The sequence below is a fragment of the Lonchura striata genome, chromosome 3, assembly GCF_050655825.1.
Source record: "Lonchura striata isolate lonStrDom1 chromosome 3, ASM5065582v1, whole genome shotgun sequence".
Lineage (NCBI taxonomy): Eukaryota > Metazoa > Chordata > Aves > Passeriformes > Estrildidae > Lonchura > Lonchura striata.
In genome coordinates, this window is record NC_140705.1 from 387,816 (window position 1) to 638,674 (window position 250,859).

Consider the following 250,859-nt stretch of genomic DNA (forward strand, 5'->3'; position numbering starts at 1 on the left):
ACATATCACTGCATTGCCGGGATTTTCAGGCGCAATGTTAGAGCCCCCACGTGCGCACTACACATCCTGTTCTAGTTTCAGTCACAAGCCCAGCCCCAGCATCCATGTCAGAGGCATAAAAGGATGTGGCAGCAAGAACCCCACAGTCCCTGTGCCAGCCCTTCGGATCCTATGGAGTGTGCAGCCCCCTTTCCCAGCCCTGCAGTGATTACAGCAGCCGCCCTACAAATCCCCTTTCCCAGCCCCAGTGATTTCAGCTCTTCACCCACAAGCTTTATTTAACTGCCAGCTCTCTTCGTTAGCTCCAGCTGTGCCTTTCTCCATCTTCAGCGTGCAGGATCTTGGCCTTGGCTCCAGCTCTGCAACACTTCAGCTCGTGCCCCAGGGTGTCTAAGCCCACCCCAGAATCAATATCCCAGTTCTGAAGTGATTTCAGCTGCCACCCACCAAAGCCCACCCACTGTGCCTACGCTGTATTATTTCAATTCAAAGCCCAGAACCCCGCTCTCAGCAATAGAATTCTTTTTCCATTTTCAGACACAATCCCAGCCCCACAGTGACTTTGCCCCCAGCCCCACAGGTGCCGTCGCAGACCGAGAACATATCACTGCATTGCCGGGATTTTCAGGCGCAATGTTAGAGCCCCCACGTGCGCACTACACATCCTGTTCTAGTTTCAGTCACAAGCCCAGCCCCAGCATCCATGTCAGAGGCATAAAAGGATGTGGCAGCAAGAACCCCACAGTCCCTGTGCCAGCCCTTCGGATCCTATGGAGTGTGCAGCCCCCTTTCCCAGCCCTGCAGTGATTACAGCAGCCGCCCTACAAATCCCCTTTCCCAGCCCCAGTGATTTCAGCTCTTCACCCACAAGCTTTATTTAACTGCCAGCTCTCTTCGTTAGCTCCAGCTGTGCCTTTCTCCATCTTCAGCGTGCAGGATCTTGGCCTTGGCTGCAGCTCTGCAACACTTCAGCTCGTGCCCCAGGGTGTCTAAGCCCACCCCAGAATCAATATCCCAGTCCTGCAGTGATTTCAGCTCCTACCCAAAAATGCCCAGCCACTGTGCCTACCCTGTATTATTTCAATTCAAAGCCCAGAACCCCGCTCTCAGCAATAGAGTTCTTTTACAATTTTCAGACACAATCCCAGCCCCACAGTCCATTTGGCAGCCTCTCAGGTGCCGTCGCAGACCGAGAACATATCACTGCATTGCCAGGATTTTCAGGCGCAATCTTAGAGCCCCCACGTGCGCACTACACATCCTGTTCTAGTTTCAGTCACAAGCCCAGCCCCAGCATCCATGTCAGAGGCATAAAAGGGATGTGGCAGCAAGAACCCCACAGTCCCTGTGCCAGCCCTTCGGATCCTATGGAGTGTGCAGCCCCCTTTCCCAGCCCTGCAGTGATTACAGCAGCCACCCTACAAATCCCCTTTCCCAGCCCCAGTGATTTCAGCTCTTCACCCACAAGCTTTATTTAACTGCCAGCTCTCTTCGTTAGCTCCAGCTGTGCCTTTCTCCATCTTCAGCGTGCAGGATCTTGGCCTTGGCTGCAGCTCTGCAACACTTCAGCTCGTGCCCCAGGGTGTCTAAGCCCACCCCAGAATCAATATCCCAGTCCTGCAGTGATTTCAGCTCCTACCCAAAAATGCCCAGCCACTGTGCCTACCCTGTATTATTTCAATTCAAAGCCCAGAACCCCGCTCTCAGCAATAGAGTTCTTTTACAATTTTCAGACACAATCCCAGCCCCACAGTCCATTTGCCAGCCCCACAGTGACTTTGCCCCCAGCCCCACAGGTGCCGTCGCAGACCGAGAACATATCACTGCATTGCCAGGATTTTCAGGCGCAATCTTAGAGCCCCCACGTGCGCACTACACATCCTGTTCTAGTTTCAGTCACAAGCCCAGCCCCAGCATCCATGTCAGAGGCATAAAAGGGATGTGGCAGCAAGAACCCCACAGTCCCTGTGCCAGCCCTTCGGATCCTATGGAGTGTGCAGCCCCCTTTCCCAGCCCTGCAGTGATTACAGCAGCCACCCTACAAATCCCCTTTCCCAGCCCCAGTGATTTCAGCTCTTCACCCACAAGCTTTATTTAACTGCCAGCTCTCTTCGTTAGCTCCAGCTGTGCCTTTCTCCATCTTCAGCGTGCAGGATCTTGGCCTTGGCTGCAGCTCTGCAACACTTCAGCTCGTGCCCCAGAGTGTCTAAGCCCACCCCAGAATCAATATCCCAGTTCTGAAGTGATTTCAGCTGCCACCCACCAATGCCCACCCACTGTGCCTACGCTGTATTATTTCAATTCAAAACCCAGAACCCCGCTCTCAGCAATAGAATTCTTTTTCCATTTTCAGACACAATCCCAGCCCCACAGTGACTTTGCCCCCAGGCCCATAGGTGCCGTCGCAGACCGAGAACATATCACTGCATTGCCAGGATTTTCAGGCGCAATGTTAGAGCCCCCACGTGCGCACTACACATCCTGTTCTAGTTTCAGTCACAAGCCCAGCCCCAGCATCCATGTCAGAGGCATAAAAGGGATGTGGCAGCAAGAACCCCACAGTCCCTGTGCCAGCCCTTCGGATCCTATGGAGTGTGCAGCCCCCTTTCCCAGCCCTGCAGTGATTACAGCAGCCACCCTACAAATCCCCTTTCCCAGCCCCAGTGATTTCAGCTCTTCACCCACAAGCTTTATTTAACTGCCAGCTCTCTTCGTTAGCTCCAGCTGTGCCTTTCTCCATCTTCAGCGTGCAGGATCTTGGCCTTGGCTGCAGCTCTGCAACACTTCAGCTCGTGCCCCAGAGTGTCTAAGCCCACCCCAGAATCAATATCCCAGTCCTGCAGTGATTTCAGCTCCTACCCAAAAATGCCCAGCCACTGTGCCTACCCTGTATTATTTCAATTCAAAGCCCAGAATCCCGCTCTCAGCAATAGAATTCTTTTTCCATTTTCAGACACAATCCCAGCCCCACAGTGACTTTGCCCCCAGCCCCACAGGTGCCGTCGCAGACCGAGAACATATCACTGCATTGCCGGGATTTTCAGGCGCAATGTTAGAGCCCCCACGTGCGCACTACACATCCTGTTCTAGTTTCAGTCACAAGCCCAGCCCCAGCATCCATGTCACAGGCATAAAGGGATGTGGCAGCAAGAACCCCACAGTCCCTGTGCCAGCCCTTCGGATCCTATGGAGTGTTCAGCCCCCTTTCCCAGCCCTGCAGTGATTAGAGCACCCACCCTACAAATCCCCTTTCCCAGCCCCAGTGATTTCAGCTCTTCACCCACAAGCTTTATTTAACTGCCAGCTCTCTTCGTTAGCTCCAGCTGTGCCTTTCTCCATCTTCAGCGTGCAGGATCTTGGCCTTGGCTGCAGCTCTGCAACACTTCAGCTCGTGCCCCAGGGTGTCTAAGCCCACCCCACCATCAATATCCCAGTCCTGCAGTGATTTCAGCTCCTACCCAAAAATGCCCAGCCACTGTGCCTAGCCTGTATTATTTCAATTCAAAGCCCAGAACCCCGCTCTCAGCAATAGAGTTCTTTTACAATTTTCAGACACAATCCCAGCCCCACAGTCCATTTGGCAGCCTCTCAGGTGCCGTCGCAGACCGAGAACATATCCCTGCATTGCCAGGATTTTCAGGCGCAATCTTAGAGCCCCCACGTGCGCACTACACATCCTGTTCTAGTTTCAGTCACAAGCCCAGCCCCAGCATCCATGTCAGAGGCATAAAAGGGATGTGGCAGCAAGAACCCCACAGTCCCTGTGCCAGCCCTTCGGATCCTATGGAGTGTGCAGCTCCCTTTCCCAGCCCTGCAGTGATTACAGCAGCCGCCCTACAAATCCCCTTTCCCAGCCCCAGTGATTTCAGCTCTTCACCCACAAGCTTTATTTAACTGCCAGCTCTCTTCGTTAGCTCCAGCTGTGCCTTTCTCCATCTTCAGCGTGCAGGATCTTGGCCTTGGCTGCAGCTCTGCAACACTTCAGCTCGTGCCCCAGGGTGTCTAAGCCCACCCCAGAATCAATATCCCAGTTCTGAAGTGATTTCAGCTGCCACCCACCAATGCCCACCCACTGTGCCGACGCTGTATTATTTCAATTCAAAGCCCAGAACCCCGCTCTCAGCAATAGAATTCTTTTTCCATTTTCAGACACAATCCCAGCCCCACAGTGACTTTGCCCCCAGGCCCACAGGTGCCGTCGCAGACCGAGAACATATCACTGCATTGCCAGGATTTTCAGGCGCAATGTTAGAGCCCCCACGTGCGCACTACACATCCTGTTCTAGTTTCAGTCACAAGCCCAGCCCCAGCATCCATGTCAGAGGCATAAAAGGATGTGGCAGCAAGAACCCCACAGTCCCTGTGCCAGCCCTTCGGATCCTATGGAGTGTGCAGCCCCCTTTCCCAGCCCTGCAGTGATTACAGCAGCCGCCCTACAAATCCCCTTTCCCAGCCCCAGTGATTTCAGCTCTTCACCCACAAGCTTTATTTAACTGCCAGCTCTCTTCGTTAGCTCCAGCTGTGCCTTTCTCCATCTTCAGCGTGCAGGATCTTGGCCTTGGCTGCAGCTCTGCAACACTTCAGCTCGTGCCCCAGGGTGTCTAAGCCCACCCCAGAATCAATATCCCAGTCCTGCAGTGATTTCAGCTCCTACCCAAAAATGCCCAGCCACTGTGCCTACCCTGTATTATTTCAATTCAAAGCCCAGAACCCCGCTCTCAGCAATAGAGTTCTTTTACAATTTTCAGACACAATCCCAGCCCCACAGTCCATTTGCCAGCCCCACAGTGACTTTGCCCCCAGCCCCACAGGTGCCGTCGCAGACCGAGAACATATCACTGCATTGCCGGGATTTTCAGGCGCAATGTTAGAGCCCCCACGTGCGCACTACACATCCTGTTCTAGTTTCAGTCACAAGCCCAGCCCCAGCATCCATGTCAGAGGCATAAAAGGATGTGGCAGCAAGAACCCCACAGTCCCTGTGCCAGCCCTTCGGATCCTATGGAGTGTGCAGCCCCCTTTCCCAGCCCTGCAGTGATTACAGCAGCCGCCCTACAAATCCCCTTTCCCAGCCCCAGTGATTTCAGCTCTTCACCCACAAGCTTTATTTAACTGCCAGCTCTCTTCGTTAGCTCCAGCTGTGCCTTTCTCCATCTTCAGCGTGCAGGATCTTGGCCTTGGCTGCAGCTCTGCAACACTTCAGCTCGTGCCCCAGGGTGTCTAAGCCCACCCCAGAATCAATATCCCAGTTCTGAAGTGATTTCAGCTCCTACCCAAAAATGCCCAGCCACTGTGCCTACCCTGTATTATTTCAATTCAAAGCCCAGAACCCCGCTCTCAGCAATAGAGTTCTTTTACAATTTTCAGACACAATCCCAGCCCCACAGTCCATTTGCCAGCCCCACAGTGACTTTGCCCCCAGCCCCACAGGTGCCGTCGCAGACCGAGAACATATCACTGCATTGCCGGGATTTTCAGGCGCAATGTTAGAGCCCCCACGTGCGCACTACACATCCTGTTCTAGTTTCAGTCACAAGCCCAGCCCCAGCATCCATGTCAGAGGCATAAAAGGGATGTGGCAGCAAGAACCCCACAGTCCCTGTGCCAGCCCTTCGGATCCTATGGAGTGTGCAGCCCCCTTTCCCAGCCCTGCAGTGATTACAGCAGCCGCCCTACAAATCCCCTTTCCCAGCCCCAGTGATTTCAGCTCTTCACCCACAAGCTTTATTTAACTGCCAGCTCTCTTCGTTAGCTCCAGCTGTGCCTTTCTCCATCTTCAGCGTGCAGGATCTTGGCCTTGGCTGCAGCTCTGCAACACTTCAGCTCGTGCCCCAGAGTGTCTAAGCCCACCCCAGAATCAATATCCCAGTCCTGCAGTGATTTCAGCTGCCACCCACCAATGCCCACCCACTGTGCCTACGCTGTATTATTTCAATTCAAAACCCAGAACCCCGCTCTCAGCAATAGAATTCTTTTTCCATTTTCAGACACAATCCCAGCCCCACAGTGACTTTGCCCCCAGGCCCACAGGTGCCGTCGCAGACCGAGAACATATCCCTGCATTGCCAGGATTTTCAGGCGCAATGTTAGAGCCCCCACGTGCGCACTACACATCCTGTTCTAGTTTCAGTCACAAGCCCAGCCCCAGCATCCATGTCAGAGGCATAAAAGGGATGTGGCAGCAAGAACCCCACAGTCCCTGTGCCAGCCCTTCGGATCCTATGGAGTGTGCAGCCCCCTTTCCCAGCCCTGCAGTGATTAGAACACCCGCCCTACAAATCCCCTTTCCCAGCCCCAGTGATTTCAGCTCTTCACCCACAAGCTTTATTTAACTGCCAGCTCTCTTCGTTAGCTCCAGCTGTGCCTTTCTCCATCTTCTGCGTGCAGGATCTTGGCCTTGGCTGCAGCTCTGCAACACTTCAGCTCGTGCCCCAGAGTGTCTAAGCCCACCCCAGAATCAATATCCCAGTCCTGCAGTGATTTCAGCTGCCACCCACCAATGCCCACCCACTGTGCCTACGCTGTATTATTTCAATTCAAAACCCAGAACCCCGCTCTCAGCAATAGAATTCTTTTTCCATTTTCAGACACAATCCCAGCCTCACAGTGACTTTGCCCCCAGGCCCACAGGTGCCGTCGCAGACCGAGAACATATCACTGCATTGCCAGGATTTTCAGGCGCAATGTTAGAGCCCCCACGTGCGCACTACACATCCTGTTCTAGTTTCAGTCACAAGCCCAGCCCCAGCATCCATGTCAGAGGCATAAAAGGGATGTGGCAGCAAGAACCCCACAGTCCCTGTGCCAGCCCTTCGGATCCTATGGAGTGTGCAGCCCCCTTTCCCAGCCCTGCACTTATTACAGCACCCGCCCTACAAATCCCCTTTCCCAGCCCCAGTGATTTCAGCTCTTCACCCACAAGCTTTATTTAACTGCCAGCTCTCTTCGTTAGCTCCAGCTGTGCCTTTCTCCATCTTCAGCGTGCAGGATCTTGGCCTTGGCTCCAGCTCTGCAACACTTCAGCTCGTGCCCCAGGGTGTCTAAGCCCACCCCAGAATCAATATCCCAGTCCTGCAGTGATTTCAGCTCCTACCCAAAAATGCCCACCCACTGTGCCTACCCTGTATTATTTCAATTCAAAGCCCAGAATCCCGCTCTCAGCAATAGAATTCTTTTTCCATTTTCAGACACAATCCCAGCCCCACAGTGACTTTGCCCCCAGCCCCACAGGTGCCGTCGCAGACCGAGAACATATCCCTGCATTGCCGGGATTTTCAGGCGCAATGTTAGAGCCCCCACGTGCGCACTACACATCCTGTTCTAGTTTCAGTCACAAGCCCAGCCCCAGCATCCATGTCACAGGCATAAAGGGATGTGGCAGCAAGAACCCCACAGTCCCTGTGCCAGCCCTTCGGATCCTATGGAGTGTGCAGCCCCCTTTCCCAGCCCTGCAGTGATTACAGCAGCCGCCCTACAAATCCCCTTTCCCAGCCCCAGTGATTTCAGCTCTTCACCCACAAGCTTTATTTAACTGCCAGCTCTCTTCGTTAGCTCCAGCTGTGCCTTTCTCCATCTTCAGCGTGCAGGATCTTGGCCTTGGCTGCAGCTCTGCAACACTTCAGCTCGTGCCCCAGGGTGTCTAAGCCCACCCCAGAATCAATATCCCAGTTCTGAAGTGATTTCAGCTGCCACCCACCAATGCCCACCCACTGTGCCTACGCTGTATTATTTCAATTCAAAGCCCAGAACCCCGCTCTCAGCAATAGAATTCTTTTTCCATTTTCAGACACAATCCCAGCCCCACAGTGACTTTGCCCCCAGGCCCACAGGTGCCGTCGCAGACCGAGAACATATCACTGCATTGCCGGGATTTTCAGGCGCAATGTTAGAGCCCCCACGTGCGCACTACACATCCTGTTCTAGTTTCAGTCACAAGCCCAGCCCCAGCATCCATGTCAGAGTCATAAAAGGGATGTGGCAGCAAGAACCCCACAGTCCCTGTGCCAGCCCTTCGGATCCTATGGAGTGTGCAGCCCCCTTTCCCAGCCCTGCAGTGATTAGAACACCCGCCCTACAAATCCCCTTTCCCAGCCCCAGTGATTTCAGCTCTTCACCCACAAGCTTTATTTAACTGCCAGCTCTCTTCGTTAGCTCCAGCTGTGCCTTTCTCCATCTTCAGCGTGCAGGATCTTGGCCTTGGCTGCAGCTCTGCAACACTTCAGCTCGTGCCCCAGAGTGTCTAAGCCCACCCCAGAATCAATATCCCAGTCCTGCAGTGATTTCAGCTGCCACCCACCAATGCCCACCCACTGTGCCTACGCTGTATTATTTCAATTCAAAACCCAGAACCCCGCTCTCAGCAATAGAATTCTTTTTCCATTTTCAGACACAATCCCAGCCTCACAGTGACTTTGCCCCCAGGCCCACAGGTGCCGTCGCAGACCGAGAACATATCACTGCATTGCCAGGATTTTCAGGCGCAATGTTAGAGCCCCCACGTGCGCACTACACATCCTGTTCTAGTTTCAGTCACAAGCCCAGCCCCAGCATCCATGTCAGAGGCATAAAAGGGATGTGGCAGCAAGAACCCCACAGTCCCTGTGCCAGCCCTTCGGATCCTATGGAGTGTGCAGCCCCCTTTCCCAGCCCTGCACTTATTACAGCACCCGCCCTACAAATCCCCTTTCCCAGCCCCAGTGATTTCAGCTCTTCACCCACAAGCTTTATTTAACTGCCAGCTCTCTTCGTTAGCTCCAGCTGTGCCTTTCTCCATCTTCAGCGTGCAGGATCTTGGCCTTGGCTCCAGCTCTGCAACACTTCAGCTCGTGCCCCAGGGTGTCTAAGCCCACCCCAGAATCAATATCCCAGTTCTGAAGTGATTTCAGCTGCCACCCACCAATGCCCACCCACTGTGCCTACGCTGTATTATTTCAATTCAAAGCCCAGAACCCCGCTCTCAGCAATAGAATTCTTTTTCCATTTTCAGACACAATCCCAGCCCCACAGTGACTTTGCCCCCAGCCCCACAGGTGCCGTCGCAGACCGAGAACATATCACTGCATTGCCGGGATTTTCAGGCGCAATGTTAGAGCCCCCACGTGCGCACTACACATCCTGTTCTAGTTTCAGTCACAAGCCCAGCCCCAGCATCCATGTCAGAGGCATAAAAGGGATGTGGCAGCAAGAACCCCACAGTCCCTGTGCCAGCCCTTCGGATCCTATGGAGTGTGCAGCCCCCTTTCCCAGCCCTGCAGTGATTAGAACACCCGCCCTACAAATCCCCTTTCCCAGCCCCAGTGATTTCAGCTCTTCACCCACAAGCTTTATTTAACTGCCAGCTCTCTTCGTTAGCTCCAGCTGTGCCTTTCTCCATCTTCAGCGTGCAGGATCTTGGCCTTGGCTCCAGCTCTGCAACACTTCAGCTCGTGCCCCAGGGTGTCTAAGCCCACCCCAGAATCAATATCCCAGTCCTGCAGTGATTTCAGCTCCTACCCAAAAATGCCCAGCCACTGTGCCTACCCTGTATTATTTCAATTCAAAGCCCAGAATCCCGCTCTCAGCAATAGAATTCTTTTTCCATTTTCAGACACAATCCCAGCCCCACAGTGACTTTGCCCCCAGCCCCACAGGTGCCGTCGCAGACCGAGAACATATCACTGCATTGCCAGGATTTTCAGGCGCAATGTTAGAGCCCCCACGTGCGCACTACACATCCTGTTCTAGTTTCAGTCACAAGCCCAGCCCCAGCATCCATGTCAGAGGCATAAAAGGATGTGGCAGCAAGAACCCCACAGTCCCTGTGCCAGCCCTTCGGATCCTATGGAGTGTGCAGCCCCCTTTCCCAGCCCTGCAGTGATTACAGCAGCCGCCCTACAAATCCCCTTTCCCAGCCCCAGTGATTTCAGCTCTTCACCCACAAGCTTTATTTAACTGCCAGCTCTCTTCGTTAGCTCCAGCTGTGCCTTTCTCCATCTTCAGCGTGCAGGATCTTGGCCTTGGCTGCAGCTCTGCAACACTTCAGCTCGTGCCCAAGGGTGTCTAAGCCCACCCCACCATCAATATCCCAGTTCTGAAGTGATTTCAGCTGCCACCCACCAATGCCCACCCACTGTGCCTACGCTGTATTATTTCAATTCAAAGCCCAGAACCCCGCTCTCAGCAATAGAATTCTTTTTCCATTTTCAGACACAATCCCAGCCCCACAGTGACTTTGCCCCCAGCCCCACAGGTGCCGTCGCAGACCGAGAACATATCACTGCATTGCCGGGATTTTCAGGCGCAATGTTAGAGCCCCCACGTGCGCACTACACATCCTGTTCTAGTTTCAGTCACAAGCCCAGCCCCAGCATCCATGTCAGAGGCATAAAAGGGATGTGGCAGCAAGAACCCCACAGTCCCTGTGCCAGCCCTTCAGATCCTATGGAGTGTGCAGCCCCCTTTCCCAGCCCTGCAGTGATTACAGCAGCCGCCCTACAAATCCCCTTTCCCAGCCCCAGTGATTTCAGCTCTTCACCCACAAGCTTTATTTAACTGCCAGCTCTCTTCGTTAGCTCCAGCTGTGCCTTTCTCCATCTTCAGCGTGCAGGATCTTGGCCTTGGCTCCAGCTCTGCAACACTTCAGCTCGTGCCCCAGGGTGTCTAAGCCCACCCCAGAATCAATATCCCAGTCCTGCAGTGATTTCAGCTCCTACCCAAAAATGCCCAGCCACTGTGCCTACCCTGTATTATTTCAATTCAAAGCCCAGAACCCCGCTCTCAGCAATAGAGTTCTTTTACAATTTTCAGACACAATCCCAGCCCCACAGTCCATTTGCCAGCCCCACAGTGACTTTGCCCCCAGCCCCACAGGTGCCGTCGCAGACCGAGAACATATCACTGCATTGCCAGGATTTTCAGGCGCAATGTTAGAGCCCCCACGTGCGCACTACACATCCTGTTCTAGTTTCAGTCACAAGCCCAGCCCCAGCATCCATGTCAGAGGCATAAAAGGATGTGGCAGCAAGAACCCCACAGTCCCTGTGCCAGCCCTTCGGATCCTATGGAGTGTGCAGCCCCCTTTCCCAGCCCTGCAGTGATTACAGCAGCCGCCCTACAAATCCCCTTTCCCAGCCCCAGTGATTTCAGCTCTTCACCCACAAGCTTTATTTAACTGCCAGCTCTCTTCGTTAGCTCCAGCTGTGCCTTTCTCCATCTTCAGCGTGCAGGATCTTGGCCTTGGCTGCAGCTCTGCAACACTTCAGCTCGTGCCCCAGGGTGTCTAAGCCCACCCCACCATCAATATCCCAGTCCTGCAGTGATTTCAGCTCCTACCCAAAAATGCCCAGCCACTGTGCCTACCCTGTATTATTTCAATTCAAAGCCCAGAACCCCGCTCTCAGCAATAGAGTTCTTTTACAATTTTCAGACACAATCCCAGCCCCACAGTCCATTTGCCAGCCCCACAGTGACTTTGCCCCCAGCCCCACAGGTGCCGTCGCAGACCGAGAACATATCACTGCATTGCCGGGATTTTCAGGCGCAATGTTAGAGCCCCCACGTGCGCACTACACATCCTGTTCTAGTTTCAGTCACAAGCCCAGCCCCAGCATCCATGTCAGAGGCATAAAAGGATGTGGCAGCAAGAACCCCACAGTCCCTGTGCCAGCCCTTCGGATCCTATGGAGTGTGCAGCCCCCTTTCCCAGCCCTGCAGTGATTACAGCAGCCGCCCTACAAATCCCCTTTCCCAGCCCCAGTGATTTCAGCTCTTCACCCACAAGCTTTATTTAACTGCCAGCTCTCTTCGTTAGCTCCAGCTGTGCCTTTCTCCATCTTCAGCGTGCAGGATCTTGGCCTTGGCTGCAGCTCTGCAACACTTCAGCTCGTGCCCCAGGGTGTCTAAGCCCACCCCAGAATCAATATCCCAGTTCTGAAGTGATTTCAGCTGCCACCCACCAATGCCCACCCACTGTGCCTACGCTGTATTATTTCAATTCAAAACCCAGAACCCCGCTCTCAGCAATAGAATTCTTTTTCCATTTTCAGACACAATCCCAGCCTCACAGTGACTTTGCCCCCAGGCCCACAGGTGCCGTCGCAGACCGAGAACATATCACTGCATTGCCAGGATTTTCAGGCGCAATGTTAGAGCCCCCACGTGCGCACTACACATCCTGTTCTAGTTTCAGTCACAAGCCCAGCCCCAGCATCCATGTCAGAGGCATAAAAGGGATGTGGCAGCAAGAACCCCACAGTCCCTGTGCCAGCCCTTCGGATCCTATGGAGTGTGCAGCCCCCTTTCCCAGCCCTGCACTTATTACAGCAGCCGCCCTACAAATCCCCTTTCCCAGCCCCAGTGATTTCAGCTCTTCACCCACAAGCTTTATTTAACTGCCAGCTCTCTTCGTTAGCTCCAGCTGTGCCTTTCTCCATCTTCAGCGTGCAGGATCTTGGCCTTGGCTCCAGCTCTGCAACACTTCAGCTCGTGCCCCAGGGTGTCTAAGCCCACCCCAGAATCAATATCCCAGTCCTGCAGTGATTTCAGCTCCTACCCAAAAATGCCCAGCCACTGTGCCTACCCTGTATTATTTCAATTCAAAGCCCAGAATCCCGCTCTCAGCAATAGAATTCTTTTTCCATTTTCAGACACAATCCCAGACCCACAGTGACTTTGCCCCCAGCAAAACAGGTGCCGTCGCAGACCGAGAACATATCCCTGCATTGCCGGGATTTTCAGGCGCAATGTTAGAGCCCCCACGTGCGCACTACACATCCTGTTCTAGTTTCAGTCACAAGCCCAGCCCCAGCATCCATGTCACAGGCATAAAGGGATGTGGCAGCAAGAACCCCACAGTCCCTGTGCCAGCCCTTCGGATCCTATGGAGTGTGCAGCCCCCTTTCCCAGCCCTGCAGTGATTACAGCAGCCGCCCTACAAATCCCCTTTCCCAGCCCCAGTGATTTCAGCTCTTCACCCACAAGCTTTATTTAACTGCCAGCTCTCTTCGTTAGCTCCAGCTGTGCCTTTCTCCATCTTCAGCGTGCAGGATCTTGGCCTTGGCTGCAGCTCTGCAACACTTCAGCTCGTGCCCCAGGGTGTCTAAGCCCACCCCACCATCAATATCCCAGTTCTCAAGTGATTTCAGCTCCTACCCAAAAATGCCCAGCCACTGTGCCTACCCTGTATTATTTCAATTCAAAGCCCAGAACCCCGCTCTCAGCAATAGAGTTCTTTTACAATTTTCAGACACAATCCCAGCCCCACAGTCCATTTGCCAGCCCCACAGTGACTTTGCCCCCAGCCCCACAGGTGCCGTCGCAGACCGAGAACATATCACTGCATTGCCGGGATTTTCAGGCGCAATGTTAGAGCCCCCACGTGCGCACTACACATCCTGTTCTAGTTTCAGTCACAAGCCCAGCCCCAGCATCCATGTCAGAGGCATAAAAGGATGTGGCAGCAAGAACCCCACAGTCCCTGTGCCAGCCCTTCGGATCCTATGGAGTGTGCAGCCCCCTTTCCCAGCCCTGCAGTGATTACAGCAGCCGCCCTACAAATCCCCTTTCCCAGCCCCAGTGATTTCAGCTCTTCACCCACAAGCTTTATTTTACTGCCAGCTCTCTTCGTTAGCTCCAGCTGTGCCTTTCTCCATCTTCAGCGTGCAGGATCTTGGCCTTGGCTCCAGCTCTGCAACACTTCAGCTCGTGCCCCAGGGTGTCTAAGCCCACCCCAGAATCAATATCCCAGTTCTGAAGTGATTTCAGCTGCCACCCACCAATGCCCACCCACTGTGCCTACGCTGTATTATTTCAATTCAAAGCCCAGAACCCCGCTCTCAGCAATAGAATTCTTTTTCCATTTTCAGACACAATCCCAGCCCCACAGTGACTTTGCCCCCAGCCCCACAGGTGCCGTCGCAGACCGAGAACATATCACTGCATTGCCGGGATTTTCAGGCGCAATGTTAGAGCCCCCACGTGCGCACTACACATCCTGTTCTAGTTTCAGTCACAAGCCCAGCCCCAGCATCCATGTCAGAGGCATAAAAGGGATGTGGCAGCAAGAACCCCACAGTCCCTGTGCCAGCCCTTCGGATCCTATGGAGTGTGCAGCCCCCTTTCCCAGCCCTGCAGTGATTAGAACACCCGCCCTACAAATCCCCTTTCCCAGCCCCAGTGATTTCAGCTCTTCACCCACAAGCTTTATTTAACTGCCAGCTCTCTTCGTTAGCTCCAGCTGTGCCTTTCTCCATCTTCAGCGTGCAGGATCTTGGCCTTGGCTGCAGCTCTGCAACACTTCAGCTCGTGCCCCAGAGTGTCTAAGCCCACCCCAGAATCAATATCCCAGTCCTGCAGTGATTTCAGCTGCCACCCACCAATGCCCACCCACTGTGCCTACGCTGTATTATTTCAATTCAAAACCCAGAACCCCGCTCTCAGCAATAGAATTCTTTTTCCATTTTCAGACACAATCCCAGCCTCACAGTGACTTTGCCCCCAGGCCCACAGGTGCCGTCGCAGACCGAGAACATATCACTGCATTGCCAGGATTTTCAGGCGCAATGTTAGAGCCCCCACGTGCGCACTACACATCCTGTTCTAGTTTCAGTCACAAGCCCAGCCCCAGCATCCATGTCAGAGGCATAAAAGGGATGTGGCAGCAAGAACCCCACAGTCCCTGTGCCAGCCCTTCGGATCCTATGGAGTGTGCAGCCCCCTTTCCCAGCCCTGCACTTATTACAGCACCCGCCCTACAAATCCCCTTTCCCAGCCCCAGTGATTTCAGCTCTTCACCCACAAGCTTTATTTAACTGCCAGCTCTCTTCGTTAGCTCCAGCTGTGCCTTTCTCCATCTTCAGCGTGCAGGATCTTGGCCTTGGCTCCAGCTCTGCAACACTTCAGCTCGTGCCCCAGGGTGTCTAAGCCCACCCCAGAATCAATATCCCAGTCCTGCAGTGATTTCAGCTCCTACCCAAAAATGCCCAGCCACTGTGCCTACCCTGTATTATTTCAATTCAAAGCCCAGAATCCCGCTCTCAGCAATAGAATTCTTTTTCCATTTTCAGACACAATCCCAGCCCCACAGTGACTTTGCCCCCAGCCCCACAGGTGCCGTCGCAGACCGAGAACATATCCCTGCATTGCCGGGATTTTCAGGCGCAATGTTAGAGCCCCCACGTGCGCACTACACATCCTGTTCTAGTTTCAGTCACAAGCCCAGCCCCAGCATCCATGTCACAGGCATAAAGGGATGTGGCAGCAAGAACCCCACAGTCCCTGTGCCAGCCCTTCGGATCCTATGGAGTGTGCAGCCCCCTTTCCCAGCCCTGCAGTGATTAGAACACCCGCCCTACAAATCCCCTTTCCCAGCCCCAGTGATTTCAGCTCTTCACCCACAAGCTTTATTTAACTGCCAGCTCTCTTCGTTAGCTCCAGCTGTGCCTTTCTCCATCTTCAGCGTGCAGGATCTTGGCCTTGGCTCCAGCTCTGCAACACTTCAGCTCGTGCCCCAGGGTGTCTAAGCCCACCCCAGAATCAATATCCCAGTTCTGAAGTGATTTCAGCTGCCACCCACCAATGCCCACCCACTGTGCCTACGCTGTATTATTTCAATTCAAAGCCCAGAACCCCGCTCTCAGCAATAGAATTCTTTTTCCATTTTCAGACACAATCCCAGCCCAACAGTGACTTTGCCCCCAGCCCCACAGGTGCCGTCGCAGACCGAGAACATATCACTGCATTGCCGGGATTTTCAGGCGCAATGTTAGAGCCCCCACGTGCGCACTACACATCCTGTTCTAGTTTCAGTCACAAGCCCAGCCCCAGCATCCATGTCAGAGGCATAAAAGGGATGTGGCAGCAAGAACCCCACAGTCCCTGTGCCAGCCCTTCGGATCCTATGGAGTGTGCAGCCCCCTTTCCCAGCCCTGCACTTATTACAGCACCCGCCCTACAAATCCCCTTTCCCAGCCCCAGTGATTTCAGCTCTTCACCCACAAGCTTTATTTAACTGCCAGCTCTCTTCGTTAGCTCCAGCTGTGCCTTTCTCCATCTTCAGCGTGCAGGATCTTGGCCTTGGCTCCAGCTCTGCAACACTTCAGCTCGTGCCCCAGGGTGTCTAAGCCCACCCCAGAATCAATATCCCAGTCCTGCAGTGATTTCAGCTCCTACCCAAAAATGCCCAGCCACTGTGCCTACCCTGTATTATTTCAATTCAAAGCCCAGAATCCCGCTCTCAGCAATAGAATTCTTTTTCCATTTTCAGACACAATCCCAGCCCCACAGTGACTTTGCCCCCAGCCCCACAGGTGCCGTCGCAGACCGAGAACATATCACTGCATTGCCAGGATTTTCAGGCGCAATGTTAGAGCCCCCACGTGCGCACTACACATCCTGTTCTAGTTTCAGTCACAAGCCCAGCCCCAGCATCCATGTCAGAGGCATAAAAGGATGTGGCAGCAAGAACCCCACAGTCCCTGTGCCAGCCCTTCGGATCCTATGGAGTGTGCAGCCCCCTTTCCCAGCCCTGCAGTGATTACAGCAGCCGCCCTACAAATCCCCTTTCCCAGCCCCAGTGATTTCAGCTCTTCACCCACAAGCTTTATTTAACTGCCAGCTCTCTTCGTTAGCTCCAGCTGTGCCTTTCTCCATCTTCAGCGTGCAGGATCTTGGCCTTGGCTGCAGCTCTGCAACACTTCAGCTCGTGCCCAAGGGTGTCTAAGCCCACCCCACCATCAATATCCCAGTTCTGAAGTGATTTCAGCTGCCACCCACCAATGCCCACCCACTGTGCCTACGCTGTATTATTTCAATTCAAAGCCCAGAACCCCGCTCTCAGCAATAGAATTCTTTTTCCATTTTCAGACACAATCCCAGCCCCACAGTGACTTTGCCCCCAGCCCCACAGGTGCCGTCGCAGACCGAGAACATATCACTGCATTGCCGGGATTTTCAGGCGCAATGTTAGAGCCCCCACATGCGCACTACACATCCTGTTCTAGTTTCAGTCACAAGCCCAGCCCCAGCATCCATGTCAGAGGCATAAAAGGGATGTGGCAGCAAGAACCCCACAGTCCCTGTGCCAGCCCTTCGGATCCTATGGAGTGTGCAGCCCCCTTTCCCAGCCCTGCAGTGATTACAGCAGCCGCCCTACAAATCCCCTTTCCCAGCCCCAGTGATTTCAGCTCTTCACCCACAAGCTTTATTTAACTGCCAGCTCTCTTCTTTAGCTCCAGCTGTGCCTTTCTCCATCTTCAGCGTGCAGGATCTTGGCCTTGGCTGCAGCTCTGCAACACTTCAGCTCGTGCCCCAGGGTGTCTAAGCCCACCCCAGAATCAATATCCCAGTCCTGCAGTGATTTCAGCTCCTACCCAAAAATGCCCAGCCACTGTGCCTACCCTGTATTATTTCAATTCAAAGCCCAGAACCCCGCTCTCAGCAATAGAGTTCTTTTACAATTTTCAGACACAATCCCAGCCCCACAGTCCATTTGCCAGCCCCACAGTGACTTTGCCCCCAGCCCCACAGGTGCCGTCGCAGACCGAGAACATATCACTGCATTGCCGGGATTTTCAGGCGCAATGTTAGAGCCCCCACGTGCGCACTACACATCCTGTTCTAGTTTCAGTCACAAGCCCAGCCCCAGCATCCATGTCAGAGGCATAAAAGGATGTGGCAGCAAGAACCCCACAGTCCCTGTGCCAGCCCTTCGGATCCTATGGAGTGTGCAGCCCCCTTTCCCAGCCCTGCAGTGATTACAGCAGCCGCCCTACAAATCCCCTTTCCCAGCCCCAGTGATTTCAGCTCTTCACCCACAAGCTTTATTTAACTGCCAGCTCTCTTCGTTAGCTCCAGCTGTGCCTTTCTCCATCTTCAGCGTGCAGGATCTTGGCCTTGGCTCCAGCTCTGCAACACTTCAGCTCGTGCCCCAGGGTGTCTAAGCCCACCCCAGAATCAATATCCCAGTTCTGAAGTGATTTCAGCTGCCACCCACCAATGCCCACCCACTGTGCCTACGCTGTATTATTTCAATTCAAAGCCCAGAACCCCGCTCTCAGCAATAGAATTCTTTTTCCATTTTCAGACACAATCCCAGCCCCACAGTGACTTTGCCCCCAGCCCCACAGGTGCCGTCGCAGACCGAGAACATATCACTGCATTGCCGGGATTTTCAGGCGCAATGTTAGAGCCCCCACGTGCGCACTACACATCCTGTTCTAGTTTCAGTCACAAGCCCAGCCCCAGCATCCATGTCAGAGGCATAAAAGGGATGTGGCAGCAAGAACCCCACAGTCCCTGTGCCAGCCCTTCGGATCCTATGGAGTGTGCAGCCCCCTTTCCCAGCCCTGCAGTGATTAGAACACCCGCCCTACAAATCCCCTTTCCCAGCCCCAGTGATTTCAGCTCTTCACCCACAAGCTTTATTTAACTGCCAGCTCTCTTCGTTAGCTCCAGCTGTGCCTTTCTCCATCTTCAGCGTGCAGGATCTTGGCCTTGGCTGCAGCTCTGCAACACTTCAGCTCGTGCCCCAGAGTGTCTAAGCCCACCCCAGAATCAATATCCCAGTCCTGCAGTGATTTCAGCTGCCACCCACCAATGCCCACCCACTGTGCCTACGCTGTATTATTTCAATTCAAAACCCAGAACCCCGCTCTCAGCAATAGAATTCTTTTTCCATTTTCAGACACAATCCCAGCCTCACAGTGACTTTGCCCCCAGGCCCACAGGTGCCGTCGCAGACCGAGAACATATCACTGCATTGCCAGGATTTTCAGGCGCAATGTTAGAGCCCCCACGTGCGCACTACACATCCTGTTCTAGTTTCAGTCACAAGCCCAGCCCCAGCATCCATGTCAGAGGCATAAAAGGGATGTGGCAGCAAGAACCCCACAGTCCCTGTGCCAGCCCTTCGGATCCTATGGAGTGTGCAGCCCCCTTTCCCAGCCCTGCACTTATTACAGCACCCGCCCTACAAATCCCCTTTCCCAGCCCCAGTGATTTCAGCTCTTCACCCACAAGCTTTATTTAACTGCCAGCTCTCTTCGTTAGCTCCAGCTGTGCCTTTCTCCATCTTCAGCGTGCAGGATCTTGGCCTTGGCTCCAGCTCTGCAACACTTCAGCTCGTGCCCCAGGGTGTCTAAGCCCACCCCAGAATCAATATCCCAGTCCTGCAGTGATTTCAGCTCCTACCCAAAAATGCCCAGCCACTGTGCCTACCCTGTATTATTTCAATTCAAAGCCCAGAATCCCGCTCTCAGCAATAGAATTCTTTTTCCATTTTCAGACACAATCCCAGCCCCACAGTGACTTTGCCCCCAGCCCCACAGGTGCCGTCGCAGACCGAGAACATATCCCTGCATTGCCGGGATTTTCAGGCGCAATGTTAGAGCCCCCACGTGCGCACTACACATCCTGTTCTAGTTTCAGTCACAAGCCCAGCCCCAGCATCCATGTCACAGGCATAAAGGGATGTGGCAGCAAGAACCCCACAGTCCCTGTGCCAGCCCTTCGGATCCTATGGAGTGTGCAGCCCCCTTTCCCAGCCCTGCAGTGATTAGAACACCCGCCCTACAAATCCCCTTTCCCAGCCCCAGTGATTTCAGCTCTTCACCCACAAGCTTTATTTAACTGCCAGCTCTCTTCGTTAGCTCCAGCTGTGCCTTTCTCCATCTTCAGCGTGCAGGATCTTGGCCTTGGCTCCAGCTCTGCAACACTTCAGCTCGTGCCCCAGGGTGTCTAAGCCCACCCCAGAATCAATATCCCAGTTCTGAAGTGATTTCAGCTGCCACCCACCAATGCCCACCCACTGTGCCTACGCTGTATTATTTCAATTCAAAGCCCAGAACCCCGCTCTCAGCAATAGAATTCTTTTTCCATTTTCAGACACAATCCCAGCCCAACAGTGACTTTGCCCCCAGCCCCACAGGTGCCGTCGCAGACCGAGAACATATCACTGCATTGCCGGGATTTTCAGGCGCAATGTTAGAGCCCCCACGTGCGCACTACACATCCTGTTCTAGTTTCAGTCACAAGCCCAGCCCCAGCATCCATGTCAGAGGCATAAAAGGGATGTGGCAGCAAGAACCCCACAGTCCCTGTGCCAGCCCTTCGGATCCTATGGAGTGTGCAGCCCCCTTTCCCAGCCCTGCACTTATTACAGCACCCGCCCTACAAATCCCCTTTCCCAGCCCCAGTGATTTCAGCTCTTCACCCACAAGCTTTATTTAACTGCCAGCTCTCTTCGTTAGCTCCAGCTGTGCCTTTCTCCATCTTCAGCGTGCAGGATCTTGGCCTTGGCTCCAGCTCTGCAACACTTCAGCTCGTGCCCCAGGGTGTCTAAGCCCACCCCAGAATCAATATCCCAGTCCTGCAGTGATTTCAGCTCCTACCCAAAAATGCCCAGCCACTGTGCCTACCCTGTATTATTTCAATTCAAAGCCCAGAATCCCGCTCTCAGCAATAGAATTCTTTTTCCATTTTCAGACACAATCCCAGCCCCACAGTGACTTTGCCCCCAGCCCCACAGGTGCCGTCGCAGACCGAGAACATATCACTGCATTGCCAGGATTTTCAGGCGCAATGTTAGAGCCCCCACGTGCGCACTACACATCCTGTTCTAGTTTCAGTCACAAGCCCAGCCCCAGCATCCATGTCAGAGGCATAAAAGGATGTGGCAGCAAGAACCCCACAGTCCCTGTGCCAGCCCTTCGGATCCTATGGAGTGTGCAGCCCCCTTTCCCAGCCCTGCAGTGATTACAGCAGCCGCCCTACAAATCCCCTTTCCCAGCCCCAGTGATTTCAGCTCTTCACCCACAAGCTTTATTTAACTGCCAGCTCTCTTCGTTAGCTCCAGCTGTGCCTTTCTCCATCTTCAGCGTGCAGGATCTTGGCCTTGGCTGCAGCTCTGCAACACTTCAGCTCGTGCCCAAGGGTGTCTAAGCCCACCCCACCATCAATATCCCAGTTCTGAAGTGATTTCAGCTGCCACCCACCAATGCCCACCCACTGTGCCTACGCTGTATTATTTCAATTCAAAGCCCAGAACCCCGCTCTCAGCAATAGAATTCTTTTTCCATTTTCAGACACAATCCCAGCCCCACAGTGACTTTGCCCCCAGCCCCACAGGTGCCGTCGCAGACCGAGAACATATCACTGCATTGCCGGGATTTTCAGGCGCAATGTTAGAGCCCCCACATGCGCACTACACATCCTGTTCTAGTTTCAGTCACAAGCCCAGCCCCAGCATCCATGTCAGAGGCATAAAAGGGATGTGGCAGCAAGAACCCCACAGTCCCTGTGCCAGCCCTTCGGATCCTATGGAGTGTGCAGCCCCCTTTCCCAGCCCTGCAGTGATTACAGCAGCCGCCCTACAAATCCCCTTTCCCAGCCCCAGTGATTTCAGCTCTTCACCCACAAGCTTTATTTAACTGCCAGCTCTCTTCTTTAGCTCCAGCTGTGCCTTTCTCCATCTTCAGCGTGCAGGATCTTGGCCTTGGCTGCAGCTCTGCAACACTTCAGCTCGTGCCCCAGGGTGTCTAAGCCCACCCCAGAATCAATATCCCAGTCCTGCAGTGATTTCAGCTCCTACCCAAAAATGCCCAGCCACTGTGCCTACCCTGTATTATTTCAATTCAAAGCCCAGAACCCCGCTCTCAGCAATAGAGTTCTTTTACAATTTTCAGACACAATCCCAGCCCCACAGTCCATTTGCCAGCCCCACAGTGACTTTGCCCCCAGCCCCACAGGTGCCGTCGCAGACCGAGAACATATCACTGCATTGCCGGGATTTTCAGGCGCAATGTTAGAGCCCCCACGTGCGCACTACACATCCTGTTCTAGTTTCAGTCACAAGCCCAGCCCCAGCATCCATGTCAGAGGCATAAAAGGATGTGGCAGCAAGAACCCCACAGTCCCTGTGCCAGCCCTTCGGATCCTATGGAGTGTGCAGCCCCCTTTCCCAGCCCTGCAGTGATTACAGCAGCCGCCCTACAAATCCCCTTTCCCAGCCCCAGTGATTTCAGCTCTTCACCCACAAGCTTTATTTAACTGCCAGCTCTCTTCGTTAGCTCCAGCTGTGCCTTTCTCCATCTTCAGCGTGCAGGATCTTGGCCTTGGCTCCAGCTCTGCAACACTTCAGCTCGTGCCCCAGGGTGTCTAAGCCCACCCCAGAATCAATATCCCAGTTCTGAAGTGATTTCAGCTGCCACCCACCAATGCCCACCCACTGTGCCTACGCTGTATTATTTCAATTCAAAGCCCAGAACCCCGCTCTCAGCAATAGAATTCTTTTTCCATTTTCAGACACAATCCCAGCCCCACAGTGACTTTGCCCCCAGCCCCACAGGTGCCGTCGCAGACCGAGAACATATCACTGCATTGCCGGGATTTTCAGGCGCAATGTTAGAGCCCCCACGTGCGCACTACACATCCTGTTCTAGTTTCAGTCACAAGCCCAGCCCCAGCATCCATGTCAGAGGCATAAAAGGGATGTGGCAGCAAGAACCCCACAGTCCCTGTGCCAGCCCTTCGGATCCTATGGAGTGTGCAGCCCCCTTTCCCAGCCCTGCAGTGATTAGAACACCCGCCCTACAAATCCCCTTTCCCAGCCCCAGTGATTTCAGCTCTTCACCCACAAGCTTTATTTAACTGCCAGCTCTCTTCGTTAGCTCCAGCTGTGCCTTTCTCCATCTTCAGCGTGCAGGATCTTGGCCTTGGCTGCAGCTCTGCAACACTTCAGCTCGTGCCCCAGAGTGTCTAAGCCCACCCCAGAATCAATATCCCAGTCCTGCAGTGATTTCAGCTGCCACCCACCAATGCCCACCCACTGTGCCTACGCTGTATTATTTCAATTCAAAACCCAGAACCCCGCTCTCAGCAATAGAATTCTTTTTCCATTTTCAGACACAATCCCAGCCTCACAGTGACTTTGCCCCCAGGCCCACAGGTGCCGTCGCAGACCGAGAACATATCACTGCATTGCCAGGATTTTCAGGCGCAATGTTAGAGCCCCCACGTGCGCACTACACATCCTGTTCTAGTTTCAGTCACAAGCCCAGCCCCAGCATCCATGTCAGAGGCATAAAAGGGATGTGGCAGCAAGAACCCCACAGTCCCTGTGCCAGCCCTTCGGATCCTATGGAGTGTGCAGCCCCCTTTCCCAGCCCTGCACTTATTACAGCACCCGCCCTACAAATCCCCTTTCCCAGCCCCAGTGATTTCAGCTCTTCACCCACAAGCTTTATTTAACTGCCAGCTCTCTTCGTTAGCTCCAGCTGTGCCTTTCTCCATCTTCAGCGTGCAGGATCTTGGCCTTGGCTCCAGCTCTGCAACACTTCAGCTCGTGCCCCAGGGTGTCTAAGCCCACCCCAGAATCAATATCCCAGTCCTGCAGTGATTTCAGCTCCTACCCAAAAATGCCCAGCCACTGTGCCTACCCTGTATTATTTCAATTCAAAGCCCAGAATCCCGCTCTCAGCAATAGAATTCTTTTTCCATTTTCAGACACAATCCCAGCCCCACAGTGACTTTGCCCCCAGCCCCACAGGTGCCGTCGCAGACCGAGAACATATCCCTGCATTGCCGGGATTTTCAGGCGCAATGTTAGAGCCCCCACGTGCGCACTACACATCCTGTTCTAGTTTCAGTCACAAGCCCAGCCCCAGCATCCATGTCACAGGCATAAAGGGATGTGGCAGCAAGAACCCCACAGTCCCTGTGCCAGCCCTTCGGATCCTATGGAGTGTGCAGCCCCCTTTCCCAGCCCTGCAGTGATTAGAACACCCGCCCTACAAATCCCCTTTCCCAGCCCCAGTGATTTCAGCTCTTCACCCACAAGCTTTATTTAACTGCCAGCTCTCTTCGTTAGCTCCAGCTGTGCCTTTCTCCATCTTCAGCGTGCAGGATCTTGGCCTTGGCTCCAGCTCTGCAACACTTCAGCTCGTGCCCCAGGGTGTCTAAGCCCACCCCAGAATCAATATCCCAGTTCTGAAGTGATTTCAGCTGCCACCCACCAATGCCCACCCACTGTGCCTACGCTGTATTATTTCAATTCAAAGCCCAGAACCCCGCTCTCAGCAATAGAATTCTTTTTCCATTTTCAGACACAATCCCAGCCCAACAGTGACTTTGCCCCCAGCCCCACAGGTGCCGTCGCAGACCGAGAACATATCACTGCATTGCCGGGATTTTCAGGCGCAATGTTAGAGCCCCCACGTGCGCACTACACATCCTGTTCTAGTTTCAGTCACAAGCCCAGCCCCAGCATCCATGTCAGAGGCATAAAAGGGATGTGGCAGCAAGAACCCCACAGTCCCTGTGCCAGCCCTTCGGATCCTATGGAGTGTGCAGCCCCCTTTCCCAGCCCTGCAGTGATTAGAACACCCGCCCTACAAATCCCCTTTCCCAGCCCCAGTGATTTCAGCTCTTCACCCACAAGCTTTATTTAACTGCCAGCTCTCTTCGTTAGCTCCAGCTGTGCCTTTCTCCATCTTCAGCGTGCAGGATCTTGGCCTTGGCTCCAGCTCTGCAACACTTCAGCTCGTGCCCCAGGGTGTCTAAGCCCACCCCAGAATCAATATCCCAGTCCTGCAGTGATTTCAGCTCCTACCCAAAAATGCCCAGCCACTGTGCCTACCCTGTATTATTTCAATTCAAAGCCCAGAATCCCGCTCTCAGCAATAGAATTCTTTTTCCATTTTCAGACACAATCCCAGCCCCACAGTGACTTTGCCCCCAGCCCCACAGGTGCCGTCGCAGACCGAGAACATATCACTGCATTGCCGGGATTTTCAGGCGCAATGTTAGAGCCCCCACGTGCGCACTACACATCCTGTTCTAGTTTCAGTCACAAGCCCAGCCCCAGCATCCATGTCAGAGGCATAAAAGGGATGTGGCAGCAAGAACCCCACAGTCCCTGTGCCAGCCCTTCGGATCCTATGGAGTGTGCAGCCCCCTTTCCCAGCCCTGCAGTGATTACAGCAGCCGCCCTACAAATCCCCTTTCCCAGCCCCAGTGATTTCAGCTCTTCACCCACAAGCTTTATTTAACTGCCAGCTCTCTTCTTTAGCTCCAGCTGTGCCTTTCTCCATCTTCAGCGTGCAGGATCTTGGCCTTGGCTGCAGCTCTGCAACACTTCAGCTCGTGCCCCAGGGTGTCTAAGCCCACCCCAGAATCAATATCCCAGTCCTGCAGTGATTTCAGCTCCTACCCAAAAATGCCCAGCCACTGTGCCTACCCTGTATTATTTCAATTCAAAGCCCAGAACCCCGCTCTCAGCAATAGAGTTCTTTTACAATTTTCAGACACAATCCCAGCCCCACAGTCCATTTGCCAGCCCCACAGTGACTTTGCCCCCAGCCCCACAGGTGCCGTCGCAGACCGAGAACATATCACTGCATTGCCAGGATTTTCAGGCGCAATGTTAGAGCCCCCACGTGCGCACTACACATCCTGTTCTAGTTTCAGTCACAAGCCCAGCCCCAGCATCCATGTCAGAGGCATAAAAGGATGTGGCAGCAAGAACCCCACAGTCCCTGTGCCAGCCCTTCGGATCCTATGGAGTGTGCAGCCCCCTTTCCCAGCCCTGCAGTGATTACAGCAGCCGCCCTACAAATCCCCTTTCCCAGCCCCAGTGATTTCAGCTCTTCACCCACAAGCTTTATTTAACTGCCAGCTCTCTTCGTTAGCTCCAGCTGTGCCTTTCTCCATCTTCAGCGTGCAGGATCTTGGCCTTGGCTGCAGCTCTGCAACACTTCAGCTCGTGCCCCAGGGTGTCTAAGCCCACCCCAGAATCAATATCCCAGTCCTGCAGTGATTTCAGCTCCTACCCAAAAATGCCCAGCCACTGTGCCTACCCTGTATTATTTCAATTCAAAGCCCAGAACCCCGCTCTCAGCAATAGAGTTCTTTTACAATTTTCAGACACAATCCCAGCCCCACAGTCCATTTGCCAGCCCCACAGTGACTTTGCCCCCAGCAAAACAGGTGCCGTCGCAGACCGAGAACATATCACTGCATTGCCGGGATTTTCAGGCGCAATGTTAGAGCCCCCACGTGCGCACTACACATCCTGTTCTAGTTTCAGTCACAAGCCCAGCCCCAGCATCCATGTCAGAGGCATAAAAGGATGTGGCAGCAAGAACCCCACAGTCCCTGTGCCAGCCCTTCGGATCCTATGGAGTGTGCAGCCCCCTTTCCCAGCCCTGCAGTGATTACAGCAGCCGCCCTACAAATCCCCTTTCCCAGCCCCAGTGATTTCAGCTCTTCACCCACAAGCTTTATTTAACTGCCAGCTCTCTTCGTTAGCTCCAGCTGTGCCTTTCTCCATCTTCAGCGTGCAGGATCTTGGCCTTGGCTGCAGCTCTGCAACACTTCAGCTCGTGCCCCAGGGTGTCTAAGCCCACCCCACCATCAATATCCCAGTCCTGCAGTGATTTCAGCTCCTACCCAAAAATGCCCAGCCACTGTGCCTACCCTGTATTATTTCAATTCAAAGCCCAGAACCCCGCTCTCAGCAATAGAGTTCTTTTACAATTTTCAGACACAATCCCAGCCCCACAGTCCATTTGCCAGCCCCACAGTGACTTTGCCCCCAGCCCCACAGGTGCCGTCGCAGACCGAGAACATATCCCTGCATTGCCAGGATTTTCAGGCGCAATGTTAGAGCCCCCACGTGCGCACTACACATCCTGTTCTAGTTTCAGTCACAAGCCCAGCCCCAGCATCCATGTCAGAGGCATAAAAGGATGTGGCAGCAAGAACCCCACAGTCCCTGTGCCAGCCCTTCGGATCCTATGGAGTGTGCAGCCCCCTTTCCCAGCCCTGCAGTGATTACAGCAGCCGCCCTACAAATCCCCTTTCCCAGCCCCAGTGATTTCAGCTCTTCACCCACAAGCTTTATTTAACTGCCAGCTCTCTTCGTTAGCTCCAGCTGTGCCTTTCTCCATCTTCAGCGTGCAGGATCTTGGCCTTGGCTGCAGCTCTGCAACACTTCAGCTCGTGCCCAAGGGTGTCTAAGCCCACCCCAGAATCAATATCCCAGTTCTGAAGTGATTTCAGCTGCCACCCACCAATGCCCACCCACTGTGCCTACGCTGTATTATTTCAATTCAAAACCCAGAACCCCGCTCTCAGCAATAGAATTCTTTTTCCATTTTCAGACACAATCCCAGCCTCACAGTGACTTTGCCCCCAGGCCCACAGGTGCCGTCGCAGACCGAGAACATATCACTGCATTGCCAGGATTTTCAGGCGCAATGTTAGAGCCCCCACGTGCGCACTACACATCCTGTTCTAGTTTCAGTCACAAGCCCAGCCCCAGCATCCATGTCAGAGGCATAAAAGGGATGTGGAAGCAAGAACCCCACAGTCCCTGTGCCAGCCCTTCGGATCCTATGGAGTGTGCAGCCCCCTTTCCCAGCCCTGCAGTGATTACAGCAGCCGCCCTACAAATCCCCTTTCCCAGCCCCAGTGATTTCAGCTCTTCACCCACAAGCTTTATTTAACTGCCAGCTCTCTTCGTTAGCTCCAGCTGTGCCTTTCTCCATCTTCAGCGTGCAGGATCTTGGCCTTGGCTCCAGCTCTGCAACACTTCAGCTCGTGCCCCAGGGTGTCTAAGCCCACCCCAGAATCAATATCCCAGTCCTGCAGTGATTTCAGCTCCTACCCAAAAATGCCCAGCCACTGTGCCTACCCTGTATTATTTCAATTCAAAGCCCAGAATCCCGCTCTCAGCAATAGAATTCTTTTTCCATTTTCAGACACAATCCCAGCCCCACAGTGACTTTGCCCCCAGCCCCACAGGTGCCGTCGCAGACCGAGAACATATCACTGCATTGCCGGGATTTTCAGGCGCAATGTTAGAGCCCCCACGTGCGCACTACACATCCTGTTCTAGTTTCAGTCACAAGCCCAGCCCCAGCATCCATGTCAGAGGCATAAAAGGATGTGGCAGCAAGAACCCCACAGTCCCTGTGCCAGCCCTTCGGATCCTATGGAGTGTGCAGCCCCCTTTCCCAGCCCTGCAGTGATTACAGCAGCCGCCCTACAAATCCCCTTTCCCAGCCCCAGTGATTTCAGCTCTTCACCCACAAGCTTTATTTCACTGCCATCTCTTCCGTTTCACTTCCTCCTCAACACCTTCCCAGCAGTGCTACGTAACACTGCTTCTGGCTCTCAGGGCAGGATCTTTGCTTTAGCTTTAGCTCTGTATGGTTTCAGTTCAGCTCTTGAGCCCATATTCCTGCCCCATCCTAACCCTCCCTCCCCCAGTAACTGCTCTACACTCTCTATCAGAGCCCTTGAAGCAATTTCAGCTCCAGCCATGCAATTCCCTTCCCAGCTCCATATTCCCTATCCCAGCTGCACAGGGGTTTTACCCCGAACCCTACCACATTTCTGTGTCCTCCGGCTCTGCTGCCTCAGCTCCAGCTCCTCAGCTTCCTACTGCCTGCATCTAAAAGCTGCTCCTGCTTCTCACTGCTGCTTGGAGCTGTTGATAAGGGCAGAAATCAGTTACTGTCATAATGTCAATGCCTCTTGCAGCTATCCCACCCACCCTAATGGGATCCCAACTTTAGGAACCCTTGAGCCCTGAAGCCAAACATCTACCTTCCCCCACAGCCTGGGTTTCAGCCGAGCACCTCCCCAAAGGCCCCCTCACCTCCCCCAGGCAGCCCCAGGGGCTGGGAATAGCCACCGGGCCCCTGCTCCCACATCCCAATAGGTGCCCTTGTGCTGCTGCGTGGGCCCTGGAACCCTCCGAGCCCCCACATCCTCAGCCTCTGCTTGGTTCCACGGGGCAGGGGCTGGGAACCCCCAGGCATCTCCTGCAGGCCCTGCACTGCAGCTCCATGCCCCTCTCCCAGGGCATTTATCCAACTCCAGCCCCAGCATTTCCACTGCTCCACATTGTTTTGGGCTTGACTCGTGCCAAAGTCCTTATTCCACACCCTGAGCCTTTATGTCTCCGGTGACCTCACAACCCGTGATTCAGCCCCAGCCGCACAACCCTTACTAAATCAAAATCGGAAAAAGAAAATAAACAGAAACAAATTAAACTTAATAAAACGAACAAAACAATGAAGTAATGCAATATAGATAAAATTATTAAGTAAAATCAAAATCAAATAGTAAGAAAGCAAACAACCAGCTTTATTCCCAGTATTCTCAATGTTACTTTAAATCCAGAAAGCGCGAAAGGGCTACTCCCCAGTGACAGCAGCCGGTCCCCCCTGCGCCACGCCAGGCCCCGCACCAGCCTCTGGCCGCCCGAGCCGGGCAGGGCGCGGCGCAAACAACTGGACACCGCCGGCCCCCGGACGCCGCCGCAGGCAGACGCGGGAGTCGCGTGCGTGCTCACCAGCGCTCCTCGGATCGGCAGCCGCGGGGGACCCGTCCCGGCGCAGCGGCGCTCCTCCTCGGAACGCGCTTCCGCAGCTCCCGTCGCCTCCAGCCCCGCCGCCGAACTGACGCCCCCGCCTCCCCCACGCACGCTACTTATGCCTCAGAGCCGGGCCAGCCAGCCAATCACAACCCGAGGCAGCGCCGGCCCCACCAATCCGAGCCCGCCCATTCCCGCCGCGCTCGGCTCGCGACCACCCCGCGCTCCCCTCACGCGCCGCTCCCGCCGCCGCCATTGCAGGGGCCGGGTCCGCCCGCTCCCCGCCGTCAGCCCGTTTCCCTGGGAGAAATCCCGGCCGGCGCCTGACGGGGAGCTCCCGCCCGCCCTTCCCGGCCCCAGCGCCTGCCGAGGTTGCGGCAGCAGGGATAGCGCTCCGCCGGCTCCCAAAGCGGCGCCGGGAGCGGCGCCTCAAGCGCACGGGGGAGCGGGGCCAGGCTGAGGAGTCGGGCCGCGACTGAGCGGGCCGAAATCGCAGGAACCGCGCCCGGATTGGAAGGGCGGCCGGGATTGGACAGGGCGGAGAAAGGCGGGCCGGGATTGGCGGGGCTCGGGAGCTGCGCGGCCGGGCCCGTGGCAGCATGGGGCGGAGCCCGCGCTGCTCGAAGGGCCCGCGGGCGCCCCGGGTCCCGCTCGGAGACCCCCTGTCCCCTTCTCGGCCCGTGCTCGTGCCCGGCTCCCGGCGAAAAGGGCCCCGCAGAGCCCGAACTGCAGCCGCCCGCCGGCACTCGGGGCAGGGGAGGGGCGCAGCCCGGCAATGGTTCCGGGCGGCAAAGGCGGACTCCGCGCTAGCAGCTCGGATCGGGGAGCGGCGGGGAGGCGGCTCGCTGGCGGGGAGTGGGGAGGACGCGCAGAGCCCGCTGCGGGCTCTCGACGCCTCTTCCCCCGCGGTGTTTCCGCTTCTGCGGGGACTTGGCCTGCCCCGACTGGCCGAGATCAGCACCCCGGCCAAAATACTGAAGTGCCCGCGTCCCCCTGCCCGCCCTCCGCCGGTTGCGGGCCCGCTGCTCACCCTCCTTCTCCCCCACAGTCGTCGGCTGTTATAGATTATAAAATAGTATTTACTTTCACGTTCATAGATCAGCTTTTTGCATCACAAGTATTTTGATATAGTACAACTTACTTTTAACTGCTTTGTATAGTATAATATGCCAGTTTGCGTATGCACTTTATATTTCATATGCATAGTAGTGTGATCTTTGTAATGCACTGACATTGTTTAAAATCTACATGGCAATGGAGGGAACAGATGATAAAATAGTAATTTGAGAAATGAAATAAAGAAATTTAATTGGTATTGTAAAATTGTCTGTATGATACCAAAATGACAAATTGAAACAATAGTTAAAAGAATCCAAGGGAAATACAAAAAAGGGAAGAAAATTTAAAATTGACATTACTAAAAAACCCAGAGATGATCATATCCCAGGAGCCAGATTTTGGAATGTTTTAATGGAATTGTCTGAGTAGCTCTTACTTCTTATATTTACATAATCTGTTTATGGCATGTCCAGCTTGTGCTTCAATTTAGTGCCACTCTGCGTCCTCAGTCTGCAGGGAAATGAGTATTTTGGGAAGTTCTTACCACTCTATTTAGTGCTATAAAGGTTAGGATGATTTTCTGGTCGCAGGCTGTCTGTCCAGACCTGTTTCCTTCCCTCTCCCTGTCCGACTGTCCCTCAGCAAGGCTGAGGTGAGACTAGGATCTATAAAATGTGACTCACTGTCCTCCTGAGGTTGAAGCTGTCTGCTATAAATTCTGATGGAGTGTGAGGTGCTCAAGACTGAAAACCCCTTCTTTTCTCCTGAATCCCAGGACACTGTGCCCATAAGAAGCTCCTCTCTTTGTGGCACCTTAGGGATCCTCCCCCAGGCAGCAGGCAGAGAAACTTAAGGGTCAGCATGGGGACTGTCAGGACTCATTGAGCACAGCTGGAGGTGTTGGGACGAGGTCTACAGTCACAGCTTAGGTCAGCATGGCTCCTTGTGAACATTCCCATATAACCATACACAGAACTCCACCACAGACATAGTGCTGTAAAATCTTGGTGGCCACAGTTTGGAACTCGGTGAAATTGAAGTAAAGTTGAAGGGTTTATCCACTAAGAGAACTAGTGATTTATAAATTAAAGCAGAGTAGTATTCCACACTAACAATTTGGGATTGGCGCTAGCTAACCTGTGCCAAACTTCCACTTGGAAGACCTACCCAGTGAGGCCACCCCTTTCTGTGGAGGAGAAAAACCCAAAGGTTCAGGGTCCAGACTGCTAAACTGCAAGTGAACATCTGTGTCTGTGGTGCCTACCACGAAAATAAGTATTAGCCAGTCTCTAAGTGCTTGTCTGTATTCCAGGTAAACACTCATCTATGGAAATGCTTCTGCTTTAAGTAACCTAGGGATATATGCAGCCAGTATATAACCATGTGCATTTCTGTTCTCAGCCAAATCAAGCTAGAGACTTTTTATTACTTTCCCTCTTGGGAACTTTCTTTGCTCAGCATTTTCCTGGAAGGCATCTGTACCATGTCTGTACAATGTAATTAAGATGCATTTGCTGCACATCCATACAGATGGGTTGCAAGTACAGGGAAAATTCTCACTTTAGAATAGTGCTTAAAATGAAATTTCCTTCCATTATTATCACACATTTGTTAGTACATAAAATATATTTAATACAAACCAAACCATCAAAGTAGATTGATAAAGTTCAGTACAACATCACTTGTGCCCTGGCTGCACACGCAAACAAACATGTTTCTGGGAACCAGTTAGTGCTGCAGATACTAACACTGCTCAAACTCTAAGCACTCAACAGATAGATCTGAAGAATCTGGAGGAAAAGAAACTGCTATCTGATTCCCTCAGCTTCAGGAAGCCACAGCAGCAGATGGTGAACTGTGCAGCCAGTTGGCTCCAAGATCTTTAACTCATATGACTGACAGTTTCTCAGGAAGAGAAATAAAAATCTATCAGAGGAAGCAGTTCCCAAATAAAAGTCTTCACACATGGTTTCTTGCAAGTTTCTTTATGCTGTTCCTTCCAAACGTTCTGTTTGTGAAGGTCTCATTCATTCAGGTTGCTTTTTCTCTGGCATTTCATCCGCACATCTTGCATGAAGTTTCTGAAGGCTGGTTCTTCATGACTCTCCTCAGTCACTGGGGGAAGAAACAACAGTTCAGCACTATTCTACCTCTGTTACTGACAAAAGCTAGAGTCAGGATAGTCAGAACAGCATAACATTACAGGGCAAAGCAAAGAAGTGATCTGAAACACCAATGGAACAGGAAAAGAATGAAGATTAAGTCTGTGAGCTATAGAAGAAAAAAATCACTCTCTAAGAACTTAGAAGATTGCTTTAAGACCATAGTCACAGCAAAAGCCACAGCCAGGGGCAGAAACTGTAAGGTCAAAGAGATGATAAAACAGCTGGGCATCAATCAGGTTCAGAGGTCACTGCGTGCTCAAGCCTAACGAGTTCCCTGCTTTATATGCGTAATACACCTATGAATTACTTGTATAGAAAACTTACAATTGAACTCTCACAGAGGTTGGAGAGTGATAGCACTGACCAAACATTGCAGCTGGGCTTCTGCTATGGATTCTGACACATGTATTTAGGTGACTGTTTGCTTGTTTTCTAGGCTCTCTTTACAGTCCACACAGGTAATGAAATACAGAGGGGATTTCCTAACTAGATGGGTGGTTTCAGGCCTCATTCCCTTACCTTCATGGTCAATGTCATCAGTATCACTCTCTCTCTCTTCCTCTTCATTGAGAGTTCCTCGTGTAAGGATTAGCTCAGAGGGACCCATTGCAGAAGCATCATCAAGTCCTTGAAGGGAAAGAAATAGCTGTACACAAACCAGCTTGCTAAAGGTAAGGTATTGTTAACACTGTCAACTTTTATCTGCACACAAACACAACAATTAACACCTGCTCTGAAAGGACAGAAGAGGATCCCAAAGATACAAGACAGACTTTTATCAGCACATACCTCTAAGGAACAGTGCAGCCAACAGCACAGCTCTCCTATATCCTAATATGTTTCACCTTTTCTAAAGTACCTCATTATTTTTACTATGACTGCTGCTTTAGCTGCACAGCAGGGCTTCCTGCACGTCTGTGACAGACAGAGGAAGAGCTAAGTGTGGTCAATCCCACAGGAACTAAAGCCCCACTCCTCTAACATGGAGCTGTTTTCACACTTTGCTGTGGGAACAGAGAAGCAGTTCTCAACACAAACTCTTCAGAAAACTTTTGCAGTGAATTTGATCTTCCTGGTGAGATACCTGCCAGTGTGCTGCCCTGCACACACACACTGCCCATGTCCTTCCACAAGTGTTCCAGCTGCTCTCTCTTCTGTTTCTCTTGAGCTTCCTCCTGTAGATAGTTATATGTGGATTCTGAGAACATTTTAAGTATCAGTAAAAAGTAACCTCACCCAAACCCAACAGTCTGTCCCCCAGCCAGAGTGCAAGTCACTCAGCAGATCTCTGGGTAACTAAGGTTACACAGAACTTTGGACCAAACACAGACAGCAACCTCCGGCAGACTTCTAGAACATTTTCAGAAGCATCAGGAAGCCAAACTCAGTGCCTGCAGAGAACTGTCTTTTGGACAGCCAGGACTCAAGGTGAGCAGAGCTACTGATTTTGGTACTGCAAATGAGTCTCTGTTACTGTTTAAGTCAAACCAGTATACTTCACTGGTACAGGAAGATACAAAGATACCTTTGACAAAACACTCGAGAATTTATTTTCAAGAAATCTCTATCCTTCTGAATGAAAGATACAAAACTATTTCCAACCATTTTCTCACAATTAGCTGAAATGCTAGCACTAATGCAGCAAACAATATATGTTTCATAAAACATCTTTATTCTTGTAATGATATGCTCCACTACATCTAGGGAAAAAAAACAGATAGCAGACTTCTTCAGGACAGGAGTTTTCCCACACTGAGTGTGACTAGTAAATAAAATGTTAGACCCTCTCAACATAAAGGCAATTGTGTGCATAAAAGCAACCTCAAGATACACTATCCACGTGTACAACAGCCAAAACCACTTACTAGTGTTTTTCTCAGGCGTTCATATTCTGGACGATACTCTCTGAAAAGATAAGAGTGCATTCGGTCTGAATCAACACATGATTTATATTAAGTAAGGATCATCTCAGAGGCTTCCTTCTACCCCACAAAAAGTTTTCTTAAGGCTTTCATGTTTTACCCAGATTTGGATTCTGAAACCAATGGATGCAAAATAAGTGAACATACTTAATTGAAACAGCAAGAGTTCAGACCTTGACTGCTGTACAGAATTACAGAAAAAAATATTCCTTCACATAGGTAATGGCACAGATAGTTTTCGCTTTTTCACTGAACAACAAACACAAAAATTCACCTCTGAATAATTCCCTTACACTGCCACCTTTTATGCTGATGCTTGAAGTTTATTAGAAACCCTAAACTATCTTGGCTAAGGAAGGTGTAGAATCCCTCAAATCAAAGGAGTTACAAATCTGTACTTTCAGGAAGTGTTCACTGGGCTGACTGTCGTCTTACCTCTCATATTCATCTACAGCTTTAGAAAGCTGGATAAAAAACTCATCCAGTCCTGTGCCGAGCACTGCAGAAACACCAACCACCTGCAAAACAAACCACACACTACAACTGCAGAGTAACTGAACCAGTCTCTAACAAAAAACCAAAAAAACTAACAAATAATTACTAGTCTAAACCTAATGACAGCACAGTGGCACAAGAATGTGCAATACCACTTCTGCTTGTATCCATCCTGCTTTCAAACTCTTTGTCCACTTGGTGTTCATATTTGTTACCCCTGTCTTTTGGGTGCTGCTGGTTTTCTGTTTGGTGAGTTGTAGTATTTTCAGGGGGTGTTTCTTCTGGGAAGGGGGTTTGGTTTATTTAAAGAGTTCACCATTTCAAGAGAAAGTCAGGTCTTTCTGTCACTTACTTGTTTACGGTTAATAATCCAATCTGCACCTAGGGTTATAAGTAGTTAGTATGTATGTGTACTAGAATTAGACAGCAAAATATACAACAACTGACCTTCTCGCTCTGAAATTACATCTAATACTTTGTATTTAGCCACATCACACTTGGCCATGCAGTCCAACCCCAGAACAGCAGGTGGTGGACAATTCAATCAGTTACTGCAGCAATACATTCAACATGCACAGCTCCTTCCTAACTTGGACTTGTCTATCATTACACCTCTGGCCATTTGTTCTGTCTCTGTTAAATCAATTACCTACAAATACTTCATCTTCTAACAAAAATTCTTCCTCTTTTTTGAAAGCAAGACAGTCTCAACTACTCACTAACGAATGGAAGACTTTTTGCAATACAGCCTTGCACTTGGTCATTAATACAGCAAACATGAGACAGCTCTCCAAAGGATTTTAAGTACTACTATATGCTGACATACATTTATACTTTCTCTGCATTGAAGTACAAGTTGCAGTCTATGCTACAATCATCACATGACCTGCTCTCCAGTCCAGTATTCTGACATGCACAGAAATATGACCTAATTAACAAATAAAAAACAGGAAGTACTTTAGTTCTGTACATGGCACCACTACAATCCCTTCTGAAATTCTGTATATTGTTCCACATAGAACACATACATTACATCTATCTGAATGGAATCACTTATTTTCATTATCTTTCTTTTAATACCCATAAAGCCAAAAAAGCTTGCTTTTTCTTTAGTAAAAGGTAACGACAAACACAATTAGCTGAAACCTTTTGCACAGACTATGGGAACAGTGACAGCCTCCGATGCACAGGTTTTCCTGAGGAACTGGATTACTTTGTCTTCTCTAAACCTGGTTAAATGAGAAAAAACCCCAACTTCTTCTTGCCCAAGCAAATATGAGGCGGTGAGGGGGAGAGGGTGTTTGTTTGGGTTTGAGATTCTTTCCATTCTTCCTGTGTACTAAATTGCATAACTGCACTAGACACTTTCTGAAAATTACCTCAGACAGAAAATGCTGCCTCTCACCAGCCTATCTTCACTTTCTTCTCATGATTAATCACAATATTGAATTATTCAGGGCTGCCATTCAGCGTGACAAGTTACTGAAGTTACTGTGTTCAAATTAGCAAATCCTCAACATGGCTCATCAACAGACTACAGTCCAAAAGGGCAGTGCAAAGACCCTTTACAGAAGGACAGAATGGTTAGGATTGGGTGATACCTCTGGAGATCATCTAGTCCAACTTCTCTGCCCAAAAACCAGAATTAACTAGAACAGGTTGCTCACGACTTGGTCTGTCTCCAAGAGTGGAGACTTCAGAATTTCTCTGGACCATCTGTTCCAGTGCTCAATCAATAAAAATGAAGTATTTTTTTTCCTCTTCTGCTTAAACATAGTTTCCTGTATTTCACTTTGTGTCTATTGCCTCCTTTCCTTTCCCTGAGCACCAGTGAATAGTCTGCCTTTTGCCTTCCTTACATTTTACTCCCACCCTAAATCAAAAACATTACTCTTGAGATTTGTCTTCTCCAGGCTTTCGTGAGAGGTAATAAACAAAAACAAGATTCTTACCTTCAGTGAACTGTAAAATTCATCCAACACTAAACTCATGGAACGAGTCAGGTTACTGACATAGGAGGTCTCTTGATTCAGGGCATCCTGAAAAGTCTCAAAGTCCTGCATCCATTCCACTGCGAAACTGTGGTCGATTATGTCAGTCTGGAAGGAGAAGGGAAAATATTCAATAGTAATAATCTTAGCCATAGGCTGTTAAGTGGAAAAATAAAAAAAAAAAAAACAACAGTGTTAAGCTTATTTTCAAAATGTAAATATTGTCAAAATACTCAGCCCTGGTCTGAAGTTTTGCAAGTTCTGTTTTTATCAAATCAACTACACGAATACCTGGAAAGAAGACAAGCAACTGCTCAGGTTTAAGAAGGCACTGACTGTTTAAAGGAACAATCACAGTTCTAAAGCCTTCTACAACTTACTGCAAAGGAGCATTCAAACACTGCACACTGTACAATAAAGTTTACAGTGTAAATAGCAGATTGTATGATTGAGGCCAGGCAAGAGCAGCCCCCACTGAAATCCTAAGCTTTCCTGACTGCCTGGGAGCTGGGGGAGCAGGTGCCACTTCCACGCTGGGCAGCAGCCCAAGGATGGGGTCTCTGTAAGCATCAGTTGTGCTCTGACCCAAGGGGGTTCCAACCCAAACTCAGTGCACGACAATGGACACAAACAGGTGAGATGGTTCCACAATTTTACATCAATTCATATGCAAACAGTCTATTCAAAAGTTTCATCAGCACCAAACCAGATGCATCATCAACATCTTACCACAGGCATATCCACTCTCAGCACAATATGAGGTGCCTAAAACTCCGATAGGTTTCATTTCCCTGCACCAATGGGAAGGAGAAAGATGAAGTGTTGCCTAGCACTACTCACAAGATTTGGGACAGAACTGAATACACCAAGGCCCAAAGCCTGAGCACTTAAAATTCTATAAATAAAATAAAATCAGCTCTACAAATTGCTTTTTTTCCCCTCTGCAAATCTTATAATTCTAAAATCTGTCATTGCACATCTATAAGCTGCCCAGTATTCTTCCATTCTTATCAAGAGTCAATTTTAAAAAATTAAATTTCATTACATCTTGCTAAAAATTCTTAAAATGCTGTTGCCTTTACTATTTAGCAAAGGCAAACATTAAATTGAGGTTTGAAGTTACGGATCCTAAGCATCAGGCCTACCTTTCCTGATTCTCAAGTCCCACTTTCAGTCTTTCAAAAGGTTTATTTTCTTAAGAGAGAATAATTTTCCTATATTGTGCCTTTTTATATTGAAAAAAAACCCCAAAAACTAAGTAGCTTATTCAAAAATTACTGTCTAGAGTTAGAGAAAAAACAGTATACAAAACCTTGCTCAGTAAGCAAGCAGGTCTCAAAACAGGGTTTGGGTCACTGGGCAGACAGGTGGAGCTGGGGCACAGCAGACACTAACACTAAAAGGGCACAGTAAAGGCATGGCCTGTGGGAAATGTGTGTGTGTGTGTGTGTGTTTGTACAGACAGCCTGCTGTGCTGGGGATACAAATGATGTCTGTGGGCAGCAGCATTCACACCAAAAATCTAATGGGATTCTTTCAATATCTGAAATTATTATGTTTGAAGAGACAGCCCTTAAAAGCACTCCTTCAAGACTGCGAGTGCGTTACATGGCAGTGGATGTGTATCTCTAGACTACAGTCTGCCTCCCAGCAAACACTGGATCAAACACCTTCTGCTGAGTTTTGCCTGGTACAGTAGGCTGGACTCCTTCCTGGAAACATGCAGGTGTTACTCCACTGCCACTGTGGGTCATTAGCCTGCTGCTGGGTAGAAACAGTAACAAAGACAAATGCCATGTGGAAACAGAGCGTGTAAAAGCAGACTCCCCAGTGTCCTCCCTCTTACCTTACAGGGTTAAGTGTCCCTAGAGCCCAGGTTTAAGGTCCCAAACGTGCTTCATAGTGCTGGTGTCCTCTTTTGAGTGCAACTGCCCATCCCTGGTTATGCTTGTGCCCTTTTTAGATTTGTTTGTCAGCCTGCAGCTTCCTCCCAGTCACTCTTTCCTAGCAAAACCCATTATTGTGATAAAACAAAGACACCACAGCAAAGAAGCTGAGCAGAACAATGTCCCACTAGGAAATGGAAATCAGAGCTTTGACTTACTTTGTTCATAACTACAATGAAAGGTAGCTTTGTCTTGTACAGGATACTGGGCAGGGAGACACAAAATGAAAGTTTAACATTAATTTAAAACTCACTGGACTAGAAAGCATGTTAAGCATAAGGCAGACAAGACTTGTGCAAAACTGAATACATTTGACATCAAAAGAAAATTATTTTCCTCTGCAGCAATCAAAATGTAATTTTCACCCAAGTCCAGCTTACAACAGTTGAACAAAATAGGCTTCCCCAAGATTTAAACACAAATCTGTGAGGCAGAAAATCTCTGACACATTCAGTTGATTTTGATTACCATTTTCTATGATTCTCAGATCCCAGTTTTTAACTACCTTTGCATTTTGCATTTGACTCAGACCTCAGGTTCTAAGAGATCATGAACTGAGCAATGAATTCAAATAACACAGAACATCTATAAAGAAAATCTACCTCAACACAAGAGCTCACACACTCATTTCACTGTATATGTGCTACCACCTTTTACTCAAACTAATGGCAGAAAATGCAGCATGCAGTAAGACATATTTTGCACACTATTACAGTGATACAGCTTCTGACCTTGACACAAGGATTGCAAAGATTTTTGAAAACCTTTTACCAACATTTATCAAGAATTATGACAGCTCTAGCTATGCTGATCATTCTATAGGTATTTAATCCCTAATTCAACATGAAAGAAAAGAGATAAATTCATGTATGAGGAAGAATACAATAAATCAAGAACTTCTTGCTATGCTGAACCCAAAACAAATCTTGAAAAATCTCTTGAAGTCTCAATAACATTGAAAAACAGAATAAGAAACTATGTGTTTACAAGAAGGAACTTAAACTAGACTATCTTGATACATCATAGATAAATGTGTTTATAAGCAACAGGCAATGTTAAATCTGTTGCAACCAGCATTCACCACACCAAGGTCTCACGGATTATTTAATGCTTTCAGTGGGAGTTTTGAACCAATGACCTCCCTATGTCTATTGACACCTAATTTATTCTGCTTTTTCAATAAGAAAATCACTAAGAGAATAACCAAGCCAGTAGATGAAGTAGATATGAGACATTCTGGGCTGCACCAAGAGCAGCATGGGCAGCAGGGTGAGGAAGGTGAATTTCCCTTTCCACTCTGTTCTCATCCCACCTGGAGCACTGCATCCAACTCTGGAAACCACGGTACAAGAAAGACTTGGAGCGGTAAAGCGGGCCCACAGACCCATGTAAACCATTAGAGCATTCTCCTATGGAGACATGACAGTGAGTTGGGATTGTTCAGCCTGGAAAAGGCTTCAGGGAAGCTTTATTGCAGCTTTTCAGTATACAAAGAAGTTTCTAAGAAAAATGGAGAGTGACTTTTTACCACGGTTTCTAGTGACAGGACAAGGGATAATGGTTTTAAGTTTTTTAAGTTGAAAGGGACATGCTGTCAATTTTTTTCATTATGACAGCAGAGAGATATTGAAGCACACTGCACAGGTAAGCTGTGGCTCCCCATCCCTGGAAGTGTCCAAGGCCAGGTTGGATGGACCAACGTGGTCTAGTGGAAGGTGTCCCTGTCCACAGAGAAGAGCATGGACTAAACAGCCTTTAAAGGTCCCTTTAGACCCAAACTATTCCATGATTCCCCTCAAAAGTAACTATCAAAGAGACACAGTAATTGAAGCAGATGGGCTGCATATACAGCCTTTCTTACCTGCAGGCATAGAGCATGTTGGACATAAAAGTGATAGGGTTAGTACTGCGAGAGGTGTCCATCACATAGACAACAACCGAAGGGAAAGAGGAGGCCTGGGAACACCAAGTCAGAGACAGTTTGATAAGAAACTCACTGCTCAACAGCCAGGTCATTCACACAGCTTCACTGTCCAGTCATGCCAAAAGCACTTACCAAGGCCTCAGTTATGATGGTTCCTGATGCTGACCAAGTAAATACCTCAATTTGCCCTGGTGTGTCAATAATAACATACCTGGTAAGAAGTTAACCCCAAACAACAATTAGGAAAAATTAGTTAAGCACAAGGTCCTGTTCTGACTAGATTATTGCCAACATACAATGGCAAATGACATGATTATTCTATAATAGATGAGAAAAGCTTCTCCCAAACACTAATGAGATTTATGGGCATGCCTGAAAATCTCCTGTGTGAATTTTGTAACTAAGAAGCATGTACTCTCATGAGTTGAAGGCATCAATTTGACAGATAGTTAGTAGTGCAAAATCTTCAGAAAAAGAATTAATTGCTGCCTGTTTGAACAATGTGTGAGAGAAAATGATAGTCTAATGGAAGACAAGAAAAGCAGGACTATAATAAGCAGGCTTTATTTTTATGTACGTAAAGAAAATCTCGTTTATCCATTCTATGCCCTTTTCCACATAAAATTTATACCAAGCCTGAAAAAAAACAGCTAGAAAACATTCAGAGAAGGTTTTTACAAATTTGCAGTTTTCCCACAGTGATCCCAGAAAAGCACAACTCAGTAGAATGTACTCACTTGGATGCATTTTGTCTTTTTTCAATGAACTTCATCACCTGTTTGAAAAAGCAGAGGTATATTTTGTATTTAGGCTCACAACAGGAAACTTTGATCTTCATTTCATAGCAGAAACTACGTTAACTTGCACAGCTGCAGGTGAATATCAAAAGGTTAAATCCTTTATGCTTTTCAGAATGTGCAAATGTCCTACTAAGGAGGGGTGAAAAATGCTCAGACCTGGCATAGGTCAAAGACAATCTTGATTTTGTGTGTGTTCTAGTACCTGGCTAAAGAAATTAGTACCTGAGGAAAGTCAGATCATTTCAATACCTGACATCAGTCTCCACCCCAGAGCTGATTTAGTGCTATGATTTAGGAGGGCTGTCAATTATCAAATAGCCACAGGAAAATTTAATGGGTTTCCAGAAGTGAGCTTCCCTACTCCTACACCAGAGCATCCACATGAAAGATTTTATAGGAAACACGCTGCAACAACAGTCCTGTACAAAGACGGAAGGATGTTCCGGACCTGTGGCTTCTTCATTTTACTTTAAAACAAGCTGAAAGCCTGAAATCCCTCATATGAAAGCTAATGTGCTCTGGCAGCATTGTAGAATATGTAGTTCTGCATGGAGTATAACTCCCCAGAAATACGAGATGGCTAACCAAACACAGTGCCCCCTGAGACTGGACACACACCAAACCCCTGTCTCCAGCACACATGCTGGGACAGCACACAGAAACCACCTCGTACCTGGTCAAATCTTGTAGCAAAGAGATTGAGAGAGGTCACTATTCCGCCGTTTGGGCCCAGCCCATATCTGATGCTTCATTTAGGAAAGCAAATGGTTACGCAGACCCCAGAGGTCATCTTTGTCAGCTCTGACTACAGATGCACTCTGGATATCTTGAGATCAAGGGACAACAGCCGCGATACACGATTAATACACGTCTATAAAGTCATTCAGCAGGCTAACAAATCCACTCTTACCCAAACACATGCAATTGGCAGAAGGAAGAGGGGCTACGTGGCTTCTTCTTGCTATTTGTGCTTTAACTGCACAAGAACCAGCACTGACTCATAACACACAGTTTTCTCTATCACCACTCTCAATATCCAAACATCCTCCTCAAGCTCTTATTAACAAGGCACAGACACTCCAGTAATGGCTAACATATGCAGTGAAGCAAATAATGCACTTACATATTAATTTGAAACTTATATTTAGGATTTTCTGCTGGTAACCCCAAATCAAACAACAGCCAAAATCAAGAATCCCCCATCACCTTTATTCTTGTCTAAAATATTAAATTTAAGAGTCATACTTGCAAGTTAAAACCAAAGACTATGTATTGCCTCATCTGCACAAGCTATTACATAAGCGACCAAAGACCTCCACAGCCCTCAGGAAGTGCAGCCACTTTAGCATAATGTTACTGCACTACAGTCAGCAACACTGTGAGTGAGAGCAAACACTCCCATGTCTCTGAGATTCAGAGAGACAACAATGCTTTGATTATGGCCAAATGGAGAAATAGTTTGCTTCATCAGGCAAGTAGGAATTTTCATTCCTTGCCTAGAGGCAAGTAGGAATTTTCATTGTCATGGTTATGACAAATAAAATTAGACTAGATAAAACATGGGGAAAAGGCTGCCGGCTTAAAAAAAAAAAAAAAAAAAAAAAAGCAAAACAAAACCAACCAACCAAAACCAAAACAGAAAAACAAACAACCCCCTCCCTCAAAAAACCCACCATAAAAGACCAGAAAAAAAAAAAACTATTTATTGCTTGTAAAAATTTACTGTTAGGCAAAATCATTTTTAGCACAGGAGATCAGCTAAGTGCCAAATCTCGTAGAACACACATTCCTAATATCACATGCAAGAAATACACAATCAAAACCTCTTGATCTTCATGCAACACTCTGCATTGCTGCGATCCCACCCACTTCCTGCCCCTTCACCACAGTGTTCACGCAACAGATTATTTTCAAAAACTTAAAATTTCAAATATCATTATTCAGACAAAAAAAAAGGATACTGTTTCATGACTTCTTTGTACTTCACAGTGTCCCTGATATCTGGGGGAGAAAGGCATACAAACAGTTTTCTAACCCCCAGCTGGCCACCATTCAGCTAACAAAGCACATCTCCCAATCTGTCTTACTAGAGATCCAGCACTGGAACAGACACTCCAGTCATTCCTCTGACAGCAGTGAAACAACTTGTGAACCCACACTGTCTTTCTTATCCTTTGGAAAGGTTGGCTGCCATCCTTCACAGAGGGTAAGAGACAGGATTCTCACAAAACTAGGGACTGGTACGCTCTTTGGAACAGCTAAACCTAAATCTGTTCTAGTGCTAAAATGTTTTCTTTAAAATTCGTGTCTTTTAAAGTGCTTTAAAGCTCTTTGTTGATAGCATATTTGTATGGGGGGAACCAAATCAAATCTGCTAATCCTTTCATTACTGATAAAAAACAGCCTCCAGAACTCAAATACCACCAATCACATCAGAAGACATAAAAAGGTACAGATGCATTGGATGAATGGCTTTGGTTCTAAAAACAGTCATATTAACCACTATTTAAAGCAAATACCTATAACTTTAAAAAATAGTCCTTTTTTTATTAGAGCTTGGGCTCTTTTAAGGGAACACAAGCAGCCCAGCTTCTATTCTCTCACGTATTCGCTCCCGCGGAACACATGGAAAGCACACTCCGCGACCCGGCTGGGTCTCTGTTGAAGGCCCTGTTTCCTACTGCGGACCCCAGGCCGCTCCTTCGGCCCGGGCCCGCCGTCCCGTAGCACTTACCGATGTTGGCGGGGAAGGGCAGGCTGTGCACGGCAGGGTCCAGGTTGATCACGTACGGGGGGCAGCGCTGCCCGTGCAGGTGGGCGGCCAGGCGCTGCGGAGACACGGGAATGCGTCAGCCCCGCTGGACACAGGGAGCCCCAGGGGCACGGGCAGCCCCACTGGGCACGGGCAGCCCCGGGGGCAGCCGGCGACTCCCCACGGCCCCTCGCGACTCCCGCAGCCTCTCACCTGCACGAAGGTGGTTTTTCCGGAGCCGGCCATACCCAGCACTAGTACACACACCGGGGCAGCGGCCACGACCGTTCCTCCCGCCGCCGCTGCCATATTCCCAGAGCTCACTTGTCCTTCCGGGGCGGGGGGCGGCCGCAGCGCCGACGTGACACGCCCGGACCCGGTTGTGGCCCCGCTGCCGCCTGGGACGCTCCGCGGGCCCGCGCGGCCTTCTGGCGCTGCTCGACCCCGGGCGCGCCACGACAACCGCAGCGCGGCGGGGCTGGAGGGGCCGGCCGGGAGCGGCGGCCGGGACTGCGCGGGCGGGCGCGGCGCTGACGTGGCGGCGGCACCGGCACCATGCGGGGCGGTAGTGGCGGCGGCTCGGTGAGTGCTCGCAGTCTTTTCACCGATGCCACCGGCGGCTGCCCCGGAGAGTCTAGCTGGTCCGCGGTCATCGCGAGATGGGTTCCGACGTCGGGATCGCGGGAGCGAGCCGGCTTCCCCGGGCCGCCGGCGGGGCTGTGCGGCCTGGCCCGGCGCGGTGAGCGGCCCTGAGCGGGCGGCGAGCAGGCTCGCTTCGGGCTCCTGGGGAGCTGCGCGGGAACCGTCCCGCTCCGCCCGAAGGCCAGGCCGTCCCCCGAGGCCTCGGGCCTGGCCCGGTTCGGTTCGGCCCGGAGCCGGGCAGGACGCCTGAGCGGGGCGCTGCTGGCGCCGGGGTGCGCTTTGTCCGGGATGCTGTAGTTGTTGGTAGATGTGCGGGTAGGAACGGGAACGCGGGGCTGGAACAGGGAGTTCCCCACAGGATCCAGAGCCTCCCGCTCCTCGCGGGGACAGTCGGGCCCGCAGGATGCCCGGTGTCCCTGCTGGCATCTTCATCACTCCAGCTTCTGTACCAGCTCCTCATCTCAGGGGGCTTCGGTGCTGTGCTTCTGCACTGTCTTGCTGAGCTGGATGCTGTCTCTAGCCCGTGTTCCAGCTCCAGCAGCAGACGTGTTCCGTCTCATCAGAATGGGCCGCAGTCCACGGGCAGACAGAATTCACCACTCCCGATTTTTTCAGGCTCTGGGCTGCTGTTTGACTTCTTCTCACCTGTGCAAGGAAGGTGACTTTTCTGTTTTCCTTGTGTCCAGCCGTTGGGCATTCCTGCATACATTAGGTCTCTGTTTTTTAAGTAGGAAGTAAAGTGTATAAAGGAAAAAAAAACCACAGAACTTAAGCACCAGTTTCTGTAGATGTTTCCTTTATAATTGCTGTTATTAACTTCTCAGTAAGTAAAGCCTGACAGATCGTTTTCACTCTCCTTTTTTATTACAGATCCTTAACTACTACCAGAGTTTTTCATAGTAATCCTCACTCTTAACGCAAAATTTTTTAGTTATGAAAACCCCATGAATCTTGATACACACACCATGTTTGTAATTTCAGTTCTTCTAATTGTAGATTAAGCCAGTGAATTGCAGCAGACTCCACCTGCCTGTTTATTTGTTTTTACCATTGTAAACTCATAGCCCTGACTTTTTCTGGCTGCTTCTCAGTGAGGGTTCTACACATTTCTCATGTGGGGATTTCCCAGACAGTGCTGTTGACGCTACTGTTTGGGTGTAAATAGTGCAAACACAAACGTCCAATTACCTTCCTTCTTCCAAGGAGGCAAAATTTGATTGTGAATTCATTGATCAAGCAGTTGTGAATTTTCTCCTGCTGCTTCCCTAACATTTCCATAAGGAGACTCTGGGGCTGGAGGGTGTAGGCACAGTTTAATCATTCATATATTGGTATTAGTGCCCGCTGCTGAACTTCTTAACTAGTGCTTGGGATGTCTCTCACTGTTGATAGTGGGCATCACATTTTCCTATGAAGAAGATATGTAATTTAGTTATAATTTCTTCTTTCTTGTTTTCCTTTTTTGTATGTGTTTTTTTTGTTTTGTTTCATTGGATTTTTTTGTTTTTTCTTTTCAGGGTGTTTTGTTTTGTTTTGGTTCTTGTTAGGTTTTTTGTGGGTTTTTTTGGTTCTTCCAGTTTCTTAGCCAATTCCTGTTTATGGCAAAATACTACTTTTGTTCCCTACGTTGCACTTTTGTTATTCTTTATACTTCTGCTGGGCAGTGATTTTTATTTTCTAGTCTGTATAATTACTGTTTTTATCCTGAGTTTTCTAATGAAGAATGGCATTCATTCATTATTAGCATTTGGAAGATGGTGGTGGTAGGTGATTGTCCACACACTAGGAGCAACCTACAACAAATGAGTTATTCAACTGATTTATACACATACTTTTATGAAGATGTGTTAAATTGTCTCAATAGGAGCACAGCAAGTGATAAATGACAAAAAAAAATCTTTGTTAAGTAAGAAAAAGGATTCTGTGATGTGGATAAAGTGAACATCTGGGCAGCTCATGGGGTATGATAAAGCAAGATAAAAAGGAGGGCATGAAGGAGACTAGAGATAACGTTCTTGGCAGGGTAAATGGAAGAAATACTTCATTAAGGAAAACTAAATACTGTGTAAAAGCTAGCAAATTTGAATCTAAAATATTTGTCATCAGGTGATAAAGTATAGGCAGAAAACATATATGGGTGAATGTACTGGAGACAAAGAACACTCCATCACGTCCCATTGTAGGGTAAAGATTTTCTTTCATATGGGGAGTGTGGAGGAGCTCATCCCTGGTTTGATTCCAGTCCACTTCAGCTGTAGTTGGAAAGGTTAAGCACTTCTAGTTTCAGAAAGCAGTAATTTCGTTTTCAGAGGGTGGTGTATGCGCATCCTCAAAGTGCAGGTAATTATGCTTCACTGCATAGTAAAACATGCTAAAAGAAAACAAATGATGCTGCTAATGTGATTTTTTCTGCCTTGTTAGGACACCAGGACTGGACATCACAGACAACAGAAGCACAAGAAGTCCTTGGGAAATAAAAAGTATGTGAATGTTTCTTGTCTGGTTTGATTGAAGGCAAGAAAAAAAGCTGAGAATTTTCTGAATTTTAAGAGCTGCAACAATTTTAATTAATGTGTTGGGAGTCTCAGCTGACTTCACCTACTGCTTTGTAGGAAAAGTGCTTTTCTGACACTTCAGTGTGTATTAGCTTTCATTTCTTTTTTAAAAGGATTTTAGCATTGTGAAGATAAAATATTTTAAGTCCAAGACCAAATGGTGCTCTGAAATGTATGTAGTCTGGGTGTGATTGCAACTTACAGACTTCAATTTGAGAAATCTTCTCCCTGTACTTCTGCATGACCTGACCTGGTGCCATCAGTGTCCCCCCTTGTTAATTCCTGGATTGATGTATTAAAGGTGAGCTCCACAGCTCAGAGTATTGACAGAGTGGCCATCACAGTCATCACTTGAGTGATCTACTTAATTCAGTTGTTAATTGTAGTAGCAATGGGATACATAGCAAAATGTTTGTGTTCCCTTTCTTTCCTTTTTGAATAAATAGTATTTGCCCAGAGAATAGATACTCTGTGTTTCTTTGACACCTCATTCAGTTTGCTGTCATGTACAGGAATGTAGATGTCTAGGCATTTCACGGCCTGAGAGAAATACTTTGGAACAGGGAAGCAAAATTCCCTGTGATCTTTAGGAAAAAAATTCAGTGTTGCTAATTAGCCTGAAGTAATCTTAATGTAGAGTGATTTGTAGGATATATTGGAAGGTTGTCTTCATTGCTGAAAGCTTTGCTAGTTAAAATTCTTACTGGCATGCAATCTTTAATTGTGTAGCACCAGCCCTGATTCTGGGAGTAGAGACTGAAGGAGATTTGCCCTTTGTGGGATGGAAAATGTCTCTTTTGTAATAATGAGCTGCAGAAATATTCTTATATTGCAAGAATAAATGCATATTTTTAAATTAAGATTCACTTGCTCCTGCTTCTAAAGTTGAAAGTTTTAGGTAGGAGGAATATTTTTTCCTGTTTCTCCTGTGATCTCACTAATTGTCATTATCAAAAAGATGTACTAGGAAACAGCACTGAGGACATTTTATCTTGCTGGCACTTTACAGTTCCCTAACCTCAGGTGATTCTGTGAACTGTGATATTTATTTTTATAATACTTGGGAAGATGAAAGGATGTTGTTTGTCAAGTTTATTGTGGTTGTGTGTATATACATCCGTATACAAGTATGCATCCATACACACAGGACTTGATGTTTTCCAGGTCTAAGCAACTTGAGGAGGTGGAAGCTGCTGTTGTAGGAGTGAACAGTGACTCTGAGGACACAGTCACCAATATTTCCTCTGCCTCCCCAAAGAGCCCAGTGAATGGGAGTGCAGAGCCCAGGAGCAAGCGGACCATTCGCAGGCCTGCTTACTGGTTGGAAATGAGAGGAATGAAAAACAGTGTGAACAAATCTTCAGAAAAAAAAGGTATTTATCACTGCTGGTCCAAGGCAAAACTGATTTTCTCTCTGGTTCTTCAGTGAGAGATTAGTTTTGCTCATGAAAGACATGCTGCAACTTAGCCAAAAATTACAAGCTTGCTAGTGCTGCTCATGTATTAGAAGAGATTAACTTTTGCCACTGCACAAATACGGGTACAGTTCTCTGACATTATACAGTTGCTTTTGAGTCACTTGTCTATTAAAATAATCATTCTGTGCCTCAACTCAGTTCTATCTGTAGAAGAGGTAAGAGTTACACCAATCATATCAGAAATAAGCTTCAAGAGCTTTAAATATAGAACTGTCAACACTAAAGATGTGGCAAAGGGGACCATTCAGTAGTATTTGGGATTAGATACAGCTTTTGTGGTTGGTATATATTTTTTTTTAAGGATGTCTTTATTTTCTCACATTTGTCAGTTATAATTTTATGATTTGGTTTGGGTCTTAGGTTGTTGCAGGAGCATTCAGATTTCCTGGCCTAGGAGCTGTTTTCCAAACTTCTTGCATGTCAGAGAGTCAAAATTTCAATAATCTTTAATGCACTTTCTTCTGACCTCTAAGTCAGTATCCATATTCCATTCTACTGGGGGAAGAGGCAAATTTGGTAGCTTGATAGAAGTGAGATTGCTGTAGCTGCACAGTCCCAGGTGCAGTCACTAGCCAGACTGAGTGACTATTCCTGTAGGAACAAACACAGACCTACCACATACATGAACAGGAGCCACATGCACACAAACAGCACCAACAGCCTCTACCTTTATACACTCAATCTGCTCAGTGCCTGACCTTTGGATCCCAGTCTCCTCAGTTGCTGGGCCATGGATACGCTGGCCCTTGAGGCCTGCAGAGCCATGCCAGGAGCATCGGTGAAGACCTCCTTACAGACAGGCTCATACTCAGACCCTGCTTGGTGTCAGACATAACAAGATTTCTTCACTGACCAGTCACCTATTTACAGGCAGGTGTTTTTTGCTATCCTCTTACACCTCTATTTTCCCACACTTGATCACCCCCAAATTGAGTAATTCTGTCCCTTTTCCTCCCTTTGATACCACTCTTGATTATCCTGGTCTTGTGTAATCCTGAATTTTTCTCCACTCCGATCCTAGGCGCTACATAACACTAGGCAGTAACACTACTCTTTTCCTTCTCACTGTTCCCCCCTCCCAAAGGGGGCTTCAGAGAGGGGTTCCCACAGACTTGTGGGTGTCCTGGGACAGACCCAGGAGGAAGCTGTCTGTTTTTTAAAGTCTATAATTGGTGTTCCCTGCCTACCATTGTGCTTCTGTGCTCATCTGTATTCATGGAGACAAGACTTTGATAGGCTTGGAAATATTCAGGGCAGGCATGATATTATTTGAGTTTTTGTGTGCTCCTTTTTGTGTGAGTTGAGGTGAGTTTTTTATCACATAATCTAGTGCTTTCTGTCTCTTTTCCTGAGGATTATTTTTCCAGGCCATGCTGTGGCACCGTTTCTGACATACCTGCTGTATCACAGGATTGTGGGCCATGGGGTGTCTAAATGTTGCTGCGTGAGAAGGCTGTGTCCAGTTCACTGGTATCCAGGTGCCTCACAAGAGCTAATTTTTTTTTTTTTTAAACTGAGTATCGAATACAAGGATAAGATGAGGCAGTAGACCTCAAAGCTGTTATCCAGACTGAATACTGAGATTGAAGCATATCTGTTTTTACTTATCAGGAGAAGTACTGTTGAAAGGCAAGAGGAAATCTGAGCAAAGGGAAGGCAAAGATGTTAAAGACTCTCCCAAGAAGAAGCGAAAGATTTCAGGTAATACAAATAACTTCCCAATTACAAGCCTACAGGTACTTCAACTTGTCTGCCCAAATGACATCTTCTGGAGTCTTCAAACTCTTTCTGATTCTGAGTGTTTTGCTCTAGGAAGCTGTTGACTGGTGTCTGCTAAGTCAGTGGGAGATGATCTAATTTCAGTCTGTTTTAGAAGTCAATCAGTGATTAGGTGCAAAGGAAGGTGTACAAGTGGTGAGAGTAGGAGCAGGTGACACAGAAGTGTACATTTGCTGTCCAGTCTTGCAAGAACGAGGTTAGGAAAGCCAAAGTCAGCCTGGAGTTGAATCTGGAAAGGGATGTGAACAGCAACAAGAAAGCATTCTCCGAGTGCATGAACAGCAAAGGAAAGACCAGGGAAGGTGTCCTTTGTCACCAGCTCCCCTGCTCTGAGGAGCAGTGCACTCACACCTTCTCTGAGGGAAAGGGGCTCAGCCTGGAGAAAAGGAGGTTCAGGGGGATCTTGTGGCTCTGCACAACTCCCTGACAGGAGGGGACAGCCAGGGGGTTTCAGGCTCTGCTTCCATGAAAGTGACAGGACAAGGGGAAATGGCCTCAAATTGCACCAGGTTTAGGTGTGATACTGGGAGCAATTTTTTTCCCCAAAAGGGCTGTCCAGCCTTGGCACAGCTGCCCAGAGCAGTGGTGGAATCCCCATCCCTGGAGGGATTTGAAAGGCATGTGGATATATCACTTGGGAACATGGGTTAGCAGTGGCCTTCGTGGCGTGGAGGGAACTGTTGGACTTGATGATCTTGGAGGGCTTTTCCAACCTAAACAATTTATGATTTCAAGTCCCGTGGGGCCTGACGGGTTGCGCTGAGAGCTGGCTGATGTCATTGTGAGGCCCCTCTTGATTATCTCTGAAAGGTCATGGAGACTGGCAGAACTTCCTGGAGGCTGGAAGAGAGAAAATACCACTCGTATCTTCAAGGACAGAAAAAAGGAAGATCTGGGGAGCTACAGGCCATTCAACCTCACCTCAGTCCCTGGGGGACACTGATGGAGAGAATCATCCTGGAAGGCATTTCCAAACACATGAAGGACAAGATGGGGATTTTGAGTAGTTAACATGGGTTCATGCTTAAATCATCCTGATAGCCTTCTACAATGAGGTCACTAGCCTGGTGAAATAGGAGGTGGAAAAGATGGTTCTCAGAATGTACCTGTATTCAATTCTGACTATTGTTTCTGTCACCAAGGACTTGGAAGCATATAGACAGCACAAAGCTGAAAGTGACAGCAAGTGTACTGGAGAAAGGGCTAAAAGTGAAAGTGGTTGTGACAACAAAGAAACAATTTAAAAATAGAACAGAGAACAATGTAAAATTCAAGATGGTTAAGAAGAAGTTGTTTGGGAAGAAACACTGTCACAGCTGAAAAACAACGAGCAGCTTCCCAGGAGTCAGTGCTTCAGAAGAGGATTCAGGATCCATAGCAGATCAAAAGCTGACTGGGAACCAGCAGTGTCATGGTGGTTTTTTTTAAGAAGGCAGATGTTAGACTGAGAGCTTTGAGGAGGAATGTAGACTGTGAAGTAATTAGACATGTGAAGTAATTATTTTGCTCTAATGCAGGGTCACCATGGAGTGCTGTTTCCAGGAGTAGGCACTGCAGTTCAGGAAATGTGTGGGACAGCTGAAGAGGACAAGGAGATGAGAGCAAACAGCATAACCCATGCTGAAACAATAAGAGTATTTTAGTCTAAGGAAGACAGGAACGAGTAGAGCAATGAGACTCCTCATTTTGGTTGTCATCAGATGGACTCAGCCAAACTGTGCAGAGAGGATGTGTCAGTGTGAAGAGTTCCCATCCCCTGAGCTTTGAGTATGAACAACCATAGAACTTAAAAGTATTTGGGTGGGACTAATGCTTGCCACTATAAATAGATCTTGAAAGGGAGTAGGAAACATAATCTTGACATTGCTTTAAAAAAAAAAGCATTGAACATTTCTGAATAACTTTGAGACAGCAGACTAAATAGCAGCCTTCTAGCAAAAAAAATCTGCTTTTTATTGTAACAAAGCTAGCACAACTGAGTCTTCTGGCTTGTCTTGTTTGTGTTTTAACAGGGAAAAAACAGCAAACTGGGAAAAAACAAAATTCCAGAACGAAACGCCAAACTGTTCAGAAAGAGCCAGAAACCTATGATGCAGGTAAGAAGAGGCAGTAGCTCAGAATTGTTCATGAAGCAGATAAAAGATAAATATGATTCTGGGATTTGAATCTGAGAAACAGCTGTGCTTCTGGTGTTTCCATTCAGTAGTTCAATGTACTGTTGACAAGGAGGAGCTGGCTGCTGTCCTGGCACTGTGCAGAGTAGGAATAAAAGGACTGCACACTGCCTGAGTGTAGTTCCATGTGCTCTTGCTATTACATAATGTAACAGTGAAGGAGGAATCACTTTTTGAACTGAACAAAAGCCTGTTAAAATAGTTGCATCATTAAACTCATTAAAAACTCATTAAAATATTTATAGTTTTCACTCAGCAGAGTATGTTTTTAGGAAAATCTCCATAGCTGTTGCTGCGAGATCACCTTTTCGGGAAACCAGAGACCCAAGCAATCTGTCCTAGAAAAATAAAATTAGCCTTGGTTCAGCGAGTGGAATATCTTGGTATTTGTAAATCACAGCACTCATTAAACACCCCAGTTTTCTGCCAAGTGCTGTTTGATTCACAAACCTTTCCCCAGGAGAGGGATAGCCTGTGCCTGTTATTAGTGGAAAAAGAGGAGAGGCTGTGGATCTTGTTACGGTAAGAATTCAGGCAGATGGCTGCTAAACCACTTTCTTTCCAGAACTTATTTCAGTAATTTATAATTCTTGTGGATTATGCCAAATTTCTGTTTGGAATTTCATAAAGAGGCCAGAAGCTGAAAACCATGCCACACAGGGTGCTTTTCCCTGGCTGTTGAGTAACTTGCCCTGGTGGTCTGTGACTGCTTTTACTATGAATACACTTTGGCCAAAAGAAGAGTTTATTCAGCATGCTAAAGTAATTGTGTGACAGACATTAACAGAGAAAAAATGTCCACTGGTCAGGTAGAAGAGCACACCTTACAAGAGAATGTTAGATCAAAGGGTGTTTGTAAAATGCTCCTTGAAAGTGAGTGATCTGTGCCTTGTGACATTCCATAACTAAAGCCGTAAAGGAGCTGCATGTGTTGAAGTGCAGCTGGACACAAGTTTGGTAGCATGTGGCCTGCTTCTTTTTAGGGTTCACTGTGCACGTCTAAGGAAGAAAACAAAAAAATGATGTTGTGTTAGCACTTGTGTTCTAAATGTTGTGTTTTGACAGGTAGTATGGAAGAGCAGTGGTCTTTAGAAATTCAGGACAAAGGCCGAGTTACCTGTCCCACGTGCCAGGCTGTGGTGAGGAAAACTGTAGAAGGACTGAAGAAACATATGGTGAATTGCAGGAAGGTAAGAACGTGAGAGATGAGCAATGGTTTCTTTACTCCTCTTCAGTTTACTGATACAAATGTCTGCCTGTTTTGTGTTATATTTAAAACCAGTTTTGTCTCATCATCATGTCCCTAAGCAAGAGTCCTTTATACATCTGTAAGAACAGTGACTGGTGCTTCTTGCCCAGCCTGTTGCTGGAGGTTTGGGGTAGTGAACAAAGGTGTTCCACTAGATTTTAGACTCCATAAAATTGGTTCTTTCAAGAGAGTTACCGGGCCCAAATAAATTGTTCTGCTCTCCTGCTCCTTTCCCCCACAAGAGTTTTCCATAGCTGTGGTTAATTTACAGTTAAATGCACGACGTCCTTGTTTATTTTTAGGAAATGTTCACATGTCATCACTGCGGAAAGCAGCTGAAGTCTTTAGCAGGGATGAAATACCATGTCATGGCAGACCATAACAATCAGGTAACATAGCTGCTGTTCACCTTAAACTCCTACAGGCAGGACAGGCTTTGCTCCTTTCCTGCTAGACACAGACACAGATCATGAAGTGCCTTTTTCAAGTGTTCTAGCTGTTCAAATCTAGTTAAACTATTATTTTTCCAGTGAGACTTGACATCTGAAAAACAGTAGAATGTTACCAGAGATGGTAGGCATGCCACATAGAAAGAGGGATGAAATTCTGTTTAGGCTGGTAATAAGTCACACATAAAGGCATTCCCAATCAGAAGGAGAAAGATTAGGCTGCCATTTTCAGTCCTTTGCTAGAAAGGAGGAGTTTTTTTCTTCATCCAAAGCAGACTAGATTTGAAGTAAAATAGCAGAAGCAGCAATTAGTTCTCATCTTTCTTTACTATAAAAATACTAATCTAACACTTGATTAGTACTAATACTACAATCTGCTTTTCCTCTTTGCTCTTACTTTAAAGATGGGAATGTCTCCTGTTGTGGGGAGAACTGTAGTTGTGAAGAATTAGAACTTTTGAAAAGGTTATTTGGAAGTTTGTGTAAAGTTCAGATAATTCACTCTGAATTTTTTTGGCATGATGTGCAGTACTACAGTTTCTGAACCTACAGCTGTATTAGTAAATGATGCAGGCCAGGGATCACATTCTGGCCCTGAGGATTAGATCTGTCACTGCATTCTATCTTTTTACTCAGTCTAGGTGTAATATTAGGTAAAGTAGGAAATAATATACAATAAGCATCAAAGAGAGAATAAGAGACCTGAGCTGTAGTTTTGCACAGATGAGTAACTGTTACGAGCAGTCTACTTCACTTTAGGCGGGCTGAGTGGAAACAGGAGGACCAGTAAATGTTTAAGATGCATAATTTTCTGTCAGTTTACTCCCTTTAAAGATAATTTAACCCCAGTTAAATTATCCTTTGGTTTAACCCCAGTCAGCAGACAAGCCCCATGTAGCCCTTCACTCTCTCCCTCACCCACAGGGCAGGGGGAGAGAATCAAAATGAGAAAACTCATGGACTGTGATAAAGACAGTTCAATAGATTAAGCACACAAGCAAAGCACCCCCAGGCCACTCTGGAGGAGGAGCTTGAGAAGAGCCCTTAGTGCTGTGCAGGCGCTGCTCAGCAACAGCAAAGCCATCTCTGAGCTGTCAGCCCAGTTCTCAGCACAGATCCAAAACACAGCCCCACAACAACTGTCACCCCAGCCAAAAGCAGCACAGATTCAGAAAATCATCATTATAGTAAATACATGTCTGTAAAATTGTAAGCTGCAGAGATTGTATTATTTTAGAAGCTTTCCTGCCCCCGTGTGAGTAGTGAATTCCCTGTGAGGAGAACTGTAAATACTGAGCATCCTGTGTTTTTCATTAATCTTTTTGCTGTGCTTTAGCCAGTTGTGAAGGAGGGAGAAGAATTGGATGAGCAGCTTGAGCGAGACCGCCTTCGGAAAGTTTTGAAGCGAATGGGAAAACTAAAGTGTACAAGGGAGGTAAGCTGCATTGTGCAAAGTGTCAATTAAACAGCAGTGTTTTATGCATAAACATGAAACACAAGAGTGCTGTTGAGTGTGCTCTGGTGCTGACCAAAACAAGATTTGTTTCAAGATCCCAGCTAAGCTTTTAAGACAGAGTAGCATAGAATCATAGAACGGTTTGGGTTAAAAGAGACCTTTAATAGTTATTTCAGTGCCAATTCTTTGTTGCAGATTTTGTCTGTCCAAGTTTTCTACCTGCTGTCTCTGCTCTGTCAGGATCAGTGATAGTACTTTGGTCAGCAAACTGTGGATCCTGTTCGAACTGGGTATGTAATCCCTGAAGAACGGTTTTCTTCCATGTATTTTCCTTTTGTGTTGACAGGGCTGCACAGGCAGCTTCACCAGCATAATGGGGTACTTATATCACATTAAAAAATGTGGGAAGGCTGCTTCTGAGCTGGAGAAAATGGCTATGAAGTGCCATCACTGTGGGAAAGCATACAGATCAAAGGCAGGACTTGTCTACCACCTCCGATCGAAGCATGGGCCGGTGAGTGCGCCCTGCAGTGGTATCAGGGGACTGGGATGGGACTTCAGCCACTCAGGCTTGAGACACGTGTAGGCTTTTGTCAGCTGCTTTGTTGGGTAATTACAGATCACAAATGTTTGCATTTTTCCTGCCCCTGGATTATTTTGTTCTTGATAGCTTCCTTCTGTTGCTTGTCTGTGACTAGGATGAAGTTTTTAATAGTAAATCAGCATGGCAGCAGTAAATGAGCTGACTTTTGCTCCATGAAAGAGTGGTGCTACCATAACTTGTGAGATGCTTTCCTTTACTCTTAAGAGACTCATCATTTGTCTTGTTGTCCATGAGGGTTTTACAGTGAATGATGGAATACCTTTCAAGACTAGCAGCTGCGTGAAGCTTTCTGCTTGAGCCTCACTGCTGTGATCCCTGTGAGCAGTTCTGGGGGTCTGTCTGACCAGTGGGATGTATCTGTGTCTGTGACAGTAAAGCATAGCTGATGCAACCTATTTATGAGGGGTTTGGCAAAATATTTATTCCCAACATTCAGTGTAACTGAAATAGGAATTAGTGAAAGAGGCTCACCTTTTTGGGCCTTCATTGCAGGCCACTTTCCTCCATGAGGAGAGAAGAACTGAGAACCTGAAAGAAATGAACCAGGAGCAAAACAACACAGGCAGAGTTCAGAGGAGATCTGCAAAGGTGGCAATCTACTATCTCCATGAGCTGGCAGGAGAAGAGCTGGCCAAAGAGTGGCCCAAAAGAAAAGTTCTGCAGGACTTGATTCCAGATGACCGGAAGGTACAGGCCTTAAAAATGCTCTATAGGGTTCAAGTTTATACCTCCACATCTAACGAGTCTTGTGCTGGCTCCTACTCCATGTTTATGGCACATGGAAAGCAGTCTGTTGCGTGGGGAATTGCGTTCTCCTCTCTCTCTCACAGTATTTCTGCAGCAGCAGTTGCTGTGGTGCAGTGTTTTGTTCAGGCAGGCTGTAATGACTGGTGAGTCCTATTGCTGGAATTCCCAGTGGGCACAAGGAACATGTCCAGTTATGGGCATGGTGCTGCTCACAGGTGATAGAATCAAGATCACTTCTGCTGAGTTGTAAGGCCCCAGCAATCCTTCCAGTCTCTGATATGTGCTGTGGTATTTCACAGTTCTTTAGACTTCAGAGTTTCCAGTAGCGTTCGTTAGGCTGTGAGCAAAAACCAAGGGAAAACGATGGATTTCAGTGGGGTAAGGACATTTAGAGGAATCATTGTAGTCAAGGCAATGGGAGGTTTCAGATTCTGATACTGTGATTCAGTTATGTTTCTAGAGAGTTGGTGAGACAAGAGAACGTTGATTATTGGGAGTTTGCCTGTTAGAGTAGGAGAAGAGTTAGCACTTCTGTCTCAGCCTAGAGGAGGAAATTCTGCATAGCCAGCATTACTTCCAGCTCTCTATTCTATCTTTGTCTCAGCTGAAATACACTCGTCCTGGACTGCCTACATTTAGTCAAGATGTGCTGTGCAAATGGAAAACGGAGATAAAAATGTACCGAAGAGTCCACTGCCCAAATCAGGTAATCCTTAACTGTTTCTGAAGCCCCAGAGGGGTTAGATTTCAGGTCTGTATGAACCAACAGCTTCCCACAATCCTGAAACTGCAGTTGGTCTCTCTGTGGGAGACAAGACTTGCTCCATCTCAATATGGTTGTTTAGTGTAATCAAGGCCCTGTTTTGTCTTGGGGATGACTGGGGCTGCTCCTTTTGTCTTTGCTTCAAAGTGCCCTGGGGATGATCCTTTTGGGAATGTGTGTGAACACTTGAGAGCCAGTAACTTGGTGGCAGGCTGATACAGTTTTCTTATCCAGGTGGGCAGTTGGTCCATTCGGAGGTTTGAATAATGGAAAAATGACAGGCCTCTGCCTTTCTATCTAAATCTAATTATAGAAGGAAGGAGTAGAGTTGGAAATACCAGAACAAAGAGACTTTGTCTGGCACAGCACTTAAGTTTTCTTCATTGCACTAGACCAGCTTTAAGCCCTTTTCAACCTGGCCTTGAGCATTTCCAGATGTGGGGCACCCACAGCTTCTCTGGGCAATCTCTGCCAGGGCCTCAGCCCCCTGACAGGGAAGGATTCCTTCCCAGTATCCCATCTAGTCCTGCCCTGTGGCAGTGGGAAGCTATTGCTCCTTGTCCTATCTTTCCAGGTCCTTGTCCAAAGCCCCTCTCTGGTTCTCTTGGACGCCTTTAGGCACTAGAAAGCTTAGTTTCTCACAATGCCTTACAACAATCACCAGTCAGATCCAGTGGGAACAAACGGCCCCACTGGTGGAGGTGGTAGTGGACATCTCCGTGTGATGCATGCTGTCAGAGAGCCAAGGATCAGTGGCAGCTGCCCTCTGGGTTTGGTGTATAGATGGTGCCTTTCCCCAGCCCTCCCCTACCCCACCCCCAGCACTCTCCCCAGTATTCTGGCTAGTATCATTTTCAAGATCAGAATTGCAGCCCCATGTTGTCTGTGGAGCTTTCTGCAGAGGGCAGCTGTCCTGTGTCACCAGCCAGTGACCCAGCAGCATGTCTTGCTCCTGCCTCCTGTTCTGGGACCTGGGCTGAGGGCTGAGCTCAGTGTGGTACCCCAGGACTGATGCCTGAAGCTCCCCATGGGCCAGGCCTCTAAAGCTGCTCTTTAGCTGAGATCAGGGGTGTTGGATGCTGTGCTCCTGCTCTGTGCCACTAGACATGAGCAACGCAGGAGGGAGAAGTGTCTTGTACCTGCCCTGTGTGCTCTGCTTGAAAATTTTCTCTGTTGCACTTCAGGCAGAAAGAAAGCTGTCATGCTAGTCAGGCTGTTGATAGAGCATGAGAATAACTGTTGCAGGAGTCTCTTTTATGTCCAAGTGTGCTCAGAAACTGGAAATATAAATACTAAGCTTACTTTTCTAATGGTCTTTTTACCAGAAGCTTTCTGGCTGTGGAGGATTAGTATCTGCCTCCCTCTACATCTCTTTTGCACTTTTGGGATTGGCCTCCAGACATAATAATGCTTTATTGTCCAGGAAGAAGCGATTTCCTGGTAGCACATTGTTTATGTTGGTTTTTTTTTACTGTTTCAGGGTTGTGAGTCTGTGTATGGCAGTGTCTCAGGACTCAAGTCTCACCTTGGCACATGTACCTTGGTTCGTAGCCTTCCTCTTAATAGCTCCACTGTCCTTGTCCCTCTGATAATACTTTGTTCAAGCTCTTGTCCTGCCACCTGCTGATCTGATATCCTCACAAGTTTGTGGATTCACGGCATGGTTTGTGTTGGAGGGGCTCTTAAAGATCACCTTATTCCAGCTCCCAGTTTGGGTGGTCCCCTGTGTGCTAAGGATGTTGCCATTGTAAACAATACTTGAGAGAGGAGAAAGTACCTTACTGGCATTCCTTTTAATGACACAGCAGTTCTACCTGTAGGTTCAGAGCTACAAGAGCTGGAGTCCTTATGCCATCTCAGAGAGCAGTCCTGTGCTTCATGGGCACAACTGTTCATTCATGTCAGTGCTGCTGTAGCTAAAGCTGTCTGCTATGGATGAGAGCTTCTAGTTTTTATTGCTGGGTTCTATCTGAGCAAGAATTTAAATGAAATAGATAGGTTTATCAGCCTCCTGGTCCAGCAACTCTTGATGGAATTTTGTTTGTTTGTTTGTTTGTTTGTTTTGATGCCAGGGAGACTTTGTGGCTGGTAAATACAAGTGTCTCCTGTGTGAGAAGGAGTTCATTTCAGAGAGTGGGGTCAAGTATCACATCAACTCTGTGCATGCTGAGGTAAGGTAGGCAGAGTGGAACCTCAAACCCCAGGATGTTGGAGGTGGGGAGAGTGTCTTAAGAAGAAAATGCTGGATGTGTGCCATGTTTTACTTTTTCCTTGCTCACTGTTGGGAACAGGGTCATTAAACTTAGCTGGTCTTCTGTGTTAGTCTGGGGAGCAAATGTTGTGTCATGTCACATGCCTTGCCCCAAGCTGCTGCTGCTGCTCTGTTCAGCTCTGCAGCAATTCCTGTGCCTTTAACTAGGCAACTGTCAAATCAAATCTGAATCCTCTGAGACAGAATGACACCTAAGGAGACACATCAAAGAACAGAGCGTTGTTAGGCAGTTGCCTTTCCATATCTTACCTTTCAGGGAAACCTTGTCCCACAAGGAAGCTATATTGTAAGCCCCGATAGGCTTTATTTGGTATTTCCACCATGATAAATACCAACCTGTTGCCTTCTAAACCTGCAGGACTGGTTTGATGTGAATACAACGACCACCAAAAGCTTTGAGAAGCTAATGAAAATTCGCCAAAGGGAAGAGCAGAAGAAGCAACGGAAGAAACGTCCTTTGACCAGGGGCAAAAAGAAGAGAGCTGGCACCCTGACTGCCAAGAAGCTCCCCACTGTTGGAGCTGGAAAAACGAGAAGTAAGAGAGGTTGTCCACAACGAGTGGACAACGAGAGTGCGAGCAGTGAGGAAGGGGCACCCCAAGTTGCACAGAGAGCTGAAGCTCCAAAAACCAGCTGCAAGCGAGGCCAAAGTAAATCTGTAGAAGATGAGAAGGAGTAATCCTAAAGCTTTTCAATTACAAGCCCCACTTCTGTCAGGCTCATAACTCACAGCACTGATATAAACAACTGAATGTCTTTGGGACTGTGACTCAGTTCTGCAGGTGACTTTGATACTGAAACTTCTGCATCTGGTCAGTTGTGAGAATTCAGACCAAAGCTGTGGTGCAGAGGTTGCTTCTGCCAATGGAGTTCCTTTGGACAGTGGCACTCACAGTGTACCCAGTGTGATTCCTGCTCTGGTTGCAGTCTCAGTTTGGTCATACTAGTTGCTTGTTTAGTGGTTTCCAGTACAGCAAGTGTCTGTTTTGTCATCTTCCCTGATGTGTGAGATCAGGGTTCTTTTTTACAGTTCTTCTCAAAAGGGACTGACTAGCACAATGTTTACGTCTCTTCAAGGGGGAAGTCCTTTCTTGCACAGAATGCATCCCAAACTAAACATGAGAACAGTGCTGTGCAGAATGCAAAGACTCTGGATTGCTCTGTCACTCTTCTGTCTGTTGTCAGCAAGGCTGCCACAAAAGAGATCTTCTCCGTGTTTGCTGTATCCTGTTGCACAATGCTCTATTTCATACCCCGGTGTTTAGGCTCAGCACCAGACTTGGAAGGGAAGGAAGTTCATTATCACCCTTGTCAGGAACCCACTGTTCCCCTGGCATCTGTCTCCTGTAATGCTGGGCATTAAACATGTGTAGAAAGTCTTCCAGTGCTGCAACAACTGAATGCTCTCCAGCCCCTTGGAGATTCACCAGCCTTTTAGAGACCCTGGTAACTAATGTACTGAGAGGCCTTTGTATGCCCTTTGAAGCCCACATCCTTCCATGCTCACCTGGGAGACATACTGCAAGACAGTGCATCCCTATGTGAGCAGCCTGCTAGTGCTGGGACCGGGTTCCACAAAGCTGCCTTGCCAGCATGTGGTTCTTTTGTCATGCCAGTGCTCCCACAGTGTCTTTCCCCCCTGCTCCGCAGATACCCCCTTCATTGTCTTGCATAACCTGTTTATTTTCAGTATCATCTCTCTCTGCAAATGAGGTGTATTAAAAGTGTCTTCTCTGTGTAGAAAAGGTTAAAAGAAGAGGGGTCACTATTTTAAGTCGTGTGTTGGCATTGTCTCTGGATCATAAGGAATAATATCTTCCTGTCTCTAAATCATAGAATGTTAAGGGATTGGAATGGACCTTAAAGATTCATTTAGATTCACCCCCTGCTGCCACGAGCAGGGATACGTCCCACTAGACCACATTGCTCAAGCTCTTATCCAGCCTGGCTTTGAACAGTGCCAGAGTTGGGGCATCCACAGTGTCCCTGGGCAACCTGTTCAGTGTCTGAATGCAGCAGATGTCACAGAAGGTAGCAGGAAACAGCAGCACAGGCAGTCCTATTTTTCAAAGAATGAGTTCTCCAGAATTTGTTATCCAAAGACCCACCATACCAGAAAATTGCAAAATTTGCAGTCTGACAAAGTTGCTGATGCTGAAATTCCAAGGAAAGCCATTGCAACGTGTGGGGAAAGGCAGGTTTGTACATGTGTGTTAGTACCGGCATTATCACATTGTTCCTTACAGTGGGGAATATTGTAGGGCCTTGGTGGTCTCCAGAACTGCCTTTGGAACCAGGTGCTGCTGCGTTTGCAGGTGCTGAAAGCAGATGTGTGGACTGTGCAGGGTGTGTAGAGTCTGCAGTGAGATGGGCAAGATCAGAAGACAACAAAATTAAATGTCACCAGTGCGAGAATGTGGTTCCTTGTCTGTTTGCTGTGTGGTGTTCTTGGTGCCATGCCTCCTCCCTCAGCACACCCTAGACTGCACAGGGCTGTCCTGCAGGGTTGCCCTGCATGCTTCGGTGCTGTTCAGCTGTCTTCGTGGTTTCTCTTCAGAACTCCACAATTGTTGTACTTGGAGCAAACGTTCATTGCGTTTCCACTCAGTACAATAAACCCAGGAATTAAAGAAGGTTTTTCACAATGGTTTTAAGTCTAGAGTCCTGTTTCCTGTCATTTATGAGTTACTAACTAGACCTGCTCTCTAGATGTGAATACTTTGTGACCACTTGGGTTTTGTAGTCACTTCAGTAACATACTCCTCCACATAACATGGCACATGGAAAAAAACATTCTCCAACGATCCATCACAGTCAGCACAACAGCAGATTGTTTGTGGGATTGGTTCAAGCTGGTATGAGGTGGTGACACTGCTGCCAGTGCACTGCTTGTGAGGAGAGAGATCTGTCCTGGTGTGGGAACTCAAAATGTCTCTCTGTCATTTTTAGAGGTTCCAGGCCTTGGTCAGAGTCATTCTAGACCCTGGCAGACAGCTGAAAAACAGCTGTGATTTTGAGTTTGAGCCATGGAATGAATTGCCAACTTTGGAGGTGGAACAAGCAATCACAAAAGGTTAGATAGTATAGTAAAAGTAGTTACAAAGTAGAGGGGAAATTTTTTTAGTATTGTACAGGGGGATTTTAACACATGTACAGGGGGGTCAGAAGTTCTAAGATGGAGGAAAGTGGGCTGATCCTGTTCTTCCTCCTTCTTTTTCCTTACCTCCATGTTCTTGGTGATGTTGGCACTCACAGATTGGTTTAGAGTAGAAAAGCACTTGGCAACGTAGGTAGTAGGTATTGGGGAATAATTGTAAACATGTTATACGTAATATATCTTATAAAAGATAGCAACAGCCCTGGGCGGGGAGGGAGACGAAGAAGACAGCAGATAGAGAGGATGTCAGTGTGTGTGTGTGCCTCTACCCAGGCCGCTGATCAAACAGCTGCAGTCCAAGAACATAACTAGCAATAAACTGCCTTGTCAGATAACTAGCAATAAACTGCCTTGAGACCGAACAGCTAAAGCCTGCAGAGTTTTTCTATGGAAGCACGGGTTGGAGGAGGAATTTCACCACCATATGAGACCCCAGAGCAAAGCCGGGGTTCTCACATCCTGGAGCACCTGCATCCTGCTGCAGTGGGGCCAAAGCATCCGTGCTGCTCTGCTCTGGGGGCAGGGGATTCAGCAGAGAGGCAGAATCACCTCCCTCGTCTGCTGTGTACACTGCTGGAGAGGCAGCCCCACTGGACACTGGTGGTTTCTGGGCTGCCTGTGCATGTGGCCAGGTTGTGTTATCCTAATTTTGTTATCCCAGGACCTTGTCCCCCAGGCTGCTCTCCATCCATGGATTCCCCAGTTTTTTCTGGATGACATCCATCTCCTCCAGCAAATCAATTGCACCAAGCAGCTTGGGTGGGCAACAGGCCCTGGAGGAACGCTGCCTACTGCCCCAGCAAACTGGTCCTTGCTGTTAACCAATTCTACTCAAGCAAGTATATGTTTAGGAAGAGTTCCAGTTTTGAAGAATCAGAAGTGACAAAAGAGACCAGCTAGTCACTCAATACTTGTTGCAATGGTTCATCGTACTAAAACTGCTGTGTCTTCTCATCAGAACTTGTTTTATTTCAGCCTCTCTATCCCATACTGCTGAGTCCTGGTAACTGAAATAGCTTTAGGGTATCAGAAATTTCTTCCTGCATATTTGTAGTCATAATTAACACCATACATCATTTGCTGTATGAGCTAAAGAGGCTTGCTAGTCTCAGTCAAAACAGGTTTTTTCTTTTTTTTTTTTTCCTGTTGTGCATTGTTCTTTGCTGACATGTAATATATCAGTTGGTGCATTTTTCACTTTTTTAAGTCCAGAGGGGATGAACCAGGAACCAGCTGCAGCATTCTGTAACAGTCTAGTTTATGTAAGGGAAAATTATGACCTTGCTCTGCTCTAACCTACTTCTTTTTGTCCTCAACTCCCTCACTACACTGTTAATATTCACTTTCACCCTCTTAAGTACATTTTTCAGGTGTTCTTCAAATGCCTCTGAGGACTCATTTATTTTGCTTCTAGAAACTTGACAGGGTTTAAGGCCAGACAGCACATGATGAACACATTCTGAAATATTGTGGTGTATTTCACAGGACTACTCTAGCAGGGACCTTAATAACTATGTTTTGTACAGTAAATTTTCCAGAAAGCTCAGTTTTAATATACAGATTCTCTTTGCAATTGTTATATAATTTCATTAACATTCTTGATAAAGATGTCAAATAGCTGCAGAGTATGGGACTCTCTAGGACAAATCCTTATTTACAATTATTTAATATCAAGCATTTAATGTATTCCACTGAGGCTTGTATAACATGTGGGGCCAAGAACAAGGCCTTAGAGAAATTGATGGTGTCAACAGCTACTTTTACCAAAACAGACTTGCAGTTAATTAAAGAATAATATTTACAGAAAACTTCTCTGTGAAACCACATTGGTTTTCCTTAATCCTCAAGGATTTCCCCATTGTTCCAAGATTTGTTAAATGTCAATAATAATTCAGTAATTTTCATGAGATCACTTACCATCCTTCCCTGCAAGTTATGCAATGCAGTAGCTTCAAGGTTTAAGCTCTTTTAATAATGCCATTTAATAATGTTGCAAAAAAATAGAGCTGTTCTGTTGAGAGGAAACGGTCACACTGGGTGCACTTCACACAGAGATATCCAGTGCAGTTTGTCAGTCCTGCCTGTATGGAACAGTCTTGTGCTGAGTGTGGTGTGTGAGAATGAAATCATTGCAGTCATGCACTTAGCTCTATCGCTGTCAGGTTGGGGTACATCCCATTAGTTTGTCATTTCTCTGTTGGTAAGGACACCACACCTGTGCCAGGCCAGCTCTTCTACTGCTTCACTTTTCTTGCAGTGACATTACCTATAAATCAGATGTTTCCCTGTGCCACTGCAGGTATTTGGGAGCAGAGCCATGGCCTGGGACCAGCTTCTGGAGCAGTCTGGTTCTAGGTGCTTGCTCGGTGACCTTCCTGGCTCATGGAGGGTTAATGTCATCCTGGGATGCTGTGGGACTGATAAGCATGACATTATTTCTTCATGTGTTGCTTGGCTCTGAAAGCCAGCTGCCTTCAAAATTAAGTAGGTCAATCTTCTCATTAAAATATAGTGGAATGAGAGTGAGATTGGAGGGGTGGTGGCTATATTAGACAGCTCTGCTGAGACATTAATTAGCACAGTGTCCTCTTTTATGCATGCTGTATTGGGTCCAAAAACCCATCTGTTATGCTCAAAGGTCTTCTAAATCAGAGGCTTCTGTTTTCAAAAAGTGCAGTTGCATTTCAGAAGCAAGCCTCTGTTTTTCTTCGGAAGAAGGTGACAAAAGCCAGGTAGTTACACAGACACAGCCTGCACTGGACCATAGAATGACCAGAACCAGACACATGGTCCCAGTGATTCCTGGGGAGGCAGACCCAAATTAAAGGTGGGGAAAATCACAGCCACTGTTGTCAGCTTTCTTTCCAGTTCTTCCCCATGGCCAAGGAGGCTCTTGGCCCTCTGTGCCCCTGCAGCATGGGCTGGTCCCTCACCTGCCCTTGGCTACAGCTCAGGCAGTGCCCTGGCAGGCAAAGCTGCCTGGGCCAGGACAGGTGGCACTCGTGGTGCCAGGTGGTGGTGGCCAGGACAGGTGGCACCCATGGTGCCCTTTTTGTGGGTCACTCCTTCATCTCACAGGAACCAGAGACCAGCCCGTGCAGCAGTAAGGACTACAGGAAAGTGGAGGGCTCATATGCAGAGGAAGGATGTAAATGGGAGACAGACTTACTCTGATTTAAGTGCTTGGTAAGGAGGTAAACCTCAAAGAAGACTTTTCCACACATGGAATCATGGAACGCTTTGGGTTGGAAGGTTTAAATGTCAACTTTAAATGTCAACCAGGCCAAGGTCCTGCCATGAGCAAGATGGTCTTCTACTAGATCAGGTTGCTCAGATCCCCATTTAACCTGATCTTGAATGCTTCCAAGGATGGGATGTTGCATATAAGTAAAGATAGTATTTAAAAAAGACCTTATAAAATATAGTTTAGACCCTACTAGTCTAGCTAAGCTAGCAGTTATCTTATAACTTCCCATGTAAAAAAGCGTAAGAATTAAAGCAGTTAGCACAACAAACTATTCTAGTAAGAAAACTGATTGCACCTGTAATAAACAAGAAATCTGTCCCATAAAAATCAAAAAACAAAATATGTGAACTAACCAAAAATAGAGAGATTTAACAAATATAGACCCTAGTCATTTACCAACCAGTAAACTAAATAACAGTCTATTGTATTATATATTAAGTCTAACACAGTACCTTCTAATATTTCCTATGTATATAAGCTTTGTAAATAAAGAATGGGCTTTTTCTGCATGAAGAAACTGGATCCCAACTGTTTTACTGCAACATGGGGACACTCACCACCTCTCTGGGCAGCCTGTATGTGTGTCTGGCCACACTCATTGTGAAAAACTTCCTTACATCTAATCTAAATTGACTCTCCTTCAGTTTAAACCATTGCTCCTTTTTCTGTTGCACCAGGCCCTACTAAGTAGTCCATCCCCATCATTCTTGTAGGCACTGGAGGGGCTCTGAGCTCTCCCTGGATCCTTCTCTTCCCCAGACTGAGCACCCCCAGCTCTCCCTGCCTGGCTCCAGAGCAGAGGGGCTCCGGCCCTGGAGCAGCTCTGTGGCCTCCTCTGGTCTCACCCCAGCAGCTCCAGGTCCTTCCTGTACTGGGAACCTCAGAGTTAAATATCTTCAATCCAATTTTGCTGCAGCTGCAGCTGGAATTTCTGAAAACTGGAATTTCCAAAAACATTTGACAAGGCCCTGTACCTCTTTAAAAAGCAAGACTGCCATGCATTAGACAGGATGGTTGTCTTGTTAAGGGCTAGAGGAAGCATTTGGAGGAGACATTTGGCTTTTTCAGGGGAGTGAGGCCACTGCAGGGATCCACATTAACACTGGACTGTTCAAAATGTTTCCCTCATGACACAGGAAGTAAACAGGCAGGGACTAAGGTCAGGTTTGAGGATTACATGGAGCAGTAAAAAATAAAAGGCAACCATAAAGAAGTGCTAAAGCATCTTTGAATACTGAGTGACTGGGAGATTAAATGGCAGATGAAATTCAGTATTATAAAATGAAAGGGCCACAATAACATCTATATATTGCCCTTAAAGCCCCTCAAAGATGGTTTGAATTGGTGCTCAAAATGGGGATATCCTGAAGCCTACAGGATTACTTCATAACTCCTTACTGCTGAACTCTTTCCTCATCAAAACATCTTGCCATGCTACACCAAATACCATCTTTCAAGACAGACTCCAGCCACCCTGGCCCTGGCCCCTGCCTCAGAACTGCTGCTGTGCAGAACACAGGCAGAGGAGGGAGGATACTTCCAGCCCAATGGCTCCAGGTGCTGCACCAGCACTTGCCTGCTGCAGGCACAGGTCACATCCCTGGCTGGCTCAAAGCTCTGAGGCTGATCTGCACAGCTCCCTCCAGGTGGGGTGGCCGGCTGGCTCTATGCCACCCAAAAGAAGTCCAGTCTCTCACGTCCCTGGCCACCTCCCATCACCGGTCACTGAGTCAAGGACTCCCCCAATCAGCCCCTGAGCAGGAGAGAGAGGTTCTGTGGCACCACATCCCTGCCAGGCCTGGTGCACACAAATGGCTCTCCATCACACGAGCTGCCCAGTGCCCTGTGTCACTGTGTCAGTGCCCATGTCCCTGACAGCTCCCTGTCCTATGCCATGGAGGTACAGGCATCACCCAGGGCTCCCCTCCTTCCCACACCACCTTGGCTCTGCCCCTGGGCTTGGGGAGCACGGCACCGCAGGGCAGCTGGGCTGAGCACCGCACTGAGCACAGACAGGTTGGCAGAGCCAGGCTGGCTGGCAAGCACACGTTCTCCCCTTTCTACAGGAACTTCATCTCTGCTCCCAAATTACGGGAACAGTCACACAGTCAGCACAAGCAAACACAGGGAGCAGGTCCCAGTGCCAGTGATGCAGCTGGAAAATTACTTTGGTCTTGTCAGAAGCAATGCCAAGGAGAGGGTGTCAGGAGAGGCAGCAAGACAGAGGTGGAGGAGTGGCTGGAAATGAAATCCACATTCTGCAGTCTCACCCTGAGAGGACGATCAGCCCTGGTCTCCATGTGGGCCAAATCAGCACGGACTGAAGTTCTACCCCTGACATGGAACAGGCCATGCCAGTCTCTGCAGCAGCACGTAGATGCTTGGCAGCTGTCAGGCATTGAAAGAGAAGCTGTCAGCGCATCCCCCTCAGTTTCATAGTTTCTAGGCTAAACAACTCAGAATAATTTAGGCTTTCACCATAAGCTGCTCTGCCCAAAACTCCCTCTTAAGGGAATTGTATTGGGTTTGCATGGTGGAGCTTTGGTAGAGGGGGGGTTACAGAGATGGCTTCTGTGAGAAGATTCTAGAAGCTTCCCTCATGTCCAGCAGAGCCAAAGCCAGCTGGCCCCAAGACAGACCTGCTGTTGGCCAAGGTAGAGCCTATCAGCAATGGTGGCAGTGCCTCTGGTATTTAAGAAGGGAAAAACTCTGTACAGCATCAGTCAGAGATAGGAGAGAGGGTATGTGAGAACAACAGCCCTGCAGTCCTCCAAGCCATGCAGAAGGAATGAGAGGAGGTGGTCCAAGCTCTGGAGCAGGGATTCCCCTGCAGCCTGTGGGGTCCAGGGGCAGCAGGGACCCACCTTCAGCCCAAAAAGATCCATGCAGGAACAGAGACCCACCTGCAGCCACCAGAGGTCCATCGGAGAGCAGAGACCCACCCACAGCCCATGGAGGAGCCCATATGAAAGCAGAGGAAGAGTGTAAGAACCCTCCCCCTGAGAAGGAAGCAGTGGCAGAGACATGCTGTGATGAATTGATCCCATTCCCTGTCCCACTACATTGCTGAGGGGGAGGAGGGAGAGAAGTGGGAGTGAAGCTAAGCTGGGGAAGACAGGAGAGGTGGTGAAAAGATGGTTTTACAATTTGTTTTTATTTCTCATTGCCCTACTTTGACTTGATTGGTAATAAATTAAATAAATTTCCCAAAATTGAGTTTGTTTTGCTCATGACAGTAACTGGTGAGTGAGCTCTCCATCTTTATCCCAATCCATGAGTGTTTTATTATACTTTCTCTTCCATGCCCAGCTGAGGGGGAGAGTGGTGGGGCAGCTTTGATGGGCGGCTGGTATCCAGCCAGGGCCAGCCCACTGAGTTTTCCAGGCAGTGCCAGGTGTTTTCTCCCTCCTTATAACTCAAGCTCCTAATTGGACACCCAGAAGAGATCCCAGTACTCACATGGAATCAGGCAGAGACAGAGCAGGTTCCTTGCAGGCTGTGTGTCTATTACAGAGGGCCACAACACCCCCTTTTGTATGGCAGCTGCTCACTGCAGAGCAGCCTTCGCTCCAGTGTTTGCCCCGTGCTCCATTCTCTAGATGAAGAGGGTTAAGTGCCTCATGTTGGGTGCTTTGTGCTTTTATCTGAGCAATAACAAATAAACTTCTTTCTCAGGTGTGGGCTTGACAGAGCTGCTCATCAACTTTGATCACTTGTGTGTTCACTGCCCATGACAGTGTTGAATGCTTTACTGTTGATAGACTTGTCAGTTCATTTTTCAGCTTCACCAGGCTCTTGGCTTTGGTGGCTTCATGTGCTGTAAATGATCTGGGAAAGGGCTGAGTGGTAACACTACTATGAATATATTGACACACAGGTAACCCACATCTCAAACACCACATGCTGTCCAGTTGTCCCATATTAAAAGGGTAAAAAAGAAATTATCAGTTGTGAAAGATGACCAGGGTCTGCTGTGTTGCAGATGGTGCAGTGCAGATAGATAGCAAACTGTTATTACTTGTTTCTCACAATAAAAGCTAGGAAGTGCCAGAAGAAGTAATTTGGCATCTGGTCTAAATGCAACAGAATAAATTACTTTTCACAATGCACATAATGGCACAGCAAAACTCTTGACTTCACAATAACCTGTAATAATAGAAAGTATAAGTGTCTGTTCTTGGGCAGTACTGAATTCCCCAAATCCAATTATGCAGCAGATGGTAAAAAGATGTCATCGCAAAACATATAAACAAACACAAAAGGAGGCTCAGGAGTTATTAATTATTAGTGTGTTTACTTATTAGCAGATTGACTTTCCATATTTAATAAAGTTCACAGGGTGTTGATGAAGTGCTGATATCCACAGACTGGTGACAGGTCTGACCCTGTTCCTTGGCTGAGGATAATAGGGCACTTCCCTGCAGCAGCTTTATAGAAAATGTCTGTATGTTGCTGTACCCTTGCCCTCCATTATTATTATTCTCACAGGGAATCAGTGTGTTCATTCCCACTTCCATGGGAGAGAAATGGTGCATACAGCAGCCAGCACACAGACATGACGAAGTGGATACAAATGAACTCTCACAGCAACTTTGGACATTTCCTTTCAGTGAATGTGGAGACAGCTAATGTGAAGCAGCAGACAGCCCTGGAGAGAGGACATGGTGGGCAGGCATGGGGCTGGTTGGGAGACAGGGTCTGGGGGTGCAGGGGCAGGTCTGGCATTCACACTCTGCCCAGCCCTCCTCTAGACCAGACAGCAACTGTTTGAGGGGCACCGCTCAGCAGGAAAAGGCCATCTGAGTCACAGCTGGAGCTGCCAGCAGCTTCCATAGGCACAGCTAGGTCACAAGTTATAGTCCTGGGGTCCCTGACTCAGGAAGAATGACGTGCAGGACTCCAATAATTTCAGAAGGCTAATTAATTACTTTATTAAACTATATTACACTATAACTATATTACACTAACAAGAACTATCACCAACTAACTAGAAAACCTGTGACTCTCTCCTGAGAGTCCTGACACACACGTGGATCCAATTGGTCAGTGAATCCAAACACCATCACCAGAATCAAATAAGCAATCACCTTGGGTAAACAATCTCCAGACCACATTCCACATGGGCACAAACAGGGCGTAGTGAATGACGTAAGAATTGTTCTGATTCTCTTTTCTCTGCTTCTCTCACAGCTTCTCTCAGGAGAAATCCTGAGAAAGCTAAGTCTCTCTCTATTCAGAGGGCATGTGAATACCACAACAACTAGCCATGGGAGACTCTGGAGCAGGAAAAAGGAGCAGCCATAATATGGAGGAATGAATTGCAAGAGTGCTGTGTCCCAGGAGGGGAACAGTCACAGAGCTCCAGGACTCCCAGGTCAGGACCCAGCTATTGCAGGTCATGTCATGCTTTCATAAATCTGTGAATGCTCACCTCACACCAGTTAGCAGCTAACTAAAGCTTAGATTAGGGACACAAAACCCATGTATCCTTTGTCGGTTTCATTTAATCAATAGCATTTATGCACTATGAAGTATGGGGCAGATTCTGCACAGGCAGAAACCTTTCCCAGTTGCAGAGGTGCTGATGTGCTGGGAGTTCTTGCTGGTATATTCCTCTGGTGGGCAGAGGAAGGTGACAGCAGGGCGATGTGATGCAGGTACAGGAGGCTCCTGCATGATGGGCAGGACATTCTCATGCTGCCAGCACCACCCCCAGAACCTCGTATTTGCTAGGGGCAGGCTGGGACTTTGGAGCCTGCAGGCCAGGCTATAGAGGTGAGACTGGGATCTTGAGGCTGCTGCTGGATTTCCCCACTGACTTCTAAGTACAAGGTAGTGCAAGGCATATAATACAATTTAGATACATTAGTTCCTGATTTGTGAATACAAATTGAATTTTGCCTGGCCAAAATCCCAAATACTCAAATGATAATTAAATGTGTGTGGAGAATTTGCACTCTCAGTATTTATTATTTACAGACTGAACCCAGAAATACAAATGCCATCACCTGCTCCCAAAGCACACCATGCAGCCTGTGCACAGTCACTGAATTCCCAGGATTGTCCTAAGCGGCACAGCATGTCCTTTCCTGTGTCCAGCACTGATCAAACACAAAATTCCCCAATCACCGCATAATTCTCACCCTGCACAAGCAATAGGGCTGAACCCTGAAACACGGGGAAAGGACATAGAGCCTGAACCACTTTTAAGTAGTTTGGGGGAAGGATGCAAAATAAACTGTCTCACAGTGCTAATGGCCACCTGTTCCTGCTATCAAAAAAATGGCATTGCTCACTGATACCTAACACTGATAGCACTGAGCTTTTCAAATAAGATGTCTGAGCACCCCTGTGCAGTGCTGGGCAAGCCAGGGATCCTTGCCTGATGGCAAAGACAGGCTATGAAGCAGTCAACATTAACACCCACAGCTAGCTCTGCAATAACCAAATGCTTCTCACAGCGACCAAGTGAGAAGGGACCTTGCAGAGAAGACATAACTGACAAACTGTTCCTGTAAAACCAGGTGCAGTCACAGTTTTACAGTTGCCAGCTCTACTCTTGGCTTTCCTAAAGTTCCTTCCCCATAATGCAGACAGAGGGAGAATGATCTTTGAAACAGGACTCTGCTGGGAAAGCAGTATTAGGCTCACACTCCTCATCACTGTGGACTGCAGCAACAATGAAGCTCAGCACAGGAAAGAGGCAGTCTTGATCTGCCAAGAGCAACTGAAAAGCAGCATTGAACAGCCCAGATGGGACCATTTTGATCACCTCACCTGCCATGCAGCTGCAGTGTTTACATAAATTCTGACAAGCTTCGGTTCCTACTTAGCTGGAACTTGCCTTCTGCACACAGACACTGCAGATTAAATCCTTCACATGGCAACATGACTACCCTGGTCTTCCATAGCTCTCCTCAAAGCACAGACCAATTCTCCTGTAACTAGGAAAGGCCTTTTTCAAGTGACCAGGTAAAGACTTTTAGGGGCCCTGGGGAACTGTACTATGGATGTGTGTGCCCATGCCTGCACACCTGCCCGCATCGACGTACTTCTGCGGTGGGCTGATCTCATCCAGGGCATGGTCTAAGCTACCATTGGGGTTCAACTATGCTACACAGCAGGACAACATAGGCTGCAGACAAGGACATCAGCTGAACAGAGAGGAGCCTCAGGAGTTCCCAAGTCTGCCCAAAATCACAGCTAGGCTGCAGCACTTTAGCAGCGCTTGGAACAATAGATTCCATCTTGGTTTGACTCCTCCTTCCAGTCTGCATTGCTCACAGAATGTAGTAGGTTACTGCTGTAAGGTAATGGAGGATAATTTGGGTTCGTTTCATTGTTTCTCTACTGCTTCATTAAGCACACCCAGTGCTGCCTTTCCTGGGATGGGGCAGACCCCATGCCTGTGTCGTCAGGCACACGTGGAGGGAGCATCCCAGAGGGTCAGAGCAGGTGCAGAGGAACTGTGGGAATGTGCCGGGGGCACCAGCCCGAAAGTCGGCATCTGTCGGCGACCAGCAGTCGCGACACAGGTGCTGCTCCCTGCCCCACGCGTGCCGGCGGCCCACGGCCCAGGACACGTGTGTGCCTGTGTGCTTGCGTGCCGAGAGAGGGGCGCTGGGGTTACCGGGAGTGCAGCATGGAAACAGCTGGCACGGGAGACTGCTGGCAGTGCAGTGCGGGGGGAGCGGACGCTCGGGGTTGCCGGGGGTGCAGCCCGCGGCGGGGCGTTGGGGGTTACCGGAGAACGATACCGGGAGAGGCTGGCTGTTCCGGGGCTCCGCGGACAGGGCGGGGGCGGTGCCGGGGTACGGCTCGGGGGGCTGGGGGCGGTGCCGGCCGCGCCGGGGCACGGCTGAGAGGCGGAGCCGGAGCCGCTGCGGTGCCTCTCGGGGGCGGGCCGGGCCCGGCGGCCGTTCCGCCCCCCCCGCGCTGCGGCCGGGGCTCGGCCCTGCTCCGTCCCGCGGTGCAGGGAGCCGGGCCGGTGCCAGGGCCGCGCCCGGCCGGGCCGCAGCCCCCGCCGCTATGGCCCGAGTCTCAGCGATGATCAGCCCGGTCCTGGTGCTCTTCGGCTGCGACCTGTGTTTCGTGCGAGCCAGTAAGTGCGGCCGGGCCGGGAGGGCACCGGGGCTGCGCGTCCTGCCCGGCGGGGACACCCTGCCGGGCGCCCGTCCCTGCTGTGGGCTGCGGTCCTCGCCAGACACCCCCGCCGGCCTCGCTGCATCCCCGGCGTGGCCTTTGCCGCGATCCCCGAGAACTCCTCGGGCACCTCCGGGGTGCCGCGGCCTCCGAGTCTCCTGTGCCCTCGTCCCATCCCGGGGGTACGGCTGCTGCCGCGCTGCCCTTCCCGGGGCTCCCGCCGCGGGTGGCAATGGGCGCTCTGCCCCGAGGGAGCTCCTGCCCGGGCACGGACGCTCAGGGCTGCGGCAGACTGGGGCCGGCCGGGTGACGGAGATCCTGCCCCTTCCTGCCGCTGTTCGAGCTCAGTGCACCCGAGGCACGGCTGTCCTTGTGTCCTTTGACTCGCGGCGTGGCCCGCTGTCAGCGGCCGCTTGCTGCTCTCTGCCCCTCGACAGGTCACGGAGATGTCAAATGGAATTGCGAGTACTGAATGTGTTCCGCCACATTCTGTCGTGACGGATTCAGGAAGAGATGCAGTCAGGGGTATTAAAAAGGGGCCACTTATTTTTAGATGTGCAGTCTGGTGCTTACTCCCCGCTGCAGCACTAAGTTGGGCTAACATCTGGGTGCCCTTGAGCAGCAGCCCCAAGGGCATGGGCCGGGGGGCAGGGGTGGCCCACTCTCTGGGTCACAGCAGGATGGCGAGGGCACTGGTGGAGACGTGCCCTGTCCCTCATCCCTCTGCAGCACCACATGTGCCAGCATCCCTTGTGAAAGGTATCTGTCCAGCTCCTTTGCTGACCCATGGAGCTGGGATGCATGGCATATCTGGTCCATGTCCATGCTGCCCACCAGCTATCCCTTTCACTGGCCATCACCCATCCCTCCTACTGCTCACCAGTCATCCCTCCCACTGCCCTCTGGCCATCCCTTCAACTGCCCACTGGCCATCCCTCCCAGTGTCCAGCCACAGGCTGCAGTGCTGCTAGCTCCTGTATACAGCCCAGCTCTTCCCACCCCTTAGTCAGGCCCAAAAGGAGCACACTGCTGTACAGACAGCACAAAACCTGTGCTAGGCTTTAAGTTAGTGACTGTTCTTTCTGTGGGGGTCACTCTTTTGTAATATGGCTTTAACAAAAAATGAAGCTGGATCATTTATAAGTGATGTGGAATTATTAGCAGTTAATGGATTGAGCTAAACAGTGGAACACTTTTCCCAGAGACCAACGGCATCTTGACTTTATAGCCAGAATGTGTTGGCTTCAGAGAGCATTTTTTTTTGAGCTCTTGCATTCACAGACCTTTATGGCAACAGCTTTGGCACAAAGCTGCTCTGAGCTCAGCTGCAGAACAGGCTGAACAGTATTAAATGCAATGTGGGGATTATATACAAAGCTTTGTCCTTTGGAGATCTTGTAACAACTTTGAGGTCTCATCTTGAATTTCACAGAATCCTGGAATGGAAGGATATGGTTTGGAAGGGACCTTAAAGCCCATCTCATTCCACCCCCTTGGGATGGGCAATGAGACTTTCCACTACACTGGGGTGCTCCCAGCCCTGTCCAGCCTGGCCTTGAGTACTTCCAGGGATCCAGGGGCAGCCACAGCTTCTCTGGGCAACACGTGCTAAGACCTCACCACCCTCACAGGGAACAATTTCTTTCCAATATCCCATCTTACTCTGGCCTCTGTCAGTGAAAAGCCATCCCCTTATTGTCATGTCACTTTGTCCGAAGTCCCACTCCAGTTCTCCTGGAGCCCCTTTAAGCACTAGAAAAGGCTCCAATATCTTACCAGAGTGGTCTCTCCAGGGTGAAAAACTACAGTTCTCCCAGCTTCTCTCCAGAGCAGAGGTGATTTGGATTAGACATTGCTCTGTGGGTGAACTTCCCACATTTTGACTTCTGAGGCTTCTTGTCTCGTCTCTTCCTCAAATCCCATGTGCTGAAAAATGTATTTTCTGCAGTTCATTCAGCATCAAACTGATCAAGGCACACTGGTTGTTGTAGCGCAGAGCTGTAGCCTGGACAGCAGGTGTCCTGTCACACAGGCCCAGGACTGCTGGCCTAGCGTGTGCACCAGGCGTGCTCAGGGAGTGTGAGGTGTGGTGCACCAACAAGCCATGTGCGCTGTGGCTCCGCTAGGCCCCCATGTCCTCTCATCCTTCTGCTGCCAGTGAGTGACAGTCCCTGCACAGGGCCTGTGCAAGCTCTGGCTAAATACAGATGGAGCACTTGTCAGACCTGTGTGGACTCAGCAGCATGGCTTGTGAATTGATGCAGTGCTTTTGTTCTCAAATCATCAAGTGACTCAGTCCCAGGGCAGTGTCTTAGCAGCCCCAGCCTGAAAACTGCAGCTGGGACAGACTGGGCACCTCGCAGAAGCCTAGAAAATTCTTGAGCACAGCTGGACAGCTGCTACAAACTCCATCCACAAACTTCTGTGTCACAGAGATGTCAGACCCCATCTTTAATTTCCTCATGTACACTTAGAGGTTGGTAGTCAAACTGCCCCCATCACGCATATTCAGGACTTTTTAAATTCTGTTAGATGTAAAAAAAACCCCACCTAATTCATTACTGTGGATGTATCCTGTAAAGCACCATGTCCTGTTCTTGTCCCAAGGCCAGCTGGCAAGGTCTGGTCGTATCCATGGTATTAAACTCACGAGTTGCAAAGAGGGAGACACATCAGTGCTACTTGTGATGAATGGTTTTCTGGCTTGTCATAGCTTCCAAGCCATGGGAAGGGCACATACTGGATGGTGCAGACCAAATCAGCTCTTGAACCAATCTCCACCACTGGATTCTTGGGCTGTTCTGACCCCATTATGTCTGTTAGCACAAACCTAGCTAGCAACTTAACTAGTGGTAACCTAGGACAACTGTTGTTATGCTTAAAGAGAAGCAGAAATGTGCAGCCCCCTGTACAGCCACCCTTGGAAATGCCTGTGGACAGCCCAGGCAGGGGGCAGTTGTTTGCTGGCTGACAGGGCTCGGCTGTGAGCTGAGCAACTGACCTGACCCCAGCCATGGCTGGGGCCAAAAACCAGACAATGATGGAAAATGGCCCTGTGGGAAAGAACCTGGGGATGCTGGTTGACAGCAGTTAAATATTATCTGGCCAAGAAAGCTAAGAGCATCCTGGCTTGTGTTAGCAATAGTGTGGTAGTAGGAGCAGGGCAGTGATTTTCCCCCTGTGCTGGACACTGCTGAGGCGCCTCAAATCCTGGCCACTCACAGCAAGAAAGACATTGAGGGGCTGGAGCATGTCCAGGGAAGGGAACAGAGCTGGGGATGGGACTGAAGCACAAATCTTGTGGGTGGCTGAGGGAGCTGGGGGAACTCAAACTGGATAAAAGGAGGCTCAAGGGAGGACCTTCTCATTCTCTGCAACTCCTTGACAGGATGGTGGATCTGGGGGGTCATCTGGCTGTTCTTCCAGGGAACAGGGACAGGACAAGGGGGAATGGCCTGGAGTTGTGCCAGGGTAGTTTCACATTGAATATTTGGAACAATTCCTTCACTGAAATAGTGGTTAAGCATTGGACAGGCTGCCCAGGACAGTGGTGGATTCATCACCCCTGGAAGTGTTCTAGAAATGACTGGACATGACACTTTGCAATATGGTTTAGTGGGCATGGGGTTATGCAGTCAAAGGCTGGAGTTGATGATCTTAGAGGTCTTTTCCAACCACAATGATTCTATAATTTATTCTACAGGAAGCTCAGCTCCTGTGCCAACAGACTGGGTCTGGACCTTTGTTCAGTCTGTTCTGCTGTTGGCTCGTAGGCAAGCAGGGTGTGCATGCAGACAAGGCTTAGAGATTCCCTCCCTCTCATAGGTTAGTGATGAAGCAGATCCCCACAGGCAAAACTCTACGCAGACACACTCTTTGTGGGATAAAGAATGTTTGAGTGTATCTTTTAATCCTTTCTGGTTTTCCAGACTCCTTTTCTGAAGGAGAAAATCAGAACCCTGTGGTGTCCTTGTCTCTGGCAACGCTGTCTTCTGGTGGTGTGTCAAACTTCTAGAGACACCCTCAGTCCCAGAGTCTCTCTTAGAACATGTTTTCTGGACTCATCTCTCTGTTTTAATTGCCCCTGGCAGACCACAACCCTGAATTTCTCAGAGTGGGAACCACAGCCTTCCTCTGGTTTGATCTGAAGCTGGGTATATTCAGATGTGAATGAATGCACTTAAACAGCTGGCCTGCAAAAATCACCATTTTTGCAGTTACTCTAACTGGGGTTGTTGTTGGTGTCACAGTTGTCCTTTTTCTTGTTCTCAGGTGCCCCCTGGACCTCTTTTTCTATATAAATCCCAGTGCTGACCCTGTAGCCCTAGCTGCTACGCAGGCAGCTTGTAGAAGGGCACTGACTTATATGTGGGGAGTGGGAACACACAAGCAGCAGCTTCAATGTCTTTTATGTGCTCCTGTGTCTAACTTTCAGACAAAATTTGGCTTTGTGTGCAGGGCTGTGTGGGATCCTGTTGTGCTCTCAGTGCTGCGAAATCTCAAAGTGACAGTGGTGCAGACCATGAATCAGTCAGGTCAGCTTTCCATAGAACAGCAATGGCCAAGCATTGCTGCCAGCTTTGCAGCCAATGGCACTGCACTGCTGGTGATGCCTAAGATTATCGGGTTTTTGTATTTTTTGTATATTTGTGGCTATGTAGATTGTTAATGCATGGTTGTAGCTTCTAGTATTTTTCCTATCTTTTTCCTCACATTTTAGAACAATAAGCTAACCTCATAAATGCATTCCTAAAAATATTGTTTAGTCTTATTCCAAGAAGAGAGCCAGCTACAAGAACATTGTGTTTTTCAACCAGAATCTGGACCAGGCATAACAAAAGTGGGGCAAGAGAAACTTCTGGACTGCTTCCAGTGGGGCAGGACCCCAGGAATTACTACCTAACCAGCTAACCTTTTAATTGGACAGCATATGATAAGTATACTAATTGACTAACCTTATAAAAATTGGAGCATTACTATACCACATGCGATTTTTGCCATATTGTGTACCTGAAAGCTTTCAAGTAAAGGTTTGCTTATATATTCACTCTTAATGTTGGGAAGAACCATTTTCCAGGCATTACTGGAACAGCTAGCTCTGCCTTTGGCATTGGCCTTCTCCCATGTCCTGGAGCAAGGAGTAATTCTGGGCAGAGGAGGTGCCCAGATTGAGTAGAGTGTGTTTATTTCAAGATGCCCCATTTTTCTGTCACAATCAGTATATCATCACTGTGTCTGGGCTACTTCCTATGCAGTTCTGGGTGGTGTGCCAGGCATTTGTGGCATGCCCATCCACAGGACAGCCCCAGAGCTCTGCACCTGCACAATCCTCATGCACAGAGTGGGCAGCTGCCTGTCAGCCTGAGAAGCACCGTGCTGTGCATGTGTTGCTGCTGGCAGGGCTCAGGCTTCCCCATCTGCTGTGCCACTCCTGGGGGACGAGGTGATCTCCTGGGTACAAGTTCACCAGTAGGGTACTCCCTGTAGCCCTAGCCAACATGCTGCCGTTGGCAGGTGTTGGAAAGGCCCCATGGTGATGTGCAGGGCTGAGTGCCTGTTCTGAGACATCTTCTTTTGCCTTTTTCCTGTGCCTTGCCACGGTCCATGCCTGGCTCACCCAGACAGGCCACCGTCCCCTGTCAACGTGACTGTGACTCAGCTGAAGGCAAACTCTGCCACAGTCTCCTGGGATGTGCCAGAAGGAGATGTGGTCATCGGCTATGCCATTCTACAGCAGGTATCCAGGATCTGTCCCCAGGGGACTGGGGACACTGATTACCAGCATGCTGCTATGTCAGTCCTTTTGCTGCACTCCAGGGCTCCTCTGGCATCTGCCGGAGGACATCTGTGCTGCTGAGCAGCCCTTGCCAGGGTGCCCCATCTGAGCCATCCCGGTGGGAGGCAGAAGACTGTGGGCTACATTGTGGGTAGTCCCTACAATGGCTTCCCTGGGATTTCTCTAGGTAAGGATGATGCTTTGGCCATGATACAACCATTCTTTGCTTGCACCCTATGCAGCCCTGGGTGATGGTGGCTTCTCCAGGGAGGTGCCTGGCTCTCAGGCTGTGCAGGCATGCTGAATAGGCAGTGCTGGCCAGTCTGGCCCACCCTGGGGTGGATGGTTGCCTGGGAAGGGAGGAGTGAGGGCATAGCCCTGCAGCTGGGGGCCTGTGCCTGGTGCAGCTGGCAGCAGCCTCCTGGGGGTGACAGCTCTTCCCTCTGGCAGAGGCAGGATGGGCAGATGCAGCGCTTCATCCGGGAGGTGAACACCACCAACCGTGCCTGTGTGCTGTGGGATCTGGCAGAGGATGCTGACTACATCATCCAGGTGCAGAGCATTGGCCTGTATGGGGAGAGCCAGGCTAGCAAGCGTGTCCACTTCCGCACCCTGAAGGAGACCGACCGTCTGCCTTCCAACAGCTCCAACCAAGGTGAGGCACCTCCTTCCCACTTGACCAGGTGCTGCTGGTGGGGCCACACCTGGAGGCATGTACAGCAGATGGGCAGGGATTCCACAACCAGTAAGGAAGGTGCTGCACTGAGCAGCAGGCTGCTGGGGACACACAGGGTTGTACAGGCTACTGTTGTGTCCACTATGTGTCCACAGTAATGTCCCCAAGCCTTGGTTTGCAGCCCTCCTATCCCAGATCTTGGCACCTATTCAGCTAGGCCAGGACAGCTGCTGGGGCCTGCCCAGCTGCTGCCTGTAGGAAGCCAGTACTGAACAGACACTCAGATTTCCCAGTCTGCAGGCTACCCAAGGACAAATGACAGAGCACTGTGATCTCCTTTACTGCTCATGTCTCTGTTGCCTTGTGGTTGCCTACATGCTGGTCCATGAGAGAGAATCAGAAATGCAAAAGAGATGATGCCCCATAGAGGGCATGGCAGTCTGTCTCCAGCACTAACCATGACAGGGGTCCTAAGTATGGCAGGGCAAGCATATGGCTGCCTTTCCTCAGAACTTCTATATTAAACTGACCTGACCTGCCCTGGTCACTGTGTAGAGAGAAACCTTAGTGATTACTGGCATGCATTGTGCAGTCCATACATGAACCTAAACAAGCCCTTGGAATCCCTGACTACCTTTGTGGCAAGGATGATTTATCTGACACAGGAAGGCCACAGGATGCATGTCCTCTTCCCAGACAGGCTGTCATCCCACATCCTTCCTTGTTTGCGGGAGGTGGGCTTCTCTCCTTTGGGGTTTCTCAAATCCTCCAGTGTTGCTGTAGTGGGAGGGTATCTGCTGCCAGCCCTGCTTGGGGTCTCTTCTCTGCAGGTGACATCACCATGGAAGGGCTGGACAAAGACCGGCAGCTGCAGACAGGCGAGATTATTATCATTGTGGCTGTGCTGCTCATGTGGGCAGGTGAGTGCCACAAGCAGTGTTCTGGCAGGCTGAGGCAAAGGTACAATCCATGGTTCAGAAAGAGGAGGTGGCTCAAGAGAGTACAGAGGCACATTGCTGAGGGTCTGGTACCCTTCCTCATCAGTCCCTCGAGTCTCTGTATGTGCTGGAGCCAGTGGGGTAAAAGGAGCAACCACAGCCACTGCTCAGCAGTAATGGCCTGGTGTATGTTGAAGAGCAGGAGACAGAATGGGACTTGGAATTTACAGGGTGTGAGCATCCCAGCTGACAGTAACGACTGAGTTGCTTGGGCCTTAGATGTTGTGACTACTGCACTAGCTGGTAGAGGCTGTACCTCGGTCTGCTAAAGCTGCAGAGTGGGTGGTTTGCTCCTGTATAGCACAATGAAAGCCAGTGCAGGCAGCAGGTTGCCCTAGGATCATGGGAGCCTAGGAGGTAAGTCAGCTCCTGACTGGTCACATACAATTGCTGTGAATAGGAGGTCATTGATCTTCTGCTGCCGTCCCAGTAAATGTGGATTTTGTAGTGGCATCTTGCAGAAATTTCTCCTTGCCCTGGCCTTGACACTTTCCTAGGGCACTGGAAGAAAAATACACAATGACTGCTGGTAGTTTATGCCTGGACAGGTTGATGTGTCAGGCTGCCAGCTGGGAGGAGTGAGGCCCGGTCCGTGTGTGCCTGTGTGTTACCACACACACACTGGGGGTTGAGTGAGTCCAGCATGGTCACCCTTGAGGGCATTGCTCCAGACTCCTGTGTTCAGGGTTCCCAGGTATGGGACATGCTGCATGAAATGCATGCTGTGAAAGCACTACAGAGGGACTGATCCCACAGCCAGTTTGCAAAGACAAAGGCTGGCTTTTGTGAGGGTCATAAGCACCAGGTCTGTAACTTTAATGCTTGCTGGAGGCACTCCAAAATCCACACTGACCTCACTGTCCCTGTTTGAGTGCCTCAGCATCTGCCTTTGGCGAGTGCTGAGCACCTCATGTGGCCCAATGGCCTTAGCCACATCTGTGCCTGTCTACCCAAAGAAACTGGCCTGGCCACACGTGCAGTAGTACCTGGTGTGGTGCAGGCTGATGCAGGTGAGGGTGTGGGTTTGCAGCACCCCAAGAAACCCTGGGCACAACTGCCCTGCAGCTGGGATGCTGTGGGGAGAGCAGACAGGCAGCCACTGTGAGGGAGTCCTTCATCCAGTGTGTCTTTGGGCAGCGGTGATCGCCCTGTTCTGCAGACAATACGATATCATCAAGGATAATGACTCCAACAACAACAAGGAGAAGACAAAGCCCTCCTCAGAGCACAGCACGCCAGAGCGACCGAGTGGAGGGCTGCTGCGGAGCAAGGTGAGTGGGGACAACTGGCAGCAGGGGTGGCACGTGGTGTCTGCTGGGGCTTGCACCCTGCACAGAGTCTGGCTCTCTCCAGAAATGGAAACACCCTGGCTGGTGCTCTCACCCCAAAGACTGAAGACTTTTTAGGGTTCGGTGAGCCCTGGCCAGTGTGTGTGCCCCATGGGTGATTGCAGGTGTAACGGCTAGGATAGCTCTTGCACTGCAGGTGGTACCTGACCTCTGACTGTAATGGAGCCTTCATCATGCCCCTCCAAGGCTGCACCTCTCCTGCACAGGTGGACAAATGGACGTGCTAGGCAGCTGTTCTCATGGTTCCTGCACTGGTCTGTCATTGCTCCCTTTATGCCTTCACTGCAGCTGGCTCTTGGTCATCACCACACAAGTCATTCCAGAGCCCCTTCCTCACCCTGATGGAGTGCTGTGCTAGGCTGTGGATGGGGAGGGAGCAGTACCTTCATCTGGCTGTTCCCTCAGCACCTGACATTTCTCCCTTTGTTACCTGCTGAAGACAGTGATTTATAGCCCCAGTGCTCTAATGGGACCATATGTTAGGGGTTTTCTTGTGCCTCATCTGCTGCCTCTGTCAAGGGTGAGAACTCTCCTCCCTACGTTGACTGACTGCCCCACTGATTCCACAGCTTGGTTTCCATCAGATGTCAGGAGTGGAAACTTCCTGTTTGGACTTCCAGTCCCCAGTTCCCCTCGTCCAGATTTTTCAGCTTGCTGATTACCCCTTGACAGGGTAATCTTCCTTTTGGATCCCTACTCCAAACTGACCCTACTCTGCTGAGGTCTGCTGGTCCTGATGCCTGCTGCAGGTTGAGGGGCTCTGACATCGGGTTTGATCCCAAGGGTGCAACAAAGCAGGGTCTTAAATCAGATTTTTCTCTCACAGAAGAAATCTCCCTCTGTCAATATCATTGAGGTGTAAGTGCAACACCAGCTCTGCCATCTGGGATCTTAGGTGTCCTGCCAGAGCCACAGCAGGCCTTGGAAGAAGAGGCAGCACCAGGCGCGCCGCCTGGAACTCAGCATGCGATGATCCACGTACCAGAACTCCCGCTTTCCTGAGGGCACCTGTCTGCGGACACGCATGGAGCCAGCTCCCGAGCCATGCATGCCGAGCGTGCCCTGCCCATCCCACACCTGGCCCTCCTTCCCTCCCAGGGGGAAGCATGACTTGAGGATGGGTAGGGGCCACACCAGCAGCTAGGGTGGGAGGGAGCCAAGGGGAGGCAATGGGCTGAGGCCGTGGCCTGAGGGGAGGCCATGTCCCTGTGCAGCACCTTGGCCAAGGCCCGGGATGCAGCTGTGGCACTGGGTGCCTGCCCGGCATCAGGACCAGACCGTGCTCTCGGCTGCCCATTTGGCCTTGGGGTTGCTTGCAGAGAGCAGGAGCTGGTCCCCTCAGGGCCCCAGGGCTGCAGGAGCAGGGCAGTGCAGGCACTGCCCCAGCACTGCCAGGAGAGCTGTGGCCAGGTAGGAAGATTTGTCAGTGGGGCTGGGCCCAGCCAGCACAGGGGATGAGTGGATTGCTGCTGGAGAACAGGCTCCACTGTACCCTGTCATGGCTGTGCAAATTCTCTGCCTACCGCAGAGGATGAAGACACGAGGGGCGATGAGGTGCCAGTGCTGTCACAGTGCCTGGCCAGCCCGCAGAACCTGCAGCAGGGCAGGGAGTGCTCATGGAACCCCCGCAGGGCTGGGGGAGCGGGCAGGGTCAGGGCATGGCTGTGGCTGTGCTATGTCCCCAGAAGGGCTCAGTGCTGGCACATTCCTCCCCTCAAACAGCTGCCAAGAACTTTCTGAGCAGCACAGTGCCTGTGCTGCCTGGAGGAGACAATGTGGTGAGGCCTGCAAGGTCTCTGTTGGAGAGAACGGGGTGAAACAAGGAGGCTCCCTGCTGCTCTGGCTGCTGCTCTCTCTCCATGCTCTGCTCTGCAGCCTGCCACAGACAGGCTTTGCAGCCCTGGACTCAAGCATCACAGGATCCAGTGTCTTCCAGGAATAAATCTCCCAGTAAAAGCACTTTCAAGACTTTTCCTTCCAGGTGCTGCTCAGCTCCTGCTGCAGGACTAGATGGGGAAGGGACAGGATAAGCAACTCCTGTGGCAGGGTCTTTTCAATAAAAGCATCCTGGCTCAAAGACAGCATCAGAGCTTCAGGTCTCTCTGTGTGTCCATGCATGCATGTACAAGTTCTTGAATGCACATGTTCTGGCCCGTAGGAGATGTGTTCCTGCATGCTGTGCAAGAGCTGGAGGTGTTCCATGGTCACCTCACACCTCTCTGGTCCTTGAGGGAGAGGTGCTGCTGCTGCTGCAGGCTATCCCACTGAGGGTGATGTCGTGGCTGCTTTTCTGCAGAGAGCAGACACATCCCAGCAGCAGGGCCAAGAAGGGGGACAGGGTCTGACAGGCTGCTGGCCAGAGGGGCCTGGGCTGCTCCCTGCTCAGGTGAGGAGAGGGGTACCTGAGGAGCAACGGCACCATGGCAGTGGGATGCAGCTGCTGCTGGGCTGTGACCTGGGCTGCAAGGAGCATGACCACAGCTTCAGAGACAAAACACCTTGCTTTGCCTGCTTGCTCTTTTTAAGGAGGTACATGAGAAAAACTAGGGCTGTCAGGAAAATACAAGAGTTTTAAGAATGTTCTAGTGCCATGGAAAATGTTTAGAAGTTTTGTCTTGGAAAGTCATAGCAGACATGCCTGCTATCATGAGATTTTTAGCCAGGCTAGAGGCACACACAAAGAATCAACGGATCGGACTCTGTAGCAGAGGTGAGGACCTAGGGAAGATGCAAAAAAAAAGTCAAAATGCAGAGGTTTTGACGAAATAAAAGAACACAAGTCTGACATTAAATGTAAAAACAGGGTGTGTTGTTGAGGAAAAAGCTCTTTCCCTCTGAAAAAAAAAAAAAAAATCCCAAAACCCAAAAAACCCAAACCAAACAAAGTCACTGCTTCTTCTCAGACTATAGCGATGCAGGAGGGCAGGGAAGTGCAGAGTTGAGTGCTGAAGTTGAGGGCCTGACAATGACCTGCTCACCCTAGCAAGTTACATAATGCTCTGTACTCCCAGCTGAGGGAGAAAAGCCATGAAACTACATTCAATATGCAAAACCTCAAGTGAAAAAAACCACTCAGCTCCTGAGTGATCCATGGAACCCCAGGCCTCCCCAGTGCCTACGGCACTTGCTGGGAGACTGGCCCTGGCACCCCAGCTGCAGCCAGCCATCAGTGCTCAGCTGGGCTGAGCTGGGCTCTCAGTGCCACCAGCCTGAGAAGGACAGCTGTGCAGAAATGTGACAGGAACCCAGCAATGAGGGGCTTGGCCGGAACACAGCTGCAAGCTGCCACTTGCCAAAGAAACCAGACATGCTGCAGCCTCCCTTTTCCATGAAGGGAGGATACCAAGTGCATGGCTTGTCTGTAGAGCACAGCTGGGGTGCAGCAGGGCAGAGACACTTCAGAGCAGCTGGCTCACAAGGTTTGTGTCTGCCCTGGTCTCAGCGTGGTCAGCATCAGCTTCTATCAGTGCAGGTGACATTCACAGGTGCTCAAGACACCAGTACAGCACAGCCTGAACCTGCTCTTCCCAAGTCACAAAGGCACCCTGGGCCCTGGCAGCCCTCAGCTCAAGGATGAATTGCTCCCTCAGGGCTCGCAGCCAAGGAAGATGTGGGAGTTCAGGCTCCATGAGCTTGGAGCACAGCAATCCTCACCACAGGCAGTGCAGGAGACACAGTACCCTGCATGCTTATGCATGGCGCCCATCCAGCATTCAAACCCAAATGACAATAGTAAAAAACAGTTTATTTCTCTCTAAAGGCAGAGTTTTCCTTTAAAAACCAGGTCATTTCACTTGTGAGAGGCCGTGGGGCTGAACTGCAGGGGAAAGGCTTGCTCCAGGCCAAGAGCTGTTGCTCCCTGAGGGTGTACACTGCCTGCATCAGGCAGGCTCAGAGCACGCACGGCAGCCCTGCACGGCCTGGCAGTGAGCAGAGCGAGGAGCATGGGTCCCCTGGCCCAAGTTGGGAGCAGCTGCAGCTCGAGGCAGTTCATGCAGGCGGCACAGGACAAGGAGCAGGTGCTGCAGCCTGTGCGCTCCATGGCAGCAGTGCCAGCAGCCCCTGGTGCCAGGAGGGCAGTGCCAGGGCAGGGCAGGCAGTGGCTGGCCTAGGTGCAGGCACAGGGTGAATCCTGAGTGGCTGGTCCATTGTTGCAGAGATTTGGCTTAGCCCAGGGGAGTCTTGGGGCCAGCAGTCCTGGTGCCAGTGCTGGGGGAGTCTCCAGCCCCTCCCAGCACGGTCCAGCTGTCCGGGGGCGGCCCCAGGCGGTAGCACAGTAGCTGTGCTGTAGGAGAGCTCGATGGGGGCACAAGAGGTGTTAATTCTGAAAAGGGAGAGAAAGGAAGACATGGAGCATAAAGTGCACAGCTGGAAGCTCAGCACAGCCTGCGAGGGGAAGCAGATGTTCCAGGTGAGCATCAGCCCCCACCCCGCCTTACAGAGGACATGTTGGGGGATGAGCCAGTGCAGCACTGAAAAAACTTACCTGCCGGGCTGTGGAGTCCCCTCCCCAACTCCTCCATGCTGCTTTGGAATAGAACACAGCATCCATCATACCCCAAGCATGGCCTCCTGAGAGACACAGCATGCTCATGACCCTAGCACAGCAGGAATGGCACAGCAGCAGCAGGCACTGGGAGTGCAGAAGGCCCTAAGCCCCCTTGCTACCAAGCTCTCTTCCCAGACCAGCCTGTCCCGAGACTGCAAAGCCCTATCTCCTTCCCATCAGGAGCTCCATGTCCAAAGAGGTGATGTTTCATTGGGCTACACATACAGCTCCAGTCTGTGCATGCACACTGGCTCAGCCCAAGCTCAGACCTAGCTGGGTGCCGCTGCCGTGGAGAACAGTCATGATGGAATGGGCCTCACAGGCCCACCACCTGCACTTCTGCAGACCTGCAGGTTAATTCTCTGCTGCTGAACTGCTCCATCAGCTGCTCCCCAGCACAGGACACATACCATCAAGCTCAGCCCACAGCTTCAGTCCATGCAGAAGTCAGCATGACCAGGCCTCCATCCTGGTCCAGGATGGGACATCAGGGAAATCAGTGGGAGGAGAGGGACATCTGAGTCCCATGTGAGAGGCATGTCTGGACAGGCTGGCCTCAGGAAAGACTGGCAGAAACAGAGTAAGAAACATCTCTGGGTGCATCCTGGGAGTCAGCATCTGTACCCTAAATCTCTGCTGCAAAATCTGGACTGCATGGTCTGTTCCTCCACCACTCAACCCTCTTTTCACTTGAGCTCTCAGTGGATAGAGCAGAGAAAGACCAGGAAGCTTCTCCCTTGGTTCCATGCAGCTTTCCTCCATGATCCCACCATGCCCATGGCCCGAGCAGCTCCCCTTGCATGGGGCACAGAGGAGACAAGACAGGGTTCATCAGAGAGATCCCTGAATAGAAGCAGCAGCTCACCACCTACCCAGATAAGGTTTCACTGACATTATCATCTTCCTCCTCCTCCTCCTGGCAAGCAAACAAACAAAAACCCTCCATGACATCTCACTGCATGGGCAGGTCTCTGCCAGAAGTGAGGCCGGGCTGCTCTGGCCCCTTCACAAAACAGTCACTGCCCAGGCACTGTACAAAGGTTTCCCACAAGCAGCAAGGCAGACTGGAATGCTGGGCTACCAGAACCCTCTGGGCTTGGGCACACAGGGACAGACATGCCATAGCTCGTCCCATGTCCCCTCCAGGTGCAAGGCCCCAAAGACAAGCTGTAAGCATAGACCACGCTGACAGAGCTGCTGACACGGCGCACCTCTGCCCAGGGACAGTGGTGGGTGGGCACACCCTACAGCTGGAGGGGCAGGCAGAGATTACGAGAAGCAGGCTGCACACAGGTACAACCCCAAGCACTGCCAGGCTGGACTCACACTGGAAGCATGAGGCCAAGGACCAAGTATCCAGAAGTTCCCAGACAGGGACATAGTGAGACCAGTATGACAATGCTCCAGTTGCTGTGACCATGCAGGAGGTGCAGTGCAGATACGCTGGGCTGAACCTTAGCCCAGGCTGGTAAGGTGATGATCCAAGGATCCTCTGCTTCAGAGGCAGCTCTCACCCCAGCTATGAAACCAGGTGTGCAGCCCAGGTTCCTGTGTGACCAGGCCAGCAGAGCAGGGCTGAGGCTGCAGCAGTGCTGGGCCTGACAGCAGAGCTCCTGGAGCACAGACACCACAGAAATGCATCTGCCGTGTGAGCCACACAGCACAGTGCACCTCCTCACATCAGGCTGCCATGTGCGATGGGGGCTGTGCAGCTATCGTCAGGGCTCTGGGAGGGCAGGAGCAGGGATCTGCAGAGGGGTCACTCTGTCCCTGCCCTAATTCCAGACAGCCCTCGGCATGGGCCTGACTTGCACATACTGTACCCCAACATGGTGTGTGAAGGCAGCACTCCCTGGGGGGGCTGGTTCATGGGCTCTGCCGGCCTCACTGCTCTCCAAGACACATGAAGGGTGAAGGGGCTGATCCTGCCTAGAGCCTGGGACAGGGCAAAAGCAGCAGAGTTAGTGCCTGCAACCTGCAGAAAACCCAGCTGGGAATGTACGGGCAAAACTGTGGGTCAGGAACAGGGAATCCCTGCTGGGCTGGCAGGAGGGTGCAAACAAGGGTGAGGGGTCACTGCTCAGGCCCGGTACCACCAGCCCTGAGCTGGGCTACAGCTCAGGCAATGTACAGCAGTTCAGCACAGAGAGCAGCTACACCTCTCACCCCAGCCAAAGATGGGGGAGTGGCAGAGAACACAACCATAAGGACAACATTCTCCCTGCCTGGTGTGTTTCACCAGCCAGGCAGCAAACCATCTCCACTCCACACAGCCCAGGACAGGGTCCCACACCAGAGACACTGATTCCAGAGCTATGCAGAGAGATACATCTGAGAGATTCCTCCTACCTGCATGTGTTGCTTCCCAGAGATCCAGTGCCATCTGAAAGGCCTGGGCCACAGTCAGAGTCACAGCCTGGGCCTGTGTACATGAAGGAGAGGGAATGCCTGCTTCCACCTGGGTCCTCAATCCAGGATAACCCCACTGCCATGAAATCCGAGACCCCCCCAGCATCGCTTCACTTTTTTTCTCTGCAGAGCACATAGATGGAAGGCCAGAGCTCAGTTCTGTTTCCGTCTGCCTCTGGGGCCAGCCTCCCCCAAGAGCAAACCCTCAGGAGCTGGGACAGGAACCCTTAGGAGCTGGAACAGGAAATCCCTCCTTTGCTCACTGCCTTCCACTGCAGCACATGAGCATACCTGCTCCCTGGCTCCAAAACTAGCTGAGGCCCGCAGAGGTAATGGCATTCTCTTGCTGAAGGAAAAAAAGCAGGCCCTTCCTCCCACCCATACCTCACAGAGCCACAAGCAGAAGGTTAAGTGCTTACAATCTTCTTCTTGGGTGAGAGGAAGGCATGGCACTCCAGTGCCCCGCTCTCCTGGCTCTGGGCAACATAAGCAAAGACTTTGTTCTGCAGCTTGTCTGTTGTGCAGTAGGAGATCCTGTGGGCAGAGAGGAGCTGTCAGGCCAGTCTGGGACCCTGGCATGGCACTTCTGCTGCACTCCCAGCACATCAGCAAGCACTGCTGACAACCTGAGGCTTTCACCTGCCTGAGCTGACCAGGCAGCCCAAACCCCCAGCAAGGGCCAGAGGCTGTCTGGTACCTGCAGCAGGTAAGAGATTACTGCTTCCACAGGCACTCCCTCCTGTGCCATCTCAGAGTGCCCTGCAGTTTTCTGATGTCCAATCCAGTGTGTGAACTCAAGCACTGGGACAAGAGGAACACAGAAGGGTAGGTGACTGCCTCCAAGGACACAGCTGGAGGCCAGGCAGAGGGATGTCTGACCTGGCACATCAGCTCTGGTGCTAAGACCTACATTTTTCAGCAAAGAGATGTTCTGTTTCTGCTTCCCATCAAGCCACCAGACTGCACATTTACTGTCCCTCACACCCACCACCCACAGACACCCAACCCAGCCAAGGACAAGTGGCAGCAGGAGAAATCAACCTCAGTTCTCACAGTAACTGCCTTTAGGCTGCCCAATAAGCTGCAGTCAGAAGGGTGGTCCCATGGCAGTGGAGGCAGACATGCAGTTCTGTGCTAACTGTGGGGCTTTCCAATCACAAGCCTCAAAATCCTGCTGAATGCCAGAAGAGAGAGGCAGGGTACAGGGAGATCATGGATGGGCCGGTGAACTCAAGACCACCTGGGACCCTGCCTACACTCAGCCTCAGGCAGTGCTGGGAGCACAGCAGAGAGGGCATAGGCCTCAGGGAGCCAAAGAAAGACCTAAGTTTGAAGGTACTGCTGACAGAAGACCCAGCCCACCCTGGCTGCTCAAATGCCCATCAGTCTTCAGCTAGCTGCTGGGGAACACCCAGCCCATACCTGTGACATGCCCACCTGTAGATAGAGATGTTCTCCACCATCTCCTTAGTGTCTGCATCCTGCAGTGAGATGCCCCTTGGGGACACTGTAAGAATCACCTTCTGAAACTTGCGAGCTCCGACTCGTGCCTGGCAGTGGAAAAACACCATCAATCTCTGCAAACCTGGCAAGAGTCTTCACCTCACCCCCTCACTGGAAGGAGCCCTGCAGACTCTGTACAGTACCACTCACATGGATACTTGCTGCTGTATGGATGGGACAGCAGAGTCTGGCAATCAGGCATGCCTTGCACAGAACACTCTTTAAATGTGTTCACTCCACTGCCACACACTCAGGAAGGGACAGACCCCACCTCTCCCAGTACTTCACCTTTCTCTCCATGCCATGGCAGGGCACAGCTCTGCTCCCAGCCAGGTTCGGGTGTGGGAGCAGGTGGCTGGGGCTGTCCTGCAGGAAGACAGCTTCCTCAGAGCACACAGGCAGACACCAGTAGCTTCCTGCATGCCAGCCTCCTCTTGGGAAGGGCACAGTCCCTCAGTGGAGCTCAGGGCTAGGGCACAAACACTTCGCAGTGCAGGGAGTGCAGGGGCTGGACTCTGACCCCACATGCCAGGGCCCCAGGACCAGGTCTCACCGTGGCCACAATCCTGCGGATGGCAGCAGCAGCCATGTCTTCTCCTTTTGGTTTTTCTACCAGCGTCATGCCCAGATACTTGAGAGTGAAGCACATTCCCTCAAGCAGTGGCTCCTGCATATCGGCCCAGCTCTCAGGAAGCTCTGCAAAGAAAAAAGCTCTTAGAAGCCATGTGCCAGCAGCCCCACAGCTAGTCCTGCCAGAGGCACCCCACCCATGGCTCCTAGCAGCAGTGTTGCTCCTGTCCCTAGCAGGACATTCTCCTGGCTCTGTGACACTCTCATAAAAGGAACAGAAGGAGTGGGCAGTTCACCCTTGAAGCCTTAGTTCTCTAGCCCTGGAAGTCCAGGCTCTGTCAGCACTGACAGACAGCTCCTGCATCTCTGCACAGGGCTGAGGATGCTGCAGCCCTCATTGCTGTCTGCAAAACCTTGCGTTCCTGGGTTTCATATGTTTCATTACAAACAAAATGTTCTCTGTAATGCATTCATCTCTGCTACCTGAGCTGCTGGCACACCTGAAAAGCAGCAGCATTCACTGCCACATTCAGATCAAAATCCCCAGATTGGCCCCATGTAAGCAAAGCCAAACCCCTTGGCATCTCATCTGCAGCATCAGGTTGCCAGGGCAGGGGCAGCTTAGTCAGCTCTTGTGATCTGAGCTGGGGTGACTGGGAAGCAACTGTACCACAGATGCTTTGTTAAGAAAGAGATGGGAATTGCCAAGATATGTACTGCTCACACTAAGCTAATACTTTTCAGGGTTATTTTCACCTCTTCCCTGGGATTTGCTCCCTAAGTATTACTGGCACACTTGCAGAAGGGTCCAACTCATAATTGGAATAATCTGAACCCACAGGGAAATCAGGAGACCTTATTTCCACAGCATATTCTTGCACAAGTGACAACTATCAGGGAGGCTGCCTGGTGCCATGCAGGCACCAGTGACTTCCACCCCAGGCAGCAGGACCCTGTGTCACTCGAAACTCTGAGGACAGTCCATGTATACCAGGGCTGCCAGGGCAAGTGCTGCTGCTCCAGCAAAGCCTTGTGTAGCTGACTGAGAACAGCCAAACATGGCCCTCCTGTGCCACAGGGTGACTCCAGGGTCATGGAATCCTGGAGCAGTTTGGGTGGGAAAGGACCTTAAAGCTCATCCAGTTTCACTCCCTTCCACTAGACCAGGTTGTTCCAAGTCCCGTGCAACCTAGCCTTACACTTCCAAGGATGTGTCCATGGGTGGGTCTCGGATCCTGCCAGGCCGCAGACAGTGCGGGCTGGCACACTGGCAGAGGACCAGGCGCGGCAGCCCGAGGGGCCCAAGACCCGCGGAGGCCGGGACCGTCCCCGATGCAGTCCAGCGCGTTCCAGCGCCTGGCACGGCCGCCCAGGCCCGTCAGCCCTCTGCCGCGGGGGGCCTCGATTCACAAGTGGGGCAGGAGGCGACAGCCCAGGGAGCGGGGCAGGGCGGGCTCGGCCAGAAGCTGCAGCGCTGCGGTGCCCGGGCCGGCAGTGCCCCGGTCCCTTGGCCCGACCCTCTCGCCTCCCCTAACCCGGCCACCCTACGGTCGCTGCCGCCCCCCGGTCCTCCAGGCCCCTCAGACCGCCGTGCAGCAAGCAACGACCGTACTCCAGCCCGACTCCGCCGAGCTGCGGGCTCCCCGCCCGGAGCGATGCCCGGCCCCGACCCCGCACCCGTCCGTACTCACTGCGCCGCCGGCGGAGACCCAGACCGTGCCGGGCGAGGCGCGGGCTCCGCAGCACGGCGCGCCCCGCCGCTCGCAGTGCCTCCATAACGGAGCTTGGATCGAGCCGAGCCGAGCCGATCCCTGCCCGTGTGGGGGGGTCAGTCCCCGCGGGCCCGACGCGCTCGCGTCAGCGCGGCGGAGGCGGCGGAGTTGCCACGGCAGCGGGGGCGGGGCGAGGTGGGCCCGCAGCGGCGGCGGCGGCGGAGCGGTGCTGGGACCAGCTCGACCCCGTGGGACCATCCCCGCCCGGGCCCGGGCCCGGCGGAGGGCGCGATGCAGCTGCGGCACGTGCGGACCCTGCTGGCCCCGCAGGTCGGACCGGACCGGACCGGGCTGGGGGGGGATCAGGCCGCGGGGGATCGGGCCGGGCCAGGCCGGGTCGGGGAGAGCGGCCCTGACCGGCCTGGGGCGCGTAGCGGCGACGCTGAGGCTATAGTGTGACTGCTGAGCCGTGCGTGCCCAGCCGCTGAGCAACGTGTGCCAGCTGAGCTGCGTGCGTCCTCTGGGGCTCCTTCTGTCCCGCTGAGCCGTGTGTGCCCGCAGGACGGGACGGCGCGGGTGACCTGCATGGCCTGGTCCGCCAGCAGTGCCCGCTTCGCCGTGTGCACCGCGGAGCGCGTGGTGCTGCTCTACGACGAGCAGGGCGAGAGGCGCGACAAGTTCTCCACCAAGCCGGCAGACGCCAAGGTGAGTGGACCCGGGCCAGCCGGGCTGGGGATGGGCACGGGCCGGGCAGCGCTGGGGCAGCCAGCCTTCCCACGGTCCCACCGACCCTCTCTGCAGTACGGCAGGAAGAGCTACATGGTCAAAGGTATGGCCTTCTCTCCGGACTCCACTAAACTGGCCATCGGGCAGACAGACAACGTTGTCTACGTGTACAGGATCGGTGAGGAGTGGTGAGTGTGCGGTGGGGTCCAGCATGCTCCATTCCGCCCTGCCATGGGCTCCCTTAGCCTGATCCTTGCCTTGGCACACACTGTATTGCCCATCACCTGACCTGCAGGGAGCCACAAAGGTGCCCGTGGGGCAGCAGGTGAGGTTTCCGCGGCAGGGCCCTTATGGAGCCCAGGCTGTGCATGCAGCTAGCTGGAGCCTGTGTTGCCATCATATGTCACAGCTGTGCAGCGATGGCACATACCTGCCCCACTGCAACCTCATTTGCTGGTAGGAGTTGTGCTAACGGCACTCAGAAAGGCAGTTCACGAGGAGTTTGGAAGCTCAGATGCTGGGGGTCTTTTTGGTTTTTTGCCTAAAGTTGTGATAGACTAGCAGCACTCAGGACTTGAATGGACTGTGTTTAGCACTATCAAACCAGACTGTGTATAAACAGCAGGGTGATCAGAATGTGCAGGGCTGCTGATAGTAATTTTTGTTTATATTTTTCTGCAGGGGTGACAAGAAGGTGATATGCAACAAGTTCATCCAAACGGTGAGACCCAGACTTGTGTTTGACGTCATTTTCTCTGGCATAAGTAGGAAAAAACAATGAGAGGTCTCTGCTCATACTCACAGGTGTACTTGGCCAAACTGTACTTGACCTTTAAAGATCCTAGGAGAATCTCTAAATTCTGAGGCATATATTGCTCATCAGGCTTTGGAGGTGTCCTAATGCTTGAGTATAACAGAGTAAGTTGTTGAACGATCAATGCAATCAGTTACAAACCTTTGGGGACTACTTTAGGCATCAGTGGACAGACTATTTTAAGGGAGTTGAAAGGGAAAAATACGTGACACTCAGACCCCAACTATTTTTCACAGGTTTGCAGCTCTAAACTCCAAGATGCCTTATTAAACAAAATGCAAAGTGTACAGAATTCAAACTGTGCAATTTCCGCACACTCAATTGCTTCAGGTTTGTGATTTCTGTCAGGTTTGTTCCTTGGCCACGTTTGTGTTCTGCTGCTCTGGCTTGACCTGCCTGTGTCAGAAAGCAGTTTGCCCAGTAGGTGTTTGCAAAGGCTTGCCCTGAGATCTGTCTGGAAAAGGCAAAGGTGTTATGAATTCCTTGCACAGAAAGCCATCATAGCGACAAAATACAGTGCACTGACTACCTTCAGAGGCAAATGTCCAGCAGCTGCCCCTGGCTTTCCAGGCAAGTGCCATGACCATAGTCTCTGTGTCACCAAGACAGTTCTCTGCAGGGTAGGAGGAGTCATTCTTCATGTCCAAATCCCCAGAAGACATAGACAGAGCTGTTCCTGATGGAGTTGCTGGAGTCTCTGTGCCAGACTTTCTCAAGCTGTCTCTCAGGTGAAGGGTAGCTTCAGCGTCTCCGTTGAAAGCTTTTATCTCAGAGCTGGGTCATGGCCTGCCACTGTGGCTGCTCTGACTGCTGCAGGGAGCCCAGGGAATTCTGTGTCTCTGAGACAGGAAAGCTGCTGGTCAGCCTCTGTTTTGTCTGCAGTTGCGCTGCTGCACTGAGTGGTCATGAGGAAAAGAGAGCAACAAGGGCTTGGTGTCCATTTGTCCCGTTCCTGAACAGGCTGGCTATCCCAGGTGTGGGCAGCTTTAGCCTCTCTGGAGAGCTCTTTCCTTGTGTACTGCTTGCTGCCTGCCCCTCCAGCTGCCAGCCTGGTGGGGGCCTGCTCACCTCTCACAAGCTCAGATGCTGTATGTGGCACATGCACAGGATTTTGTATTTATGTAGAAGTTCAGTATTTTTTTCTCTCATTTCTCATTTCCCCATGCCTTTTCTACCACTTGTAACACATTAAATCCTTTATTTTTTTCTGATGCTGTATGTCTGGGGTTTTAGCACTGTTCCTGGCTTTCTCACGTAACTAAATACTGTCATTTAAAAATTTTTGAAATGCTCAGTCCATATGAGAGATAGTTTGAGCCCTTTCCCTCTCCTGCCACTGGGCCCTCTCACACACACAGTGATCCCAGTGTGTGATCACACTGGCAAGCCAAGCCTCCTGCTGAGGGCCAGGAGGACAAACAACGAGCACATCACCACTGTGTGAGGCTTGTTCCCAAGCTTTTGTTGTGTTAGAGTGGAAAATAAGTCTGGCAGATAATGAGGGAAACAGGGGTAATTAAAATGGGTCTTGGTCAACGGTTGGACATTTAAATTATGAACAGTTTGGTTACCTTGAGACATTTTGTTGTCTGCTTGTAGCTGTGTTTGCTGATATGAATGATCAGAGCAGGGATAGAGGATGAGATAAATAAATGAGGAATTAATAAATGCTGATATGTATCTTAAGCAGTCCCAGATGCTTAAAATGGGACAGAGATCCAATGAGGCTGGTGCTGATGGCACACTGCCAAACACCAGCCTTCTTACTGACTAAACTTCTGCAGGGTATATGTGAAGAGCTTTCATAAACTTTCTCAGTCCTCTTACAGTTGGGTTTTGTGGTCAACTTTATTCATTCCGACTTCACCTCAGATTTTGAGAATACCTTTGGTTTGGATTTAATGAGCCTGTTTCTACCTGACTACTTGGTAGCATCTAATAACCATCTTACTTGTCAATGAAAAAATATTTCTTATTTATCAAATAAAGATCCAATGGACAAGTATTCTCATAGCTATTGCAGAAGTTGTCACAGTGAAATTATTTTTGTATTTTATACTTGTTGAAAAAAACCTTTTAAAACAGCCATGATTTTATACATTCACCAATAGCATGTGACAAGCCTGGCACTGCTCAGTAAGTAATACTCGCAAAAGAGCTCCAAACTGAACACATCCCTATAACTTTTTTTGCCCTCCTATAGTCCTCCTGTGCTCAATTACTTTGCCGCAGCTCACTTTTATCTAGTTTAAGCTTCAGCACAAAGTAAGGTTTGTCCAGTAGCTTCAGCTACTGTAAGGCCTGTCCAAATGCCCAGTCTGTCCTGCTTGAATTGTGTCTGTTCATGAACTATTTTAGGGTGGCAGTGGGGCAGGAAGCTGGGTAGGATGGAGCTCTTACCTCTCTTTTTACCTCCTCCTTTGCAGAGTGCTGTGACCTGCTTATTGTGGCCAGCAGAGCATATCATTGTCTTTGGTCTTGCTGAAGGAAAGGTAGAGAAACTTGTTATTTTCTTTCCCTTGCAGGGTCTGCCAGGGTCTGCCAATGGCTGTGTTAAGGGGTAGGAGCCATCACTGGATGCCACAGTAACTTCAACAGAGGGATTACACCGTGGACTTGAATTTTCTGGTTCACAGTCCCTGGAGGTTCTATTAGATCTTTTGGATCTTTCTCCAAAATTTTCTAGAAATGCGGAAATGTGACTCCAACTTTTCCACTTCTATAACATACTGGAAGGCAATGTGCTTCCTGTGATTTCTTTCCTGACAGTGAGCAGGGAAACCTCTGAGAATGTTACTTACACTGGGAGAGGATCCACATTCTACTGGTGAAAGCAACACTGATCATTTTCTCTTTCTCAGGTTCGTTTAGCAAATACAAAGAACAACAAGTCTTCCACCGTCTATGGAACAGATTCCTTTGTGGTCTCACTGACTTCCAAGTGAGTATGGCATTGCTTTGGGCTGCTCTGCTTTGGCTCAGTCTCACACCTGCTGCTGGCATGGCATAACAACGACCAGTATGGGTGTTTACTAGTGTTCTTTTGCTGTCACTTTCTTGTCAAGATAATAACATACTGTGCTCTCCAGAGGGAATTCCTTCCTAAAATCTTGTACCTGGCTGTGCCACACCAGCAGTCTGGTTGTTCTTCAAACACAGTTGAGGATGAAAGTCTCCATGAGCTTACTTATATACTCTGATGTTTTTAAATCTATGACTTTATAAGGACTACATTTGCCAGTTTCATCTAAGTAATAACTAACATTAATCATGTTTAAGGGCTAAAAAAAGTAACATAATTCTGCCAGATAAAACCTTTGACAATTAGGAAAATAACCATAAAGTGCAGTTTAAAATTATTTTAATTAATAAGATTTCATTTCAACTACTTTAGTATTCTTTACCTAAAACTTGAAATGTGTCATGGTCCTAGGAATGGAATTTTCATTCAGTGCTGTCATTCTGGTGACAGATACATGATTGCTGGATTGCTACAGTGTCCATAGAATTTGTATTCTGTTCTTGAATCTTCTAATATTCATTAAAAAGTGTTTCTCTGGGTACATGGTTTTCGACCTGTTTATTTTTCTTTGCTCTCTTCTCCCTACTTGTGTCCAGAAGCACAAGATATCAATGCTATAAAAAATTGACTTAGGCCTGGAGTTTTGTCCAGGTGGTTTTTGCCCACATTGTGTTTCTTTTAGGGATTCCCAATATTATAATATCCAGCCTCACTTCTGGAACAGTTCCAGTGCAAGAGCTGTTTGCTGTGCCTTGCTGTAAGCACTTCTGAGCAGAGTCATTATTCCACTGAAGGTCACTTAGCTTCTTGGTTTTAGTAATACAGAAAGTTTTTTATTGTAATTTTACATGGAGAAGACACTTAACTGGTCACTCTCCTTTCCACTTTGGTTTCTTTTGTCTGCTTTCTTTTTACAGACACTGGCACAGATACTCAATATTTGTCTTGTCTTTGGGGAAGGTTCCTTTGATGAGGAACATCAGCCATGACCCTGGGAATTGCTGCTCTGGGCAGGGATATGAGTATGAAGGTGCAAGTCGTCCTGTAATGTTGCATCATCCTGTCTGTGTTTTTCTGCAGTGTGTCAGGGAAAGGAATCCTGTCTGGCCATGCTGATGGAACCATAGTGCGCTTCTTCTTTGATGATGAGGGTTCAGGTGAATCACAGGTACCAAAGATCTTTCGGTGATCAGAATTCCTATTTGCACAGCCTGCTTCCCAGCTCCAGAGCTCTGGAAAGGGATCAGGCTGTAGAGAGAGTGGAAGTCTGGAGAGGAACTGCAGGCTGTGCTTGCTAGCAAAGGTTTTGGGAAATATTCATGGAGGCAGAACAGTGATTAGATGCTTTGGAATACACTGAGGGCAGTGGTAAGGGGAGAATTCATGTTTTTGTGTGAGGCATAAAGGTGTTCAGGTGTCTGGAAAGATTTGATGTTCAAGTGTCCAGGAGAATGATGCTTGAAAGAGGTAGGGTTCCATGGAGTGGCTGCTGTTGTCCCCATACTAAGTAGGTTATGATTACCACAGTTAACGTTGAATCTCAGGCTCACATTTTGTCCTTGGATGTCCAGCATTTCTCCTGAGCCTCCCGCTCCTCTGTGCCAGGAGCGCCTCTGCACTTCAGGCTGTGGTGAAGGGGATGCTGTTCTCAGATCTTTTGTCTCCAGCTGAAGCAGTTTGAGCATGGCTGCTCTCTGCCATGCTATCATGAAGATCCATCTATACTCTGCTGTATTGGGAGTTCAGTGTCAGTCTAGTTAATGATATCAGGCTTCTTACTGGCATTAGAATTCTTCTCACAGTTAATGAATGTAATAGTTGATAAATCAGTTCTGGTTTGTCTTCCTACAGACTAGGCAGGCAGTCAAAGCCTGCCCCCATGAACTGGGCTTTACAGAAGGTCCCGTACTGGTCCCCACTGGGATAGCTGACACAGAGGCCAGCTAGCAGTTGGGGCCATTCACGTGTTCAGGGTGTTCTTGTCTGTTGTAGGGTAAGCTGGCGGTGCATCCCTGTCCTCCTTACGCCCTTGCCTGGGCTTCCAGCAGCATTGTGGCTGCAGGCTGTGATAAGAAGATCGTCGCTTATGGGAAGGAAGGTAGCGTGATTCAAACCTTTGACTACAGCCGGGACTCGTCAGAGAAGGAATTCACCACAGCAGCCACCAGTCCCAGCGGCCAGTCCGTTGTCATTGGCAGCTATGACAGGTACCACATACCTGATGGAGAATTCTCCTCTTTGTAGTCCTTCCTTTGTCAGCCATACACAGTTTTTAATGTCTCTCTTATCTCCTGTCTCTCACAGGTTACGGGTTCTGAACTGGAGCCCGCGCCGCAGTGCCTGGGAGGAAGGCAAGCCCAAAGAAATAGCTCACCTGTACACCATCACAGCTTTGGCGTGGAAGAGGGATGGCTCGCGGATCTGTGCGGTTTGTGTCTTCAGTCAGGAGGCCTGAGCCCTGAGGTCTCCCACCAGTGGGATGTTTGTGCATGGGAACAGAGTGGTGTGCTCAGGGGAAGGCTTTGAACGTGGTCATCCTGCTGTGGTCACACCTCCCCCAGGGGTGCAGGGCAGACACCGAGGCCGGGACCTTGTGCTAGGGAACGGCTGCAGTTCCCAGGCTCGGGTGTGTGCGTGTGGAGCTGCAAAAGCTTCTGGCTGCTGGTGTGATGGCTCACTGGTTGCAGCAGCCCCTCTCTTTTCTCAGAAGCATGATGAGGTCAGCATATCTTTTCCAGAGCAGTCTCAGGAGCATTCTTTCCTTTGGGCACCCATGAGAAGCAGCATACAAACTGACCTGCTAATTACATTCTGTGTTTCCATGCTGTGTTTTCAGTTCAGTCTTCTCTTTCTTCTACCTTTAGCCATCAAGACTTAATCTGCCTTTCTCTAAAGTCAGATAATTCTTTAAATCCCTTTAAATTGATCTTTCTGCATATTTTCTGTAGTAAGTTGACTAAGGCTTACTAGTTAGTTATAGTTACTAACACTTCAAACACGTAAATTATTTATGAATTGTGGTTTTTATGACTTTTCTTTATTAGTTTTTTATGGTTTTGTGTTAAACAATCAAGAATCTTTGAAATATTTTCAGACCAAGAATTATTGAACAAGTGAACAACTATTTTCAGAGAAGGGGAAGGGACTAGGGGATAGGAGATCAGTGGAAAGAATAGGGATGCTATAAAGAAAGAAATAAAGGTGAAAGGATTCTTCTGTAAGGGAGGAAAGAATAGGAGGCTGGGAGATGGAGAAGTGAGAAATGGAGAAAAATAATGTGAAAGATGAGGATAAAGGTGGTTTTTAACCCCACCTCCTGCCATCCCAGATTCATGCCAGCTTTGGTAATCTTCATTTTTCTGAGAATGGCTCAATCTTTCTGTTGTCTAAAGAAAGTGAAAACAGGGCTGGTCCTCCTGCATGTGGATGCTTGAACCTTGTTTTCCAGAACTGGTGTCTGACCTCTGATCTTCTTCATGTAAGCAGGGTCTGGAATCTCTCTCCCTAACTCAAGTTCACTGACCACATGATGTGTTTTTGTCCCCAGGGTACGCTGTGTGGAGGAGTTGAACAGTTTGACTGCTGCCTTCGCAAAACCATTTACAAAAATAAATTTGAAATTACATACGTGGGACCAAGCCAGGTAAGAGAGTATCTAATGAGGTATGAAATTCCTGATGAAAATGGGATGTTTGCCAGAACTAGACATGTTTGGAGCTCTGCACCTATGGCTGGTTCATGCCAACTTGTTGAGAAAGGCATAGAGGATATGCCTTGGACAGAGATAAAGTTGGGTGGGAATTGGACAGCATAAGAGACCATGGAGTTAATTTCCTACCTTGTGAATTTTTTGTGTGGTACCTCCATGTCAAGTGCAGACTTCTAAAGTGATTCCATTTCAGCCAAATTGACGTTCAGAATGTGGCAGTAAGGGTGAGCTGGCAGCCTGGGCACCCCTGTGCAGTCTGGGGAGAGAGTACAGGACTCTTCAAAGGGGGCTTATCCTTGGGGGCCTGAGTGGTTAGGCGAGTAACTTGTAAATGGCAAAAGTAAGAATCCCACATGTCTACTACAGCTGTCATCCCATGCAAAAGGAATGGTAAGGTTTTTAAGAAAAGCAGAGGGAAATTATGTGAGGGGATCTAAATATCCTAATGTCATCTGTTGCCTAATCTTCCACAGGGCAAGAAGTCTGTGCTGTTCCTCTGTGCATGGCCTCATATTGGTTTTTCTCACTTTCACTAGGTCATCGTGAAGAACCTCTCCACAGGAACTCGAGTTGTGTTGAAATCCCAGTACGGTTATGAGATTGATGAGGTGAAGATCTTAGGGAAGGACAGATACCTGGTGGCCCATACCTCAGACACATTACTGCTGGGTGATGTCAGCTCCAACAAGCTCAGTGAGGTACTGGAAAATCAGTGGTGTTTCCAGAGTGTCAAATGCTTAACTTCATAACTCAGAGGATATGATTTCTGCATGGGAACAATCCCTCTTTTCAAAGAATCATAGAACAATTCAGGTTGGAAGGGGCCTTGGGAGGTCTCTTATCAAACTTATTGGGAGGTCAATATTAAATTCAGATGCTGTTGCTCAAGTCCCACAATTTCTTTAGTCCTCTGTTCCAATGCTTTACTGTACTCATGGAGGGAAGCATTTTTCTAAGTCGTCTTGGTATTTTGACTGTTGTTTTATGATAATTTTTCATCTTTCTGCTCTGCATCTGCCAAAAAAAGCCTGGCACCACTGTATTAGAGGTTTCCTAAGCTTTCCCTTCTCCAGGCTGAAGAAGCCAAATTCCTTCAGCCTCTTTTAACAGTGTAAGTGCTTCACTCCCAACCATCCTGATGGCAGTGTGCTGAACTTGCTCCAGTTTATCAGTCTTTCTTGTACTTGGGGGCCCAAATCTGGATGTTTTACACATATACATTCCAGGTGTGAATGTACAAATCTTAGTGTGTTTAAAAGAAACAAAATAAAAAATCATCAGAAAACAATTCATGGCTGCATCCCACAGCTTATGGCAGTGCCCTTTCTGGTACCAGACAATTCACACAGGATTGTCCATCCCCTGAGCCTCATGGTGCACTGAATGCTGAGCCCATGTGCTGAGCCTGGAGAATGTGGGCAATAGGCTAATGTCTAATAAAAGCATTAAACAGGCTTCAAGGACATTTGCTTTGTGAACAAAGCAAATAATCCGACTTTAATCAGACTGACGGTGAGCTAATTAATCTCTCTTGGAGCAGGAGCTGTGACTGGAGGTGTGTGCTGGAGAATGCTGATACTTGGTAATATAACTAAGAATTTGGCCAGAACGAAGCTCCCATCTTTCTCTGCATCTTACTGTACTGAGTTTTTCTTTAGATTGCACAGCTATACACACTTCTCAAAAAGAGCAAGGCTGTGAGATGTCCGTTTACTCTCTTGCTGTCTCACTGCAGTTCCTTTGAAGCAGTAAGTTGGAGTTTGCACTCCATGAAGGAAGAGGACTGCTGTAGCCTTGGTTTTCAGTTTTCTGCTTCTCTGGTCACTTGTCTGTTGTTCCCACAGCAGCTATTGTATTATCCAGTGCTCTATGCGAATTTCCAATCAGTTATTCTCCCACTGGCACTGTGCTGATCAGCCATTGCTAGAGTGACCCTAAAAAAAGGATTTCAGCTACATGTGGTGAGGAGATTCTGCTCCCACAAGTGGTAGCAGTGATTCTGTGGCTATGATTAACAGAGGCAGAGGAGCTGTTTGGGTGCTTTTTGTAATAAAGCTGGTCTGGGAAGGTGGAGAAGGGCCTGTGAAGGATAGGATAGAGGAAGTACCTTGGTGCCATAAAGGCCTCTTGTTCGGAAGGCAGTAATGTACTATACAAAGAGAGCTGGTGTGTGAAGCTGAGTCTAAAGAAAGGAGAGGAGCATGTGGAATTTGCAAGCTGGGAATGACTGAAAAGCAGTGTTGGCAGCTAAAGGAATGGAATATGATCCATTGTGCCGTGTAAGTCATGCTGTCTGTTATGGGAACCAAAAGCTGGACAGAGGACCCCATCATCTTCAGGCTGGTGCTGGTGGAGCTGTCAGCCTGTCAGCCTCACCCCGTGCATTACTTTGTAGGTGGCCTGGCAAGGATCTGGGGGGAATGAGAAGTTCTTCTTTGACAATGAGAACGTAAGTAGGATGGAACAGAACGCTCCTCATGGATAGTGTGTAAAGCTCTGTGTGCACCAGCAAGAAAAGTGTCACCTGCATTTCTGGAAAAACCCTTGTTTCTCAGCAGTTTCCTAGATTTCTTCATGCAGATCTCAATCTGCTTCTTCCTTGTACATGCCTTTTCCACATGACAGGTACAGAACAAACTTGGTGTGTGGACTGACGAGTTATATAAGTCATAACCCTGAAGGAGAGAGAAACAGTAAAAGATCAATGGCCAGAGATTATGTTAGAGATACAGAATACAGCTGTCATGGGGAGAGCTTGACTCCTGCAAGACTGATAGGCCCACAGTTAAAATCCCCAGTCTTGAGGAAAAACTGTCAGTCACAACAAGAAGACAAGAACAGCTCCTTAGTCATCCCAGAGTATTTAAATTTAGACTTGTGTGCAGCAGAGTTCTTTCCTGTACCCCTCACCGGTAGGTGTGAGTGTTTCTGTTGCTTTACTCTAAAAGTGTATTTCCTTCTCGCCATCAGGTCTGCATGATTTTTAATGCTGGAGAGCTGACACTAGTGGAATACGGAAGCAATGACATTCTGGGGTCTGTCCGCACAGAGTTTGTGAACCCTCATCTGGTCAGGTAATGGTTACATCTGCCTTAGGCAGATGTAACATTTACTACGTTTACTAAGGCAGTTAGTAAAGTGAGATCAGATACATAACTCTGGAGATGTCCCACACTGTAGCATGCAGCCCCCAGACACCCACTTCTCACATGGACCAGTTAGTTGCCAGATTAGTGGCTGTCAGGTTTTAGAAGCACAAGAGCCTCTTTTCCTCTGATCTTGGTGCAACCTGCCATGGCTGTTGCTGAACTTCTGTGCATGTTCTCAGGCAGCTCTGCATCCAGCTGGTCCTGGTACAGCATCATTAGGGACCCAATTGCCAGCAGGACCTCCTCTGTCCCTCTAAAATTCTATACCTCATGTTCTGATTCAGGAGGAGGAATGATCATGGGCTGCTCAGAGCAATGTAACTAATGTGTTACTGGGGACTCCGGAACCAGAGGGGCAGCTTTGGGGGGAAGCCATGGATCAGAAAGCATTGTTCTCACTTGAGGCAGCTATAGTTACTGGGCAGGTGTCACAGGTCAGAGAGCTGCCAGAATCTCCATGTGCTCAGGAACACTGCAGGGAAGTCAGGGAGGGACTCTGTGATTCAAATGTGAATTTTGGGAGTAGTGAAGGTAATAGTAATTCCCTTCAAATCACAGTGTCCGAATCAATGAGAGACAGCAGCGAGGTGTGGATGAGAACAAGAGGCTGGCTTACCTGATAGACATCAAGACTATAGCCACAGGTGAGTGTAACCCTCCTTCCCCTTCCCTGTATTTTGCCAGCCTTCCTTATTCCTTTTCATTTTTGTGCCAGGCAGCACATCCCTGAAGGTCCTCTGTGCATTCCCTCTTCCAAGCAGCAGATTCTTGAAGTTCCCCTTTGTATTCCCTCTGCCTAGCAGCAATCCACTGGAAACCAGGCTGTCCTACTTTGGACAGGATTCTACCTGTCATGAACACAGCCATGGGTGTGTGTGACTGTGTCCTGGACCCAGACTCTGTGTTGCCTGCACTGCCCATGAGCTGTGCATGCTTGCAGACAGTAGGAGAGAGCTGCTACTGGTGAGAAGGCATCAAACTACAGCTTTTTGGCGTCCATGTCCCAGTGTCTTTGTCCTAAATAGGTCCCAGGCATCTGATTCCTCTGGCACAGCTGTGGGTGTTAAGCGCTTTGAGGTACATCAGGTACTTACACTGTTTCCTTTCTTTCCTTCCCAAGTGGACCTTGTTGGTGGCTACAACACTGGCACAATCAGTCATGACAGCAGGATCGATTGGCTGGAGCTCAATGAAACAGGCCACAAATTGCTCTTCAGGGACAAGAAGATGAGGGTGAGGCAGGCACCTCAGGCCGTGTGGCAGGATGGCATGTGTGGGGAGAGGTAGAGACAGATATGCCTGAATCGGGGGAGGGAGGTGAGAAGCACATCTGAAATACTCCTGATTTTTTGCTTATGCTCCTTTGGGGAAGATTGACCATGTCCAGATTGCATGAGCTGGCAGTGCTGCATTCTTGAGTCATAGCTAATGCTGAACTTAGTTACTGGGCATCTTGTTTCTTCTCCTCACGCCTGACAATGAAAATCATAGGTTCTTCTGCAGTACATATGTCTGTGGTATTCAAAAGTCATGTCAGTCAGGTGAAGCTGCAGTGACTGGAAAAAGGAGAACATGGTACCCCATCCTTAAAAGGAGTAGGAAGGAGGACCCTGGGAACTACTGACCTGGTAGGCTCACCTCTGGGGCTTGGAAGATAATGGAACAGATCTCCCTAGAAGCAGTGCTAAGGTATATGGAGAATGGGAAGGTGATTCAGGATGACCAGGGGAGGTCATTCAGGAAGCCAGCATGGCTTCACCAACAGCAAGTCCTGCCTGACCGACCCAATGGCCTTCTCTGATGGAGACACTCCATCAGTGAGCAAGGGAAGGGCTATGGATGTCTTTTATCTAGATGTCTGTAAAGCTTTTCACACAGTCCCCCACAACATCCTTCTCTATGAACTGGAGAAAGATGGATTTGATGGTGGACTGTCTGCTGGATAAGGAACTGGGTGAACATTCACATCCAGAGGGAAGTGACCACAGCTCAGAGTCCTGGTGGACATCAGTGACAAGCAGTGCCCCTCAGGGGTCTGTACTGGGACAGTACTATTTTATATCTTCATTAATTATACATATGAAGGGATTGAGTACACCCTCAGCAAGCCTGCAGATGACACCAAGCTGAGGATGGAATGACACACCTGAAGGACAGGGCCATCCAGAGGAACCTGAACAAGCTCTCAGCTGTGCCCATGGGAATCTCTTGAGATGCAACAAGGCCAAGCATAAGTTGTGTCCTGAACCAATCCCACAGTGAGGATAGCAGGGGAGGGTGGGCTCTGTTCCTCTGCCCTGTTGAGGTGAGACCTCCATCTGTGGCTTCCAGATGTAGGGTCCCAGCACAGGACGGACATGGAGCTGCTGGAGCAAGTCCAGAGGAGGCCACAGTGATAGTCAGAGGCCTGCAACACCTCTCCTATGAGGAAAGGCTGAAAGAATTGTGATTGTTCATCCTGGAGAAGAGAAGGCTCCAGGGAGACCTTAGAGCCCTTTCCAGTGCCTAAAGGGCCTCCAAAAGAGCTGGAGAGGAGCTTTGGACAAGAGCCTGGAGTGAGAGGATAAGGGGGAGTGGCTTCCCACTGCTAGAGAGCAGGGTTAGATGGGATACTGGGGAGAAATTCTCCCCTGTGAGGGTGCCCTGGCACAAGTTGTTCAGAGAAGCTGTGGCTGCCTCATCCCTGGAAGTGTTCAAGGCCAGGTTGGACAGGACTTAGAGCAACCTGGTCTAGTGAAAGGTGTCCCTGCCTATGGCAGGGAGTTGCAACAAGATAATTTTAAGGTCTGTTCCAACCCAAACCATTCTGGGGTTCTATGATTTCTCCAGCCATTTTGGTACAGACTGAAACAAGGACATTCTTGTTCTCCTTTGATCGGTGTGTCATGAGACTAGCACTGTTCTCTTCTTTTTCTCATCTTCTCTAGGTGAAGACAAGGAATAGAGACAGTCTGGGACTTTTCAGTCACAAGATATCTTATATATAGCAAAGTTATGCCATATGTCAGGTTACACCTTCCAAACAGTTGTGTTCTACAAACAACTGACCTCTCACCTTATTAATAGTAGTCATTGCAATAGGACTGTGCCTGGGATGGAGAGTTGAGCCCAAATTTGCAGAGGAAGCCACTTCTTGGTCCCTTAGTTTGTTTCCATGAAGGACTTCTGAGCCCATTTTCCTGTTCCAGCTCTGCAGCTGAGAGGGAACTGAAGTAGAACAAGGTTTATGTATGTCTGTGCCAAGCTCTAAGGGAGGCAAGAGCTTAAAATGCTGCAAGGGTTTAAAAAGGTCTTACAGGAGTGTGTAAATAAGTATGAAATTTTAGGATGTATGTCTTGGAAAAAGTCTGTTTCCTGATGGGTGATGTCTGTTTCCAAGATGCTTGCTCAGCTGTTCCTGCAATGTTTGTGTGAGCTTGTAGCCCAGCCACAAGCCCAGCTGAGCCTGTTCTCCTTTGCCTCCTCCAGCTGCAGCTCTTTGACATTGAGAGCAGCACCAAGACGACCATTCTGAACTATTGCTCCTACGTGCAGTGGGTCCCGGGCAGTGATGTGGTGGTTGCTCAGAACAGAAACAGTCTCTGCATTTGGTATAACATTGATGCTCCAGAGCGAGTCACCATGTTTCCTCTGAAGGTAAAACTCTGGAGACTTCGGTTGCCTCCTGCAGTTTGTTTTTCTTTTTCCTCAGGTGTGTGGGAGTAGCAAGGGTGGTATGGCAGAAGGGAGACAGAAGGGAACTGTCAGTTTCTTATGGACAAAATACAAGCTCATTTGTCAGCTTTGTGGTAGACATTTCTGGCAGAAGATGGAGCAAGGAGTTGCTTCATGGCTCAGTGCTCAGTGTGAGCTCATTCAGAAGAATCATGTCTGGCAGAGCTGTTGCAGTGCTGCCCTCACACCCCTGAAACCCCACACACTTCAGATGAGCAGGGGAGTATTGACAGCTGTTACTCTTTCTAGGGGGATATCGTAGGCTTGGAAAGGAATGATGGAAAGACTGAAGTGATAGTATCTGAAGGGGTGAACACTGTGCCCTACACCCTGGATGAAGGCCTCATAGAGTTTGGAACTGCCATTGATGATGGGGATTATCACAGGTAAGTGCTGGATACGCCAGTGGGGATGGCAGGTAGATCGTATCATATGCCAGGACCTGGAAATCAAAGACCCACAAACAGCAGCAGCACAGCTTTCCAGAGCTGAACTTCAGATTCTCAGCATGATGTTGGTGCCAGGTCTGGCTATAATGAACATCAGAGAGATTTTTCAGCTTTTGCTGCCTTGCAGTTCTGTGGTTTCAAACTCAGGGAAAGACTGGCCAGTCTGGTTCCACAGACATGAACAGGGCTTTGCTGAAGGTAGCTGTCAATTAATTGCAGTGAATAGGAGTGTCTCCAGAGCAGCTAGATGTGAAGTAGTGCTTGGGTGCTTTTACTGCTGCCCTTCTAGGGGTGATAGCAGTATCATGGAAAAATCTAGGAGCTGTGCAGAGTGAAAACTGACTGAAGTGGTCATGGCAGCCTCCTGGGTACTGCTGACACTTAGAGGGCTTTTAAAAGTGACCAAGGGAGAAAACTTCAAATGTTCATAGCACTGTTGTGTCTTCAGAGACTTTCTCGGTAGGGACTTGTATCAGACAAAGCACTTTAGATTTGTCCCACGCTGCTACAGCCTTCTGCTGATCATCTGCCTCTAAGTACCTTAGCCCAGGTAGGAATAAGCTAGATGACTGAATTTCTCCCTGCTCTGTCAGGATCTGTGTTCAGCGCTGTCCTTACACTGTACTTTTCAGAGCTGGGCACACCCAGCTGGCTTTGGTTTCAGTACCACTCTGGTTAGGAAGCTCCTGTCTCAGTCTGGGATTTTCTTCAGAGAGCTCTTCTGTCACTGAAAATCTACAAATCTCTCTGTCTCAAGGGCTGCTGCATTTTTGGAGACACTGGAAATGTCCACAGAGACTGAAGCCATGTGGAAAACCCTCAGCAGACTGGCTTTGGAAGCAAGACAACTGCACATTGCAGAGAGGTACATCACATCTTCATGGCTTCAACATGCTCTTTGCTGAATCCCAGAAACCAGGGTCCAGCTAAAGATGTGGCTCTGAGTATAATCTGGAATATTCCCTGCACTAGAGATTTATGTGTTCTCTATGCTAGGCCATGGCTTTACCTTTTCATTCCAGATGGTAATGCCAGAACCAGGGCTGGGAAGACCTCTGTCTATAACATAAATTGTTGTTGATGGCAGCCCAAAACTGTATATAGCAAGGACTCAGACAGCTGACAGGCATGAATAAGCTTGAGGCATGGCTGAAGCCTGGGGAGGTGAAACATGAGCCTTGGTCATGTTCCCGGATTCTCCCTTGGAGCAGGGCTAGAAAGCACATCTGAACACAGGTCTTGGCAAAATGCTTCTCTTGAAGCAGGGCCACCCCACCTCTCCCTGGGAGCTGAGTTTGCTGCCTGGTTTCTGATTTTCTTATCTTGGACCAAAAGTGGGCAACAAAACCTAGGTATTGACTAACTGGTTTGCATTTTCCAGGTGCTTTGCAGCTCTGGGAAACATAGCAAAGGCTCGATTTCTGCATGAAACCAATGTAATTGCTGACCAGGCAGCTCAGGAGCATGTAAGTCAAATTTTTTGTGCTCTGCAGAGCAGCAGTTTGCCTGTAAATACTTGCATGCACATTATCTTCTGTGTCTTTGCTCACCAGTGTCATGTTACAGACCAGTATCTCTTCGTGTAGAAACTGGTGACATTGTCTTCTGTCCACAGCTGCCAGGTCCCTCTCAAGGCTGGCCATTTTATACTGTCCTGGCTTATTACTGCTGTGATTCTCAACTGTCTTTAATTTCTGTAGTGACCCAGCCTCCACTTGCAGTCCCCTCCATGTTCCATCCTAGAGCCTGTTCTTTCCCTCAGCAAACTGAGCTTGCTGCTGTTGTCTGCAGGGTGGGGATGGCACAGACCATTACCTGGTGCGGGCCCGCTTGGCCATGCTGGACAAGAACTACAAGCTGGCAGAGATGATCTTTCTGGAACAAGTGAGTAAAGGAACAAGGAGTGGAAAAGGTTATCTTTATTTCTGAGTGGGGAAGTGTGTGCCCTCTGGTGTAAGATGAAAGGAGGATGTTGCTTGTTCTTAAGAAAAGAGTTTTGTCCTTGAAGTAGAAAAAGTATTCCTTGTTCGGAGGTGTAGGATTACACTGAGATGTATGAAGAGTGTGAGGGAGGATGTATATTGAAGTAAAGGAGACACCACACTTTTCCAAGTGTTTCCTGCACATCTAACCCTGCCTGCTGTGAGAGCTCCATGGCAGTGTCTGCTCCTAACCTGGAGCCTTCAGGTTAACACTTTGCTTTCCAACACAGAATGCCCCAGAGGAGGCCATGGACATGTACCAGGAGCTGCACATGTGGGATGAATGCATTGAGGTGGCCAAGGCCAAGGTACAGAATGTTGCTGCACTGGGCTATAGGCTGGTCTTGCTTGATAAATCTTCTAGTTGGGAGTCCACGCAGGGTCTGTGTTCTTTTCACCTGCCCTACCTTGCTTCTGCTTAGAAGGGCTCCAAATAGAAGGGAAGATTGCACTGGTGTAAGTACAGACCTGGATGGACAGGGGGAAAAGCTATTGAAATTGCTTTAAGAGTATCTGTGGCTTCAAAAAAGAATGGGTAGTGCCATGATACTCAGGGTTGGCATTGTAGTTTCTGATAACTGGGCAACAAGAGGCCTGGTGATGTGACCAGGTGCTCAGAGCCTGCAGGATGAGCTGGACAATATCTCATCCTCCCCAGGTCTACTAGTTCTGTATTTCTGCATAGGGACATCCAATGCTGGAGAAGTTGCGTCAGGATTACTACCAGTGGCTGCTGGATACTCATCAGGAGGAGAAGGCTGGGGAGGTCCAGGAGGGACAGGGTGACTACCTGGCAGCCATCAGCTTGTATCTGCGGTCAGGGCTGCCAGCCAAAGCAGCACGGCTAGTCATGAGCAGGGACGAGCTACTCACCAACATGGATGTCATCGATAGAATCTCCACGGCACTGATCAGAGGGGAACTGTATGAACAGGTGAATGCCTCTTCCCACTGGGCTTTCTGCTGGAGGGCACTGGGGCTGCTGCCCCATCCTCTCCACCTGTGAGACGCAGGGGGGACTGGGCTGGAAGGCAGCAGAGGTAATTCTGCCTTCAGGAGGTTGCAGTTAACATTTATGAGGAAATCCTCACTATAGCCATTGTACATGGGTGAGGTGTAGAATTACTGTTATTAATCAGGAGGAAGTTCACATCTGATTGGCAGCATGTCTCCAGAATATAGTGTCAGTAATAGTCAAGGAAGATGGGAATCAACAGGAGCAGAATCGTGAATCAAACTGAAAACTTGATATCACTGTGGAAGTGTCAGTGGTTCCTCATATCAGGATAAAATACAGCATAAGGATAGCCTAAATGGAAAAGTTAAGGAATCAAAACAAACGAGATGAAGACTGTAGAGCCATGAATATCATAAAGAAGGGATGTGATTATTCTCTAATAACACCAAAAATTGATAACTTATTGTGAGGTGACAGTTTTAAAACCAAAGGGTGTTTCTTCCACAGCACATCATATTAATGTAAGAAAGCAGCGCTGAGTCTGCCCACAGTCAGTATTCTGGCCAACAGTGGCCTCTGGCAGCTGCTTAAGAAAGGAAAATAAGGAACAGGGCAGGCAAATAGAAGGTGGCACATCCCCTCGTGTGTTTTCATGGGGTCCAGCAGTTTGCAGCCTGTAATGTTCCTGAACAGCTCTACTTCCGTGTTTAAGAGCTCTTGATAGATTTTACTTCCATGAGCTTGTCAAATTATTGCTTGAACCACATGCATATTTTAAGTTACAATTTTGGCTATGAGTTACCCAGTTCAGTTTGATGTTGCATGAAAAAAAAATACTGGTTTTTGTTAGCTTGTTTTATGTCTCCTTTATAAATTACATTTCTCTAGTCTCAATTTATCTTCAGCTTTTCTGGCCATTTCATTTCGACACAAGACAACTTTGTACTTTTTCAAACCTGTCATCTTTTCTTAAGCTTTCAGTTGAAAGAATAACTGGAGCTCCCAGCTACTGGATGTTGTTACCAAAAGTATAAATAGTCCAAAAATTATTAGACAAATCAGGAGGCAGAGTTTGTCAAAAACCATTAAATAAGATGATGTGAGGGCATCACTACAAACTCAGGCAAGTTCTACTGTGCAGGTTGTCAGAGGTGGATAAATAGAGGAAAGGCTGGTATATACTTGCTCTGTTTTTACAGTTCTTTCTATGTGGTCTTGCCACCATTCAAATACTGAAGGGAATGAGCCGTTGGTCTTCCAGGATGGTTGTGCTGGGGTCAGTCAGCAGAAAGGACAATGGTTCTTGGCACATGCTGTCTTTCCTGTAGTTCTTTAATCCCATACACTTCAGTTAGTTGGGAAGGCAGAGCTGGTGCAGGAGTGTGCATGGAACTGGTAGGGTCTGATGATGTGGGGAGGTGGTAGCTCTGGAAACTGGCAGCTTGTATCTGTCACTAGGCTGGAGACCTGTTCGAGAAGGTTGGGAACCCACGAAAGGCTCTGGAGTGCTACGGCAAGGGCAGTGCCTTCCTGAAAGGTACCACGCTTAGTATGTTCCTCCCTCTCATCTCCAGCAGGAGCCTGGCTACTCTGGCCTGGTGGCAGCATGAAATATTGCCCTGGGGCCTGGAGGTGCCTGGATGTTCTGCAGCTTCCACCTATCATATCATTCACTGTATTTTCACATAGTTGTACTTGCACATGCAGTCCCAGGAGAGTGTCTTGTTCCCAAGGCCTTGACCATGCTGACTGCACCAGCATGGGTTTGGCCCAGCTCTCCACAGGGTCTAGGCTGCTGGGTAACACATTGGAACTGGAGTGGCTTAGACAGTCACCATTCCCCTCCTCCTGTGCCAGATCCAAGGCCCATGTTTGCCCCACAGTTCTGCTTCCCTGCTGGCCTCAGCATTGCAGCTCTTGTGTCCCCTTACAGCCGTGGAGCTGGCTCGCCTGGCATTTCCTGCAGAAGTTGTGAAGCTGGAGGAGGCCTGGGGAGACTATCTGGTGCAGCAGAAACAGCTGGATGCTGCTATTAACCACTACATAGAAGCCAGGTGGGAGTAGGAGAAGGCTGTATAAGCAGCAGTGTACTGGCAGGGCGTGAAGTTGATACCTTTGCCTCTCTCAGCAGAGGGTTTGCCTGAGTGAACCCCCACTGCCCTGCTTAGCTGTGCCCTGCTTGCTTGTGTGCACCAGCCATTGATGCCTTCCCACATGTCTCCTAAGGTCTTAAGAGTGCTGATTGCACTTCTCTGCTGTCCCAGTTCTTTCACCCTTAGCAGTGCCAGTTACTCAGCTGCTTTATGCTGCTCTAACTGAATCAGGCAGCAGAGCACTCTAGTCTCCCTGGCACAGTGTAGCTAGAGGAGATGCCTGATGCCTGGCTCTAAAGACTGATGGGTTTGGTTCCAGGTGCTCAATTAAGGCCCTCGAGGCAGCTTTGGGAGCCCGGCAGTGGAAGAAGGCCATCTACATTTTGGACTTGCAGGACAAACAGGCAGCAGCCAAATATTACCTCAAGATTGCCCAGCATTATGCATCTTTACAGGAGTATCAGGTGAGGCCCCAGACACAGTCACCACTGCTCTGTGTGTCCCTTGGCTGTATTGAGTGTGGCCTTTGCCTGGCAGGTTGCAGAGGAACTGTACATCAAAGGAGGGCAGACCAAGGATGCCATCGACATGTACACACAGGCCGGGCTCTGGGAACAGGCTCACAAGGTAGAGTCAGAAGCCAAAGCTTCTGTGAAGCTCACCCCACTTGGTGAGATGTGTCTTCCATCAGGATGTGGAGTGCCTTGTGCAGCAATACCTGATCCACCAGTACTTTTCCCAGATATGTGTGTAGGGACATGCAGTAGCCAGCAAGAAGTCAAATGTTCCCACCCTGACCTGTCCTTCTCTCTCTCCCAGCCCCATGTGGGTTCACCTCTGACACAAATGGCCCTCTCTGGGAGCTGGTCCTGTGTGCTTTGTGACAGTGACAAATAACTGCCCATTCTTTGCAGAGCATATAGCACAGATACCTGTTTGTCAGATAGGAAGGAAATGTGTTTTCCCCTTTTTCACTGTCACATGTCAGGAAATTGCTGTTCCTTTCTCCCCCGTGTGTTCCTTTTGGCAGCTGGCACTCAAGTGCATGAGCCGGGAGGAGGTGGCTGTTCTGTACATAACCCAGGCCCAGGAGATGGAGAGACAGGGCAAGTACAAAGAAGCTGAGAGGTGAGTTGCTTCCAGTACTGGTGTCAGCCCAAGGCTGAGCCCTGAAAAATTTGCTGTAGCAAGGAGAAGCCCTTTCCTGGGTTAGGAGGAGAATTTGGGACTGGGGTTTGGAATGGTCAGAAGAACTTTCTCCACATGTGGGGAACTGAAGCTGATATTTCAGGCTGTGGAAAGATTTCAGGGACTGGTCGTGTCCTTGGCTGAGCTGTTTGGATGTGCTCATGTTGCCAGGCTGTACATCACTGTGAATGAACCTGATCTGGCTATCACCATGTACAAGAAGTGTAAGATGTATGATGAGATGGTTTGCCTGGTAGCAAAGTACCACAAGGACTTACTTGGAGATACTCACCTGCACCTGGGCAAGGTGAGTGTATCTCATGGCAGGGGATCAGCTAAATCAAGCAGGGGCAAGATTGTTGTTACGGATGAGGGTTTGAGATCACTTAAAAAATCAGTGAAAAGGGTATGAGCAAAAGTCAGGTTTAATATTAAGCATCAAAGCACAAGAAGTTTGTTGTCAAGATTCACTCTGCTACTTACAGGACAGCTAAGGGACAACAAGCAAAAACAAGCAACAACAAAACCAAATAAAACCCAGGCAATCAAAAAAGAAATTAGCTAAGAACTATCTGTGAGGGAGTGTGTGTGTGAGAGAGACAAAAGATAGTGTGGGCAAGGATAAAAAGGAACACAGCCAAACACTCAAATGTAAGAGTACTTTAATTTAACTTGTACCTTAAGACTTAACAGTTTAACATAGGAAAACATTTAATTGACACCTAACTTAATTTATAGCTTAGTCTTAACAATCTAACAGAGGAATAACAAGAGCATTTAGCCTGACTTATAACTTTGAAGTTACACTTAGCAACTCAGCAGAAAAGTAACACTTAGCAACACTTAGCTTATAACTTCTGTTTAACAACTTAGCAAAAGAACAACACTTAGCAGCATTTAAGTAAGTTTATAACTATAACTTAACCTTACTTACAGGCCTAACTTACTTAGATATCCAAGATACTTAAACATCTAAGAAAGACACATTTCTCCTTGATTTGCTATAGCATATGTGCATCTTTATGCACCTAGACAGAAAGAGGCAGTGCCTACAAGATACCTGTGAAAAATTCACCCCAGAGGTCACTGAAATCCTCCTTTGGAGGCCTTTGCATCTCCCAGTGGGTGAAGGATCAGGCCTCAAGGAATGACCTATTGGCCCAGGACACATTGTGTTTTGGCAGTCCTCCAAGAACAGCAAACCTGAGGGTTTTGGCTCTGAGAGGTGTCCCCCCACAGAGGGAGGTTGCTGGTCACCGCCCACTGTGGTCCCAGGACAGCTCAAAAGAGTCTCATTTTGGACTGCTGTTTATAGGGTCACAAGGGTTTCAGTCATAACAAATTTCATCCTGGCCAGAGTTTTGGATTGGCATTTTCTTAGAAAGTGTGAGAACAGGAATGTTGTGCTATTCAGGCAAGAGGAATGTTTTCCAAGTCTGGTCATAAGGAAAACAGAAGCACATTAGATAGCAGGCAGTTCCTGGGAGCAAGGCAGTGTTTCTGATAAGTTCAGGAAGAGCTGAGCCCAGGTGGTGTTTTCAAGGCCAAGGCCAAGCATTTCTCAGACCACACTGCAGCCTGTGAAGGAGAAGGGGGGAATGCACCAGCACAAGTGTCACTGTCTTATTGCCTCCGACTGCAGGAGCTGGAGGCAGAGGGGCGCTTGCAGGAGGCTGAGTACCACTACCTGCAAGCCAAAGACTGGAAGACCACCGTGAACATGTACAGAGTGAATGACATGTGGGAAGAGGCATACAGGGTAATGGTCATTCACAGCTCCCCACCTGTGCAGAGGTCAGGTTCTGGCTGTGGGATCCTGGTGGAAATTGCTTTGTTTCTGTGCACTGCAAAGTCAGAACATTTGGTGTACACCACCCAGCCGCAGAACTGCCCCAGCCCTGGAGGCCTGTGGGCCTCCCAGTCTGCAGCATTGCAGTCCAAAAGCAGGGTTTGACTCTTGTCCTTTCTGCTGGGCTGCCTTCCTCGAGGCACTGCCCTGCCCCTGATCACTGCATCCTGTTGTACCTCAGAGGTGTTGCGCTGGCCACAGTCCCCCAGCACTGCTCTCCTCAGTGTGGCCATGGAATGCTGGGTTCACTTCTGCTGTCCCAGCAGTGATGTGGCCGTGCTGAGGCAGCAGCTGCTGCTGTGCCATGTATGCCTTTGTCTTACTGTCCTCCTCGCCAGTGCAGTGGTGGTTGCAGAAGGGTTTGTCGGGAGGGAACAGATGGTTTTGGTGCTCCCTCCTGCTGGCAGGCAGCACGTGAGAGGGGCTCAATCTGCTGAAGGTGAAACATACACTGGGTTCTTCCTTTGCTTTGGACAGGTGGCCAAGGCATACGGGGGTGCGAACTCCCATAAGCACGTGGCCTATCTGTGGGCAAAGAGCCTGGGTGGAGAGGCAGCTGTGAAACTCCTCAGCAAATTTGAACTTCTGGAGATGGCCATTGACCATGCAACAGACAGCGGGTACGCAGGTGCCCAACACCTCCCTCCCCTCTGCCTAACCAGAGAAAAACATGTGGGCCAAAGTAGCTGTGTGCACAAGGTAGCTGCAAATCCAGAAAATGACATGTCTTCCCACCTCACAGTGCTTCACACAGGCCTTCCACATCCTTGACACATCCCACTTCTCATCTTTGTGTCAGTTTCTCAAATGCCAAGTCTGAGCTGGCAGTTTGTCCTTCAGCCTCTGCAGAGGAAGGCTTGTGAGAGTCTCTGAGCATGAGAGGAGGTAGTCCTTGTATCACCAGAAGTAATTGTCTGCAACAACAGCTTTGGCCCTGCTCTGCAACTGGCCAGGTGTCTGCCTGTATGGGCATTAATTATGACTCTTCTGAGGCTCCCACATCTCTTGGCTCCTGCTTTGGGCTCTAATAGCAGGTGTGAAGGAGTCAGATTTCATTAGTGGGGACTCTAAAAGCTCCTGGTCAGGAACAGGAGGAACAGACAGTGCTAATTCACTTGGAACCCCCTGTATTCCTCTCTCTCCTCTCCCAGTGTCTTGTGCTCTACTTGATGTCTTGTTCTTGATGAAGGCATACACACAGCACAGAGTCCTTCTCTCTTTCATTGCAGGGTCTTTGAATTTGCTTTTGAACTGGCCCGCCTCTCCATGAAGCAGAAGATGCCAGACATCCACTTAAAATATGCCATGTTCCTAGAAGATGAGGTAATTTTCCCCTGGAACAGGTGCAAGTTCTCTAGTCCCTCAGATAACTGAGCAGGTGTCCCTGGGCTGCTGCAGCAGTCACAGTTCTGGCTTCAGTCCCTGCATTTCCAAAGGGCTCCATGAGGACAGTGAAATGCTCCCTGCCTTGCTGTGAGTAGAGGAGGTCATGTGATGATGCCAGAACAGGAAGGTGTGCAAACAAGTCACTTCTCCTCTAGGGCAAATTTGAAGAGGCTGAAGGAGAGTTCATTAAAGCTGGGAAGCCCAAGGAAGCTGTGCTGATGTATGTGTCCTCCACATCCTGCTGTGCCTGCTTTCCATGCAATGCCAGCCTGGTTGCCTCTCCAGCACTGGGCTGCTCCTTGTCATGCCTGTTGTTACATCTCGTGTCCCTGGTACATCCCATCCCCCAGGTTTGTGCATAACCAGAACTGGGATGCTGCGCAGCGTGTGGCTGAGGCTCATGACCCAGACAGCGTGGCTGATGTGCTGGTGGGACAGGCACAGTTTGCCTTTGAGCAGAGAGAGTTCCAGAAGGCAGAGGCCTTCCTCCTGCGAGCACAGAGACCTGAGCTGGCCATCAAGTACTATAAGGTGAGTGCAGTCTGTAGCAACATCATTGCCTTCCTGACTGGACAAGAACCCTATTTAGATGAAGGAGTGAAATTCACCTCCCAGCTCCCCCTGTCAACTCAGTAGCCAAAGAGAAGCCATTTACTCTTTCACACTATGACATGAAATAACTCACAGAAGCAGGCTAGATGTAAAAGGAAAGAAAAGAACCCAAAAAAGCAAACTTTATTTTCTGATTCCACTATATATACAATAGCAAAAGTGACAGTGCAATTGGAGGGTGAAATTGCCACCTCTCCGACCACACTGGTCAAACCAACAGTCTGTCAGTTCTCTCCACCCACAAAGAAGAATGCAAAACAATAATTGTTTATATGAACAGTGCGAGAAAATTCAGTAGAAATATGTAAATATCAGAAGGCATAAGAAACTTTTAGAAGAACTTTAAAACTCAAAAGAACAGGGCAACAATTTACTCAGGGTTTCTAGAGGAACTGGATTCTGGTCTGAAGACTGAACCAGTGGATTTCATATCATAGCTTTGCTCTCTCATGGTTCTGGAGGATATATCCTGCCAGATTGTGGGTGGTCCTTGGGGTAGCACAAGTGGGTGCATTTGGAGGCTTAAGTGCCTATTCCACTGAGGTAGCTGGAATGGATGAGTATGTTCCCCTGAAGAACTGGGTGGTATTACTGTGGTTGTTTCTTCTAGTCAGTTCTCTGGCAAGATTGCATGAGGGGACAGATGTGTTATGTGATAGCAGGAGTGTGGGGGGTCCTGGTGAACTGGTGAAAACTTCTCCCCATTGTGCCTGCACAGGAGGCCGGCATGTGGAGCGAAGCCCTGCGAATCTGCAAGGAATACATGCCTGGTCGACTGGGAGAGCTGCAGGAGGAGTGTGGCAGAGAGGCTGGCAAGAAAGGCTCCAGGTAAGGAGTGCTGTGGTCAGGCTTCAGGAAATATCCTGGAAGCTCTTCCCCATGGCCATTTTACTGGTGCCTTACAGAGACAGCCGATGGGATCCCTGACATCCACTTGTTTCTTGAGGACTCCGGGCTTCTTACTGCATAGGTTTCCTATCATCCTTCCTTATTTATCTGGGAATCTTATTTCTGCCAACCAAGATCTCCCAGATGGCATCTTGCCCCACTTACAAATCTCCATGGACTCCTGTACTGCCATTGCATCTCCCCAGGGGCCTTTGTTAGTTCTTTCTTCAGCACTGTTCATGTTCTCTGTCACATTCGCTGCTCTGTCAGAGGTCCCTGCTTGCTTGTAGTGTGCACCTCCCTGCCCACACCCTACACCCTGTCCACAGGATCTCTGGCAGCACCCCTGTCCTGCTCACAGCCTGCATTCCTCCTGCAGCGGAGCTGAAGGGCTGCTGGAGCAGGCACGGGAGTGGGAGCGCTCTGGGGAGTACGCCAGGGCAGTGGACTGCTACCTGAAGGTGCGGGATCCTAGCAACAGTGTCCTGGTGGAGAAGTGCTTACTGAAGGTACTGTCAGGGGCTAGGGTTCTCTTCACCTACTCTTCTGCCTGGGAGCTCTTCCCAGCCTGAGTGCACCTCAGAGATCTGTGTCACTGCAGGGCTCAGGAGAGCCTGCAGGGCTGAAAGCTTTCATAGCTGTTTCCTTTGGAGCCATGACAGGCTGTGCTTATCCTGCATGGTGCTGCCTCCCTTGGTCTGGCACCTCTGCCAGTGGCAGGCCCATGTCTGTGTGCCCACAGCTCCCTGCACTGCAGAGTTGCACTCTGTAACTGAGCCCTTGCTAGAGGAGCACCTTCCTGTGCTCCATGCCACCAGCCTTTGTGCCGTGTTCTTGCTCATACTTCTCACTCACACCCATGTCTTTGTACAAACTTCAACAACAATTATGTCCTTGTCTGATCTTCTCCCCTGTGTGAAAGTAACTGGGCTTTGTTCCTCTGATTTGTCAAAATGACCTGCCATTTCTCCCTTTCCTCCATCATTCAGGTGCTTCCAGCTGTCAGTCTCTTAGTTGGGACAGCACTTCCCAGCTTCATCCCACTCTCCCACCATTTTTATCAATCGAGCTGCTGACAATTTCTCTTCACAGGCTGCTGAGTTGGCTGTGAAATTCTTGGATCAGTCACAGAGCATGGAAGTGACACGGACCGTGGCTCCTCAGCTGGTGGCCATGAAAAAATACAGCATGGTGAGGACTGGCTCCTGCCCCCAGGGCTGCTGAAGAAGTGGTGACATAGGAAGGGAGAGTTCTGTGCAAGGGAAGGAGGTCAGGTCACATCCTGGGGTGATGGGTGGATGGATGGCCTTATGTAGAGGTCAGCTGTGCAGAATTTTCAGGGAGGATGGAAGAGGGGAATGAATCAAGTCCTGGAAAAATGTGAGAGAGCCAGGCCTTGGGAGAAGGCAGGAAGCAGAAGAGAGGCTTATCTTTTGGGAAGAGACTTTCTCTTGTGTCTGTGTGGTGGTCCAGCACCAGCTTCAGCCTGGGATACAGGGAACCCTTGGGGTTTTGTCTCCCATGGAACTGTCTCTGGCCCTGCAGGCAGCTGAGCTCTACCTAAACTTGGATCTCATCCAAGAAGCTATTGATGCCTTCATTGAAGGGGAGGAATGGAGCAAAGCCAAGCACACAGCCAAAGAGTTTGACCCCAGGTATGCCCTGAGCTTTGCAAACTACAGCCTTCTTGTTCCCCCTCCCACCCCCAGCCGGTCCCTTGTCCTGTCCTGTCCTGTTGCTCCTAGGTTTCCTAAATTCTCCCCATAGTGGCTTTCCCAGGCTTAACAGGGTACATTCTCCACAGCCACCCTTCCCAAGCCATTTAACATTCTGACACTTTTCTATTGCCACACATCCCACAGAAACTGTTATCCCATTTGATTTCACCCCTATTCCTATGTCCCTTTCCCTTGCCATAGCTCTGTGCACGCACTTTCTTTTGAAAGCCCTGTGATCCCTTGTTCTCCTTACATACTATGTTGTGCAGAGCTACTTAGACCCTTTCCTTCCCCATCCATCTGCGCACCAGCAGCCTGCTAGTAAGACATAGCACAGCTGCAAGTCTGCTAGTTCCAAAGCTGAATCCAGCTTCTGCTGCACGACATGAGTCTTGCTGCCTTCTGGGATTCTTTCTACCTGCAGGTCAGAGGAGTACGTAGACCAGCGTTATAAGGAGTATTTAAAAAAACAAGGAAAGGTGGATTCGGTATGTATTTGGGATGTCTCCCAGTCTAGGGAGTGATGTCAGGACCTGTGCAGATCCTGGGGCCTTTCTCATGGGCCTTTTGCCTGAACATGAGTATGAGTGAAAAGTCTGTATGTGCCTGTGAGCCATGGCTACTGCATGCCAGACCACAGAATCATCAAAGGGTTTGGCTGGGAAAGGACTTTAAAGCTTACCTCAAGTTCAGCTCATTCCACCTCCTGCTTTGGGCAGGGACACCTTGCAGTAGACCGGGTTGCTCCAAGCACACATTGCTAGGTCATGTCCAATTTGTTGTCCACCAACACCCCCAAATCCTTCTCTGGGCTGCCCTCCATCCATTCTCCACCCAAGCTGCATCTGTGCATGGGGTTGCTCTGACCCAGGTGCAGCACCCGTCACTTGTTGACCTTCATAAGGTTCACATGGGCTGAACTCCTCAGCCTAATCAGGTCCCTCTCAGTGGAAGGTGGGTCACACAGGCTCTGTGATTTCATGCCATGGAGGAGAAGAGACTGTGGGGAAAAAAAGACATGGGTGACCTGATGCTTGTGTGGATGTGAGTAGGAAGCCTGGCCTGCACAATGAATTTATGGCTGTTTGCATCCTCAGCTGGTGGGAATTGATGTCATGGCAGCTCTGGATATATATGCAAAGCAGGAGCAGTGGGAAAAGTGCCTGGAGGTCGCAGCTAAGCAGGTGAGTGCTTTTGTGAGCCCTCAGTGACAGACCTGGGGTCCTGGAACCCTGCAGTGGGTGGGCAGCATGGAGAACCACTGCAGGGGCTCAGGAAGTACCACACCACTGTCCCCATCGTGGCCAGTGAGGCTGAGTGGGGAAGTGCTAGAACCTGGAAGCATATTGTGTTTAAATTTTGTGATTAATGGAGCATTGGAAGAAGCTAAATGAGTTGTTTGGGCTGGAAGTAATTGGTACCATGGAAACAGGGATTTGTAGAAGAAAGCCTTCTTTCTCTATGTTCTTGAGAGTGGTGGTGTCAGTCACAATGAGACATCCTAGTCAGGAAAGCAAATCTGATGTTTTTTCAGTTTTACTGACCTGAATCTAGCCAAATTACCTCAGTAGAGTAATAAAATGAATAAAAGCAAAATGAAACTGTTTTATAATGCTCTTTCAAGGCAGTAACAGGAGAAGACAGCTCTCAATTACCAGGATGTACTTTGAGGGATGGTTTGTATTCAGTGGTTATTGATTGGTGATTGGTTATTAAGCAGTTATTGGTTAAAAGGTTGTTGATCATGGAGGTAACTAAGGACAGGCAGTTCTTTGGAGTGAGATACTGGTTCAGATAGAATAACAGGGCAGCCTTGGCAACAGCATCTGCAGTTAATAGGAACATCACAACTTGTCACTCAGGCCAGCTGAAGCCTTGGAAAAGCACTGGGAATGTCTGGGACTGTGGTTTTATAAGTTTGGTTCCAATAACCTAAGTTTGGATTCTACTAGAGTGAACTTGATGTCTCACAGGCTTGGGCTTCTCTGTGATGCAGATGGTCTCTGTTGAAGTCATTGTTCTCTTGGGAGGCTCCTCTGTTGATATTCTGCTTATCAGTAGCTACAAAGAATAACTGCACACTCCATTTAATGGAAAAGACTCCGTTTGTTGTATTGGGCACCACAAGGCCACATTGAGTCTAAGAAAACCTTGGTGTCTGCTCGTGCCTCCAAGAGAGCATTGGCATGACCCTTTTCTGTAACCAGTGCAGAATATAATCACTGTGACTCAGCTCTACGGTGATTATACAGCAAAAGTGGTACATTTATCAAAATAGGTCACAAACCAGACTTAACATTTTTCCCAAGCTATAATGAACATGGTGCTTCACCAGCACCCCATCTGGGTGTTGGAGTTCTGGACATCTGCTGGGACACTTGTCTTTCTTCTGCATAATAAACTAGCTTCCATTGCTCAGTTTTTAACAGGATTGCACATTTTGTGCCATTTTCTTCCTCTGATTACCATATTTATGCATGTGTGAAGCAGTTATTCCCTCACTTGAATTTCTTTGAGGCCAACAGCAGTCCTCAGCAGTGTCTATGGGGTCAGCACAGGTGTGAGGAGCACTCTAAGGTGGTCTGCAGTCCTGGAGCTGTGACAGCGTGTAGATAATGGACTAGAGCAGCTTTGTTAATTACAAATGTCTTCACCCAGGGTTTTAGTTGTTTTCTGTGTTAGACTAAGGGCTGCTTTACAGCTGGTAACCTTGTTGACACTTAATAGAGGTACTGCATCCTTCAGGTGTTGGGCAGTATCCCTTTGGCAAGTGGTGGGCAGCTGCAAAACAGCTGTATTTGCTTGTGTGGAGGGTCGGCACAGCATCATCCAGCCAAGATAAAGGTGTCAGTGTGGCCCAAATCAAACCCCAGGTGTGCTTAGGACAGTCTGGGTCTGATTACCTCTTCCAGCCTTTGGGACTCAGGTGTGTGGGGTTGTGAACACATGGCTGAATCCACCCCCACCAAGTTCATGAGTCTCATGCTGCTGTTTTCCATGTGCCTTCTCCAGAGCTATCAGGTCCTGCAGAAGTACGTGGCTCTGTATGCAACACACCTGATCTGTGAGGGCTCCTGGGACAAAGCCCTGCACCTGTACATCCAGCATGGAGCACCTGCCAACCCACAGGTAAGGAGGGCATCCCCAGGTGGGCTGCCCATTGTGCTGTGATGTGCTGCATGAGTCAGGCTCCCAGCCTGAGCTGGGATTGCCTTGTGTTCAGCATGCCCAGTCCCGCAGTGGGTTCTTCCAGAGGGCTGAAGGAAATCTCCTGGCGTGTTCTCCATGGGAAGGAGAAGTTGAGTGTTTGTGTTCGTTTTGAGTACCTTGAGCACCAAGTTTAGAACAGAAGGAACCATTTGCCTCTCTGAGAGCACTGGCTGCAGGAAGCATCCTTCAATCCTTCCCTGTTTGCCTGCCTTGTCCCCAGCCCCCCTTCCAGCCAGTGACCTGCAGCACTGCCTCTCTGCAGCTGTTTTCTTGGCCTGTGCTTGGCAGCAGGAGAGCTCTGGAGTCTGCTGACTCCTCATCTGTCTCCTTCTACACCTGGCTCCTTTCTGTTGCAGAATTTCAACATCTACAAGCGTCTCTTTGTGGAGATGGTGAATGCGCCTGGCATGAATTGTGCCGAGGCGTACTCCAGCTGGGCTGAGCTGCGGGACGTGCTCCTTGCTCTGGTGAGTGTGGCTGCTCACTGCTTCTGCTCAGCTCCAGCCAGGGTGTACTCCAGCTGGGCTGAGCTGTGGGACTGGTGAGTGTGCCTGCTCGCCACTCCTGCTCAGCTCCAGCCAGGGCGTCTCCAGTGACCAGGAGGAAGAACCAGTCTCTCTCGACAGGTGACATGGACAGTGTCTTTAGAACACAAGCTAAGAGTAAAGAGCTGGCAGTGCAGACAGTAGGAAAACAAGATCCTGGGAAGGGGATATGGCTGAGCAAGAGAAGGCAGAGAAAGAGATTCCATGCTCCAGGCCAAATCCTTGGAGTGGGTCTGGACACTGGCCCTTGCAGAGCTCCAGGTGTCACTGCGATATGGGACCTTGTTGTGACATCCTCTTCTCGTCCTACCCCACATTCAGCAGCTTGCATGGGGAAAGCATAGACCTACTGAGCCTGGAAAATATTCATTCTTCCCATGGATGCTTAGAGCCTTCTGCTCCTCATTCCTATCCAGAACACCTCAGTCAGAGCCATGCTTGCCTAATCTCTGTTTCTGTCCCTACTGCAAGCATAAGCAAAATCGAAAACTCCTCCCTTTGTCCATCGTCAGCCCTGCTTCCAGTGCTGGCTGTTGTTGCAGTACTGGTGACTCTCCCTGGCTCCTACAGCCTCCTTCCTTCAGCGTGCTTTCAGATCCAGAGCACCCGAGGCCCAGCCCTTGCTCAGTCCCAGAGGTGTCTGGATATTTCAGATCTTTCTCTCTCCTGAATTCCCTGTCTCATGTGGATGAAGAGTGCCCTCATGCTCTCCTGCTCTCAGTTCCTCTCATTTTCTCTTCTCAGTGTGAAAACTTAGTGAAGTCCAGCGAGGCAAACACTGCAGCACACGAGGAGTTTGAGAGGATGCTGCTGATTTCCCACTACTGCGCCACCCGCTCTGCCATGCAGGGCCTGAAGCAGCTGGTGAGGCTTTGGAGTTCCTCTGCCAGGTCACCACCCAGAGTGGGGAACTGCAGGTTTGGGCCTGTTCAGAGGTTACTGTTCCACTTCACAAATCACCCATCATGGATGCATGAGGATGGGACTGCAGTAATTGGGAGCCCACCACTAGCAGGTGGGACTGTAGGTGGTGTTACCTGTGTACCGTGGGTACTGTCCCAGCCACTGTGGCTGAGCTGTAAACAGGGAGGAGCTGATCCTTGTGCTTGGCACAAATTGTGAGAGTGGAGGTGCCCGTAGAAAATTAGGAATCACAAAAACCCTGATCTTCCCAAGAGAGGGATGTGGCTTCCTCTCTGCTCTCCTGGGCTCCCAGGGCTTCAGCAGGTACTGGTCCTGGGTGCTGGGCCTCCTGGGGGCCTTTGGGAGTTCATGGACCTGTATGAGGGCATCACAAGGCCCTGTGACTGTTCTGGAGTCTCGTGTGCACTGGGATTTGTTCTTGGCCTCCCTGCTTGGCCTCCCTGCTGAAGTCTTGATCCATGTGGGATTGTTCTAGAGCTCTGGATGGATGTGGTACTAGAGTTGTGATGGAGAAGGCAGGGAAAAGGAAAAGAACCCCAGTGAAAGCCACAGGGAAGGCTGGGACTTCCTAGTCTTGTGGATGTGTGGATGTTGGGGGTCCAGAGACATGTCAGACAGCAAGAGCCAAGTCTGATGTCTTGGAAACCTGTACAAATCTCCACAGCTGTGGAATGTTGAGGTGCTGGGCAGTCTATCTGGGACCATGAAGAAGGAGGGGCCTTGACAGTTCTTGTGTGACAATGGGTATCTGGCAGCAGAAAAGTGAAATTACTCTTCAATTCCTCACCCTGCTCCAAAATTTTTACATAATTGTATACAAGAAAAAATGTATTGAGACTGTGGCTGGAATGGGTTTGTTGGAGAGGAGAATCTCCATTCCTTGAGATGGTCAAAACTTGACTAGGCATGTTCTTGAAGCATGTAGCTGCTTCTGCTTTGACTGGGGCTAGGGGCACGATTTGGGAAATGCCAGCAATGTCAAGCCAGCAGTGCCTTCCAACCTCACCTTGTTTGTGACTTAGATGGGGGATGTTTGGGTGTGGCTTCTTGTGAAAAATAGCAAGGCTTATAAAGCAGAAGAATTTCGCCCTCAGGTGACAGTCCATGTGTGAGGGAACTCAGGGTCACGACTGAGGTTTTCGACCTTTTTTACCTGTAGGACATGTGTGGGTGCAGAGTCCTTGCTGTGAGTCTGGGGTGATCTCATGAGATCCCTTCCAACCTGTTTTCTCTTTGCTGAATTGTTGTGTCTTTGCTGTCCTCTGTGCCCCAGGACACTGTGGCTGCCCAGCTGTCCATTTCCCTGCTGCGCCACACAGATCTGCTCCCTGCAGACAAGGCTTTCTATGAGGCTGGGATGGCTGCCAAGGTAAGAGCTACCTGCCTCTGCACCAGTGAAGGACACGGGACACCCTGGGCTCAGGGATTCTGGACTTTATCTTCCCAAATCCTCCCTTGGCTGCTGGACTCTCACTGGAGGCTGTTCCTCAAGCAGCTGGCCAGACCTCAGCCAGTGAGCAGATGGGACCTACAGACCCAGGGTGGACAGAGGCCATGTTATGGCTGTCAGTGTGCATGTGAGGCTGCTTAGCTCTGCTCCACATCACCCAAGTGTCCGACAGTCTGCCTGGGACCTGTGATATGTGGCAAGGACAGCAGCATGTCCTTGCTGCCTGGACCTGGCTGTGCAAAAATAGAAGTATGGAATGGTTTGGGTGGGAAATGACCTTAAAGCTCATCTTGTTCCATCCCCTGCCATGGGCAAGGGCACTTTCCACTAGAGCAGGCTGCTCCAAGTCCCATCCAGCCTGGTCATAATGCCTGTCTCCATTCTGTGGGACAGCCTGAGCTGGTTGGACACTATGGCACAAACAGAGCCCCATCCTTCCTAGCCGTAGCTCTGGGAGAAGAGCTGGCCGTGAGGATGAGCTGCCGAGTCTCACTCAGGGTTCCTCTCCATACCAGGCAGTCAGCTGGGAGAACATGGCATTTGTCTTCCTGAACCACTTCCTGGACCTCTCAGACGTGAGTATGGTCTGTGGGGAGGGAGGGCTGGCTCTAAAGTGGCAGCGGCACTGCCATTACTGCCACATGGCCATTACTGACCCCCAGGCTGGCCAAGGCACAACTGAGGCTCCCAGACCCCTCTCAGTGTGTGCCTGGAGCAGGGGGCACCCTCACACTCCCTGTGGGAGGACCTGCCATGCAGGGCACCTGCACAGCCCTGGCTGAGTCACCCTTGGCATGCCAGTGCCACCATGCACATGGCAGCAAAGAGCACATTGGCCTGAAATCCTCGTGGCTGCAGATGGCATTACAGCTTTCAGGGTGATCTCACTCAAGTTGTACCAAGGGAAGAAAAACTACCTGGGAGGTGGAGGCCATAGCCCGGTGCTTTGGCCACTGTGGTACAGGACTCAGGAGTCCCCTCAGTCCCTTGCTTGTCCACCAGGCTGGCCACCAGAAACACCAAATCCAAAAGAGCTGACACATCTCACTGTGCCAGGCTCTCAAGTGCTGTCAGCAGCAGCTGGGGGAAAACAAAAGCACTCAATTACATCTTTCCCTTTCTAAAGGCCACCTGAATGGGGCAGAGTCTGAGAGACACTGCAGAGTGTGGTCATGGATGACAGGAGGGCCTGGTCATCACAGCACCAACAAGCAGGGGCATCCTGGCCATGAATTGTACTGTGAGCTCTACAACCAGCACTGCCCAGTGCTCTACTCCTTCTTTCCAGGCCATTGAAGAAGGGAACCTGGATTCCCTGGACCATTCTGATTTTCAGCAGACAGACATTCCCTTTGAAGTGCCCCTTCCAGCCCATCAGCACGTGCCTGTGAGTGTCACCTGTTGTCTTCAGCTCTTGGGAGCAGTGGTGCTGCTTCAGGGCCCTTGAATAGGGACTGGGGTGGGGCTGGGATTGCAGAGGCTGCAGGGGATGGAAAGAAGCACCTTCTGCCTGTCCCTCCACTGCGAGCATGCACAACGCATGCACAGACGTGTGCACACAGCTGCACAAACACGTGTGCACAGATGTGTGCACACACAAAAACACACACACCTGTGTACACACATTCACACACACAACTGGTACACACACAAAAACACACACCCACTCTCACACACACAAAAACACACACGCCTGTGTACACACTCACACAGCTGTGTAAGTACACTCACACACATACCTGTACACACACACACACACACACATCCTCTCTCTCTTACGCTCCCCAACACACACATGCTCTCAACCCCCACTGTGCACCTTGCATGTGTGTGCTGTGTGCACACCTTGCACGCCTGTCCTGTTCTCCTGTGTGCTCCCTGCTGCAGTGGGGCTGCAGCCGGGCAGCAGCATCGCAGTTCCAGGCCTGGCCCTGGCCTTTGCCCACAGGAGGAGCAGCGGGAGGAGGCGAGGGACTGGGTGCTCACCGTGTCCATGGACCAGCGGCTGGAGCAGGCGCTGCCGCAGGACGAGCGTGGCACCTACGAAGCCTCTCTGGTGGCAGCAGGGACCAGGGTGTCCTCCCTGCCCTGCATGCTGACAGGTAAGCTCCGGGCCAGCTCACTCAGACTAGAGATGACACAGTGCCATGCAGGAGTCAGAACGTGCTGCAGGGTGGGTCTGGCAGGAGGTCTGGGCTGTGCTGTAAGAGCAGTGGAGAGACTGTGTGGCTGTGGGGAACCAGATCTGCTGGAGGAGACCGGGCTTTTTTACTGTGGGGGTGAGTGACCTGGAACAGGCTGCACAGAAGTTGTGAGACAGTCATCCTTCAGAGACAGTCAGAAACTGTCTGGACACAGCCCTCGGCTGGGCTGGCCCTGCCGAGCAGGGAGTTGAACCATACAGAGCCCAGAGCAGTTCTGACCCCAGCCACTCTGTGGTTGAGTGGTGGCTCAGGCTGGCACAGCTTTTCTGGGGGCTCCAGGCTGGCCAGCACAGACAGTTGAAAATGGGCAGCACCTGGCCCTGCTCTGCAGTGCAGGACTTAAAAGGGTCAGAGAAGGAGCAGGAGTGGGCCACCAGGAACAACGGGGCTGTGGGTCTGAAAATCAGAAGCTGGCTGCCATTGTTGGACTTTAATTTGATCCCCCACTTTGAACACCCCTTCTTCATCTTGATCTCCTGGAGACCAAGGCAGCATTATTCTCCCCAACTCACTGTGCTGTTGGGGCAGCCCCAGCTGCAGCACAGGGAAGGGGTGCACCCAGGGGCCTGCTGTGGGGCTCAGCTTGTTCTGAATGTGTCTCTTTGTGCCCAGGGTACCCAGTGCTAGGAAACAAGATTGAGTTGAGGCCAGGCCGAGAAGTGAAGAAGGATGTGTGGTACAAATTTGTGATGGCTGTCAAGGTGAGCCAGAACCCACAGGCAGGGAGACAGGCTGTGGGTGGGGTTCAGCCCCTCCTGCTGACAATGCAGCATCCTTCTGGGTCAGTCATTGTCCCAGGGCAGTTTACTGCACTCTCCTAGCAGTGCTGCTTGGTGAGGATTACCAGACCCACTCCTGCCAGCCCATGAGGTGTCTTCAGGCAGGGGGCACGGGGGTGCCCTTTCCAGTGCCAAGGTCTCTCTATTTCTGCAGACATCCCACAGCCCTGCGGGCCAGGATGTGATCGAGTTCCTCCGACGGTGGTGTGGGGGACTCCCAAGCACCAGCTTCTCATTCCAGTAAGCAGGACTGTGGCAGCTTTTGGGCCTGTTCCTCTGCACCTTCCACATCCAATAAATATGTTATTTCAGCCCTGCAGTGCTCCTGTTTGCCAGGGGATGCTGGGCCCAGAACACTGCAGCTGCGGGGCACAGGGCTGCAACCCCTGTACATGTGTCTCAACCCCCACGTCTGTGGATGACTTCCACACTGAGGCCACAGCTCTGTCAACATCCCTGTGCTTGAGGAGTGGCAGGCACAGGGATGGGCTCACAGAGCAGCTGTACTTTCCTTCTCTTGCCACACCTTGCTCACAACCAGCACTCACCTGGCAGAACCACTCAGAACAGCCAATATGGAAAGGTTTATTTATTCAAGAAAACTAGAGATCCACACCAAAGAGACTCTACCTCTTCTGTTCCCTGCCATGTTCGAGCACAGGCACAACCAGCTGCCCTGCCTGCAATGGCACCAGGACTTGGGCCCCAGAACCTCTGCCCACCCCCATCACTGCTGACAGAAACCAACAGAGCCTTCAGCACACCAGGAAGGGCCTGGCAGCTTGGGGAGAGGATGGGAGAGCATCTGGGGCTCATAGCACCTGCAGGGTCTGTCCCAGGTAGGGGGGTGGAGCTGGGGGGAGGGGGCAAGGCACATCCTCACTGCATCAGCCCACTGCAGGAGGTATGACATCACCTTGCCCCCGACCCTGCTGGATCACAGCACTCCTGGAGCACCACCTGGGAGTGATGGAGCAGTGTCAGTGCCAGGCTGTGCTGCAGGGCCCAGCATCACTGACTCATCTGACCATGTCCCTAGGAAGAGATGTTTTTGGGGGCTGGTGTTGACATGGGCCCTCTTGATGGCAGAGCCTGCTCCCCCCATCCCAGGCACGGTCCACATGGTGCACTCGCCTCTCCAGCTACGCAGGAGACTCAGCAAGTCCTGCCAGGAGCTGCTGCCTCTCACGGAGTGGCTTCTCCATTGCTGTACTTGGCCTGGCCAACTAGAGAGGAAAAAAAAAAAAGTGTAGGGTGGCAAGGACATGTGTTGGGCAGTGTTCTCACAAAAAAAGAACAGGCCTGGCTACCAGGAGGATGAAGAAAGGGTCCCTCTGCAACTCCCCATGAAGGGGTGCTGGTCTGGCACTTAGGCTGGCTAGAAGAGGTTCCAACTCTGCATCCCCCCCTACTGCTGCCTCCTTGTTCCCAGCAGAACCCAGCACCCTACAAATGCAGCACAAAGACAGGAATCATGGGGGAGATCTGTCCAGCTCAGCGGGGCGTACCTGCTCCTTGCCATAGCTGTGTGCACAGGGCCCGATGCCCTGGAAGACGAGAGCCACCAAACAGCACCTGCCCGAGAGCACGGCTTCTGCAGCTGCCAGCAGCAGGGAGGGGAACCAGAGGGCCAGGGCTGTGTCCTGCGAAGCAGGGGTCACAAGAACGTGGGCACTGCACCAGGCTGGCTGAACACACTCAGCAGAGACTATGTGGACAGCAGGAGAAAGAAGGGGGAGATGGAGAGAAGGGAAGCAGGAGGGAGAGTCAGAGCGAAAAGAAAGATGAGAGAAAGCAGAGGGAGAAAGAGGGTGATGGGAGGAGTGGGGGTGTGCAGTGACGCCGCAGACTCACGTAGATGCGCGTGGTGTTGAAGGGACAGTCGTTGGTGGCAATAGCTGCACGAGCGTCTACGGGCAGCGCGGAGCTGTTGCAGCCCCAGACCAGGTGCGTACCCCGGCTGTGCACCGTGAGGGCGATGGCCAGCGTCAGCCCCACGCTGCACGCCGTGGACAGGAGGCAATTCAGCACAGAGACGCCCAGCAAGGTCCAGTGCTGCAGGCGGCAAGAATACGAGTGGGACTGGCACGAGCCCGGGGAAACGCTCAGGCCGGGCACCCGTGCCTCTGCAGAACTGCTCCCGAGGGAGCACACACGATCTCTTGCCTCTTCCAGGGCGGTTCAGCCGTGCCCTCGGATGAGGCTCTCGCACCTTTGGCATCCTTCCACCCCCTGTGAGCTCGGCACCGCTGGACGCCCCTTCTCTCTGGCTCCGTGGAGAGCAGGCTCCGCGGGAGCCGCAGTCCAGCCCAGCGCACCCTGCCCCGTGTCCGCCCACCCTGCGAGCCCACGCGGGACCCCCGACCCGGCTGCAGATTCGCCCACCGAAGCGCTTCTGCCCGAGCACGGCGCTCCCATCCTCCCGGAGCGGCCGCCGGGGCCGAGCCGGGGACAGGAGACACCGGCAGCCGCCGCCGAGGCGGAAGGAGCCCGCGGGGCCAAGGTCCAGGGGAGCGGCTGCCGGCGGGACAGGGCCGCGCCGAGGCCCCCCGCCTGCTCGGCCGCAGCCCCGCACTCACCAGGACCGCCCGGGACAGGTTGTGCGACACCAGGATGGCCACGATGCCCACGGCGATGCTCTGCGGGGAGAGTTGCGCTCAGCAGGGCCCGGCCAGGGCAGGGCCCGGCCAGGGCAGGGCCCGCCGGCCCCCGCCCGGCCCGGCCGCGCTCACCAGCAGCCCCGAGCACACCGACACCACGTTGGCCGCCGCGTACTCGGGGGTGACGGCGCGGCGGGCGCCGGCTACGTGCCGCAGCACCGAGCCGTGCACGATGGCGCCCAGCACGAGGCTGCCGTGGCCCAGCACGATCAGCCCCAGCCCCGAGCGCATCAGCCGCCGCGGCTCCGCCAGCACTCCGGCTCCCCGCCGCCCCCCGGCCATGGCCGCCGCCGCCGCCGCCGGTTCCGCCCCGGGGCAGGGACGGGCCGCTCGGCCCGGCCCCCCCGTCCCGCCCCGCCCTGCAAGAGGCGGCACTCGCGTCTTTACAAAACAGTTTATTAAAAATAGGAAATGATAGAAATGAGATGCAGGAGCCGCGGCTCGGCCCCAGGACGACGCAGGGCCCCGGGAGTCCCCGGTAAGGGCCGGGGGCTGCAGGGCCACGGGGCCGCAGCCCGGGGCCAGCACACGCCGTGGCCCCGGCGGGTGCGAACCAGTAAACAAAGTGCAGCCGGCGGCAGGAGCAAAGCGCCGGGCGGGGAGAGGGGACGAACCCCTGGGCTCGTGGCGCGGGAAAGGGGGGAGTGACCGGGGGTGCAGGGCTTAGGGGCCCACCCCTGCTTACCTTTAAATTAAAAAAAAAAAAAAAAAAAAAAGAAAAAAAAACCCATTTCTGTGCTGTGCAAAAGACACTTTGTACAATTCAAACAGAACAAACTCCATGCACATGAGTGGGGCTGCAGAATGCCCCAAGCCAGGCCTCAGCTCCGCAGCACAACCTGGCAAATCCCAACAAAAACAGGGCTGGAAATAATACTGATGCGCAAAGTCCTCTTTAGGAGGCGGGCAGGGAGGACTGTCGATGAGCCCAGCCACGGCACATGCAGGATGAGCTTCCAAGCACTGCAGCTGGGGTCTTGCGGATGCCCGACAGCAGTGGGCAGACACAGATGGGCCGCAGGCAGCGAGGCCACACTGGCTGCCCAGGAGCCACGGAGCTAAGATGACACAGTTACGGCCGTCAGGGCTCCGTTCCGAGTGTAGTAGAACTTGCTAAATGCCTCTTCAAGTAAACACGTGAGTCTGCTCTGGTCAGCCTGGCAAGAACAAGGACAGTAAGGCGTAAACCCCATCCACTGAAAGCTGAGAGCATGGCTGGAGACTGCCAGGGCAGGGACCTGGCTTATTCCTCCTGCCTCATCACCCCAAAAAGGGCATAAACCATTGAATGCTGAGGAAGTAACACAGGCCCATAGCCCTACCTGAGCCCCTGCTTACCTCACTGATAAATCCAAGCTGGACCAGTTCAGCTGCCAGCTCCTGTATGTTATCATCTGCAACACAAGGAAAGGTGTCAGTCCTTGGTCCCAGCGTGGTGACCCTCGGCAGGGGCAGAAGGGGGTACTTACTGGGCTGAAGGTCACAGCTCAAGTGTCGATTCAACTTGTCTTCCAGTTTCAGCAGCAGTGTCAGCTGCAGGGCAAAGAAATTCTCATGAGGGATTGCAGTCCTGCAGACTGCCATGGCAAGCCCAAAGCAACCCTAAAAATGCCCCCTGAGATGGGAACCACACCTCCAGAGCCCCATGGGGATCTAACAGAATAGCCACAGCCAGTTCCATGCTGGATGGTGCAGCTGGCAGCACCATCCTGCGCTGGAAGTCTGGACCTGGGGGTGGGCCCAGGTGCCAGGTCAGCAGCAGGAACAGGCCTGGGTCAGGCTCTGGGTCCTGATGGTGGCAGCTGCAGCAGTGCAGGGTTACCCCAGGCACCAGCAGCACCTCAGAGCCATGAGCCCTGCACAGCTCGGCCTCCCCCTTCTCGGCCAGACATAAAACATACGTGGTGCTTCACCCCCTCCTCCACGGACTCGATGTTGCACTGCATCAGCACCACCTGGAACAGAGGCACAGGGCCCATCAGCAGCTGCCCCTCAGCCCTGCCTGGCCATGGGAGAGCGAGGCTGAGCCCCTGCCTTTACCTTGCGGGTCTCCACCTCAGCGGGCTCTGGAGTTGGGGTTTTCACTGATGGGGGAGCAATGGGAGATTTCACCACAACCTGCTGGGGCTGCTGGGGTCGTGGCATCCCAAAAGCTGTGAGGGGATAGATTCCATTCCTACAAGGAGCAGCATCTGAGGTTATAACTCTCCAAAATTTTTCCAGTCTCACACACAGTGGAAGGTGTCTTAAAAAAATGCCTCTTACCTCACATCCTCCAGGAACTTGTCCAGCTCCAGGGCTGGAGATTGAGAGAAGCTGGAAAAAAAATGTCCTGAGATGAGAAATCATCTCACAGTACCATCCACTCAAGTCTCCTGAGGTGTAGTTTTAAATCCCCATGTCCTGGGCTGGTGCAACAAGCTCTTACCTTCCCTTAAGGACATAACTACCTACAGGAGCTAAGGATGAGGCAGCAGTTATGGCAGAGCCAGTCTCACATCCCTAAGAACTGTGCAATGCAGTTATTTGGAGGGTGGCCCAGTGACACTGTTCCTGGTGAGCTGTTTCACAAACACCTGCCATACCAGGTCCCTGGTTGCAACAAACACTTAGAAAAGCCAAACCCCTCTCTCAAGGCTGCTCTGAGGCATTCCAGAGATGAGGTAAGGACTGCAAAACTACTGGAAGCCTGACAGGATGTCCTCAAAGCCCTCAGCTTTATGGGCTGCACACCCTACCTCAGCTCCCAGACCACTCTCCAGCCCCTTCCACATCCCCAGCAGCTGGGATCATCCCATCCTCTTAACACAGCAGTAGTTTTCAACAAAAATTTATAGGTTTTTTCCTAGCAGCTTGGTTTGCATGGCAGTCTGATGAACCATCCAGAAATGATCCTGACATTTCAAGTGATTGCTGCTTTCTTTTCCTTTTCCAGCACCTCTGAGGTATGGCACTAGCAAAAAGCCAGTTCCAGGCTGGCACCCATGGACAGCCACGCCTGCAGAGACTGACATCCCACGCATGTAAGGATCTCTCTTGTACAGCTTTGCTTGTTCACTTATCCTCCATTTTGAAACTGTATCAAAAACATTCCAAAATTAATTTCATACTATATTTCCTAGCACTATAACAACTGGAATGTGAGCTTTTGGAAGGGTCCCTATGGCTCCGAGAGCTGCTTATACGGACAGAGCTGTTCTTTCTTGTCATCTTGGTCACTCTTGTTCAGCAGCCTGGGCATCCCAGAACTCTGGGCTCCCCTGGAAGCACCCTGGGCTTCTCTGGGAATACAGTATTCACATCCTAGTCTTCAGCTAATCCCTTGACTAGCCAAAGCTTTGTTATCCAAAATGTATATCACTTTTTTGGCACTCTGCTTGCCCCATATATATTACAGGCATTCCCTTAGGTAACTCCCTACAGTGTAAGTAGTGTTGTGTGTCACTGACACAACTGCCTTTCCCTGTGCATAGTGTGGAATAGGATGCTCCATTAGAAGAACACTGAGGAACCCCTTCTGTGAAGTGAGCAAGTGGCTCCCTCTGGCTCATCTGTGATTGGTCAGAGCAGCTTCCCAAACTATTAAGCCATATTTTGCTGGGGACTGCTCCAACTACAGCATGTTCATTTCGTCCGTCCATTTGGGGAACAATTCATCTCAGCTGCACAGAATCTACTCCCTGGAAACAGGTGCAAGGTCTCCTTCCATGCAGGAATAACCCTCCCCAGAAGTGTGTGTGCCCAGACAGTGACTGCTCCTTCACCTCCAGCTCCACCAGCTCCCACTGGCACCCAGTCACTGGGGAAACACTAACACTGAGGTGCTGGGCAGAGTCCCAGTGCTCACACCAGTGCCCAACAATGCTCCCCTGAGCACACCATGGGGACTCACATCATCTTGACTCCTTCCCTGTCCTCGTGATTGATCTCTGCCAACACTGCATTCATGTCAAGGTTTTTGGTCATTTCTTCTAAAGCATTTTCAGGAATCATATCTATTAAAAAAAAGAGGAGTAACTTGGAGCAATTGCAGTTCCTCTCCAGCCCTAGAAAAGCAAAGAAAAGTGCAGAGGTCTTATGCTCTCTGATGCACTCAGAGCAGATCAGACACCACAGCCCTCCCAGCCCCACAGCTATGTCCAATAGCCAGGAACCTGCAGAGCAGCAGGGCATGGGGAGGGCAGTTCCCAGGGTGCCAGCTCACTGGGGTGAGCACTGACAGCTCAGCAAAGCTCTGCAGAGCACTGACCCACGTGGGGACGTGGCTCCCAGGGCTTTGTACTCACGCTGGTGCCCAACGATGCAGTGAGCAGCCAACAGCTTCAGCGATGGCACCTCAAACAGCGCCGGATGGAACAGCAACTCCCGGGCTGTCGGGCGCCTGCCAGGGTCCTGCTCTAGACACTTCTGAATGAACTCCTAGAGAAAAAACCTGCATGAGACAACAAGCAGCAGCAGCAGAGCAGTTCAGGGCACCACGCCCCGTGGCTTACCCGCTGCAGGGGGTCCTCCAGCAGCTGGATGGCACTGTTGATGGCCTCCTGCGGCACGTAGGATGACTCCCCATTCCCCTGGATCTCCAGCACTGCCATCTGCAAACACAGAGCAGAGCATCAGACTCCACTGGGAGTGACAGACTGCATGGGAGACAGGTTCAAGGAGACCACTGCCAAGCATGAGATCACCATGGCCAAGCTGTTTGGGGGTACTTAAGGTCACATTTGGAGAGGCAGAGAGAATGGCTGCCTCATTACAACAGCTTGCTCCTAATACCCCAAGACTGCCAGGGAGCCCTGGGAACTCTGCCAGCAACAACCTGGACAGTAAGTGTCTCCATTTTGAACCTCATGATCCACTGGCCTGTTATTCTGTTTGACAATTCCATAATGAAACAGTGACTGGATCACTGCCAGGATCTGACAGTGTCCCTTCTGGCTGTCTGAATAGCTCTGCATCACAGAACAAGAGCAAGCATACAACACATCAAGAATGGTCTCCAGACAACTACACAGACACTAATTCCCAGCTAGGAAAGGCTGGAAAATATTGCAGAGAATGTCTCTGCATTCAGCTTAAGTTTTGTTTCCTAAAAGTTGTATCTTTCCACAATTCTCTTCCTGCTTCATTAATGGAATGTGCAGCGCAGGTTGACGGTTCCTTGTACTGGCTCTTTCTGACAATTTTCAGAAAATCCTCCTAACAACAGCTTCCATTACCTGGACTTGGACCTACTGCAAGGACAGAGGAAGCACAAAGTTGCTACAACCAGTATGGCAGCCTCCCATCAACTGCAACCAGCACCTCTATCAGATGGGCACAGGTTCTCCCAGACAAAGGGACAGACTGCAGCTGTCCTCTGCTCCAAACACCCCAGGCACTGGTCACATAGATGGACATTACATACAGTCTGCAGCAGTGACTATTCCCTCCAACCAGTGAGTCTGAATTCAGGACTGGCCAAGACCTGCTAAGTAATTCATTACCAAATAGGAATTTTGGGAAGAACTGAAAATCTCTGAGCCATTCACTTCTTAGTGAGGCACTTGAGAGAGCCTCCATAGGGATACCTCCAAGGCAAAGTGCACTTGGCTCTGAGAACAAAACATACTTGTCACCGAGCAAACCCACCCATGGCCACAGCCCTTCCAGAGCTCTCTGTTTCATCAGATTCATAATCTCTGTCCCACAGTCCATGTTTGACACTTACCTCCAGTGCACACATCCCAAAGGAGTAGATGTCCACAGCAGTGGTGACATTGGCAACTTCTGTAAAACAGAAATGGAATTGTTATCAGTCAGTTCTGAATGCAGCAGCAGCATTCTGCATTCAGGGACAGTCCTGCAGCTTCTCCCTCCTCTGCTACCAAAGAACAGAAGAGCTGAAGCATTTCAGCAGGCAAATGGCTCAGAACTGTTAATGTGGCATCTGCCAGGAGCCTGGAACTGAGAACAAGGTGCAGAACAGCTTGGAGTTATCCCAAAAAATCCCCAAGCTTGCAGCCACAGCTACACCATACCTCCATATTCCGGGGCAAAGAAGTGCAGGTTCTTCTGCTCCTCACGACAGGTCTTCACGTGGTTGTTAATTGTGTCCGGTGCCACTAGAAGAAAACCAGGAATGCTTGGGATACAGGAAACCACATCCCATCCCTGATGAGATCCCAGGGAACACCTGCAAATCCAGGCCCTTGGAGCCCAAAGGGGCAGAATGGTGGTGTTAAGGTGAGTCTTCACAGCCTTCATCTCTTGTCACCTGCCCTGACCCAATACATTCCTGCATTGCTTCCTTGGCAGCTTAGCATCACTCTCCAAGGGCAAACCTGGAGACCACAACTGCTGCCTGTGGGGGGACAAGGTGGGAACAGCTCTCAGCTGAAATGCCTAACTTCAAACAGATCTACAGCATTTGTCACAAGCAACTCATTCAGAATAGCAGCCTGAGGAACAGCCAGAGGTGCCAAGGTCACTGCAATTGGTCACCACCTGAGTTCTGGGAAGATGGACCTACCAGGCAACTCTTCCACATTTTAGGAGGATGCTGGTGCCAAAGCACCTCCAGACAAGAATCAAGCCAAGCTGCTGAGGGAAGGGAGGTGACCACCCAGACAGCAGAACCTCCCAGCAGCCAGCACCTCCACAAACCACTCATAGCTGTGGGGAGGAAATAAACTTGCAGACACAAGAACAATGAGCAGAGCATAAGTATGGACCCCCATGAAAGATAAGCTTTTGGGACAGCCACCTCTGCAGAGACTGCGAACAACTCTCTGAAATGAAGCAGCTGTCTGCCAGGGAGAAACACCGAGGTGAGCAGGGAGCACAGAGCCATCACCCATTTAAAGCTCTACTGTCACACTGGAATGTGTCCAGTCCCAGAGTCCCAGGCCCATGTCCCACCTGCTCACCCTCCTGGACAATCACAATCAGTCCCTGTCTGTACTGGCACAATGTGGGCTGGGACGTGCCAAACCACTTGCATTTTTCCACACTGAGGAGGATTCCTAGCTGAGTAACTAGTTACCAGTTTCAGAGAGGAGATATTCTCTGGGATCCAGTCAGACAAGAAGGACCTGTCTTGGTAACTCAGCTGAGCCTTGCTGCATGGCACATACCAAATCATATTACCCAATCTGAGCGCTGGAAGCAGAGCTTGCTGCAATAGCTAGGGGCTTCTTTCCCAACCAACCATTCACAAATAACTGCTTTCTGTTCCCTGTGTTAGCTCTGATCCTAGGAGTCCAGCAAGATGACTTCATTCCTAGTGCTCACCTGTTCCCAGACATCTCCAGATCCTCTCACCTTCACACCGCCAAGCAGCATAAGCTACATTCTTTGTTTTTCTCCAAGACCAGTTCTGTTTTCCCAGTGACACTGACTGCTTCAGACAAGTTCTGGCCAGGGCTGTGCACCATCACATCAGTTCTCTCTGCTGGAGACTCTGCCCCAAAAGGAACTCAACACCCCCCCACATGACAAGGAGCTCAAAGCATCCCTTGAGGAACCAGAAAATGCCAGATCCTCATCAGCACCCAAGTGATGAGTTCTGGACTTCTGTTCACCTTAGTATTTTTTACTCCTCAGTCAGTTACAACCGGAGTTTGCCCAGTCCTCTGAACTGGACTGGATGTGTTCCTGTGCTGCTGGAGTTCACCCGTCAGCCCCAACCCTGTCACCATACATCCAGCCAGTGCCAGACTTGGCACATAAGTAAAGCACTCATGGCTTGTCCAGCACACTGGGTTCTCATGTCAGGCTTTCTAAAGAGAGTATTTTAGGCTTCAGAAACCCTTCTCTTCCAACATCAGATTTATATTGTTATTTATAGGATCCTGGATGACTCTGTACCCAATGCAGAGCCCAACAGAAACTATCATACAGATGTTTGACACCTTTTACACCTGCAGCTACTGCAGGCATGCCAGAGGGACTCCCAGTGGCAAAGCAGACAATGTGGAGAGAGAAATAAATTATTTTTGAACTCTTCTATTTGTTCTGCCTTCCTTATCAGAAAAATGCATTGTAAAAGGAAACGGGGACCAAAAACTCGACAACCCAGTCCTGCCAAATACGGAGCAGAATCAGCCAAGGAAAGTTACCCTCCACACAATGTTGTGACCAGCTTCATTTTCCAGTGTCTTTAAATCCTGTTATGAGCACGTGTTGGATGGCAAGGGCCAGTTCACTGTGCAGGCACTCTGTTCTTGGCTCCTGTGCCCCTTTAAGGACAGGGATGAGGCAGTCACAGAACAGATTATCAACAGAAACCTCAGCAGTGACGGCTGATGCACTTCCACACCAAACAGGCAGGTAGAGTCAAAGTCCAGCCCAGCCTCCATAGTGTCCTTAATGAGGTCCAGCCAGCTTTGATAATCAGCTCCTCTGCATCCAGGTCCTACAGACCTTCTGCAGCAGCACCAGCATTTCTGGAAAGAACCAGGCTCGCACTGTCCGTGGGACCCTTCAACTCACACACACAGAACTGACACAGGCAGCTCTGACTTTGATTCTGTGGGTCAGCGAGGGACCTGTTCCCTCTGGTACTTTGGTCTTTGGGCTTCCTAACGTGCCGAGTCCCACTGGAGTGTTTTTCCATCACTGTTGCAGAGATTGGCTCTGGAGCTGGGTTTGATCAGCCACACTTGTCAAGGAATCTTCCAGTTCCAGCCATTGATATCCCAGCTCATGTGCAGCTTGGCTGAAGTGACAGGTGTCACCTCACTCTCTTATTGCAGAGCTGAGGTAGCACAAGGTCAAAGACATCAGACGCCCAGAACCTCCTGTGTGTCTCAGAGCTAAGCAGGGACAGCCCTGCCAGACACAGTTCTGCTCTAAGCACTGACAGCATGACTTGCTTCTGAGGTCAGCTCTGAAAAATTTCCTGCAGGTGTGTTCAACACAGCAGCTGTTACAACTGTGACAGGGTTTTAGATGAAGACAACCCGAAGACAATAAACTTTGGGTTTGGTCTGGTCACTGATGCAGGTCATCTTGATGTATGGGCCACTTAGCAATGGCAGGGGTTTGGGAGCTTCACCTGAGCCTACATTTTAAACCAACCTCCTGATTGTACCAGGTAAGAACACACACCTGAAGTTACCTCTGACTCATGCTGTCCTGCCTCGCTCACACATGGCTGCTAGCTGTCACTTCTACACCTATTTCTGTATTCTCAAACTGGCTCCATGCTGTGCATGATTGGATGGATGAAGGATGAGAATGGCTACTAAGTGTGACAAATTATGAGAACCACAAAGGAAAGTCAGATCACCAATAATAACAACGAATGTGTCTTTCTCAGCCACAAGAAAGTGACTACAAGGGGCAGATTACAAGACAGCCCCATGGGAATTGAAAATTCTGGTGGGCAATTAGCAGAGATGAATTTTAGAAAAAGGTTCAACCAAATACAGTGTCTGAGCAGGACAGGTGGTAGGAAGAAATGTGAAGCACAGCAGAAGGTAGGGCAAGCAACCTGTCTTTGACAAATTGAACTCAATCTGACAACAAAACCTTAAAAAGAGATAATGGGCATTCCTACAGGAACATGCTGTAGCCAGTTCCACTTCTCAAACCCTCAAGAACATGCAAAAAGAGTTGGCCAGAGTAAGTGGACAGCTTGTGTGCCCACTGGGTGTTAGCAGTGCCAGCCAAGGAGGCAATGGTGGCATTCCTTCCTAGCTGTCCCCACAGCAGGTTTAGCAGAGCTGCCTGGGCATCCTGCCCCTGCTCTGGAACACTCCCTGCTGCAGAGGACACTTCCCTCTTGTGCAATGTCCATCTCACGGGTGCCTTTATTCTGCACTCAGAACTTCCTCCTTGCAGGAAACAAAGATCTCCTGTGCCACAGTCCTCCCCAGGCCCTGTTCTACTGCCCTGCCTTGCCTCCTGCAGCAGCCACTGAGCTGTTTGGGTTCTTGTGTGCTGCAAAGCAGAACACGACTCCCTCCTCAGCAAAGGGCCCAGTGCCCTGGCTAACAGAAAGCAGGGGGAAACCAGGTGTCAGTGAAAGGATCAACAACTCATCTCTAAGATTGTCCCAGGCTTGCTGTGCAACCCAGCAATGGGACCGCACCACCAGGGACCTAAAAATTATCAACTGAACCCAAGACCACCCTCTGCAGCTATGAAGGGGTGACCACAGGGCAGGAGAGGTATGAGGCTACATTGTTATCCCCTGCACTCATATGCCCCAGACGCTTTCACTCCTGCAAAAGGGTACAAGGCTGCACAAACCCACAATGTTACAGTTTCCTTTCTCTGCACACAGTCATGACAAAAGCTTTTTTATTAGGGAGTGCAAGGCCTAGAAAATAAGGAACTAGGAAGTTATTTGGCATAAAAAGAAGCATACAGCCATTAAGCAAGGAGTCAAACAGGAAGAAGTGTCATACTTATGCTGATCACAGAATAAAAGCTTCCTACAGCCCCCAGATCTGTATCAGGGATTGCAAATAGCATTTGCAGAATGTTTGCAACACTGAGACATCAGAAGCAACAGGATTTTTATTCCTTTTGGCACTTGAGTATAATTAGCTGAAGGAGCAAATAGATTCAGTGTATGGAAAGTTCACTACACTGTTCCCAGTGCAGGTAAAGCTCCTGATGTGCTTACACACATATACACACATACACACTTTTCTGCTTCCGAGCAGGAAACCAACCTCTTCTAAAACACTGCCCATGGTTCCCTCCTGAGAAAACACTGCTGGAACAGAATCAGTGGTACTGGCAATAGAGAGTTAATGTCACACAAAAACTGGAGAAGGCTACTCTCCAAAGAAATTAACACAGAATCAAAATCATGGCATGGCTCTTGTAGGAAGAGGCCTGCAGAGGTCACTTTGTCCAACACCCCTGTCCCAAGCAAGGACACCCAGAGCTGGTTGCCCAGGACCATATGTAGATGGCTTTTGGGTGACTTCAAGAATGGAGACTCTATCAGTGCCTTGGGCAACCTGTGCTTGTGCTACTACCACAATGACAATGCCTGGGGTCCAGAGGGACCATCCGGGGTCCAGAGGGACCATCCGGGGTCCAGCCTTGCCGTGGCCTCCACTCCTGTCCCCGGGCGCCCCGGGAGCGCTGGGCTCACCCGGGCTGGGCTCACCCGGGGCTCACCTGGGCCGGGCTCACCCGGGCCGGGCTCACCCAGGCCGGGCTCACCCGGGCCGGGCTCACCCGGGCCGGGCTCACCCGGGCCGGGCTCACCCGGGCCGGGCTCACCCGGGCCGGGCTCACCCGGGCCGGGCTCACCTGGGACTCACCCAGGCCAGGCTCACCCACGCTGAGCTCACCCGCAGAGCCCTCCCTGCAGGTGTCACACCAGCGATCCCCGGGCCCGCTCTGCTCTGGGCTCAGCAGCTGCAGCTCCCTCAGCCTTACCCCGGCAGAGACGCTGCAGCCCTGCAGCACCGCAGGCTGCTTGGCGGGCTGTCCCCAGCTTGTCCCTGTCCCTCGTGTCCTGGGGGGACAGTGCTGGGCCTGCATCTACAGGGCGGCTGCACTGAGCAGAGGGCCAGGACCTTCCACTCCCTGCTCTGGCAGAGTTTTGCCTAATACAGCCCAGGGCATCATCAGCTACTTCTGGGGCCAGGGCACACACTCCTGTCAGTGAGCCAGAGAGGGACATGATCACACTGTGCCACATTTCTCATGAAGCAGCAGGTGGTATTTTTACACTTAAAAGATTGCTTAAGAGTTCTAAGTTGACGTGTTTGACCACATCCATTACATGGAAGCAGAAAATAGAAGTAGACAGAGCAGGAAAAACAAGAACAGATAAAAAAGTGCTGTAAGATTAGTACCTGTCAATCCACGCTCCTAAACAGTGACGTAGGAGCTTATTGGCACTTCATCTGGAAGAATTCATGGCACAAACAACTAACTAATTGTGTTGGGAGATATGCAATCTGCACCCAAAACCAAGTTCCACATTCTAGACCAGATGAATGAAGGCTTCACTGACCATGCAAACCCCTGCTTGGGATATACCAATGCAATATTGCTATGAAAAAGATATATGTGTTCACATCACAGTGCAAGAATTACAGGCAATCAGAAAAAACAAGAGCAGACATTCACTGAAGTGCTACAGAATGAGCTCTCTGAAGGAACCATCTGCTCCCAGAAGACAGACGTGCACTACAAAGCAAGTCCTCAGAAACACAACCATGAAGATGATCTTCTGTTGTGAGCAGCTCTGCTTAACAGAAGCAGGGACTGAACCCATTTATGTACATTCAAAAAAGCAATTAGGGCCCACAATATCAAGAATTTCAAGTACAACTTTCCCAGATTTCAAACTCCACATCTTTGATTATCATTGTTCCACAAGGTGCCAAAGGGACCTTGGGAGATTTAACCTACAGCAAAGTTCACCCTTGGAAGCAGGTGCCAGAGTGAGAACACCGCTTGGCCTACACAGCTCCAGGCCTAAACCACAAACCTGTCTGGGCTGGGAGGGACCTCTTGAGAAGACAGCTCACTCCTGCTCAGGCACAGGCAGCCACAACAGGCTGCCCTTGCTTGTTGGTGTTTAAGTGATCTTTTCAGAACTGGCACGAAGGAGCTTCCTAAACTGCTGAGGTTCACAAAGCCTTCAACCAAAGGGCCCTGAAAGGAAGAGACACCCACAACTGCTGTGCTAATATGAGAATGGGTGAATGAAGACCTGGATGACTATAATTCACATTCCCATGCCCACTGGGAAAGTCACATAAAAGCAGAGAGAAAACAGAGCCTGCCGCGTCACAACAAGAGCTGAACAAAACTGAAGCAGCAATGCCCTCAATGTGCAACACAGAAATAACAATCACCTCAGAAAATTGATGTTCCATAACCTGGAGCACTAAACAGAGATATTTAAACATTTTAAAATATCTTACTTAACTGAAAACAACAACCAAACTAGATGACCATAGTTTCCTGGTGTTTTCATGAATGAGATCAATCACAGCAGCACACACAGAGGGTACTCTGACCTAGAGAAATAACTGCTAGGAGCAAGAGCTGGCTTTTAAACCTTCTACAAAATAAAAATAAGTTTAGTACTATCACAGCATAGAAGGAGGAAAATCTTTGCCACAAGGCCACCAAGGTCACCAGTTCTTCCCACTAAATTGGACCTTAAAAATCCCACCACCCTCCCCAGACACGTGGTCAGCAGGAGGCAGCTGGAATTCCAACACAGACAGAAACCATGGACTGTCACTCACCAATGGCTGCTCCTCCTGCTTTAACTCTGTGCCTACACAAAATCCCAGGATACGTCTCTGGAACTGTTTCTGCCACTCTAGTAATCAATCACAGCAGCAGCTACAGCACTACAATTACATCATTGTAACCTTCACATTAAAATCAACCTCATGCTACTCAACCCAGCTTGTTCATCAGTTTCTCAAGAACAACCCAAATGAGAAGTGCCTTCACTTGGAGACAGGCTTTTACACCAAGAGTTTCACAGACAACACAGACCCATGGCAGTCAAACCTTTAAAAGAAAAACCAGCCCCCCCCAAAATGTAGACTGGATCCAATCTTGAACTTTCTTCTAGACAAAAAGTTTCACTCAAAACTATTTCCTTGCCCAATTTCATTCCCAGCAGCACCTGTAGTCACAGACAAACCATATGAAATATCTGCCTTCATTTTGCCAAGTTTCTAAGGAACCAAAAATGTTTGGCTTGGTAGACAATGTGCTTGACTCAAACATAAAACTGTACAGTTAGAAAAACTAAACTACACCAATTCACATTTTCCTAAATCAATGCTAACATGCCATTTTTATGGCAGATTTTTCTGTCTGGTGACTTAAATTACCCATTATTTTCCTTTTAAAATCAGACCTGCCATAGTTGAAAAAAAAAAACAAAAAAACCCCAGATCCAAGACATCCTACTAACCTCTTATTTCTGCATCACCTCAGGTGTCTGTTAAGAATGTGGAAACCAGCATGACATTTAAAGTTCAGGCAACAAAATCCAAGGGAGTGAAGTGATGACTAAAATAAGATTAGTCATGAAAGCATGTCACTCACAGCCTCATTAGCTCAATGCTCAAGCAAAACAGGAACCTTTCACCCTAGACTGAGTGTTTTTAAACCCAAATCACTGTTCAAGATCAAAGGCTTAAACCATCCCCAGCTGTCATATCCACAGTACCTGCTGGTACAACCGACTGTCAGAACAAGTTCACAGTCAGGAAAGCTCAGTATTCCAAGGCCATCTGATGCTGTTCAGCACAGGTGAGGTACCACAGCATCTCCTTATGCCTGCAGAGTGCTCCTCCAGGCTTCTCCTGTCTTTCTAGAACCAGGGCCTTTGGTTCTGCTCACAGGGGTGACTTGAGAGGCTGGCCAGCCCTCAGCCGTGCTGCCCTCAGCGTGGGGTTCCCCTGCTGTGGGCTCCTTCCTGGGCCAGTCCACTCGCTGCCACTCTGCCACCCTGCAGCCACCCCCAGGGACACCTGCCCTCCTCAGTACTCCAGCCCTGACTACATCACTGTCCCCCTGAGCTACAGCAGATCCTAGACTGAGCTTTCTAGGAGCCTCTGCTCTGCTGGCAATGCAGAGTGGCACAGCACATCCTCCTGCCAAACTGGAGGGCACAGAGCCCATCTGGTCAGGCCCTTGCCCTTTCCACCACTTCAGCTGACAGTTGGTAGGTTCCCAATTGAGTGGAAACAAACTCTAACCATAGAGAATAACTCTGATGGCAAAAAATAAAAAAAGCAATTATTTTAAATATAAATATGGTGTTCTATGCAATAGGGTTACAAATTGCAATACTCAAATCCTTCTCTGGCTCCCACCAGCCCAACTCCCCAAAACCAGAGATTTATCTGGGGAAACATCAATAGCCAAGCTTACTTCAATCCAGGGACTCATTTGGGGCAGGAGGGATCTGGCCATCAGGAGCCAGACACATTCACTGAAACATTCATCTTAAAACCAACACATCTAAGGAGTTCAAACTACAAGCAAGCAATTGGATAGCCAAGCACACAGTGGGGGCTAGTCCAGGGCTGAATCCCAGCCAAGGGCAGCAGAGCAGCAGCAGGGAAGAGCCTAATGGACGTGGGAAGTTCAGCTGGGAAGAGTTCAGAACAAGGCACAGCTTGTTGACATGCAGGAGCTGGCATGCACAGGGCCCGTGGATTAGCACACGCTAAGAACATGGAGAGGGAGAAAACTAACAACCAGGAGACTTCACAAAGGGCAGTGCTCCCTCTCTGTAAGGCTCTGGCCAAGAGCACAAGGAACTGTTTGCATCCCAGCACAGAACATGAGCTCTCCAAGCAGGATGCACCTACGCCAAACAGTTTTACACACAGCCTTATAGCAAGGGAACACTGTAAATACATCAGTGTGTATGTTTGTGTGTTACAAATATAGATACACACACATATATATATAAATATATATATATACAGATACACACAGAGATAAAATCATGTACATGACATAAGTGGAATCACATCACAGGAGCGGAGAAGTTTGCTCACCATTAGCAAATATCCTATGAAAGACTGTTGTAACAGAGCAGCCCGTGAGCGGGAAGTAAAACGAGATAAAGTCAATGAGTTGGTGAACAGCAAAGCACTTACATCCATAGAGACAGCTGGGTCAGAGTCAGGGCACACAGGGACAGGACTGAGCACTGGGCCCTGCCTCCAGCCACCTCTTCAAAAGAATTACCTAAGGAACATCAGGGCTTCTACCTGAGAACCAGACCAGGCAGGGGAGACACGGCATCTCTGAGCAAGCAGAAGATTATGGCTGACTCTGAGACCAAGAAGCTGGAAATTCTGTTCTGCTGTGAGTGTCCTACAGTCCCACCCACCCCACCCCTTCAGCAGAGAATTCCCTTTCCCTACATCCCAGTAGCTTCTGGCCACAGATGTCAGCAGGAGAGCCCACACTTACACACCTGGCCACGTGATGCCACAGCAGAGCTAACACCCATAAGAGTCCAGCCCCTGGAACCGAGTGCAGACTCTGAGCAGACACAACTAAAGACAGACAGAGCCTAAGGTCAGGTGTGGTGCTGCCAGGAGAGACACACAGCAGCAATGCCTGGAGGCACAAGGGGGAAATCTGCACTGCACTCCACAGAGCCTCCTCTCTGCTCCATCAAGGTCTCACTCAGCTGACACATGGCCATGGTCTCAAGAGCACCACAGGACACTGAGACACTCCAGCTTGAGGCCTCCCTTCTGCTGGGGCACTCCAAGAGCTGCCCAAAAGGGTTTCTAATCTAAACACATCACTTCTTTCCACCTGTGAGTGGTTCTCACACTGCCAGTGGGAATTCCAGGAACAGCTCCCAGCAATGCCACACGAGCAGGCAGCAGCACCAGGCACTCTGTGTGTACACGCTGCTCCTCCTGCACTCAGAGCAGCTGCAGCCCCAGGAACACACCTGGCAGCAATCCCCTTGCTGGACAGCACAGACACCCACGGAGGCACCACTGTGCTGCACGTGGGCTCTGTGAAGAGTACAGAGGGCACAACTTGGACTTGTCACAAGGAATGCTTTCATCCGACCACAGCTCTACAAATCAGGTGGAACATTCCAGCCTCTGGAAATACCATGGCAAGTTTAAGAGCTGTAAGTGGCTTTCCTATCCCCATCACAAGTTCTCCGAAGCTCTCCACTCATTTGAAACATCCTCCTTAAATCTATAAACTCTGCACTTTATGGAACTGGAGAATAAAACATCAGCAAATGAATGGATTATGGATAGCTTTTGCATTAAAGCATTATGCAAAATCTTTCCTCCTTCCCACTCCTTTTTTCTTCTGCAGCTGAACCCCAGCACACAGATTTACATACTGAACAGAGAAGCAGTGATCAGTGCAGCCAGTGCACATGCTCCTGCCTCTGAGGGAGCAGCAAGGAGCAAAGGGCTCTTCCCGCCCCTGAACATGTGTCACAGGAACCACCATCAGACATTTCCAACATGACACTGCTCTCCTGGCACGCCCTCCCCCAGCAGACAGCAGGATGTCCTGCAGTGCACACCAGCAGCTGCCTTAGCCAGGCTTTTGCCCCACATTCAGCAAGTATTCTCTTTGCCAAAGCCACAGGGAGAGGAACTTTGGGAGTAGCATCCAGCACAGTACTGGGGACAGAGACAGCATCAAAGCACAGCTCGTAGTGCACTGAATCCTTGTTCCCCATAAATCCACAGAAATTACTGTCCTGCTGCTTTTAAGTAAACAGGGAAGTGCTCAGATACCAGTCAGCTGTACAGAACAAGGACTGGAAGCAGCAAACATGAGCCTGGCATTGTTAGTGACCCTGGAGCAACTGTTCCAGGCCCAAAACTCAAACCCAGCCCATGTGGCACTGCAAAGGCAGCAGTGCCAGGGAGAAAGGCTCAAGTTCCAACACAAACAGCAGTCCTGGGGATGTAGCTTTGCCTTTTCTGATTGGGTGGGCATTGCAGGAAGAGGAAAACATCCTGAAACACTGCCAACTTTAATTCCAGCCTGCACTGGAGTCACAGCTTTCCCATCTGGAGAATTCCTCTTTTGACCACAAGCCCACTTGCAATCACTTCTTTTTTTATTTAGGAAAGGACCAGAATCTTTTAGATAAATTCACTTCTGAATGTGAGGGGGGCCAGGCAGCCCACAGCTGTGGAGCAGAGAGGTCTGCTCAGGAATAGCTGCACATGAGCACTGCAGCTGCAGTCCCACTCCAGCACATCCTGGAGCTGTAACAGCACAGACACCCACTTCTCCTGGCACGAGCACACACACGTCCCACCTGCTGCACCTCACTGAAGCAAAGCTTTGTGAAACTGAAGGGAGCAAAGGTGTAACACTGCTGAGGCCACCATTTGTACCCCACAGGTGAAGAGCCATCTTCCTACACAGCCTCTGAACAGCACCCTGGAGCTGCATGCTCCAGGAATGGCAGCTCTGAGGACCTGCAGGATCTCCCTGTGGTGAAAACCGTGGCTGCAATGCCAGCTCCATGGGTTTGGTTTTACAGACAGTGCTGGCTGCCCTGCAGAAAGAGGGCAGCTGCATGGGATTTTGAAACTAAATTAAAAAAGGGATTTCTTGAGTACTCAAGTCTTCCCATGAGTCTGAACTGAATGCTAAGGAGTTTGCCAGCATACAGGTACTAGATGTATTTACTCTTGGAAATCTCTCCCACTTGGACAAAGTCAGGAAAACACAATAAAGTCTGTGTGACGACAAGATGACATCAGCTTCTGTGAAGACCGAGTCCCCAAGTTTACAGGCAGGTCAGAAGCAGAGTGCTCCTTCTGCCATGATCCTGTCTCCCTGGTACAAGCACAAACCTGCTGCCACAGTTCTGGAACAAAACAACACAGGAATTCTTTGATGGGAAGAAAAGCCACAGGTCTGCAGCTGATGGAGAGGCTATTCTGGATGACAGGTGATGCAGAGCATCCTTCCCTGTACACTGCCACATCAGAGCAGAACTCACACAGACAATAGCTCCAGGAAAGCAAGACCTATTCCTCAGATCGAGAATACTTGCCAAAGTTGAACAACAGGTAGCAAAGCTGTCCCTTGAAAGGTCATGTCAAGGTGTGAAATAATGCATCCTGACTGCAGACAGATTTTTAGACATTGGAAGAGCAGGAAAAATCAAAGCATGCAAGGATGCTCTGCACTGCCAGGAACATCACTGCTTACTTAGGAAATAAACCTTTTTGGCACAGGCTGGCTGCTCCAGCAGGGCACGTGTGTGCCAAATAGGCTGAGGGCAGCTCAGCAGCCTGAAGACAGGCCCATGGGATAATGGGATGCTGGACAAGTCACTCACTGCAGCCAGAGTCTGTCCACTTTATTATAAATGTGGGCTGCTACAAGTTGTGGCTTCATGGACACAACTCCTCAGGCAGCTCCCAAAGCTCCACAGTGCGGGGAGGAGAACTCTGTGTATTAACATGAAACTCTGCAGAGCAGATGAACACACAGATGTTGTGCTTACAAAACCTCCAAGTTTCAGCATCATTTCCTGTGTCATCCCCTTGAGACAAAAAGCTAAAGAAGAGGCTAAAAGGCAAACAGGACCCAGTATCAGTATTCCTGCACCTGACAAGGGTCCAACCACCAGTGAATTCTGCTCCCAGTCTCTGGCACATCTGATGTGGAGGTGGAAACACACATGTACACACATGCCTATCGTGCCGGGGAACCTGGAAAGGATTAGATGTCTTTCTCTGTTTGGGCAGTCTGTCTGATAAGGCAGGGGCACCCCCAGCAAGCATTACCTGACCCGATTTTGATCAGTCCATTGTGCTGGATGAAGATGGTGTCACAGGTCAGGTTGCCATGGATGATGGGGGGATCACAGGAGTGGAGGTAGCTGGAGATGCAGAACAGAGCACTGGTCAAGGCCTTGAATCCCTCCCTTCACACCCTCCCACATCAAGAAACATCAGAAGAGAACAGCAGAGCAAAGGGCACATGCCAGGGATTTACAGCAGCTGAAAGATACAATTCAGTGACTGTACATCAGCCTCTAGCTGAGAGCCAGGAACAAGTAAGAATTGTTTCTAATGAATCTCCAGAACATGGCAGAGAGGAAGAGAAAGCTTTCTTCTATCAGTTCCCAAGAAACTCAGGGTACCAGAGTTAAAGACACAATTTCATCCAACCCAGTACTGCTGAATGGATTCTAAAAGGGTTACAATTTTATTTTTATATCAAAAATATCAGAGCCTTAGTCTGTCCCTACTCAAAGGGCAACAAAGGGGCACTTAATGCTCTACGCACACAACTGGGCATGTTTATCAGCAGGCACAAATAAAACTTTTCAGTGCTGGGTCCAGGTACACTGTTTTTGCATCTCACTCTGCCTGGGTTTATGTTAGCAGCTAGCACAAATGAGGACAGTCAGCTCCCAGAAGCTTATTAGAACCCAAACTATTCACCAATAGCTGTAATTTAGTCAAGTGGCACCGGAGCTTCCTCTGTGGAGTGCAAGCCATGCTCTGTCATCCAGGCTATTGTTTTTCTAAGGTTCTAATTAGCTAACTCTAGCTCAGATGGAAAAGTTTTTAAAACCCAAACCACATTCTACTCAGCTGTATTGCACTAAGATGGCTGCAGAAGAGCTGCATCATCAAGAAATGTACACACACATTGAACAACACCATGCCTCAATATCCATGAATCCACTGTCTGTAACAGGCCTGCAGCCTGACAACACTATGGAAGTTTTTCTCAGTCCTGTCTCGTGGAACTTTGCAACATTCACCTGACCATGGAGAAACCTGGATTATAAAGCTGGATGCTCTGGAGAGTTTTCTAATACTTAACTGTCACATCAGTCCCAGTGGCTGGGATCTTAACGTCAGTACCCCACGTACCTGAGAGCAGAGAGGATCTGGGTACACCACCGCTTCCATGCCTGCAGATACAAGAGGAAAAGGAAAAAAATCATCCACAAGAAGCTCATCTGTAGTTCTGTGATTCACAGCCCACTTGCAGGAAGCAATACATGCTTTTACTCAGTGCATGTGTGAAGAACTAAGTACTTCTATGGTCAGCTTGTTTCTACATATTCCCATGGGTCCAGAAACACACTTGTCCTCCAGTCTCCTCTGTACAGACACCTTCCCCCCTTCCTGTGAGGGCCCCTGCAGAGGGACATGCCTGTCACACCACACCTAAGAAGCTGCAGAGCTGCTGGCAGTGAAGCAACCAGCACAGAACTGCTGTCCCAGAGAACCTGCAGCTGAACTAGTTACAGGGACACAGGGGAGCTTCAGCAATGTGTTATCACCAGTTCTCACTGGCTCCTCTGCTGAAAGGGCTTTCCAGGGGCTGATGGATCTATAGAGTCATTGTCACACAGAAAACAAGAGTTACCTTTTCATTCATAGTTTTGTGGTTTTTCTTAGTCTTCTTCAGGAACTGTTTCAAGCTCCCTGAAGACATGTACTCAGTGATGAAGATCACCTGTGGGGCAGCATGACACGTTACCCTCCACCTTGCTAATTACCTAACAAGGAGAGCCCAACAGGCCTGATAGCTGCACTTACCCTGGCCTTGTTCTCTTTGACATCAGCCCAGTATTTGTGGAATTTCACAATGTTGAGATGATCCAGTTGAATTAAGTTGTCAAACACTGCTTTAACTTTTTCCTTAACGTCAGAAAGACAAAAACATATGATATCAGAGACCACACCAAATATCCTTCTTTCTTTTTGGGTTTTGGTCCCCTCAAACACTAATGTATATGTCAAGCCCCTATGCTAAGAACAGACAGGATCCCATTTTCTTCTACACTGCATCTCAGCAGAGTGTGGTTTGATTGGCAAGTCTAAATGAACAGACTGGCTCATGGAAATAGCACAACAGTCTTCCAGGACATTTCCTATACAGGCCAGGCTTAAGCCAAATTTGCTACATTTGGACAGCACAGCATTCCAAACCCAGCCAATAACCAACACAAAAAGTATCCATAATCCCACCCCAGGGAAAGGTATGATTCTCACATCCTATTGGGAGACACATCAACTTACTTCCTGAAGCTTGAAGTTCTTCCGCTCAGAAAACTGAACTTCATTCCAGACAACTTCCACACCTTCCTCCGTATCCATGGCCAGGTAGGCACTGTCAATCCCCGGGACATTGCGCTGGTTCACCTGGAGGGAAGGGTGGAGAGACCTGTGAGCTCTAAGCCAGCAAGACCAGACCATTGCCATGCAGCGCTCACTGGAAAATTATGAACTCTGCTCATTATTTTTTAATTAAATGAGATTCCAGGATAGGATTTGCACATATATCTTGGAGCAGGGCATATCCAAAACATGAGTCACTGCAGACCATGTGAGCAGCAAGTCCTGAGCACAGTGGTGGGAAAACCTTGTGTGACAAGCACTGTGTCACAGCAAAGCTGCCTTTCGCCAACAATATATTACATTTTCATGGTTCAGGATACCTGTAGTTCATTCCACCACAAAAAAACCACTCCAACAATACAAAAGGGATACAGAAATGTCTCAAGAACTCAGACACAACTTTGTGAAGGAATCCTCTGAAAGGTGATGACACTTGCAACTCAAAGCAGAGAGGAATAAGGGGAAAGCTGAAGCTTCAGAGCTGGGAACCAACAACACAAGGGAAACCACTGCAGTAATTTCTTTAGTTAATAATTGTAAAGATTGACCCAGCACAAGTACTTCCACACTGAATATTAAAGACTCAGATGAGCACTCAGAAAGCAGCAAAAGGGGAGGGGATTGAGAGTTTGGAGCCCAGCATGAGAATGGCAGGGGCTGTGGAAAGACATAAGGCTGAAAGAGCTGCAGAGATCAGAGGTGAACCCCGCTCCCAGAAGCAAAGTCTTCTATAACATTGCTCTTCTTCAGCTATGTAGCAGCATTCAAAGATGAACATGGTCTCTTTCATCCAAAATCCATGACATTTACTGCAAAACATTTGCCAGGCAATCTCACAGGCACACAGCAGTCACAGTCATGGTGCATATCCCACTGCACCAGGCAATGTGCAGTGACAGAACTGGATTCAAAGCACTTAGAGAGGACAAGAAGGTAGAATTCAGCTTTTAATTGTCAACCAGCAACCATTACTGTTCCCATCTGCTGACCACACACCAAGAATAACTTCACAGATTCACAGGACAACCTGAGCTGGAAGAGACTCCCAAGGATCACTGAAGTCCAGCTTCTGGTCCTGCACAGGAAAACCCCAAGAATCCCACCCTATGTCTAAGAGCACTGTCCCAACACCCCTTGGACTCGGACAGGGCTGGTGCCGATTACCAGACTTGGCAGCTTTCAGCTGATCCAGTTTCCCCCCCTGAGATAACCGTGAACACAGATTTGCCTGGCAAATCTAGACTCATCTTCTACTTCTATCACCTCCAAAACTTGACACCTCCAAAACATTTCAGAGCTCCTCCTTCTAAAATCATGTCACCTTCTCTTCCCTCACTAGGGACCCCATCAGCATCCTATTGCTGGAAACTTCTCACCTTATATAAGCACTCCCTCAAAAATCCCTTCTCCCTTGGCAGCCACTTTCATATGACCAAATTTACCCAATTTCATCATTCCAGCTGAGTTACTCTACCCCATTCTACTCCTTCCATAGCCTGACAACACAGAGCTGACAAGTCACCAATGCAGGTGGGATTCTTTATGATCTCCCAAGGAACTCTGAACAGGCCCAATGACATTTAATGCTCTGACACTGCAGGTGACGACACAATGCAGGGACAAAGGGTGCCAAGCACAGTAAAACCAGAGCGATACAGACTTCTCTGGCAACTCAGCAGTAAACAAGCGTGACACAACCAGTTAGCTGCAAAGCCCGGCACAGGCAGGAATAAGGGCTACAGGCCATAATTACACAAGGAGAGCCTGAGCTACAGAGAGCAGCTATGGAAAATCATCACAGGAGGTGACAGCCGACTATGAACCACCCCACTTCCTTCCACTTGAGCTGCCTACATAACTGAGGGTGAAAGGACTGAGATGTGGTTTAGGAAGGCATTCATATTGATCCTAAAAACTTGATTTTATATACACATATATATATACATATAAACATATTGATACCAACAGGCCAGGCTTGTTATGTTTCATCATTAAAGAACACTGAAGGAATAAAAATAATTAAGGATAGACCATTTATTCCTTCAAATTTTAGAATAACTAATATCTGAGGGATGACAGCAGCAAAAAATCACCCAGTACAATTACTAAAGCTGAATGGCAAAAGGCTTTAATTTCAGGAAAGGTTAAAGAAGCCCAAGGCAGCAGAGAGGCAGGTGTACGTGAGCAGTACAAAGACAGGGTAACAGCCACCACACTGCTGCCCAGTGCCCCTGCATCCCTTTGGATTCTCCTTCTTCATCCCACCTGCTGCCTGCTCACAGAAACATCAAGGCTGGAGAAGACATCTAAATAATGGAGTCCAACAGTTAAAGGCCCTCTGCTGAAAGCTGTCCAGCTTTACTGGATTGAGTAAGTCCTCAAGCACTAACAACTACTGAAAATCTGTCCCAGTAATGCATCTGGGGCTGTGGACTTGTCACATCTCCCACTTGTGGCCAAGCTCCCCGAGCGTACATGATTTCCATGACTCATAGGCAATATCCCAGAGCACCAGATATGAGTCAGGACACCAAGCCCTGCTGACATCACCAATGGCAATTCTGTTCCTCAGGAGATTCAATAGCTTGGGGAGAAGAGTAAAAGGGGAAAAATGCAGACAGACAACTGAAAGGCAACAGCAGATTCCTCCTCCTTGCCAAATCCCTACCGCACATCCCTTCCATGTTCGGCAAAGCACTGAGATAATTTATTACTCTGGTGTTTGTCCCAGACAGCCCCAGACTAGGCAGCTTCTAGACTCTGAGGGAGGAAGTGACCTGGGCCCAGCTTGGCCTGAATTTCTGCAGCACAGCAGAGGAAGCAGCTCTGCATTACAGAAGTACAAACACAGCTCTGAGTCCATGCAAGCAAAAGGCAAGGAAACTCAACAAGAATTTCAAGTACTCTAAAGGAATATGGATGGAGTGGCACAACAGCTCTAAGGGGGAAAAGGTCTGGAAGTTAAATTTCCCTTTGGAAAGTTATTCCATTGTCCAATACATATCTTTTCTATAGCTCTCAAACATCTGTGTAACTGTTGCTGAAAGAGCACAGATTTTTGGAGAGACATTCTGTAGTTCACATGATCTGTCAATTAAACAAAAAATAAAAACAGCCTAAATCACAAGTCACAGCAATGATTTACAATCTAGGAATAAAAGGTATAAAAACTGGGAAAAATCCACAATAACTAGAGTATCAGTACGGAATGGACTTGCACATTGAAAAAGAACTGGGGAGTGGCAGCACACCAGGCCACACCCTCACAAGAAGCCCCAGATCTGGTTCAGAGTAGCATGAGTATGTTACCCAGTTTCCCTGGCCACTTACTACGGCCAGAGAAAGGTGAAAGCTCTGCCCAACCACCCGGCAAATGGTTGGGACTAGAGACCCCCAGAGCCAGCAGCTGGGCCATGAGGAGCTCAACTTCTCTTTGAGCTGTGGGGAAACTAAAAGCAGCAAATTTACCAACAGAAATTGAACAAAAAGGGCTCTCTGGGATCTGAAGCTAATCTAGAATGTAACACAATAAAGAATGCCAGGTCCACTGCAGGCAAAGGCAAAAGAAACCCAAAAAAGCAAAGAAACAATCCTACTTAATGTTTTAATTAAATTGACACATTGGCCTTGGCAATTACAGTCATGGTAATGAAATGCTGAAAGGCTTTAATTCAACATGAAAATTAAAATAACCAGTGTAATTTAACAGCAGCAAGGAAAGGAAGGTATTGATTATTACCATGGCTGCACAGACCACTTCATGCAGCAACTAAACTGTAAAGAAAAGACAATCTGACCATCAGCAATATAGTAATTGGTTCTTCCAGACATGCAACAAGTAACAGGATCAAACATATCAGCAAGAAGTTAGTCTGTTAACCCAATGCACACATCTGGACCATGTAAAGACAGGGTTGAAAGTCCTCCATGTGTTGAGGTTCTCCCTTGCTTCTAACTTCAGTGCACCAGTTCAGGAGATGCTGTGCTGAAAGCCAAGCCAAAGCTGACACATCCTTTAGGCACCAACAGTATGAGTCCCTGTCACCTGCCATGGGTCCTGACCTGCACAGCTGAGCCCTGCTGGCAGCCAAGACACCCTGCAAGGAGCCCAGGCCCCTCCTGCCAGCCAGAGCTGCATCTGCTCTACAGGAAAGGGACAAGTTTCGAAGCCTTGCACAGTGTTACACTGCCTGTGTCACACCACCACTCTATAGGCTGTCACCCAGTGGCCACCCTCTCCAAAAGCACTCTGACAATTCTGGCTAAACAACACACTGCAGGACAGACCTAAGTACAAATTCCCACCAGGAAACTCCCCAGGCAGTAGATGAGCAGTTTACGAAACCACAAAAGTATGACAGGAGTCAGGATACTTTGAATAGAAACAGCACTTCTCTGGATACAGTCACTGAGATTGGAAAAGCAGTCTCAGATCATCGAGTCCAGCCACTCCCCCAGCACTGCCAAGGCCACCACTAACCCATCCCACACAGTGCCACATCCACACCGTTTTTAAATTCCTCCAGGGATGGGGATTGCACCCTGCCCTGGTCAGGTTGTGCCAAGGCTGGACATACCTTTAAGGAAGAAGTTTTCCTTAATACCCAACCTGAACCTCCCGTGGTCCATCCTGAAGTAATTTCCACTTGTCCTGTCCCTGTTCCCTGGGAGCAGAGCCCCACCCTCACCTGGCTGCACCTTCCTGTCAGGGAGTTGTTGAGAGTGAGAAGGTCCCCCCTGAGCCTCCTTTTCTGCAGGCTGAGCCCCTCCTGGTGCTTCAGCCCTTTCCCAGCTCCATTCCTTTCTCTGGACACACTCCAGTCCCTCAATATCACTCTTGTTGGGAGGGGCCCAGAGCTGCCCCCAGGATTTGAGGTGCAGTCCCACCAGTGCCAAGTATCCCAGAGGGAAAGAGGCATCATTCCACCTATTTAATGCCACCAGAAATGAATACAGATTGCCTAATGCAAGACCGAAGTGAGTGCTCAGTTTCACCTGGTCCTTCAAAACAAACAAGCAATCCAGTGGAGTCCAAGAGCTCAGTCATACTAAGCTGGTCTATGGAAGGAGGAAGAGGCAATGATTCTTCATCCCTAACTCCCAAAGGGAAACAGAAACAGCACAGCAAAATAAATAAGGGAATGTGGAAGAAACACCAATATCTATAAATAAGCCCATTCAGACAGTTCATCAGGAAGGTCCCAGTAACTGCACTGGAGCAGTAAGTTCAGATGAGCGCCAGCAGTGTGAAACTCCAAGGAAAGAGTGAAAACCAGACAGGACAAACTCCATGTGAGCTACTCCCAGTCTGCTATAGCCCATCCTGTTCTTCTGTGATACTTTCACTTGGCAGAGAGATCTTCAAATCACTGCAGATAACACTGATCGCACAGGAGGGGTTGAAAGGTCAGTACACTGAACAGAAAATGACATAAAAATTGGTACACAGTGGAAGTACCAGTCTTGGAAACAATCCCCAAAGCCACAAGAAGTACTAATGAAAAGTGATTATTTCATGTTTTTTAATAATACTGGAGAAAGCAGGCAATGACGTGAGCAAATATCATATTTTAAACAGGATGATGAACACCTGATCTTGACACACATCTATAAATGGCAAAGCCGACTGCCAGAAGATGTCAGAAGTAAAAATGGCTGCAAGATGAGATTATCGGTAATTTTGAAATGGAATAAGAGTATTTGGGTACACTATTTATGGAATGTTTGGGGGAACTTCCAAAAGTATGCAAAAAGAATGATCAAGACAAGTGTCAAGCCAAGCCCTCAGCCTTGTCACCATCACCTATACTGTCTTTTTGTTAAACTATTTTCCAAGCCAATGTGCTTCTCAATCTCTGTGCATGTGCACAGGCAAGCACTCACATCTACAAGTAACTTTCACACCAGACGAGCCAGAGAGCTGGGACAAGAGGTCTTGGGGTCGGATTTTGCAGAGACAGAGGGCCTGGGAGAAAGGTACTACACACCTGAAATGGGATCTTTCCTGAGCACTGATAAAGAGAAACAGGCTACAGCTTTCCTGTCATCCATGTCACCATGGGATGCTTGACTACCATGCTTTCATGGCTAACCCATGTCTGGCTGTGCCTCTGCCTATCAGGATTTGCCATGCAGCCTCCCTGCAGGCAGGATGTGGAGTCAGAGTCAGCACACAGCCTCTCCCCTATGCTGGCCCAGCAGGAAGCCTCTCCCCAAACCCAAGCTCCACCAAAGCTGTGGCAGCTGTCAGGATACCACGATGGCTGCCTGGGCTTCCCAAGACAGAGGGCTGACAAGGGAAGGCTTTGGTGCTGCTGCAGAGCATTTTTAGAACAGCTCTGTAAGGAATGCAGAGAGAACTCCATCCCTCAGCTGCAGACAGCTCAGCACCTCCAGCCCCCCAGGAGCTCTGGAGAGTAGCAGCCAGCCACTGCTGCAAGGAGTGAGTGCCAGCTGTCCGTCACAGCCTGTGAGCAAGGACACAAGGGGGCTGTGACAAAAGCTCAACCCCCTCTGCACCCTGAAGTGCCCCTCAGCTCATTCTGGCACATCCCAAGGGTTCAGTTCTTTCAGGGAGCCCCCACATGAACCAATAAAAACGTTAAAAGGCTTCTTCATAACTTCCCTATGATCAAGGAATGCTATAAAAACTACAGCATGGCATTCATTTTCTCCACCAACTGGAAAAAAAACCAGATCCATTGTCAAAACCTGTCAGGGAGCTGGCAGCTCTCTAAGTGCCAGCTTGCTTGGAGGACTGGCGCTTATCTTTTACTACCTCAGCAAGTTTCTTTCCAGTCACAACAGCCTCCAGAATCCCAGAATCCAAACACTCAGTCTGTTGGCATCTTTTCTCCAAGAATCCTCCACTCTGTCCCTTTGAAGAAATGTAAATCCAGAGATACAAAAGTCACCAACTGCCTTCAAATGAAAAATTATTCATGCAACTGAGACTCCTCCTAGAAGTGAGAAGACAACAAAGAGATAAAGATGCAGCAGACCTAGTGTTTCACTTCCTGTCTCTCTGAGTTCAGGTCCTCAAGAATCACAGCTTTTTTCTTAACATTTAAATGCTCCAGCATAGATCGAGAGCATCTGTGAGCCTGAGCACTGAAATCCAACTGTAACATCCAGCCATCAGCACCTGAGGCATTCCAATCCAAATGAAAGATCTTCCAAAGAAAAAAAGAGAACCAAACTAATGGCATTGTGCTGCCTAAATGAATTTTCTAAACTTCCAGTATCCAATGAAGAACAGCAAGACTGGACACACATGCACAGGTGCACACTGTCTCAAACTCTGCTCCCTGAGTTCTGCTCCTGACCTGACACCCAGGGCCACAGGGAACTCCACCCATCACACTGTCATAGTCTACACCACTGTAAGGGAAGCTGTGATGGGCTGCAGCTTTCAGCTGAGGGTGAAAAACCCCAGACAGAAAAAAAATAATTATTCCACATGGCAACCACTGCATGCACAGCCACACTGACACATAAGGCATGTGCCCAGAGATAAGGCAGAAACGAACATCTTGATCTCAGCAGTCACTGAAGTGGGGCAGAAATGGAAAGTGCAGCAGGGGAAAGTCCAGCAGCTGATCCTCAGATGAGTCAGTAACACATGAGCCACAGAACAACAATCAGCCACAAGGTCACCGATGGCTATCAGGAACTGAAACATCACCTTCAGCCACCCCAAAAATGCCCCTCAACACTTCAGAATCCATGAGATAGGTGCCCAACCCCTGTGCCTGCTGCCAGTGCAGGACAGCACGGGACAAGTTTCCAGATGACGGACAGGGCACGAGCAGGGCTGCAAGAACAGCACAATGTCCTCCCACTGCTCTTGAGCAGCCTGACATATTCTCTGGGAAAAGGTAAAAGTATTTTAGCAGAGATCAGCACTCATTCTCCCATTTTCTCCTCTTCTGCTCCAAGTGCCAGGCTGAAGGGCGCAGGAGCACTGGATGAGAGCAGCACCACTCTGAGCAGGCTGAACAGACAGCCAGGCCCAGGCCTGCTGGGCCTCTGCCCTCTGCACCCTGACAGACACACCCTGAAAAGGGGACCTGCTTGTGCCCACACACTCAGCATGGACTCCTTCTCTCTAAAGTACACCACAAAGATGTCAACAAAGTACTTCTTATAAAGCCTTGGCTTACACAGTCACACGGTGTTCTCCTCCCCAGAAGATGTACAGAAAGAAACTTGCTCAACAGACAGCCACCACACACAGCAAACCCAAGGACATCGCCATCTAGGAAGGGCTGAGCCTCTCCAACTCACGACCTTGCCAAGCCAAACACCATAATGCTGGGCTGAAAATAAGGATTCTGCTGCAGCAGTGCACAACTCTTCCTACAGTTATGTGTCATCCATGTAGCTTCCAGCAGGGACAGCAGGCACTAAGCTCTCAGTTTCAGGTTCAGCACCAGCCAGCTTCAGGAGGCTAAACCTGACCTGCTAATGTGGTGCTGCAATCCTGCTCTATTAGGAAGTTTCTATTCCTAGGAGTCACAGCAGATAATTCTCAAGACACTTAGACAACCCAAGAACAGTAAGTTATGCATGCATGCTGCCTGCAAGAAGGAAATGGAAATGTCATGTTACAGCAGGGCAGCAGAAACAGAGGGGTTGGTTTTTCAGAGAGAGCAAGCAGAAGAGAGCCAAGCGAGCACAGGCTGGGAGATCCCACCAGCCCTGGGACCACCCTACCCTCATGCTGTGGGGCCTTGCCTGTGCTTCAGTCATGGGACAAGATACTCTGTGAAGCCTCACCAGTGTGCTGGTCAAGACAGCAACCAGGGATGTGGGCACAATTCCAGAGCCAGATTCACCTCTGGGAATAAAGCAGCACAGTCCACAACACTGCAGGAACCACAGGTACTTCTCCATGTTCCACATAAATGGAATTTGAGGAACATAAGCGTTTTCTATCTTGTTAAAAAGAGTTCCTAGTTAAAAATGTCACAGAGCTCAGCTGCACCCGCTGCTCCCCCCGCCCAGCCTCGCTCCAGCAGCGTTTCCCGTGAGAAGCAGCGGATTTTGGTTTGTGGCCGTGGCTCGGCCCCGTCCCGGCGCTGCCCGCGCCCTGCCCGGGCCCGAGGGTGTGGCCGCCCCGGGGCGTGGCCAGGGCGGGCCGCAGCCAATGGCAGCCGCCGGCGGTGATGTAACGCTCCGCGCCGCCTGCCATTGGTTGCGAGGCCGAGCAGCGGGCCCCGCCCCGGCCGCCCGGCCCCGCCCCGCGGTGCCCCGGGACCGGCCCCGGTTCTTATCCTGGCCCCGGTCCCGGCCCCGGCTCCGGACGGGCGGCGGGGCGCCAGGGAGGGCCTGAGGCCGCTTTCCCCGAACCGGGAGCAGGCAGCCAGGGCGTGCGGGGATGGCACGGCCAGCGCAGGCCGTCCTGCCCCCCGCCACCGTTCCAGGACCGGCGGCGCGGGCACCGTCCCGCCGAAAGCTGCTCGTTTCGGTCAGCAGGCACCGACATCCCCGGCTCACAGCCAGCCCGCCCCTCCCTGCTCACGGGGCCTGCCTGCACAGCTCCACCTCTGCTGCAGCGAGTGCACCACTCATGGATGGTAAAACAATCTTTAAAAAAAAAACAAGCGAGGCCATTGTATTTCAAAACCTACACCGGAGTACGCGCTCGGAGCAAGCAGGAAAGAATGTCACACATAGGAAGTACCAGAGCACAGGCAGAACATACTGTCTCAACCATGTGTGTGCACCCACTCCTCTCCAGTTTGTCATGTCTCATTGTTTCCACGGTGCCACCTCATCCCACATCCAGCAGATACTGTCATAATAAAAGATCGGGATTGCATCACTGGGGAAAGGTCGGCAAATGCTTTTTCCACAGAGCAACACCATCACCCGGAGAGCGGCAGTTAGTAAGAGCCGGCTAACACACTGCAAAGACAGGAATAACCAGGAGAGACTGAGCTGTCACACCTCCCCGGGAAAAAGGGCACTCTGCTCTGGGACACCCAGCAAAGCTGTGACAACATATACATTTCAGGTTAGGAAGCTGCAGTGCGAGAGTTTACTCCGGAGAGCATATCAGCCCAAATGATTCTGACAGTAAAGAGAGCCTGATATCATGCAGTTCAGGGAACAAAAGCATCTCCACAAGCTGGGGGCTTACTGAGACACAAACTCACATGTAAAACCTAGAGACACAGCAGGATTTCACTGCAGGGTCAGCTGCAGCTGAGGCTGCTCCAGGCAGACACAAGTCTGTGCAGCCTTGCTGAGTGAAGGCTCACCCAGCTCACTTAACAATAATGTGTTCTGTGGGCCAATGCCTATCCCTCAGCCTGTGGTGGCAGACAGAGCTCTGACCTCCACAGTGGCAACCTGAAGCCATAAGACAATCATTTAGCCATGCCGAAATTTCAATTCATTTAATTTGTCTGCTGAGGGGGGACTGAAATCCAAAGAAAATGCTAGAGCCTCCCAAATCTTACTTGTCATGTAGGAGAGCACAGAAAACCTTGTGTCTCTTTGTGTCAAAATGATCAGTACTAAATAAAACGCATTGAAGAGAAAACACAAACAAACCAGCTTTGCTCTCCAGCATGTACCCCTTCAGTGCAGAGCAAGAGGTAAAGCACCTCAGGTATGGAATAGATTGTGCAGAACAGAGCCAGACATTCACACTTCTTTAAAAAAGGCTAAAGCTACATTTGTAACCAATCTGCAGAGCCACACCAGAAAAGGCACATTCTGACCACACCATGCCAGCATTTGGCTCAAACCATGACAGCTCTCAGGAAGCAAAGGTGAAGAACTGCAGGGAATCCCTGACATTACTGTGACCTCCAAATTTACATCAGAACAAATTACTCTCTCACCACCACTGGGGTTTGCCCTGCCTTTTTTGCAGTGGTGGACAAAGCAGACAAACCCCTGCGCTCAGCCCCTGAGTTGGCTGAGAAGAGCCCCATCAGCACTTGTGCTGCAGCGCTGGAGCAGCACATTGTCTGGCTGCCAGCACCTGCCAGGGCTGCACAGCCTGCCCAGCCAGGGGAGAGGCACCGTGCCAGCACAGAGCAGAAACCAGTTTGTGCAGACAGCCCCCAGGAAGAAAAACAGAGCCTAGCGACGAGCGGAAAAAAGGATAGGTCCCAAACACCATGATCTAATCTCGTGCCTTTACACATCACGCTGCCAGCACACGCACTGAGGGTGGGTACAAGCTGGACAGGCCAAGGAACGGGCCCGAGTGAGCTGCCTGTGCCATACCCTGGCTGCAGACAACAAAGCAAAGTGAGCATTGAGAGCTGCGGAGCCCGGTAACTGACTCAAGTCACTGGCCACCTCGGCAGCAGGTACCATGCACTCCCCAGAGAACACCAAGAACTGCCCAGTCACCGCTCTCCACCGCTCCCAGAGAGAAAGATCTGTGGAAGGCGACGCACACCGGGAGAGCCGAGCCACTCCCTACCCCACAGCAGCAACAGGCGGCCGTCACAGCGGCCGCGGCAGGGCACGCACCACTGGCTGCGCTCCAGCCCGGGCGCTCCGGCCGAGGAACGGCAGCCCCTGAGGCTGGAGATGGGCCACCCATCTCCCCGCCTCCCCGGAGCGCGACGGCCCCGCACTGTGGGGCCTAGCTGTCCCGGGTGCAGGCGGCAGGAGGACCGGGGACTGGGCGGGGGGGAAGGTGGGGGGGAGGCCGGACGAGCCCCGCCCGGGATCCCCACAGCCCGGCTCCGGAACCGGCTCCCGCCACTGACCTCCTCGCGCCGCTTCTGCCAGCGGCCGCACGGCGACTCCTCCAGGATCTCGGACTCGTCCTCGCTCTCCTCCTCCTCCTCCTCTGGGGGCGCCGCGGAAGTCACCGGCGCAGACACCGAGGTCATCCCCGGGCCAGACGAGGCGGGCTCCGGCTTGGGGTCGGAGCCGCTGCTGGGCACCTGCTTGGACTCGCCCTCCGACATGCTGCGGTCGCACACCCTGCGGGAGAGGCGCGGTCCGTGAGGCGCGCTAGGCCAGGCCAGGCCGGGCCGGGCCGGACCGGGCCGCGCCCGCCAGGCCTGTCAGCCGGGGCTGCGCCCCGGGGCTGCGCCCCGGGCCTGCCAGCAGTGCCCGATCTAGGCGGTCCCGGAGCGGGGCGGGGGGCGAGGGGGGAGCCGCGCACTTACCGGCCCGCAGCACCGCCCGGCCCCGAGCGCGTCCCCGCCGCAACCGCCGCGCTGCGTAAGGCGCCGTGCGGGGCGGGGCCTCTGCCGCGGCCAATCAGCGACGCGCGCGGCGCGTCAGCGCCCGCCAATGGCCGGCGGGCGGGGATCCGCGGCGTGTCGCTCGCCAGGGGGCGCCCTGCGCGAAGGGCCGAGAGGGATCCTGAATAGGGCGGGCCAGCCCCGTACAATAACCAATGAGATAGCGAGACGGGGCCCTCGGGGTCGATGATTGGTCGGGGGGGGGGGGGGGGGGGTGACTCAGCCTATATAAGGTGCTGTGTGCGCAAGGGCCCCTTATACAGAGGGGCAGGGCGATAATTTTGGTAGTTGTGAGCGTGCGCGCCATTATCTGTGCGAGTGGCCGCCTGCGGCAACGGCTGGCGGTGGCATCGCTGGTTCCAAGTCCGCTGTTCCCCCGGAGGAGCCTCAGGGCAGGTCGAAGCCACCCGCGGGCCGTGTAGGTAGTCCCGGGGCGGAGCGGGCCGCGGTGCCGCTCTGGCCGCGCCTCTATGGTCGGCGCTTCCGGCCGCCGAGCTTCCGGCCGCGCGACTTCCGGTCGCCGCCCGCCGGTGCGAGGTCCCGCCGCCTCCGCAGTCCGCTCGCGCCCCCGGTCCGGTCCGGGCGCCGCCGACCGAGGCCGCCGCGGCCGCAATGGGCGCCTACTTGTCGCAGCCCAACACGGTGAAGAGCTCCGGGGACGGCGCCGGGCTCGGGCCGCGCCCGCTGCACTTCGGGTTCAGCGCCATGCAGGGATGGCGCGTCTCCATGGAGGTGAGGGGGTGAGGCCGGCGGGGCGGCGGCGGTCGCAGCCGCCGCTCCTCGGGGCCCTGCGCCGGCGGGCCCCGACGGCGCCGAGCGGCGAGGAGGTCCGGGGGTCTTGGTCACCCCTTCCCGAGGCCGGAAGGGGCACTTTGCCTCGCCCGGTGCCGCCCCAGCCTTTCCCGATTTCCACACGGCAGCTGCGTGTTCCGGCTCCTGCGTGGAGCGTCCCCCCGTGTCGCGGGTGACACGTGCGGCTGGATAAATCCCTGCGAGAAGTGAGGAGTTCGGGGTGAAAAATGAAGAGAAGGAGCATTTGAGTGAAAGCGAGTGGGAAGTTCTCAGGGAAATTGCCTGATTTTCTCCCCTGAAATGAAGTGTCCGTGTCTTGCTGTGCTTCCTCCCTGTTTTTATTTATTTATAGGAAGATCTGTGGGAAGAATTCTTATGGCTGCTGTCAGTTTCCTGTTGCCAGTGCTGGCTTTGCTGGGCTCATTGTGGGCAGATGAGCTGCCGCCAGACCCACACCTGGCTGAGGATCCAGGGTTTGCCTGTGCCTCCCCAGTGCAGGAGGCTGCAGGAACTGCTCTTAGAGCTCTTGGTTGGTGTGGGGCTGCTGCCCTGCAGGTCTGTGAACTTCAGACCCTCTGTGAGTACCAGTCATGTGCTGCTTTGTTTTCCCTTCTGGGCAGCCAGTAAACAGCTGGATTCAGTAGGGATTAATCCTGGTCCCTGCAGCCACACCAGATACATCTCTCAATTTGCTTTGTTTGCTGTGGGTGATTTGGAGAGGATGTCTCGTTCAGGCTGTCAGACATTGAAGTTTTGCTGGTCTAGGTCCATAAGCCATTTTGTCAGACACATCACTGCTTCTTGGAGTGCGACAGCAGTCCTACAGGTGACAAATCAGTGACCTGAGGTGGTTCCTCCTCTCTGTGTGTGCAGCCCTGGACTCTGGTCCTCGGGGTGGAAGATGCAGAACTGGTGCTTGTGCTCCTGAGAGTCTCTCAGAGAACGTGAGTGGAACTGGTTGGCAGTGCCTGAGGTATTCCAAGCTGGGGACACAGGGACATTGCTGGAGCACTGAGTGTGACCTCAAAGGGATTAATGTGTGTGTAAGCAGCTCTGGCATCCCTTTGCTCAGAGCTGGGTTGTGTGAGGGACACAGGCTGGATGTGGGAGAGCAGAGTGACCCTGATTTATGGTGCTGGTGAGTTCACTCAACCCTCCCGCAGCTGGGACAGGGCTCTGGTTCCCTCACTTGGGGCTGTAGCTGTGCAGAGGCTGGGCAAGGCCCTGAGCTGCAGATGTGGGTTCTGCACTACCCAGCATCTCTGGTTTATCCCTGCTGGCAGAGGCAACACTGAGGCCATCAGTGTGAACATGGTTTAGTTGAGTTATCCCAAGAAACAAGCAGATGGCAGGAGTTGAACCTGCTGCAGATTGCTTCTTTTTCTGATGGGAGAGAAATGTGTGTTTTACACACAGCTGAGCAGTCAGTTTTCTTGCATTCCAGCACTCTGTGTTCTGCTCTCTGTCTTACCTTGTTTTCTTTTTTCATTCTCTTCGTGTTCAGTTGCACTTCTGCTCTTCTACAAGGCTTGAGAAAGTCCTGAGCAAATATTTGTGCTTAATGCTGTGGTTCTGTGTGTGTTGGTGAAGCCAGTCAGAGTATGCACCTGGTAAGGTACAGCTATTTTGGGTGTAAAAGAGCTTTTTGTCACTTTGTACTTGGGTTTTGGGAGCCTTCAAGTGAGCTGGGTGTACAGGGCTCTGAAGAAATTACTGTAGCTTAGCCCAGAGTGGTTACTTTGGGAGTAAGGAAATGTTTGGGGCAGATGAGGGACCCCAAGGATATGGATACAAAAAAAAAATTGTATTAGGTACGAGAAGCAACAAAGAAAAGGGCTGAAGTCAGTTTTATTGTCCAGAGGAGTGCTCTGGGATATAGTGGGAGGCACAGGATGTGCTTGGTTGGGGCTTCTCTAAACTCTTTGCTCCTACTTTGCCTGTACCCCCACAGTGAGACACCAGTGTGCAGCTTCATTCCTTTCCCATGGCTTAGAACAAAAGCCATTGCTGCAAAAACTGAAAGAGTTTGGTTTAAAATGTGGAGATTTGTTACATGAGCTCTCAGGTTAATTTATTAATTTGCTTGCTCATGTCGGCTGAATTGGGTGTTTGATGTTCCAGACAGAGTTTTTCACCGCTGTTACAGTAACCACTCTGGTGACTGGGGAGGGATCCATAAGGCTGAGTAGTTGGAGCAGACTTTTGGAGCCCTTGTGAGCTCTTCAGCACACGAAATCACAGTGAGACGACAGTCAGTGCAGCTCCCTGAGCAGGGCTGGGTTGCACGCTGCCCTGGCGGCGTTGGCAGTGCCAGGACCTGCCTCTGCCCTGCAGAGCCACCAGCCCTGGGGCGGGTGGGAACTGAGGCCTCCCCCTGCCCATTCTGCCCCTGGGCTGGGGCTCAGTGCGAGGACACATCAGGACAGGCTCAGAAGGGGCTCAGCAAGGGCAGCACAGACTATTTTTGGTGCCAGTGCTGGGTTTCCTCCACAGCAGCATTTGCATCTCTTTAATTACACTGCTGTTTGGTCACCTGGGACTTATCCCAATTATTGTGTTGGGGGTTCACTGTCTCACTGGCTTCTGTGAATGCTCAGAAAAGTGAGCACTAAAATGCTGCTTCTTGGTTTATCTCTGTTTTCATTTGCTCTCTCCAGTGAGGGCTGGGGAAATTTCCTGCATTACCATTCAGTCATTACTCGTTTTGAACTCAGATGGTCACTTGCTGGTTCAGAAGCTCTTTTCATCCCAGTGCCAGCAGTTACAATGCAAAGAGTGCTACATAAACCCAGAGCCTCACTGTTCCTGTTTCCTGAGCAAGGAACAAAGTTCTCATTTCCAGAAAACTGGAATTCTGGAGAGCAAAGAGACTTTATCCAAGGAGTTGTACCCAAAAAAAGAGAGAGCTCAGTGGTTGCTGGGCTGTGATCTAGTTCTGTGTGTGTGAATTTTGGAATGTTGCTGGCAGCAAGGACACATTCAGATATTTGAGACTGCTCTCTTGGAGTAAGCACGATGTTTTGTGGCAATTGTAGCACAATGAAGGTGATGAACCACAGAAAAGATCACATTGTTGAACATATTGCAGGATACATGTTCTTCCTGACCATGGGAGTGTGGGATGTCAGGTGGTGAGGGCTGGATTGAAGGAATGTCTGGGGGTTAGCTGGGCCTAGGAGAAAGGTTCAGCCTGGCCATCTGTTCCAGGCTCTGTGTTGCAATAGCCAAGGTGGGTTTGCTTGCCCATGGGGAAGGAGTTGAGGCTGTAAAAATCATGGGGATGCCTTCCTCACAGCTGGCTGCTCCACAGAGACCTTGTGGAGAGAAGGGCTGTGCACTGCTTATGGCTTGTGGTGGTTTTTACCTTTGTGCTTTGCCCAGAGATGGGAAAGGAGCTGGGGAGGGGTCTGGAGTATGAGACTGAGCAGTGGCTGAGGGAGCTGGGGAAGGTTAAGCCTGGAGAAAAGGAGGATCAGGAGGACCTTCTCACGCTCTGCAACTCCTTGAGGGGAGGGGGGAGGGTGCAGCCAGCAGGGGGTCACACTTGTCTCCCAGGAAACAATGGACAGGAGAAGAGGAAACAATCTCAAGCTGTGCCAAGGCAGGTTCAGGTTGACTATTGTGAGCAATTTCTTTATGGAAAGGTTTGTCCAGCCCTGGCACAGGCTGGCCAGGGCAGGGGTGGAGCTCCCATCCCTAGAAGGTTTAAAAGCAGTGTAGTTGTGGCTCTTTGGGGGTGTGGGACAGCACTTTGGGTTGGCAGTGCTGGGGCAGTGGTTGGGCTCAGTGGTCTCAGAGGGCTTTTCCAATCCCAACAATTTTGTGTTCCTATGATTTTCTGTGGGTCTAATGCAATCTCTGTCATTTCAGACCTTTGCTCTCTCTTTCAGGATGCCCACAACTGCATTCCTGAGCTGGACAGTGAAACAGCCATGTTCTCTGTCTACGATGGACACGGAGGTAACTGCGTCCACTCTGCTCTGTCCTGTCCTTCAATGTGACCCCTCTGGGCTGCTAGGGCATCCATCTGTGGTTAGGAATTCTGCTCCTTGATGGAAGCATTTTCTTTCATAGATACCATCAACAGATGTTTTGAACCTCGTAGGGGTCCTAGGAGGAAGGTCAGGGTTTGATCTGAAATTGAAATCAGATTTTTATTCCATCTTTTATACTTTTTGAGAATGGCTGTTTTTATGGTGGATAAGCCGGGCAGGAGAGTCACAAAAGAAAAAGTGGTAAAAAAAATCACCTGTGATTGACTCTAGGCAGTGTGTTCTAGTGGTTGCCCAAGGGAAAGAGGGAAAATCAAAACAGGCAGATCCATTCCCTGTAAGGGCTCTTTAAACTGGAGATTGCAGTCATTCCATCCTGGACACATGGTGGAGTCTTCTGGATGTGCTAACTCTTCACAAATTTGTCTGATTGTATTTTAAGAAGGTTTCTGTGTTTGGTGACTGTTTACACTGTGTCTTTTGCACAGAATCATTTGAAAAATATATGGTTAAATCTGCTGCCTGATAATTTCACTGCAGTATCCATTAAACAAGGAATGAGTGAATAATCACTCTGGTAGTACTTTTCACTTTTACTTTTTTGGACTCTGTGTCTTTTTTTTTTCTCCAGTCAAGAGGAGTCCAAAGTTTCTCTCTGCTTGTATGACCAAATATTGCTATTAAATATTATTGCTAACATTATTACAGAATTTGCTCTGCCTGTTAAATCTTGATCCTTGGATCAAGATCCTGCTGTTAAATCTTGCAAAATATTTTAGTTTTGATCATCCTGAGTGATCCATCATGTTTTACTGACCTCTTTTCCTGCTAATTTATATAGATATTGAACAGCATAGCTTTTCAAGGAGCTCTCCCAATGGCCATCCCGCATTCTGAAAACTGCTCCTATCTAAGCTCCCTGCTTTTCTTGTGGCAGTTTATTATGGAAAAGGTTTGATGGCTTGTTTCAAAGCTCTTTGAAAATCTGTGTGCAGTAGATGAACTGAGCTGCCTGTTTCCTCCTGCTCATTGGCTCTGTAACAGTGGCCAGTTTGTGACTGGCATCACCGTGTTTGTAGCAAGTAGCTCTTCCAAAGATGTCATCTCACTCTGAAGAATGTATTCCATATTCTGAAATTACTTTTTTCCTGAACTTCATCTCAGAGTGTGCAGTGACCCATGTGGAGCAGTCACTGATATCCTGAAGGGTATCTTGGAGAACATGGGCATGATGAGTTGGTGCTGCAAGGCATGGAATGACAAGCAAATGGGATGTAGGGATCAGGAACTGCTCACCTCAAAACGGTGTGTGTGTGTCAGGCAAAAGTAAAGATAGGGAGCATGGGTCAAGAATGAAGAGTATCAAACCATCTGTTCTCCTCTGAGCTCAGTGTGTTGGTTTCTCAGCTGCCAAGGTCTTACACCATGTGTTGGGTTTTAGAGAGACTTTGGACACATGACATTCCTGTAAGTACAGGACACCGAGTATTGTGTTTAGTGTTCTTAAATACAATAGGGAAGATTTGAGATAGACATTAGGGAAAGGCATGGGATGGCAAAGCACTGGCATGAGTTTCTAACTCATATTTTAGATGTCTAGTGATTGAATCTCTGCAGCTCTCCCTGGACAAACCATATCAGGAAGGACATGGATATAGTTGAATCTGAATTAGAAGAACAGCTTTTGCCCATCCCCTGCTATTGTGTGATTCTTTTTTTTTTTTTTTTTTTTGATGCATTAGTTCTTAAGTTTGAAGCAATTACTCTTGCTTATGTAAGAGTAAGTTTTTGGGTAGGAGCCTTGCTAAGCTTTATTGGCTGGCAGTATAGAAACTGAATTTAGCTTCTCTTGTATACCTTGCTCATCTCTCACCCTGAAACACTCCAGTAACCTTCCTGCTCCAGATAGGTTGGGAAATGTTTTTATTACTGTGTTATTTGAAAAAGGGTGAGTATGGGGTGTTTTTTACCTATTAGCATTTTCCATTTCATTGATCAGTTTTTCTCTTATGTTTCCCTCATGTGGACAAGCCTTCCAGTGTTTGAAAGATGCTGCTGGGCCAGTTTTCTGCCTTCCCCAGCTCCATTTTCTATGTGCTCTGGCCTCCCTGCCTCCAGATTCTGGAGGATGACATTTGGGCACTCTGCCCCTTGAGTGGGGGGCACAGAGTGTTTGCTCAGTCCCTATTGCTGTCTACTTGTGCTTTAGCTTTTATTTTAATAATGTGCCTTCATTGACATCTATCTCACATTGCTTTGTGTCTCTTGAGGTTTATTTCGCTCTCTTTGCTATTTGCCTTTTCACTGTGTTTAAAAAATTATTGGTTTAAACTTCTCTCGACTCAAGGGCTTCCTGCCTTTTACTTTTCCAATCCACTCCCTGGTTCCACGAGAGGTGGGCAAGTGGCTGGTTGGTGCTTAGCTGCCCCCTGGGGTTAAGCCACAGCAGTCCTTCTTTGGCACCCACCACGGGGCTGGAGCAGTAATGGACAGAGCATGTCAGAGGGGATTTGTGTCTGTTGGCAGCTGCAGGTCACAGTGCTGCCTCATGTTCCCAGGATCAGTTTACCTTATCCACACCATGTTCTTTTCTGTGCTGTACCTGTTGGAGGCTGGTGTTGGTTCCTGCTGTTTGCTGGGCTCTGCAGTGATTAGTAGTGTTTGACCAAGAGATCTGTTATTCAAACGCTGCCCTCGAGCCTCCGCTGGCACTTGGCCTCTGCACTGAGGACATCACTGTCCTTCAGGTTCTCTCATGGAGACATCTAACAATTTTTCACCTCCCTCCAAGAGGTGTTTTTGGAGAAAACCTAGAATGGCCAAGGCCTCACAAGCCTCACAGGCAAAACTTTCTTCCTAATATCGCCTCTAACACTGCCCTCTGTCAATGTGGAGCCATTCCCCCTTGTCCTGTCACTCTAGGCCCTTGCCAGAGGTCGTCTCCAGTGTTCCCCGGTCAGACCCAGTCTCTTTGTTCCCTGTACCACAGAATGTTTTGCAGCATGGTGTAGCAGCAGACATTTGGCTGTTTTTGTTCTCTGTCAATGGCCACTTGATCCCTTCTCTGCAGGTACATTGGAAAAGTCCCTTGTCTTTCTCCCAAATCTCCCCACTTCTTTGCTTCCCACTATATTCCCTTTGCTGAACTGATGGCTGGCTGCTGCTTTCCTCTTGCCTCCCTTGCTCCCCCATTCCTTCTCAGAGCTTTGCTCCTGTCTGTACAGCTCTTCCTGATGCCCAGCTGCCCCCACAGTCTCTGTTGGGCTCAGAGAAGGGCAGGGAAGTTGGAATGTGCAGTAGGAAGGTCAGAAGTTGTGTGGATGGTCCATCCTGTGAAAAACCCTCCTGTAGCCAAAGGAAAAGGAGCCCACATGGCTCTGGTTGTACCTACAGGAAAGCCCCAGGTGCAGGTAGGCTCTGGCTTGCTGTGCCCAGCCACCCACACTGCTATTTCTTTGTACTGGGATGGGAATGATCCGTCCAGCCCAGCCTCAAGATGTTCCTGGCCCCTGCAGTGGGACCCTCCACCTGCCTGCAGCTTGCCCTGCTCCTCTCCCTCTTTCTGTCAATCATTTCATTTGTTTCTCAGTTTCTGACTCTAAGTTTTCTTCTTTATGAGGTGTGAGCCATGTCCACATTCCAGTGTCCTACACTGTTCTTTTCTCATGTAAAAACCTCAATGACTAGTGTGATCTCTTAAAACTCACACTAGTTTAGTTTATCTTTCTTGCCCTGTTCAAGATAAACTACAGAAATTCATCATCCCTCAATGTTTACTCTTCCTTCTCTCTTAATAGCATCTTCAGGATCTAAACAAATTCCTCCTTTGCCCTGTTCCATACCTGGCACCATTACTTACCAAGCTGGGGGAGTTCCTGGCTTTTCAAAATCTCTCAGCTGCTCTAGGATGAGCACTTGACTTGATCTGTCTCTCGGTACTGGTTATCCCCCATGCTCTCAGCAGAGCTGCTGTTTATCTTGCTGTGCTCTTTCCTGTACCGAGTGACTGCCCTATCTCCTGAGAGCTTCATCTCAGTCTCTGGGATCTCATTGCCCTTTGTCTGGCACACTCACGAGGAGACAGAACATTTTTTATGTGCTCACTGCACATTGGTAATGCTCCAATAGAACCTACAGTGAGCAAAAGCTTCCCTTTCCTTCTTGTTTCACTGACATGTGAAATTAAAGATTTCCAGGTAGGCTGGACCTAAAGGGTCGGCCTAAGCTCCCTCTCAGGAAGTTCACAGCATTGGCCAAACCTGCTGGTTTGGAGCTCTGAGGTTTGCCAGGGCCGTCTGCACATCCTACTGGGAAGGTGTAAGCAGGATCCCCACACTCAGCTGCTGTGTCACTGTTCTGTGTCTGGAGCTGCTCTGGCTTGTGTCCCAGGATTTACCTCAGGAATTCAGCTGCTCAAGAGCAGGTTCTGTCTGGAAGGATGAGCCTCTTTAAATAAATTCTTCTCTTTTTCAGGAGAAGAAGTTGCCCTGTACTGTGCCAAGTACCTCCCTGAGATCATCAAAGACCAGAAGGCCTACAAGGAAGGCAAATTGCAAAAGGTAAGGAGCCAAATCTGCCCTGGACTAAGTGCCAACACAAAGGAAAACCCTTGTGTCAGTACCCAGTTGGGTGTGGGTTGTCCGGGGAGGTGATGGAGTCTCCATTCTTGGAGCTATCCAGAACCTGTCTGGGCATAGTCCTAGGTGTCCCTGCTGGAGCAGGGTGTTGGATCAGGAGAAGCCTGTAGGTCCCTGCCAGCTGCAGCCATGCTGTGATTAGTTAAAGTGTGCAAGCAGGAAGAGACTGGATTGCACAGGATGGCAGGCAGGCATCCTGTAGGGAGGGGGCAGCTGCCCTCTCATGTCTTTGTTCATACACAGGCCCTGGAAGATGCATTCTTGGCCATTGATGCCAAGCTCACCACAGAGGAGGTGATTAAGGAGCTCTCTCAAATGGCTGGGCGGCCACAGGACGATGAAGATGAGAAGGAGAAAGTTGCTGATGAAGATGATGGTAAGTTAGATGTCACTGAACAGACAAGGCTGCAGCTCCAGGACAGGGATGTAGAGCAGCAGGGTCAAGTCTCCTTGGACACAAGGTTTTCTGTGCTGGTTTTTCAGTTAAATTTTGGCTGAGTTGAGCTACTGCCCTTAGCATTGCCCATGGCTTTGGGCTGGTGCTAGAGGGGGAACCTTTATCCATTTGCAAGCTTAATGCTATAGATAACAAAGCAGCCTGACACCATTTTATATAGAACTTCCTCCGTGGGTCACAGGGTTCCAGGATATGTCAGGAATTCTGAGCTGGACTCAGTTGTGGAAGGGAAATGATGTGGTGGTGTGTAGTGCTCAGCTCTCCCTGGCTGGTGGCAGCCACCAAGTACAGATAGGAATGAAGCAGATCCTGGTCTTTTTGAGCAATTCTTCTTCCCACAAAGAAGCAAGTGTTCCACCAGCAAGTGGCTGCCAGCCCAGGAGGTGTTTCCTGGGGTGGAATCCTGTACTGCTCTTGCTGAGTACCATGTGACCAGCCTTGAGACAGATGCAAGGTGATTCTGTCACTTTGAACAATATGTCAGTCTGGAAATGCTGAATTTGTTGGGTTTTTTCCTCCAGCTGACATGGATGAAGTCATGGGATGAAGGGTGGGTGGGTAGTTGGGTTTTCTTTCTTGTTGTTCTGTATTTTCAGGAGCATTTGGCCTATCTGTATTTGTTTTCTTTTGGGGATTAAACAGCAAAGCAAACTATATGCAAGGGGATGTCAGTAGGGAAGCAGTGGTGTTTGGCCCATGGTCACTGGGGAAAATCATCCCACTTTCTGCTTAGTCCCATCTGGGAGATGGCCAAAGTTGTGCTCTCACCTGTTGTACCTGTCCAGATGGCATCTGGTGGGGATCCCTGGGGTGTTTCAGTTGTTCTTGTGTTCCTAGCTGCAGCATTAATGACCAAACCTGCACATGGAAGTGGTGGCTCTGCTTCTCTGCAGCCCCCAAGGAGCTTATGCTTGGGCAAGTGAGGCTCTACCCCCTGGCCACACACCTGGTGTGCACACTGTGCTACCACCAGCCCTCATGCCTGATGTAAACACTCTGTGGTGCTGTCAGTCAGCCAGGAAAAACCGGGTCTGGGGCAGGGGGTACTGGCAGGCTGTGCTGTCATCACAACTGTGGCCTTGCTGTTTCCTTCCTGCTCACCTGTAGCATCTGGAGCTCTGGGAGGGCACAGGGCTGGCTGTGTGCTCAGAGTCAGCCTGGGGAGCACTGCTAGAGCTCTGCCAGCAGCAGCCTCAGCTGGGGCAGCTCAGCACAGCACCCAGTGTGGTGAGTGTCCTGCTCTCTCTCCCTCTTCTGTTTGCAGTGGATAATGAGGAAGCTGCTCTTCTGCACGAAGAAGCCACAATGACCATCGAGGAGCTTCTCACACGTTACGGACAAAACTGCACCAAGAACCTCAAAGCCAAGTCTGTAGCTGCAGCTGGGGATAACGCTGTGGAGGGGACAGGCAAGCAGCATGATGGGGAGTCAAATATGAATGGAGAGGCTGACCCAGGGGAGCTTCCCGACCACAAGGAGAGGAAGAACGGGAAGCCAGACGAAGAAATCACGGGTATTTCCTCCACCTCAGACAAAGCCAGCGCTGGAGGCAACAGCCCTGCTCTGCAGAAGCCTGAACTAGGCAAAGGTGACGAGGCCGTCACCTCTTCTACTGGGGAGGCCGGGCCCTCCTGCTCCTCTACGGGAAAGCCCCAGCGCACAACCAAATCCAAATTTTTTGAGGACAGTGAGGATGAGTCAGATGAGGTTGAGGAAGAGGAGGAAGACAGTGAGGTAGGAAACAGCACTGGAACAGAGTGGCCTTCTGGCTGGGCAGAATGCATTGCTTATGGTGGTACTTGAGACGAGCCTCTGGCTCATCCTAGGTGTGTTCCTAGGAGCAGGTGTTTCAGGCTGATCCTTTGAGGCCATCCCATGGGAATGTTTGGGATTCTTGAGCTAACCCCAGAAGACACTCACTCATCCTGCAGCAGCCATAGCTGATAGCCCCTGGTCCTGCTGCATGCACCATCCCTTCATCTGCTGCTGTAGTGACACCAGCTGCTCTGGTTGTAGCCATCAAGTGTGGGGGACACATGGCAGGTCACTCACACCTCTGGGGGCACTGACCATTGGTCCCCAGGATGGAGGGACCAGCTGGGGGACAGCACCAAGGGTCCTGTGTGACTCCTCTGGTATCTCTCCTTTCTTGTAGGAATGTAGTGAGGATGAGGACGGTTACAGCAGTGGAGAGGCAGAGAATGAAGATGATGAAGATGACACTGAAGAAGCAGAGGAGGATGAAGATGAAGAGGAGGAAATGTTGTTACCAGGCATGGAGGGGAAGGAGGAGGTGCGCACCCTGGTTATGTGTTTTGCAGCTTAGCGTGGAGCCAGGGGCACTTGGGAGACTCAGCTAGGGGGTGTTCCTGTTCAGGTGGGGACAGAACACCCTGTGAACTCTGTTGGGGCTGAGGGAGCTCTGACAGCCTGGGTTCGTACAAAAGCTGAGGGATGGGCCTGGATGTGGACAGCAGGTTGAGATGGAGGAGGCTGATGCTGCTGCTGGGTGTGAGGTGCTTGGAAGGCGGTGCAGGGGGAGAGCATGGGGCAGGAATGGGAGGGCTCTGCTGGCACCGCTGCTCCAGCACGGCTCCTCACCGGGCAGGGCTGTGGCTTTTCAGCCCATGATGGCACAGTCAGGCAGGCCAGGGACCCAGGGGGTCAGGAAAAGGGGACATGGCTTCCAAGGTGCCAATTTCTTCCTCTGGGGAAATGTCCTGACATGAAGTGAGCATGTGCTCAAGCTGGGCTGGGGTTGGAATTAGCACATGAGAGCAGAGGGAACAGACCTGTGGAACGCCACAGAATCCTGACCCACCACACTGCATGAGATTGGGAAATCTCACTGGAATTGTCTCTTGCAGCCTGGCTCAGACAGTGGGACCACGGCTGTGGTGGCGCTCATCCGTGGCAAGCAGTTGATCGTGGCCAACGCCGGGGACTCACGCTGCGTCGTGTCAGAGGGCGGCAAGGCTGTCGACATGTCCTACGACCACAAGCCAGAGGATGAGGTGGAGCTGGCCAGGATAAAGAATGCTGGTGGCAAGGTCACCATGGACGGAAGGGTGAATGGCGGCCTCAACCTCTCCAGGGCCATCGGTAAGCAGGGAGAGGGGATGGTGGCAGGCCTGGCCTCGGAGCACCAGCCTCAGGAGAGCCACGCTGACAGCACTGCCAGCCACTGAGGTTGTGGAACAGTTTTTAATGAGATGAGTGAAACCTCTTCAATGTTTGATGGGAGATTTCAGTCTAATTGGAGAAAATGGCCGTGAAACAGTTGAACGTCAGTGGAAAGCAGCATCTGACACATCCCAGGCTGTTATGCTAGTAGCTGGGTTGTCAGAAACCACCTCACGTAAACTGTCCCAAAACCAGACTGCTGCCTCTGGAACAAGACTTTTCATGCTTACTGGGTTATTGAGGAATCTTGGTGTGTTGCCTCCTGAGGACCTGGTTTCGTGGCAGTTTGAGCCCATTTATTTATCTAAGTGTGTACAGAAGGACCCAAACCACTGAAATCATTATCTTAGTGTAAAGATATAAAACACTAGGGTGGAAATAGGGGGTTTATTTAGGGAGACACTGGCATTCCCACCTGCTATTTTGTGGTGGCTGTAGAAGTGCCTTCATAGGATGATTCCTGATAAGCTGCTAGTCAAAACTGAGGGCCAGTTTATCAAGGGAACTTTGAATCATAAAATGAACCCTGGAGTGGTTAGTGGTTTGGGTGGAAAAAGGGACCTTAAAGCTCAACCAATTCCAGCCACAGCCATGGGCAGGGACACCTTCATTAGAGCAGGGTGTTCCAGACCCCGTGCAGCCTGGCCCTGAACATTTCCAGGCATAGGGCAGCCGCAGCCTCTTCAGGGGTGAGAGGTGCTGTGTGCTGTTAGCCTCATGTTGGCCCCAGGAGCCAGAGAAGGGGCACTTGGTTTGGAGTAAAGAGAGGCTGAGCTGGCCAAGACCCCTCTTCCCTGGGCTTGCCAGAGCTTACACCTGGAACATGCAATGGTTCCTCTGCTTCGTGGCCCACAGCCTGATCCCAGGTTGTGGGAGCACTCACTGATCCCACTGGGAATGCCATGTGGCAGGGCACAGCACTGCCTGTGCCCAGACATCTTCCTCCCCACCACAGGGGATCACTTCTACAAGCGGAACAAGAACCTCCCTCCAGAAGAGCAGATGATCTCTGCCTTGCCTGACATCAAAGTGCTGACAATAAATGATGACCACGACTTCATGGTCATTGCCTGTGATGGAATCTGGTGAGTAGTGAGGGAGCCGTTGTGCCTCTGGGGCATCACCGCTCCAGGCTTTCTCCAGAGCTGGGCCCGAGGAAGGCCTGTTGGACACTATGGCATGTGTGTTCCCTTTGCCTGCATGCCTGACCTCTCTGCTCTGCAGGAACGTGATGAGCAGCCAGGAAGTGGTGGATTTCATCCAGTCGAAGATTACCCAAAAGGATGAGAATGGAGTCTTGCGGCCACTCTCCTCCATTGTAGAAGAGGTAAGATGAGCTCTGCTGTCCCTCCAGCAATGTGGCATTTCTGTGTCCCAGCTCAGTGCCTGGCTCTGCCCTCCAGCTCCCTCAGATGGGTTCCCTGGGCACTCCAGCCAGTGTCTGACCTCAGGGGTGCTGTCCAGCCCAAGGACTTTCTGCCCACATTCAGAAACCTGGGGCTGCCAAGGCTATCTCTGTCCCTTGTCCGGTGGGAACAGCCTTTGACTCCTCCTGCATGGGTCTGGCCTGGCAGCCCCTGAGCCACTGTCAGGTGCTGGAACGGGCCCAGTGCCTCAGGGTGCTGTTCCAGTGTGTATCTGTTCTCTTTGCTGACTTGCCCTGTCCCTTCCCAGCTGCTGGATCAGTGCTTGGCTCCAGACACCTCAGGGGATGGCACCGGCTGTGATAACATGACCTGCATCATTATCAGCTTCAAACCCCGTAACACACACCCACCTGCTGAGAGTGGGAAGCGGAAACTGGGGGAGCCAGTGGCACCAGCAGAGGAGAACGGTGGGGACAGCACCAAGAAGTCCAAACTGGAGTAGCAGGGCCCACCTGGGGACTGGGCTGTGCTCACCAGACTCTCGTTTCTTACCCATGCTGAACTCAAGACTCCAGGTCTTGTCCTTTTTTTAGCCTTAGCAGAGGCCTTGTTTGTCCGTGTCCTGGTCGGGGGGTGGGGCGGGTCTGGTTAGCAAGGGCATGTCGCACTGTTCATCCGTAACCATTCCAAAGAGGGAGCGAGGACGGAGCCGCGCCCGGGAGCGCTGCACCGCAGAGTCCGTGCTGAGGAGGAGGATGTCCCCCCATTGTCTCCATGTGGTTGTTGCCATTTCTGTGCCTGTGAATTTCTGTTTGGAGGGAAGAACTTTTTCACTGTTGAGATTTTTTTAATCTGCACCCAATTATTTAAGGCCCTTTCTGGTTTTTTTTGTGAAACAATCTGGCGGCAGTGCTGCAGCCACGCCGTGTTCAGTTGTACACTTTCAATCAATACTTTTTTCAAACTAAAAGATCAGAAAATACAGGTGTGGTCTTGGTCCTTGGTTCTTTCCTGGAGGTGGAAGTGAGGAAGGTGGGGTGGGGAGAAGAACATTTGTCCCTGTGGTCTTGGAATCACTGCAGGGTTTTGGCCTGTGTCTCCCAGTTTCCCCAGGATGACTTTTCTGAGGTGTCTCATACAGAGTAGACGTGAGCCTCTGGAGAAGGTCTGTGTCTGCTCAAGGGAGGGGTACCAGGCATGCCCCTGAGCTCACCTGCCTATGGCACCCATAGAGCTGCACCTTCTGTCAAGGTGTGTCAAGAGGCAGCTCCTCCCTGATGCACAGCTCGGACAAGGGCTGTCGGTACCTGTAGCTGCTCTGGCAGGAGCGAAGCCCGTGGGCTGTAAAACACTGATGGAAGGATGTGGGCTATACATGTGAGCTCTCCCTGTGTGGCAGGAAGAGCCCACTGGAAAAGTAGAGCACTCTGTGCTGATCCATTATTTCTTTTCACAGACCACTGACCCCTTTTATGTCCATTTCCCACCCTTGTTCTTTCCCTGAGTCCCTGCTTCCCCCACACCCTGGAGTTGCCCCATCTGCCGCAGGATTCCAGGGAGCCAGAAGCTCTGTGGGCAGCAGACCCCATTGCTGCCAGGGGGTCCCCCTGGACCTCAGGCACCCCTGTCTGACCACCCTGTCACAGCCAGGCCAGAGCCACCACTGGAGGGGACCAGGGCACCTCCTTGCACAGCCCCCAGGATCCTGTGCTCCTGTTCCTGGTGAGCTGCCAGCACTGAACCTGCCAGGAGCCACAGCAGCCCTGCAGCTATTCCCTGAGCAGCTGCAGCAAGGCAAGGCAAACACCTGCAGCTCTGAGGGTCTTTGCTGTGGCACAGGACTTGCCACAGGGGATTTTGAGTAAAACATCAACAGAGCACACAGAAAACGGTCTACAGGTTACTGATGTGAGGTCACCATGAATCAGAGCCATTTTGGGGACTCCACAGAGACTGGAGACTGCATCACAAACCTTAATGACTAGGAACAAAGTCTAAAATCAAACCCTCTGGAGATGGATGCCTGGCAGCAGGAATGGGATGACAGCACACGGCAATTGAGACAAACTGGTTTTAATGTCACCAAGCAAAGCTGCCTCAGCTCTCAGGGACTGCAGACATAACTAATGTTTTAGGATTGCTTGTCCCTGTGATTATTCATTCTGTTTATTCAAAATCAGGAGTACCCTCGACCAGGATGTTGCCAGCATGGAGGAAGTGTGAGGTACTGAGCAGCCCCTTCCCAGAGTGATCTGAGATAAACCCACCTGGCAGCAAATGGAAGTTGTGCTGAAAGCAAACCCACTTTTGCAAAGGAAAAAAGTCTTCCTGAGAGGTCTCCTCAGGCAGCCCTATTCTAGGGCAACACACCAGCTCATCCAGAGTTCCTAAGCGTGGAAGCAGCCTAAGCAGCACATCCAGCTGCAGCACTGGGCTGTGTGAGGCTCTGAAGCACCAGAATCACACAGGGCGCAAGAGCCCAGCCTGGACACTCCAGAGCAGTTCAGGACTGGACAACTCACTGCAGAGCCACCAGACAGGGTGGGGAGCTGCAGCCTGGGGCTGCCAGGGAAGGGGGTCAAAGGTACCAGGAGAGGCAGCACCTGGGCTGGGGAGGGACAGACTGAGCTGCAGAAGCCAAAACAACAGCCCAGGACCAGATGGGTGGAGTTCATCTTCAAAAAGGGAAGATGTGCAGTTCAAGGTATTGCCAAAGGCACAACCCCATCACGTGGGAGTCCCAGAGCAGCTGGAGGAAGCTGTGCAGGTGAGCCAACCCACAAACCTCATCTCCCATGGAGATAGGCTGGGACAGCTGGGGATGTTCAGTCTGGAGAAGAGAGGATCCAGGGAGACCTTAGAGTCACAGTGCCTAAAGGTGCTCCAAGAAAGCTGGAGGGACAGGACAAGGAAAAATGGTTTCCCACTGCCAGAGGGCAGGATTAGATGGAATATTGGGAAGAAATCCTTCCCTAGTGAGGCCCTGGCACAGGTTGCCCAGGGAAGCTGTGGCTGCCCCATCCCTGGAAGTGTTCAAGGCCAGGCTGGATGAAGCCTGGAATAACCTGGGACAGTGGAAGATGTCCCTGCCCATGGCAAGGGACAGCAATGAGCTTTAAGTTCCCTTCCAACCCACATTCTTTACTCATTCTGTGACTGCCCAACTCTGAGCAGCAAAACATTCAGGAGCAGCTTTTTTTCCCCAGGATGCTGCAGTGGAGTCAGAGAAGCAAGGATCCCAGTGCCTGAACTACACAACCCATCTGGCAATAGGTCCTCACCTAGAGTCCATGGTGGTCCCTCCACACTGGCCTTTATGCAGGATGGATCCTGTGGGGACCAGCACCAGAGATGGGAGCTGGGGGGCTGCTGCCCTCCCCTAACCCTGGAGCCTGCTCTCGGGGCAGATGAGCTGATACAGGCAGGGAAAGGCCACAATAACCCCTGCGTGGCCTGAGTGTCCTCTTCCTCACACCTGCACAGACGTGATGCCTGTCGTGCACACCACTGGGCTGCCAGGGGGCTGTGCTCTCAGGCGAGTTTTGCTACAGGAGACAGAGGGACCCTCGGTAAGCAGCTTTATTTCCTAGTGGTGCCTCTGGGAAAGGGGCAGACAGGGCTAGTGCAGGGTACAGCAGTGCTGGGGGCAGTTGGCACCCACCCAGGACCCAGCTCCCAGGGCTGGGTGTGTTGGCAGAGGGGGCCTGGCTCTGCCACAGGAGGGCATAGGGCCTGTGTGTGGATCATGACTCTCCCCCTCAGGCCTCCATCACTCCACAGGGACACCCACGGAACTGCCCCTGTCACTGGTGGCTCCCAGGGAGTCCCCAGAGAGGCTCTGCCCAGACAGGGCACTGCTGAGGCTCTGCTGCCGAGCAGAACGTGGCACCGCTTCCACGGACACCTCCACCTCGATGGTGACACCTTCCCTGCGGACAGACACTGGCCTGAGGGCAGCAGCCCAAAGGGGTGCGGGAGCAGGGGACACTGTTTGGAAGGGATGTGCCACTCCCCCAGCCCCCTCGGCACTGCCACCCTGCCTACCTGTCAGAGGCGTCCTGGCCCTCGCTCAGCATGCTCCCCGCAAGGGCCACTGTGCTGGCTGACTGGTTGTCCCGTTCTGGCCACACCGGCCCCGGGCGTGGACTGCGGCTGCTGCTGGGGAGGGAGGCGGTGGGGTCCAAGGCTCCGTCCTCACCCGCTCTGGGGCTGGGCAGCACCGACCACAGCTCGTTCACTGGGGAGAGAGAGCACGCCGTTCCCATGGACTGCCCCTTGCTGGAGCAGGGAGGGCACGGGCCAGGCCTGCCAGCTGTGTGGGACCCACGCTTGGCCAGGTTGTCCAGCTCCACCACGCCGAGGTCCCCAGGCGTGCGGCCGGCCCTGCAGCCCCAGCGGCTCCGGCACAGCGACAGCACCACGGTCCCATACACGTAGGTGAGCACCAGGGGCACACCGACGCCTGCGGGCAGACAAGCGGTCACTGCCCAGCCCCAGCCCCGCTGCCTCTGCTCCCAGACATCAGCCACAGTCCCACCCCCAGCATGGGCAGTGCCCTGGGCACTCACCCACAGTGAGAGCTGTTATGATAGGGGATACAAAGAGAGACAGGAGAACGCTGCTGGTGACAGAGAGGCACTGCTGGCACCCGGAGAGGCTGCTTCGCCGGCTCTGGCCCAGCACCTCAGGGACAAGACAGAAAGGTGAAGGGCTCTACAAAGACCTCAGCACAGCCCCAGGGACTCAGCCTGGCAGAGCTCCAGCCACAGCTATCCAGACACCCCTCCCTCTCCTCAGGGAAAGGCAACCACAACAACACTGCCACCATAGCACAGGTGTTCCCAGAAAGCCCCCCGAGAACCCTCCCTCCTTTCACCCACCCTGACCCCCGCTCCCCAGGCTGAGCACACCCGCACTGGCAGGGGCTGCTGGGGGCAGCAGAAGGTTCTGGCAAGGCAGCACTGTGGGTGGCACAGGGACGTGCTGAGGGAAGTCAGGGGTGGCACAGAGATGTGCTGTGGGCAGCAGGGAGCACTGCAGGTCTGTCCAGGCCAAGAGCCATGGGCTATCAGACTCAGCAGGACCACAGGGACTCCAAGACCACCTGCCAGTACCTTCCTACCCATGTAGATGGGGATCCCAATGGCAATGACAGGGACAGCAACACCCGCAGCAAGGGAGATGACCATGGGCGCTCCCAGCACCATGCCCAGCTGCCACAGGATCCTCCGGGTCCGTGACCACGGCCTCTTCCCCCAGAAAGTGCAGCCAGAGGGGCTGTGGGGACACAGCGGAGCTGAGCCAAGGCTTCTGCAAGTGGCAGACAGAGACCAGCACAGCCTAGCCCCATGTCAGGGGACATCCCTGAACCCACCAGAGAGCAGGCAGCCAGGTTCCTCCAACCCCGAGTTCCAGCTGCCTCCTACAGGGTGCCAGCAGCCAGCCCCAGCCCTGCCAGACCCAGCAGCACAGACCACCCTGCTCCCCCTGGCTAACCCTGAACCTAGCGCAGGGCCTGGATGCCCCCATCCCGGCTCCCCATCCTGTCAGGGCCCCCAGCCTCGGCTCAGTGCAGTCCCACACACCCCCCCCCAGCTCCTGTCCGGGCCCCTTAGCCCTGTGGCCCTGCACTGACCTCAGAAAGTGCACGTCAGAGATCTCCTGCAGGCAGAGCCAACAGAAGAGGCAGCCACAGACCGTGCAGTTCATGCGGTTGCAGCTCCCGTCATTGATCTTCATGATGAAGGCGCTGCAGCGAGGACAGACCTTGATGTCCTCGGCCTCAGCTGGGGGGAGATAAGACAGGATGGGGGAGCAGGACAGAGCAGTATGCATCCATCCCAGCCTGTCCCAGGCTCTTCCCATCCCACAGGTATCATGGGGGGAGCCAAGGTCCCTCTATACACCCCAGCCCAACTGGCACAGGGGCTGTGAGACTGCAGCAGAGGAACTCTGGATCCTGGCTCCAGGAGCCCCACAGGCAGGAAGCACAGAGGCACAGGACTGTGACAAACCCCAGCACTGCTGCTCCCTCCCTGGGCCAGGGCCTCACCGTGGGCCAATTCCTCCGGCTGGGCCAGCTGTGCTGTGGGGGTGGCCAGGCTGGGGGTCGGTGCACAGGGGCCATCAGGGTGCCAGGGCTGCCGGCAGTGGTAGCAGAACTCGGTGCCACAGCCCTCACGCCCACAGGTGAGGCGGGGACATTCGGCACAGCCATGGGCAAAGACAGCGTAGCTGTGGGGAAAAGGCAGCTGGGGCTGGGCTACAGCAGGGTGCACCCTCTCCACACAGCCAGACCAGGTCGTAGCAGTCCCAGTCCTGCACTGAGTTGGAGCCACAGCCCCGGCTCAGGAGAGCTGGGATCCACCCTCACCAACCCACCCTGTCCAGCACCCACAGCCCCAGGGCTCACAGAGTATCTAGCACAGCTAAGGACACCAGCCCTGGCAGACAGAGCTGCATGGGCTCTGCAGCCACACAGGACTGGACACTTTCCTGGGCACTCCCAGCCCAAGGCAGGACAAAGTGCTGAGGAACCCAGCCTGGGAAGGGCTCACAGGACACAGGCACACGCGGCTGCTGCGGGAGAGGGGCCCACACCCAGCCCCGCATTCCCGGCAGTACCTGCAGTCAGGCGCAGGGCACCAGCGGGTGCCAGGATCAGCCACCAGCAGCCGTCGCAGCAGGAACTCCTCATACTTGTCGCGCAGGGCGGGCTCAGGGAGGAGCCGGTGCACGTCGGAGGGCTGGAGCGCGGCGGGGCAGTGCGGGCAGGACACGGGCACGCGGCTCTCGCTGACAGCCAGGCGCAAGTACTGCTGCAGGCAGGCCCGGCACGAGCGGTGCGAGCAGGAGGCCAGGCTGGGAAAGGCCTCGGGGGGCTGCGGCAGCAGGCACAGGGGACACTCCTCCAGTGCCTGGCCCTCGTCCAGGGGCATCACCACACGCGTCTCCTGGGGCTCCTCTGCCTCTGGCTCCGGTTCTGATGGTGCGTCCCCACTGACAGCCTGTGGCTTCCGCCTGAAGCAGCCCAGAAGCCGGCAGGGCCCAGGCACACGAGTGGGCTGGTCCATGGTGGCCCGCCAAGGCAGCCAGGGCTGCTGCTGAGCTACAGAGGGCAGCAGGGAGGGGCTGACCCTGGTGCAGCCCCCATGGCCCGGCTCCTACCTGCACCTCAGCACAAGTACCAGTGGAACCATCCCCAGCTGCAGTCGGCGCCGCTCAGCCTGCAGAGGAACTGCCCCTGAGAGCGAGCCTGTGCCCTGGCAACAGGCCCCAAGCTGTCCTGCCCTGTCCTGCCTCCTTCAGCTGTGCATGACAGGGCCAAGACCGCAGAACTCTCAAATCCCAGCGCGGGGAAGACAGCAGCAACACCGTGGCAGCCAGCTCAGGCACAGGGCAGCGCGACACTCACACCCACCCTCCCCAGGGCTCTCCTCCCAGGGTGAGACATGGCTAAAGCACTTTTCACTGGAGTTCACTTGCCAAGGGACCCAAGACCCAGTCCACTCAGTGACCAGGAGCTAGGTGATTCCTGCAGCCGGGTAAATCCGTCCACCTTCCTCGCTTGGAGCTCACGAATCCATGGCCACCCCACATTCCCTCCCCATGGTCCTTCCCTCTCTACACCCCAAAGCTGCCCCCCTGTCCTCCCCAGCTCAGCAGCACTGCCACACCACGCAGCCTCCAAAATACTCCCGCGTCACAGGCAGAAGCACCGGCACGAGAAGAGGCCAGAACCGGTGACACTCAGGTGAGGCTGAGGAGTCCGAGCATACCTGCTCTGCTGGGCCAGGCACCGGGTGGCTCCACATCCCCCCGGGGACATGGTGCTTCCCGGGAGAGGGCAGCTGCAGAGCTCGGGGCAAACGGGCAGCGGCGGGATTTCCGCGGTGACCGGAGAGCGGCAGGCGGCCGGGGCTGTACCTGTCAGCGGGGAATCATCGCTGGCGGCACGGCACGGCCACGGCTCCCCCGGGACGGCCACAGCCCGGCACATCCAGCGCCCTGGGACCTGCAGAGGGACAGCAGCGATTCGTGAAGAGGCCGAGCGTGGTAACGGAGCGGAGCCACCGGGAGCGCGGACCGAGGGATGCGGGTGGGGATCGGGCACAGCGCGGGGACACGGCTGAGCTGCTCCCCGCACCGTGCACCTTTGTGATCGGCCAGAGCGCGGCGTGACCGGACAGCCAGCGGCCCTTGGGCCTGGAGGGCGAGACGCCGAGCCCCGCGTGTCCCCGGTGTGACCGCGCGGGGACACCGGCAAGGAACTCACCGGGATCTGTCCTCCGCGCCGGCGCTCGGCGGGGCCAGACCCGGAGGGCCCCGGGGGAGGAGCCGCAGCCGCCGCTGAAGAGGCACAGAGACCGTCAGCGTCCGGTAGCGGCCCGGTACCGCCGGGGCCACCGCCTCCCGCGGGCCGGAAGGGGTGGAGCCGCTGCCGTGCCGCCCCGCCCCGCTCCCCGCCCTAGCCGCCGGGTCCTGCCCGTCTCTCCCCGGCCCGGCTCGGCCCGGCCCCTCGCCCGCCGGGCCGGGCACGCTCCCCTCATGCCGCGGCCGCGGGGCCGGCGGGGCCGGGCGGTGGCGCTGCCCCGCGCACGCGCCCGCGCTGCTTCCGGGTCGCGCGGGCTCTTCCGGCACAGCCCCCGCGCGGCCGGGGAAGCGGAAGCGGAAGTGTCCGGGCGAGGCGGGGCGGCGGCGGCCGCCCCGGGCTGGCGGGGGCGGCTGGCGGGCCGCGGGCGGGCGGGCGGCGGGGCCGGGCCGGCGCCGGGGCCCGCCACGATGCCCCGGCGGAAGCAGAGCCACCCGCAGCCGGTGAAGGGTGAGTGCGCGGCGGGCCCGGGGGGCGGCGGCGGCGGCCCGGCGGGGACCCGCGGCGCTCGGAGCGCTGCAGCGGACGCCGAGGATGGCACCGAGGAGACGGCGAGAGCGGCGGTGGTGCTGCCCGGGGACCTGCTGCTGGGCCGTGGCCCGGCCTCCGAGAAGGGACCGCCAGGTGCGTGCGGCCCCCGCGGGGACGCCGCCCCTCTCCGGCGGCCCCGCCGGCGGCGACGCGGCCCGGCCGGGCCCTACCGGCCCCGCGCTCGGCGCATCCGGCGGGGCCCGCCCTGCCACGGGCCCGCCCGGCGCGGGCTCCGGCCGAGCTTCCTCTCACGGGGGAGGCCCGGCCCCCGACGGGGCCCACGGGTGGGTTCTGCCCGCCCGGCATTGAGCCCCGGCACCGATCCCCGAGTGCTCCTCCCCGCCAGGGTCCCGGGCACGACGTGTCCCCGCGGTAGGTTTGGGGCCGCGCCACGCAGCCGCCGCCGGGCTCATCCCGGAGCCACCGCAGCGCTCAGCCCCGGTTCCACCAGCCCCGGCTCCCATTCCACCGCTCCCGTCGGCACCGCGGGCGGGAAGGAGTGCTCTCAGCCTCGGCACCCCGGCCCGGTGCTGGGCAGCGCCCGTCCCGCCGGTGCTCCTGGGTCAGCCCCGGCTGAGGCAGCTAGCGCTGCTCAGCTCCACGGAGCTGCTCACGGTCACCGGCGGGGAGTCACTCCCGCCCCGGGAACCGAGCAGCGCGGGAACAGAACGGCAGAGATGACAGCACAGACTGTCCAGCCCCATGTCCCTGTCCCCGGGGCTGTGCCCTGGTCCATGCGCTCAGTGGCTGCTGGGCTGTGCCCTGCTCCTGCGCTGGCACTGAGGTTCAGTCCCAGCTGCTGGGCAGATGGGGCTGCTCCGAGGACTGTGCTTCCCTGCCCTGGAACGGCTGCTTGGTAGCTCTAGGAGCCTGACAGGGCTTTGGGGACATTCTACCGGGAATAGCTGTCCTCCCATTCCGCCCCAGCCGAGGAGCAGAACAAGGACCTCAGCCCACTAACCAGTCGGGACAGACAAGCTGTCCCGTGAGGGCATTGATGCGACCATTTGGGGGACGGTGCTCTGGGCATGCTGTGGCAGCACTGCTGGGCTGAGGGGACAGGGGGTTCCCTCAGAGGGGACAGCTGGGTCCCTTGCTGTGGCTGGGGCTGAGCTGAGAATAAACGGGATCCCTTGGCAGAGGGCTTGAGGCAGGGTCAGAAGTTCCCCTGTAAGAGCCAGGCCTTGTCATGATGCCCTTTTCTGATGTCTGTGTTTCTGGCAGTGCTTGCGGAAGGGGCTGGGAGGCTGGAGGGGCCTCCCCATCCCACAGAATAGCTCAGCCTCATCCCTGCACCTGCCTGGGGCTCCGGCAGCTGGGCACAGCCGGCTGGCAGCAACAAGGGGACAGTCCAGGGTGGTTCCCGGGATTGTGGGTAGCTGCTGAGTTTGACAGGCCCCAGGGCTGCAGGTCAGGCACAAAACGGGGCCAGCAGGGCATGGCTCAGCTGGTCATGCTGAGCTGTCCCTCCAGCCCCGAACACCAGCCTGGGTGCACATGTGGAGCACAGAGGCTGCAGAAGGATGAGTCTGTGCCCAGCTGAGGAGTTCCATTTGAGAGCCTCGCACAGCCTTCTCCCTGCTGCCACCAGACAGTGGCACTGTGTGGGGCAGGGGAATGTTTCCTGCAGGGTAGAAAGGGCTGGTGTTGGAGCTCCCTGGTGCCAGCCATGCGAGTGCAACCAGCCGCCCACCCCGGGGCTGGGGCAGTGGCACAGTGAGAGGGGCACAGAGCAGCTTTAGGGGCACCCCTTTCTCCAGCTTGGGCCAGGCTGTGCCCACCACCTCCTACCCACCAGGCCCAGCAGTGCCGGTGGGTGATGGATCCACCCATCCCCTCACCCTTCCTGGTGCCAGGGTCTTGGCCAGCCACGCAGAAGCATCAGGGTTTCCCGGGACACCCAGAACAGCCCTCAGCAGGGTGGTAGGAAAGGCCATGGCAGTGGGGCTGCTCACTGCCTGCTGGGTGCCACGGGGTGGGACTGGGGTTGTAGGCACAGGGGCTGTGCCCAGGCCAGCCAGGCTGACACTGCCCCATCCCCACGGTGTTCTCAGCAGACACACTGGTGGGGAAGATCGCTATTCCAGCATACGCCCTGAGCGACGATGACTGCTCCTCTGGCTACCAGCAGCTGAGTGTGGAGAGCGACCCCGAGGAGGGGGGTGAGCCTGGCCCCGCCGCCCTGCCCTGCCGCCAGTGCGGGCTGCAGCTGGCTGCCAGCCTGGGCCAGAGCTGCCTGCAGTGCGCCGGCGCCGAGGGCGGCCGCAGCCAGCGCATCGTCTACTCCTGCCAGCTCTGCCCCTTCGCCTCCCACTACTCCAGCCACCTCAAGCGCCACATGAAGACACACAATGGGGAGAAGCCTTTCGCCTGCCCGCAGTGTGCCTACGCCTCTGCCCAGCTGGTAAACCTGACCCGGCACCTGCGCACGCACACCGGGGAGAAGCCGTACCGCTGCACGTGCTGCAGCTTCGCCTGCAGCAGCCTGGGCAACCTCAAACGCCATGAGCGGGTCCACAGCCAGGACAAGCCCTTCCAGTGTGCTGCCTGCGACTATCGCTGCAACCAGAGCCGCAACCTGAAGCGGCACATGCTCAGCCACCGCCTGCCTGAGAGCGAGGGGCCACACCGACGGGAAAAGGACCCAGGTAAAGGTGGGAGGGTGTGGGGTTGTGGGGAGAGCTACACTGGGGGTGTGGGGCTGGCACAGGGCACAGATCCTGCCACTGACCCGAAGCCGTGTTACTGCCAGGCTCGCCGGGGCACTGTGGGTCGTCACAGAGCCAGTCCTTGCTGGTGCTGTGCCACCCAGTTCACAACCCCAACTTTTTGTCCCGCAGAGCCATTGCTGCCAGAGCTGAGCCTGCACGTGGGCAGCAGCAGCGGCCCCTTCCTACCCGGTTGCGCACGGCTGCGGGGTGAGGAGGCAGCTGCCCTGCCCGAGCTGCTCTTCCCCTTCACGTGCCGCATGTGCGGGCTGGTGCTGGACGACGGGTTCGCACAGGACGAGGGCCTGGCCGAGCAGGTCTGCGGGCGCTGCAGCCTGGCGGTGCTGGGCACCGAGCCGGGTGCCAGCCCCCAGAAGGGCACTGGGGACAAGGGCTTTGCCTGCAGCCTGTGCCCCTTCGTCACCCACTACCCCAACCACTTGGCGCGGCACATGAAGACGCACAGCGGGGAGAAGCCCTTCGTCTGCCCGCTCTGCCCTTACGCCTCCGCCCACCTGGACAACCTGAAGCGGCACCAGCGCGTGCACACAGGCGAGAAGCCCTACAAGTGCCAGCTCTGCGACTATGCCTGCGGCAACCTGGCCAACCTCAAGCGTCACGGGCGCATCCACTCAGGCGACAAGCCCTTCCAGTGCAGCCTCTGCAGCTACAGTTGCAACCAGAGCATGAACCTGAAGCGGCACATGCTGCGGCATACGGGCGAGAAGCCCTTCCAGTGCCGGGACTGCTCCTACACCACTGGTCACTGGGACAACTACAAGCGCCACCAGAAGATCCACGGCCACACAGCCGAGAGCTGGGTGAACCCACGCAATGCCAAAGCCCTGCTGGCCCCCCCAGCCGTGGGCACGGCCCTGCCCTGAGACAGCACTTAGCCCGGCAGTGGGCCTGGGGTGCCGCAGTGCCTGCCCTCCCCAGGGGAGGGAGGACAGGCAGGCAACTCCACGGGGGCTTAGGGCTGCCTTACAGCAGGCCCAGAGGCACACTGGGGCCTCCAGCAGCCCTATCCTGCCTGGGCAGGGTGAAGTCACGACCGGCAGCTCTGACCCCTGCCCGTATGGCAGCACTGCCACATCCCCAGCCACCCCACCTGCCTGTTTCTGCCTGCCGGAGCCTTCCTCTGCCGGGGCCTGGGGAAAAGGGGGGAGGGGGGAACAGGACTGGTTCCATGGCTGTTGCCGTGCTGGTCGGTGTAATTTATATTGTGTATAAAAGCATTAAACAGTCAGTTTTGTTATCTGCTTTTCACACTAGGGGCCTTGTTCTGCTACAGAGGAGGACAGCACAGGGCTGGCACAGAGAAGGGAGGGTCAGCAGCCACCCCCCAACAGACAGCTGGTACCAATCAGGATCCGTTTTAATAATTGTTGCAGTGTGTAAACATCAGTTACTGTCCATTAATGCTCTGTCGGGCTGAGCAGCAGGAGATACGTAGTTACAAGCCTAGATTATGCTGGCATCTATGAGCGGGTTAGAGGGGACTCTGCGCGGAGCCCCTGAGACAGTGTACTGCGCTCTGTCTCGGAGCACAAACCTAAATGCTAATTTGGCATTATGGAGCCTGCCTGGGTCTGCCTTCAGGCTGGGCCAGGCCTTCCCAGCTGGGACAGGAACCGCTCTGCCCCCAGACTGGGCCAGGCCCTGCACTGCAGCTCCAGGGCTCTGCCCGGGCAAACTGTTCAGGTCAAACAAGCCCTCTCCCAGCTGGAGCCAGCAGCGGGAGGAGTTCAGCTGCCCCCACCCCAAAGGCAATGGGCTGGGGGCAAGCTTCCAGCCCCGGGGAGCAGGGAAAGGTGGTTGTAGCAGGTGAGAGGCACGTTGATTGCAACCTGGCTGCAGGTCGTACATTCCTCAGCGAAGGCCCTTGCTCGGGCTGGGGCTGTCCTGGGAAGGGGCACTACAGATCCTCATCACCAATGCCCTCAAAGGCATAATTGCCATGGAAGTCATTAGCACCCACGTCGTTTGCAGAGCTGGAGTGACTGATCCCACGCAGGCTGACAGAAGTGAGCTTGCTCTGTGGGGAAGGGCGATGTTAGAGGACACCACTAGCTCCCCTCCCCATAGCCCGAGGTCTCTGGTGCATCCACACACAACTCACCGAGAGTTTGGCCATGGGCTCCCAGGAGGCATCAGGTGAGTCCTGTGAGGACAGCACAGTTGGGCAGCACAGGGTCATGGGACACAACACCCTCCTCTCCTTCTACCTGCCCCCTCCGTCCCTAGGGAGACTGGCTCACTGAGTTGGTCCAGGACCTGTTTCCCTTCCCAGGGCTTTGGAAGCAGGACACCACAGCCCTGCTGTCCTCTGGGCTTTCCCCAGCCCTGCCAAGGGGACAGTGGCTCTTCTGGAGGCAGTGAGTTCTGGTACACAACATGTCAGAGCTGTGATTGCACATGTCCCACTCACCAGCAGCGGGGGTGACTTCACAGCCTGCTGGCTGTCTGAACGCCGCAGGGCCCCGTTCACCCGCCGCCGAAACATCTGCAGGGAGGAGCGCAGCTTAGCCACAGGGGCTCCAGCATCAGCTCTGGGGTTATAACTGGCCCTGGGGATGCTGGTCCCATCCCAAGGGGAGCACTCAGGACCCAGTCCAGACCCTAGGAAGTCACAGGGCCAGTTGGGATCCCACTCCAGAGCCATCATCGAGCCCCAGCCCTCACCTTGCGGATGCTGCCTCCTGATTTTTTCACCATCAGCTCGTCTACCATGGACTGCAAGCAGATGCTCAGCATGATGGCCTGCAAGGGACAAGTGTCACAGGGCTCTATGCACCCCACAGCTTCCCACACCCTATGCAGGGCCCAGCCCAGCCCTTCCCCTCACACAGGCAGCTCTACCTGTGGGCTGGTGATGGTGACCCACTGCAGCCGGTCCTTGCTCATCAGGTACTCAAAAGCCAACTCCAGCTTCACCTCAGATTTCCCTGGGCTGCTCCCCGAAGGGCCATTGTTCATCGGCACCTGCAAGGACACACACCAAGGCTGGGAGCCTCCAGAGGGGAAGGAGCAGCTCCCCAGACACTGGTGCAGGTCAAGGGCAGCACCAAGCCAAGCGTGGGACGCCTGCCCTGTGCCCACTGGTCTTCTGCCACTGTCAAGTCCCCTCCAATATCCTGACAGCAATGATCCCCTCAGCCCCAAGGCATGGTTCAAACCCTCTCCAGGCCTACTGGGCCAGAAGCTGGTGTCAGAGCCATCACCTTTCCTAGGAAGAGGTACCGGCCCAGCTGGGTCTCTCCAGCCCCCCAGACCCCTCCCTGCTCTCCAGGCATCACTCACCGAGGATGTGACCCGCCAGCACCGCATGCGTGTGACCTTGAAGCTGCCCTCTTTGATCTGCTCGTTCGGCAGCCGCACCTGGAAGTTGAGCTCGTTGTTGCCGACACTGACGACGACGTGGCAGCCCTTCTCGGGGAAGTCGGTGACACAGGGGTCAAACTTGAGATAGCCATAGTACTTTAGGGTCTGCGCCAGGCGGATGAACTGCAGGCAGAGCCAGGGATGCTCACCCGGGCCAGGAACAGGTGACCAACCCAGTACCACACGTCACACAGAGCCAGAACTTCTCATCATGGCATTGTACCCTGTCCTACCTCCTTCTTGGAGACCTTTTCTTGCAGGGACTTCAGCTGCCGGTGCTGTTCCTTGTTGACAAGGATCCATCCATGTTCAATGTCTGACACCGTCTACAAGCAGCAGAGGTTGACGAGCCCCTGGGACCGGAGCCACCCAAGCCCCTGCACAACTGTGGCCAAGGGGTGCAGTGTCTGTCCTCACGTGGCTGTGCCACACCAATGCCCACCTGTGCGTACAGCAAGTTCAACCCCACGTGATGCTCCATCACATCATCATCATAGGCCGAGTCCCAGTAGCTGGAAGGAAACCACGCAGGTTAGCCTCCTCCCCACCTCTCGACAGCAACAAAGAGAAAATCACCCTCCTGCGGGCTGGCTCTCTGACCAGCTCCCCCCTAACCATCAGTCACCATGCCCTGCTCCCCACCCAAACCGGCTGCCATGGGAAGGCAGAAATGAGCTGAGCACAGCAGGGCAGCCCATGCTCCAGCGCCACAGTCAGGGATGTTCAGATGTGCTCCTGGGGGCCAAAGCATCTGTGGGCAGCAATGGCAGGAGGGGAGGGTCCTTCTGTGGAACAGGGAGCCCTGGGCACCACCCCACTGCTGCCCTGCAGCCCCCGCTCACCTCTTGCGCAGGATGATCTGGAACTCGGGGTTGTGCAGGCTGGTGACCGACACGTATGGCAGCTCAAACTCCTGCAGCTTTCGCACAACTGCGGGGAAACGCCGGCTCAGCAGCAGCTCTGGGCAGCAGGAGCCCCATGGCCCCAACACCAGGGTGTCCCGAGGAAAACAGCTGTGCCCCCAGCCAGGGTAGGGTCCAAGCACAAAGCCCTCACTCCAGGCAGGGGGCAGAGCAGATGTCCCACTCACAGGAGAAAGCTCCATCCTTGGTCTCTCTCACTAGAAAGAGGCTGAAGTAGCCAACCAGGTCATCTGGCAGATCCAGCTTGGAGGCCACAGCCTGGGAGGAAGAGCAGGATAATCCAAATATAGTCCCAATATGGTGGCAAAACCCAGCCCATGTGTATTCTGGGACCTCCCAACAGCAGGAAGGCAGCACCTCTGCTGCCCTGCAGCCAGGCCTGGGGCTCCTTGCAACCAGGAAACAGCTAGGGGACCCCAAACATCAGTCGGGACCCAGACACACCCTGCAGCACGCCCATTTCAGCTCCCAGCTTTCAGCCCCACCAAGTCAACCCTGCTCCAGGTGGGCAGATGGCAGGGGAGGGCAGGAGAGGCTACCAGGCTGAGAGAGCCCCACACATGTCAGAAACCACAGAAACGCAGCAGGAGGGGCTGGTCCCACCCAGCACGAGAGCTCTGGCACCTCAAGGACATCCTCTGTCTGGTCCGACGTAAGGATGGTGACCTTGACCTTCTGCCCGTTAGAGAGCAGCACTTCCAGCACCACCTCCTCTGTGGGTATCTGCTGCGTCTCCTGGAGAGAGAAACAGACTGGCACCTGGCCCCTCAGCGCAGACTGGGGGCCCCAGATCCACTACAGCTCTGCCCCTCACCTGCTGGGCCTTGCGCAGGAAACTGTTGAAGGTCTCGCTGCCTCCCAGCGTTGGGTCCTGCCGCACTGCAGGAAGGGGTACGAGGAGTCAGGAGTCCCATGGGAAGGGGCAGGGACACACAGCAGTGCCTGGCCCTTCTGCAGCCCCTCAGTTTGCCCTCAGAGTGTATGCTGTGGCAGCCAGGGAGCCCCCTGCACATCCCCACTCTGCAAGGGCAGGCCACGGGCTGGGACAGGAGCTGGCATCCAGGGGACAAGCCCATCAAATGCCAGTGCTACACTGGGAGCTGCAAGATGCACCACGGCTAACGGAGCAGTGCAGGGAGGAAGCCATGGGCCGTGCCCTGCACAACCGGGCCGGGACAGGCCCAGCTTACCAGCCTGCATGTACTTCTCCAGCTGCTCCCGTCGCTGCTCTACCTCTGCTGGGGTGAGCGTGAAGATCTTCTTTGGGGGAAAGGCTGGGACCACATTGGCGCCATACTCCTTCCTTAACTAGGATGAGAACAGAGTGCTGCAAGGGCCTCCAGAGAGACGGTGCCTGCCTTCATCCCCCACCCTCGCTGATCCCCAGGGACCTAGCAAGGGGAGCAGAGAGCCTGCCAGCATCCCTTATCCATGTGGGAGTCCAGCAGTATGCAAGAACGCCGATGGAATGTCACAGAGCAGGAGTGGGCACCCGGCGCCCTCCATACCTGCTCGTGCAGGCCCAGGAGCTGGCTGTAGCGCACCCGGCAGTGCAGCACCCCGTTCACGTGGATGTTGTAGGCCTGCAGGGAAAGAGGCCGGTCAGATCCCAGCACCTGGCAGGTGGAGGAATCCCAGCACCTGCCCAGGATGCTAGGGAACACCCAGGAAAAGGCAATAGAGGCCCTGCCAAAGGGCAGATGGTCAAAATCGTTCAGGAAGTATGAGCACATCCAAGAGATGTGCCCACGGCACACCAGGAAGGTCTGCCCCTGTCTGCCCAGCCATGGGGAGCACAGAGCCACACTGCAGCCCTGCAGCCATGCCAACAGGACACCCCTCCCTCCTCCCAGGGCTTCACAAGAAGATGGTCCCTGGCTACAGACCCTCTGCTCTGGCTCAGCTCCTGCTGATGCCACAGGCAGAGCACAGCCATGACTGCAGAACACTCATGGAGGGCCTGGCAACTCCATGGGCCAGCTCCCGGCACCTCACCATAGGCAGAGTCCTTGCAGGGAACAGCACTGTCCTCCCAAGTCCTGCCATCCCCGCAGCACTCTTTGGGAGGGCCAGAGGATGGGCACGAGCCTCGAGCCAGCCATAGCAGCCCAGCCTCCCATGGGTGCCCCCAGCGCTGGGACTGCCCAAGGCCCAGCAGAGGTGCCAGCCCAGCCAGACTGCAGCTCACACCAGCACCTCCTCACCCAAAGGCACCACCAGCCCAGTGCCTCAGGATCACTGCGGAGGAACCAGGAGGAGACAGCGGTGATACAGGCAGCACCCACACCTGCCCAAACCAGGGCTCTCCATAAGGTCACAGATCCTGCTCAGCCCCCGGGCTGCCCAAGGGCTCTCCACAAGGTCTCCCCCAGGCCTGAGAAGCCTCAACAGCAGTGGAGGGCAAAGTGCAGGGGGGATCACAAGGACAAAATGCCTGGAGGGCTGCCTGCTCCTGAGCCCTTGAGCAACTGCAGGATTGCCAGGTCTCTCCATCACCACTCACCACTGCACCGTGCCCCACCTCGGGGTCCCGAGGGGGATCCCCCAGAGAAGGATTTCAGCACCAGGGGCAAGCGTGGGTCTTGAAACCCAGGGCTGCCCACCCTTACCCCGAGAGCACAGATTCGGACCTTCCGGCCAGCCTGCGGGCTCTGCCGGCCCCAGGAAAGGAGCTCTGGGCGCTGAGAGCCACCGCCACTCGGCGGCGGCGTCCCTCGGCTCCTCTCCGGAGGCGCTCACGGCGCAGGGACCAAAACAGGAAGCCGGGACAAACGGACGGACGGGCGGGCCAGGATGAGCCGGAGCTGGGGATGAGGCCGGACGGGGCCCCTGCGGGCTGCCACCCCGCCCGCGGCGCCCGGGCAGGGCAAGGTCCGGACACCCCCGGGGCTGTTCCAGGGACCTCCCGCGCCCGATCCGGAGGCGCGGGGGCGGCGGGGCCCAATCCCTGCTCGGCCGTGGCACAGGGCGCCGGCCGGGGACGGCGGCGGGCCGGGACCTGCCCGCCTCGTCCGGCCGCGGTCCCAGTGCTGATCCCGACCCGCCACCGCGCCGGGGCTGCGGATCCGCGCGGCCCCACCGGGGCCGCACCGCACCCGGGCCGAGGAGCCGCGCCACCCACTCGGCTCCGCCGGGCGGCTCCGTTCTGCGGGACAGCTCCGCTCCCTCGGCCCCGCTCACCACGTAGGCGGCGGCGCCGCCGTCCCCGGCGCGGGTCTCGGTCTCGGGAATGGAGAAGTGCATGGCCAGGCCGAACGCGCCCCCGCTACCCGCCTCCCGCCGCCGCCATCTCGGGCCAGCACTCCCCGCGATGGCGCGGCCGGCAGCACCGCCCGCCCCAGGGCCGCCCCGCTCCGCCCCGCCCGGGGCCGTCGCTCTTCACCCGCCCCGCTTCGCCCCGCTGCGCCCGCCCCGGGGACGCCCTGCCCTGCCCGGCCCGCTCCGCCCCGAGCGGTGCCGCGCCGGGGCCGCGGGCGCGCTCGGCAGCGCGCACCCGGCGGGGCACGGGACTGGCGGGGCGGGGCCGCGGGCGGGACCCGGGAACGACCGGCGGGGGACGGGACCGGCAGGGCGGGGCCGCGGGCGGGACCCGGGAACGACCGGCGGGGGACGGGACCGGCAGGGCGGGGCCGCGGGCGGGACCCGGGAACGACCGGCGGGGGACGGGACCGGCAGGGCGGGGCCGCGGGCGGGACCCGGGAACGACCGGCGGGGGACGGGACCGGCCGGGCGGGGCCGCGGGCAGGACCCGGGAACGACCGGCCCGCACCGGGGTGACGTCACCGCGCTCCGCGGAGGAGCCGCGCGTCCGCGGGTCACGTGGGGCCGCCGGGCCGGCAGGGGGCGCTGCGGGCGGCGCACGGGCGGCATGGCGGAGCGGGAGGGTGAGTGCGGGACCGGCCCCGGGACACGGGAACCGACCCCGGGACACGGAGACCGGCCCCGGGACACGGAGACCGGCCCCGGGACGAGACCCGGCCGCGCTCACGCTCCCGTTATTCTAGGTGGGAACCCCGAGGGAGCTGCGCCGGTGCCGGCGGGACCGCAGGTGAGCGGGGCCGGGGCTGGCGTGGGGCCGGGGCCGGCGCCCGGGGTCGGGGCCGCCTGACGGTGTGTGCTCACAGGCCCCGGAGCTCTCCCGGGAGGAGAAGCTGCAGCTGCGGAAGGAGAAGAAGCAGCAGAAGAAGAAGAAGAGGAGCGAGAAGGGGCCGTCGGCCGAGTCCGCGGAGCTGGGCGCGCCCCCCGACGCGGGGCAGCCGCGGGGTGAGCGCCGCCGGCCCCGCCGAGCCCCGAGCGGAGCAGCGCCGGGCCGGGCCCGGGGCCCGGGGCCGGCAGTGTCTTCCGGCGGGTGCAGCCCTACTCCGTGCCCTCGGACAGCCGCGTTTACAGAGAGCCCATCCCCTGCCCACGGGAGCGCGGGGCTGTCCCGGTGCCGTGACAGCTGCGCGGTGCCCGGGGCGTGGAGCCCCCCGAGGGCCCGGAGGGCTCTCCCTGCCGCGGACTGCCCCTCGCACTGGGCTGCATCTCCCGGTGAGGCTGGGCACAGACTCCCCGTTCCTCCCCCGCAGCAGCTGCTCAGCCCACATCCCCTCCCGCCTCGGCTGATGGCCCCGGTGACAGCGAGAAACCCGCGGGGGGCAAGAGCAAAGCGGAGCTGCGAGCAGAGCGCCGGGCTAAGCAGGAGGCTGAGCGGGCCCAGAAGCAGGCCAGGAAGGCAGAGCTGAGCCAGGCAGCCACGACGGCCAAGCCCCGGCAGAGCCCCACCGAGCCCCAGTCCAGTAAGGCTGTCACCACCACGGGGTGCAGAGGGTGGGTGAGGAGGATGGGAGCATCTGGTGTGGGCACAGGCAGAGTGGGCCCATGTGATCCATCCGTGCTCTGGGTTCTGCCTGTCCCTGGGTGCCTCCTCTGAATTTGGGTGTGCACCAAAGCAGCTTGGCCTCATCCCAGCTGTCCTCGCAGTGGTGAAGCGGCTGCCGGAGCATGTGCAGGTGGATGACCCTGCTGCCCAGAGGAAACTGGCCAAGAAGCTGGAGAGGCAGCAGGTAGGAGGAGAACTGGGAGACAGGCTGCACACCTGGGGCAGCTGTGTTGCAGAGGGCCTGGGGGGGCACATGGTGGGACCAGGGCCTGCTCTCTGAAGGGCAGAGGGGAACTTTGCATGATGCCCTGAGCAAGTGCCGGGTGTGACTGGTGGCCCTGGGATGAGCAGAGCACTGGGTGAGCCATCACAACACTCGGTTGCAGGTACCTCTGAGGCAAGACTATGGCACCAAGGTTAACCTGTTCTCCCACCTCCACCAGTACAGCCGGAAGAAGCCACTGACGCAGCAGATGAGGTACAGGGCTTCCCCAGCCCAGGGCTCTGGCTGGGCTCTGCTTTGTCTGGCCTGGCTGCAGAATGGCTCTGGAGCAGGGGTGTCATAGTCTTGCATGTGGGATACACCTGATGGAGTGGTGAGGGACGTTTCGCTTGCTTTGGGGAGTGGCAGTAGAGGCAGCCCAATATCTTTCCTATGGGGAGAGTGCAGGGCCACAGGAGAGGGGGCTGTGGGGAGAACCTGGCTCCTCAGATTACCACCAGCCCCCTTCCTGGGCCATCCCTTAGGTTGTTGGGCTGGGGCTCATAAATGGGTTGAGTGTTTTGGGCTGCAGAGGTGCTGACAGCTCCCTCCCACTGGTCCCTGCAGCATCCCCTCCACAGTGATCCACCCAGCAGTGGTGCGCCTTGGCCTCCAGTACTCCCAGGGCATCATCAATGGCTCCAACGCCCGCTGCATTGCGCTGCTCGAAGTCTTCAAACAGGTACCTGAGCAGCTACCTGGCAGCAGGGGCACTGTGCTGCGTGCAGGTGTGTGTTCCTGTCCCCTGACTGCTGAAGCTGTATCTGTGGTCAGTCATCCTCAGCCTCTTCCTTTGGGAGGCAGGGTCCTTTTCTGGCACTGCCACTGCTGTTTTGAGTCCCTGGAGCACCCTTTGCCCCTCCAGGCAGTGTGTCAGGCTGTGCAGGACGTGTGCCCTGACTGCAGCCTGTCAGGCAGGGTACCCTGAGATCATACTCCTTTTCTGTTTGTCTTAGCTGATCCGGGATTACTCCACTCCCCCCAATGAGGAGCTGTCACGGGACTTGGTGGCCAAGCTAAAGCCACACATCAGGTAAAGGCTCCCAGTGCCAGAGCAGAGGGACCAAAGCTCCACAGAGTTTGGTCCATTGTTCACATCTCTGGGTTGGTATCCACCCAAACTTTGGCTGACTTTGCTAGGCTCCTGCCTTCCTGCCCACCCTCCCTCTCCCTGTGTTGGCCCTCCAGGCTGCTTTGAAGCTAAGCCCATTTCTTCTGCAGTTTCCTGAACCAGTGCCGGCCTCTCTCAGCCAGCATGGGCAATGCCATCAAGTTCCTCAAGAAGGAGATATCATGCCTGCCTGACACCCTGAGAGAGGATGAGGTGAGTGGCCTTGCTCAGTGGCAGGCTCCAGGCCCTGGATGAAGGAGCTGAGCAGGGATGGGATGCAGACACAGAACAGTGCTGCAGTGGAATTGAAAGCTTGTTACTAGGGGGAAGAGCCTGATCCTGACCTGGCTCAAATCAGGGAGTTGCTGAGAGCAAGAAAGTCTGTATGTGATGTGTCTCCTCAGGCAAAGGAAAAGCTCCAGGACGTGATTGACAAATACCTGCGAGAGAAGATTGTCCTGGCAGCTGAGGCCATCTCAAGGTCTGCCTTTGAGAAGATCAATGACCGTGACGTGATACTGGTGTATGGATGGTGAGCATAGGCAGTGGATCCGGCGAGTGGGAGGAGGGAATGGAACAGCATGGGAGGTGAGGCTGTGATGGTCCTGCACAGGGCTCGGCACTGTCCTGCCTGGTATCAAGTTGAATTCCAAGAACCCCAGAGTCACAGCTCCCTCCACCCAGGGCACTTACAGAGCAGCCAGGGTTCACTGGATTTTAAACAAACTGCAACAAAGTCAAATGTTGGGAAGCAAAAATACAGAAGTTTGCATCCCAAGAAGTAGAGGTGGGGAAAAGAACCAGAGATTGCTGCAGCAAGAGTCCAGGTATGCTATGTATGCTGGGCAGAGGAAGGAGCGGGGGCAGGAGGCCAACGCAGGCCAGGAGTGTTGTGACGGGGAAGCTGGTAGAGGGTGTGGAGTGGCAGAAGCCCTTGTGCTGGTCACAGACAGGGAGGTCAGTGCTGCTTCCAGGGAGGGCTGCGGCGTCGCCTTTCCCAGGGTGCTGCCTTGTGCAAAGACAGGGAGACATGCCCTGGGAGCCATCTTGGCAGGAGGGTTCTGGAAGGGGCAGCACTCACAGGATGTGGAGGATGAGGGTGGATATCTGCTCTGGTGGGAGGAGCAGCTCCTGACGGGCGCCCTGCAGCTCCTCCCTGGTGAACCGGACGCTGTGCGACGCCCACGCAAAGAAGGGCCGCGCGTTCCGCGTGATCGTGGTGGACAGCCGGCCGCGCCTGGAGGGCCGCGAGACGCTGCGCCGCCTGGTACGCAGGGGCATCCACTGCACCTACGTGATGATCAACGCCATCTCCTACGTGCTGCCCGAGGTGAGGGGCTGTGCCACGGCCAGGGACACTGCAGTGGCATCAAAGGTGCTGACAGCTCCTGTGCTTCCCCGACAGGTGTCCAAAGTGCTGCTGGGAGCCCACGCGCTCCTGGCCAATGGCTCTGTCATGTCCCGGGTGGGTACCTCACAGATTGCGCTGGTCTCCAAGGCCTACAACGTGCCCGTCCTAGTCTGCTGTGAGACCTACAAGTTCTGCGAGCGGGTGCAGACAGATTCTTTTGTCTCCAACGAGCTGGGTACGGCTTCTGTCCCTTTCCTCCCACTTGGGACCTTCTCTCCCAGTCCCTGCTGTGGACCATAACAGACTGCTCGGCCCTGCCATCCCTGTCCCTGGGCAAGGGGTCACTTGCAGGCAGGGGCACAGGCAGGCAGTGGTGGTGTGTGCTGCTCCAGGGGCAGGACAGAGAGGTGCTGTCCCTCCCCAATCCTGACTGCTTCTCCACTCTCTGCAGATGACCCCGATGACCTGATTGTGCTCCGGAAGGGCCAGGCCCAGCTTGGGGGCTGGGAAGAGAACAAGTCCCTACGCCTTCTTAACCTGGTCTATGATGTGACACCCCCAGACCTGGTGGATTTGGTCATCACAGACTTGGGCATGATCCCCTGCACCTCAGTGCCTGTGGTCCTGCGTGTTAAGAATGTGGATCAGTAGTCAGAACAGCTGCATGGACACTAATAAACCAGGCCCCAGTACTCTGTGTCTGCCATGTGTGGTGTGGCAGAGCCCTGGCACCCATCATCTCATCCATGTCACCACTGGCACAGCTCTGCGCCTTCTTGGGGCCTCTCCTCCCACTCCATGCTGCAGCACAGATGGGTCTTCCCTGTCCCTCGGCCCCTCTTCCACTGTGGTGATAGCCCCTGGCTTACCCTCCTCGGAGATTTGGTGACACTGGGGCTGTGCTGGCAGACCCCGAGCTGGGCCGGTGGGGGAGAGCCCGGGTCCCTGTGGCCACTGGAACCAGCCCCGGAGAGGGCCCTTCCCCCGCGGGGCGGCCGGTCTGTGCACCCCGGTGGTGCGCGGGGCGGTGAGGCCGCACGGAAGCGGGACCGGCGGCGGCCGAGCGCGACCGGCGGGGCCCGGCGGGGGCGGGGCCTGCCGCTGGGGGCGTGGCCATGTAAATCGCACAGCTGCCCTGGCAGGGGCGGGGGCTCAGCGGAGCCCTCACGGGGCGTGTCTATGCAAATTTTGCCCCACCGCGCGGCATACCGGGACGCGGCCCGCGCGGAGCTGCGGCGTCTCACTGACTGCACAGGGAGGAATTCCTGTCGGGCAGGTCGCTGCGCCCCGGTGTGCTGACCCGTGCGACATCACCAAATGCAGTTTGACTGCATAATTTATGATAGGGGAGTTGGTGTTCGCGTTCTCCCTGCCTCTGTCGTTTGGAGGGAGAGTTGTAACCAGGGCTGGCTACAGATAGTGTGCACAAGTCTGTTGGTATACGCAATTGCAGCGGCCCGGATCGTTTACAGACGCAGCGGCAGTGTTGCAAGCCCGACTCCAGGGGCCCTCGGCGCCCGGTCCCTGCCCCATCTCCATGTGTGCTGAAGCAGCCCAGCCTCTCCAGTCTCCAGCCTGCGGGGTCGAGAAGTGCCTCCGGCCCGACTGCACGTTCGGTGGGACGGCAGGACTCGGATTAGTGTCCCAGCCAGCACACCGACCTCTTGGTGGGGACGGACAGGGGCAGAGAATTCGTCCGACTCTGGGTGTGTCAGATTCCCGCTGTCTCTAAATCCAGTTGAACCCACAGACTCGGCAGGGTGTGATCCACACAGTGCTCACCGATGGGATCGCCATCTCTGCACCCCGTTTCCGGTAAGGACTCATCCACCGGGATGTTTCCCTGCTCCTTCAGACATGCCGTGGGACAGGGATCATCCCGGCTTCAATGGCAACAGTCCACAGGCCCCCTTTAGGGATCCGCTGGCCAATTACTGCAGGGAATGGGGACATGTCTCCCGGACACCGGCACGGCCTGCTCGGAGAGAACGCCCTGGGATGCCCCTGAACCCACGGCTATTCTCAAATCGCACACCGAGAGCTCGACCGGACTGTCCTGCCAGGGAATCCCTGACCCCTCGCGGGGCGCCTCCTACACCCGCGGTCCGAGATCCCACGGCTGCCGTGTCCCTCGCCACGTTCTCGATGCAGTGCGGGAGTGTACGCTGCCCTGTCACCTTCGCGGCGAGCAGCGACCGCGGGCATTCAACCCGCGGGACAAGCTCCGCTCGAGATCAAAGAATAGCGGGGGAGCAGAATTCATGTACCAAAAATACGGAACTTTTCTTTGTGCGTTTTAGAATAGTTCACTTAACTCTATTTTTACACCGCAGAGACCAGGGGAGAGCGCGAACGCAGTCCCCCACTACCACAAATTATGCAGTCGAGTTTCCCGCATTTGGGGAAATCGCAGGGGTCAGCACACCCGGAGTGCAAGGGATGAGCCTCGCCCTGGGAAAACCACCTGCCTGATCATGGTGTCTCCCCTGCCAGGTAAGTATGCCTGCCTCCCGCCCCGCCCGCGCCGCCCGCCCGCCGCACGCCTCGCCAGCACACGGCCGCCCCGAGCCCGGCCCCGCTGCCCCGGCCCCGCGCACGCCCCGGCCCGCACGGCCCGGCCCGCACGGCCCGGCCCGCGCAGCGCCCGCGGACGCGCGAGGGCAGCGCGCTCTTGGCGCGGGCTGCGTCCCGGCATGCCGCGCGGCGCCGCCTCGTTTGCATGGACACGCCCCGTGAGGTCCGGCTGATGGCTCGGCCTACCCACCCTCGTCGAGCCCTTGTGACGTCACCGGCCGGCCGCCCCCGGTTCCGGTTCGGTGCGGGTGGCGCGGCCCGCACCGGGCGGCGGCTCCGGGAGCCCCCGATGGCGTCGAGCGCCGCCCGCGGGCCGCCGCGCCGGGAGCGGAGCGGCCGGGAGCGGCCGGGACGACGGTCGGGTTCTGCCGGGCGGAGCCGGAGCCGTAGCGGGGAGCGGGAGGGCGAACAGAGCGTGCTCCGTACGTACCGGGACTGCACGGAGCGAGGCGGGGGCGCGCCCCGGTGCGAGGTGGTGCCGCCGTACGTGGTGCCCAGGGGCCCTGCTGCGCTCTGGTGCTGACTGCGGTGTTTTGGGGCAGGGGAGGAGCCGCCGGCGGGAGCTCTGGGCTGTGAGGATGGCGGAGAAGCCGGGAAAGCCCCGAGAAAACCTCCGCGGCCCCGGGTCGTTCCCGACGGGGCGGCGGAGCGGCGCGGCGAGAGCTCCGCCAACGGGGCCGTGCCGCCGGCGCGGGCCGGCGCGGGGCGCGGCAGGAAGGGCAAGGCCGAGGTGCTGCTGCTGGAGCTGGCCCAGGCCCCGGAGCCCGCCCCGGGGGAAAAGCGGCTGGCGAGCAGCGAGGACCGGGACGGAGCTGAGAGCCCGCGGGGCGGGCGGCCCAAGAGGAGGGCGGCCAAAGTGTAAGTGATGCTGATCATTTGGGCCCGAGGGCACCTGTGCTCTAGAGACAGAGAGTGCTGGGAATGTTCAGCCTGGATAATAAAGGCTCCTGGGAGACCTTAGAGCCTCCTGCGGTGCCTAAAGGGGCACGGAAATGTTGGAGAGGGCCTTTTGACAAGGGCCTGTAGGGATGCAACACAGGGGAAAGGCTTCCCACTGCAAGAGTTAGATGGGAAATTGGGAAGAAATCCTTCCCTTTGAGAGTGGGCAGGCCCTGGCACAGGTTACCCAGAGAACTGTGGCTGCCCCATCCCTGGAATTTTTCAAAGCCAGGTTGGATGGGCCTTGGATCAATCTGGTCTAGTGGAAAGTGTCCCCCAGTCCATGGCAGGGGTTGGACTTGGATGAGCTTTAGAGTGTCTTCCAAACCATTCCCTGGTTCTGTGATTCAGCAATATGTCTCCCCTGAGGGTCTCAGTGTCTGTCCTGTAGGACTTTGCCCCATGTTGGTGAGATGTGCTGATTCCTCACAGACCAATCCTTTCCCACTTTAGGGAATGTGTTTGGATCCAGGAGCCCCTGGCAGGGCGCAGCAGCTGCCTCTGGCAGGAGGAATTTCCTTGGTTCCTGACAGAGCAGGAGGAGCTAATTGGTGGTAGCAGGGCAAGCTCCAGGGAGTTCAGGGTGGGGGGAGGCTGTGTGCTCAGGCACAGCTGGAGCAGATTCATTGCCCAGACCTCGGGCTGGACAGTGCATCCACCGGGTCCTGGGGGAGGGAGGCAGGGCTGGCCCACCCCTGTGTCATCCTGCTGCTCACCTCCAGGCACTGCCTGGTGTTGCAGGGCTCTGCTGTACCTGCAGGAGCTGGCCGAGGAGCTGATGCCCGTGTGCCAGCCCCCTGCTCTGGCCAAGGGCACGCCGGAGCCCGAGCGCGGCCAGAGGAAGCGCCGGGGCCGGAGGAGGAAGGAGGAGGACACAGACAGCGATGACCCCACGCAAGATGCTGACTTCGTGCCCTCGCAGGAGGTGCTGCAGGAGGAAGAGGAGGAGGAGGAGGGCAGCGACACACTGTTCAGTGAGGCGTCGGAGCCAGAGCTGGAGGCACCTCGAGGGCATGGCGGGAGGACGGCAGCCATGGCGGTGAGGGCAGGGACAGGGGCTGGGTCCCCATTTGCCTGTGTCCCAGCACCGACAGCTCCCAGTGCCTGAGCTGTCCCATAGGGTCCCTGCTGCCAGGGCAGGACCGCTGGGACAGGGGTGGCACATGGGGGAGGCACAAGGCCAGGGGCAGCCCCGGGTGAGGGCCAGTGGGGATGGGAACAGGGCCTGTGCTCCTGCTGGAGCAGGGGGAGGTGGAGGCAGGTCCTGAAGGCGTCCTGGCTTCCTGGGAGTTCCCATAGTGGGGCTGTATGTCTTGAGCCCAGTGTGGCATGTTGACAGCAGCTGGGGAGAACTCTGTTCTCAGGGGCTGTGGTGGTTCCCTTTGGGACAGGTGGTCCCCCAGGGCTCAGGGCTTTCTCTGAGTCTGCTCTTGTGCCCAGAGATCCAAGCCCCAGTGCCGAGGCCTCGCCCCCAATGGCTTCCACAACTCCATCATGGCTCCAGTGGAGAAGAGCTCCAGCCTTACCTGCAGCCTGTGAGTGGAAACTCAGGGTGCTCAAGGCTCAGGGGGGTTACAGGGAGCAGTGGGTGTATCCTGGCACAGACGCAAGGATGGAGGAGCACACCCCTCAGGAATGTCGGTGTTCTGCTGGGATGGGGCACAGTTGGTTTGGAAGGGTTGCAGAGGGCAGGGGCTGTGCTGCAGAAGGGTAGGCTGTGCCATGGCATGCAGGTAGGGGTGCTGCTCGTACCGTGGGAGGGGGCTGTGAGGAAGGGGTGCTGGACATGCCAGGTGCAGGGTCATGGCTGAGGTCTGGCATGCACTGCAGGCGGGAGCAGAAGCACTCGCAGTGGGAGTTCCCTGACTGGATTCCAGTGGCACACGGGTGGACGTGTCTCTCTGACAGGTACCCTGGGAGCAGGGAGGGAGCAAGGCCAAAGGAAAAGTGGGGCAGGTCCCAGCAGTGGCTGGGGTGAGCAAGAGAATGGGTGGCCTGTCCTCCCACACTGGTCTGCGTGTCTGCCGTGGGCTTGGGGGTCTCTTGGATTTGGCTGTGGAGCAGCATGGCCAGCAATGCGGCCTGTGTGGAGGCTGGGATCGTGCTGGGGCACGGGGCTGTGCTGGGGTGATTGGGTGAGGGGTGGGGAGAGCTCCTCTCACTTGTACCTGCACAGTGAGGCTGCCCCGTACCTGCCGGCAGAGGAGAAGTCTCCCCTCTTCTCCGTTCAGCGTGAGGGCATCAAGGACGATGGAGCCTTGTACAGGTTGAACAGGTGTGTGATGGGGTGTCCCCAGGCCCAGCAGGCTGTTTGTTGCCTGTCAGGCTGCCCCCTGCCTGGCATGGCAGTGGCTGTCAGGGTGTCCCCAGGGTGTCTGGGACCAGGGGTTATCCCCAAGACTGCATCCATGGCTTCGGCAGCTCGCCCGTACTGTGCCGTGGGGTGCCACCAGCCCCTTCCCCAGAAGCCTTCACCCCTCTCCCACCAACAGGTTCAGCTCTCTGCAGCCCCACCCAGAGCGCCTGGATGTCTCCTTCTTTGTGGGCGGCCCAGTGTGGGCGATGGAGTGGTGCCCGACCCCGGAGGGCTCCGCAGCCCCGCAGTATGTGGCCGTGTCCTGCCACAGGAGCATGGAGGAGACGCACAGTGTGTCTGGGCTTCACTCAGGCCCTGCACTCCTGCAGCTCTGGCACCTGGGCACGCTGCAGATGGAGCAGGGGTGAGTGGCCAGGCCTGGGGCTGGGGCCTGCCTAGATCTTGTGTCCCTCCGTGGCTGCATGGGTGTGAGGCTTGTCCTCTCCCAGAGCCTCCAGCCACAGCCTGAACTCTGAGGAGGCTGTGCTGGTGGCCAGCTCTGCTAGTGGTGTACACTGGAGTGTGTTGGAGCTGCTGGGCACCAGCTGCCATGTAACTCGTGGCTGAACTCATGCCCACAGCTCTCCCAACAAAGCCAGGCTGGCCTATGCCATCGCTGCTGACTACGGCTGTGTGTGGGACATGAAGTTCTGCCCCAGTGGTGCCTGGGAGCCACCCACTGCAGCCCGGATGGTGAGTGCTGCTCAGGGGCTGCCCTTAGATTCCTCAAGAGTTCTAAGAGGCGACCCCATGTCTGAGCCTACCTGTCCATCCCTAGTACCCACAGATGAGCCGGCTGGGCCTGCTGGCCACTGCCTTCTCGGATGGCAGGGTGGTGGTGTATGCCCTGCCGCATCCTGAGGCCCTGCACCACGCCAAGACAACCCAGGTAAAAGGTAGGAAGAGCCACACTGCCAAGCAGGGGCGTCCTGGCCCTCCTCCACCTGTGCCAGGGTGGGACTGCAAGCCCCGGGCTGGGCACCTCTGTCCTTAGGAGCTTGCCATGCTGGGGAGCTGCCAGCAGGATTGTGCCCCAGCCTGGAAGCTGCATGCTGGGCAAGTGAGCCCACCTGATCCCCGGGACTGGGACCCTGCTGCCCTAGTCTGGCATCTCGTACAGTGTAGTGTGGGATCTAAGGGTGCGTTTTGGTGCTGGGGCCTGCTTTGAGTACTCTTGTCTTGGGAGATCCAAGCCCCAGTGCCGAAGCCTTGCTTCCACAATTCCATTGTGGAATTCCAGTGGAGAAGGGCTCCAGCTTTACCCGCAGCCTGTGCGAGCAGAGGCCACGTGCAGAGTGCTGCTTTGGTTCTGTTTCAGGGGTGCTGCAGCAGCCTGGCTGGGATGTAGCTCCTGGGTAGCCCTGGGGAGCTGGGCACTGGGAGGGGGCTCTCAGCAGCGTCACTGTGGCCATGGTGGGGTGCAGGGTGTGATGGTGCAGCCACAAAGTGTGTCCCCAGCCGTTCCCCATCTCCCTGCTGCCAGAGCTGCTCCCTCCAGGCTGGCTGTGCATGTGCTAGGATAGCACAGGGAGTGCTGGGCCAGCTCGGGCTAATGGAGCCTGTAATAGCCGGTGCCGAGCCGAGCGGGATTGATGGCCGGTGCAGGCTGGCGGTGGGCACTCAGCCGTGGCCGGCAGTGGGAAACGGGCTCCCTGAGCCCCCCCGGCGTGCTGGCTGTGCCTGCGCTGCTGCGGGTGGCCGGGCTGCTGCCGCAGCCCCCGTGGCACGTCGTGCTGGGCCCCCCCAGCTCCCGAAGCCCAGCTCATCATTGGCTGCAGCTGCACGCACGGCCACTGCGCCTCACGGCTGGAGCGCTGCTATCCAGCCAAGGATCAGTGCCAGGCTGTGCTGACAGGCCAGACCGGGGGCTCCCAAACTGGGGGGCTGTGCTGGCTGTCCCTGGGGCACTGGGGACCCTCATCCCTGTGTTCCTGCCTGGCAGAGCTGGGGCTGGTCTCCATACTGCATCCTGGCTGTCACAGCTGTGCCGAGGAAGATGGCACAGGTCCTCCTTATCTCCCACCATGACTGCCAGGCTCCAGGCTGTGACGTGCCTGTCTGATGCTCACTGTGGTGGAGGACAGCCCCACACTCGGTCACGAACCCCAGGCCCGACGGATGTGGGACGGGGCCCCACGGCACTCTTGCTGGGGGAGCAGATTCCCTGGTAGACAGAGCTGGTGCATGGTGGTCCTGTGGGTATCCTACCCTGAGCTGTTGGATGTAGGGTCTCTGCAGCCTGCCCTCCCCAGGAGTGCTGCCTGCCTGCTCCAGTCCTGTCAGCCATGGAGCAGATATCCTGCACGGCTGCTCTCTGCCTCCCTGGACTGGTTGGAGTCAGGTCTGGCCCCTGTGTGTCACCGCATCACCTCAGCTTCAGTGCCAGCCGTGGTGGGGCAGGAGTACATCATCTCTGTCTGCAGCATGTTTCAGGGGCTGCTTTCTCCAGCACACGGGCAGGCCTGGCTTCTGGGGGTCCTGCTGCTGCCAGATTGCTCCTTCCTGTGCTTCAGTTCCTGCTGTGCTGGGGAACTGCTCCGGGGGAATTGCAGGACAAGGGCTGGGAGCCCTGGCCAGGGCCATGAGGAGCTGCAATCCAGGCTCCCGGCAGGGAGCTCCCAGGACAGCCAAAGCCTGCCCTGACCCCCTTCTGCTCTCTTCTAGATGGGTCCCTCCACAAGCACCTTATCTGCAAGGTCAGTGTTCCCCACCATGTGATCCCTGTCAGGGCCGGCACCTGGCGAGCCCCCGGCAGTGCAGGTGGCAGAGCCTGGGGAGCCAAGGCACCTGCAGAGTGTTGGAGGGGCAGAGCAGTGCCATGCTCCCACCCCGGGCATCCCGCTGTTGGGGCATGGATGGCTCCGGGGCAGGGCTGTGACCGAGGGCTCTCCCTTGGCCCCCAGGTGCAGTGCATTGCCACACTTCAGGTGGGCTCCATCCAGGCAGGTAATGCATCTGAGTGTGGACAGTGCTTCAGTCTCTCCTGGATGCCTTGCAAGCCCCACCATCACCTGGCAGCAGGGTTTTATGATGGTGAGTCTCTTTGTGTGCCCTGCAGCAGCACTCAGGGAGCAGCCCTCACCCTGGCACAGGCACTGGACCCTCAACTGCTCAGTCTCAACTGGTGCTGGAACCTCTCTGCCCAGCCCTGGGTCAGGGGAAGGCTTCTCTGGGCTGGCTGTTGTCATTCTGACATACTTCCAGGCTGGTCACTGGTCATCCCTGTCTGTGGCTCTGGGCTTATCCTCATCTGTTGAACTTGCCTGGATAGAATTTTCTGCTAGGCTTGCAGTGATCCACAGCTCTGTGCTGTGTTGCCAGGACCTGCTGCCATGCTGTCTGCTTGGAGTCCCAGCTCCAGCCTGGCCACCCTGTTCCTGTGGCCCTGCCTGTGCTGCTGCTGTGTTCTGCCTCTGTCCTGTCCTGCTCTCAGCCCCAGCCTGGCTGCTGTGCTCTGCAGCTCCCGCAGCCCTGCCTGTGCTGCTGCTGGTCCCCCGCTGAAGCACCTGCGCCCTTGGCAGTGCCTCATGGACACAAGTCTTTCCACAGGCACTGTGGCGGTGTGGAACCTGCTCACCAAATCCCTGCTGCAGTGCGTGCACCAGCCTGATGCCTCCATCAAGCTCTACCCTTTCCAGTGCTTTCTAGCCCATGACCAGGCAGTCCGGAGCATTGAGTGGTGCAAAGCTGACAGGTGAGGGCAGGAGCAGGCACAGATGCTGCCAGGAGAGGAGCTTCCTCCTGCAGAAGAAGCTCTTTTGTCAAGAAGGGCTTGAGAGGCCATGGTGCCAATGGCACTTGGCCCTCTGCAGCACCACAGAGGTTGGGTTGGGCTTTCCAGGGTGAGGGCAGTTGAGGCACTGCGAGACTGGGGCCACCTGAGCCCTGTGGTGGGCCAGGGCAGGGCTCCGTGCTGGGCTCTCAGTGCTGCCTCTCCTGCTTCTCAGCAACTTCCTGGTCACGGTGGGCAGCGATCGCAAGATCAAGTTCTGGGACCTGCGGCGGCTCTACGAGCCCATCAACAGCATCAAGCGGTTCCTGAGCACTGAGGTGGCCTGGCTGCTGCCCTACAATGGCATCACTGTGGCCCAGGACAACTGCTATGCCCCGTGAGTGCTGGGGGCCAGTCCTGCTGCCAGGGCCTGGTCCAGTTTCCCAGGGGTCCCTCTGGCTTCCCCCTCCCTGGGACTGTCCAGCTGTGCCATGGCAAGGGCAGGCTCTGCTTGTCTTGTGTCACACTGCAGCAGCAAAGCGTGACATCCCCTCTGCCATGCCTCCCTGAGACAGAGGCAGGGTGGGCCAGGGGATGGCCTGGGCAACAGGTGTGCTGCTGAAGAGGTTTGGGAACTCAGTGAGTTCTTGGCCTCTGGGAGCTGCCTTGCCTCTGCTTGCTCTTGACTCTCTGACATGCTGCTGGAACAAGAACGGCCCCATCACCCTGGGCCAGTTCTGTGGGGAGGTGGGCTGTGCCTGGCTCTCGCGTTCCTGGTGACAGCAGAGTCGGATGTCCCAGGCCTTATTCTGTCCCTTCCACCGCAGGTATGGGCTCTGTGGGATCCACTACATCGACGCTGGGTATCTGGGCTTCAAGGCCTATTTCGTGGCCCCTCGCAAGGGCACCGTGTGGGTAAGGGCCAGTGCAGGGCCGCTCTGTCCCAGTGGCCGGGTCAGCACCAGCTGGGGCCCAGGGCTTGCGGGCGGGGTGACACTGCCTGGCTTGGGGTGGTGGGAGCCCCCTGCCCTCCAGCCCTCTGTCCCTGCAGAGCATCTCTGGCTCAGACTGGTTGAACACAGTAGCTGCGGGTGACATCACCGGTGAGCTGGTGGCAGCGGTGCTGCCTGACCTGGCTGTCAACCCCCTCAACATCAAGCGCTCCTCGGACCGCAGATTTGTAAGAGACCATCGCGCTCGGGAGGCCCAGCCCAGCACACGGGGCTGGCGGGGGCAGGGGGACCATAGGAAAAGTGTCCTGGTCTGCTATCCCACTGGTCCCTGGTGGTCCTTGTCTGCAGAGGAGCAGCAGGATCTGTGTCTGCCCTGCCCTGAGCCGCCTCTCACCCACAGCCGGTGTACAAAGCTGACCTGCTGCCATGCAACCCTGAGGGGCCTAAGCGCACCGAGCAGGCCCTGCCCAGGACCCAGCGCTACAGTGAGATGGTAGCCAGGAGCTACATCCGATTCCAGGACACGGACCTGGTAGGAGAGGACGGGGGGCAGCCAGGGTCCGACCCATGAGCAGCACTTCTGGGGCTGTGGCTGGGCAGTGGGGGTGGCAGGGCCGGGAGATGCTGCTGGGGCGTGGGGGCAGCCCCTTACCTCCGGCAGGGCTGAAGTGATGGTGCCTGCGATGCTCCTGCCTCGGGCCCGCAGCCCAAGGTGGTACCACCACTTTCCAGCGCAGTTTCCAGAACTTCCCGAGCCGGGAGCCCATGCGCCGGATGCACACGCAGGAGCTGAAGGCAGAGCTGAGCCTGGACCGCCTGCAGCTGGAGGCACTCCACAAGGTGAGTTGGCCAGTGTGAGCCCAGCCCAGCCCTGTGCTCAGCTGGCTCTGTTCAGCTCTGGGGGCTGCGGTCCCAGCGCCCCAGCCCGTCCCTTAGGAACTCCTCTCTTCCCACAGGTGCGCTTCAGCCCCAACCTGGACTCGCAGGGATGGCTGGTGTCGGGCGGGCAGGCGGGCATTGTGCGGGCCCACTGCCTGGTGGGGCTGGCCTCTGGCGTGAGCCACCAGCTGCTCCCAGAGTGCCAGGCCCGCTTCAGCGTCCTCTATGGGGACACACCCAGCAGCCCTGCCCCCTCTGAGCCCTCCCTGCTGCCGGCAGAGTAGGGCACCAGTCCCTCACGCTGCTGCCGTGTGCTCATCCTGGGCAGGGCTTGGGGCTAGGGCCAGCTGTGCTGGCATGGGGCTGTGGGCCCTCTTGGTGCTGCTTTCCTGATGGGTGTCTGCTGCAGGAGGGACGGCTGCTCCCAGCCATTCCCTGGGATGCTCTGGACATTTGTCCTTGTGCTTTGGGCCTGCAAGGGTCTGTGTGCACTGTTTGGTCTGAGCTGGGCAGGGGTAGTGGGACTCGTGCGTGTCCCAGGACTGAGCTGTAGGTCTGACCCTGCAGAAGCCCCTGTGGGCTCCACCAGCGTGGAGCTGTGCTTGTGCTCGCTTCCATCCCCACTGAGTGCCGGAAGCTGGGGAAGGGGCCAGGAGCTGTGGAGTTGCTCACATTGAGCTTGTGTTCAGCTGTGCAGAATAAATGTGGTTGGTTTTGTATGGCTGTGGTGGCACTGGCACCGGGGTGGGCCTGGCTGGTAGCTGTGGCTGTAGGGGCCCACCCCCAGCTCCACCATTTCCCTTCCCATGCCCCTCTGTCTGCTGCACTGCTACTGCTGCTCCAACACATTTATTGGCAGCGCTGGCACCGCTGCTGGCACAGATGGACGGATGGACACCAGGGGCACAGGCACGACTCAGCAGAGGGAATGGATTGGGGCCAGGCACAGCAGGATTCAGACAGAGCCCAGGCAGCAGCACAGGGGGCTGAGGCCAAGGCCAGGTCTGAGGTCCCCCATGGGGGATGTCCCTTCCTGCCAGGACAGACGGGCTCCTGGGGACCGGGTGGTTGGGCAGGATTCCACTTCCTCAGGAGCTGTGGCACAGCAGGGAGTGGAAGATTCCAGGGGGCCCCTGTGCCAGGCCAGGCCATGTGTCCATTCCTCCAGGACACCACACTGTAGTCACTGTCCCACTCCAGGGCTCCGCAGCGGTGGGGTGGGGAGAGGGGGAGATGGGATCTCAAGCACTGCCCTGCTCTAGCACAAGGAGCTGGGGCCAGGGCTGCATCTGGCCCAACGTAGAGCGGGTGGGGGTCTCAGGTTCGGGGGTCCTGGCAGTGGGGACAGCCTGCTGACTCCTCCTGGTGCTGCTCCACCTGTACTGTGCACAGGGCAAAGCCAAACCTGCTCTGGAGCAGGGCAGTGACCTCCTGCAGCACCGTCTCGGCGTCAGTGCCAGCATCTAGGAGCAGCAGGGCAGGGGCTCATTCTTGGCATGGCCAGTGGGACCCCCAGCCACGCCCTGTGCGGGTCACTCACCCACGGCCACGTGCACTGACACGGCGGGGTGGCTCAGCGTCAGCGCCCAGAGATGCAGGTCATGGACGCCCCGCACCCCGCTGGCCCCCAGCAGCACCTCCTTCACCGCATCGAACTCCAGGCCCCGCGGTGTCCCTGCCAGCACCACCTGGTCACACGGGGCCACCCGTGGCCCACAGACATCGCGCCCACCTGGGTGAGGGCTCCCAGTGGAAGCCACTGGGGCTGGTATCTTCCCCAGGGGAACTAGGCTGGGCATGGTGGCTTTGGGGTGAGACAGGCCTGACCTTGGGGCCTATGCACCTGGCTGCGGTGGAGAGGAGGAACTGGGGGTATTTGGGTGGGCCAAGGGAGACACAGAGGAGGCGAGCTGCCTCGTGGGCTAAGTGCTGTGGCAGATGAAGCTCCAGGAGCTCCTGTGCCCACCCTGCACCTGTGCTCTCACACCCCTCTCACTCACTGCTCACCTTCCATGAGGACCCTGAAGACGTCTCTGAGGATCGTGATGGTGGAGCCAAGGACGAAGACTGAGAAGAAGAGGGTGCTGATGGGGTCTGCAATCTTGCACTGAGGCTGCGGAGAGCGGGTCTCTGTGAGGCTGGGGGCAAACCCCCGTGGCACCCTGCGTGGGAGTGGGAGAGCTGCTCCCACAGGCAGCACTGGGGCAGTCCAGCCCGGGCACCTTGAAATAGATGATGGTGGCAGCCACGAGGACGCTGATGCTCTGCAGCAGGTCACCCACCACGTGGACAAAGGCTGCCCGCACGCTGGTGCTGCCAGGCAGGGGGCTATGGCTGGGCTGGCAGGCCACAGAGCTCTCCAGCTGCTCATAGGCCCCTGGGCCATGGCCATGGCCAGCAGGGGACTGGTGCAGGATGTAGGCCATGCTGGAAAGAGCAGGGCTGGCTCAGTGCCACACTGACAGGGCATGGGGGCCCTGCTGGCCCTGCTTGGGCAAAGGGGGCACAGGCAGTCACATCTGGGTCTTGGGACAGTGGGACAAGTGGGGTTGGAGGTGCAGCAGGGCTGGAAGATGTGCAGGAACAGGGCAGGGGTTTGGTCCTGGGGCTTGTGACAGGGCTTGAGAGGCACTGCTTGGGGGACCAGGGAATGTGGGGTGTGGGGATGTAGGCACATAGACTGGAAGCCCTGAGCATATGGGGGACAGGGCTGGCAGTGCCTGGGGACACAAGGCTGGTGCACAGGGACATAAAATGACATGGGGGCACAGTTGTGGTCCTTAGGGTCCCAGGGCCATAGCGGGGCAGGACTCAGGCTGATGGGGCACAGGGACCAAGGGTGCACACGTGGGACATACACCAGATTGACGCCAACGGCACAGGCAGATGTGGCCAGCATGGCCTGTGCCTCGATCTCGTAGTCATTGCTGATGATGCGGGCGGCTGCCAGATAGACCAGGGCTGCGGTCACAACCCAGATAGAGAGGACAGAGGCCAGCGCACCCAGTGTCTCTGTGGGATGAGACCCATCAGCACCCAACCCGGCCATGGGGGTCCCCCAGGGCCACACAGGGCCGTCCCCCGCAGCTCACCTGAGCGGTGCCAGCCAAAGGTCATGGTCTTGGTGGGTGGGCGGTTGGAGACCCAGAGGGAGAAGAGGCTGACGGACATGCTGCCCACATCTGTCAGCAGGTGGGCTGCATCCGTCATGATGGCCAGGCTGTGTGCCAGGTACCCACCTGTGGGCACAGAGCAGCTGGTACCCCACGCCCTGCTGGCAGCCCCCCACCCCGGCCCAGCCGCCGTTACCTATCACCTCCCCGACCATGAAGAGACAGCAGACAGCACAGGCGACGCTCAGCTGCCGGCGGGCCTGGAGCCTGCCCTGCCCGGGGCTGGGGGTCGGGGGGCTGCAGCGGCAATGGGGATCTGGAGCCTGGGGAGCCGCCAGTGCTGAGGGGTCTCGAGAGCCTGTGAAGAGACTGGGGGCGGGGGTCACTGCCGGCAACACCGGCTCGGGTGCTCCTGCCCAGAACCCCCAAGTGTCCTGCTACCGCCTGGTGGTGTGCAGGCAGTCGGTGGGGCACCGGCGGAACCCCCTGCAGCGGGACGAGCAGCCATAGCACCGGCGGCAGCAGCAGGAGGCGGCGGCGCGGGGCCCCCGCCGGAACCGAAGACGGGACTGGTGCGGGTACCCGCGGGGAGGTGCATTGGGAGCGATGTGTTGCGCCTGGGGCCAGACTGCGGGACGGGCCACCGGTGCGGAGACGTGGGGCGTGGGGAAGGGGCGGCGGGGACCGAGGTCCTGGTGCGTGGGGCAGCAGTGCGGGAGCGGGGGCGGACAGCCCACCGGGACGGGGGCTAACGGATGAACGGTACCGGTGTGGGCGGGTGATGGATGGATGGTACCGGTGTGCGTGGGTGACGTTCGGGCACCGATAGGTGCGGGACGGACACCCGAAAGGGGAGCGAGGCTGGCGCATGGTGGGGCCGGTTCCTCTTGAGCGGAGGTGCCGGTGGCGGGGTGAGCGTGCCGGTGGCGGGGTGACGGTGCAAGTGGCGGACGGTCAGGGCTGGCGCGGGGACTGCGGAGTTGCCGGTGTCCGTTCGGATGGATGAAGGCACGGGGGCGGGCGGGAAGGGACGTGCCGGGGGTGCCGGTGTCGGGGGTGGGAGCTGCGCGGAGCGCGACGTGCCGGGGGCTTGCGGGTGCCGGAGGAGCTGAGGGCGATGGGGGCGAGCAGGTGGCGGCAGCGCGGGCGCGGGAGGACCGAGGGTGGCAGATGCGGGAGATAATGGAGGTGGCGGTGCAAGGAATTGCCGGGGCCCCGGGGAGGTGATGGGGTGCGGGGGGTGGTGATGCCAGGGTAATGGGGGTGCCGATGTATGTAATGGGAGTACTAGCGCCGGTAATGGGGTTGTCGGGACGATGGTGTGCTGGTGCTGATGGAAGTGCCAGGGTGGTGACTGGAGTGTCAGAGGTGCCGGGGCGATGGAGGTGCCGGTGATGGGAGCGCCGGTGATGGAAGTGCCGTCGGTGCCGGAGGCGCCGGTGATGGAGTTGTGCTGGCGGTGGCGGGGGTGCCGGGGTGATGGGATGTCAGGGCGATGGGTGCTGGTGATGGATGCCGGGGCGATGATTGCCGGTGCCGGCGGTACCTCTTGAGGCGCAGGCTGCCGTCGGCGCGGCCGCCCCGCGGGCTGACCAGGCGGGCGCTCTCGGCGTCGGTCGGGGGCTCCATCCCGGGAGCGAGCGGCACCGCGGACACCGGCACCGCGGACACCGGCACCGCCGACACCGGCACCGCCGAGCCCCGCCCCTGCCGTGACTCCGCCCCAGCCGCCGGGCCCGCCCACACGCCGGTGGTCCCTCCCGCGGCGCCGCCGTTCCGGGCTCGGGGGCGGCCGCGGCTGGGTGCGAGGGGCCGCTCCGGTGTCGCGGTCCAATGGATCTCCGGGAGCTGTGTGTAAGGGACGCTGCTGTCACCGGGGAAGCTCAGCCTCACCTCCTGTCCCTGGGCAGGTGACGGCACAGCTGATCCTGAACGCCGTCTGAGGACGGGAAAGGACAGACTGGACGGGAGCTGGAGAGAAGCCGGCACCGATGGGGATCGTGCCTGACCGTTCGGATCACCTTCCGCGGTGCAATGCCGGAGCCGGTGAACCAGGGGAGTTCAGGGGACAGTGTCTGCCCAGGCTGCAGGAAGGCTTGTGGCGCTGTACCTCTTGGGATCCAACGGCAGAAGTGTTGGGAGCATGGGCTGGAAGAGTCGGGAGCGGCTGCGTTGGACCGGGGCTGTATGGCCGAGCCCAGAGCAGGGTGTTCAGCGGCCGGTAATGAGCAGTGTACCCCGGGGTTAGTGCTGAGTCCAGCCCCGTCTATCGCCGCCTTTAGGGACCTGGAAGCCAGGCAGAGCACGCTCAGCACGGTGACAGATGGCACCGACCGTGCTGCTCCGTAGTGCGGAGAGATTCGGGATGTGCTGCAGAGACGGGGGCAGGAGCCTGGGTAGGGTCGGCACTGGGCAGTGCCGGGTCCTGAGCGGGGAGGAACGATCTCAGGACGGGTAGGGGGCAGCCGCAGAAAAGGCTCCAGGGGTCCTGGGAGACATCCGCGGTAGACTATGAACCAACAACGCACCCTTGCCGTGTCCTGAACACCACCCCGAGGCACGGGGCCCAGCGCTGTCCCCCCAGGACACGAGGGACAGGGACAAGCTGGGGACAGCCCGCCAAGCAGCCTGCGGTGCTGCAGGGCTGCAGCGTCTCTGCCGGGGTAAGGCTGAGGGAGCTGCAGCTGCTGAGCCCAGAGCAGAGCGGGCCCGGGGATCGCTGGTGTGACACCTGCAGGGAGGGCTCTGCGGGTGAGCTCAGCGCGGGTGAGCCCCAGGTGAGCCCCAGGTGAGCCCGGCCCGGGTGAGCCCCGCGCTCAGGGGCGGGGCCTAGGTCAGGGGCGGGGTCTAGAAGAGGAGCGGGGCTCGGTTATGGGCGGTGCCTGTGCTGGGGCGTGGCCTCAGAGGGCGTGGCCGCACTCGGGGGCGGGTCCCATCGGGGCGGGGCTCCGGCCGGGGCGGGGCCTGTTCCCCGCGCCGCGCACCGCCCGAGCCGTCCCGGCAGCCCCCGCGGCCGCGCGGCGATGGCGGCAGCGGGCGCGGAGGAGCGGCGGGGGGCGGCGGGGCCGGAGCGCGGCCCCGGCCCCGGCCCGCTGGGCTCGCTGCTCAGCCGCCTGCCGCTGGCGCCCGCCGCGGCCCCACGGCGCCGCACCGCCAGCCAGTGCAAGCCGGAGCCGCCGCTGCTGCGCACCAGCAAACGGACCATCTACACGGCCGGGCGGCCGCCCTGGTACAGCGAGACCGGCGCGCCCGTAGATGAGGCCTTTGTCATCGGTGAGCGGTGGGACGGGGCCGGGGAGGGGATGGAGCCGGAGCCGAGACCGGGCTGGGGAGGGGATGGAGGCCGGACCGGGACCAGGGCCGGGCTGCAGTCGGAAATCGTGGAACGAATCCCCGAGGAGCGGCCGAGGAGGGGCTGGGGCCGGGCTGCAGCCGGATCCGGGGCCGTGACGGATCCGGGCCGGGGCGGTGCCCCCGCCGCTCCCCGCAGGCCTGTGCGGCGGCAGCGCCTCCGGCAAGACCACGGTGGCGACGCGGATCATCGAGGCGCTGGACGTGCCCTGGGTCGTGCTGCTCTCCATGGACTCCTTCTACAAGGTGCGGGACGGGTGGGCGCTGAGCTGTGCCGGCACTCGCTGTTCCGTGTACCGCTGGGTGCTGCTGGTGCTCCCGGGATCGGCCCCGGGCAGGGCTGCGGTGCCTGTGGATGCCGGGATCCCGAGCAGTGCTCGCTGCTGGCCCCGGGCCGGGCCTCCTGCACGGCGCTGAGCCGTGCCGGTGCCTGCAGGTGCTGGATGAGGGGCAGCAGGCGCTGGCAGCCCGCAGCGACTACAACTTCGACCACCCCGATGCCTTTGACTTCGAGCTGCTTGTCAGTGTCCTGCGCAAACTCAAGAAGGGCAAGAGCGTGAAGGTGCCGGTGTACGACTTCACCACACACAGCCGGCGCCGCGAGTGGGTGGGTGCCGCAGGGGCCGGCCCGGGCTGGCAGGGTCCCGGGAAAGGGGAGCCCCTCTGGGCCCTGCAGGGCCTGGAAGGTAAAGGGAGGGGACAGCTGGGGGTCACTGGGAGCAGGGGATTCATTCTGGGGAGACTCTGGGTGAATGTGCAAACAGGCCAGTGCAGATATGAGGGAGGGACTCAGTGTGGAGAGGTGCTAGGAGGACAGTATTGAGCAGAGCCTTGGGATCTAGAGCAAGGTTTAGGGTCTGTCCTGGACTGAAGCATCATGCACAGGGATGAACTATGGCTCCAAATCATTGGATGCTGCAGGACAGTTATGGGGAGCCCCAGCACAATGGTGAGACCCCAGGGGGACAGTGCTCTGTCTGTGTTGGTGCTGCCGTGGCATGTGAGAGAAATAGGACAAACCCAGCTCCTGTCTGCCTGCAGAAAACAGTGTATGGGGCCAACGTCATTGTGTTTGAAGGGATCCTGGCCTTCGCCAACAAGGAGCTGCTCAAGGTATCGCTGCCTCAGGTGTCTGCTGGTCCCAAGGGGATGTGCTGCAGCAGGACAGGCACTGGCCCTGGGTGCCACTGCAGCAGTGGGGGCTGTGGAGGGAGAAGTTACCACGCTTGTGACAGAGCGCTATGTGTCAGAGGCCTCAGGGAGGGGATGCTGGGTGCCACTGCGGGGTGGTGGAGGGGAATAACACAGGTGTGATGAGAGCTGCATAGGGGGTGCTCACCCCTCCCAGTTTTCCAGCTCCTGGACATGAAAGTGTTTGTGGACACGGACTCCGACATCCGTCTGGTGCGGCGGCTGCAGCGCGACATCATGGAGCGCGGGCGCGATGTTGCAGGGGTCATCAAGCAGTACAACAAGTTTGTGAAGCCAGCCTTTGAGCAGTACATCGAGCCCACCGTGCAGGTTGCCGACATCGTGGTGCCCAGGGGTGAGGCCAGAGCTGACCCTGGCTTTGGGAGCGGGTGCTGTGGGGCAGGAGTGGGTCAGCGTCCACCCCATCTGCCTCCTCTGCTCCACTCTCAGGTGGGGAAAACTTCGTGGCACTGGACCTCATTGTGCAGCATGTGCACAGCCAGCTGGAAAAGGTGAGCCAGGGGTGATGAGGAGGAGGGTCCTGCATGTAGAAGGCAGGACATGGCTGCACACAGACGTGTGTTCTTGGAGCACCTGAGGGGGCTCTTGACATCACCTGTCTCTTCTCAGAAGGCCCCAGCACGGTGCTTGGGAAGCTGATCTGTGAAGTGGGCACGGGGGAGGAGGGTGGGGAGCCATGTAGGCTGTTGTGGTGGCTGTGCTGGCCTGTGAGTGACTGACAGGGTGTCCTTCCTGTTCCCCTGTGCTGCGCCGGTGACCTCTCCACCACCCAGCGGGAGATTACAGTCAGGTACGTGGGGCCCAGGCTGCACAGGGGCCTGTTCGGGCTAGGGGGTCTGCTGGCACCCCCTGGGTTCCAAGTCTTACTGCCTCCGTGTCCCTGCTGGCCGAGCTTTGCTGAGGTGCCTGAGCGTAGCTGCTCCTCTCCAGCGCTGCAGAGGCTGTGCTCAGCTCCTTAGGGCCTGTCACAGCTCTGGGCTCTATGTGACACATCCCACACTGTGGCTGATGCATGTGGCCAGCTCCCTGTCTTGGTCCTGTCCCTCTCTGGAGCAGGACTGCTGTCCTGGCTGCTGAGTTACCCTGGGCTGTTCAATTCTGTGGGAGAAGTGCCCTGCATGGTCCCTGTTCCTGGCAGTTCATGCCTCATTTCAGCAGGATATTTCAGCTTGTCCCTTGTGGTGCACAGCCCAGTCCCAGGGTGCATGGGAATGTCCTGCAGAGCTGCAGATCCTGCTGCTGGCCAAGGCTGGTGCTGCAGAGGCTGCAGAGTGTGTGGTCTGGGAGGTTCACCCCAGTCTGTTTGGGTAATCTGGCTCTGGGGTACCAGACTTGGGGCATTCTTCAGGATCCAGGCGGGAAGGCCAAGCACGGTGCTGACCTTTCAGAGGGGTTCTTCTAGAGCCTTCCTTGGCAGGGTCATGTCCCTCCAGGGGCCCAGTGCTGTGAGTGTGCGTGTGCTGCACAGCTCTGAGCGCCTTCCTCACTGCAGGGCAGCCCTGGCCTCCGCCCACCAAGGACAGCCCCTGCCAAAGACACTGAGCGTCCTGGAGAGCACGCCGCAGGTTCGGGGCATGCACACCATCATCAGGTACATCCCTGCCCCAGGCCCCTGCTCTAGGCTGGTTGGTGGGATCACACCACAAAGCCTGGGGTGTTTTTCCCTTTTGCCCGTGGGACCTCAGTCGTGGTGGTTGGCCTGGAGCAAAATAGCTGAATGGAGCTAGCCCTGGCCCCGTGGGCACTTCTCTGGTGACCAGATCTCTGCATATCTGCTTGGGGTGATTCCTGAGCCAAAGGCAGGCTTTTCCTACAATGGGAAGGGACTGGTTGGCTCTTTTCTCACATGTGGAGCAACTGGTGACATGGAGCAAGGTACCCCTTGCCCCTCTCCCAGGGCACTTGGGTTTAGAGCTAGCTTAGAGAAGGGACCTGGGCAGCTGCTTCTATGACTTCACCACTCTTGATCTTTTCTTTCCCCTCTGATGCTCCTTTTTTCCAGGTGACAGTAGCATCAGTTAGTGAAGGGTCAAGGGCTGAGGCCTTTAGGACTACGGAGAGGTTAATTGTTTTTGCAGCTGCAGAACCTGGCAGCTCCCAGGTGTGTTTTTCCAGAGCAGAGGGGATGTGGAGCTCAGTCAGGTCCTCCTATGCCTTTCATGCTGTGACTGCTATGGCAGCTGTGTGTTGGTTGGGAAGGTGTCAGCTCATGTCCTTGGGAGAGACCTGGAGAGAACTGAGTGCACTTTCAGTAAGCTTGCAGAGGATACCAAGTGGGGTGGGATGTGGATCTGCTGGAGAGCAGGAAGGCTCTGCAGAGGGATTGGGACAGTCTGGATTGATGTGATGAGACCAGCGGCATGAGGGCCAACAAAGCCAAGTGCCAGATCCTGCCCTTGGGTCACAACAACCCCATGAAGCACTCCAGGACGAGGCAGAGGGGCTGCAAAGCTGAAAAGGCCATAGGAGTGTTGGTCAAGAGTGGCTCAGCATGAGTGTCTATGTTTGGAAAGACAGGTGTCTGCTAAGGAAGGCAGGAGCCTCCCCTGGAATGGAAAAATGTAGACCCCCTCCCTCTGAATTGTTATAAATTTGAAATTAAGGAGGGGCTCTCAGGCAAAAATATGGGAGCAGGAATAACAGTTCTTTATTAGGGAAGAAAATAAAAAGATAAACAATGCAGTGAACCAAAACAACACTGACAGAGTCAGAATACAACCTGACACCCAGTTGGACAGGGTGTTGGCTGCAGTCCAATTAGGAATTACGGCTGTAGTCCTCCTGGAGTGTCAGGTGTGGTTCTCTTGGAGTAGTGATCTTGTAGGAAAAGGGTATAGTCTTCCTCTGAAGAGGCAGTGGAAGAGGCAGCTGCTCCTCTGGGAAATCCAGTGCAGAAAAAGCTGTGCTGGTGGGCCAGAATCTCAAGATTATATCCAGTTAGGAATGCTTGGCTTCTTCCTCTGGGCAGAGCATCTCACAGTGGGATGTTATAGCTTTTATTAGTCATGCAGTGACGTTCAATGGCCCATTATCAGCAGATGTCTCCCCTAAGGGAGGATTGGTTGTGGAAGAGCTGAGGAAAAACTGCCCACTTAAGACAAGACAACTGCCAAACAGATGGCAAATGGAATACATCTTGCTTTTCAATCTGGGACAATGAGCCCAGGTGGGCTAGTGCCAGTGGCACCTGGGCTGTCCCAGCTGGGCACTGCTGGGGCACCTTCTGTCTTGGGGACAATTCTGGGCCCTTCCTGATAAGAGAGACATGGAGGGGCTGGAGCATGATCAGAGCTGGGGAAGGGGCTGGAGCCCTAGGAGGGGCTAAGGGAGCTGGGAAGGGACTCAGCCTGGAGAAAAGGAGGCTCAGGGGGCACCTTCTTGTTCTCTATAGCTTCCTGACAGGAGGATGCAGCCAGGTGAAAGTCACGCTCTGCTCCCATGGAAAAAGGGACAGATCAAGAGGAAACTGCCTCAGTCTGCTCCAGAGGAGATTGAGGTTGGATATTGAGAGCAGTTTCTTCATGGAAAGGGTTTTCCAGCCTTAGCACAGCTGCTCCAGGTAGTGATGGGAGTCTCCATCCCTGGTGGAATTTAGAAACCACGTGGATGTGGCACTTGAGGGTGTGGGCTAGTGGTGGCCTTGGCAGTGCTGGGGGAGCAGCTGAACTTGATTTCAAAGGGCTTTTCCAACTAAAACAATTTAAGATGTTCTGATACTCATGACCACATACAGGCTGGCCACCTCCTTTCCTTCTCCTGACTCCTTCCTCCTGTGGAAGCACAGGCTCCAATACAGATCAGGCAGTCAAACAGGTGATGTGGCACCTCAGGTGTGCCAGGCAGAGCCCTGTGCCAGTGCTTGTGTCCCTCCCCTGGGCTGTGGCTCCACCTTTATACCACAAGTGCTTGATGACCTTAATCTGCTGAGGCTCAGGGCTGTGCTAGGCTGCCCTGGGGCTGCAGGGCTGTGGCACCATTGGCCTCACATGGCTGTGCTGATGCGATGTGGGAGCAGGGCCAGGGGTGGTGGGGAGGCAGCTGAGCCCATTCCAGATGGTCTAAAAGAAATGCCACTTTTCTGAGGAGCATCGACTCAGCCTGTCAGCTGCCCCCTGAAATCCTGCTGCGCCAGCGCCTTTCCCAAACCTCTGAGCTGAGGAGCTCGGCTGAGTGTGTGTGTTAGGGGACAGCAAAGCAGTATTTGTTTCTGGTGAGACTTGGGGGCACTACTTGGCTTCTGTGTCACTTGGACATGGCATGGGGCTGTTGCTGGTCACCACATGTGGCCCTCTACTCCCAAGGTGCTGTTTTTTCCTCCTGCCCTTTTCTTGGGTTCTCAGAGAGCTCCAGGCTGGTGAGAATCAAACACACCTCTAGCCACATTTTGTGCACCTCTATGTGCAGAGTTATTGCATCTTGGCAGATCTGTCTCTTTATTAAATGAATCCTACTGTGGTTTGGTTCCTGCTGCTGCAGTGCTCATGGAGTGCTGCTGCTCCCTCCAGCACAGCCTTTCCAAGTGCCTGGACATGTCCAGCCTGGCACCTGCACCACTGCAGAGCTGTGAGCCAAGATTCTTCTCCCTCCTTGTCCTGTCTGGTGTTTCCCAGTGCACTCTCTGGGATGTCAGTCCTGGCATGCTAGCCAGCACTATTCCCTGTCGTTCCACACTGGAGGCTCCTCACACTCACCCGTCTGTCTGCTGGGAGGGTGTTGGTGGCAGCAGATGAGCATCGTGGTGGCAGATCCAGGCTGGCATCCGGGGAAAGCACTTTCTGGAGCAATTTTCTGCTGTTGTGGAGAGACAGAAACTGAAAACTGGTCCCACACTAGAATAGCTGCACAGTTTGAGTCATGAGGCTGAGAATAGATGGAGTAAGAAGGATGCAGTGTCAGGATGAGGACTGGTATCCCATTGCCAGAGGGCGTGTTACATGAGATGCTGGGCAGAAGTTCTTCCATGAGGGTGGTGAGGGTCTGCCACAGGTTGCCCAGGAGATCTGGGTGCCCCAAGGGCAGGCTGGACACAGTTTGGGGGAGCCTGGTCTAATAGAAGGTGTAGCTGCCCATGGCAGGGCGGTGGGACAAGGTGACCTTTAAGGTCTCCTCCTGACACAAAGCATTCTGGGATTCTGTAACCCATTCATGGCCAGATTTCCCAGTGCCTGGCTGTACCAGCTGGCTCTCAGCTGCAGTCAGTCCAGTTCATGCACGGAGCTGATGCTGTGATCAGGCCCCAGGCAGATGCTCCTGGTCCCTCTGTCCTCTCCTGAGCATGCTAGGGAAGGCTGAGATCGTCAGGAGCACCAGCTGCAGTGCTGCCCTGCCCAGCTGCAGGCTCCCAGTGTGCTGCAGTGTGCTGAGGTTCATCTGCCTCCTCTATGGATAGGAGCAGTGTGTTTCCTCCGGCTTCACCCAGGCACTGATGCTGTGGGGTGAGAGGACTGCTCTGGGGACAGCGATGGCCCCTTAGGCAGTGCTCTGCCCACTGAGGAGGTGGGATGGTGGCACTGATGAATCCTGGTAACCTCCTGCTGCCCGGCATGTCCGGGGTGCCCTCCCTGGCACAGCCCTTCCCCCTGCCCTGCTTGTGCCCTGGGCAGGGAGAAGCTTCATGGTTGTGTGTGCACTGGGGTTCCCCAGGAGTGCCCCGTCCCCAGAGGAACCTGCCTCTGTGGGAGCAGTGTGGGGCCTCTCCCACCCAGCCCTGCCAGTGTGGGTCTCAGTGGGGACAGCTGGCTGGGACAGGCTGCAGTGGAGGCAGGGAGGCTGCTGAGCTCGTGCTGCTCCTGTGGGTGGATGTGTGGGTGCAGACCACCCGTGAGTGCTTTCTGACAGCTCATGCTGGGAGCTGTAGGCAGGGTCTTCCAGACCAGAACTGGTTTTTCTGCCTTCCTTGGAGGTGTTGGCTGTGCCCAGGGGTTTGGAAATGTCTGTGTGCCATGGTCACTGCAGATGCTCAGCTGTGAGTGACCCTGGAATGGCTGCAGGAACACACAAGGACAGCAGTGATTGTTCATCCTCCTCCAAGTGCCTCAGTGGGGCTGTCATCCACCAAGGTGTAAAAAATGGCAGATGATGTCTTAAAACATAGAGTAAAAATATTCAGTATCCTTCTGCCTCTTCTGGAGTGTTGCCAGCTCCACTTCCATCTGGGAACAGGCAGGTGTCTGTGGGGCTTCTTTATCCTCATGTTCCCCACGAGGCTGGTGGCCAGGGTACTCCTAGTAGGAAAAGTCATCTACCTTCCCTCTTCTGTGGGGTTAGTGCCCTGCATTCAGGTCTGGCTTTACCCCTCCTGGGGAAGGGGAGAGGTTTCCTGAGAATTGCAGCCCCATAGCAGCTTTGTTCTGCTTTGTGTTTGTTTTACATCTTGGTGCCTTCAGTACATCAGAGCTGTGAAAAGGGCACAATGGGTATTTCAGAGTCACCTGGTTTTTAGCAGTGCTTTCTCTCTGACTTGGGATGTAGAGGGGAGAGCTAGGGACATATTCCACTCTTTTCTGTCACCCAGCATGCTCAGCCATGGTGCACTATGTCCCCTTCCACAGCAGGGTCCTGGCCTGTCCTGGCTCTGCTCCTGTTCCGCCCCGGGCTCCCCAGCATTCACCATCACTCCTGAGTCTGTGCCTCCCCAGGACTGATGGTCCTGCCCGACCTGTTCCTACTCCCCATTCTCTCCCCGCTCTCTCTGATGTCTGTAAGTGCTGTTGCAGCTCCCTCCCAGGGTAGCTAAGCCACTCTCTTGCCTCTGGAGTCCTGTCTAAGACAAAAGCTGAGGTCTCAGTGAGCCCCACAGTGCTGGTGATCACTGAGTGTGTCACTCCAAGAGTGTTCTGGTTGCCACGGACTGGGGCTGCTGTCCATGCTGGTTGGCCTCTGGAGCCTCACATCTGGTCTGCAGGGAATAGCAGGGGCTCTGTTCCCACCTCACTTGTGTCATCTCTCCCAGGAACAAGGACACGACCAGGGATGAATTTATCTTCTACTCCAAGCGCCTGATGCGGCTGCTAATCGAACATGCCTTGTCCTTCCTCCCCCTGAAGGTGGGTGACCACTCTTGGGGGTAGCCACAGCCCCACCCCCAGTCATAGGGTGTCTGGCTGCCCCCACACTCCTTGTGCTCCCCTTTCTGCAGTCGGTCACTGTGGAGACACCCCAGGGCACCATGTACGAGGGGAAGCGGTTCCACAGGCAGCGGGTGAGACACGGCTCCCTGCTCCCCATGAGGGCACAGCTCCTGGGGTCAGCATGCCCTGGGAGCACCCAGCACGTGTCCCTGCCCCTTTTCCAGATCACCGGCGTGTCCATCCTGCGAGCAGGTGAGACCATGGAGCAAGCCCTGACTGCTGTCTGCAAGGACATCCGCCTGGGCAAGATCCTCATCCAGACCAACCTGGACACGGGCGAGCCCGAGGTGAGTCCTGCTGCAGCCTGGCACGCGGCCCCGCGCCACTGGCACGTCACCAAGCGCCCTTCCTTCCCTCCCCAGCTCCACTACCTGCGCCTGCCCAAGGAGATCAGCGAGGACTACGTCATCCTCATGGACAGCACGGTGTCCACAGGGGCCGCGGCCATGATGGCTGTGCGCGTCCTGCTGGTGAGGGGCTGGGGAGGCGGGTGGGGCACGGCGTCCCCCGGGCCCGGCTGGGCTCTCACATCTCCGTACGCCACAGGACCATGACGTGCAGGAGGACAGGATCTTCCTGCTGTCGCTGCTGATGGCAGAGATGGGGGTGCACTCCGTGGCCTATGCCTTTCCCCGTGTCCACATCATCACCACCGCTGTGGACAAGCGGGTCAACGAGGAGTTCCACATCATTCCGGGCATTGGTGAGGGGGACCAGAGTGTGCTGTACCTCATGGCTAGGGCCAGCAGCCCTAGGGGTAGCCTGGCAGCCACACCAAAGGGAGGCTAGCAGGCTGGTGCTGCTGTGTCTTCACTTTGTCCCTTTCTTTGCCAGGTAACTTTGGAGACAGATACTTTGGCACCGATGGCCCCTCGGCCTGGTGTGAGAATGACAGCACGGACTGCTGATCTGGCCACAGGACCACAGGCTAGGCTGGCTGCAGGGCTGGCACCCATCCCTGACCCCAGGAAAGGCCCTGAGCTGCCAGCTGTGCCCACCTGCCAGCCCCTGGCTCTCTGGACCTGCAGACAAGCCCCTGCTACTGGTCTCCCTCTGCCCCAAAGGACCAGTCCTCCCCAGGGAGAAGAGAGGGATGGCCTCTCCTTCGGACCACGAAGAGGGGATATTTAGGACATTCCTTGCTCCCAGAGCCCTGCCTCTGGGCCAGCGGTGCCTCCAGAGGGAGTGGTGGCCTCCCTGCGGCTGTGCCTGAGGGGTGCTCACCTTCTCCCCAGGGAAAGAGGGGGATGGGGTCCAGTCCAGGCGACCTCTGTGCCTGGAATCCATATTTATTTATATTTATTGAGGGCGGCCTCCAGCTCCAGTGGGACCCTCTGACATCAGGGACTGGACCTCATAGATTCACCCCGTCCCTGCCAATCCACACTCCATCCCTGGCCCCGGGATTTGAGGGGGTTGTCACGGGGCTGCCTTCCCGGTGCTGTCCCATCCTCAGTGTGCAGAGTGCTGCCGGTGACCAGGGAGTGGTGAGGTGTCCCCGGTGCTGCCCTTGTTGCTCAGGTTCTTTTTCCAAAGGGCAGCGGCAGCCTTGCCCCCCCCCTCGGCCCCACCACCGACGGCAGCAGGGAATCCCGGGGGCGGGGGTCTGCCCCGGTACCCGCGCCGTCCCGGGCCCGGCCGTGCCCTCACCACCTCTTCGCCGCCGTTTTGTACCAATAAAGGAGCAGCGCGATCCCCGAGTGCCGCCTCCTGCTGCCGCCGGACCGGGGTCAGGTGGTGCGGGCCGTGCTCTATACCGGGCGAGCCGTGCCCTGTACCGGGTGTCGCCGGGCGGGCCGTGCCTTGAACCGGGTGTCGCCGGGAGGGCCGTGCCCTGTACCGGGCGGGCCGTGCCCTGTACCGGGCGGGCCGTGCCCTGTACCGGGTGTCACCGGGCGGGCCGTGCCTTGAACCGGGTGTCGCCGGGAGGGCCGTGCCCTGTACCGGGCAGGCCGTGCCCTGTACCGGGCGGGCCGTGCCCTGTACCGGCTGTCGCCGGGCGGGCCGTGCCCTGTACCGGGCGGGCCGTGCTCTATACCGGGCGGGCCGTGCCCTGTACCGGGTGTCGCCAGGCTGGCCGTGCCCTGTACCGGGCGGGCCGTGCCCTGTACCGCGTGTCACCCGCGCCCTGTACCGGGTGTCACCGGGCGGGCCGTGCCTTGTACCGGGTGTCGCCGGGCGGGCCGTGCCCTGTACCGGGTGTCGCCAGGCTGGCCGTGCCCTGTACCGGGAGGGCCGTGCCCTGTACCGGGCGGGCCGTGCCCTGTACCGGTGTCACCGGGCGGGCCGTGCCCTGTACCGGGCGGGCCGTGCCCTGTACCGGTGTCACCGGGCGGGCCGTGCCCTGTACCGGTGTCACCGGGAGGGCCGTGCCCTGTACCGGGCGGGCCGCGCCCTGTACCGGGTGTCGCCGGGCGGGCCGTGCCCTGTACCGGGAGGGCCGTGCCCTGTACCGGGCGGGCCGTGCCCTGTACCGGTGTCACCGGGCGGGCCGTGCCCTGTACCGGGCGGGCCGTGCCCTGTACCGGTGTCACCGGGCGGGCCGTGCCCTGTACCGGGTCGCGGGCGGCGCCTGCGCAGAGCGGCGGCGGCGCGGGCGGAAGCGGCGGCGGGGCGGGGCCGTGGCGGTCGGTGCCGCGTCCCGTCCGACCCCGCGACCCTCGGCGCGGCCATGGCGGAGCCCCCGCGGCCGCAGCGGAAGCTGTCCCGGGTCGGGGAGAGCCTGTACCGCGTGCTGGGGCTGCAGAAGGGCAGCTCCCCCGAGGAGATCAAGAAGGCCTATCGGTACGGGGGGGTCCGCGCGGTCCCTGGGAGCCCGGGCGTGAGGGTCCGTCCCGCGAGCGCGGCCGGGATCTCGTCCGGATGGTCCCGGTGCCGTCCCGGCGGTCAGGGTCGGTTCCGGGAAGCGAGGCTGTAACCCGTGCCGGGGGTCCTGGGTCCCTGCCGGGGCCGTGGGCTGTCCCGGGGAGCGAGGCTGTGAGCCCATGCCGGGGGTCCCCGGTTCACCCCACAGGAAGCTGGCTCTCAAGTACCATCCGGACAAGAACCCCGATGACCCGGCGGCAGCCGAGCGGTTCAAGGAGATCAACAGCGCCCACGCCACGCTGAGCGACGCGGACAAGCGCCGCCTGTATGACCAGTACGGCTCCCTCGGCCTCTACGTGGCCGAGCAGTTCGGCGACGATGCCGTCCGGCACTACTTCCTCATGTCCAAGTGGTGGTTCAAGGTGAGCCCGGCATCGTCCGGTGTCCGTGGGGCTGGCGTGACGGGGCTGGCGGGTCACTGGCTCAGCGGTTTGGCAGGCTGGTGGCTTGAGTGGGGTCTTAGCCCTGCTGTGATGGGTCAGGGACTTGGGTGAGCTCACAGCACGTTTGTCCCTGACACAGGCACTGGTGCTGTGCTGTGGAGCCCTCACCTGCTGCTGCTGCTGCTGCTGTTGCTTCTTCTGCTGTGGGACGTGCTGCCCGCCCAAGGAGGATGAGTCCTACAAGTATGTGGACCCCAAGGACCTGGAGGCACAGATGTGTGCAGAGGACAGCGGTAAGTCAGGCGGGAGCCAGTGGCTAGGAGCACCTGTGTTTGCTTGGTGGGGGCTCTGGGATCTCCCCTTATTCCATCTTGTGTGGGGGACAGAGTTCTGGCTCAGATGTTGGGTTGGTTTTAGTCACAGCTCTTACAGCCAGCCCTTGGTGTTTCCTGTGTGGGTCAGGGCTGGTGGCAGTGACAGTGCCAGGCAGACATTGCACGGGCCATGGGTACACCTTCTCCTTCCCTCTGGACACAGGCCCCCTGAACAGGCCTGAAGCTTAGAGACCCTGGGGCCTGTGCCCTTTGGGACACAGAGCACGGGAAGAGCAGCTGTGCTCCAGGCCAGCTGTTCCCTGGCACCAGCCATACTGGTGTCAGTGGGGCTGGGTGACTCCTGCAGGTTTCCTTGGGGTCGGGGCACTCCCATGGCCCTCTGCACTGGGCAGGGGTATGGGGGCTTTGGGCTGTGGGGGCCCTTGAGGCAGTGTTGTGAGATTCCTGCTCACTGGCACCACAGGATGGGGCTGAGCCACTGATCTGCAGCTCTTCCTTTCCAGATCCTCAGATCCCTGTTATAGCACAGCCCGCGCCTGCCAGCACGGACCCACTGCCAGCCAGCACCAGGAGTGATGCCTGAGGCTGGCCCCATCCCGCCGGCTCCCTGAGGACTCGGGGCAGGGATTCTCCTTTGGGACTGTCACTTTCTGGGACCACGGTCCCACCCCCCAGACTGGCTCATCAGCCTCGGGAGGGATATAATCTCAGGTTAATTTGGCCAGCATCAATGCACAGGCTCCTGGGCCCCTGCTCGAGCTCCAGGGCAATGCCCCAGCACTGGTGGTGGCAGTGGCCTGGAGCCCGTGCTGCCATGGCCCCCTTGAGTGCCTTGCCGGTGCCCAGGCCGGGCAGCAAGCAGCAGGCACGAGCAGGGACGCTCCGGGCCGAGCTCTGCAGGGAGCCAAGCGCGTCCGAGACCATTAGCACTGTAACCTCTGGGGCTGGGCTGAGCCCGCTGCCCCCCTGCAGCCCTCCCACTGGGTGCTGGGTGCCAAACGCTGCTGTGGAGTTGGGGTGCTCCTGTCTGTGCCCCTTTCCTCTGCCCTCTGGGTTTGTCTAGGTTTTTGTGGGCACCATTAAAGGCCGACGGGAGGGGAGTGTGTGTGCCTGGGTTCTGTCCGTCGGTGGTAGGATGTGCCTCTGCCTGGTGTTGTCCATGCTGGGGGCTGTGCCCATGGATCCTGCAGGGTGCTGTGGGGACTAACTGGGGTGTGCAGTAGGCAGGTCACGTCCTGTGTGGAATGGTCATGTCTAGTGTAGTGAATGTCACTGGTCTCCTGTCACCCACCTGGGTCCCGCTCTGTCCCCTGCTGCTGGCTCCCGCAGGCTCTGCTCTTCCCTCTCCTTGCTGCTGCCATCCTGGAGCCCTGCTCCCCCCTGCCGGCACTGCCCCTGCTCCTGCCCCGCTCTCCTGCGGAGGGCTAGGACTGGCAGGGATGGGACCGAGGGGGACACTGTGAGCCGCTTGCACTTTCTTCCCATGTCTGGTCACTGCCACTGCCCGCAGCTGCATGGGCTCTGCCTCACTCCCTAAATATAGCCAGGGTGCCAGGGTGAGTGAGGATGGGGGTGTCCTGGCTCCAGCCCCTCCACCCTGCTCTTCGGAGGGGCTGGCACTGCGGGACCCCAACCTCCCCCAGCCCTGCTGGGGGACACATACTCCTCAGCATGACTGCCAGCCCTGCACCCCTGCACCAGCCAGGCCCGGTCCCCGGAGCCTCGGCCGCTCCTCCTCCCGGGCAGGGGATCAGCGGGTCCCGAAGCGCAGCGGGTCCCGGGACCAGCCGGTCCCTAGGGTGGGCAGGAGCGGTGACTCAGTGTCACCCGACGCCGCCGACAGCTGCGGCCCCGGCGGGGCGGGGGCGGCTAAAATTAGCGCCGGGGGCCGGGGCCGGGGCCGAAACAAAGCGGGCACCGGGCGGCCGGAGCGGAGCCGCGAGACAGAGCCGGGTCGGGCCGGGCCGGGTCGGGACCGCAGCCATGAACTTCGCGGTAGGGCTGAAGCCGCTTCTGGCGGAGGCGCGGAGCATGGAGAGCCTGGAGAAGCAGCTCATCTGCCCCATCTGCCTGGAGATGTTCTCCAAGCCCGTGGTCATCCTGCCCTGCCAGCACAACCTCTGCCGCAAGTGCGCCAACGACGTCTTCCAGGTGGGACCCGCCGGTGGGGCGCGGGGAGGCACCGGGACCTAGGCACTAGGACCCCAGTCCGGCGGGTGGTGGCCCCGTTATCCCGGGATCCCCGGCCAGCGAGGCGGAGGGGCGGGCGGCACCAGAGCACCGGGATCCTCTTCGCAGAGGGGCCTGGTCTGACACCGGCACCGGCAATCCCGGCTGGGCTGTGCCCGGTGCCACTCTCGGCCGGCGGAGACGGTGAACGGGAAGCAGAGCCCGTGTAGGAGTCCTTGTTTGTCTCCACACCCGTGTCCTGTCCGTGCTCCTGCCCGTCTCCGCCTCTGTTTCCGTGCCCGGGCGCGTCCCGGGGGCTGTGGGGTGCAGATCCGCGGGGCTGGGAGGTGCCGGGGGTGCGGGGTGCCGCCGCCGTGACCCCTCGCGTACCCCCCCAGGCCTCCAACCCTCTGTGGCAGTCGCGGGGCTCCAGCGCGGTGCCGTCGGGCGGGCGGTTCCGGTGCCCGTCCTGCCGGCACGAGGTGGTGCTGGACCGGCACGGGGTGTACGGATTGCAGCGGAACCTGCTCGTGGAGAACATCATCGACATCTACAAGCAGGAGTCGGCCCGGTCCGGAGGCGTGGGGACCCCGGGGCGGGCAGGGCGAGACCTGCGGGTGACAGCAAGCCCAGCGAGAGGGCTCGGGGTGGGATCCCAGCAGGAACTGGGGAGCCATGGGGTCCATATAGGGCCAGGGAATATCCCTGGGGCTGCGGGTCTCTCCAGGGCCAGCGGTATTTCTGCTGCCAGCAGTGTCCCTGCAGCTGAAGGGTCCCTGGGAGCCAGAGGTGTCTTGAGGGCTGGGCAGATCCCGGGGCTGGTGCTGTCTCTGAAGCTGGGGTGCCTCTGGGGCCAAGGTGTCTACCTGATACCCCAAACCGCCATGTAGACCCCTTCATGCCAAGGCTGAGCAGCACCTGATGTGCGAGGAGCACGAGGACGAGCGGATCAACATCTACTGCCTGCGCTGTGAGGTGCCCACCTGCTCCCTCTGCAAGGTGTTCGGGGCGCACAAGGACTGCGAGGTGGCCCCGCTGCCGGCCGTCTACCAGCGCCAGAAGGTGGGGGGACCCTGGGGTCTCGGGGGGCTGAGAGTGCCTGCACAGCCACCCTCACACCCAGCCCCTCTCCTGCCAGAGCGAGCTCAGCGATGGCATTGCCATGCTGGTGGCGGGGAATGACCGGATCCAGGCCATCATCACACAGATGGAGGAGATCTGCCACACCATCGAGGTTGGGACCGAGGGTTCCGGCCCGGGGCTGTGGCAGCGGGGCAGTGCGCTGGCAGTGTCCAGCCCTGGGGCTGTGCTGGGGGGACACGGCGCAGCCCTGGCTCTGTCCGCAGGAGAACGGCCGGCGGCAGAAGCAGCACGTGGGGCTGCGGTTTGACGCGCTCTACGGGATCCTGGAGGAGCGCAAGAAGGAGCTGCTGCAGAGCATCGCAGCCGAGCAGGAGGCCAAGCTGCAGCGAGTCCGTGGGCTCATCCGCCAGTACGGAGACCACCTGGAGGCCTCCTCCAAGCTGGTGGAGTCAGCCATCCAGGCCATGGAGGAGCCCCAGATGGCCCTGTACCTGCAGGTCCTGCCAGGGGAGCAGGGAGAGAAGGGACAGGGGGGCTGTGTGGTGCTGCCATGGTGTTCCCTGAGGGGCATGGGGCTGCTCACAGGTCTAAACGGGGGGCTGTGCTCACCCAAAAGGATCTGTGGATGCCCCTGGATGTGCCCCACCTGTGGTGGGGGTGATGTCTAGAAGACACTGATCCCGCCTCGTTTTCCTTCACAGCACTCCAAGGAACTCCTGAAAAAGTGAGTGGGGACTATGGAGGGAAAAGACCTTTGGCTGGTGGCCCTCTGGGTGCTGGACCCTGCAGCTCCCAGGGTGTCTCTGCCCTGCAGGATCACAGACATGTCCAAGGCATCAATGAGCAGCCGCCCTGAGCCTGGCTATGAGAACATGGACCACTTCTCCATCAACGTGGACTATGTGGCTGAGATGCTGAGGACCATCGAGTTCCAGACAGGTGCCTGCACTGGGGAAACTGCTGCTGTCCCAAGGGGGTGCTGGGACTGCCTGGGGTGCCCAGAGCCCCAGGCGGAGCCCCCCTCACCACATGCCCTGTGTGGGAATCCCACGCAGGACTGGGGATGTGACCTTCACCTGTAGCTCCACCCAGGGGCCCTGGAGGGTCAGTCCTGCCCAGGCTCTCCCTGGTTCCCACACTGGGCTGGTCACATTCCTCCTAGGAACGTCCATCCTGGAGCGTCCTGCTCCATTACCTCCCTCCTGCATGCCCTAGTGTATCCCCATGATGCAGGAGGGAGGGAGGGAAGGTCCCACCTGAGCTGTCCCCTGCCCACAGAGCCCCTGGGTGAGGATGAGGGGGATGGACCTGGGGACGGCAGTGAGGCTGCAGCAGACGAGGACCGGCTGGACAGTCTGGAGGTGCCCGAAGCTGCTGAAGGTGAGTGCCTGCCCTGACTGCCCAGGGCTGTGTCCAGTGCCAGCCTTCGGCTGTGCCGTGGTCTCCGTGTGGCAGCACGTGTCCTTTAGGGTGCTGGGGCATCCTTGCCTCATTCTCGCTCCCTCTCTCCCGCTGCAGATGTGGGGCCGAGGCAGAAGCCAGCGAGCTCTCCCCATGGTGAGACCTCATGGGAGTGAGATGGGCACGGCCATGGGGTGCCGTGGGGCAGAGGAGACCTGCTGGGAGTGGGGATGAGGGTGTGGAGGGGCAGGTCACACCTCAGGCTCCCCCCAGGGCATGCCTGTCTCCCTGCTGCAGGGAGTGGGAAAGGGGTTCCGGGCTCCCAGGGCTGAGGCTGCTTTTCTGCACAGGTCAGCACTGAAGTCGTGGGGTAAGGCTGCCATACCCTCAGCTCTGGCTGTCCCTGTCACCCCCTGCCGTGGCTGTGGCCATCCCTGGCACTCTCAGGAGAGCTCCATCCCTTCTGTAATTCCCCAGATGGGCGCTGCCCCTCTCCAACATTAAAAATGTGTGAGGACGTGTTCTCCCGTGTGCTGTGTGCCTGGGGTGGAGGCGAGGGCTGCCTCAGAGCAGCTCTGCACCGGCCCCACAAGGTCTAGCCCAGCACAGCCCCTGCCCCGCCAAGCCAGCAGTGCCCCCAGGGCCTCAGGCAAGGGGCTGAGACCCCAGAGCCCGAATGCAACGCGGGCTTTGAGGCTTTGAGCCCTGGGCCCTGTGAGTGCGGCTCTGCCCCCCGCCCACAGCCCCTGCCGGGGGGCCAGGACCCTCGGGTGCCCCCCATCCTGCCCGCCGGTCCCCTGGGAGCTGCGAGCAAACACGGCGGGGATGAGCTGGCTGAGAGCCCCGCCGCCGCCGCAGCGCCGGCTCGGGCCGGGCTCCCCCGGGACGCCCCGGCTGCGTCACCCGCCGGCTCCGCCGCCGCTGCTGCTCACGGCCGGCTGCCCGGGCCGGCTCCCGGTGCCCGCGCCGCCCGGGCCGGCTCCCGGTGCCCGCGCCGCCCGGGCCGGCTCCCGGTGCCCGCGCCGCCCGGGCCGGCTCCCGGTGCCCGCGCCGCCCGGGCCGGCTCCCGGTGCCCGCGCCGCCCGGGCCGGCTCCCGGTGCCCGCGCCGCCCGGGCCGGCTCCCGGTGCCCGCGCCGCCCGGGCCGGCTCCCGGTGCCCGCGCCGCCCGGCGAGCTCCTGCGGCCGCGCCGTGCCCACCCGGGGCACACGAGTGCTGAGCCCTGCGGACCCCCGGCCGCCGGCGGACCGGGGCTGGGCGCAAGGTCCCGGAGCACGGGCGGCAGGGGACAGCTCAGCTCTCTGTGTCCCCGAGCTGTCTCTCCAAGCAGCGGCTGCTGGCAGACCAAGCCCAGGGCCCAGCCCAGCTGCTCCTTCGCACTCCAGAACCGCGCCTGGAAGGGCTCGGGTGATCCCTGGGGAGTCCGAGGGGCTGTGGCTGCTCTGTGCCCACACCAGACACTCGTGGATGCAGCATTTTCCTTTCCCCCACACCCCTCAGGGATGTCCTCTCGTCGCTGTCACCCTCCAGAGGTGACTGAGAGGGACCCCCAAGCACTCAGCAGGCCTGAGGAGGGTGCCATGGGTGCCTCCCCAGTTCTTGAGATGCCTCAGGAGAGCCCCATCCTTGTTCTCTTCTGTTTTGGGCAATTTCCAGATGCTCATCACGTGTCACTGCCCTCCCAAACCAGCCTCTGGGCAGCCTCCTGGGATTTGCTGATGCCTCTGCTTGTCCAGTTAAAGTGAACCCCCACCTGAGATTTCAGGAATGAAGTCTCCGTGCACTGAGCATGGATTCTGACAGGCAGCCTGCTCCAGCTGCTGTTCAAGGCTTCTCCAAGAACATAATTATTTCTCTTTATTCTTCTCCATAACTACGCTTCCAAAGGTCTTTTTCTCCATAAGGAGCATAATGTTATCATTCCTAAAGAATGTCTTTTCACTTTCCCCCACAAAGGCAGGTGGGTTTCCACCTGCTGTCGTCCTTAGCCAACTATATGTCCCATTTGTGGAATTGTGTCCATTTTATTGGTTTTGTGTTGGGTTTATGTGGCAAGGTTTTGGTAGCAGGAAGATTACAGGGGCAACCTCTGTGAGAAGCTGACAGAAGCTTCCCCCATGTCCAAGAGAGCCAAAGCCAGCTGGCTCCAGGATGGACCTGCTGCTGGCCAAGGCAGAGCCCATCAGTGATGGCAGTACCCCTCAGGGATAATGCATTTCAGGAGGAAAAAAGAATTCTTGTGTAGAGGTAGTTGCAGCCAGAGAGGAATGGCGGAATGAGAGAGCAACAGTCCTGGAGACGATCAGGTCAGGGCAGGAGGAATGACAGGAGGTCATCCACGTGCTGGAGCAGGGGTTCCCCACAGCCCGTGGGTGCCCAGGGGCAGCAGAGATCCCCCCAGAGCCTTTGGAGCCCCATGGCAGCAGAGACACCCCTGCAGGCCCTGGGGGAGCCCACGCAGGGCAGCTGGGTGCCCAGAGGAGTCTGTGACCCCGTGGGAAGCCCGTGCAGGAGCAGGGTCTTGGCAGGGATCTCTGGAGCCCTGGGGAGAGGAGCCCATGCTGGAGCAGGTTTGCTGGCAGGACCTGTGGGGCCTCAGGCTGGAGCAGCTCCTGAGGAGGGGTGTCCTAGGGTGACGTTATGGTGTTTGTATCCCCGATCGTGTGTTCTGTGTATGTTTGATATTCTGTTCTGTACTTTCAGAACTGACTCTGAAAGTGAAGGTTTGTTTTGCCTTGTTATCAGCTGGTTCACCTCTCCCATGGTCTGCTGTCTAGAAAAGGCTGGTGCTGGCTGGCTTGCTTTTGGCTTGCTTGCTTGCTTGCTTTGCTTGCTTCTGCTTTTGCTTGCTTTGCTTGCTTCTGCTTTTGCCTTTGCTGGCTTTGCTTGCTTCTGCTTTTGCTTGCTTTGCTTGCTTCTGCTTTTGCCTTTGCTTCCTAGTTAGTTTGGCTAAGCAGTCCAATTCTTTCCCTGCACTGTTTCTTTTCCTTTCCTTTTCCTGAATACCATCCAACCTGCTCTGGACTGGGACCTGGAAACACCGAGGAACACCCAGAGCCTGCATTTTGTGATCTGCAGCAGCCATCCCCAGTGCCCAGAGCAATCCCCAGTGACCACTCCCAGGAGAGACTTTCTGGATTTGTTCATCTCTTCAGAGTGGTGAAAGAGTTTTGTTGTCATCTGGTGTTGTTATTTTCTTTGGTGCTGGGGAGTGCTTTGTTTGTTAAATAAACAGGTTCTTTTCCACTTCTCTTAGAGAAATTTTTTCCCGAACCAGGTGGGTGGGGAGGGGCCGTGGGGGTCTGTTTTCTGGGGGCTCCTTCCAGAGGGTTTTCCCCAAATTTGCCCTAAACTAGGACAAGGGGACACACAGAGGAGAAGTTTGTGAGGAGCCACAGCCCTGGGAAGGCTCCTGCTGGAGCACTGCAGAGCGCTGTCTCCCTCCCACCGCGGGGCAGGGCAGGGACGCCTCTCCCGAAGAAGGAGCAGAGCAGAAAGCAGTGGTGACCTGGTGCCACCCCCAGTCCTTCCCTGCACCGCTGGGAGGGGACAGGTGGAGAATCGGGAATAAAGCAGAGCCTGGATGGATGGAGGGGTCAGGGGAAACAAAACCCAATATTTTTAGAATTTATTTGACTTCTTGTTACTCTTCTCTGATTTGATTGGTAATAAATTAAACTAATTTTCCCAAATCGAGTCTGCTTTGCCCATGACAGTAATCAGTGAGCTTTCTCTGTCCTTATCCTGAGCCATGAGCTTTTCTTATATTTTCTCTTCCCTGTCCAAATGAGGAGGGTGTGACGGAGCAGCTTTGGTGGGCACCCATCACACATGTAATGCCAATTACCTTCCTCTTGGCTTATGTTAAACTGCGTGGGAAATCCTTACAGGGTTTGGGACTTGAGGAGCAACATCAGATTTAAATCTACTATTAAAATTCCCCAGTTCAAAGGGTCCTTCACTGACTGTGGCACTGGGAAATCCATCGGTTTTACTGCTGGAGTTGGAATTTTCCCAATGGATTGGACAAGTAACAACATATTATATAGTGGACCCCACAAAGTAACAACATACTATATAAGTACTTCGCTTGCAAAGTTAATTTGTGTAAACAGATTAAAAAATTAAAGAACATACTTCTGTGTGCAGTTGGAACTTCAGGTTTCCAGTTTGGTGTGAATTCCATGTGTCTTGCCCAGACTCAGGGATGCTTTTCACACATGCCATGGGTCCAGGAGCTGATTCCTGTGCTTTTCACTGCAGTGCATATCCCAAACGGTCCTGGGAAGCACCTTCCCACCTTTCTGGTGGAGTCTCATCCTTTCATGTTCAAACACGACCCACTTCTCCAGGCTGGAAAGATTGTCTGGGGTACCCAAGAGAAGGGTGGGGCCTGATTCAAACACCTGTGCATAGGGATAAAGGCAGTGAGAGAGAACTGCAATATTTCTTTGGCCCTGCCTGTGGCCTGGCACACTCCTGATCTCCGATGTATCTCCGATGTGGGTACAAGGTTTTGCCTTCCAGGGTGGTGATTCCAAAGTGCCTCTTCCTGCTTTGACCCAGGGACTGACAAACTCCTGTAACAGCCAAAAACAATGCCCCACTCCAGCCTTTTGTTGTAACTTGGATATTTGCCTCTTTGTTGTCTGCTTCATCCTTTCTGCTTTCCTGCTGGACTATGGGATCCATGAGGTCTGTAGTTCCCAAATAGACTGTCAAAATTTGGGCACTGCCTGCACCATTTCTGCTACAAAGTAGGGTTCATAATCTGTAGAAATTAATTCTGGGACACCCAGTCTGGGTATTGTTTCTTTTAAGAAACCCTAATCACTTCTCTACTCTGATTGATGCAACAGGGGAAAGGCATGGTATCATGGAAAATTGGGAAATAAACTCTCTGACCAATTTGCTAGGTTGGAAAGTTAACATTTCTTTATTAGGAGCACTGGATGCATGGGAAATTCTCCCCAAAGCATGCATGCCCAGTAACCTAACAGACTAGGTTATATTCCTGAAACTAATACATATTCATCACATTTCCTGAACACAAGCATATATGCTAATAATTTCTGAGGCCTTATTTTGGTGTGGCTCCAGATCTTCTGATGAATCTTTTTTCCTTGAAAGTATTTAAAATATGTGGTTGGGTCATAAGGTTATCATTATCTTCTCTTATCATTCTTTGTTCTGACAAAATCCTTGCTCTCAAAACTAATTGGCTAGTACATATTAATCATTAATACAAGTTAATAAGGAGGAATTAGGTGGCACAAGACTTAGTCACAGACAGCTGCCTTTCCTAACAGTTCTGGGTGTGGCCCGCCTGATTTGATGTGTATTGTTCTTTTAACAGGTTTAACACTTCTTAATGACGCTTTTTATGATACCAGTTATTTTCACACTCAAAACTTGAGGCTTCAATGCCTCTGGCAGAGACTTTATTTCCCAGTGAGTTCCCCAGTGTTACTCCTCTCCCATCTTCCTCAAGGTGTTGGGGAATTATTACCTGTTTGCTGGATGCAATCCACCGTCCTTCAGGGCTGTTTTCAGGATCTAAATTTGCCACTTGCTCTTTGCCAGCCAGGCCCTGTCCAACACTGGCTGGGTTTCTCTGGGTGGATGAGCCTTACGTTGCGTTACTGCCGCCTTCTGAGGTGGCTGCACGCCCTCCGACCAAGTCTGTGTTACGTGTCCATGTTTCCCGGGGGATCCTTGGGGGTTCACAGCCCCCTCTCTCTTCCCAAAGGGCTCCATAGGCACGGAGCACTCCAAGAGCAGACTTGGAGCCAGCCCCTCTATTTTCAGCACTTGGCGTGCGAGCTCCCCTGCTCTGTCCGTGCTGGGGCTCAGAGCTCTGCCTTCCCTCACGCGGAGCCAGCGCTGCGCTGCTGCTTTGCAGATCCCGTCTCTCACAAGGCTGCTCCCATGCACGGAGTTTGCAGCCAGCTCCTTCCAGACGAGTGGCCTGTGGGTCCTCTTGGCTGGGGCGCACCTCCAAAGGGTGGATTCTGCATCCCAAGCCCATCCTGCATTGTCCATGTTGTCTAATCTTTCTGCTTCGGGTTCAGGATTCTGTAGCAGATGGACTTGGGCCCCAAGGCCTTTTCTTCAGGAGTATGAACTGTTTGGCAGCACCAGCCAACTATAAAAGTGGCTGATGAATACCAATGTATGTTTGCATTAATTACAGCTGGGTGATTCTGTAAAATCCATTTGCCAATGTTTCTCAGGGGTTATTCCTTTCTTTGTACTTCCTCCTTGTATATTTTTCTTATTTTTGGTTGATTAACACAGCAAAGGATAATTTTTTAACTACTCTGTCTGCAAAATTTTGCATCTTGCATCCAAAAACTTTTTTGCTAAAAGCAGTGATGCATCTGCTCCTGCGTGTGTCTCTTGGTGCAGCCTTTTAAGTTGGATTTCCATTATCTCCAAGAGCTGCTTTCCAGGTGTTTTCCACCACCCTTGTTTATTTTTAGTACAGTTAAGCTGTTCCCCTCATTGTTTCTCTCCTTTGGTATAATTTGGTGGAGATTAATCTACACAAATTTCTGAAATCAAAGCTCCTTCACAGTTTGGTTTCCTCAATGCAGCTTCTTCCACTGCTGGATCTGCTGTTCTATTTCCCTTTACAATATTTGGATTCTTTTTCTGAAGGGCTTTGCATTGCCTTATTGTGATGTTCTTTGGCTGAAGAACTGCTTTCTGTATCTTTGGAATTTCAGTTACATATTTTTCTGAGCTCTCCTGTGAGGTCAGAACACCTTGCTGTTCCTGAACTGTTCCATGATCATGGGTCTGTGCCTAAGGCACATTTTGAGTCGATGTAAGTATTTATTTCCTCTCCTCAGCTCCATGCCAGGGCCCAAGTGAGAGCTCCCAGTTTGGTTTTCTGGAAGCAGTGGATTGTTTTCCAATGCCTTCACAGCAGTGACCGCAGCGTGCCCAGATGTCCGATCTCCATCTGCCACGTCACCACTTCTGTCAGTGAAGACCTGCACAAGCATAGCAAATCCCTCCCCAGCAATGCCAGAGGACACTGGCATGCAGAGAAAGTGATGGGGCCATTTTGTGCTCCCAGTCGTGAATTCCCTGGGATGTGAAGTGCTCTGAGGGATTACCTGCTCCTGAGGAATTTCCTCCCTGTTTTCACTTAAAGGTTCTTCACAGTAACTACAGAATGAACTGCTCCATTACCCACTAGAAAACCCATTGCTCCATTCCCAAGTTTAACTGGAATCAAAGGACTGGCCAGGGAAATCGGGGATGCCTCTGCTCCCTTTCAGTCCAGCCTGATTTCTGTGTCTTCTGATTTTTCCTTCTGTCTGTTTGTAAGTCAGGGATGCTCCTTTTCCCAGTGCCCTTCTTGGGCACCCTGATAGTTTTGGAAGGGTGTTAATCCCCACCCTCAGCCCCAGCCTCACCCCTGAAATTGCCTGCCCCTGAGAATGGGCTCAGTAATTTCTCTTGGCTCTTCTCCTTCTCTTCTCCCTTTTCTCTATCCTCACAGGCATCGCTTGGGAAATAACCATCCCCTCCACTTCTCTGTTCTGGAGTTTCTTTCTAATACCTGGTGCAAACTGCCCAACAAAAAGCATGCTAAACAGCATCCTGCTTCCTTCCCTTGCTGGATCTGAATCCATCCCTTTGGGAGCCACTTCACAGTCTTCCATCCAAGGCCAATGGAGACTCCTTTTCTCCCTCTTCCCTTCATACAGCTTGGCAAGGCATTTCAGTTCCTTCACTTCCTCTTACAATCCCCCAAAAATAAATTCCTAATATAATTCTAGCAAATCTCACCAGCACTCTGATTGAGATCCCACTTTGGGTCATTCTTAGGATGAAATTTGTGAGGATTTGGGATGCCATGAACCTTTTGATCTAATCCCATTTTCCTAACTCCTTCTTCTCAAGCCTTTTCTAAACTGCTCTCCATTCCTCACGGGGAAACAAATATTCCAGGAGAACCTGGATGTCCTCCTGGTTTGGATCATGAACTGACATCATGGTTTTAATCACACTACCCATTCTATCAGGATTTCTGTGATAGGACCCTGCTCGCTGCTTCTGATTCAGCAAGTCTGAAGTGTGACCATCACCTGCACAACCAGCACCTCTCCCTCATGTCCATCTGCTGCCCTAAATGTGCTTGCAGTACCAAGTTACCTTTCTCCCTGATCCTACTGGAAACAGGGGACATGTCAAAACCTCAGATTCACAGCCAGATCCACTGCCCACCTCCAGCTTTCATCCTTGTGTCGGAGAAGCTGCCAATAGTTGGACTTCAGGTTTGGTCTCTTTTATCTTCTTGACACATATGACAAGTATCTTTCTCCTTATCCTCTTTTCTTCATTTCCCAAAAGTCCATTTTGATACTTTTGAATCTACTAAACCACATTTTTTCTTACTTTGATAATAATTTCTTAAAGTGAAAACCAGATCTACATTAGGGACTTCATCCCATTCATTTTGCCTCCTACAAAGTAAGATTAACTGTAAAATTGTATTATATTTTAAAGACTTGTTGCTTTCCAGGCTTTTTTCTCCATCATCTAATTCAGAGCGAGGCAACCATTGATTACAGTATCTTTTCAATATATCTTGAGTCATAGGGTCACCCTAACTCTCCAGGACGCATCCTAGAGGAGAGCAAAGTGGAATTTCTACAGAAGCGGAGGAACCCGTTTCAGTTGTGGAATTCCCAGTGTTTCAAACACTATCCCAATGCACACATCCAAACCCCAGCTCTGCATGTGAAAACGTGTGTGCAAACATCAAAAGTCCAAGACATGCATCACCAAATTGTAGAAACAAAATTTTTTTTTCCTTCAGCTTATGCAGAGTCCAGACCAAAATCCTGTTTCTCGGCAATTTCCAACCACCCCCTTCACCGAAGAAATACCTCTAGAAGGTGTTGTGCCATTGGGTCACTGACTGTCCAAAGTGCCAGATCGTGAGGTCGATGTGTGCTGGCTCATCCTGCCAAGCTCCTTTGCCTCGAGTGGCTGCTCAGTGGGACAGGGCACTCTGTCTGTCCTGTCTGGGCCATCAAAAACAGCTGTGGGCTTCCTGGTGTGCACTGACAACCCACAAATCAAAGCAAGGGAATTCTGGTTTTATTCCCGTTAGTGCAGAGCCAGGGGCTCTAGGTGTCCCCAAGGCTGCTCCCTGAACATCAGAGCTTTACACTTTTATACATTTAAGCAAAGAACCAGCATTCATTGGTTACCAAATACAGAACTCTGTTATTAATTAGGACTCCAACTCCTCCTTGCTGGGTGTATCTCCCTCCCCATGCTGATCACTGCACAGGTGCAGCTCTTTCCTCCATCTGAGTTGGGGTCTGTTCTGAGTGGGTGATCAATGAGTCTGTGATTTCCTGTTGCCAGAATTACCTTTTCCTCTGGTCCTGCTCAGTCCTGCTGACCACACTCCTGGTGCCTCTCGTCCAGACAGCCCATTGCTCTCAGGATGCTCTTCCCTTGTCCTTAGAAGAGAAGAGTAGCTGAGCCTACGAGGTTCGTTATGTAATTGCTAATCACAAGTGTCCTACTACAGCTACTGAGGGACATGAGGGACAACAAAATTCTCAGTGGTGACACTGGGCAAGGGAGGCAGCAGTGACATCCCTTCCCAGTGGAACCAGGTGGAGAACAGCCCATGGCTGGGGAGGATGAAGGGAGAGGGGAGCCCTCCCCTCCATGAAGTGTGAAGAGCTGTGGATGCAGCATCCTGGCCAGGCTGGGGCTTCCTGGAGCAAGAAGGATGTGACATCTGGAGTCCAGGAAAGGGTCAAAGCAATGCCAAAGGGACTGGAGCATCTGCTGCACGAGGAGGAACTGGAATGTTTTGGGATACCTACGTGTATACTTGCCTAGTGGGAGGGAAGGAGGAGGGAGCAGGCTCTTCCCAGTGCAGCCCAGTCACAGGACCAGCAACAA

At 53.4% G+C, this 250,859-nt stretch overlaps 17 protein-coding genes and 1 non-coding gene across 68 annotated transcripts; 10 read left to right on the top strand and 8 right to left on the bottom strand.

The window, feature by feature from the left end:
• Positions 1 to 30,635: 30,635 nt before the first annotated feature.
• GPN1 (GPN-loop GTPase 1) lies at positions 30,636 to 45,496 on the bottom strand. Its single transcript, XM_021545155.3, has 14 exons — positions 44,621 to 45,496; positions 44,390 to 44,483; positions 43,617 to 43,656; positions 42,329 to 42,395; positions 41,593 to 41,630; positions 40,988 to 41,066; positions 40,793 to 40,887; positions 39,090 to 39,135; positions 36,947 to 37,093; positions 34,935 to 35,017; positions 34,443 to 34,482; positions 33,662 to 33,752; positions 33,097 to 33,204; positions 30,636 to 32,527 (listed from the first exon to the last, which is right to left on the bottom strand). Exons 1-14 carry the CDS (start codon positions 45,479 to 45,481, stop codon positions 32,436 to 32,438), a joined length of 1,881 nt encoding a protein of 626 aa, XP_021400830.2. The 5' UTR covers positions 45,482 to 45,496; the 3' UTR covers positions 30,636 to 32,435.
• ZNF512 (zinc finger protein 512) lies at positions 44,850 to 63,224 on the top strand. Of its 2 annotated transcripts, XM_021545156.4 has the most exons (14): positions 44,850 to 44,989; positions 47,471 to 47,529; positions 48,769 to 48,977; positions 50,694 to 50,783; positions 52,874 to 52,957; positions 54,101 to 54,225; positions 54,587 to 54,673; positions 56,070 to 56,168; positions 56,536 to 56,703; positions 57,286 to 57,480; positions 58,145 to 58,246; positions 59,784 to 59,846; positions 60,376 to 60,474; positions 60,934 to 63,224. In XM_021545156.4, the coding sequence occupies exons 1-14, from the start codon at positions 44,963 to 44,965 to the stop codon at positions 61,252 to 61,254; spliced, it is 1,728 nt and encodes a 575-aa protein (XP_021400831.1). In that variant the 5' UTR covers positions 44,850 to 44,962; the 3' UTR covers positions 61,255 to 63,224. The 2 variants fall into 2 exon arrangements, with proteins under 2 accessions (XP_021400831.1, XP_021400833.1); XM_021545158.4 differs by lacking the exons at positions 59,784 to 59,846; positions 60,376 to 60,474.
• Positions 63,225 to 74,900: 11,676 nt separating this feature from the next.
• Positions 74,901 to 86,004, top strand: FNDC4 (fibronectin type III domain containing 4). 8 transcript variants are annotated; one of them, XM_085574187.1, is made up of 6 exons: positions 74,901 to 75,080; positions 80,743 to 80,858; positions 81,348 to 81,552; positions 82,404 to 82,493; positions 83,731 to 83,842; positions 84,747 to 86,004. In XM_085574187.1, the coding sequence occupies exons 1-6, from the start codon at positions 75,008 to 75,010 to the stop codon at positions 85,033 to 85,035; spliced, it is 885 nt and encodes a 294-aa protein (XP_085430313.1). In that variant the 5' UTR covers positions 74,901 to 75,007; the 3' UTR covers positions 85,036 to 86,004. The 8 variants fall into 8 exon arrangements, with proteins under 8 accessions (XP_085430313.1, XP_085430316.1, XP_031360334.1 ...); XM_085574190.1 differs by lacking the exon at positions 84,747 to 86,004 and adding an exon at positions 84,043 to 84,284 and having other exon boundaries at positions 74,903 to 75,080; positions 83,709 to 83,842; XM_031504474.2 differs by having other exon boundaries at positions 74,906 to 75,080; positions 83,709 to 83,842.
• Positions 86,005 to 87,644: 1,640 nt separating this feature from the next.
• LOC110478505 (low density lipoprotein receptor adapter protein 1) lies at positions 87,645 to 94,796 on the bottom strand. 6 transcript variants are annotated; one of them, XM_085574197.1, is made up of 9 exons: positions 94,643 to 94,796; positions 92,935 to 93,077; positions 92,316 to 92,428; positions 91,298 to 91,412; positions 90,819 to 90,891; positions 90,293 to 90,405; positions 89,342 to 89,385; positions 88,407 to 88,444; positions 87,645 to 88,244 (listed from the first exon to the last, which is right to left on the bottom strand). In XM_085574197.1, the coding sequence occupies exons 1-9, from the start codon at positions 94,725 to 94,727 to the stop codon at positions 88,087 to 88,089; spliced, it is 882 nt and encodes a 293-aa protein (XP_085430323.1). In that variant the 5' UTR covers positions 94,728 to 94,796; the 3' UTR covers positions 87,645 to 88,086. The 6 variants fall into 6 exon arrangements, with proteins under 6 accessions (XP_085430323.1, XP_085430322.1, XP_085430321.1 ...); XM_085574196.1 differs by having other exon boundaries at positions 88,407 to 88,447; XM_085574195.1 differs by having other exon boundaries at positions 88,407 to 88,492.
• A 54-nt stretch (positions 94,797 to 94,850) lies between these two features.
• On the top strand, positions 94,851 to 132,787 carry IFT172 (intraflagellar transport 172). 4 transcript variants are annotated; one of them, XR_014953496.1, is made up of 48 exons: positions 94,851 to 94,993; positions 95,225 to 95,368; positions 95,465 to 95,577; positions 96,071 to 96,110; positions 98,630 to 98,695; positions 99,065 to 99,144; positions 100,306 to 100,393; positions 101,218 to 101,432; positions 101,530 to 101,653; positions 102,773 to 102,868; positions 103,471 to 103,632; positions 105,330 to 105,383; positions 105,905 to 106,008; positions 106,642 to 106,727; positions 107,204 to 107,316; positions 109,552 to 109,719; positions 110,047 to 110,183; positions 111,004 to 111,111; positions 111,628 to 111,712; positions 112,038 to 112,130; positions 112,459 to 112,536; positions 112,914 to 113,162; positions 114,645 to 114,723; positions 115,120 to 115,240; positions 115,599 to 115,743; positions 115,817 to 115,906; positions 116,310 to 116,407; positions 116,639 to 116,774; positions 118,110 to 118,226; positions 118,794 to 118,936; positions 119,546 to 119,639; positions 119,858 to 119,922; positions 120,053 to 120,233; positions 121,033 to 121,142; positions 121,582 to 121,711; positions 122,295 to 122,393; positions 122,748 to 122,857; positions 123,345 to 123,408; positions 124,018 to 124,104; positions 125,933 to 126,049; positions 126,487 to 126,597; positions 127,420 to 127,690; positions 128,873 to 128,968; positions 129,565 to 129,624; positions 130,338 to 130,436; positions 130,998 to 131,151; positions 131,866 to 131,954; positions 132,187 to 132,343. XR_014953496.1 is itself a non-coding variant. In XM_021545162.3 (48 exons), the coding sequence occupies exons 1-48, from the start codon at positions 94,955 to 94,957 to the stop codon at positions 132,274 to 132,276; spliced, it is 5,247 nt and encodes a 1,748-aa protein (XP_021400837.3). In that variant the 5' UTR covers positions 94,851 to 94,954; the 3' UTR covers positions 132,277 to 132,343. The 4 variants fall into 4 exon arrangements, 2 of the variants coding, with proteins under 2 accessions (XP_021400837.3, XP_085430279.1); XR_014953497.1 differs by having other exon boundaries at positions 127,420 to 127,592; XM_021545162.3 differs by having other exon boundaries at positions 127,420 to 127,539.
• On the bottom strand, positions 132,607 to 134,990 carry KRTCAP3 (keratinocyte associated protein 3). Of its 3 annotated transcripts, none has more exons than XM_021545165.4 (6): positions 134,765 to 134,990; positions 134,612 to 134,671; positions 133,887 to 134,087; positions 133,541 to 133,675; positions 133,167 to 133,258; positions 132,607 to 132,992 (listed from the first exon to the last, which is right to left on the bottom strand). In XM_021545165.4, the coding sequence occupies exons 1-5, from the start codon at positions 134,972 to 134,974 to the stop codon at positions 133,175 to 133,177; spliced, it is 690 nt and encodes a 229-aa protein (XP_021400840.3). In that variant the 5' UTR covers positions 134,975 to 134,990; the 3' UTR covers positions 132,607 to 132,992; positions 133,167 to 133,174. The 3 variants fall into 3 exon arrangements, with proteins under 3 accessions (XP_021400840.3, XP_085430324.1, XP_021400839.3); XM_085574198.1 differs by having other exon boundaries at positions 132,607 to 133,067; XM_021545164.4 differs by having other exon boundaries at positions 132,607 to 133,258.
• Positions 134,991 to 135,072: 82 nt separating this feature from the next.
• NRBP1 (nuclear receptor binding protein 1) lies at positions 135,073 to 168,509 on the bottom strand. 4 transcript variants are annotated; one of them, XM_021545168.3, is made up of 19 exons: positions 168,453 to 168,509; positions 168,045 to 168,264; positions 156,208 to 156,330; positions 155,725 to 155,826; positions 155,552 to 155,641; positions 155,050 to 155,090; positions 153,949 to 154,043; positions 150,193 to 150,216; positions 140,710 to 140,793; positions 140,400 to 140,458; positions 139,186 to 139,284; positions 138,979 to 139,111; positions 138,585 to 138,687; positions 136,958 to 137,008; positions 136,733 to 136,868; positions 136,594 to 136,647; positions 136,162 to 136,225; positions 136,031 to 136,086; positions 135,073 to 135,849 (listed from the first exon to the last, which is right to left on the bottom strand). In XM_021545168.3, exons 2-19 carry the CDS (start codon positions 168,246 to 168,248, stop codon positions 135,751 to 135,753), a joined length of 1,617 nt encoding a protein of 538 aa, XP_021400843.3. In that variant the 5' UTR covers positions 168,249 to 168,264; positions 168,453 to 168,509; the 3' UTR covers positions 135,073 to 135,750. The 4 variants fall into 4 exon arrangements, with proteins under 4 accessions (XP_021400843.3, XP_085430303.1, XP_085430304.1 ...); XM_085574177.1 differs by having other exon boundaries at positions 138,585 to 138,738; XM_085574178.1 differs by lacking the exon at positions 150,193 to 150,216.
• Positions 168,510 to 168,787: 278 nt separating this feature from the next.
• On the top strand, positions 168,788 to 183,942 carry PPM1G (protein phosphatase, Mg2+/Mn2+ dependent 1G). Of its 5 annotated transcripts, none has more exons than XM_085574172.1 (10): positions 168,788 to 168,952; positions 173,213 to 173,282; positions 177,788 to 177,873; positions 178,195 to 178,327; positions 179,673 to 180,142; positions 180,564 to 180,701; positions 181,276 to 181,510; positions 182,547 to 182,676; positions 182,816 to 182,918; positions 183,266 to 183,942. In XM_085574172.1, the coding sequence occupies exons 2-10, from the start codon at positions 173,255 to 173,257 to the stop codon at positions 183,458 to 183,460; spliced, it is 1,518 nt and encodes a 505-aa protein (XP_085430298.1). In that variant the 5' UTR covers positions 168,788 to 168,952; positions 173,213 to 173,254; the 3' UTR covers positions 183,461 to 183,942. The 5 variants fall into 5 exon arrangements, with proteins under 5 accessions (XP_085430298.1, XP_021400845.3, XP_085430295.1 ...); XM_021545170.3 differs by lacking the exon at positions 168,788 to 168,952 and adding an exon at positions 169,050 to 169,262; XM_085574169.1 differs by lacking the exon at positions 168,788 to 168,952 and adding an exon at positions 169,619 to 169,899.
• Positions 183,943 to 185,015: 1,073 nt separating this feature from the next.
• On the bottom strand, positions 185,016 to 191,416 carry LOC110478510 (E3 ubiquitin-protein ligase RNF19B). 6 transcript variants are annotated; one of them, XR_014953503.1, is made up of 10 exons: positions 191,234 to 191,416; positions 190,737 to 190,972; positions 189,583 to 190,184; positions 189,011 to 189,192; positions 188,594 to 188,744; positions 188,081 to 188,268; positions 187,527 to 187,641; positions 187,286 to 187,420; positions 187,003 to 187,195; positions 185,016 to 185,850 (listed from the first exon to the last, which is right to left on the bottom strand). XR_014953503.1 is itself a non-coding variant. In XM_085574183.1 (10 exons), the coding sequence occupies exons 3-10, from the start codon at positions 190,029 to 190,031 to the stop codon at positions 185,784 to 185,786; spliced, it is 1,455 nt and encodes a 484-aa protein (XP_085430309.1). In that variant the 5' UTR covers positions 190,032 to 190,184; positions 190,737 to 190,972; positions 191,234 to 191,416; the 3' UTR covers positions 185,016 to 185,783. The 6 variants fall into 6 exon arrangements, 4 of the variants coding, with proteins under 4 accessions (XP_085430309.1, XP_085430308.1, XP_077638643.1 ...); XM_085574183.1 differs by having other exon boundaries at positions 188,073 to 188,235; XM_085574182.1 differs by having other exon boundaries at positions 188,073 to 188,268.
• Positions 191,417 to 191,490: 74 nt separating this feature from the next.
• ZNF513 (zinc finger protein 513) lies at positions 191,491 to 195,826 on the top strand. Of its 2 annotated transcripts, none has more exons than XM_031504466.3 (3): positions 191,491 to 191,953; positions 193,915 to 194,508; positions 194,701 to 195,826. In XM_031504466.3, the coding sequence occupies exons 1-3, from the start codon at positions 191,506 to 191,508 to the stop codon at positions 195,450 to 195,452; spliced, it is 1,794 nt and encodes a 597-aa protein (XP_031360326.2). In that variant the 5' UTR covers positions 191,491 to 191,505; the 3' UTR covers positions 195,453 to 195,826. The 2 variants fall into 2 exon arrangements, with proteins under 2 accessions (XP_031360326.2, XP_085430294.1); XM_085574168.1 differs by having other exon boundaries at positions 191,710 to 191,953; positions 193,918 to 194,508.
• A 102-nt stretch (positions 195,827 to 195,928) lies between these two features.
• On the bottom strand, positions 195,929 to 202,190 carry SNX17 (sorting nexin 17). Its single transcript, XM_021545186.4, has 15 exons — positions 202,056 to 202,190; positions 200,384 to 200,458; positions 200,066 to 200,183; positions 199,690 to 199,754; positions 199,500 to 199,610; positions 199,043 to 199,133; positions 198,795 to 198,882; positions 198,395 to 198,464; positions 198,186 to 198,278; positions 197,872 to 198,075; positions 197,431 to 197,553; positions 197,254 to 197,331; positions 197,000 to 197,074; positions 196,691 to 196,732; positions 195,929 to 196,606 (listed from the first exon to the last, which is right to left on the bottom strand). Exons 1-15 carry the CDS (start codon positions 202,116 to 202,118, stop codon positions 196,487 to 196,489), a joined length of 1,416 nt encoding a protein of 471 aa, XP_021400861.3. The 5' UTR covers positions 202,119 to 202,190; the 3' UTR covers positions 195,929 to 196,486.
• Positions 202,186 to 207,152, top strand: EIF2B4 (eukaryotic translation initiation factor 2B subunit delta). Of its 7 annotated transcripts, none has more exons than XR_014953500.1 (13): positions 202,186 to 202,759; positions 202,880 to 202,923; positions 203,000 to 203,138; positions 203,444 to 203,653; positions 203,838 to 203,920; positions 204,123 to 204,214; positions 204,566 to 204,680; positions 204,955 to 205,031; positions 205,220 to 205,322; positions 205,514 to 205,641; positions 206,238 to 206,439; positions 206,515 to 206,695; positions 206,912 to 207,152. XR_014953500.1 is itself a non-coding variant. In XM_021545179.3 (13 exons), the coding sequence occupies exons 1-13, from the start codon at positions 202,186 to 202,188 to the stop codon at positions 207,109 to 207,111; spliced, it is 2,139 nt and encodes a 712-aa protein (XP_021400854.3). In that variant the 3' UTR covers positions 207,112 to 207,152. The 7 variants fall into 7 exon arrangements, 6 of the variants coding, with proteins under 6 accessions (XP_021400854.3, XP_085430290.1, XP_085430291.1 ...); XM_021545179.3 differs by having other exon boundaries at positions 203,826 to 203,920; positions 206,259 to 206,439; XM_085574164.1 differs by having other exon boundaries at positions 203,447 to 203,653; positions 203,826 to 203,920; positions 206,259 to 206,439.
• Positions 207,153 to 208,797: 1,645 nt separating this feature from the next.
• LOC116183527 (U1 spliceosomal RNA) lies at positions 208,798 to 208,961 on the bottom strand. The gene has a single exon (XR_004148159.3). It is a non-coding gene; the product is annotated as a U1 spliceosomal RNA (small nuclear RNA).
• A 293-nt stretch (positions 208,962 to 209,254) lies between these two features.
• GTF3C2 (general transcription factor IIIC subunit 2) lies at positions 209,255 to 218,592 on the top strand. Of its 9 annotated transcripts, none has more exons than XM_085574160.1 (18): positions 209,258 to 209,456; positions 209,577 to 209,892; positions 210,715 to 211,012; positions 211,414 to 211,508; positions 211,804 to 211,881; positions 212,150 to 212,248; positions 212,466 to 212,693; positions 212,911 to 213,022; positions 213,108 to 213,225; positions 214,994 to 215,025; positions 215,233 to 215,362; positions 215,879 to 216,023; positions 216,277 to 216,438; positions 216,869 to 216,956; positions 217,093 to 217,221; positions 217,395 to 217,526; positions 217,732 to 217,834; positions 217,951 to 218,592. In XM_085574160.1, the coding sequence occupies exons 1-18, from the start codon at positions 209,324 to 209,326 to the stop codon at positions 218,130 to 218,132; spliced, it is 2,580 nt and encodes an 859-aa protein (XP_085430286.1). In that variant the 5' UTR covers positions 209,258 to 209,323; the 3' UTR covers positions 218,133 to 218,592. The 9 variants fall into 9 exon arrangements, 7 of the variants coding, with proteins under 7 accessions (XP_085430285.1, XP_085430284.1, XP_085430283.1 ...); XM_077782514.2 differs by having other exon boundaries at positions 209,259 to 209,456; positions 217,727 to 217,834; XR_014953498.1 differs by having other exon boundaries at positions 209,256 to 209,456; positions 214,994 to 215,362; positions 217,343 to 217,526; positions 217,727 to 217,834.
• Positions 218,593 to 219,056: 464 nt separating this feature from the next.
• Positions 219,057 to 222,692, bottom strand: SLC30A3 (solute carrier family 30 member 3). Of its 4 annotated transcripts, XM_031504468.3 has the most exons (8): positions 222,533 to 222,692; positions 221,183 to 221,355; positions 220,966 to 221,112; positions 220,732 to 220,885; positions 220,096 to 220,300; positions 219,881 to 219,986; positions 219,414 to 219,548; positions 219,057 to 219,336 (listed from the first exon to the last, which is right to left on the bottom strand). In XM_031504468.3, exons 1-8 carry the CDS (start codon positions 222,613 to 222,615, stop codon positions 219,191 to 219,193), a joined length of 1,149 nt encoding a protein of 382 aa, XP_031360328.3. In that variant the 5' UTR covers positions 222,616 to 222,692; the 3' UTR covers positions 219,057 to 219,190. The 4 variants fall into 4 exon arrangements, 3 of the variants coding, with proteins under 3 accessions (XP_031360328.3, XP_085430299.1, XP_085430300.1); XR_014953501.1 differs by having other exon boundaries at positions 219,197 to 219,336; positions 220,096 to 220,885; XM_085574173.1 differs by having other exon boundaries at positions 219,881 to 220,885.
• Positions 222,693 to 223,994: 1,302 nt separating this feature from the next.
• Positions 223,995 to 234,379, top strand: LOC110478489 (uridine-cytidine kinase-like 1). 3 transcript variants are annotated; one of them, XM_085574181.1, is made up of 14 exons: positions 223,995 to 224,259; positions 224,477 to 224,583; positions 224,774 to 224,944; positions 225,379 to 225,450; positions 225,694 to 225,883; positions 225,979 to 226,040; positions 226,323 to 226,339; positions 227,042 to 227,140; positions 232,502 to 232,595; positions 232,688 to 232,750; positions 232,844 to 232,966; positions 233,042 to 233,149; positions 233,226 to 233,382; positions 233,514 to 234,379. In XM_085574181.1, exons 1-14 carry the CDS (start codon positions 224,010 to 224,012, stop codon positions 233,585 to 233,587), a joined length of 1,587 nt encoding a protein of 528 aa, XP_085430307.1. In that variant the 5' UTR covers positions 223,995 to 224,009; the 3' UTR covers positions 233,588 to 234,379. The 3 variants fall into 3 exon arrangements, with proteins under 3 accessions (XP_085430307.1, XP_085430305.1, XP_085430306.1); XM_085574179.1 differs by having other exon boundaries at positions 232,844 to 233,149; XM_085574180.1 differs by having other exon boundaries at positions 224,774 to 224,899; positions 232,844 to 233,149.
• Positions 234,380 to 235,277: 898 nt separating this feature from the next.
• Positions 235,278 to 237,362, top strand: DNAJC5G (DnaJ heat shock protein family (Hsp40) member C5 gamma). Its single transcript, XM_021545189.4, has 4 exons — positions 235,278 to 235,463; positions 235,693 to 235,906; positions 236,067 to 236,220; positions 236,766 to 237,362. The coding sequence occupies exons 1-4, from the start codon at positions 235,351 to 235,353 to the stop codon at positions 236,843 to 236,845; spliced, it is 561 nt and encodes a 186-aa protein (XP_021400864.1). The 5' UTR covers positions 235,278 to 235,350; the 3' UTR covers positions 236,846 to 237,362.
• An 802-nt stretch (positions 237,363 to 238,164) lies between these two features.
• TRIM54 (tripartite motif containing 54) lies at positions 238,165 to 241,432 on the top strand. Its single transcript, XM_077781826.2, has 10 exons — positions 238,165 to 238,413; positions 238,830 to 239,002; positions 239,322 to 239,493; positions 239,570 to 239,665; positions 239,778 to 240,011; positions 240,216 to 240,238; positions 240,329 to 240,453; positions 240,793 to 240,894; positions 241,033 to 241,071; positions 241,266 to 241,432. The coding sequence occupies exons 1-10, from the start codon at positions 238,246 to 238,248 to the stop codon at positions 241,274 to 241,276; spliced, it is 1,143 nt and encodes a 380-aa protein (XP_077637952.1). The 5' UTR covers positions 238,165 to 238,245; the 3' UTR covers positions 241,277 to 241,432.
• The last annotated feature ends 9,427 nt before the right edge of the window (positions 241,433 to 250,859 follow it).

Excerpts from the sequence above, each read along its gene's own strand:
- ZNF512 (XM_021545156.4), top strand. The coding sequence starts at position 44,963 with ATGCGGGGCGGTAGTGGCGGCGGCTCG. Across the intron at positions 44,990-47,470 it reads GCGGTAGTGGCGGCGGCTCG|GACACCAGGACTGGACATCA; the intron begins GTGAGTGCTCGC and ends CTGCCTTGTTAG. Across the intron at positions 60,475-60,933 it reads TCAACTCTGTGCATGCTGAG|GACTGGTTTGATGTGAATAC; the intron begins GTAAGGTAGGCA and ends CTAAACCTGCAG.
- GPN1 (XM_021545155.3), bottom strand. The coding sequence starts at position 45,481 with ATGAAGATGCCAGCAGGGACACCGGGCATCCTGCGGGCCCGACTGTCC. Across the intron at positions 44,484-44,620 it reads GAAAAACCACCTTCGTGCAG|CGCCTGGCCGCCCACCTGCA; the intron begins GTGAGAGGCTGC and ends GTGTCTCCGCAG. Across the intron at positions 34,483-34,934 it reads GCTGTAGATGAATATGAGAG|AGAGTATCGTCCAGAATATG; the intron begins GTAAGACGACAG and ends TTATCTTTTCAG.
- FNDC4 (XM_085574184.1), top strand. The coding sequence starts at position 79,296 with ATGCACTTAAACAGCTGGCCTGCAAAAATCACCATTTTTGCAGTTACT. Across the intron at positions 80,859-81,347 it reads GCTATGCCATTCTACAGCAG|AGGCAGGATGGGCAGATGCA; the intron begins GTATCCAGGATC and ends TCCCTCTGGCAG. Across the intron at positions 83,843-84,746 it reads GAGGGCTGCTGCGGAGCAAG|AAGAAATCTCCCTCTGTCAA; the intron begins GTGAGTGGGGAC and ends TTTCTCTCACAG.
- LOC110478505 (XM_085574191.1), bottom strand. The coding sequence starts at position 94,727 with ATGGAGGCACTGCGAGCGGCGGGGCGCGCCGTGCTGCGGAGCCCGCGC. Across the intron at positions 93,078-94,642 it reads GGGTCTCCGCCGGCGGCGCA|AGCTTCCTGAGAGCTGGGCC; the intron begins GTGAGTACGGAC and ends TTTTCTTTGCAG. Across the intron at positions 90,892-91,297 it reads TCTCACCCAAGAAGAAGATT|GCCCAGGCTGTGACTCTGAC; the intron begins GTAAGCACTTAA and ends TCATGTACACAG.
- IFT172 (XM_085574153.1), top strand. The coding sequence starts at position 94,955 with ATGCAGCTGCGGCACGTGCGGACCCTGCTGGCCCCGCAG. Across the intron at positions 101,433-101,529 it reads GTCATTGGCAGCTATGACAG|GTTACGGGTTCTGAACTGGA; the intron begins GTACCACATACC and ends TGTCTCTCACAG. Across the intron at positions 122,858-123,344 it reads GCCAAAGAGTTTGACCCCAG|GTCAGAGGAGTACGTAGACC; the intron begins GTATGCCCTGAG and ends TTCTACCTGCAG.
- KRTCAP3 (XM_021545165.4), bottom strand. The coding sequence starts at position 134,974 with ATGGCCGGGGGGCGGCGGGGAGCCGGAGTGCTGGCGGAGCCGCGGCGG. Across the intron at positions 134,672-134,764 it reads CGGTGTGCTCGGGGCTGCTG|AGCATCGCCGTGGGCATCGT; the intron begins GTGAGCGCGGCC and ends CTCTCCCCGCAG. Across the intron at positions 133,676-133,886 it reads TCAACACCACGCGCATCTAC|GACACAGCCCTGGCCCTCTG; the intron begins GTGAGTCTGCGG and ends CCTGCTTCGCAG.
- NRBP1 (XM_085574177.1), bottom strand. The coding sequence starts at position 168,248 with ATGTCGGAGGGCGAGTCCAAGCAGGTGCCCAGCAGCGGCTCCGACCCC. Across the intron at positions 139,112-139,185 it reads TGGAGGACCCCCTGCAGCGG|GAGTTCATTCAGAAGTGTCT; the intron begins GTAAGCCACGGG and ends TTTTTTCTCTAG. Across the intron at positions 136,226-136,593 it reads AGGAGGGGGTGAAGCACCAC|CTGACACTGCTGCTGAAACT; the intron begins GTATGTTTTATG and ends TTTGCCCTGCAG.
- PPM1G (XM_085574169.1), top strand. The coding sequence starts at position 169,756 with ATGAGCTGCCGCCAGACCCACACCTGGCTGAGGATCCAGGGTTTGCCT. Across the intron at positions 169,900-173,212 it reads CTGTGAACTTCAGACCCTCT|GATGCCCACAACTGCATTCC; the intron begins GTGAGTACCAGT and ends TCTCTCTTTCAG. Across the intron at positions 180,143-180,563 it reads AAGAGGAGGAAGACAGTGAG|GAATGTAGTGAGGATGAGGA; the intron begins GTAGGAAACAGC and ends CCTTTCTTGTAG.
- LOC110478510 (XM_077782515.2), bottom strand. The coding sequence starts at position 190,031 with ATGGACCAGCCCACTCGTGTGCCTGGGCCCTGCCGGCTTCTGGGCTGC. Across the intron at positions 188,269-188,593 it reads TCTGACGTGCACTTTCTGAG|AAGCCTTGGCTCAGCTCCGC; the intron begins GTCAGTGCAGGG and ends TGCCACTTGCAG. Across the intron at positions 186,888-187,002 it reads GGCCAGGACGCCTCTGACAG|GGAAGGTGTCACCATCGAGG; the intron begins GTAGGCAGGGTG and ends GTCTGTCCGCAG.
- ZNF513 (XM_031504466.3), top strand. The coding sequence starts at position 191,506 with ATGCCGCGGCCGCGGGGCCGGCGGGGCCGGGCGGTGGCGCTGCCCCGC. Across the intron at positions 191,954-193,914 it reads CTCCGAGAAGGGACCGCCAG|CAGACACACTGGTGGGGAAG; the intron begins GTGCGTGCGGCC and ends CGGTGTTCTCAG. Across the intron at positions 194,509-194,700 it reads CCGACGGGAAAAGGACCCAG|AGCCATTGCTGCCAGAGCTG; the intron begins GTAAAGGTGGGA and ends TTTGTCCCGCAG.
- SNX17 (XM_021545186.4), bottom strand. The coding sequence starts at position 202,118 with ATGCACTTCTCCATTCCCGAGACCGAGACCCGCGCCGGGGACGGCGGC. Across the intron at positions 198,465-198,794 it reads CAGATCATCCTGCGCAAGAG|CTACTGGGACTCGGCCTATG; the intron begins GTGAGCGGGGGC and ends GTTTCCTTCCAG. Across the intron at positions 198,076-198,185 it reads AAAAGGTCTCCAAGAAGGAG|TTCATCCGCCTGGCGCAGAC; the intron begins GTAGGACAGGGT and ends CTCTGCCTGCAG.
- EIF2B4 (XM_021545179.3), top strand. The coding sequence starts at position 202,186 with ATGGCGCGGCCGGCAGCACCGCCCGCCCCAGGGCCGCCCCGCTCCGCC. Across the intron at positions 204,215-204,565 it reads CCACTGACGCAGCAGATGAG|CATCCCCTCCACAGTGATCC; the intron begins GTACAGGGCTTC and ends TGGTCCCTGCAG. Across the intron at positions 205,032-205,219 it reads AAGCTAAAGCCACACATCAG|TTTCCTGAACCAGTGCCGGC; the intron begins GTAAAGGCTCCC and ends TTTCTTCTGCAG.
- GTF3C2 (XM_085574157.1), top strand. The coding sequence starts at position 209,324 with ATGGCGTCGAGCGCCGCCCGCGGGCCGCCGCGCCGGGAGCGGAGCGGC. Across the intron at positions 217,222-217,394 it reads GCTCCTCGGACCGCAGATTT|CCGGTGTACAAAGCTGACCT; the intron begins GTAAGAGACCAT and ends TCTCACCCACAG. Across the intron at positions 217,835-217,950 it reads AGCTGGAGGCACTCCACAAG|GTGCGCTTCAGCCCCAACCT; the intron begins GTGAGTTGGCCA and ends CTCTTCCCACAG.
- SLC30A3 (XM_085574173.1), bottom strand. The coding sequence starts at position 222,615 with ATGGAGCCCCCGACCGACGCCGAGAGCGCCCGCCTGGTCAGCCCGCGG. Across the intron at positions 221,356-222,532 it reads GGCAGCCTGCGCCTCAAGAG|TCTCTTCACAGGCTCTCGAG; the intron begins GTACCGCCGGCA and ends CCCCGCCCCCAG. Across the intron at positions 219,549-219,880 it reads CTTCAGGGTCCTCATGGAAG|GGACACCGCGGGGCCTGGAG; the intron begins GTGAGCAGTGAG and ends TGGTGCTGGCAG.
- LOC110478489 (XM_085574179.1), top strand. The coding sequence starts at position 224,010 with ATGGCGGCAGCGGGCGCGGAGGAGCGGCGGGGGGCGGCGGGGCCGGAG. Across the intron at positions 227,141-232,501 it reads GGCATGCACACCATCATCAG|GAACAAGGACACGACCAGGG; the intron begins GTACATCCCTGC and ends CATCTCTCCCAG. Across the intron at positions 233,150-233,225 it reads TGGCTGTGCGCGTCCTGCTG|GACCATGACGTGCAGGAGGA; the intron begins GTGAGGGGCTGG and ends CGTACGCCACAG.
- DNAJC5G (XM_021545189.4), top strand. The coding sequence starts at position 235,351 with ATGGCGGAGCCCCCGCGGCCGCAGCGGAAGCTGTCCCGGGTCGGGGAG. Across the intron at positions 235,464-235,692 it reads GAGATCAAGAAGGCCTATCG|GAAGCTGGCTCTCAAGTACC; the intron begins GTACGGGGGGGT and ends TTCACCCCACAG. Across the intron at positions 236,221-236,765 it reads GATGTGTGCAGAGGACAGCG|ATCCTCAGATCCCTGTTATA; the intron begins GTAAGTCAGGCG and ends CTTCCTTTCCAG.
- TRIM54 (XM_077781826.2), top strand. The coding sequence starts at position 238,246 with ATGAACTTCGCGGTAGGGCTGAAGCCGCTTCTGGCGGAGGCGCGGAGC. Across the intron at positions 239,494-239,569 it reads CCGTCTACCAGCGCCAGAAG|AGCGAGCTCAGCGATGGCAT; the intron begins GTGGGGGGACCC and ends CTCTCCTGCCAG. Across the intron at positions 240,012-240,215 it reads AGATGGCCCTGTACCTGCAG|CACTCCAAGGAACTCCTGAA; the intron begins GTCCTGCCAGGG and ends TTTCCTTCACAG.